Source organism: Ochotona curzoniae, unplaced genomic scaffold (genome assembly GCF_017591425.1).
Source record: "Ochotona curzoniae isolate NIBS_2020 unplaced genomic scaffold, NIBS_Ocur_1.0 scaffold_1852, whole genome shotgun sequence".
Classification (NCBI taxonomy): Eukaryota; Metazoa; Chordata; class Mammalia; order Lagomorpha; family Ochotonidae; genus Ochotona; species Ochotona curzoniae.
The window spans coordinates 56,286,790-56,575,147 of record NW_024467087.1 but is presented as its reverse complement, the minus strand read 5'-3'; the positions used below and the strand labels follow the sequence as shown (position 1 = coordinate 56,575,147).

Below are 288,358 nucleotides of genomic sequence, written 5' to 3'. Positions count from 1 at the left end.
GCAGACTAATGGAATTATAACTTCTTATGAAGGACTGTACTATTGTAATGACATGGGAAAAATCATTTGGGGGATCGAAAAAAATTTTTTTAAAGATTTATTTATTTTTATTACAAAGTCAGATATACAGAGAGGAGGAGAGACAGAGCGGAAAATCTTCCATCCAATGATTCACTCCCCAAGTGAGTGCCAATGGCCGATGCTGCGCTGATCCGAAGCCAGGAGCCTCTTCTGGGTCTCCCACACGGGTGCAGGGTCCCAAGGCTTTGGGCCGTCCTCAACTGCTTTCCCAGGCCACAAGCAGGGAGCTGGATGGGAAGCGGGGCTTGCCGGGATTAGAACCGGCGTCCATATGGGATCCCGGCGTGGGCGTGTTCAAGGCGAGGACTGCTAGGCCACTGTGCCAGGCCCAGGGGATCGGAATTTGGGGGGGGGAATCCCAGACTCTACAGAAATACAACATAAAATTCAAAATTTAAAGTAAAAATGAAAAATAGATGAGAAATTTTAGACTCATACAGCTGGTATGGATAGGCTGGTGTCTTGTCTTTTGTAGAAAATAGACACTTGTTGGAGTCATGCTTCCAAGTCCTTAGTCCTTCCTGGCGGGATAAGTTTCTCTCAGTTATCTACCTCATATATGTAAAATATCTTATTTGCCACTTCTCTTTGAGGCTCACATTAATAGCAATCTATTCTACTTCCTCCTTTTTGGAAATAGCCTACATCTATGACAAGAAGCGCTCCCAGTGAAATTCAAGGCCTGGCAGTGCTCAGTGATTCAATCTCTGGCTCAATTCTTCATACCTGTGTCCCCAGTGTGATCCCAAGGGATTGATTCTGTGACCCCAGGTACTACTGTTGCTGCTGTCAGTTCCTTAGGCCCACAAAACCCACTTTTGAGGGGGAGATTCGTAACTTGTCCTCACACAACTGAAGCAACAAGTAAAAAATTTCCATCCACCCCCAATCCCTCAACTGATACTAACTTTGTAATACAGTAGATTGCACCTCCACTTAACAACATCAGCATCCAAAACTGGAGCTCTGATATGAGTCTGGGATGCTGTGCTCCCTGCTACTGTGCCTTAGAAAAGCAGTGGAGGAGGACCCAAGTGCTTGGGCCTTTATAACTTACATGGGAGTTAATTCCAAGGCTGCCATCATGCTCAACAGGCTAATACTTCAGCCTGTGGTGTCAGCATCCATATGCATGTGGGTTCAAGCCCCAGCTGCTGGACTTCCCATCCAGCACCCTTCTTGTGACCTGGGAAAGCAGTAGAAGATGGCCCAAAGCCTCAGGATCCTCCACCCACATGGGAGACCTGGCAGAAGTTCCTGGCTCCTGGGTTTGGATTAACTCAGCTCTGGCCATTGAAGCCTCAGTTTGAGGAAGTAAATCAACGGATGGAAGACCATCTCTCTCCTCTCTGTAAATCTACCTTTCAAATAAAAAAATTAACAGAATCTTTAAAAAGTCACTTTTTAAACCCAGACCAGATCTATACATATTAAAATACTATTTCAATGATTTTTTGTACTCTCTTGTTTGTTGGAAGTGGGAAGTGTCATGGGTATGTTCCCTCCTGGTCCAGGACATTCTGCTTCCCAGATGATAATCACATCACCTGAAATTCGCATACTAGTAGCTGGTGAGTCCTGTGCTGTTCATTGTAGTTTTCCTATTTTTTTTTTTGTGAATCAGTTATTTAAGGGAAGAATTGCAATCTGCTGTTATAGTCACTGTGTAGTTTTCAAAGGACATCCCACTAGTAGACTGAATCTGAATTACCTTGTGAGAAGGGGTGGGGCAATGGGCAGTCATTCTAGTTTACTCACATATTTCACCCCCCCCCCGCCGCCCTTTTTTTTTTTTCCCCATCAAGTAATAGTTACCATCTTAAATCTAATAACAGAAAACATTATCCTCTTTCCCAGTCTCTTATCATAACATGTTTCATGCCATGTTTACATAACTGCTTTTAGGCTTGGGAGATCTTTAGAGATAGAGCCCTCTTTTCCCTTTTCATGTAGGCTGAATTTGGCCTTTAAAATCCTAAGCTTTCTCTACCTTCATTTCCTGATAATCCCTTGTTTTGCCTTCTGACATTTCTGAAGCTAAAATGGTCTCCCGGGCTGTGATTCTCTGTTCATTTGAAACACACTGTGGTTGCTCTGCCTGCTGCCAAGGTCTTTAAGCTGTTGCTGTGCCAACCAGATTCTCAAGGCCAAGGCATTACCGCCAGTCTTTTTATAGTGCATTGTTTTGTTGTGATGTTTTCTTCTGAATCCCTGGCAATTTATTTCATTGAATTTTTTTTTTCTACCACCTCAATCCCAGAGGCAGCCACATTCCCCTTGTGTTCAGGGAATTCACACTCCTTCATCTGGGTTCCAATACTGCCCATCACTCTTTGGGTCTTTTTAAATTGGCATCAAGATATGGATTTCCTAAGGAATACCGAATTCATGATCTTGTGGTGGGAAAAGAAGGCCATGCGAGCAAGACGTGCAAGCCACTCACAACTCTAGGTGCACCTTGTTACATTTACCTCTGACAATGAATGCACTTCACAAGTTAAAGAACAACATAATAAGGAAGCTGGTGCAACCTACTGACAAAGTCTCACTCATTCCTTCCCCACCAAAATTCTGCCTTCAGTCATGACAGAGCTACAAAATGGAAAAGCAGGGAAACAAGTTATGGTATTTGAAAGTATTTCACTGTCAAAAAATATAGCATCTTTATTGATAACAGAAACAAGCCGAATATTCATAAAATGAAGAATAGATAGAGTGTTTTATTATGCAAAAAAGATCACCCAGCAAAAGGAAAAAATAGTTTAGACTAACCTTTTTTGTGAGCATGTGAGGGTACTTCAGTAAGTGTATATAGGGACCAATGTTGGGGTGCAGTGAGTTATACCACTGCTCCCATAGGCCAGCATTCCATATGAACACCTGTTGGAGTCCCAATGCTTCTCCTCCAATCCAGTTCCCTACTAATGTGCCTGGAAAGGAAGGGAAAGATGGTTCAAGTACCCGAGCTCCTGACACACATTGTAGGAGATCTAGATGGAAGTTCTTTCTCCTGGCTTCAATGGCCATTGTAGCCATTTGAGGAGTGAACAAGTAGATACTTCGCTCTTTCTCTCCTCCACCCATCTCTTTCTATTATTCTGTCTTTCAAATAAATGAATCTTTTTTAAAAGATGTATTTATTTTTATTGGAAAGTCAGCTTTATAGAGAGAAGGACAAAGATCTTCCATCCTCTGGTTCACTCCCTAAGTGGCTACAATGGCTACAGTTGAGTCTATCTGAAACCACAAACCAAGAGTTTCCTCCGGGTCTCCCATGCAGGTGCAGAGTCCCAAGGCTTTGAGTCATCCTCTACTGCTTTCCCGGGCCACAGACAGGAAGTTGGAAGGGAAGTGGAGTAGTCAGGATATGAACTGGCACCCATATGGGATACTGGCAAGGAGAGGAATTTAGCTCTTTGGTTACTGTGCCAGGCCCCAAATAAACGAATCTTTAAAAAATAAGTTATGAAGATCTAATGTATAGCCTGATGATTATAGTTAGTATTTTGTTGCTTGCTTGAAATTTGCTCAGAGAATACATCTTAAGCGCCCTCACCTCTCCCTCCCCACCCCCCGCATCCTCCAAATGATAAATGTGGCTATAAACACGTGAATTAGATTCTGGTAATCATTTCACAACATATGTGTATATCAAAATTATCAAGCCATATTTTCTGAATTTTTATTTGTCAATTGTATCTTATTGAATTTGAGGGGAAAAAAAAGGAAAAAAAATGGAGGTAAGTATTTGATTTAGGTTTAGATACCACATTCCATATCAGAGTTCCTGAGTATGATTTTCAGCTTTGGTTCCTGATTGCAATTTGCTGTGAACTGAGAATCTGAGTAGCAGCAGATAATGGTTCAAGTACTTGGATTCCTACCATCCACCTGAGAGACTTCGATTGAGTTACTGGCTTCTGGCCAGTCTGATCAGACCCAGTACTGGCCATACAAGTCCTTGTGAGCATTTTGGGATTGAAACAGCTAATGGGAGCTAAGGGCTTGGCTATCTCAGTCCCTCTGCTGCCTAGATAGGAATTTTTTTCTAATACAAAAATGTACCTTGTTATAATAGAGATCTTTATACTACATATAGTATTGTCTTTATTTTAAAAATTATTAATTATTTTTATTTCTGGTCATTTTTACAGATGATTAGGGTGATTAGGGTCAAGGGTTAGAGGAAGGTGTGTGAGATCGAAATTTCCACATTCTCTTTTTTTTCCTTCCTGTATCTGGGGGAAGTGGGAAGATAGAGAGGTGCTTCTGCACCCTGGGATGGAGCACAGCTGCCAAACGCCACCCTAGGGTAACCGATTTTGGGCATGCGCTGAGGGTCCTGCTCAAGAGGCTTCAATAGTTCAACAATAGTTCAATAGTTCAACAAGAGGCTTCAATAGTTCAAGAATTACTGCCAATCTCACCACTCCAAGTATGATGAAATCTCTCCAGAATCCACTGGTTGACATAGTACACCTTAGAGTCTCCGTTTGCCCAGTTATTCACTGCCAACACGACTGGGGGTAGTTGATCAATTTGTTCTGTTGTTCATCTTCTGTTATGGTACTAGGAGTTCTTTGCAGGATAAGTTGTACTGCCATAACCTCCATGTGCAGCTGAATATGCTGTCCACTGCTGGCTTGTGCTGTGTCCCAACCAGGCATAACTCACACTCCATTCTAGTGCTCAGATTCACCAGCGGGTGAAATGAGCTGGCCCAGCATGGTTTGCCCCCAACCTCCGCCAAATGTATGCTGGTGGGCACTGTTCCCTGGCCTGGTCTGGGTTGCTCGCTATTGTGGTTCTTGTGCTCACCTGCAGGGACTGTGTTCCAACAGAGGAGATGCCCAAGCTCCTCCATTAGGATCCCAATACCAGATCTCATGCCCATTGGTGGATGCATGGGTCAGCCCTACTTAGTCCACCTCCTGTCCTAGCAGGAACAGTGGCCTTTCCTGACTGGCCTTACCCATTCTGGTTTTTACTGTTGGTTGTTACAGCCCAGCCATGCCTGGTCCATACTCAGACACAGCTCACACATGGCTCAGCAGAGACAGAGACCTAGCCCAACCTGTCCTACACCTACCCTGCTTCTCAAGAGCCCTGTCTGACGCACCCCAGACTCAGCCCACGCTTATGCCAAGGAACACTGCAACCATGCCCAGAATGGACAGAAACTCCCCACTCTGGTCTTCATACTAACCAGTGGGAACCACAACCCAGCCAGGGTATCCTGTTTGCTCCCCAACTTGGCCTCTACCCAGCCACTGATCTTATGCATGCCAGTGGTTGCTCACACCCAGCTCAGCATAGCCCCTCACTTATCTTGGTGTTTGAGTTTGGATGCTGTAGTCTGGCTAGAACCAGCCTGACCCCAGTCCCAACTCTCACTGGTGGGTGCTGTTGTAACCTGGCTTTGCTCAGTCTGCTCTCATCCCTGGCTCATGCAAATGGGAAGATGTGACAGCCTAGCTCAGCATGACCTGCACTCCAGCCTGGTTTCTGCACTTGCCAGTGAGCTAAAGTTTGCTTAGCCCTGGCCAGATTGCCCCTCTCCAAAACCAATCCACACACTTGCCAACTGTTGGAGTTACCTTGCCCAGCTTCCCCAATCCCTAGGCCTGGACCACATGCTCATCAGCAGGAACTATAACCCACTAGGGGAGTTTTCCAAGTTTCCCCATTTGGCCCACTCCCAGACCCAGATCTCACACATGCCAGTGGCTGCTAGGCCCTAGCCTGGCATAGCCTGCCGCCCCCATCTCGGCCTAGTATGAGCTGGTGAATGTTGTGGCCCAAACCACCCCATCCCACACCCTGTTTTAGAATGCACATGCGGCTACTGTAGCCTGGACCTGCCCAGCCTATTCTCGGTCCCTGTACCTGTGAGTGTTATTTGGTTCCATGGTCACACCTAGCTCAGCCCATCACCACCCCAGCTCTTGAGTTGACTATGGGACTTGTAGTTCCACAGGGTTTTGCCTACATAGTCCCCACACAATATACCCTTGACCTGGTTCTTTGTGAGCTGGTTAGTGACATGGCCTTGCCTAATGTGACTTGTCCCCTGTTCTGACATTCAGTCAGGTACTGGGATCTTGTCCTGCTAGACAGGCCCCCAGCCATAGCTTTCATGTGTACTGGAGTGTGGTGGTCAGCAATGTTCTATGCTAACCAGCTCAACTCCGGATTCCCATGTGGGCTGGTGCATGAGTCCAACCCATACAGATCTTTTGGTCTCTCTCCTCCAAGCCACCAATATGTACAGTGGCCTTATTCATGGATGTCCCTAGGCAGTAATTCCATATCCCCCCCCAAGGCCCCAGATCTCGCTGTTGGTCAGCCTGTGCTCAAATCCTATTTCCATTGTTGCTCTGGCCACCCACAAACCCAGGATTTGCCTACTGCTTTGCAGTGGTGAACGGGGAACTAGGAATTTCAGCAGGGAACCTAGTCCAGTTGGGTTCTCCCAGCCACAGTCACATGGTCGGGAGATTCAGACACCCGCACCTCTGAGCACACTTATCTACACTCTGCTCACCAACATGGAGATGGTGAGCAGAGCCATAATCCTGAGCATGCCTAAAGTCATCAAGACCTGTCCACAACATGATTGCTTTGGATGGATGAAATTCTCAGGATTCTTCACGGCTTTGCAGTGGAGAATGGGGAACTAGAATCCAAAGCAGGAAGCCTGGCTCGGCACAAGTTCCTCTAGCCATAATAATATGGCTAGTAGATTTAGACACTCACACCTCTGAGCAGGTTTGCCTGGATTCCCACTTTGTCTTTTTTTTTTTTTTTAAGATTTATTTAGTTTTATTAGAAAGACAGATATATAGAGAGAAGACAGAAGGGGATATAGAGCAAAAGATCTTCCATCCACTGGTTCACTCCCCAAGTGGTTGCAGAAGCTGTTGTTCAGCTGATCTGAAGCCAGGAGCCAGGAAAAAGACCCATTTCTTCTGGGTCTCCCATATGGGCGCAAGGTTCCAAGGCTTTGGGGCATCCTTGACTGCTTTCCCAGGCCACAAACAGGGAGCTGGATGGGAAGTAGAGCAGCTGGGCCATGAACCAGCATCCGTATGGAATCCTGGGAGTTGCAAAATAAGGATTTAGCCACTAGGGTATCGCATTGGGCCCTGTCCGGTTATTGTTTTCCTATCTGAATATTGTTAATGGCTGTGCAATATTCTATAGTACTAGCATGTACAATTTAGCTAAGTTGTTATGAATATGCCAGATTATATCCAACCTTTTGTCATTGTTAATACTGATAAACATATCATTATACATTTCTTTGTGAACACACTGGAATTTAGCTTCAGCTATTGCTAAATCCCAGGATGCTAAAGAAAATGATTTTCTATATCACTAAACTGAATACTGCAATGATTGTATTCTCAAGAGAATTGCATGAAGGGCAAGTTTTCTATACTCTCATATGTAGTGTGCTGTTACTTTTAAAAAGCGTTGTGAATGTGAAAGCCCTAAAAAGACCTATCTCCTGGAATTTTGTAATTTCACTTATTTAATATGAGATTACACAACTTTTGAATTTAATTTGTTAATGCCATTAGTATACACCTTACACATATGCTTTTTTTAAAAAAAAGATTTACATTTTTTTCTTGATTCACACACACACACACACACACACACACACACACACACACACACACCCTGAATCTTCCATCAGCTGGGTCATTTTTCCCCAAATGGACACAACAGTCAAGGCTGCCCAGGCCAAAGCTAGGAACTTAGAATTACAGCTGGGACTGCCATGTTGGTAACATGGGCACAAGTTCTTTTTAAATTTTTATTTATTTTATTATTATTATTATCATTTTATGTTACAATTTCATAGGCCTTGCGATTTCCAATACACTCACCCTATGTTCCCTCCCCCCGATTGAGTTCCCCTATATTACTGTTATTCATAAACAGTAATAGTTATTCATAACAGTATAGTTATTCATAAACAGTCATATGTCCATCATTGTGTGCATGGGCAACGACAGAGTCCAGCATCCTATTGTCAAGATACAGTTAATTATTTCATTGGTAGTTCATCTGTGATCTGGAAGTAGAGATGCACACTACATTGTATCCTCACATCTGGACATGATAGTCTGCATTACACAGTTACTATACATCCCCTTAAATGAAAAGCCACAATACAAAATCAACAACAGGAAGAAAAATAGAAATTTACAATGCCATGAAGTTCTCAAGAGGTTTTGATAGTTTAGCCGTCCTGAATTGCTGCCAATCCCGTCACTCCAATCGTGATGAAATCTCTATGGTCCACTTTAGAGTCTCCATCTGGCCAGATATTCTCTGCCAATGCTTGGTTGGAGTACTTGATCAATTTGTTCTGTCCTTTGTCTTCTGTTGTGCTACCAGGTGTCCTCTGGAAGCTCCGATGTACTGCCATATCCTCCATGTGTATTTGTATATGCTGTCCACTGTTGTGTCTAAGCTTCTGAGGAGGCCCAGCTCTGACACATCCACTCCATGGTCAGACCATGGAGCTTGCAATTCTCTCCATGGTCGGGGTTCTGAGTCCAGTGGTTCAGTTGGTAAGGAATCATCAAAGAACCTCATCTGAGGCATGGGTCCAAGTTTTTAAGGCATCTTCTGCTGCTTTCCCATGCTTATTATAGGAAGCTAGATCAGAAACAGAACAGCCAGGATTTGAACTGGTACTCTGAAAAATAGGTGCCACTATCACAAGCAGCAGCACAACATGCTGTACCACAACATTGGCCCTATTATAAGTGTTATTAATAAGTTTTTATCTTTTTCCTCTTGCTACTTCAGTCATTTTCCTTTACAAGCTATATAGAAAGGATATTAGCTCTATGTTAAATGTATTACAAACTTTTCTGCAGTCTTTCATGTCTTCATGAAATATTCTATGACCTAATCAATCCAATGATCACATCCTTATTTCACCTTGTTTTTGTAATGAAACATCTGGATTTATTCTCTCAGCTATTTTGAAAAGTTACTTTCATTCATCCTACTGTGCAATAGATTTCAAAAGCATATTTCATCTGTGTACCTGAAACTTGGTACTCTTTAGCATATGATCTAGCAGTTGTGATTCTAGTATATATCCAAAACAATTGAAATTAAATAAATACATTCAAGAGACACTGGCTCTCACATGTTCATTGCAACATTATTCACAATAACCAAGATATAGAATCAATGGAACCCTGAATAACGAAAGCATGGTCACCTGCCTTTGGGGCACAACCAATTGGCTAGGCCAACTGGCTGTTATCCAAAAGGCCTGTGGTTAAACCAGACTCAAGGTTGAGTGTTGCATTTTTGGCTGAGTGTTTTGGCACAGTAGATTAAGCAGCTTTTGGGGGCACCTGGACCCTATTTTAGAGTGCAAGTTCCAGTCCTGAATCCTCAACATTTCCAATATAACTTCCTGCTAATGCACCTGAAAAGCAGTAGATGATAGCCTAGGCAATTGGACCCCTGACACCCATGTATGAGACTTTATGAAGCTTCTGGCTTCTGGTTTTGGCCTGACCCAGTCCCTGATGTTCAGCCCTTCCCTGCACTCCACCCTGCAATTTAAAGATGTAGTTATTTATCTTGAAAGAGTTACCCAGCACACACAGGTATTCATGAGAGCCAGGGTGGGTGTAGAATGGGCTGGATTAGGTCTCGGTTCCTGCAAAACTATTTGAGAGCTGTGTCTGGGCATGGACCAGGTGTGACTGGGCTGCAACACTCAACAGTAAGAACAAGACAGGGTATGGGCCGAATGGGCAAGGCCACTGTTCCTGCCATGACAAGAGGTAGACAAAATCAGCCTAGGTCAAGGATTCACTGGTGTGCACAAGGTCGGCCACTGGGAGGAGACCTGGTAGAGGAATGTAGGGAACTCCTCTGTCGGGACATAGTATGTGCAGGTGAGCACAAGAACCAAAGCAAGGAGCAGCCCAAACCATACCAGGTTACAGTACCCACCTGTATCATGTGGGTCAGACCAGGCTGGGCCAATTTATAACAGCCACTGGCATATCTGAGAACCAGGACTGGGTGCAGAAAGGGCCAGTTCAGGCCAGTTTACACTGGAGCTGGGATGGAGGCTGACTGGGCTAGGTTAGGCTGCAGTTCCCACATGCAGGAGCTGTAACTGAGGGTAGGCTGGAAAGAGCCAGGCTGAAGCACCCGCTGGTGGATGCCAAAGTGAGATGAGCCATGCTAGACTTGGGGTTGGTGCTAGATCTGTGAGCCCCAGGGAGGGCTGGGAGATTTGGCCAGGCCCGAGTCAACTGGCCTTTTCACATTGACCCACCTGTGAGATTGGGTGTTACATCTGTGAACCCCAGGGGTGGGAGGCCCAGTGGGGTCCAGGTTACCTGGCATGAGTCCTAGGTCCACCTGCATGCTGGGTGTCTGGTCTGTAAGTCCTGAGGATGAGGGTTCTGGCAGGGCCCAGGTCATCTGGCCTGGGTCCTTCAGCCCGGCTCTTAGGTGGGTGTGGGGTCCATGAACCCTGGGGTCTGGGTGGCCTGTCCTGGGCCCACAGGCCCATCTGTAAGAACTGGTCCACCTCAGTGTAAAGGATGGCAGGTCTTGGTGCACATAGGGGATATGGTAGCCCATTAGGACCTGCAGAGGACACCTGGTACTCTCAGTTGTCTCCTGACCAGCAAGCCCCAAGATCACTGAGGGGTGAAGCAACGATGTTCTTTGACCACAAAAACCATAAGAAACCAACTGTTGAGGGATGTTCTTTTATTAGGGAGAGCTTACAACCTTATATAGGGAAAAAGGGGGGAAGTCAGAGGGCAGTCCCAATAATACCTCGCCCAGCAATTATTGCGATTGGTTAATAGGGATGCCTGTCTGTCTGGACCCTCCAATCACAGATCACGTTCTGCACACAAGGGTGGAAGCTGTGATTCAGGCCACGGCCAGGTAAGCTGAGATTCACGTGGGCACAAATGCTAGCAACTGTGCTGAAAGCTATGCCGTGGGGCATATCATCACATGTGACTGAGGAACAGAATAAGGGTCGTATTTTACTTCTCAAAGTTACTCATCAGGGAAGTCCTAGCAAAGCCCATCCAAGGGCAGAGAAGAGACTGGGTGCAGCTCACCACTCTTGCTGCATGCCCAGCAAACAGGCCTGGTTGAGGTCTTGGTTAGTCAAGACTATTGCCAGGAAATTCTCCCAGGACACAGTGTGCAATGTGCCTAAGGCATCCCACATGCGCTAAGCAGACAGAGATCCAGGGGCAATCTCCCACATGTGTCATAACAGTAAATGGAGAAAAGAACATATTGGACGACTACCCCAGTCAATCAATGATAACAAATATCTCAGCAAATGGAAATACTAAGGTTGACTATGTCAACCAATGGACATTGGAACGTTTTCCTTATCCATAGATTGGTGAGTTCAACAGCATTTCACAACAATTGCACCCACCTGGGAAGAACCCAGGTGCAACACATTGGGACCCTGGGTTGATATTGGGTGGCTGTTACCCATCCCTGGGTACTGGAGTGGTTGGGAGGCTGCGTATGGCTTCTGCCCTTTTCTTCCCCTCTCGCCAGAAATGAGAAGAAGAAATAGAAAGTTTGGAAACAATGATCAGACCCACTTTTCCCTAACCCTGGATCCTTCCCACCCTGATCTACTATGTAAGCATCATCTAAAATTTAAAAAGTCAGAATTACAGATGAAGTAGAGACAGATACACACACACACACACACACACACACACACCAATCTATCAATTCACTCCCCAGATAGCCACGTGGCAAGATGTGGGTCTGCCAAAGCCAGGATCCAGGAACTTCATCCAGTTCCAGGAACTAGATTGCAATGAAACAGTTGGGACTCAAACTGGCTCCCATATGGGATGCTGGTGCTGAAGATGGAAGCTTAATTTGCTATGCCATGGTGCTTGCCCCACACACATATATTTTAATACCAAAACAGATACAAAGAAGGCTCTACAATGCCAAAAACACATTAAATAAGTGAAGATGAAGGTGTGAATATTTGTCAAGTAAGCACAGGAGAACAAGAAGAGAGACAAATGATAAATAGTTGAAACAAATAATAAAAATGGCAAATTCAAACATTAACAAATTGATAATGCCCTGAAATACAGTCTACAGACACCACTCAAGAGTCAAGCATTTTTAAAATACACACAACAGGGTCCAGCGCAAAGGCTCTGTGGTTAAATTCTCGCCTTGCACATACTGGGATCTCCTGTGGGTGCTGGTTCATGGCCTAACTGCTCCACTTCCTATCCAATTCTCTGCTTATGGCCTGGGAAAGCAGTACAATATGGCCCAAAGTCTTGGGATCCTGTACCCATGTAGGAGACCTGGAGGAAGCTCCTGATTCTTGGTTTCAGATCAACTCAGCACTGGCTGTTGCAGCCACATGGGGAATGAACGAGGGGATGGTCAATTTTTCTTCTGTATCTCCTTCTCTCTGTAAACCTGCCTTTTTAATAAAAATAAATAAAATCTTTTAAACGCACACACAACAGGGGGCCTGGTCAAATCTAGGAGCCAGGAGCTTCATCTTCTCAAGTGTCCCATGTGGGGGCATGGGTGTTAGTACCAGGGCCATCCTCCTCTGCTTTTCCTAGACCATTCACAAAGAGCTGGATAAGAAGTGGAGCAGCTAGGATATTGAACACTGACCAGGATAGACCATATTCTGTGTCATAAAACTCAGCGAACTCAAGAACTGAAAACATACAGAGTGTGTTCTTTGACCAAATGGAATCAACCTTTAAATCACTAATGTAAAGACAACAGTAAAATTGTGAAATATTTGGAAATAAAATGCACTTATAAATAATTCATGAGTCTAATGTTGTAAATTGTTGTTGATGTTATGTTGGTGGTTTTAATTGATCAGGATGATATTCTGCCAGCTCTACCTTCAGAGCAAAGATGGTCTCCCCAAGAAACTGTTGAATTTATCTGGACAATAAGATGCTGGACTCTATGCTTGGTATATGCTTGCAAGGAAAGAATCTTGACTGAACTTAAACTGTAATACTGCAACAAGGTGGAGGAATCCACCATGAGGGGAGGATACGGAGAGGGATTGGGGGGAATCCCAGAGCCTATGAAGCTGTGTCACATAATGCAATGTAATTAATAACAAAAATTCGTGAGTCAAAGAGAAGGTACTCAAAGAAAAAATACATTTAACTACATACAAATGAAAATATAGTATAAAATAAAGTATTTTAAATGTGTCTGCAGTAATGGTAAAATGGAAAATTATAACACTAAAATATTTCCACTAGGAAACAGGAAAGGTCTCAAAATATTAACCTTAACTTCTACCTCAAGAAACTAAGAACAACAACAAAAACACAAATCAAGCAAGAGAAAGAAAACAATAAGGATAATGTTAAAAGTTTTAGAAGATTAATAATCAATACCAAAATCTAGATTTTTAATTTTAAAGTTAAAAAAAAACATTTTATTGGAAGGTTAGATTTGTAGAGAGAAGGAGGGACAGAGAGAGAAAGATCTTCCATTCACTGGTTCACTCTCCAAGTGGCTACAGTGGCAGGAGCTGAACTGATCCAAAGCCAGGAACCAGAAGCCTCTTCCTCTGTGTCTCCTACATGTGGGTGCAGGGTCCCAAGGTTTTGGGCCACCCTCTGCTGCTTTCCCAGGCCACAAGCAGGGAGCTGGGTGGGAAGTGGAGCAGCCAGGCCATGAAATGGTTCCCATATGGGATCCCAGCAGATTGAAGGCAAAGACTTTAGCCATGAGGCTAAAGGCCCTCAAAATCTAGCTTTTTGAAAAGACAAATTGAACTGCATGTGAATCTACCTTATTTTAAAATGTAAAGTTTAATTAAAAATAAATAACTATATTAAAGTATTTTCTAGAAACAGTAAAAATAAAATTCATATCAGTAGAAATACAAATGATACCCAAATATTATCTTTATTGAATATCCTGGTTCATTTTCTGTATTTTCTTAAAGAGTTGTCCACTTATTTATTTATTCATTTTTAATAATCTTACTTAGTTGATTAGGGTTCAAAGGGTCAAGGGCTACAGGAAAGTGGGTAATACCATTGTTTCCACACTAATATCATCGTTTTTCCCCCTGTATCTGGGGTCAGGGGAGAAACAAAGGGAAAAGCCCCATCCAGCCTCCCACCCATCGCAGGTCCCTGATGTGAGGTGCACTCTGAGGGTCCTGCTCAAACAGTTTTGATAGTTCAACAGTTCTGAATTGTTGCCAATCTCGCCACTCCAAGCGCGATGAAATCTATTCAGAATCCACTGGCTGACATAGTCTCCTCAAGATTGGGGGTCTGAGACCAGCAGTTCAGTTGGAGGGGTCTCCAAAGAAACTTCATCTGAGGTGATCACAGACCTAATTCTTGTGTGTGCTTGCCAGTACAGGGTCTGGCACAGTCTGTCGCCCCAATCAGCTTATGCACATGCTGGTCGCTGCAATTGCTGGGTCAGTTCTGTTTCTAGCCTTGTCTTCCATGTGAATTGATGGGTGTTGTAGTCCAGCCCGATCCTACCCACTTCATACTCGGCCCTCACACAAACCAGTGGGAGCTGCAGCCTAGTTGAGGTGATTTCCCATAACCCCCACCAGACCGGCCCCCTACCCTGGTTCTCATGCATGCTGGTATGTACTGCAGGCTTATTCAGTCTGTCCCACATCCCATTAAGCTCTCATACATGTCAATGGGCATTGAAGCCTAGTTCAAACCAATCAATCTACTATCCAGCCCATGCACACTTACTGGCAGGTGTCTTTCTGTCTAGTCACCCCTGCCCCTGTCCTGGTTTTCATGCTCTCCAGTGGGAGTGGTAACCCAAGAGGGAGGTGCCCACTATCTCCCTACTAGGCCACTCCCACTCTCAGATTATGCACTCTTCAGGTGGTTCTGAAGTTTAATTTGACAGATTAAGCCCCAGTGCCAGCCTATGCCAACTGATGCTGTGGCAAAGCCCAACCAACCCTCACCCACTCTAATTTTTGTTTGCACCAGTCAGAACAATCAGCCCAGCCTGGCTTTTCCCTGACCTTGCTCACCTGAGCTCCACAGGTGTTTTAGTCCTGTCTGGTCTGGTCTGCCCCCATACCAACTCACGCTCTCCAGTGGGAGTGGTTTTCCAGGAGGGGAGCCCACATTCCCCCTGCTGGCTTTGCCTTCTCCCCCCTGGTTCTCATGTGTGCTGGTTTGGGTGCTGCAACCACATCTGGTATGGCTCACCCCACCTTGACATTTCATAATGTGCACTGGTTTGTGTCACGACTGAACCTGGCCTGACCCACACTTTATTCTGGTGCTTGGATTCACCAGCGGGTAATATGAACAGGTTCAGCCTGCTCTGCCCCCACCTATGCCATATGTATGCTGGAGGGTATCTTCCTCTGGCCTGGTCTTGGTTGCTCCCTATCATGGTTCTTACGCTCACCTGTGGGGACTGCATCCTGAAAGAGGAGTTTCCCAAGCTCCTCCATCAGAACCTCTCCCAATGCCAGATTTTGCTTGTACTGGTGGTTCCATGAGCCAGCCCTCATTGCCGGCCTTAAATCCATTCCAGTTCTTACTGTTGGATGTTTCAGACTAGTCAAGGCTTGTCCATACCCAGACACTGCTCATACATGGCTCAGTAGGGGCAGAGACCCAGCCTAGTCCGTCCTACATCTACCCAGGTTCTCCAGAGCACCAGATGGTGCTGGCATCTAGCCCAGCTCAGTGCGCCCAGCCCAGTCCACGCTTGTGCCAAGGAAGATTGCAGCCATATCCAGACCAGAACACAGCCCCAACTCTGGCCCCCGCACCCTCCCATGGAAATCTTAACTCAGTATGGTTGTACTCCCACAGCTCCCCAACTTAGTATATTCCCAGCCCTAGATTACCTGCACGCCAGTGATTGCTCTGACCCAGTTGGCTTAGCCCCTCACCTATTTCAGCCTTTGCCTTCAATGTTGTGGCATAGTATCCCTGGCTTTTGCAGACCAGTGTAAGAGCCTACTTCGACTTGACATGTGCTCCATCCTGATTTCTGTTTTTTTCTTTTGAGTTGAGGTTTGCTTGGCCCTGCCTGGTCTGTTCCCTTCCAGTTGCAGCTAGGCCCACCCCACATTCTATTTTAAGATGCATCTTCGGGTGCTACTGTCTTGACCTGCCCAGACTGTTGTCGGTTCCTTTACCCGTAAGTGATGGCAGGTATCATGGTCACACCTAGCTCAGCCCATCGCCACCCCAGCTCGCGAGTTAACCTGCGGGACTTGAATTTTCATAGGGTTGGGCCCACACTTCCCGCACAGAGTATAGCCCTGGACCAAGTTCTGTCGTGTGCTGGTTAGTGCCTTGACTCTGCCAAGTGTGACCACTCCACTATTCCACCACCCAGTCAGGTACTGGTACCTAGCCCTGCCAGACAGGTCCCCATCCATATCTTTGGTGTGGACTGGTGTGTGGCAGTCATTGATGCACTATGATAACAGCCCATCTCAGGATTGCTAATTGGGCTGGTGAATCAGTGTGGCCCAAACAGATCTTACGGACACTCCCTTCCAAACCATCAGGTCTCAACCCCCACAGTTGCCCGAAAGTTTCATGACCTTGTTACTGGGAATCACCCAGAATTCATCTCTCACCTACACTAAAGCTGGCCTTATTCATGGGTGTCCCTAGACAGCAATTACATATCCCAAAACCCCAGAGTTCACCACTGGGCAGCCATCAGGCAGAGCCTTGTGCCAATAGGCACACTGGCTGCTCAAACCCAAGGACTCAGTCACTGCCTTTTGGCAGTGGCTTTGGCCTGAGTCCCCAGCATTGGGTCCGGCCTGGCAGGAGCACCCACCCCCCTTCAGCCGCCACACTGCAGGGAACTGCTTTTGCTCCCAACCCCAAGGCCCGAACCCCACCCAAATTCGTCCTGCTGCAAGATGTTAGTGACAGAGTGGAGTTAGGACTTTAATCTAGTTCCCAAGTTTCCCTCATGGTGTACTTACCCTGAGGGAAGAGCTCTCTTGGGCCTGGAGAAAGCCAAGGACTCGGTCACTGCTTTTTGGCAGTGGCTTTGGCCTGAGTCCCCAGCACTGGGTCTGGCCTGGCAGGGGCACCCCCCACTGTCGCCACACTGCAGGGAGCTGCTTTTGCCCCCAACCCCAAGGCCTGCAAACTCCTTTGTCCATTTATTTTTTCAAAAGAGCAAGAGAAAGAATGAGAGAGGGAAGAGCGAAAGAGAGATCTTCTGTTAGCTGGTACACTCTTCAAATGGCTTCAACATTTAGGTCTGAGCAAGGGCAAAGTCAGGAGTGAGGAACTCCACCTTGGTTTCCCATGAAGATAGCATGGGCTCAAGTTTTGAGTCATCTTCTGGTGCCTTCCAAGGCACATTAGCACGGAGGGGGACCAGAAGGGGAGCACACCAGTGCTCAAAGCACTGTGGGTTGCTACCATTGCAAGTGACCGCTTATCCTACTGCACCACAACACCAGACTTTTGATCATCCTATTTAAAATTACTTCTCCTAGGGAAAGCATGTAACAAAGTATGCTAAACCACGGCCTAGGATACCATTATTTCATATGATAGTGCTAAGTTGAGTCCCAGCTGCTTCATTTCCCATGCAGCTTCCTGCTAATGCATTCTTCAAGGCAACAGATGATGGATCAAGTGTTTGGGTGTCTGTGACCCTCATAGGAGGCCTAAGGTAAAATGTTGGGCTCCTGGCTTTGGCCTGGTCTGATCATGGCTCTTGTGGTCATTTGGGGCGTGAACCAGCAGATGGCAGATTTCTCTCATTTTGTCTTTCAAGTAGATGCAAATAGAAAAATATCCATAAAAACAAATAAATAAATTTATTTCTCGACACTTTTGTCAGTCAGGAGTCTCCAGAGACACAGAAATATAGGTGATAACTATATCTTATATCTGTATGAAATAAAATATATATGATATCAGACTTCTCTTGAAACCCAGGAAGATGTTGATACTTCAGGTATTTCATTAAAAATTTACTTATTTCAAACGCAGCACTCAGGAGATACAGAGAGATTTCAATCCAGGTCTCCCACATGTGTGGTAGCACCCCAATACTTGGGCCATCTTTTGCTGCCTTCTCAGACTCATTAGCTGGAAGCTGGATCCAAAGTGGAACAACCAGGACTTGAAGTGGTGCTCACATAAGATGCCAGTGATACAGTCAGTGGCCTAATGTGCTGTGCTACATGTGGACCCTGATACTGCAGTGTCAATTTAGCAATGCGTAGGGCACTGGTAAATTTGACACAGTGGTTAAGACGCTATTTGGAATATCTACATCCCATATCATAATACCTAGATTCAAGTACCAGCTCTACTACTGAGTCTAGCTTCTTGCTAGTGCACTATCTGGAAGGTAGCATGTTGCTGTCCTGCAGCATTGGACTTAGTGCACGGAGCCTTTAATAACACGCATGGGCTACTGACTTATGATCAATAGCCAAAATTTATCAGGGGCAACAGACTTTATACACTGAGGGTCGTATAGGATTAGGGTGGAGATATTTAGCTCATCAACAAACCCATCAACTGTTTCTACGCTTTTGTTTGGAAGTCCTTTTGTCTTGTATATTCCATCAAGTGTTCTCATACACATACTTTCCACTCAACTGTTCTTACATAAATGATATCCCAACAGGTATACAAAAGATAGTCATTTGGTTGTTCTCATGCAAAGGATATCCAATCAGTCACACAAAAGGCACCCAATTCAGTTGTTTATCATATTGTCCAATCAACTGTAATCCTGTGCTCACTGACCTCCTAGGGTCACAATGTTCTCCTACAGTGGCAGGTGATGGCTAAGGTACCTGGCCTCTGTCATCCATGTAAGAGACTGGACTAAATTCCTGGCTCTTGGCTTTGCTGTGGCCTAACTCAATAGTTGTGGGCATTTAAAGAAGTATTCAGAAAATAAGAAGTCTCTCTCTTTCTCCCTTCCTCCCTCCCTCCCTCTCCCTTTTAAACATATCAATTAAATTAAAATTTTAAATTAAGAAAAGAAAAGTAATCTGTCAGGCAAACCAACAGGCTGGATACTTGGCAGAATGTGACACCTTGGACTTGATACAAAATTTCTTTTCCAGAAAACTTCAGTTTTTTTCTCTTACAGCCTGAAACTCATTGGATAAGGTCCATCTACATGATCAAGGGCAATCTCCTTTAGTTCAATTCAAATTATTATAGATGTTAACCACATTTACAAAATAGCTTCATGGAAACACCTAAATCAGTGTTTGATTGAATAACTGAGAGCTATAAATTAGACAAGGTGACATATAAAATGAATTGTAACAGTCCATCTCTTGCCAAATTGTCACCTACATACAGAACTTCAAATGAATGTAATAAAGAAGTTGCACTAACCCTTAATAAGGCACAGCTATTCCATGTATAACTGATAATGTGCCAACCCTTTCTCCACATGCAAAGTCCTGAGTAAAGTTCACTCTCCTTGATAACATGCAAGTTAAATTCTATAATGTGAATTTAACTGTGAATATGTATATCTTCTTTTCTATGATAAAGGGATAAGGGATGGAAGAGAATAAATATATTTCATATAAATATATGAAAAAATATAAAGAGATACCCATAACAAGTATAGCCCTTTTCTCTGCAACTGATCACATGATCATAGCTGGTCTTTACAACTATCTTTTTCCACCCATCCATCTTGTATTCCCTTTGATCTCAGCAAGAATCTCAGCTAGTTATGATTCTTTGCTTGATGAAGTTACTCAGGCATGCATGCCTGAAGGGTCTGAACCATGAGAGTCTTGTTGACTTGTCATAGTTTTCCATAGAGTCCAACCACAGAGCACAGTAGTACTAAGAGTCACCTTAAGTGAATATTCTTCCTTATTTCTTTTGAGAAGTAGGTGTCCAATGAATTTCAGGATTCTCTCTTGATAATCAAGATAAGTCACCAAAGACAATATTAGTCATAAAAGCCATTTACTGCTTCTTGATTTAGGGGCAGGAGGGGTCCAAAGTAGTGGGGTGTCATTATCAATTTCCAATTTAATGGAACCATTGTTGGATTTTCTGGTTGAAGCATCCCATATTTTGAAACTAATAATGAATGAATTAATTAACTAATTTAGATTTAGTTTTTTTTTTTTATTAGAAAGGCAGATACACAGAGAGAAGGAGAGACAGAGAGAAAAACCTTCCATTTGCTGGTTCACTCCTCTAGTGGCTGCAGTGGCCGGAGCTGAGCTGATTTTAATTCAGGAGCCAGAAACTTCTTCCAGGTCTCCCACACAGGTGCAGGGTCCCAAGGAGTAGGAGACTCACATGAGGCAACAAGTGCAGGCTAAGTGTGGGCGAGGTAACATAGACATTTGGAGCACTTCTTCATGTATCTTATGCTTTCTGGGCCTGGTCAAATTCAATCACATATTCCACTTGCATTTGATGGTAGAATGGTAGCATGCCTGCTCAAATTTATGGCTTGGTGGGTCAGAAAGTATACAGTTCATGATGGGTACTCCAGGCATGTGGTAACTTAGTGATCCAAAATTAAATTCTCAGTCTCTATTAAGGTCCTGTAGTGGGCCAAAAATGGTTCCTTAAAGGAAAGTAGTTATCTGCAAAGCATAGTGAGTCTTTTTTCCAAATTCCTAAGTATCTGTGCTGTGATATACCTACAGGGACCTATTAAAGCATTTTTATCTCTATTTGCTACTTAAACTTCAAGTACCATTAGATCTGCTAGAACATATGGCCCAAGTGTCAGAGCAGCTAGTATGACAGCCTGAAAAAGTAACAGTCTCCTCTTATTCTAAACCTCACATAAAGCTAGCAGCTTTCTTATGTCACTTCATAAATGGGTCATGGCAGTATATCCAAGCAAAGAATATTTAGCTTCAAATCCAAAGAAACTCATTAACCTTTTTCTGCTGTAGAAAAATCAGATGCAACAAATCAGTTTTCACTTTACAAATGATATCTCAAAATACCGTATACTACTGAATCCACAGAAATTTCAGTGAAGTGACAGTCCCCCTAATTTTTGTCAAATTTATTTCTCACCCTCTGATGTGCAAGTATCTTTTCAGTAAGTCTGGAATAGTTGCTCCTACTTGCTCAATAGGTCAAATAAGCAAACTGTCACCCGTGTAAACAAAATGTGGGTCCTTCTGCAAGGGGAAAATAAGCAAAAACACTGTGGACTAAATGATGACATAGCCTGAAGAGTTGAAATACACTTGAGATAAGTGGATATTTATCGTTTTTGCCACTGCAAGCAAACTCCTTCTAATGGGCTTTACTAACAGACACTGAGGAAAAAAGGTATTTGCCAAATCTATAGCTTCATACCAGGTATCAGGGGATGTATTAATTTGTTCAAGCAATGAAATCACATCTGGTAAAGCAGCTGTGATTGGAGTCACCACCTGGTTAAGTTTATGATAATCTATTGCCATTCTGCAAGATCCATCTGTTTTCTGTATAAGTCAAATAGACAAGTTGAGGAGATGTGTAGCAATCACCACTAAGAAAACCTTCGAATGCTTGATGGCAGCACTAATCTCTACAATCCCTCCAGGAATAAAGCATGGCTTTGGGTTTACTCTTTTCCTGGGTACAAGAATTTCTCATGGCTTGCATTTGACATTTTCTACAAGTGGATTATGCCAATTGCTGACTATCTCTATCCCAATTACACATCCCAGAACAGGAGAAATGTTTCAGCCAGCTTTTGATCACTAAAACAAACACTTGAGGGAATCTGTTTGCAAAGGAAAGAGGTTTATTTTAGCCTCACAGTTTTGGAGGTTCACAGTCCAAGATTGGTCGAGAGAATCAAGATGGTGGAATAGGGTAAGGGCACGAATAAACAGATGGAGAAATATTAGCCAGTGTGAAGCAGAGAGGGCATATTCTAGACAATAGAAAAGGACAGAACATCAGCAGGGGAGTACCTGGACCTGACAGATACAGGAAAGCAGCAGACACAACGGTGTGATGTTGCAGTGGCTGATACCCCAGCAACATTCAGCTAATGGCAATCTGAACTCCACCAGCAGCCAGAACTCCGTCAGCAAAATGGTTCCATCCAACACAGGTCAGGTAGGCTTCAGATCTGATGGCCAGTAGATCAAGAACACTAGTAGGGGCAAATCAGGCACCATTTCATGCAGTGTGGCAAAAACTTTAAGACTGCAGGACAACAGTGAGCTAGCTGTGCATGCGCTAGACTCGGCGAGAACTCACTGAGCTCAATGGATTGCAATGCTCCCATAGGAAAATAATACCGAATTTGGCATTGTGCGGGTGAAAATAGTTCTGTGTGGCTCCCAGACCTAACAGCCAACAGGTTCCTGCAATTTCAACACCACTAACAACCTAGATATAAAGGACACCTGGTGTGCCCAAATCTGGGACTTGGTCAAACCAGAAGTTGGAGAAAGGTTGTGCAGACAACAGTGCAGCCACAGCATGATATTACAGGAGGTGGAGACTGGTGAGGCAGGAGCTGGGGCTGTGGAGACCATGGTGGAAATCTAACATAAGAACCCAGACCTGGAACTTGCTGAAGGGAATGGCACAAGAGACTACAAACAAAGAGCTGTGTGCCAACAGCAATAAGTAAAATCAAACCGTAGACCTGTGGGTGACACAGCTTAGAAATGGAGAAAAGGAGAAGAAACTTAGAAAAGGAGAAGAATCTGATAACCAAAAGTACAACAACCAAGAGCAAAGGAAGAGACAAAGACACAATGAATATTATTTAAGACTCCCCTGCAAAGGGGCAAAACCCTTTGCCAACCTCAGAGTTCACTGAAGAAGACATCGAGAAACAGGGGATACAGAATTCAAAACATATGTTATAAAACTGCTTATCAACAATGAGAAGCATGTAGAGCAGGCATTCAAGAAATCCAAGGAATATATCACACTGGAGATGAATCAAATGAAAACTGATGTATCCAAAGTGAAGAATTCTGTGGGGCAAATTAAAAGTATAGTGGAGAGTCTCCAAATAGAATAAATCAAGCAGAAGAAAGGATCTCAGAATTGGAAGATATTTCCTGTCACCAGGAGGAAGCAAACAAAAAGCTGGAAGCAGACCTGGATCAGGCCAAAAAAAGTATTCAAGAACTTAAAGACACTATTAAGAGACCACATATAAGAGTTACGGGAGTTGTAGAAGGTGCAGAAACAGAAGCTGGGTTTAAAAATGCATTTAATGAAAAAACAAGGAAAATTTTCCTAATCTGGAGAAAGAATTGGGAAACAGGATCCAGGAGGGGCACAGAACTCCCAACATGGTTGACCAAAACCGATTTTCACCAAGACACGTGATAAGCAAGCTCTCTTCAATCAAACATAAGGAAAATTTGCACGTGAAAAAAATCAACTGATATGTAAAGGGATATCAATTAAACTCACAGGAGATCTCTCACAGGAAACTCTACAGGCAAGAAGAGAATGGAGTGACGTGTTTCAGATTCTAAAAGAAAAAAAAAAATTGTTGGCCCAGGATAACCTACCCAGCAAAGCTTTTCTTTGTCTTTGAAAATGACATAAAATTCTTCCAGAATAAAGAAAAATTGAGGGCCCAGCACAGTGGCCTAGCAGCTAAAGTCCTTGCTTCGAACACTCCGGGATCCCATATGGGTGCCAGTTCTAATCCCAGCAGCTCCACTTCCCATGTAGCTCCCTGCTTCTGGCCTGGGAAAGCAGTCGAGGATGGCCCAAAGCTTTGGGACCCTGCACCCATGTGGGAGACCCAGAAGAAGTTCCTGGATCCTGGCTTCGGATCGGCATAGCACCGGCCGTTGCACTTGCTTGGAGAGTGAATCATTGGACAGAAGATCTTCCTTTCTGTCTCTCCTCCTCTCTGTCTATCTGACTTTCCAATAACAAAAATCTTTAAAAAAAAAAGTTGAAAAATATGCCTCTTCCAAACCTGACATACAAATGATACTTAAAGATGTTGTCTTGACAGAGAAAAGGAATAACATCACCAAAGCCAAAAGCAACTGCGAAGAACATCCCAGTAAAATAACAAGAGAAGATTAAATCAATGAGCAACCCATTGCTAAAATAACAGGAGCAAGTTACCCCCCATTCATATTAACCTTGAATGTAAATGGCTTAAACTCATCAATCAAACATCATGGATTAGTAGATTGGATTAAAAATAAAACCCATCAGTTTGTTGTCTACCTGAGACATATCTCACCAACAAAAATCAGCAGAAACTGTATCTAATGGATTTTGACTTCTTTTTTTAAAAAATTTCATCTCTTCAGTTTCTTCTGATTAAATTCTTCAGTGACACATAGATCATACAGTAGCATCATTTTCATCAAGAAGAAGGTTCTAGATTTTTTTAAAGTTTTATTTATTTTCATTGGAAAGGTGGATTCACAGAGAGGAGGAGAGACAGAGAGGAAGAGCTTCCATCCGATGATCCACTCCCCAAGTGACTGCAATGGCTGGTACTGCACCGATCTGAAGCCAGGAGCCAGGAACTTCCTCCAGGTCTCCCACATAGATACAGGGTCCCCAGGCCTTGGGCCATCCTCGACTGCTTTCCCAGGCCACAAGTAGGGAGCTGGATGGGAAGTGGAGCCGCCGTGACTAGAACTGGTGCCCATATGAGATCCCGGTGCACTCAAGGTGAGTACTTTAGCCGCTAGGCCACAGAACCAGACCCAGGTTCTTGATTTTCTTTTTCATTTTTTCAGCAACACATTAGTCATCCAGTAACATGTTATTTAACCTCATTGTACTATAAATTTCTATTTTTCTTCTTCCTGTTGTTGGTTTTGCACTGTGTCTTTTCATTGAAAGGGATGTATAATAACTGTGTAATTGAGTCTATCATATCCAGATGTGAGGATACAATGCAGTACGCATCTCTACTTCCAGGTCAAAGATGGACTCCCAATGAAACTGTTTACTATATCTTGACAATAGGATTCTGGACTGTCTGCCATTGTCCATGCCCGCAATGATGGATATATGACTGAGTATGAAGAACTACATTATAGTCACAATATAGTGGAACTCAGTAAGGGGGGAGGCATTTGTGGAGGGAATAACGGAAATCCACGATGTATGGAAATGTATCATAAAATGATAATATTAAAAAGAAGTAAAAATTTTTAAAAAAGTGGTGAAGCTGTATTGGTTTGGCAATGGAAGAATATGTATAGAGGAAGGATCACACAACAAACAAGGAAACAGAAAGACAGGGAGAATGCTTGTCCTTGGTGTCGCCTATGTCTCTATGTTGTCTTCTGTTATAAACCCACCATTATTCAATCATAATCTCCACTCCAATGACCATATCCAATCCAATCGATTCCCAAATTTCCCATGTTCTGCCACCATGAGTGGCTTAAATTCTAACCATTGATTCATTAGCCACTAACGTTAAGACTTAGGAAACCAGATATTTAACACATGGGTCTGTGGGAGACACACAAAGTAAAATGAAATTCATTGCAATAAATAATTATAACACAAGTTCAGGAGCCCACCTCCCAGTGGATCTGAAGTGAAACGTCATTGATTACCTAACCTCCAAAAACCCCTGCTTGAATTGGTGGATTACAGTGATGCTTTGGATCCCCCCCAGAATTATTGTCAGTTCAGAGCTGGTGCTCAGTAGTTCTTAAAAGATCTGATTCTTTCTGTTTCCCCAGTGTATACTTTTAAATTGTAACTAGAGTCTGTTCATTTAAATCAAATTAGATTGAAGAAGCAATTCCCCAAATCTCAAAACCAGTTCAGAGGGCCCAGTGTGACAGCATAGTGGTTAAAGTCCTCACCTTGAACGTGCTGGGATCCCATATGGTTGTCTGTTCTAATCCTGGCAGCTCCACTTCCCATCCAGCTTGTGGCCTGGGAAAGCAGTTGAGGACGGCCCAAAGCCTTGGGATCCTGCGCCCGCATGGGAGACCCAGAAGAAGTTGCTGGCTTCGGATTGGTTTAGCTCCAGCCTTTGTGGCTGTTTGGGGAGTGAATTATCGGACAGAAGATCTTCCTCTCTGTTTCTCCTCCTCTCTGTACATCTGCCTTTCCAATGAAAATAAATAAATCTCAAAAAAAAAAAAAACTCAGTTCAGAAAATTTATCCACAGATTCTGTTGCTCGTGGGGATGGGGAAGCTTTTTCTCTGTCAAGGGTCATTTGGATACTTATAACACAACTCATGGGCCACATAAAATTAGTTTAAAAACTAGCCAGCCGTATGTGTATGTTTGTGCATGGACACATATATGCATATACACTTATATTTGTGTATATAAATTTTGAGTACTGTTTGTGGTTGCCTTGGCAAAACCATGTCAAACAATTTTGCCAGACTTACATGGCCCGTGGATGGAGTAGACATTCCCTGTATCTGATGAACTACTCTACTCTGTGTACCAAAATCTGTGTCATCAGGGTCCTCTGGAAAAATAGATCTGGCAATGCAGACATACACTATCTATAACCTTTGTATACTTCTGTTAAGGCTTATGCAACGGGTATGTTTAAAATCCGTGGGATAGGGCCCGGCGCGGTGGCGCAAGTGGTTAAGTCCTCTCCTTGCACGCCCGGGATCCCATATGGGCGCCGGTTCTAATCCCGGCAGCCCCGCTTCCCTTCCAGCTCCCTGCCTGTGGCCTGGGAAGGCAGTTGAGGACGGCCCAAGGCTTTGGGAACCTGCGCCCGCGTGGGAGACCCGGAAGAGGCTCCTGGCTTCGGATCGGCATAGTATCGGCCCGTTGCGGCTCACTTGGGGAGTGAATCATCGGATGGAAGATCTTCCTCTCTCTCTCTCCTCTCTGTATATCTGCCTTTCCAATGAAAAAATAATAAAAATAAATCTTTAAAATCCGTGGGATAGGACATTAGAATACAAACTCTGCAAGACATGATGCTGCAGTCTTGAGGCAGAATTCTAGAAAGAGAACTTCTAATTTATTCTTTGAACCTTCAAATGATTGGAAAAGGCACACCTAATTTTTGAAAAATCTCGTTTACTTCAAGTGGTAGTGTATGTTAACCCTATCTACAAAACAACTTCACAGAAACATCTAGGCTTGTGTTTGATCAAATTATTAGATGGCAAAATTGGCCAAAAATTTACAACAGTATATTCTTTTTCTTCGCCTTTATGTGCATATGATATAGACTATATTTTATGGAGGCATTTGAGAATTTATCTGTCTCCTCCCAATTTGAGTGTTAGGCTCCAGGAAATGCAATTTTTGTAGACTTTGCTCATGGTTTGCCACAATTTAAATATGTCCCCCTATAATCGATGCTGAAACTTACTGGCCAGTGTGACAGTACTGAGATGAAACCCTTGGAAGTGATTCACTCGGTCTGGTACTGTGGCCTTTCCGGCTAAAGCCCTTGCGGGGATCCCATATAGGCACTGGTTCTAATCCCAGCGGCCCTGCTTCCCATCTAGCTCCCTGCCTGTGGCCTAGGAAAGCAGTCAAAGACAGTCCAAAGCCTTGGGACCCTGCACCCATGTGGGAGACCCAGAAGAGCTCCTGGCTCCTGGCTTCGGATCAGCGCAGCACCGGCCATTGTGGTCACTTGGGGAGTGAATCGTCACACAAAAGATCTTCCTCTCTGTGTCTCCTCCTCTCTGTATATATCTGACTTTGCAATAAAAATAAACCAATCTGAAAAAAGTGATTGACACAAGGCACTATTCTCTCATGAATAGGATGCTATTGCCAAGTAACGTGTGCAGAAGAACTCAGTAAGAAAGGACCATCTTGGAAGCAGGACGTGACTCTCAGCAGATAATTGCAGTTGTCTGTGTCTTGCTTTTGGACTTCTCAGTCTCTAAAACTACCAGAAATAAATTCCTGTTCCTTCTGAATTACCTAGTCTTGGGTATTTTACTATAGCATTACAAAAAGACTAAGACTCTATTGTATAATGCAGCTACTGGAATAATGTCTGGCACATATTTTGAAGTAAATAAATATTTATGAAAAAGAAGAAGTGCATTGAATCTGCCCAGAAATCAAATTTGAAGTATTCAGTGATATTGAAGACATGTACACAGGATGTCAGATATAATAGAGCTTAGAATACCAAATTTGAAAACCAGATCAAAGTTATTTAATAGTGGAATGGATTTTTATAAATATTGTTTTATTCATATAGTTTTTGTATTGTTTAACTTAAAATGAGTTCAATAAAATTATATATAAAATATAGATTTCAAAAAAAGTAGATTGAATAGTGTTGCAAAATGACACATATATTATATATTTAACAATACACCAAGCAATGCTATATAATGCATAGAGATATATACGAATGTAAAAGGGAGTATTTATCAATATCAAGCTGCCTAGAGAGAGGAAAGGGGATTAATAAGATGTGTGGAGAGCTTTAATTTCATCTGTAATCATTTTATTCTTTAAAAAAAACAATTATCTTTGCCAAGATGAAAACTCTTTTATTAAAAAATGTTTATTTTTATTGGAAAGTCAAATGAACAGAGAGAAAGATCTTCCAGCCACTGGTTCACTCCCCAAATGGCTGCAGTGGCAGGAGCTGAGCTGATCCAAAGCCAGGAGCCAGGAGCTTCCTTCATGTCTCCCACATGGGTTCATGGTCCCAGGCTTTGGGCTGTTCTCAACTGCTTTCTCGGGCCACAAGCAAGGAGCTGTATGGGAAGTGGAGCTGCCAGGTCATGAACTGCACCCATATGGAATCCTGGCACATGCAAGGTGAGGAATTCAGTCATGAGGCTACCATGCTGGGCCTAACATGAAAAATCCTAGCATTCATTAAGTCTAGGTGGAAGAAATATGAATGTATGCTGTTTTTATACTTTTCTATGTCTGAGATAGTAACAATTGATAACAAAATATGATGTTAGTGAAGCATTAGTTCTTTCTTTTTTTTTTTGAAGATTTATTTATTTTATTTGGAAAGGCAGATATACCAGAGAGGAGGAGAGACAGAGAGAAAGATCTTCCATCTGATGATTCACTCCCCAAGTGACTGCAACGGCCAGTGCTGCGCTGATCCGGAACCTCCTCCAGGTCTCCCACGTGGGTGCAGGGTCCCAAAGCAATGGGCCATCCTTGACTGCTTTCCCAGACCACAAGCAGGGAGCTGGATGGAAGCAGGGTCGCTGGGATTAGAACCGGCGACCATATGGGATCCCGGTGCATGCAAGGTGAGGACTTTAACCACTGCGCTATTGCGCCAGGCCTGAAGCATTAGTTTCAAATTGCAGTGAATAAATCTTCATGAGAAGACAAGCAACTGTCACAGGGGTTTAAGACACTCATAACCTATATTGTAGTTCTTGGTTCCAGTATCAGCTCCTCCACTTCTGGTACAGCTTCCTTCTTAAGTTCTTTTCCTTTTAAACGTTAATTTATTTATTTGAAAGGTCAATTACAGAAAGAGCGGGAGAGACAGAGAAAAAGAGAGAATTTTCCATGTCATAGTTCACGCCCCAAATGACCATAATGGCTGAAATGGATCATGCCAATATCAGGAACCAGGAGCTTCCTCAGTGTCTCTAACATGAATGCAGGGGCCCAATCACTTGGTCCATCTTCTAATGCTTTCCCAGGTATACCAAGAGGCCACTATTGTCCAGTTTCCTACTAATGGGAGGAAGCCAGCGATGGCTTAAGTACTTGGGTTCCTGCCATCCATTTGGGAAACCCAGATGGAGTTCCTCACTCTTGACTGCAACCTGGCCCAACATAGACACTTTATATCATTCAGGAAGTGAACTAGTAGATGAAAGATCTCTCTCTCACTCCTTTCCTTCCCTCCCTTCTTTCCTCCCTCCCTGCTTTCCTCCCTCCCGCCTTAAGCCCCCTTCCTCTCTCTGATCCACATGTGAAACACCTGGTTTGAGTTCTTAGCTCCCGGCTTCATTCTAGACCATCTCTGGCTTTTGTGGGATTTGCGGTGTGAGTTTCAGTGAATGGGAGATGTGAGTGTGTGTGTGTGTGCTCACACATTTCAAGTAAATAAATACATTTTAAAACTTACATGTCGGGCCCGGCGCGGTGGCGCAAGTGGTTAAGGTCCTCGCCTTGCACCCCCGGGATCCCATATGGGCGCCGGTTCTAATCCCGGCAGCCCCGCTTCCCTTCCAGCTCCCTGCCTGTGGCCTGGGAAAGCAGTCGAGGACGGCCCAAAGCCTTGGGACCCTGCACCCGCGTGGGAGACCCGGAAGAGGCTCCTGGCTTCGGCTCGGCATAGTATCGGCCCGTTGCACTCACTTGGGGAGTGAATCATCGGACGGAAGATCTTCCTCTCTGTATATCCGCCTTTCCAATGAAAAAATAATAAAAATAAATCTTTAAAAAAAAAAAAAAACTTACATGTCACTCTCCTGCGTAAAGCCACTAATAGATTAATGGAGCAAGACAAAGTTCAGAAATAGATTAAAATACCTAAAAGAAACTGATATATGATAGAGTGTCATTTCAATAGTTAAAAAATGAATTATTTAATAAATGATGAGCAGTGGGCATTATGGTGTAATGAGCTAATGTGCCACTTGGGATATTCACATCCTATATAGCAGTTTCACTTTGAGTCCCAGCTACTGCACTTCTTATCCAACTCCCAATTAATGGACATGGGAAACAAGATGTGAAGTCTTAAGTATCTGACTTCCTACTACCCATAGTGGAGTCCCCAGTGAAGTTCCTGGCTCCTGGCTTCAGCTTGGCTTATCCCTGGTAGATAGAAGATCTCTCTCTCTCCCTGCCCCTCCACCACTCTGTCTTTCAAATGAGTGGATAAATGTTTAAAGTGAATGATAAAAATTATTTAATAAAAGGCGCTATAAAATGGTGAAAAACTTAAAAATTGGAACTTAGACTATTTTTAATGTTTTGATGATGTTCACATAATTGATTAGGGTGGGAAGGGTCGAAGACTAGGGCAAAGTTGGCAAGATCACTTCTTCCAAACTTTCTCCTTTGTCTTTCTGCATCTGGGGGAAGGAAAGAGATAAGGGGAGTAGCCACACCAAGGCTCCCAACTGCCCCAACACCCAAGGATGAATATGGCCACGTAATGTCATCTCATGGTCCCTGATGTAGATCATGTTCCGAGGGTTCTGTTCAAGTGGTTCCAATAGTTCTGAGAGGCTATTGATCTTGTCATTCCAAGGATGAGGAAATCCTTCCAGCATCCATTGGTTGACATAGTCCACCTTAGAGTCACCACATAGCCACATTAGAGTTATTCACAATTTTGAGCCTCAGGGGGCCGTGTGTGTGTGTGTGTGTGTGTGTGTGTGTGTGTGTAGTGGATAACTCCTGTCCCGAGAGGAGGTCCCATGGCTCCTGGTTCGCTATGAGCGTTCTCCGAGCTGTGTGTGAGTCACTTGGCCTGCTGGGTGTTCTTGAGGGTGTGCTCTGGGGTGGATGATGGGGTTGTGGCCAGGTGAATAAAAGCTTGTTGCCCATGGGGGGGGGGAACACTTAGCTCTGGTAGTTGACTATTTGCTGTGCCCTCTGTCCTCTTCTGTGGCACCAGATGTCCTGATAGATGATCACATCCTCCCTGTGCACCTGAGCATGTTGCCCACTGCTCTGTCAGACTCACTCTTTACCCTAAAATTCATACACATATTACATTTATAGCAGAATATATGCATATATTTGCAATGTAACACATATATAAATAGAAGCTTTACATAACTTAACCCCTTCCATGGGAAAAAGAAAGAAGTGGGAAGAGGCTGTTGGGAGCATGGAGTGGGATTCCAGGATATCAGTTGTGATCTATTTATTAATATGTATTCTGGTTAAATGAAAATATTCAGTTTGTGAACATTGCACATACTGATGATAATGTGTGGCAATGTGCATTTTCTATATATTCTATTTGAATTAAAACATTAAAACGACTAATGAAGCTACAAGAGATTGATGAATTTGTTTATATAGAATTTATTTTTTAGTTACCATGTATCAGTATGAATACATGGTATCTGTATTTCTGCAGCTGGCTTGTTTCACTTACCACAATCTACTCCAAATTTATCTGTATTATCAAAAATGACAGAATTTCCTTACTTTTTAACGCTGAGTAGTATCCCATTATGTATATATAATTCCATATTTTTAAATTATTTATTCAAAAGAGTGACAGACACACACACAGATATAGAGATAGAGAGAAATCTTCTATTTGCTGGTTTATTCCTCAAGTCCCTGCAACAGGGGCTGGTATTCTGGTACAGCAGCTAAAGCTGCTACCTATGAAGAGAGTACTCCATCCTGGTGCTGGTTCATGTTCCAGCTAATCTAGTTGATACTGGTTGGGGGAAAGAATGGAAGCTCTTCCACTAAGATCTGGAGCAATACAAGGATGTTCAGTTTCACCACTACTATTCCACACAGTATTGGAAGTCCTCCCTAGAGCTATTAGGCAAGAAAAAGAAATCAAATGAATTAAAATGGGAAAAGTGGAATTAAAATTATTCCTGTTGATAGATGATATTATTCTATACATAGGAGAACCGAAAGACTCAACCAGACTATTGGAATGCATAAGAGAGTTCAGAAGGGTAGCAGGATACAAAAGTAATGATCACAAATCTATGTCCCTATTAGATGCAAACAACTCCATAGCTGAGAAAGAACTTGTAAATACAGCTCCATTTAATATAGTGGAGAAAAACATTAAATACCTTGGAATAAACCTAACCAAATATGTGGTAGACTTCTATGATGAAAATTACAAAACATTTAAGAAAGAAACGTAAGACATTAAAACAGGAAGAAATCTACCATGTTGCTGGATTTGCAGGATAACATAACCAAAATGTTCATGTTACCAAAAGTCACAGAAATATTCAATGCAATCCCAATCAAAATCCCAACAACACTCTTCTCAGAAACAGAAAAGATGATACAAAAATTCATCTGGAAACATGAGAGATCACGAATAGCCAAAGCTATCCTGAAGAATAAAAATAAAGCTGAAAGAATCACAATTCCAGACCTCAAGACATAACACAGAATAATGGTTATCAAACAATCTGGTACTGGTACAGAAATGGAGAAAAGATCAATGGAACAGAACAGAAATCCCAAAAGTGAGCCCACACATCTACAGCCAACTCATCTTGGGCAAGAGAACTGAAAATAATTCAGAGAAAAGATTTTTTTTTCTTCAACAAATGCTGTTGGGATAGCAAATGTTTGGGGATAGCAGCCTGCAGAAGTAGGAAGCAAGACCCCCCTACCTCTCACTTTATACCAAAAATCACCTATAAATGGATCAAGGACCTAAATCTTCACCCAGAAACCACCAAACATTTAGAGGAAAACTTAGGAAGTACTTTACAAGATACAGGCATTGTTGGTCTTGAGCAGCTCAGACCAGGCCAGGCTATAGTAACCACTGGCATACATATGGTCCAGGTCTGGGGGTGAGTCAGGCTGGGCCAGTTCATTTCACCTGCTGGCAGATTCAAGAATTAGAATGAGGTGTGGGACAAGTGAGGTTGGGCCACAATACCTGCCAGTTCACACTAGGGCTGAGACTGGGGTCTGGCTGTGTTGGGCTAGGCTGTAGTCCCCACCAGCATGAACTGGACCTAGGAGTGAGCCAGAACAGGTTGGGCTATAGCACCCACTGGCAAATCCGAAGGTGAAGTAGGCCATGCCAGACTGCGCCACAGTGTCCAACCAACACACGTGAGACCTGGTGGGAGGGTGCAAGCCTGGTAATGGGGCTGCAGGGGGCTCTCCTTGGGCCACTACCCCTACTGGTGAATGTGAGAACTGGGATTGGGGATAGACTAGGATGGGCCTGGCTACACAACCTGCTGTGCTGCATGTGACCTGGATTAGGTGAAAACCAGGCTGTGCTGACCATATGCACTGGTGCAGGCATAAGCCAGAGTGGGTGTGTGTTGATTGGGTTTTGCTGTAGCATCATCTGGCAGGTGCTGGCACTGGAGCAAATTCTATCAAGCTAAACTGCAGAATGACCTGAAGAGTGCATTATGTGGGAGAGGGCCCATTAGGGAAACTGTGGGCACCTCTTTCTTGGATTGCCACTCCCACTGGTGAGCATGAGAACCAGGTCTGGGTTTGAAAATGAAATAAAATTCTTTAACAATAAAAATTCCAAATAGCAGAATGATGGACTAGTGACTGTTGTTGAACTATATATGCTATTATAATAATATGGGGGCGAGGGGTATTGGGGATAATGGAAGGGGAAATACCTGAGCCTGTGGGAAAATAGCATTAAAAAATAAATGTCGATAAAGAAAAAACAATTTGCTGATGCTTGTTTTGTGGTTTATAATGTGATAAATCCTGGATAGAGATTCTGAATACTGATGTAAAAAATGTGTATTCTGCAGCTGTAGGATGAAAGGTTCTGCAGATGTCATTAAGTCCATTTGTTATACTGTCTGAGTGAGCTCTGTGGTTTTCTTGCTAAGTTTCTAATTGATTGGTCCATTGTGGTTAGCGGGGTGTTAAAGTCTCCCACTATTATTATGTTGGAGTCAATATCTCCTCTTAAGTTCATTAACATTTGTTTCACATAGTTATATGTTCCCTGGTATTTGGTGCATATACATTTATTTTCATTATTTTTCTTGCTGAACTGTTCTCTTGATCATTATGTGGTGTCTTTATCTCTGCTAATTCTTTTCATGTTGAACTCTGTATTATCTGATATTATAAAGGCTATACCAGCTCAGTTTTCCTTTCCGTTAGCTTGGGAATCCTTTTTCTATCCTTTCTCTTTCAGCTTCTGCATACCATTGTTAGTGAGATGTGTCTCTTGTAGGCAACAGAGATGGGTATGCTTTTTTAAATACCATAATCTGTGTCTTTAAAATTTATTTTTATTTTTGATTATGTTTCTACAGTTGAGATGGATGTATGTCCATGTGTACCACCAATTAGTGGGAGTTGGATTGAGGAATCGAGGAAGGTAGATGAAATCGTTGTCAATTTTTTATCTTCCTCTATGTGGGGGAAGTGGGGGAAAAAGGGGAGAAGCCACACCAATTCTTTCAACCACTTCAGAACCTTGTGATGGAGAACAGCCATCTGATATCATCCCAGGATCCCCAATGTGAACATGTTCTGAGTGTTCTGTTTCAGTAGTTTTGGTAGTTCTGAAACACTGTTGATATCAAGGGTAAGGAAATCAAGCTCCAAGGAAGAGGAAATCATTGCTCCAAGGATATGGAAATCCTTCCAAGGTTCATTGGCTCACATACTCCACCTTAGATTCTCCATTTGCTCAGATACTTGCTCTCAATGCTTGGCAGAGGTAGTTGTCTAATTTCTTCTGCTCTCCATCCTCTGCTATGGTACTAGATGTTCTCTGTAGGTCCCAATGAATTGCCATATTCCATATGTGAATCTAGGTATGGCATTCACTGCACTATCTTTAGCAGTTGAGGAGGCTCAGTTGTGACACATGCACTACACAGACCACATTTTGCGATTGTCCCCATGGTTGGAATTCCTAGTTCAGGGGTTCAGTCGGGGGTTTCCCCAAAGAAACTATGTCTGTGGCAACCCCAGACCTGACTCTTGTGTGTGCTTGCCAGGATGGGGTCTGGCTCAGTCCATCACAAATATCAGCCTACACACACAGGGGCGGTTGCAGTTGCTAGGTTAGTTCTGTCTCCAGCCCTATTTCTTACGCAAACCAAAAAATCCTGCAGCCCAGCCCAACTCTGCCCAAACACATTTGGCTCTCATGTACACCTGTAAATGAAGAACTGCAGCCCAGCCAGAGTGACTCCCAATAACTTCCACCAAGCCTGCCCTCATCCCTGGTTTCTGTGCATACTGGAAAGTTCAGGAGAGCTGTAAAGTTTGTCCCACATTTCATTCGGCTTTTGTATACATCAATGGGAGCTTCATCTTAGCTCAAACCAACAAACTGTCCTATCTAGTCCACATTATGCTGATTGGTGATATGCTTGTCTGGCCAGGTCAACCCCCAGCCCTGCAGCCCATCAGAGAAGCACCCACAGTTTCCATAGTGGGGTCACTCCCTACTTCAGATCTTGCACTTTTCAGGTGATTCTGCGGTCCAGCTTGACAGAACTCAAGCCCACGTACAAAACTTGCCAGATGATGCTATGGCAAAATCCAACCAGTCTGCACTTACTCTGACTCATGAATGCACCCGTGGATACATTTGTTTAGCCCAGCCTAGCTCTTCCCCTAACACAGTGCACATGCAGGCCAGTGAGTGTTGTAGCTATGCCTTGCCTGGTTGGCCCTTAGTATCAGGTCTCATGCTAACTGGAAGGAACAGTGGCCCAGCAGGAGAATCCTCACTGACCCACTAACAGGCTCATCCTCCCTAGGTCTTACATGTACTGTTGCGTGTTGTGGCCCGGTATGCCATGGCCTGCCTCACCTCAGCATTTATTGGTGGGTGCTACAGCCTAGCCTGGACCAGCCTTTCCTTAGTTCCAGTCCATGATATGGCCTAGCTAGCCTGGACTTCAACTAGTCTCAGTGCCAATATGAACTGGCTGGTGCTATAGCCCACCCCAGCCTGTTCTGCACCCTGTCCTGGTTCTCAAATCTGCCACTGGGTGTTATGAACTGGTCCAGACTGGCCTGTCCCCAGATCTGACCCACACATATTCTGGCTGGTACTGTAACCTGGCCTGGTCTGGGCTGCTCCCAGCCTTGATTCTTGCACTCAACTGCAGGAACTGAGTCCTGACAGAGGAGTTTCCCAAGCTCCTACACCAGGTCTCCTCCCAGTGGCAGATCTCACACACACTGGCTGGTCCTTGGTCCAGGCTGACTTAGTCCACATTCTGTTCTGGCAGGAACAGCAGCCTTGCCTGACCAGCCAACACTCATTCTGGTTCTTACTGTTGGCTGCTACAGCCCAGCCACACCTGTTCTGCCCCCAGAGACAGCTCTCTTGTGGTTCAGCAGGTGCTGAGACCTCACCAGCCTGTCCTACACTCTGGCTCTTGTGAGCAACAGTGGGTGCTGGAGTCTAACCCAGTTTGGTGCACCCCAGACCCAGTCCACACTCATGCTGAGGTATATTGCAGTCACGTCCAACCCAGTTCCCTGCCCTTATGCTGGCTCTCGTGCTAATCATGAGTAGGAACCACAACCCAGCCTGGGGTTGTTCCCTGAGCTCTCCAACCAGGCCTGATCCCAGCCACAGATGTTGCACATGCCAGTGGTTGTCTGACCTAGCCTGGCACAGTCCGTCACCTCTCCTGGCCTTTGCCATTGGATGCTTCAGCCTGGCCTGGCCTGACCTGTCTCCAGTGCCAACTCTTTCTGGTGGGTGCTGCAGCCTCTTACTCCCCAGTCTGCCCCCATCCCTGCCTTTCTTACAAACGAGTAAGTGTGATAGCCTAGCACAGCATGACCTGTACTCTATCCTGGCTTCTGCACGTGCCGGGGTGCTGACGTTTGGCCCAGCCCTGCTCAGTCTGCCCCTCTTCCCGGGACCAACCCACACACTTGCCGACAAGCAAAGCTGCCTTGCCCAGCCTGGCCAGCACCCAGGCCTGTAGCACATACTCACCAGCATTAGCTATGGCCCACCAAGGGAGCTTCCCATGTTCTCCCACCAGACCCACTCCCAGACCCAGGTTTCACGGATTCCAGAGAGTACTAGGCCCTTAGCCAGCACAGTCTGCCCTCTCGGTCTCAGCATTTGTGTGAGCTGGTGAATGTTGTGGCCTGGCCTGCCCCACACCCTATTATTGAGTGAACCTATGGGTGTTTCAGCCTGGATCAGCCCAGCCTGATCTGAACCCCAGAGTCCATGAGTGTCGGGGATTCCATGGTCATGCCTAGCTCAGCCCATCACTACCCCCAGTTCTTGAGCAAACCAGTGGAAATTGTAATTCCACAGAGATGGGCCCACATATTCCTCATAGAATGGGCCCCCAGACCTGGTTCTCTGGCATGTTATTTAGTGTCATGCTCCAGCCTCACATTACCCATTCCCTGTTCCAACCTTTACTGGTGGATATTGTAATCTAGGTCCCCAGCCTTAACTTTAGTGTGTGCCTGTGGGTGTTGGTTGTTGTTTGTCAATGCTAACTAGCCCAGCTCAGGTCTCCCATGTGGGTGGGTGTATTGTTCTGACCCAGAAAGGTCCTCTACCTTCCCTCCTCTAAACCAGTCTTAGCTTCCTCGTTTACCTGCAAGTTCATTGTCCTTGTCAGTGAAAGTCTTCCAGAAGTCATTCCTCACCTATGACATACTCTCTCAGTGATACTCCCTCCCGTATATTCCCATACCCCTTTCCTTGAACAACCCTCAGTCACTGTGCCCGGGAAGGCCTGAGTAGTCTGGTCTTCTCAAGCTGTCTTCCAGTGGGGTGGTGTGCTGGTATGAACCTCTTTCTACCTGACAGGAATCCAAACTCTTGCCATGCATGCTGGCCTGCAACCCTCCACCACTCAAGATCCAAGCATATTTTTAGTTCCCCAAGCCTGGTCCACCAGCACGCCACATTAACATGCTAGCCTAGGTGTTTTCCCTCCCTCTCCCCATGCATTCAAGATCAAGTACCTGTAGCATTCCCCAGAATTACTTAGGTTCCACACATGCCCCTGCTAGCACCATTCGCAAGCCACCAGGAGACCCCCATGCTAGTGAAAGCCTAAATTTACTTTAAAGTTTATTTTTATTGGAAAGGCAGACAGTAGGAACTTCCATTTGCTAGTTCACACCCGAATGGGCTGCAATGGTTGGAGCTGAGCCAATCTGAATTCAGTAACTGGAGCTTCTTCCTGGCCTCCTACATGGGTGCAAGCTTCCAAGGACTTGGGCCATCCTCCACTGCTTTGCCAGGTCACAAGCAGAGAGCTGGATGGGAAGTGGAGCAGCTGGGATATGAATCAAGGTGCATATAGTATGATGTGCTTGGAGGCGAAAGATTAGCCTTTTGAGCTGTTGCACTGGCCCCGAATCTATGTCTTTCAATTGTCCAGTTTAAGTTATTTGCATTCATGGTTAATATTAAGTTGTGATCTGGTCTTATCATTTTAGCATGGGGATTCTCATTATTTAAATCCAGCTTCTGTTGCTTTAGTAAGATGTTCTCCGCTTTTGTCTTAGGATTAGACAGGTATCATTCTTGCTGTCTGCAGCATATGTTCAAGCAATATTTGTAAGGCTGGCCTGGAAAAGGTAAAGTCTTCCAGTTTTTGTTTGCTTTGGAAGATTTTTTTTTTATTTTTTTTAAAGATTTATTTTTATTATTTTTTCATTGGAAAGGCGGATATACAGAGAGGAGAGACAGAGAGGAAGGTCTTCCGTCCGATGATTCACTCCCCAAGTGAGCGCAACGGGCCGATACTATGCCGATCCGAAGCCAGGAGCCTCTTCCGGGTCTCCCACGCGGGTGCAGGTTCCCAAAGCTTTGGGCTGTCCTCGACTGCTTTCCCAGGCCACAGGCAGGGAGCTGGAAGGGAAGCGGGGCTGCCGGGATTAGAACCGGCGCCCATATGGGATCCCGGGCGTGCAAGGCGAGGACCTTTAACCACTTGCGCCACCGCGCCGGGCCCGGAAGATTTTTTTTTTTTTAAATTTCATTTTGAAATACAAATGAAAGCTTTGATGGATGTGTTATGCTGGGCTGACAGTTTGCTTCTTTCAAGGTCTAAAATACATCACTACATTCTCTTGTGGATGTAAGATTTCACTTGAGGGGTCAGTTTTGAGTCTTATTTAGGTTCCTCTATGTTATTTGATGTATCTCATGTAAATATTAAAGTATCTTTTCTTTGTACTCAACATGAGAGCTTGAGTATGATATGCTGTGGTGAGGATTGCTGTTTGAGGTTCTCTGCCTTTTCTGTGTCTAGCTTCCTCTTACTTTGTCCATGATAGGGAAGTTTCTTTATTATTTCATTGGTACATCTTTCAATAAGGCTGTTTTTCCTCAACTTCAGGAACTCCTACAACTATTATATTTGGCCTTTTTATGGTGTCCCTTAATTCTTGTATGTGTTTCTTAACTTTACTCAGTTCCTCTTCCAGCTTCTGATTGTTTCAACATTTTCACATGTGGAATCTTTTGATTCTGACATTTTTCTGCATCACTCATTCTATTATTGAGAGTTTCTGTTATATTTTTTAATTTGTTGAATTGAAACCTTCATTTCTAATAATTCAGTTTGATTCTATTTCAGTTCTGTTAGCTGTTGTGCAACATATTTCTTGAACTCCTGCATTTGGTTCTGGTGTATTTTTAAAAAAAGTTTTATAATTAATCTTTTTATTGTTAGATTTACAGAGAGAAGGAGAGACAGAAATATCTTCCATCCTCTGGTTCAATCCCCAAATGGCCGTAACAGTCAGAGCTAAGCCGATCTGAAGCCAGAATCTAGGCGCCAGGAGCTTCTTGATCTCCCATGTGGGTACAGGGTCCCAAGGCTTTAAACCATCCTCCACAGCTTTCCCAGGCCACAAGCAGTAACCTATATAGGAAATGCAGCAGCGGGGACATGAACTGGCTCCCATTTCGGATACCAAGGGTTATCAAGTTGAGCTATTGCACTGGCCCTTACCTTTATTATGATTTTTTAAAAATAATTATCTAGCAATCTCTTGATGTCTTCATCGGCTAATTATGAGATTCATTTAGTTTTTTGATTCTTGGCAGGGGAGGTAAAGCAACCTCATTCATGGTGTCTCTTTCTTTTTTAAAGATTATTTATTTTTATTGCAAAGTCTGATATACAGAGAGAAGGAGAGACAGCTAGGAAGATCTTCCGTATGATGATTCACTCCCCAAGTAGCTGCAACAGCCAGAGCTGAGCTGATTTAAAGCCAGGTTTCCCACGTGGGTACAGTTTCCCAAGGCTTTGGGCTGTCCTCAACTGCTTTCCTTGGCCACAAGTAGGGAACTGGATGGGAAGCAGGGCTGCTGGGATTAGAACAGGCACCCATATGGGATTCCGGCGCATGCGAGGTGAGAGCCTTACTAAGACTTTGAATTCTACAGTGAAGTGAGTGAATTTTGTGGCATATAACTACCTCCAAATGCAATTTCAAAAAATTGGATTTTCACATCTTCATTTTAAAATCACTTAATTAATAGAAAGAAGCTGAGCAAGTCATGGCTGTGAGACGAAGAACTACCAATTCCCAAATTTTGAATTTATCTACTGTAGAATCACTCACATTTAAAATAATCCTTTCTAAATAGTCAATAGAAAAGATTTCCCAGTGGAAGTCGAGAGTGAAAACAGAACCAACCCAGCAATTGCAAACACCAGCTGATCGGGGCATGGACTGTGCCAGGCCCTGTACTTGGTAGCACATACAAGAATCTGGTTTGAGAACACCTCAGACAAAGTTTCTTTGGAGATCTCCCCAATCAAAATGCTGGACTCAGAACCCTAACCAAGAAAAGACAGAGGACAGAACAGGTCAACCAACCATCTCAGCTATGATGGGCTCTGTCAATCAGTGGATTTTTCAAAGACCTCATAGTGCTTGGAGTGGCAAGATTGGCAGTGATACATAACTGTTGAAATATCAAACCACTTGAGCAAGAACCTCAGAGCATACGCTACATCTGGGACCTGGGGTGGGTGGGAAATTGGGTGGGCCTTCTCCCTTAATATCCCCTTTAAACATGAATTTGCGTATTTCTTTATTTAAAAAAATAAAAGAAAAAGAAAAGATTTCATTGGAAGGTAAAGATGCCCGACAGTGGTAGGCTGATGTCACCATGGGTGTGGAAAGAAGGGGATCAGAGTTGTCAGAGGAGAGAACAAGACGAAGACAATCACAGGAAGCCTGGGGGAAATCCCCAATTGTCGCCAGGACTGAGAAAGATGGCACATGGCAGTGAAATACACGCAAAAGCCTCAACTGCCACCAGAGAGTGTAATGGAGGGCTCCACTGAGGGCTACAGAGACTTGAGCAAAATTTGGTGAGTGAAATTCGGTGAGTCGCTAACACAGAGAAGTGCCTGCCCATAGCAGGGGGAGAGGCGCACATGGAACCTGGGAACAAAACATGGGTGAAGGGAGTTTGAACTGAGGAAAGTGTGGCAGAGGTGGAGATGGGCGAACTGGTCAGAAGAGGGAATGCCATTGCGCAGAAGGAAACAAAGGGGCCAGGAGAACCTGGGAACTGGAATCCTCCTGCACTGGGCTGTGCCACTCCATGGGCCATGAGAACTACATGAAAGGGAGACCTAATATCTACCCCTAATATCACCTAGGACTGAGGCACCCACAGGATCCCAGAGTCACAGGAATGAGGAAGAAAGAAAGTGAGTAAGCTCTCCCAGCAGAGTAGACACACACACACACACACACACACACACACACACACACACACACAGAGTCAAGGAGAGCAATAACTCGGGTCACCCACAGGGTGGCAGCAGAGATCAAGAACTTCAAGGGTAAACTATCTCCAAAGACGTTGATCAACCTCAAGTACCCCAGAAAAAATCCCCAGCAACGCATCAGAGACCAATAGCACAAGGCGACAAGACAACACAAAGGCATGAGGTGAGGTTACAAAAAAAAAAAAGAAATGAGTCAGATGAGGGAAAACAATGCCACCCTGTAAAGAGACCAAAAGACCTGGTCAATTGCAGAGATGACAGATGAAGAAATTGACAAACTATCAGACAGGAATTCAGAAAAATATTTATAAAACTCTACAGAGACAACTAAAAACAATGGGAGGAACTCGAGGAGTTCAAAAATCATATCATCACAAAAATAAAACAAATCCAAAATAAAATTCTTGACCTGCAACACAAAGTTCAGAGCCTGACTAACTGAATGAATACAGCAGAAGACAGAATCTCAGAAATGGAAGACAACCAGAATGAAAACACTCAATTCATCAAATAGCTGGAGAAAAACCTGAACAAAGCCAAGACCATATGGCAAATGAATGACAACCTCAAAAAGTCGAATATCAGAATTATAGGCTTTCCCAAGGGAGTGGAAAGAGAGATAGAATTGCAACAGGTGCTCAATGAAATTATACAGGAGAACTTCCAAAATACTAGGAACATAAAACCAGCCAAAAGGAAGGACAGAGAACCCCCAACAGAGTCGACCCAAAGAGATCCTCACCTAGACATGTTATTCTCAAGCTCCCCTCCAACAAATACAAGGAAAGAATTCTGAGACAAGCACAAAGTAAAAACAAGATTACATTTACAGGAAAACCAACAGAATCACTGCTGACTTCTGAGAAGAAACTCTCCAAGCAAGGAGAGAATGGGGTAAAATCTTTCAAAACCTGAAACAAAACAGTTGTCAACCAAGAATAGTGTACCCAGCGAAGATTTTGTTTGTATTCAAGAAGGAAAATAAATACTTCCATAGCAAAGGGAAATTAGAAAAATACGCCAGCATGAAACCAGCTTTAGAAAATCTTCTTACAAATGTGCTAAATCCAGAAAGAAAGGAAGCAAGCCATAATGAAAGGTGGCAAATGGGCAGACCTCCTCACTAAAGTCCACACAAGGAAAGAAAATTAAACAGAGATACCAACACACGTACACACACACACACATACACACATGCATGGCAGGCCAAAATTGCAACCTCTCAATATTAACTCTAAATGCAAAAGACCTAAGTTCATCAATCAAAGGACATAGATTAATAGAATGGATCAATAAACAGGCCCCAATTATCTGTTGCCTAAAAGAGACACATCTAACTGAAAAAGACGCTGAGAAACTGAAAGCGAAGGGATGGAAAAAAAATATTTCACACCAATGGATGAGGAAAAAGCTGGTGTAGCTGTTCTAATTTCAGATGACATAGTATCAAAAAGGACTAAGATGGTCACTTCATAATGATAAAGGCAACCATCCACCAGGAAGTAATTACCATTATAAATGTCTTCGGACCAAACACTAGCGCACCCGGCTACGTGAAACAATTACTGATGGACTTAAGGGGAAACATATATGCAAATATAATCATCCTAGGAGACCTCAACATCCCATTAACATCAATAGATCAATAAGACAGAAACTCAACAGACAACAATAGAACTTGCACAGAAAATAGAACAAATGGACTTAGCAGGCATTTACACAACCTTCCATCTCACGACAAAGAATATACAATTTTCTCAGTGGCACATGGCACTTTCTCCAGGTTCGACCACATGATAGGGCACAAAGCAAGACTCACTAACTTTAAAAAAGTTGGAATCATACCATACACCTTCTCAGACCACCAAGGAGTGAAACTGGAATCAATAAATCAAAATGCCCCAGGAAATTTGTCAACTCTTGAAGGTTGAATAATATACCATTAAATGAACAATGGGTCAGAGAATAAATTTAGGATGAGATCAAAAAAATTTATGGAAACCCAGAAAAACTCAAATACAACATTTCAAAACTTGTGGGATACTGCCAAAGCAGTGTTACGTGGTCAATTCATTGCACTTGGTGCTTATGTCAAGGGCCAAGAAAGACATCAAACAAAGGTATTTATACTAGGGTTTAGTAGAGTGGCAGGGTACAAAACAAATGAACAAAAATCAACAGTCATAGTGCATGCAAACAGGCCAAAGATGCAAAAAGATCTAACCAGCATGGTAACATTCAAAATAACATAGAAGAGAATGAAGTAACTGGGAATAAACCTAACTAAAAGTGTAGAAGACCTCTTTGAAGAAAACTACCAAAGTCTTAAAAAAGAAATTGAAGAAGACTTAAGAAAATGGAGAAACATACCATGTTCCTGGATGGGCAACATCAGTATCATCAAAATGTCCATATTAGCAAATGCAAAATATAATTCAATGCAATCCCAATCAAACTACCCAAAACATTCTTCATAGAACTGTAAGAAATGATACAAAGATTCATCTGGAAACACAAAAAACCACAAATAGTTAGAACCATCCTGAATAGGAATCTAACAGGGGAATCACAATTCCAGGCCTCTGGACATACTATAGAGCAGTGGTTATTAAAATAGCCTGATATTGGTGCAAAGACTGACAGGAGGATCAATGGAGTAGAACAGAAGCAGCGAAAAGGAACCCACACAAATTCAGCTAATTAATCTTTGACAACAAAACAGATGACCATCCAGTGAAAAAGGAAGGTCTCCTCAATAAATACCGTTAGAACAACTGGATGATAGCCTGCAGAAACAAGAAGTTAGACCCATTCTTTCACCATACACTAAGATCAAATCTAAATGGATACAAGACCTAAACCTACACCCAGAAACCTTCAAACGTTTGGAAGAAAACATTGGAAACACCCTGCAAGATTTAGGGTAGGCCCTGACTTCCTAAAAAAATCACCAAAAGCAAGAGCAATCAAGACCAAAATAAACAAATGGGACTATATAAAACTCAGAAGCTTCTATAGAGCAAGAGAAACAATCAACAAAGTAAAAAAACAACCCACAGAATGGGAGATCTTTGCACACTACATAGGTGATAAGGGGTTAATCTCCAGAATATACAAAGATCTCCAGAACAACCAAAACACCAAAACAAGCCACTCAAGAAATGGACATGGGTCATGGGCAGACACTTTATAAAGGAATAAATCTAAATGGCCAAAAACATATGAAAAAATTCTCAAGCTCCCTGACTAAGGGAAATCCAAATTAAGACATCACTGAGGTACCACCTAATGCCAGCAAAAATGGTTCACACATGAAAAATCACCAACAGCACTTGCTGACGAGGATGTGGGAAAAGGGAACCTTACTCCCCTGTTGAGGGGCTGCAGGTTGGTACAGCCTCTATGGAAATCAGTATGGAGAACACTCAAGCAACTGCAAATCTGCATACCATATGACCCAGCAATAGCACTCCTAGGAATATATCCAAAACATCTGTTATACAAAAAAACAACATGCACCCCTATGTTCATAGCAGCACAATCAGTAATTGCAAAAACTTACAAAAAAACTTGGAAGCAACCTAAATGCGCATCAACAGAAGACTGGATAAGGAAACTATGGTTCATCTACTCTATGAAATACTACTCAGCTATTTTAAAAAAATGAAATGCGTTTCTTCGTGGCCAGATGGGGCCAATTGGAAACCATTATGCTAAGGGAAATGAGCCAATCCCAAAGGTTAGATATCACATGTTTGGCTTAATTAAAGATGAAATGATGTCATTCATAAAAATAGTACCTGTAACTGTAATATTATTACACCCTCAAACAGCCTGTATCACATGCAATGAGATATTGTGATGTAACCAATGAACCAACAGCCAATGAGACACAGACTGCTTATGATCTACATCAAAGAACTGAAAATCCTGATATGCTTTTAATACCCTATGTTATTCCACAATGGATAGGGAGAACAGAGAAATCTCCCACCTTCTTAGAGTGTGTGAAGAAGATGTTAAGTTGTCCCATCCAACAGGACAGTCAACGGGGGTCGCAACCACCTAGAAGAGATTGGGGGACAAGAGACACGAAGAATGGACAGCAAGACAGGATGTCTGATCAAGCTGTCAGTTTATTGATTTTAATTGAGGGTTTTTATATTCTTCTGTAACTAAGGCTCAGGGAGGAAAGGAGAAACTAGGACGCAAGCCATGGTCTCCAGACCAATTGTTCTTGAGCAGCTATCATATCCACAATAGTAACCAGCATATCAACAATAGCATAGGTAATCAGTAACAAGATGTCGGCAGGTGCAGCATAAATCACATTCTGAAACAGTTGCTAGAAACAATTGAAGCTAAGCGTGTGATTAGTTTCATAACTTCTTTCCCAAGCATCTAGCCAACCAGGGGTTTTCCACTGGCCCATAGTTCTATATTCAAAATGGCTTCAGTGTGGCTACAGTACACGGCTCCTGACATTAAGTATAATCTATCAAGATTGTAACAGGTAACTTATAGACAGTAGACTAGAATTAGCATTAGACATTAGCAAAAATTATAGACATACAGGGGGAATCAAGAGTGATCCTGACAGCCTCTTAACAGGAGTTCATATGCACAGAGCGGGAGAGGACCCCAGAATGGAACAAGAAAACAGAAGGAGGTTTGTATCCTAACCCCGGAGACCCTCAGTAACCTCCCAAATGCTTTCACCACAGAAGCAGTGGATACCTCATCAAGGACTATCGGCATGGGCACCAAAGACTGTATCACAACTGCCAAGAAGATCACAGGGAATTTGAATGCCCTCGTAGGTCAAGAACTCTGAGGTCAACTGCTCCCTATCGGCTCTCCCACATGGGATAGAAGAAGCCCAGAACCCTCCTCATAGGGTCTAATAACATCAGAACAACAGCCAGGATCCCGAGCGGTCCTCAGAAACAGAAGAACAGTAAACTTCTTTCAGGACTCAGGAGAGGAGCTTTTTCTGGTCCTTACTTAGTTCCAACTTTGGCTCCCCATCCTCTCTTGCAATGACTATCAGGATCGCTCTGGAACCCCCAAACTTAGATCAGATAGACAGAGAGAGACCAGTAAGGAAAGCTTAGAACAGACAAGAAAAAGAGAAAAAGTCAGCTTGGACTGTCACATACCTCACTAGGTAGGACACAAAGACCAGTTACTCCTCACTAAGGTATTGAAGATTTCTCTGCACACCCCTCCTAAAACTGTTCGGCTCCTCAATTGTTAATATATGTCTGGTTAGATTTATAAACCTGTTTGGATTATCCTAAAATTCATGAAGTTCAATAAAATCTCGCTTGAATACTAAAAGCTGCTAAATATAAATATGAAGATAGAAAAGACACAAAACAGGTGAATAGTACCCTATAACCATTTTAATGTTTACAGTAGTTGGTTATATATAAACTAAAATTGAGATGTCAATGAAGTAGTTACAAGATGTGGTTAAGAAGTTGCATTTTCTAACACATTGGTCATGTTAGTTAACTTCAGAATGTTGTAAATTTAGATGTTTCTTCCTGCTGTTCAATTTTTGTTATGGCTTTTCATTGGAGGGGATGATATTCTGCTGGCTCTACTTTCTAGACCAAGGATGGTCTTCCAATGAAACTGTTGAATTTATCTGGACAATAAGATGCTGGACTCTCTGCATGGTCCATGCCCACAATGATGGAATTATGACTGGATATGAGCTGTACTACTGTAATAATATGGAGGAAATCAATATGGGGGGAGGGGTTGTCAGAATCCCAGAGCCTATGGAACTGTGTCATAAAATGAAATAATAATGCAAAAATTAGTTAAAAGAAGAAAAGGAAAATTTTCATTTTAAGTAGTGTAAATTATCTGTAGTCATTTCTTTTTAAAGATGTATTTGATAGTCAAAGCTACAGAGGGAGTGAGACAGAAAGAAATCCCACGTACATGCAGGAGCCCATGTCCTTGTGCCATCTTCCAATGCTTTTCTATGCACATTAGCAAGGAGCTGGATTCCAAGTGGAGCAGCTGGGACTTGAATCAGCACTCATATGGCATTCTGGAATTGGAGGCAGGGGCTTTACCTGCTCTTCTGCAACTCTGGCCTCTGAAATGTATTTTTATTGCATCATCAATAGGAAAGGTTAAAGTGATAACATCTCCTGGTTAACAAGATCCATCTAGAAAGAGTTGGCACGCAAATACACTTACTGATTTGCACACAGGCATATTCTGATTCCATCAGTCCATTGTAAGTTTACTTTCTTGCTTTAGTAATGTCACTACTTTAAAAATATTTGTAAGCGATTTAAATTGGAATGCTAAAGAAAAAATTTTGAGATCTTAGAGATTGTATCATGTTAATATGAACTTATGTAGTGAAACAGTTTTCTCCATTTATTTTTAAAAGTTTGTTTATTTATACCATGTGAATAATTTTACGTATTTCTTTTTAAAAATAAAATCTTTATTTTTCTTGTTATAATTCCTTAGGCTCTGGGACTTTCCCTTTTACCCCGTCACCCTCTCCACCCTACTGTTGTCCCCTATATTGTAGCAACAATCTAGTCCCTCAGTAACAGTCATAAATCCATCATTCTGCTATTTAAGTGTATCCTGACATTATAGGTATAGAGAATGTTATTAAGTCCAGCATTCTAGTGTCAAGATATATTTAACAGTGTCATTGGGAGTGTACCTTTTATTCAGAAATAGAGATGCATACTGCAATATATCTCCACTTAACATTAAACTTCCTACATTATACAGATTCTCTGGATGAATATACGTATGTGCTTACATATTTCTTAATTCAGATTCAGAAGCACAGGGACTCCTCCTACCACACCCCTTCCTTCTTCCCTAACTCTCCCCTTTCCCCCTAATTATTACAATGACAAATTTTTCATTATGCAGGTTAAAATATGAAAAGAGGAAAATGTATTTTTTAAGAATCCAAAACAAATTCAATCATCAATACTCACTTTTGTGAGGGCATCCACAAACTGAGTTGTTAATTGCATAACTTTTGTGTAAAATGTAAAATGATTGGGCTTGTTTCCTTTTTAAAAATTTCTAAGATGTTTATTTTTAATATTCAGAACAGTTTGGCTCATTAAACTAGACTGACATGTCATCATACATTAACTTTATGTTACTATGTACTTTATGTATTATGCAGTTTATAGTTAGAAACAATACCTGAGCAAGGAGAAGGATGAAAATTAAGTTCATTGAGATGAATTTAGCACCAAAGACAAATGAGTTCTGTCTGTATTGTATGTTGTGATTATAGACAATTTGTATAATTCAAACTTCGTATGATTCTGACAAGACTAAAAAGTGATGTTAAAAAGTGGCAGTAGCATAACACAGTTTATCTTTCACATATTTGTGTATTTTGAAATTAATTTTGCTTTTCATTATAATTTTTTGTTCGAACAATTTCACAAATTGTAAATAGGAGTGGGTATTTGTTGCAGTAGGTTGATATACCACTTGGGAAGCAGCATTTCAAATCACAATACCTGGATTTAAGTTCTGGGTCTTCTTCCTATTCTAGTTTCCTGTTAATTAACACCCTAGAGGCAGCAGGTTCTTGGATCCAGCCGTCAGTGTGGGAAACATGAATTAAATTTTTGACTCCTGGTTTTGACCTTGTCTAGATGCACTGTTGCAGGCTCTGAGAGAATAAATCAGCAGACTGAAAACCTTTTTCCATGTCCACTTTCCAAATAAAGTGAGAATGAATGATTATTTTTCTTAAAATGCTTAAATTGTGTACAAACTCAAAATATGGTATTATTTCAGATACGTATGGTTAAAATTCCCATAAAATGTGACTACAGCTGCTCTCTGACTTATTCTCTACTCCTATCTGTTTCCTTGGGTTCTATCAAAGGACCTTTGTGTGCTGTTGTTTCTGAAATGTCCACCATTACCCGCCCACAACTTCCTCTTCTGATATCAAGGGCCTTTGGAGATTTATGAGATCATTCGTGGTTCATACAGATGTATTAACTTAATTGACCTCCCATATTTGGTCAAACATTTGCTTAACTAGCCCACGATGGGACAGCTGGAACTGTTTCTCTTTAGTGAGGTGTGTGTTGATAACTGGTTTTGATGGCGTTTCTACTCAAAATTGTTTTTCCAGGTTCGTGCTGATCAATCTGAAGCACAGTCGACTCTGATGGCCACATTGAAAGGAACTGCTTACAACAGTTAAAATTTCTGGACACAGATGCATTTTTCAATGCTTATCTCTTCATAGTGTGAAATTCATCACTATTTATGCAATATTTATAGAATCTTAGCAGTAGGAAGTTGTGGAGCCTAACTTTGAGCTCATCATCACTTTGAAACTGGATGATTTCATGTTGTGGGTTATCAGGCACATCAGCTAGTAAATCCTACTCATCTTTGCAATGCCAGCTGCACTATGAGGTCAAGTTGCTTTGTCAGTGGTTCTCACATATGCTCCTTTTCTTCAGCGTTTTTACCTTAGTGTGAAATTATATGCTCATAATCAAAGTTCTTTTTTGATTAATGTTATAAGATCTAAAAAGTTCCATTTTGCCCCTCTCAGCTTCCTCAGTACCAAACACAGTTTCTGTCAACATACTAGGTGCTAAACAATAATTTTCTGAATTAGTTGAATGATAAACAAATATTCATGGTTGTTTCAGTAAAGTTTACTTTTGCTACAGCAGTCCAGATAAAAGATTGGATCACGGGTTTTAGACTAAAAGGACTTTCTAATGTAATAATTTGCTAATATTTAACAAGCACATATGTGTACCAACCACTATTTAAATGCTTTCCATACATTAACACACTTAAACTCCTCCCCATATCCTGTGGCATAAGTATCATAATCATTTGTTCTTTACTGTTAGAGAAAGTAGGATAGGCCTTATTTTTAGCAAAAGGAGAAAATTGGATTCAATCTCAGGTGGTCTCACTTCACTTCACACTCTTAGATGGGAGGCCGTCTATTACAATGTCTTAATTTTACAGATCAGGAACTTGAGTCTTGGAGGAGATGTGACTTTTATAAGCACTTCAATCAATTTAGTGGCAAAGCCAGGAGTAGAACCCAGGCATTTTGATCCAGAACCTGTAACTTAAGCTACGTCATTCTGCCACTGATTAGAAATAAATTCTAATAACAGATGTTAAAATAATAATCTTATGACTCTTCTACTTATATATTTAAAGTAGTTTATTTCTCCAAATGGCCAGTCTGTTGAACTAAAAGGTTAATAATTTGCTTAATTAGAAACATAATGAAAGTAACACTTAGAATAGAGAAGTATGGTGCTTTTATTTTTAAAAAGATTTATTTTATTTTTATAGGAAAGTCAGATATACAGAGAGGAGGAGAGACAGAGAGGAAGATTTTCTGATGATTCACTCCCCAAGTGAGCGCAATGGCTGGAGCTGAGTCCATTCCGAAGCCAGGAGCCTGGCGCCTCTTCTGGGTCTGCCACATGGGTGCAGGGTCCCAAAATTTTGGACCATCCTCTACTGCTTTCCCAGGTCATAAGCAGGGAGCTGGATGGGAAGCAGGGCCTCCGAGATTAGAACAGGCACCCATAATGAATCCCAGTGCATGCAATGTGAGTACCTTACCTGCTAGGCTACTGCGCTGGGCCCAGGAGGGTGTTTTTTAAGGACTTAAAACAAGCACCAACAGGAAACACTTGCACATATCTACTAAGCTGAGCAAGTGTTAAGTTGACCTGACTTTCCATGTGCTGCCAAGCCTTTACTAGTGTGATCTTCCCTCTGTACTGCAAGCCCATGAAAGCAACAGAGTTTTTATACTAATTTTTCAAAAATTTATTTATTTTTGTTGGAAAGACAGATTTACAGAGACAAAGAGAAACAGAGAAAAAGATCTTCCATCTGTTGGTTCTCTCTCCAAGTGGCAACAATAGCTGGAGCTGTGTCAATCCAAAGCCAGGAGCCTCTTCCGGGTCTCCCACATGGGTGCAGGGTCCCAAAGCTTTGGGCCATCCTCAACTACTTTCCCAGGCCACAAGCAGGGAGCTGAATGGGAAGTGGAGCTGCCAGGATTAGAACCGGCGCCTTATGGGATCCCAGCGTGTTCAAGGCGAGGACTTTAATTGCTATGCTGTCACGCCGGGCCCTATACTGATTTTCTGAGTGGACACGTTGAGATACAAAAATTAAACCAATTTGTCCCAAATCACACACGTAGTAAATGGTGATCTCATTAAATTCTGATTTCAAAATGTGGGAAAGATTAGAAGGTGAGATTTGTTACTGGGAATTGCATTTTACATAAACAGTTTGTTTTGTTTGAAAGGCAGAGTTACAGAATGAAAGGATACGTGAGAAAGAGAGAGAGGGAGAGAGAGAGAGCGAGAACTTCCATCTATTGTTTCACTGTCTGCATGTTTGCAATGATTGGGACCATTCCAGGCTGAAGCCAGGAGCCTCAAATTTCATCTAGGTCTCCGATGCAGGTGGGCGAGGCCCAAGTACTTGAGCCATCTCCCAATGCTTCCCCATATGTATTAGCAGGGAGCTATATCACAAATGGGTGGCTTGGGCCCGGCGCCATGACCTAGCAGCTAAAGTCCTCGCCTTGAACACGCTGGGATCCCATATGGGCGCCGGTTGTAATCCCGGCGACCCACTTCCCATCCAGCTCCATCCAGCTCCCTACCTGTGGCCTGAGAAAGCAGTAGAGGATGGCCCAAAGCTTTGGGACCCTGCACCTGTGTGGGAGACCTGGTGGAAGTTCCTGGATCCTGGCTTCGGATCGGCACAGCACTGGCCGTTGCTGTCACTTGGGGAGTGAATCATTGGACAAAAGATCTTCCTCTCTGTCTCTCCTCCTCTCTGTTTATCTGCCTTTCCAATAAAAATAAATAAATCTAAAAAACAAAAAAAGAAATGGGTAGCTAGGATTTGAGCTAGCACTCATATGATGGAGGTGGTAGCTGAAAGTACTGTCTTACAAAGGTGGCCCCAAAAGTGGCATTTTGTGACATTGGTCTTTCCATAACAGTGGATACAGGACTTTTCCTTCCTTCATTTGATTTTTTCTTTTTTCTCTCTCTCTCTCTTTCTTTTTTACATCTCAAAAATGTATTCTATTTATTTGAAAGGGAGATATTCAGGGACATAGAGAGAGAAATCAAGATTTTCCATTCACTGATTTGTTCCCGAAATGGGAATGCAATGCTGCAATACCCCAGACCAGGCCAAAACCAGGAGCTAGGAGTCAGGAACTCCATCCTGGTCTCCTTTATGGGCTGCATTCCACTGTTTTATCAGGCACATTAGCAGGGAGCTGGATGGGAAGCAGTTCAGACAGGACTCTAACAGGTGCTCTTTTGGGATGCTGGCAATGTTCATATAGGATGTGTTCTAGGCAAAGTCTTAACTTTGGTGCACCACAATGCTGGCATGATGGAGGTTGTTTGGCCTCAGGTGCTTACAGCTACTAAATCAGTTACTTTATATATATGTGGTTATTTGTTTTAAACTGACCATTGGTTTTTCCCCGTTTAAATTATTAAATTGTACTTGCTTGTTTGATCTGCGGACTCCTAGAAGCAAAGCCTATTTTATATAAGACCATTCAAGCCTGCTAAAATCTTTTATCATGTCCAGGGACAAGCCTTATGAAGCTATTCTCCCTGAGCCACCATTTCACTGCTCCATGTTTGCACATACTGAGTGCTGGCAAACAGGATAGTATTTAAATCCTGAAGATCCTGACACCACAGTGAGAAGGGAAACTTGCCATTTGTTAGCAAGTCCACAGCTGTCCCTCATCAGGTGGTTAGGAAATCACACTTCTAAATGGGCAGTGTAGGAATTGCCCAGCCGTTTCCTAAATTGGTTGAGAACAGAAATGGGGAAGGTCTTTTGCAGGTTCCTGCCCAGGCAAGGAGGAGTCAGGGAACCGTTAAAAACTAAGACACTTCCTGAAACTCCGTTGTCTTTCCCTTTTTGTTTTCAAGAGATACCTCATCTCTGGCTCTTACATTGTAGCTTCTTTTCCCTTTGTTTTTCCTTTTACATTCACTTGCTCACTTTGTAGATAAACTTTTCTGTCTGCAAACCATTCCCAGCGTTTTATTTCTATACTCAGCTGAGAAAAGAACCCGTTGAGCTTTGCAAAAACATTATATTTAAATGCTTTATTTTTCCTAGCATTTATGTAATCTAATAATTGACATGAATAACTGTTTATTAAATAATGGTTAATGCTAAAATTAATAATTAGCACTGTATTTTTGACCTGGAAATGAGTATAAAGTTAGAGATACCTTGTGATGGGACAAACACAAAGGCTTCAGTGAGCTTTGGGGAAGGCCTTTGATGATTACTAGATACTTTTTGTGATCCTGAAAAAGTTGGTTTTGCCTCTCTGTCTCAATTTCCTTATATATTAAATAGGAAAAATATCTCCTTCATAGCATCTTTGTAGAAAATTATAATTTACATGAAGAGTTTGGCACACAGTAGACCAAAAATAAATGATGCTTATCTTGGATCAGTATAGAAGACAAAATAGACTAAAAGACTCTATTGCAATGTGGGGAAGATATTTAAGATGAGACTCACTCTGATACAGTAGTTCTAAAACACATGTCACAGTCTTGTACTTCTTTTATCATTTAAGAATATTGATTCTGAGTAGTATTCCATGGAGTAGATGAACCAAAGCTTTCTTATCCAATCATCTGCTGATGGGCATTTCGGTTGTTTCCATGTTTTTGCAATTACTGATTGTGCTGCAATGAACATAGGGATGCATGTTGGTTTGTCGTAAAACAGGTGTTTTGGATATATTCCTAGGAGTGCTATTGCTGGGTCATATGGTATGCAGATTTTGAGTTGTTTACTCCATGGAATACTACTCAGCTATTAAAAAAAACAAAATGCAGTTCTTTGTGGCTAAATGGGCACAACTGGAAACTATAATGCTAAGGGAAATGAGCGAATCCCAAAAGGTTAGATACCACATGTTTGCCTTGATTTAACCTGTAATTTTTTGTTTGGTTGTTTGTTATTTTTTGAACCTGTCATTGATGCTGTCTCAACCCAGATGTTTCGAAGAATGGAACTTGCATTATTTTTAACATATTGTTTACCCAATACTATGTCAATTAATTCCATAATGTTGTATATTGATACTGAGGTTTTGTTGGGGCTTTTAACTGACTGGATCTTTACTCTGTTAGCCCTACCTTCAGACCAGAGAAGGTCTCCCCAAGAGGCCACTGAACTTATCTGGACAATAAGACGCTGAACTTTATGCTAGGCATGTGTTTGCAAGGAATGAATCTCAACTGAACTTGAACTATGGTTATGCAACAAGGTGGAGGAATCCACCATGGGGGGAGGGGTATGGGAGGGGTGGGGGGAATCCCCAGCGCCTATAAAACTGTACCACATAATACAATGTAAACAACAATAAAAAAAAGAAAAAAAAGAAAAAAAAAGAATATTGATTCTATTTATTTGAAAGTCAGAGAGAGAGAGAGAGAGAGAGAGAGAGAGAGAGAGACGCATCCACTGGTTCACTCCCTAGATGGCTACAATGATAGAAACTGGACCAAGATGAAGCCAGAATCCAGCAACCTCATCTGGGTCTATCATGAGAAAGTTGAATGCAGTTTCTAGCTCCTGACTTCGAGCTGGCTGAAACCAAGCTATTGTGTCCACCTGGGAAGGGAACCAGATGGAAGATATGGAAGATCTCTCTCTCTCTCTCAATTTCAAATAAATAAACAGGTAACCTGCTGCACCACAATGCTGCCCCTTCTTTTTCAAGAATTATGTGTTTATGTGTTGGTACAGTGCTGTAGCATGTTGAGCCGTGACCTGTGACACCAGTGTCCCATATGTGTGCCAGGTCTAGTCCCAGCTGTTCCACTTCCAATCCAGCTCCCTGCTAATGCACCTGAGAAAACAGCAGAAGATGGCCAAAGTGCTTGGGCCCCTGCCTACTGCATGAAAGACTTGGATTATCTTGCTCTACTTTCCCAGGTGAATGAGGCAGCTAGAGTGGAAGTGGAGCAGCTGAGACCAACTGGCACTCATATGGAATGGCAGCATTACAGATGGCCACTTAACACCCTGTGCCATAATACCAGCCCTTTCAACTTTTAAATAGAAGACCACATAATCATTCTATCCCCATATTAATTGAATTTAGAGCTCAAATTCAAGACAGGCTAACTCTTTTGACAAAAAATCTGCCACTTTCCTCTAAACTTTTGGTATTATTTCAACTTTGATTAGGAGTGATTTGTGCAAAAGTAGGTAGCAGTTGAGGTGGTGGAAGTGGATAAAGTCACTCAGTAAATATGACTATGCCCTTATATACATTTTTTGTTTCTTTGAGTGATGTTACTCAAAATCAGGGAAGTGGCTGCTAATTTGTGTGTGCCATAATGACCTTGATGTGTTCAGCCAGGTCTCTAGGTTCTAGTGTGTGGCTTAAATGGTTTGGGTACTCAAAATCGATATCCAGGTTTCCTAAATCTGGCAAATATTAAAATATTTGGCATGTGGTGACAGAGCTTGGGAAAAACTTGATTAAAGGAAAGAGGGTTCGCGAGTGTGTATTAAGCAAAATGATGCAGGAACTGTAGGGAATTACGGAAAATTTGACATATTTTAGGTGCCAGGCAAACCAGCATTTATTATTTTCAATAAACAGTTTTAACACTTGAAAGACTGCATCTCTGCAGAATCCATCTGTACCACAAAACAAGGACATCATTTGTTCATAAGGAATTTTTAAAGATGGGACACATTAGAAAATGATTTCCCAATTTGAGGGGCAAAAGAGCCCCCTACACAAAACTCTAGCCCAGTGCTTCTCAAACTTTTAACATACACACGAGTCATCTAAGATCTTGTTAAAATTCAGACTTGATTCTGAAGGATTGGCCTATGGCCTGGAATCCCTAACTAGTTCCCAGCATGGCAATGTTGCTGGTTCTATTTAAAGTGTTACTCAAAGCATTATTGTAGAAATTTCCAAGACAATTTGACATTGATCAGTAAGCATGTCTCAAACTTTCCCCTTTCCTACACTGTTATAATTTTATAAATTGACTCTTAATATATCTGGGAATGTTAATTTGAATGCCTTTTTTAAAAAAACCACTTAACTGTTTTAGAAACTCATTTTTATTGTGTTCTCTAATTACATCGATCAATCATGAATTGCATTAAAAAGTAGGTCTCTAACCACAAACAGTTTGAGAAACACTGCTCTAGACAAAGAAGAACTCTTTATTTGGGACATAACTTTAATTAGAAATGGTTTGATTTCTATTACATATGATTCTAAAGCAATATTTTAAACTTTTCTTTTTATTTATTCCATAAACAATAACAAAACTCAGCTAGATAACATTATGACAGTTTCACCATACATTCAGTCACAAATATTTAAAACTTTTCCAACAAGAACAACAAAACCAGAGGTGTTACAAGAATAATTTACAAGAAAATCTATAAAACAGCAAGAAGCTCACAAATGTTCATTTTCTTTTGCACAAGATCACTACACTCTTTCACAACATGTTTTGTGTTACAAAATTCCCAACAAAAGTGTATTTTTTCTTTGTATTGTGGTTTCTAAAACCAGAAACTTTGAAGTAAATATCCTTTTATTAGCACCTAGTGGTGCAGAAAAAGGAAAACTCTCACATACAGACACTTCACAGCACTTTTCTAAGAAAAATATACACTTACAAAATATGTTACAAATTGGCACACTTAAAAATATACAAGATTTTGTAGGCGTCTTAAGAGTGATCCTTAAGCTTTATACTTCAATTGACTCTACAGATTATTTATAAAGCTTAATTCTAAAAGAAAAAGGCAAATCATTTTCTAACATTTTAAAGTTGCAGTGTCATATGTCAAACAGAAACTTAGGGTACATTCATAAAAAGGGCCTCTAATGCTTTTATTTTATTTTTTTCTTATATCCTTAAGGGGCTTGAAGGAGAAGAACGAAATAGGGGGTCATAGTTTTCTTTAGCACCATAAATCAGTAACTTACTAAAAGAGGTGCGTTCAGTTCTATGGAAACTAAGGACTAGTACATTCAAAACTGTAGGCAGCAAACTCCAGTCAGTGCTACAGGTATCCCAATAGAGCATCTTAAGATTTCTACCCTCTTCACTGGGAGTAAAAAACAAAAGGCCTCTTCTAACTTTCATTCTAAGCCTTTGCTTTTGTGCTGTACAACCACGCATCTCTCAAAGAGGCAGAATGGCTTAACTATCTCCTTTATTCTTTTTGAATGGGATGTCCTTCTGAGACTCAGAAACCAATCCCCCCCACCAACCCTTTGGATGGATTGACATTCTTTCCATCTTGTGTGGATGAGTGCTTCTTTCATGTCTTTAGTAATTATTTACCCACATGCTGATTTTAAAAGCCTCATTCATACCTTAGATTCTATACTAAGCATCTCTTCTTTACACTGTCCTTCTTCAATGTTTTATCTTTTAGGTATGATTCTGAAACTAAGAACACATCTCAAGTATCATGTAGCTGCAATGGGAGCTCTGCTGCATGACTATAGCTACTGTTTGATGTTGAGTAAAAATGTGCCTTAAAGGGTAGCCTGAGTACTCTCATTAAAATAATCCCATGCTAGTTGAGCACCCTCAAGTTGATGACAGTGTTTTTCAAGTTAAACAACACAAATAAACTTTTTAAAAAAAAAAATCTCTTATTTGGGTTTTTGAGAAACCATTACAAAATCCCTGGCCTACATTGTGTTGACAAGATTCATATGTGCAATTTAAAATGTTCGATGTTGGTACTAAACCAGAATTTTAAACATATCTATAGAATTTGTTAATTTTATGGTTTGAAAACAAATCAATCTCACTTTAGTCTTACATAAAAATGATATTTCTGTAGTATTGGGAAATCATTTAAAAATCCCTAACAGAAAATGACATTAGAGAAATTCTCAATAATACAGGAGAAAACATACATTTTTAGTTCTAAGAATAGTTAGGACTAGCTAGTGCTCCATTTGCCTCTTTAGTGCAGAAACTTAGCTCTCTTCAATTGGAACTGTTCTCAGAGCATCTGTAAATTGAAGATGTGGTGGATCTGCAGCAGACTGGTTCAACTTTGTAAGAGCAAGCTTGGTTAAGAGGTCCTTGGATATATACAGTTTTTCTCCTTTAGGCAGTCAACACCAATTCAAACCCACTAAAACAAAAATCTGCTAGAAATGCAGGACCTCACAGAACAGAATATAAGATGCTAGTTAGAGATGTTTACAGCTTTTGAAGCATTTTTTATGCTTTTCTCTCTCTCATACACATGTACACTCTTAACCCCTCCTGCACTCCCCGCATACATACAGATGATTCCCAGCAAGGAGAAAGGTCAGAGAAGGTGAAAGCTGTCAAAAAAGCCCACCTAGCACCAAGGACTTCAGGGAGATGGCTGGAGAAGTGATGGTCAAGGTAGTGCAGGAGATTTGAAAACATTTAGGAAAAGGTAAGGCCTTAACACATAATTGCACAGAGTAGCAAGAAAAAGTCAGTAGGGAAAGCTGGGAGGAAGCAGCATAGGTGAGGCAGCTGGTATCTGAGACACTGGAGAGGCAGAGAAGAAGGCCACTGGTTCAAGCTGGTTATCGCAGCCTAAACATGACCCCCAAAGTGTCAAAGACCCTTGGTCAGAGCCTCTGTTTCAGCACCCTGTTCCACACAGTACAGCGCCTAACCAGGGCAGGAGATCAGACCTCTTCTTATAATTTTTAAAGGAAAAGGAGCTTCCATTTTTGTACAGTCAGGTAACAATTTTTGTGTATGTGTGTGTGCATATAAAATTAGATCTGAAAATGGCCAAATCAAAGATAATCAAGAAGGGGAAGGTTCTCCTCTGAACTTCCAGAAGAAAGCAGCTGGGTTAAGATTGTTAAACTGACAATTTGGGAACGTGGACTACAAGGCCATCAGAGAAGAAAAAATTCCAAGACCAAAGACCCAGGTTAAGTAAGAACAAAGGAGGATACTATTTTCAGGAAAATAAAGATTAAACAGGATACCGTCAAGGAGGTATTGATAGGAATCAGCTTCTCAGAGAGGTTAGGATGGAGTGGTAATCAAGAATTTCCAACCAAGGAAAAGTCAATGTTTCTGACTTGAGATATTAGTCATGAACAAAATATCATTTTTATACATTGGTCTTCACTCCACTAAGGCAGCTGGTTGAGTAAGGGATCTCTAGCAAGTCTGGCCTACTATGTTGTGACTAAAAGAAAAGAAATTTTGAGAGCAGAGATGGAAACAACAGAGTGTTAAATGTTGAACAACTCAGAACATCATGTACGGGGAGGGATTTTAAATGCAATTAAGAGAAAAAGCATCTTCTGCCTTGGTCTATTCCTCATTTCTCAGCCTCAGTCTCTTGCTATGTTTCAGTATGAAATGACTGGGTATGAGTAACTAATTTATGCATTAAAATATATAATGCATTGCAGACCAATTAAAAATGTGTTTTAAAATGGCAGCTACATTTGGAAAAAAGGGATGAACTAGAATTGGCCCTTCATGGGCTCCATAGGAGCAGCTAAGAGTGCATCCACTCCACAGGACTCATGATAACAAGCTCTGAGAAGGAAATAATTTCCCAACAGTTTCAGGCTGTCCTTCCACCTTAGTCTTATCTAGTTCTCCGAAGCTGAACTGATGCTGAAAAAAGAAACCTGGGACAACTGCTTGTGTAGTTACTTTTATCAAAACACCTTTTACTCAGGGAACATTTTCTTTAGTACTTTGATTGCCACCTTTGGATTATACAGAAAGCACTCCATTCCTGTAAGCCAGCAGGTGACTTTGAGGTGCAGAGTCTTGGGGATCACAATACAGCTGAATTGGTGATTCCAAGCCAAAACTCATCCAGAAAGCAGAACAAACAAAAAGAGAAACAAAACAAAGGCCAGTTCCCAGAAACCAGCCATAGCATTTACTATAAACAGCTAGCTATCAGAGCAGACAAAGAGAAAAAAATGTTCCAAGTTTGATTGTTTTGCCTTTTGGATGGCAGCTGTAGGGCAAGAGACATGTTTCACCTAGTGCCTTTCCACTACATAATTTGCCAGGGTTCACTACACACAGAGCATCAAAGCCTAGGAATGGGCCTGAGTCGGATTCACAAACTGCTCCTCACCCACTTGTCCCCACAGATACAAGAGACTGATGCTGGGAACATACACAATCAAGAGAATAGGCTTATTCATTTTCCTACCTAGCTGTAACGGAGTAGGCTGGTGAATGGAATCATGGACTGCAAAGTGTGTAAACTTACACATAAGATGCTTTCCTTCCCTTTCTCTCTGACTACTTTCACATGTTGCTTCTGTTTGTGAATACATTTCTCTGTTTGTGGAACTGACTAGGTAGATTCATATTTTGCTTCATTTTTTCTTTTTGAGACATCTTCCTTTTTTTTTTTGTTAAGTCCCCCTTTTCCCCACCCACTTATTCTCCACCCTCCCACCCCAGCCTATATATTCACAAGTTATTAGGTTAGCAACAATATTAGTAAGAATAGTAACAACAACAACAACCAACAACATTAATAATATTAATCCCCTATATCTGTATAGCACTTTACGATTTACAAAGCGCTTGCACATCCATTATCTCATCTGTGCCATAATGCACCAGTCATCAGATGCACAGGCCTTCAGCTGTGCAAGTAAAAGACATCAAATGCTAGAAGTCAAGTGGTGAAGAAAGGGGAAGAAAAGGCTAGGAGTGAGGGATGTTGGAGCTGTGAAATTTTGTTTTCAAAGGTGGGGAGGGCTGAATTTTAAAAATGTGATTTAAAAAATTTATATGAAAAATTGAGATTCAAGTTTAATGTGTGCTATCACAAATATTAGTTCTCAGACAAGTATGTATGGTCCAAATCAGCTGATACCACAACATTTTCAATTTATCTGATTTTACGCATAGTTAACTCATAGGAAGAAAAATTTGGTTGAACTGAGATGCCTTGACATTTTGTTTAAATGGCATTGGCATTGCAAGATAAAACACTTAAAGAACGCTAAAGCTGTGAAATGAGTGCACTTTTGACAAAACTGGAATAACACATTTAGGAAACTACTTAAATAAAAGCAATCTATGTACTTCATTTATCATTAGTGTTGATTTTATAGCTATTTTATAATTTATCCCAGACTATTATAAAATATATAAAACTGAGATATAAAGTATCAGCAATATAACTTTGCACTTTAAATAATTTTCAGCTACAGATTTTGCTTTTGAATACAAACTTTCAAAGCAGCTGTTTTGTTTCCTTGTAAAAGGTTCTGTAAATGCATATACTCGGGTCCCCAATGGACTGAGCTGTTGTAACTTTCAGACTTTTCCAACATTTTAACCCTTAGACAATAGAACAAATAAATCCTTATTGTGCCTTTTCATACAAGACAACGGAGTTTAAAATTTTAAAAGAATGTATGCATGTGTGTATGTATATATATCTATGTATGGGTGTGGATGTGTATACACACCCACATGCACACATTTAAAATTATTTAATGAGCTTTAAACTGTAGGGGTGAATGTGTGAGATGAGGTAAGGAAATCTGGCACATTTGAAACAGTATCCTTTAACTTTTGGTAAATTGTGTAACACAACATATTTTTCCACTGTGATCTACAGGTGCTATCCACATAAGTGGGAGTGGTTAATAGCAAGAATCACTGGAATGTTTCTAGTAAATCAACAGGGACAAACTCCCCAAATACTCACAACCAAATTTTGATATAGAAAGTAAAAATATATACAGTACAGTCACTTATTTGTAGTTTGGCACAATCTTTTCCATTTTTCCTTGTGGGTAAATAGTGCATAAACTACTTGTGCAACTGTATGATTTTTTTAAGTCTTTCACATAGAACATCAGATTAAAATTTTCTTCCAAAGACTTATTCCCACAATTTAAAAATTTTCTTTAAGCACTTACATGTGAACATACATACCACAAGGCATATTTTGAAAGAAATAAAATACAAACAGCAAGTGTCTTTCTGGAAAATGTGAGTCTCTTCTTCAAACACACGTAAAACCCAAAATGCTGTTTCTGCTTTAGAGATTGTAGTCAAAATCCCTGCAGAAAGACCAATTTATGCCATCTTGGTTAGTTTTAGTGTATGTCCCACAAAGGGATCATAAATCTAAATTTGTTAGCATCACACTCTCTGTCGTATGATGCAGAAAGAGATACAAATAGCAGGGGCACTAGAAAGTACTCCTATTTGCCACATGTGGAAATTTTGTCTTCCAACTAATGCTTTTTGTTTAAATGATCTTAGTTTTTTGTCTGCATTACTTTTTGATTCTGTTGTTCCAAATATGTTATACTGTAAAGCCCTTCCCTTCTCAAAATCATTCTGGAGGAGCGTATTTTAGTTCCATTTTCTAAGTAAGTAAAAATTAATGTTGATAAGCAGAAGAAAAAGTAGCTTGTTAGAGGTTATCCCTGAACAAGTGACAACAAAACTGCCCAGATCCTTTGGGTGGCTCAAAGATACAGGGATTTTCATGCACTGTTTTCCTTATTTTTTTTTCAATTTGAAAAAGAGAGAAATTGGACAGCTTCTTTCATGCAAATGTTTGCTTTTAACAGGGAAAAAAAGAGACTGTGGGCTTAGCAGGTAGTAGGAGACCTAAGGGTGCATCATCTCAGCTTTTTGGTGCAGTATTACCTTAGTTTTTCAAAAGAAGCTGTCCCAGCCTCATCCTTGTGGATCTGTTCTCGCTCCACACGCTTTCCCTTAGACTTGTCATCTCTCAGGGCCTTGGAGCTGGATTTGTGACGGTATAACTTTTTGTGTGTCGGTCCGTTATTGCCTAAAGTGCTCATGTTACTGTACTTTTTATCAAAAAAAGCAGAGCGAGAGTCCTCATTATAACCAGGCATGTCTGCACGACCAGGATCACCTATTGCTGCTTTCCCATTGCTTTTGCTCACGCCTTTGATTGATCTGTGATTCTTAGTGGCTCCTGTGGACCCACTGTTGATCTTTTTCTTAGATTCCTGTGGTGTCCCAGCCAATATTTTCAGGGTTTTTAATTTTAGACTATTGGACTCAGGAGGGTAAAATGTGTTGGGGTCGCCATGTTGTTCCATGGGTTCCCAAAGGGGCTCTATAGAGGCCATCATGAATCTCTGCACATCTGCCATACCAGAGGCAATGTTGGACAAGATATAGGAAGGCTCCTGAAATTCTCGTTGGTCATCATCTAGGAGACTGTTGGTGTTGGTGCCCATGTTCATGTCATTCCAGCCTGGGCCACTCTCCTTCCCCAGTGTCCAGTCTCCGGAAAGTCCCTTGTGACTTGGGACCTTCATAGAGGCCATAGGACCTCCATGCTGGATACATTCAGTCAATGTCTTCCCAGTTGAGGACATGCTGTTACTTTGACCTCCTCCACGGCCAATGCCAATTTGCATTTTCTCTCCACTGATGGCAGCCATGTATTTCCCTTTCTTTGTTGACTTAGGGAGCTGACGGGAGGTTTTGCCAGGTGGCTTTTCAGTTCCTTTGTTGTTGGCTTTGGGAGATTTTTTCCTGGTGTTTTTCTGAGATAAGCTTTGGTTTAGCGCCCCATTCTTGCCAGGTGAACTTTTCTTTCTTGATTTTGACACTTTGTTACTGGTACTAATTTGACCAGATGAATCATTAAATGTTGATAGGCAAGGAGTTTTGGGGAGCAGGCTGACAGAATCTTCGTCATTGAACATATGAAACTGAAACTGATGGTTATTTAAAGTATATCCATCATCCACTTGGACCTGCTGTGAAAGGGTACTGCAGTCCCACTTGACCTTCTCCATGCTGCCCAATGATCCTGGGACAGCCTCTTGGAATCCCTTAAGTGTTCCCAGTGTCTTGATATTCTCACATCTGGTAATTTGAGGAGAAAGACTGGGGGTGTCAGGTGGAGACATCTCTGAGAGTGAAGAGTGGCGGAATTTGTCGGGAGTGAAGTTGGAGATATCCAGGAGATCAGTGGACTCCTTTAGTGGTGCTATCTCATCAATGCTCTGTTGGATCACCAGCTTGGGGCTGCAATGGGCCAGGAAGTCATCAGTGATATCATCATCCCCTTCCTTTTCACAGGACTTTAAGCTTAAGGAGCAATAGTTGTTTGAGCTGACAGAGAGTGGGACCACTGAATCAAAGCCAAAGAGCCGACCATCATCAGTGTTGAGTGGGCCCTGCTGGAAAGGAAAGCAGATCTCTCCATTATTGAAGTGACATAATTGATAAGTGTCTTCAGATGGGATATGGGTGTCTTGCACAGAGGCATACAGAACCTTGTTGCAACCACTGCCACCACTACTGAGGCAGATTGGATTGTATGTTGTAGCTGTGAGGTTATTTTCCATGGAGACTACTTGAGAGGCTCCAAATTCACTAGATGGGGTTGGAGCTATCTCCCTTGAAACTTCAGGCAAGAATTCTTGTGGACCAGACGCTTTGTTGGGCCACACATTTCCATAGTTGTTTGATTCCATTTTGAAGTTATGGGATGACTGCTGCATCTCAGAGTCAGAGGATGAGGAGAGCACACAGTCCTGAGCAGGCTGGAGAGGTACAAACGGCTTTTCTGTTGGAGTCAGGCTGCTTTTATTCTGCTCTGGGGAGTTGTGAGTAAAGTACGAGATATTAGTATTATTTGATAAGTCAGAAGCATCTAACAATGTCTGCAGATAACCTCCAGGGATAACTGGTATGTTGGTGGCAACATTAGCAGATGATAGAGGCATTTCAGAAGAGCAAGTGGTTGGCAGGAAAGTGGGATTCTTAGCAACCTTTGATTCTTGAATTTCAGATAGACTGGAACTGTTTGAGGTCCCAGTAACAACATCATTCTTTAAATTAGCCTCAGAGGGTTGTTCTTCCAGGAGAGAGCTTGTTTGAATGACTGGTTTGCTTTCTTGCCCAGCTTTGATTTTCTTGGATTTTAATCTAGCTTCACTTTTAAATTTAATTTTGTTAAGCACTTTTCTCTCTGGTCCTTTCAACTCTGTGTCTTGGGTTTTGACTTTCACTGAGTCAGGACCTGTAATTTCATTTAAATGTGATCCATTTGCACAGCTGGGAGCAACCAGAGGGGCAGATTTCAGTGTAACTTTTAAGCCTCCCTCTTCCTTACGATTACTACCTTGCCGGTGATCATTGCAAAATGAAACCTGCTTACTACTTGCTGAAGATTCCACGGATGAAATTCTCTGAATTCTATGTCTGTTGCCAAGTTTAGATTTTCGTTTTCGAGCAGGTGGCAGGAATGACACTTCAAAGCTACCTGGTTCAAAGCTCTGTTTTTGGCATAAAGGTGTCTTGATGGAGTCTATGTTGGTTCGCTGCTTCTTCTTCTTCTGCCAGAATCCTTTTAAGGGTGCCAGCTTGGCATATTTGTTGAGCTGATTCTCACTCAAATTTACTGTTGTCTCACTAGCATCCACCTTACCCAACTTCACCAGCATGTTCTTTTCACCTTTAAAGCGGTTGATAATGATGTATTTGATTATAACAGGGGGCTCCTTACGAGCTACTTTTCTTCTCTTTTTGGGACACCATTCATCATCATCTTCCTCTTTGGAACCACCTGGCAGCCATTCTTTCCTCTCGTTTACCTTTTCACCTTCCAGTGAGTCAACATCATATAGATAATCTTCACTGTATCTGACTTTTCTCTTAGCTCGTAGTCCATAGTTCTGCTGGGAGGAGGAGCTGCTGGAGTTAGTGTCCCGAGCCATATAGCGGCTACAATCCTTTATTTCTCCCATGGCATCATATGAAACCTCAAGGAAGGAACTGTCATCACTGAAATTCCCTGACGTCTCTAAGGAATTAGCAATATGGTCCTGCTTTGGGTTCTTAAATTGCCCTACCTCGCTTCCACCGCATGGTTTGTTTAAGGCATATTTTTCTCCATTATCTTTTCCATCTTTTTTCTCAATACCTTTGTCTTCTTGTACTTCCTCTTTGTCTTTCTTCTTGTCCAAGTTTTTATCCTCCTCGCCCCAGATGATGCTCACATCAGGGATTTTGAACTGAGAAAGATCACTGCTTTGCTTCAGAGCCCCGTTCTTAGATTCCCGCTTGGGGCAAGTAGTAAAGACACTTGGAAAAAAGTTGAATTGGGCATCCTCCTGCATCAGAAGGGTGGTCTTGTCTCGAACATTGTCCTGAAAAGACTCATAGCGAATTTTCAGGGAGCAGACATCACTGCCCAGTGTTGACTCATCATCATCAAACATATAATTATCCACATCTTCTTCAGAGAACAGGTTGACAGAAAGCTCATTCTTGGAACAGAGGTCAAGCAGTTCAATCTTACTCTCACTAATGAAAGTCTCAAAGTAACCCCAGTCCTGATTGGAATTTGCAAGCAAAGCTTCTTCTGTATTACATTTATCCAATAGCAATGCCTCATAATAACTTTTCTGAGCTGGATCCTCCAAATCGATGTCAGGTTTCTCAGCTTCCCGTCTATCTCCTGCCTTTGATTTATGCAGAGGGAAGCCCAGAAGCTGGTCTGAGAGGAGCTGCTCTCCATATTTCATGTTTTCTCCGGCATTAATGCACTGAATCCCTATATCAGAGACTGCACATGTTTCATAATCCCTATTTAGATCACTAACTTTTAGACTGATCCCTGGCTCAGGATCTGCTGCATCCTTGGATTCCATGAAGCAGCCTAAGCAAGTCCGGCTTGGCTGCATGAGACAGTCGCCATTTAGAGCCGACATGCCTGAAGGCTCCATTATGGCAAATGGAGCTTTCTCACACTCATTGGGCAGGGACCACGTATTCAGACCTTTTGCAACACCAGATGTTAGGGAGATGGCATTCACAGAAGCACTATTAGCGGCATGTTCAGGTGCTTCAATGAGGCCCAAAGGAGAGGGAGGGCTCTGCATACAGGGCTTCTTAGAGGGCAGAGGCAGGAGACCCCTGGGGTACATCAGGGTCTCTTTTGGTACTGCTGGTATAGGCTGGACTGGTGCAGCAGCTTCTAGAGCTGCAAATGACTTCATTGCCACATCCTGGTCCTCTGAGTCTAGAGAAAAGAAAAAAAATAATGACAGGAATAAAGTTAAGGATCTTACACCAGGCTCATTAACTTCCTTTCCTTTTGATCAGTTTCTAGTCATAGTACATAAGCTAAGCCTCTGTGTTTCTGGCTTTAGACATCAAAACTACAACATCAAAAACAACTTTATGTTGAACATTCATGCAAATGAAAAACAGTAACTCATTAGGCCTACCTTTTCCCTCAGAGAAAGACAGAGCTCATTTCTGAAATAAAGAGCTGTACTGCTTGATCAATTGGAGAGTCAAGGATTTCAGCGGGAAAATGCTCAGATGAGTCATTCATGGTTTTAATCTATGAAGCTCTTACTTATCCTTCAGAACCATGTTCTGGAAGCTCCTAGAGAATCCAGAGGTTCTAAACCTCACATCAGAGCATATTTTGAATTCACTAGGAACTCTGAGGAACTTAAACTGATACAGATGATTTGGGAAAGAAGTTGTGTTCAAAGCCTCCTACAGATACTTCTAGCTCAGTCAGAGGTTTGGTGGAATAAAGTTTAGGGTAAACATCAATTTCAGAGGCATCCTGGACTCTGTGGATATTGATCATCCATAGTAACAACAAAGGACTAGTAGGAGAGCTAGTATATACCATAACTAAATTACCTTACCATTTTCTTTGACCCCATTAATCAGAGTGTTTTCTCCGTTGGTTGAGGCCACAAAAGCCTTATCTTGTTGGTTATCCATGAATGTAACCTCTTATTGTTTCATTCCAAGTCCAAATGCTGTCCAACCTGCACATTTCAAATATATAATGTCAGTCATTAAGTTTACTACATTTTCTATTTTAAAGATTATTTCAGCTACAAGAGTCTTAAAAGCCTGTTTCAAATCTGGTTTCATTACTGCTATTGTGCTTCATAGTTTATATCTACCACACAACTTTGAAGTCAGTTTGTAAACTCACACATCATTCACACCTCCTAGGTCCTTCTATAACCTCTAGGCTCCCATCATTTTCAAAAAAGAAATTTGAAAAACATGTACACTTATGCTTCCCTCCAGAGAGCACATTTAACCTAATCATGGCCCCTTATTTAAGGAGGATACAGACCGGAGCAGATTTTTTGAGATAAAGGGTGTGTGCATAAGGAGATTGCTTATTTCCTATTCGGATGCTCCTCAGAAACAAGCCACTTCATGCACGCATGCTCATATACATTATATTCAAGCTTTTACTCCATGTGCCTGAAAATTTGGTTGCTAAAGATGAAACAGCTAGAGAATTCCTTGATTTCTCAGTTTTCAGGATCTTAACTAGGATTTTGAGAAGTACTCCTCAAGTGCTTGTCCAAAGTGTTTGGGTTCCTGGTACCCATGTAGGAGACCCTGAAGGAGTTCTGTGATCCTGGACATTGCAGCCACAGGTGGCACATTTCTCTGTCTCGTTTCCTTCTCTGAAACACTATCTTTTAAATAAATAAGGAAATATTTTTAAAAATGTGACTGCAAAAAAGATCCAGATTTTTCTAAAAATAATTCAGCACCATGCAGTTTTTTTAGGGCTCCAAATGCACATCCGTAGCTCTCATCCCATGCCCACCTACCTAGATAGTAACATATGCAGAAAAATAATTGAGGCCTTCAAGATGGAGAAAGTAATTATATAACACAACTTCGATGCCTATAAATCCTTGTTCATTCCAGTCCCACTTCACCTATGCTTTAATTATCCATCCTTTTATTAAAAAGTACACACTAGAACTAGCTATTATAACAGCAGTTAAGACACTACTTGGAATGCTCACATCCCAATCCAGAGTGCCTAGTTGGAATTTCATGTCCTCTACTTCCAATACAGCTTCCTGCTAATGTGCAGCCTGGGAGATAGCAGATGATGGCTCAGGTACTTTGTTGTGGGCATTTGAGGAGTTCATTAATGGATGGAAGTTCTATTTCCATCTGCCCCTCCTGCTTTTCAAATAAAATGAAAACAAAAATAAATAAGTAAAATATATTCTATTTAAAAGAACTTGCCACTGATAGCCAGAGAGCTAATATAAGAATATCAATTGCATACCTATGTATCCTATTATGATGACTTGATAGTGTGAAAGTGATACACATTCAGTAGAAATTGTACTCTCAATTTCAATTTTGGATCTTAGTATTTTTCCAGGTTAGTGATAGGCAGTACAATTCTCTCTTGCGTTGGGACAGTAATAAGGAGCTGCAGCTCCCAGTCAATGCTGCAAGAGTGAGGATAAACAACTGATTCTCTACAGCATACTATGTTGCCAGTATTATGTGGATACAGTCTTTCAGTAAAATAGATTTCCAGCTAGTTGATTTTGCCCAACTGTAAGCCAATCTAAGTGTTCTGAGTAGATTTAAGGCAGAATAGTCGATGTTTGATAGGTTAGGTGTATTAAACACATTCCTGAGTGAGGATAATTTTGAGTTTATAATAGTTATATCGTGACCTAATCCCATAGTAAGTTCAGGATCATATGAATATGCATATACTATAAAAGATGGATTCAGTATTGAGGAACTCCAAAACAGTAAGTCTTTTATGATTTAATATATATTACCTATCTGGGACTATTTTCTCATGTAGAACATAAAAAGTCTGTGTTAGCAATCATTGATTTAAAAATATGAGATGTTTCTGGGTTTCCCATAACATTTTAGAATTTGCAAATTTATATTTTAGAATTAGAATTTCCAAATTTATTTTTTTATAAAACTTGATTGATGAATATCCTATAAACCATGTATGTCAGGGAAAGGAGGATGAAATGTTTACTTATATTTATGTAGAAAGAAGGAGTTTTAAAAGGGAGAATGGAGGGGAATGTTGATTTTGCTACCTCTTAGAAAGAAGGCTCATTTGATTATGGCTTTTAAAAATATCTACTTATTTATTTGAAAGGCACAGTAAGAGAGAGATGGGGGGAGAGATCATCCATTTGTTGTTCATTTCCCAAATAATCATCAATGACTAAGGATGGGGGTTAGGCTGAATTCAGGAACCAGGAACTGGATCCATCACAGTCTCACTATATGAATAGCAAGGGCCCAAATATTTTGGCCGTCTTTTGCTAATTTCGCAGATACCAGGCATATTATCAGTGAGCTGGATCTGAAGTGGAACAGACAAGACATGAACTGGTGTTCAAATGGAATGCTGGCGTTTCAAGTGGTAGCATGACCCAATGCATCACAGTGCAAACCTCTGTTGTTGTTTACGTTAAAAAAACATTTATTTATTAATTTTATTTATTTTAAATGTAGTGTAAGAGAGAAGAGAAACTAAGAAAGGAAAAGAGAAATCTCAGCCATATATTTCCAATATTTCCAGCCATATTTCCAATATGAAATCTCTTCCATATGCAGGCTTACTTCCCAAGTGCTTACAATAGCTGGAGCTGAGCCTGGAACTCCATTCAGATCTCCCATGTGTAGGTACAACAGCTGCCTCCAAGAGTATTAAATAGCATGAAGTTGAACCAGAAGTGGAGCTGATATTGGAACTCACACTTGATGTTGGTGTTCCAAGCAGACTCTTAACTGTTAGTATGATAAATGCGTGTCTCAGGAGGCCTCATTTGTCATTGAACTGAATGATCAGATTGGGTAGCTGCCTCTGTTTCAGAAAGCACTCAGTAGGTCAAATGGAATCACACTGATATCATGGATTGCTCTGTGCATCATTTTTCCCCCTAAAATTTATATATTTGTTTTGTTAGGATAGGGAAGGGATTGAGAGAGGGAGGGAAAAGGAGGGAAGAGGAAGGAAAAAATTGAGGAGAGAGAGTGCTCCCATCTATAGGTTCACTCCACAAATGCCCAGGAGCTAACTCAACCCTAATCAACACTTGAGGCATCAGTCACTGTCTCCAAGGGTGCATACTAGTAGGAGGTTGAAATCAGGAGCAGAGCTGGGACTTGAACCCTGGTGATTCAATATGCAATGTAGGTATCCCAAGGAGTGTCTCATCTGCTACACCAAATCCCTGCACCTTTGTCTTTGGAATGTATGCAATAGAACTTCAGGTATCATTTACATTTCTTTAACCCTGCCACTAAGTAAGTCCATCTTGGCAAAGACTTGATAAGGAGCAAATTATTTTTACATTTCAATAACTTAGTGTCTTTTTTTCCAATATGGCTATAGGTAATTACAGGTAAGCCTATTTTAATCACCGGGAAAACCTAGGGTCAGAAAGAGACACTGTGATAGCTAAGGTTACAAAAAAGCATGAGAGAGACATGAAAGAAACTCAAATTGCCTAACCAAGAGCTCAGTATTTTTTCTTTTATTTAAGACTTGTTTTTATTGGAAAGGCAGATTTACACAGGGATAGACAGAGAGATCTTCCCTCTGCTGGTTCATTGATCAGATGGCTACAATGGTTGGAGCTGAGCTGATGTGAAGCCAGGAGTCAGGAGCTTCTTTCAGATCTCCCTTGCAGGTTCAGAGTCCCAAGGCCTTGGGCCATCCTCTGCTGCTTTGCCAGGCCTTAAGTAGGGAACCAGATGGAAAGTGGAGCAGCTGAGACACAAATCGGCACTCACATGGGATCCTGGCACTTGAAAGGGGAGGATTAGCCAGTTGAGCACTGTGCCAGGCCCACAGCCCAGGTGTTTTTTCTTAAAACAAAATGCTCTTTTCATAATTTTACCACTTCCTGTACTTGCACAATCATTTAGGTAATGAAATAAATAGCAGTTCTTCACTTAAGTATTAACATTTAGTAAAAATTAATATAACACCACATGTACATAGGAATAAAAAAGTATCAACAGTTAATGTTGTCAGACAAGATCAGAATACCACTTTTGAGTACGTACTAGCACTGTTGTAACATTACTTTGGGATGTTAAATCTTTCTAAGAAGATAAATTTTGTCTGATAGAAAAATCTGACCAGGTACCCACAGGAGTCATGGCTTTGGAGTAATGTGAATTTGTTCTTAGATTTATCTTTATTTTTGAAAGGTAGAGTTAGAGGGAGGGAGGAAGAGAGGGAAAGAAGAAGAGAAGTAGAGAGAGAGGGAAGGAGAGAAAGATCTTCCCATATGATAGTTCACTCCCCTTATGGCTCCAATGGCTAGGATTAGGCCAGGCTGAAGTCAGGAAGGTAGAACTCTATCCTTGTCTGCTTTGTGTGTGTAGCAGGGGACCAAGCACTTGCACCATTTTTTGCTACTTTCGCTGGAGTATCAGCAGGGAACTGGACTGCAAGTGAAGCAGCCAGGAATTGAACTGGCATTCATATGGGATATGGGTGTCACAGGCTACAGTTTAACCTACTGTACCACAATGCTAGCCCTGAGGGAGAAATCTTACATGGTTGAGAACAGAGGGGAAATACACTTTGGGAAGAGATAAAGAAGAGGTGGATTGGAGTATGGGAGTTTGAGTATGGGAGTTTGATGAGTTAAGAAGAGAAGAGAAAGGGAATGGATGCTTAGTTAAGTTCTACGTTGTATAGAGTTAGAAAAATCGTTTCAATTTGGATATATATTTATCTTGTAAGGTTGTTTCTATGCAATTCCTTTTTTTCCTCCAAAGGGAAATTGAGTATTATGGATAAAATGATAACAGAAGACTAAACCAATAAACAACCCATTCCTAAAATGACGAGACCAAAGTACCACCTATACATATTTAACTCTGAATGTAAATGGCTTAAGCTCAATCAAACATCATAGATTAGTAGACTGGATTAAAAACAAAACCCATCTGTTTATTATCTGGAGGAAACACACTTCAACAAAAATCAGCAGAAACTATATCACATGGGTTTTGTTGTTTTCTGTTGGTTTCATCTCTTCAAAACACTTTCTTCTGATTAAATCATTCAATGACCCGTAATCATGCAGTGGCATCACTTTCTTGAAGAAGGTTCTTGATTTTCATTTCTTCAGCTACACGTTAGTCATTTAATAGCATGTTGTTTTAACTTTATGGTGTTGTTAATTTCTTTTTTTCTCTTGTTTTGTGGCTCTTCATTTAAGGGAAGGTATAGTAGCTGTGTAATGGAGACTGTCATATCTAGTAACATGTCATTTAATTTCATGGCATTGTAAATTTCTAGTTTTCTTTCTATTGTTGATTTTGTATCATGACTTTTCATTTAAGGGGATGTACAATGGCTGTGAAACGGAGACTAACATCCAGATGTGAGGATGCAGTGTGGTATGCATTTCTACTTCCAAAGATGGACTTACAATGAAACTGTTCACTATATCTTGACAATAGGATTCTGGACTCTGCCATTGTCCAGGCCCGCAATGATGGACATATGAGTATGTATGAAGAACTATATTTCAGTAATGATATAGAGGAACTAGGTGGGGGGGAGGGAGTTTGGGAGGGGATAAGGGAATATGGAACTGTATCATAAAATTATAGCAATAATCATAAAATGTAAAAAAATAAAGAAATTTGAAAACCACAAAAAAAGAAATTATTTTATTATGCCCCATGATACAATTTTGTAGGTATAGGAAATCCCACCTTTCCCTCTCCCCTCTTCCATTCTCACCTTCCCTTCCCACCATTCTTCCCCATATGATCACAGCAGTCATCTACCCATGTACACCATAGTATTGTAGGTACAGACAAAGGCAGAAAATCTAGTATCATATTATTGAGGTATATTTAACTGTTTCATCAGGAGCAGACATGCACAATGCAAGGTATATAAACTTCCTGGTATGCTGGCTTCCTTTTCTCTAGAATTAGAAGGCTAAACCTGATCAGACATTCCTTTGCTTTGACTTTTAAATCTCAGCTTTAAACAACAAAACTGAAGGCACATATTCTCTTACATTTATTTATAAAAATGCTACTTACAAAAATGACTTTGGAGAGGGATTTTAATTTCTTACAGCTACAATGTAAAATAGCTCTGTGCTTGCTTTAGCTTCGCATTTAGGAAAGTGAATTTAGTAGATTTTTTAAAATCCAATTTGAGTTAAAGTGTGATTAGCAGATTTGGAAGAATACACAACAATTTGCTTTTCTGATTATAGTAAATTACATAGTGTAATGGGATTAAAATAACATTAGCATGGAGACAGATATTTTGAAGCAAAGAAATGCTCAAACAGGAAAAACCACCCTTTCCTACCTGACTGTCTCTCAGTTGGACCTAAGACAGGTTCACAGATTCTGTCCCAATAGGTCCTTAAGCTCTCCCCTAGAGACTCTGAAGCCTCAGGCCTTAGTCTAGCTAACCCATACCAGCATTTACGTTGAACACTGTCCCTGGCATTTTCAAACCATAAAGGCAAGAAAGCAAAGCAAAAAAGTATATCATGTTTTTGCTTATGGACCTGGGACAACATAACCTTTGAGATTTGAGTAGTGTTAGTCTCTGGGATACCACTTTAAATCAATTCAGCAAATCTACTAGGTACGACCTATGTTCACAGTATCACATTAGGCATTGTAGTGTAAAAGATGAATGAGACTAGGCACCCATTCTCAAGGCACTGAGTCTATTGGAGAGAACAAGCCATAAACAAGGGGTGGGGATTGTGGTACATTGGGAAAAGCTGCCACTTGGGTTTCCTGCATGCCATATGGCAGTGCCTCGAATCAAGAACTGGCTCTGCTGTTAATTCGAGCTTCCTGCTAATGCACTGGAAGGATAAGTAGTAATGGCTAGACCTTGTGCCAGCACAGTGGGGGTATGTGGGGACAAGGGGATGTGGGCTTGCAGGGGATCTGGGAGATGGACCAGAGGGGGTGTGCAGGGACCTGGGAGCTTGTGCCCAGGCAGGCAGAGCAAGCCTGGAGATTTCACTACATGTTTGGTCCTGGGCAGGATGGAGGAGGGAGGGGAGAGTCCCAGGTTACTATTCTGGCCTGGTGTGATGGTGGACCTGGCTTGGGGAACTTTAAATATACTTGAATCACAGGTGGGTGGAGAGGTAGGTACCAGGCTGGCACACATTCTAGGCGTGTGGGTCCCTAGTGGATGGGCAGAACTCCAGGCTAGCATGCCACACAAATGGAAGAGTGGGATTAGGAAGGTTGAGCAGGGAATCCATGCACTCCTTCGTGAAAGGACTGTGGATTGCTCAGAAAAGGCATCAAGGGGATATGTGGAAGGTGGGACCGCTGAGCAAGTATGTTGCAGGTGAGGAATGACTGCATAGGGTTTCCATTAGCAAGGCCAATGAACTTGCAAGTACTCGCGGGGGCTAAGGTCAAGCAGTTTGTGGAGGGTAAGCTAGAGGACCTTTCTGGGTCAGACCAATACACCCACCCACATGGGAGACCTGAGCTGGGCTAGTTAGCATTGACAAACAACAACCAACACCCACAGGCACACACTAAAGTTAAGGCTGGGGACCTAGATTACAATATCCACCAGTAAAGGTTGGAACAGGGAATGGGTAATGTGAGGCTGGAGCATGACACTAAATAACATGCCAGAGAACCAGGTCTGGGGGCCCATTCTATGAGGAATATGTGGGCCCATCTCTGTGGAATTACAATTTCCACTGGTTTGCTCAAGAACTGGGGGTAGTGATGGGCTGAGCTAGGCATGACCATGGAATCCCCGACACTCATGGACTCTGGGGTTCAAATCAGGCTGGGCTGATCCAGGCTGAAACACCCATAGGCTCACTCAATAATAGGGTGTGGGGCAGGCCAGGCCACAACATTCACCAGCTCACACAAATGCTGAGACCGAGAGGGCAGACTGTGCTGGCTAAGGGCCTAGTACTCTCTGGAATCCGTGAAACCTGGGTCTGGGAGTGGGTCTGGTGGGAGAACATGGGAAGCTCCCTTGGTGGGCCATAGCTAATGCTGGTGAGTATGTGATACAGGCCTGGGTGCTGGCCAGGCTGGGCAAGGCAGCTTTGCTTGTCGGCAAGTGTGTGGGTTGGTCCCGGGAAGAGGGGCAGACTGAGCAGGGCTGGGCCAAACGTCAGCACCCCGGCACGTGCAGAAGCCAGGATAGAGTACAGGTCATGCTGTGCTAGGCTATCACACTTACTCGTTTGTAAGAAAGGCAGGGATGGGGGCAGACTGGGGAGTAAGAGGCTGCAGCACCCACCAGAAAGAGTTGGCACTGGAGACAGGTCAGGCCAGGCCAGGCTGAAGCATCCAATGGCAAAGGCCAGGAGAGGTGACGGACTGTGCCAGGCTAGGTCAGACAACCACTGGCATGTGCAACATCTGTGGCTGGGATCAGGCCTGGTTGGAGAGCTCAGGGAACAACCCCAGGCTGGGTTGTGGTTCCTACTCATGATTAGCACGAGAGCCAGCATAAGGGCAGGGAACTGGGTTGGACGTGACTGCAATATACCTCAGCATGAGTGTGGACTGGGTCTGGGGTGCACCAAACTGGGTTAGACTCCAGCACCCACTGTTGCTCACAAGAGCCAGAGTGTAGGACAGGCTGGTGAGGTCTCAGCACCTGCTGAACCACAAGAGAGCTGTCTCTGGGGGCAGAACAGGTGTGGCTGGGCTGTAGCAGCCAACAGTAAGAACCAGAATGAGTGTTGGCTGGTCAGGCAAGGCTGCTGTTCCTGCCAGAACAGAATGTGGACTAAGTCAGCCTGGACCAAGGACCAGCCAGTGTGCGTGAGATCTGCCACTGGGAGGAGACTTGGTGTAGGAGCTTGGGAAACTCCTCTGTCAGGACTCAGTCCCTGCAGTTGAGTGCAAGAATCAAGGCTGGGAGCAGCCCAGACCAGGCCAGGTTACAGTACCAGCCAGAATATGTGTGGGTCAGATCTGGGGACAGGCCAGTCTGGACCAGTTCATAACACCCAGTGGCAGATTTGAGAACCAGGACAGGGTGCAAAACAGGCTGGGGTGGGCTATAGCACCAGCCAGTTCATATTGGCACTGAGACTAGTTGAAGTCCAGGCTAGCTAGGCCGTATCATGGACTGGAACTAAGGAAAGGCTGGTCCAGGCTAGGCTGTAGCACCCACCAATAAATGCTGAGGTGAGGCAGGCCATGGCATACTGGGCCACAACACGCAACAGTACATGTATGACCTAGGGAGGATGAGCCTGTTAGTGGGTCAGTGAGGATTCTCCTGCTGGGCCTCTGTTCTTCCTGGTGATTGTGAGAACTGGGACCAGGCTGAGCAGGGTACAACACATGTTGGTTGCATGTGAGTAGTTTTAGGAGGACAGCCATGCTGGGTTGTACTTACTGGTGCATCCAAGAGTCAGAGTAAGTGCAGGCTGGTTGGATTTTGCCGTAGCATCATCTGGCATGCTTTGTGTATGGGCATGAGTCCTGTCAAGGTATACTGCAGAGTCACCTGGAAAATGCAAGATCTGGAGCTGAGAGTGGGACTTGTAGGGAGGCTGTGGGCACCTCTATGATGTGTTCCAGCTCCCACCGCTGTTCATGGGGACCGGGGCTGGGTGTGTACCTTGCTGTACAAGTAGTAGTATCTGTCAGCATAAGTATGGGGTTGCATAGAGGTGTTGGTTGTGCTGAGCTAAGCTGCAGAACTCACTGGTGTGTAGAAAAGCTGAATGGGATGTGGGACACACTTATCAGTGTGCACAGAAACTAGGGCTGGTGGCGGGTCTTGTGGAAGTTATTGGGAGTCACTCTGGCTGGGCTGCAGTTCTTCATTTACAGGTGTACATGAGAGCCAAGGGTGTTTGGGCAGAGTTGGGCTGGGCTGCAGGATTCCTTGTTTTGTGTAAGAATCAGGGCTGGAGCCAGAACTAACCCAGCAACTGCAACCGCCCCTGTGTGTGTAGGCTGATGTTTGTGATGGACTGAGCCAGACCCCATCCTGGCAAGCACACACAAGAGTCAGGTCTGGGGTCACATCAGATGAGGTTTCTTTTCTACCCCACTCAAATCAAGTGCTGGACTCAGAATTCTAACTATGGGGACAATCGCAGAATTTATGGTCTGACAGCAGAATGCATGTGTCACAACTGAGCCTCCTTAGTTTCTAAGACAGAGTTGTGGAGAGGTGGCCCAAATGTACCTGGAGGATATGGCAGTCCATTGGGGCCTGCAGAGAACATCTAGTAACATAGCAGAGGATGGAGGGCACAACAATTTGGACAGCTACTTCAGCCAAGTGTTGAGAACAAGTGAGAATGGAGACTCTAAGGTGAACTGTCAGTCAATCGACCCTAGAAGGATTTTCTCATCCTTTGAGCAACAAGATCAACAGCATTTCAGAACTATTGAAACCATTTAAGCAGAACCCTCGAATATGCTGCAAATTTGGGACCCTGGAATGATATCAGTTGGCCATTCCTCATTACCAGGTACTGATGTCGGTATGATGTGAGGTGAGGCTTTACCTCTTCTCTCCTCACTTCCCACAGATTTCAGGAAAAAGAAAAAGACACTTTAGAAATAATGGTCTCAGCTGAATAGTACCCTATAGCCATTTTAAGGTGTATAAGCAGACAGTTCTGGTATAAACTAAAACTAAAATGTCAATGAAGTAGTCACAGGATGTGGTTAAGAACTTGCATTTTTTTTTTTAACATACTGGTTACTCAATACCATGTCAAATAATTCCATAATGTTGTAAATTGTTGTTGATGTTGTGTTGGGGCTTTCAATTGATCAGGATGATATTCTGCCAGCTCTACCTTCAGACCAGAGATGGTCTCCCCAATGCTGGAGTCTATGCTTGGTATTTGTTTGCAAAGAAAGAATCTTGACTGAATTTGCACTATAATACTGCAACACGGTGAAGGAATCCACCATGGGGGGAGGGTATGGGGAGTGGTTGGGGGAATCCCAGAGCCTATGAAACTGTGTCACATAATGCAATGTAATTAAAAAAAAAAAAAAAAAGGAAATAATGGTCTCATCCAGTTTCCCCTAATCTTTGATTTTCCCCACCATATCCACATGGGCATGCATCCTTCTCAACTATGTAAATATCATTTAAAAATTTAAAAAAAGACTTCATAGTAAAAAAAAAAAGAAAAATTATAAGCATAATTTCATTATGCCTTGATTTCCTCAACCAAAGGACATATCAATAATACTTGCCTCTTAAGGTTGTTGATTGATTCTTGGAAGCAATACAGATATAACTGGTACATTATAAATACATTTTGTATGTTGAAAAAAAAAAACAATGGTTCAAGCTCTACTCAGTGCAACAGACAGAATCAGCAACAGTATGGACAGTACATTCTTATCCATAATTTTGTCCTTGACCCATGGCTCAACATCTGGATCTCCTTTCTCCCCCATTTCTCCTCTTTTTACCATTCTTATTTTCCCCACTGCTTGACATTACTTAAATGAGATTTCCAAGAAAAGTACTGTGTAAGACCATAAATCAACCTGAAAGCATGTGCAAATACATTGTCTGTGTTTTGAGCACCATATGCAAATGCTGAGAAACAAAAGATACACTAAAATCTGAGTTATGAGTAGCAAAAAACAAACGAAGGCACTAACAGGCTCAAATCAAAAATAGCTAGCTACCTCATTAGTCCTGTCAATTTTTCGGCCATGCTTTACTGGTATATCTCATATCCTCTTTACATTTGAAAAAAGTTTCTTGGGCTTTGTCTTGCGAGTCCAAGGAATGGGTGGTAGAAGGGTCCAATCACTATTTATCAAAGGATGGGGTATTTCTTTCCAAAGAGAGTCACTCTCTTCTTCACTCTAGACCCAAATGGGAAGTTTAATGGCATGTTAGCAGCAGGGAGAACCCTTGTTATCGGTGTGTGCAAGATGGTAAATCCTTGGAAAGACTAGACCCCAAACTTTATGAGAATGGATTTATATAAGAACAATATCTTAGTCACAGAATGCCTTGATTGCCAGACAGCACTGAGTTACATTTAATGCTTCAGTCCCAGAACTTTACATGAATTATTTTTTGACTTTTTCCATATGGTCTCTAATCTCTTTTTTATTCTAACTTATCCTGTTGATTTCATTTTAAAAGTTATCAAATTCGTTTAACAATATTTATTTTTTATGGGAAAGGCAGAAATACAGAGAAAAGCAGATACAGAGAGAAAGATGTTTAGTCTATTGATTCACTCCTCAAGTGGCCACAATGGCTGGAGCTGAACCTAACCAAAGCTTGGAGCCAGGAATCTAGGTCTCCCATGTGGGTGTAGGGTCCTAAGACATTGGGTCATCCTCTACTGCTTTCCCAGGTTATAAGTAGGGAGCTGGATGCGAAGTAAAGCAGCCAGGTTATGAATTGGTGCCCATATGGGATCTTGACAGATGCAAGCACTAGGCTATAGTGCAGGGCTTATATTAAACTCTTTTAACATTCATTGTATCATAAGATTGGAAGGAAAATAATCTATTTCCAAACTCCCTGCTTTACAAACAGGGCAACCAAGTCTTGGGAGAAATGGCGGAAAATGAAAGAAAATCCCAAAGAAAGGCAGCACTACTCTTCTAGCCTCCATATTCTAGAACTCTGTATTGTCATACTGAGGTATAACAGTCTAAGCACCCCTTTTGCTATACACACATGATGTTTGTGTACATCCAATAAATCATGGTGCCCTTCTTCTGCTGTTTTGGAAATAGGATTCCTATCTGAAATACTCCCATGAATTTGCTTTGCTGCGCAAAGGACCAGAAGTTGGAAAACGAGAGGAGCTGGAAATTGATTTGGTCTGAATGTAATAAAATTAATCCAGCTGTTAAAATAACACCCACTCAAAACATCATTTGAAATTTTCTGGCAGAGAGTAGAGGGGACAAAGATACCATGAAAAGTAAAATGTGTTTTAAGAAGTCTCCATTGACGGAGAATCAAGATGGCAAAATAGGGTAAAGACACATTTAAACAGATGGAACAACATTAGCCAGTGTGAAGCAGAGAGGGCACATTCCAGGACACTGGAGAGGACAGATTGATGGCAGAGGGGCACCTAGAGACTGACAGACATGGGATAGCAGCGTGCACCACAGTGTGGTGTTGCAGTGACCAATACCCCAGTGGCATACAGGGATCAGCGATCTAAACTGCACCAGCAGCCGGAAATCCACCAGCAACAAGGTCGGAAGGGGTGTTCACCGGGATCTCAGGAGGTGAACATAGTCAAAGAACTGCCTGTCCTGTTTGTTTTATTTGACCAGGAGCAGACATAGAGAGGCAGGACCCAGATGGGTGATGTGGGAACAGGGTGGATTTCACAGCCCAGTTTTCCGCCCAGAGCCGAATCAGGAACCATTTTGTGTAGGGACACAAAGGCTATGGGATAGGATTGCACTGAGCTGGGAGTGAACTCATTTCTGGCTCAGTGAATTGTGACAATTCAGCATCCTATAGGTTCCACCAAAGATAGGTCCAGGTAGCCTGATGGCCAGTAGATCAAGAAGTCTAGTAGTGGAACATAAAGTGCCATTTTGTACAGTGTGGCAAAAATTTTAAAACTGCAGGATCAATAGTGAGCTGTACATGTGCTAGACTTGATAATACCAACTTTGGCATTATACAGGTCAAAATCGGTCCGTGTGGCCCTCAGGCCTGAAGCCAACAGGTTCCGACAAGATCAGTGCCACCAAAAACCTACTATATAGGACACCTGGTCTCTCTAATCCTGGGAACTGCTCCAACCAGAAGTGGGAGAAAGGTTGCAGAGACAATGGTGCAGCCTCAGCATGGTATCACAGGAGGTGGAGAGTGGTGAGCCAAGAGCTGGGGCTGTGGAAACCACAGTGGAAATCTAACATAAGAACCCAGAGTTGGAACTCATTGGAGGGAGTAGCACAAGTGGCTGCAAAGAGCAATGTACCAACTGCAATAAGTAAAATCACATTGTTGACCTGTTGGTGACACAGCCTAGAAACCTGCCCCAAGGAGAAGACTCTGCTAACCAGAAGTACAATGATCAAGAGCAAAAGAAGAGACAAAGGCACAAATATTACTGAAGGCTCCCCTGCAAAGGAGCAAAACCCCATGCCAACCTCAGAGTTCACTGAGGAAGACATCAAGAAAATGGGGGATACAGAATTCAAAACACATGTTATAAAACTTCTTATCAACAATGAGAAGCATGTTTCATAGGAGTTCAAAGAATTCCGGGAATATTTCACACTGGAAATGAATCAAATGAAAGCTGATATATGCAAAGTGAAGAATTCTGTGGAGCAAATTAAAAATACAGTGGAGAGTCTCCAAAATGGAATGAATGAAGCAGAAGAATCTCAGAATTAGAAGATATTTCCTGTCACCAGGAGGAAACAAACAAAAAGCTGGAAGCAGAGCTGGGTCAAGCTAAAAAAAGTTTTAAAGAATTGAAAGACACTATTAAAAGGCCAAATATAAGAGTTATGGGAGGGGCCCAGCGCCGTGGCGCAAGTGGTTAAGTCCTCGCCTTGCACGCCTGGGATCCCATATGGGCGCTGGTTCTATCCCGGCAGCCCCGCTTCCCTTCCAGCTCCCTGCCTGTGGCTTGGGAAAGCAGCAGAGGACGGCCCAAGGGTTTGGGACCCTGCACCCGCGTGGGAGACCCGGAAAGGGCTCCTGGCTTCGGATCAGCATAGCATCGGCCATAGTGCTCACTTGGGGAGTGAATCATTGGATGGAAGATCTTCCTCTCTGTCTCTCCTCTCTGTATATCCGCCTTTCCAATAAAAAAATAATAAAAATAAATTTTTCCGGGTCTCCCACGTGGGTGCAGGGTCCCAAAGCTTTGGGCTGTCCTTGACTGCTTTTCCGGGCCACAGGCAGGGAGCTGGATGGGACGCGGGGCTGCCGGGAATAGAACCAGCGCCCATATGGGATCCCGGGGCGTGCAAGGTGAGGACCTTAACCACTGCGCCACCGCGCTGGGCCCCAAAACACATTCTTATTAAGTTCTTTACTGACTCAAAGATGATACAGTAACATACAGTGGCATCATTTTATTCGAGAAGGTTCTTGATTTTCCTTTTCATTTCTTTAGTGACACATTATTCATTCAGTAGCATGGTAGTTAACTTCATGGCACTGTGAATTTCTATTTTTCTTCCAGTTGTTGATTTTGTATTATGACTTTTCCTTTAAGGGGGTGTACAGTAACTGTGTAATGGAGACTATCATATCCAGATGTGAGGATACAATGCAGTATGCATCTTTACTTTCAGGTCAAAGATGAACTCCCAATGAAACTGTTTACTCTATCTTGACAATAGGAATGATGGACTCTCTGCCATTGTCCATGCCCACGATGATGGACATATGACTGTGCATGAAGAACTATATTATAGTAATAATATACAGGAACTCAGTGGATGGGGCAGTCATGGACCTGTATCATAAAATAATGATAATAATAAAGTAAAAAAAATCTCTCCATTGATTAAGATGAAGTTTTCTTTTATAGACTTGCTAATTTTGTACTTTGCCCTAATCTCTAAAACAGAAAACAAGATTATAAACGTCAAATTATCAAGTTTATTTAGAACTCTTAATTACAGATGTATCACTCAGTTTCTGATAGATTCATTTATATTAAGACAACTAGCTAAGATGCATCTATAAATCCACATAAATTGAAGTCAACATATGATCAAACACAAAACATCACATGGCAAAAATGATCCTGTTAGTCTAGTTGTTCCACTAAGCTAGCAGGTGTCTCTTAGGTGCCTCAGCTTTGCCATTAGTAAAATCCCTGGACTTTCTTATTTTAAACTTTAACTTGCAATTGTATTATGTTGAGTTTATGTCTGAGCCGTAAGATTTCTTCAGTTTCTTCTGAGCTATATTTTCCTTCCATGCCACCACCTCTTCTGCTTCAGGAATAATTTGTTCCTTTTCAGTTAAGAACCTTTCAGTGCAGCAGCCAGAAACTCAGTCTGGGTTACCTGAGTTCTGAAGGAAGGCAGTGCGCTTTTGGTGATTTGTTCACCTGGCTGTTTTTTTGGGTTTTTTTGTTTGTTTGTTTGTTTTTTAAAGATTTATTTTTATTGGAAAGGCGGATATACACAGAGGAGAGACAGAGAGGAAGATCTTCCGCCCAATGATTCACTCCCCAAGTGAGCGCAACGGGCCGATGCTATGCCGATCCGAAGCCAGGAGCCTCTTCTGGGTCTCCCACACGGGTGCAGGGTCCCAAAGCTTTGGGCCGTCCTCTGCTGCCTTCCCAGGCCACAGGCAGGGAGCTGGAAGGGAAGCAGGGCTGCCGGGATTAGAACCGGCGCCCATATGGGATCCCGGGCGTGCAAGGCGAGGACCTTAACCACTTGCGCCACCGCGCTGGGCCCCACCTGGCTGTTTTGATGATCAGAGAATCCACAACCAAACTCTTAAGCTCAGCATTACTGTCTGCGCTGTTAAGCATGTTAAAAAAAATCCAGCACTCTTTCTGGGCAGTAACCTTATGCCCAGCCCCACTGAGTGGCCATAGCATATCTACCAGCTCCAACCATCGTAACTACAAAATGACATATGGTGCTTTAACGCAACACCTTTTAGGTAGTTGGAGGCTTTTTGGATATGCATAGCCTTGACTGCCTGGAGAATTTCCTGTTTGTGAAATGAACCATTTTTTAAAAAATTATTTTTATGTATTTGAATGGCAGAGAGAGAGAGAGAAAGAAAAAGAGAGAGAGATCTTTCATCTCTTGGTTCACTTCCCAAACGGCAATGGCTGGAGCTGGGCCAGGTTAAAGCCAGGACACTGGAACTCCAGTTGGGTCTCCTTGGATGGTTGCAGGGACCCAGATAATTGGGCCATTCCTTTTCTGCTGCCTTCACAAGCACATTAGTAGGGAGCTCTATAGGAAATGGAGGGGTCAAGATTCTGATCACTGCTCATATAGAATGTTGGTATTGAAGGTGGATGCTTAATATACTGTGCCACAACATCAGCCTCAATTTGAACAACAATTTATTCAACTTCTTTTTCTTCTCCTTCTCTCCTTCCTCCTCTTCTTTTCCTTGAGATTTATTTATTTATTTTAATGGATTCAATCACCTTTATTAACCTATCAGGTTACATTTATACATAATATCTGTCATTTCAAAGGACATCAAGTACATCAAGTTATTAGTAAAAAGTCAAATAAAATGGCTACATCTGAACCCAGCATTTTAATATCCTCTGGACAACAGAAGCTAGAAGGTCAATCACTTTACATATATGTAAGAGTAGTGTTCCAGACAGAAAACAACAAAGAAAGCTTAGAACCAGACAGGAAACAGTAAGCATGGATCCACATATACATTACTGGGTAGGACACAAAGATTAGTTACTCCTCACTAGGGTATTAAAAATTTCCCTGCTCACCCCTCCTAAAACTCTTCTGCACCTCGACTGTTGACAAATGCTTTGTTAGAGTTATAAGCCAGTTTAGACTATCCTAAAATCTGCCAAGTTCAGCAAAATTATGCTTCAACACTATGAACTGCTAAATGCTAAAATGAAAATAGACACGAGACAGCTGAATAGTATCCTATAGCCATTTTAAGGTGTATAGCAGCTTGTTCTAAAACTAAAATGTCAATGAAGTAGTCACAGGATGTGGTTAAGAACTTGCATTTTTTTTTTTAACATACTGGTTACTCAATACCATGTCAAATAATTCCATAATGTTGTAAATTGTTGTTGATGTTGTGTTGGGGCTTTCAATTGATCAGGATGATATTCTGTCAGCTCTGCTTTTAGACCAGAGATGGTCTCCCCAAGAAACCGTTGAATTTATCTGAACAATAAGATGCTGGAGTCTATGCTTGGTATTTGTTTGCAAAGAAAGAATCTTGACTGAATTTGCACTATAATACTGCAACACGGTGAAGGAATCCACCATGGGGGGGGAGGGGTTGGGGAGGAGTTGGGGGAACCCTAGAGCCTATGAAACTGTGTCACATAATGCAACGTAATTAATAATAATAATAAAAAAAACCAGTAGTGTTCCAAAATAACTAGGAAGCTGCTACATTTTTAAGCAGGGGAGGAAAAGCTTTCATTTAGGTCTTGTTTTATATTCCTGCTATTTATATTTTCAATTAACAGCAATAATTATAAAAAATGCTCTGCTTTTTAAAATTTCTGAACTTTAATACAGATTAATAGAAATAACAATCAGCTATGTTCATCAGTGCAGCAGGGCCTCTTTATCGATAACCAGGTCCAGGCTGGATATATCCCTGACCTACAGGAGGACGTATATATGCATAAGGGTTAGGCCCACTTGGAGGAGGGGCCACAGTACTTCCAGGAGGTGAAGTAAATCCTGGTCTCAGTTGATAGGCCCCAGGTTGGCTTGGAGCCATTCCAGGTTGACAGACAGGGGCCACAGCATAATTAGCAGGCTGAGACGTTTGGGTAGTGCACGTTTGTGGAGGATAATTGTTCACCTGATACTGCTGTGGCAACTGGGCAGGCAGTTGTTGAGGCTGACCAGAAATGGCAGAAGCTGGTGCCTGGGAAGTTGGTTGTTGGCCATAGCTCTGGAACTGCTGAGGTTGCTGGGGTCCGGTCTGCTGACTGTAACTGCCTGAACACCATACTGCTTAGGTGGCTGCAGAGGAGCCTGTGGCTGCTGTGCACCATAACCAGCCTGTTGCTGGTACTGTTGGTACAGCTGACCTTCAATATGACCTGCTTGTGTCTAACTTCCTGTGTATGGTGGCTGCTGAGGCTGAACTCCTGGTGGGTGAGCTGCTGAAAAGGGGAATGCAATGCTGTCAGGAGTGCCTGTTCAGTCTTTGGCAGGCACACTGGGTGGCCCTGAAACCTCATCATCAGTTAAGCCAAAAGCTGGCAGGACATTTTTATTGATTTCATCTTGGTTTTTCCAAGGGCTGCCAGAACCTGAATAGACTGTTTTCCAAAAGAATCAGCACAGCAGGTGTTTCTTCTCTGCCATCCATAGCATCATTTTCAGGAGCACTAGAGGAAGGTCCAGGCTCTCCAGGTGGCTCCAAGCTATCCAACAGGCAGTTCACTTTATTTTGAAGCTCTATCAGTTCTCGACAAAGGTATTTCACCTGACTTGATGCAAGAGGTCCGGGTTGCCCATTAATAAATAATGTCAGTTTCAGTATCCTACTACCGTGAATTGCAAAGGAAGGGTCAGAACTATCAAAAATTGTGATAAGATCTCCATCTTCCTCTTTATACTTCATTGTAACTTCATTATTACTCAGAAGTCTTCTTCCGAAAACTCGTTGCATTTTTAGCACAAATTCATCATAAGTAATATCTTAATTATGAGAGGGAATTCACCAGTTATCCTCCCCAAATTGAGCTTTGATGATTAACTTCCCTCTTAGATCCAACTGTCCATTCATTGTGGATTCCAGCATGTTTTATATTTATACGTCAGAGAGTCAAAGCCACCGCCTGTCCATGGCTCTGCGCTGACTGGGCCAGTGCGAGGGGAGGCTCATGGTGGCTCATGGTGGCTCATGCCAAGGCTCAAGATTTATTTACTTTTATTGGAAAGGCACATTTACAGAGAGAAGAAGAAACAGAAAGATCTTCCAGCTGCTGGTTCACTTCCCAAGTGGCTGCAACAGCCAGAGCTGAGCTGATCCGAAGTCAGGAGCTTTTTCTGGGTCTCTCACATGGGTGTAGAGTCCCAAGGCTTTGGGCCATCCTCCACTACTTTTCCAGGCCACAAGCAACGAGCTGGATGGGAAGTGGAGCATCTGTGATATGAACAGATGCTCATATGGGATCCTAGCACATGCAAGGCAAGGACTTTAGCCACTAGGCTACTGCACTGGGCCCAATCTAAACTTCTTGATTTGTGGGGGTTTTCTAGGCCAAATGAATAGCAAATGATTTTTAGAAATTACACGACACCATTTACAACAAGAGATGGTTTCCTTTTTAATCTCACAGATATGAGGTAATTCAAACCTCTCAGGAAAATAGCATTAAAAGCTAAGTTAATTTGGGGGTAAAATGACTCAGTGAACTCTTTTCTGACTCACGTATATGATTTTCAAAAAGGTTGTTGAAAATGCTTTATGAAAAAGTTATGTATTTCTTTTTAAAAAATATTTATTTTTATTATTTTTTTATTGGAAAGGTGGACATACAGAGAGGAGAGACAGAGAGGAAGATCTTCCATCCGATGATTCACTCCCCAAGTGAGCGCAATGGGCCGATACTATGCCGAGCCGAAGCCAGGAGCCTCTTCCGGGTCTCCCACGCGGGTGCAGGGTCCCAAAGCCTTGGGCCGTCCTTGACTGCCTTCCCAGGCCACAGGCAGGGAGCTGGAAGGGAAGCGGGGCTGCCGGGATAGAACCAGCGCCCATATGGGATCCCGTGGTGCAAGGCGAGGACTTTAACCACTGCGCCACGGCGCTGGGCCCGAAAAAGTTATGTATTTCAAATTTTTTACCTGCATATATATATTTAAGATTTTCTTCTGGAGCCAGTGCTGTTGCATATAAGATAATGCTGCTGCCTTTGGTACCATAATCCCATATGGGTTCTGACTCAAGGATTAGCTGCTCCACTTCCAGCTTCCCGCTGATGGCTTAGGAAAAGCAGCAGAACATGACCCAAGTGCTTGAATCTCCAGTCCAGCCATAATTATTGTGAACCAGCAGGTGGATGATATCTTTCTTTGTCTCTCCATACTTCTCTCTGTAATTCTCACTTTCAAATAAAGTAAATAAATCGTTGAAAAAACTAATTGTGCACAAGTGACTTTAATTGAGCACCCCATTTTCCTCTTTTAGCTACATGGAAACCAAATAGAAACAGATTGCTAAAAGCTTGGAACTGGCACAGGAGTGTGGATATATGTTAACCTTTTCTACATTAAGCACCTGCTTTATATGTTAGGCTGCCGTGAGGGATACAGGAGTGAGAAACATAAGCTCTGCACTCAAGTACTTACAGTCTTAGAGAGACAAGAATTCAGATGAAAAGTAGGAATCCCTCAGTGGAATAAACCATATATTGATTTAAATATTTAGTTTGTATTTCTATTTTGATTTCTTTTTTTATAACTTATTTTATCTGAAAGACAGAGAGGGGAGGATAAGGGAAAAAGACAAAGACTTATTTGTTGGTTTACTCCCCAAATGTCCTTCACAGTTAGGACTGGGCCAGGTCAAAACTAGAGCCTGAAACTCAATCTGGGTCACCCACATGAGTGGCAGGAATTCAAAGCACCTGTGCCACCATCTGCTGTCTGCCAGGAAATTGGATCTGAAGCAGTAACAAGACTAGAATTCAAACACTCTGATGTCAGATGTAGGCACATCCAGTTGGATCTTTAGCACACCAAATGACCACCCCTAATTTTACTTTTAAATTTTTTCTCAAAGCCTTGTCAATTCACAGAGTAGGTCTTTCAAATATTGATCCAACTTATAATTAAAAAATATCTTTGGTCTCTATGAAACAATTCCCTGAGGTTTCTTCTTGAGTACCCAGTTCAAAATAATCGTGACTGATAGCAAAAGCCATAAAGATGGCATGTGTTAAAATCAACACAGCGGAAGAATCAAGATGACAGAATAGGGTAAGGACACGTTTGAACGGATGGAAAAACATTTAATCAGGATGAAGCAGAGAGGACACATTCCAGGAAATAGTAAGGACAGAACAACAGCAGAAGGGTACCTGGAGAATGACAGACACAGGAAAGCAGTGAAAACAATGGTGTGGTGTTGCAGTGACTGATACTCCAACAGCATTCAGCTAACGGCAATCTGAACTCCACCAGCAGCCGGAACTCCACCACCAACCAGGTGGGAAGGGACTGTGATTGGGAGCTTGGGAGGTGAACCCAGACAAAGAACTGTCCGTGCTGCTGGTCCATTTGATTTACCAGGAGCAGAAACAGAGCAGCAGATATCAGATGGGCAGTGTGAGAACAGGGTGGATTACAGAGCCCATCAGCCCCCTAGAGCTGAATTGGGCACCATTTTGTGTAAGGAGGCAAAGGCAAGGGAAAGGACGGAGCATACGCTGAGCTGGGAGTGAACTCATTTCTCACTCAGTGAACTGCAGCAATGTGGCATTCTATGCGTTCCAGCCAAGACAGGTCTGAGTAGCCCTCAGATCTGATGGCCAGCAGACAAGAGCTCGAGTAGTGGTACGTCAGGCTCCATATTGTGCACTGTGGCAATAGATTTAGGACTGCACGGGACAACAGTGAACTGTGCATGTGCTGACCTCGAGAGAACTCACAGAGTTCCATGGATTGCACTGGTCCCACAGGAAAATATACCGACTGTGGCATCGTACGGGTCAAAATAAGTCCATGTACGTGGCATGGCCAGGCGGCTAAAGTCCTCACCTTGAACGTGCTGGGATCCCATATGGGTACCAGTTCTAATCCCGGCAGCTCCACTTCCCATCCAGTTCCCTGCTTGTGGCCTGGGAAAGCAGTCGAGGATGGCCCAAAGCTTTGGGACCCTGTGGGATACCTGGAAGAAGCTCCTGGATTCTGGCCTCAGATCGGCATAGCATCAGCCATTGTGCTCACTTGGGGAGTGAATCATCGGATGGAAGATCTTCCTCTCTGTCTCTCCTCCTCTCTGTATATCTGACTTTCCAATAAAATAAAAATAAATCTTTAAAAAAAATAAGTCCGTGTAGCACCCAGCCCTAATGCCAACAGGTTCTGACAAGATCAGTGCCACCAAAAACCTAACTATATAGGACACCTGGTGTCTCTCTAATCCTGGGAACTGCTCCAACCAGAAGTGGGAGAAAGGCTGCAGAGAAAATGGTGTAGCCTCAGCATGGTATCACAGGAGTTGGAGACTGGAGAGCCAGGAGCTGGGGCTGTGGAAACCACAGTGGAAATCTAACATAAGAACCCAGACCCGGAACCTACTGGAGGTTTTGGTACAAGTGGCTGCAAGCAAAAAGCTGTGTACCAACTGCAATAAGTAAAATCGCATTGTAGACCTGTGGTTGACACAGCTTAGAAACCTGCCCCAAGGAGAAGAATCTGATAACCAGAAGTACAATAACCAAGAGCAAAAGAAGAGACAAAGGCACAATGAATATTACCAAAAACTCCCCTGCAAAGGAGCAAAACCCTATGCCAACCTCAGAGTTCACTGAGGAAGACATTGAGAAAATGGGGAACACAGAATTCATAAAACTCATTATAAAGCTTCTGATCAACAACGAGAAGCACATACAAGAGTTCAAAGAATTTAAGGAAGCAATAAAGTAAATCAAGGCTGATATATCAGAAATTAAGAACACAGTGGAGCAAATTAAAAGTACAGTGGAGAGTCTCCAAAATGGAATGAATGAAGGAAGCAGAAGAAAGAATCTCAGAATTGGAAGATATTCCCCGTCACCAGAGGGAAGCAAACAAAAAGCTGGAAGCAGAGCTGGATCAGGCCAAAAAAAGTATTCAAGAACTTAAAGACACTATTAAGAGGCCACATATAAGAGTTATGAGAGTCCCAAAAGGTGCAGAGAGAGAAGCTGAGTTCACAAATGTATTTCATGAAAGCATAAGGAAAATTTCCCTAATCTGGAGAAAGAATTGGGAAACAGGATCCAGGAGGGGCACAGAACTCCCAGCAGGATTGACCAAAAGAGATCATCACCAAGGCACATGATCATCAAGCTCTCTTCAATTAAACATAAGGAAAAGATCCTTAAATGTGCACGTGAAAAAAATCAATTGACATATAAAGGAATGCCAATTAAACTCACAGGAGATCTCTCACAGGAAACTCTACAGGCAAGAAGAGAATGGAGTGACATATTCCAGATTCTAAAAGAAGAAAATTGTCGGCCTAGGATAAAATATCCAGCAAAGCTTTCTTTTGCCTTTGAAAATGAAATAAAGTTCTTCCACAGTCAAGAAAAGTTAAAAGAATTTGCCTCTTCCAAACCTTCCCTACAAATGATACTTCAAGATGTTCTCTTGACAGAGAAGAGGAATAGCACCTACCAAAACCAAAGGGAAACGGGAAGAACATCCCAGTAAAATAATAACAGAAGACTACACCAATGAACAACCCATTCCTAAAATGACAGGACCAAAGTACCACCCATACATATTAAACTCTGAATGTAAATGGCTTAAGCTCAATCAAACGTCATAGATTAGTAGACTGGATTAAAAAACAAAACCAATCTATTTGTTGTCTAGAAGAGACACACTTCACCAAGAAAAATCAGCAGAAATTATATTGCATGGGTTTTCTGTTAGTTTCGTCTCTTCAAAACATTTTCTTTCTTTTTTTTTAAGATTTATTTATTGTTACTACAAAGTCAGATATAGAGAGAGGAGGAGAGACAGACAGGAAGATTTTCTGTCTGATGATTCACTCCCCAAGTGAGCGCAACATCTGGCACTGTGCTGATCTGGAACCAGGATCCAGGAGCCAGGAACCTCCTCCAGGTCTCCCACACGGGTGCAGGGTCCCAAAGCATTAGGCCATCCTGGACCGCTTTCCCAGGCCACAAGCAGGGAGCTGGATGGGAAGTGGAGCTGCCGTGTTAGAACCGGCACCCATATGGGATCCCAGCGTGTTCAAAGCAAGGACTTTAATTGCTAGGTCACACCGCCGGGCCTTCTTCAAAACACTTTCTTCTGATTAAATCATTCAATGACTCGTAAATCATGCAGTAGCATCGTTTTCTTGAAGAAGGTTCTTGATTTTCATTTCTTCAGCTACACATTAGTCATTTAATAGCATGTTATTTAATTTCATGGTGTTGTTAATTTCTTTTTTCTCCTGGATGCTGAGTTTGTTTTGGGGCTTTTCATTTAAGGGGATGTATAGTAGCTGTGCAATGGAGACTGTCATATCTAGTAACATGTCATTTAACTTCATGGCATTGTAAATTTCTATTTTTCTTTCTATTGTTGATTTTGTATCATGACTTTTCATTTAAGGGGATGTACAGTAGCTGTGAAATGGAGACTAACATGCAGATGTGAGGATGCAGTGTAGTATGCATTTCTGCTTCCAGAAAAAGATGGACTTACAATGAAACTATTCACTATATCTTGACAATAGGATTCTGGACTCTTTGCCATTGTCCATGCCCGCAATGATGGACATCTGAGTGTGTATAAAGAATTATATTTCAGTAATGATATAGAGGAACTAGGTGGGGGGGATGGACTTGTGGAGGGGATAAGGGAAATGCCAGGAGCCTATAGAACTGTATCATAAAATTATAATAATAATTATAAAATGTAACAATAAAAAAATCAACACAGCAAATACCCAGCAAATGTAAAATTTTATATTAAAAATGTCATGCTGTAGATCTTAACATTTTAATTTTATTGTAAGCCATATTTTAATACTCATTCATACCTCTATAGGTCTAAAGCATTGCTTTTACATATTGCATTATGCTGTTTGTGTGTCTCTACCACATTTTATGTATTTACCATCACTATGATAGATACTCGTTGTGTCTGGCCTAGAACTTTACAGAACAGTTTACAGAAAATAGTGGTTTCACAAGAAACTTTTGAAGAACTTCATATTCAAAAAGCACTCACTATTTGGGTATGGATATCACTTTGATTGTAGCTATCTAAACTCTCTGAATACAGACACTGGCCTGTCCTTTAACATTCTAACTTACCAGTATTACTCTTTGGTTGTTACTGACATTGGAAAATCTTGTTGCCGGGTTCTTTTTCTGTGTAAGGTCTCTGTCTTATTCTTAATTTCAAATAATGATTGTACATTGTTCTTTGGTTCTGATTCCCTGGATTCAGGTTATTAGCTCGTGAAGTTTCTCATTTCTTATTGCTGACTCTTCCTACTTCTTCTTTTATTTGCCTTGCTTCTGTTTCAGATTCAGTGTGTCAGGTAGTTTTCTGGCTCAAATTTCACTGAGCAGTTGTGGTTAGGAGCCTAATGGAGACAGGATTGCTACAATGACAGTCAGAGATCTCCAGGGCCTAATGGGAGGTTCATGTTCTCTGTTAGCTTGACACACCAGGGAAATAACCTTTTAATCCAGTGCAGCATATTTCATTTATTGTAGTGTTATCCAGTTTGAAGATGTTATGAAAAACATCCCAAGAGATATTTAAGATTACAAAAACATTCAGAGTTTGAACTTAATTCAACTACTCCACAAGGCTAAAACAACGAAAGGTGACCTTTTAGGCACTTCACATGCCAAGCACTGTTTGGCCAGATAATATCATGTCAAATTAGAAAGTTTGTCTTCTGGGGAAGAGGAGGGTGGGTGGGAAGGGGAGGTTGTGAGTATGCATTTTAATTAAAATCATCTGTCAGTGCCAATGATCTAACAGTAAAAAAAAAAAATCTACAAAGAATAGAACAGGGGACACACGATGTCATTAAAGTGGCAGAAAGGGAATTTACAAATGATCTAACCAACTTTGATAAGCAGTGTAGATAAGTTGAAACTCACTTAGAGGAAAAGGTCCCATACAAGAGGACTCAAAACTGATGTTTGACTCAGGGGAAAAGCTTCAGGAAATGTGTGTTCTGTGTTCAAGTACTTGAAGAGCTATCAGAAAAAAGTAAAACCAAATTTGTTTAGTTATACAATAATGAGAAGTAACTTTTGGGAGGAAGACTGGAGCTTAACGTGGATCAACAGAAATGTCCAAAATGGAATGGATGCTATAGAAGGAGCATAGAAACAAAAGTGAGCTTCCTGTCACTGAAGTATTCAAGAGGGTGAGAAACAATTTGGCAACACTAAAGAACAAATTTAAGCATTGGATGGAGAAGCTGGAACAGGAGATTTTAACTGTATGTGACGGTAAGATACTAGTCCTATATATCTAAAACAAATCTAGTGAGCTTTTAAAAAGACAGAAAATATGGGCAAGGCTAATAAAACTGTGTCTTACTGAAATTATCCAGCCATGTGTTTAAGAAAAGCAGAAGGCATTCCCACACTCTGACACCAAGTACAGCCTTGGATATGAGCCCATATCAACAAGGAGCATGGCCTTCCCATGGACTCAAGCCATGTTGTGGCAGGTTTTTATAACGGACAGAGAGACTCTATCAGAAACAAGAGGATTTGGGCACTGGATGAACACTGCAGGTTTAAAAAATTCTAAAGACCAAATCCATAAATATATTTTTAGCAAAATTCATGACAGTTTTCCCAAAGCAATTAATGTCTATGTAAATTGGCCTTAGGTATATGAGACTTCATGCTTTTAGCACCCTGGTCCCACCTTTTCCTCATTTTAAAAATGTGTTTTCTCTAGAAAGGCTCTGCCACATTTCTCCAAGGATCTGTGCATAGTTTGAAAGCCAGATAAAATGATACTCCACTTGGCTGCATTTTATTGCCTGCTGTACTCTTCAATTTCCTTCTAGCCCAGACTCGATTACAATCAAGGTTTGCAGAAGGCAAACAACATGCAGCAAATGTGTCACAGTGCCAATTAAATGCAAACATACCCTGAAAATTATAATAAAAATCAAATGCCAACACTATGACAAGAAACTAAAAGCTTCCTCAGAAACCATGAAAAATCAAAGCAAAGATTAAAAAAACCAAAAAGAAGAAAAACCTGTTCTTAGTCTAGCAATGCAGTCACAGCTCTATTATATAACATTGCATCATCTCACACATCTGCACACTCTAGACCTTTATCAAATTGTTTATGTTTCAGCACATTCATAATCAAGATGCATTAAAGTTGACTGCATAAATTTTACTTAGTAGTGCATGGCTGCTTTAGGTTTCCAAGACAACAAACACACCATCCAGTAAATCATGGCTATTCATAATCTTCAAGTTTGAACCTGTGTGTTGATAGAACAGGAACATGCTGTATCCTGTGAAATGGCTCCTATATGAAGGTGGTAGTGGTGATGGTGCCCAGAATTAGAATTTCTTTGTTTAAAATCCTTATAAATCTAGGTTCTGGAATCAAAGTCCCCAAAGCAGTTTTAGAGTTATAGTACAAAATATCTACTTATTGCTGTTAAATGTCCCGTTGCCCAGTGCTGGGCTTAGTAAACATCTGTTTAGTGCATTTTTCTAAGGGTAGTGATACTCAATATAAAAATATTAATAGCAATAAATGATACCTAAGTAGTGTTATCACATTTTGGAGACAGCTAGAAGTGGAGGTGGAAAAAAAAATAAATGACTCAGTATCAAATGAAATCAAAAGGTTGGCTTTTAGTCTCAACTCTGCTACTTAAATGCTGTGTAACACTGAGGCAGTCATCTAACCTCTCCAAGGCTCAATTTCCTTACCTGTCAAAGAAAAATAAGTTTCTCTATAGGGTTATTGTAAGAGTTAAATGATTAAATATACTATATATGAAGGGAATTCAAGCAGTTCATGGAAGATTGAATTGAAAGATTATTTTGTCGCAATACACTTTTGGAATCAATGCAGCCTTTTTCACAATATATATTTTCCATCATCTTTCTGAAGACCCTTCATATATACAAAGTAGTATAGCTCTGGACTCATAGTAGGTCCTCAAAAGTGGTAGCTATCTTATCCCTCTCCATCCCTAAGGTAACACTTAAAAGTTCCTGGCAGGACACTCTTCAACCAAAAGATGGGATCCCCACGATCTTAGGGTGGTTCAAGGATAGATGACAGAAACCAATATTCAAAGCAACTAAACATTTTGTGATATCAAAAGGAAACAGAAATGGCAGAGTCGCTACAACCTATTTTATATTTTAAAAAAATATTTGTTCAAAAGGCAGAGTGACAGAAGAAGGAAAAGGGAGAGAGTAAGGGAATGGGGAATAAAGGGAGAAAGTGAGAGGGAGAGCGGGAAAAGGGGGAAGAGGAAAGTAGAGGGGAGATATCTTCCATCTGCTAATTCACTCCCCCAAATGGTTGCAAAAACCAGGGCTTAATCCAAGAGCCAGGAACTACATCCAGGTATCTCACACGAGTGGCAGGGGACCAAGTCTCTGAGCCATCCTTTGCCGCCTTTAGGGGCTCATTATTGAGGAAATGGATTACCATTCTGCCAAGAGTATATGATATGTGATACTGATATGACAAGAGGCAGCTTAACCCACTGTGCTACAAGGCCAGCCCCACCAATACAATCTTTTAATACCCCATCTTCTAACCCCTCCATACTATCTCATTTTCCCCACACCATGACAAGTTTGTGCTATCAAATCTCAAAACAGTGCAAGGTAGAATCCAGAATTGATTTGGTTTTTTAGGTGGAGATGGGAAAGAGGGGGAGAAGAATTAGTAGTTTCTGCTCCAGAAACTTGATGGCAAAAGATTTTGTTATCTTTCCCCTGCTACACCCCATTCCTTCCTTAAGGTAAGTAAAAGTCCTTCATTTCCATGAACTGCTCTGTTTAGCCTCTTTTACAAGATGACAGTTTCTATCTTGGGTATCACCTCATACAAACAAGCAACACAGAGAACCAAAACTTTGTTGTGACATCTCTAGGGTCTTCTGATTTGCAAACATGAAAAGAAAGGGAGACTTCCTCAAAAGTAGCCTTAGTCATTAAAGCTTTCATTACAAAGTTGTCAATTTCTTACCTATACAGGTATCTACTGTCCCATTTCAAATGCTAACCAGCTTCTTGTTCAGATTTTCTAAAACACAGCTATTTCTTGGGAAGAAAGCAAGGGTATATATTGAGGGGGTGGCGGGAATCAAGCACAATTACATGCTTGATGCAGAAAAAAACTAAATCAGATGGTGATAAAATCCCAGGAGAAAACATAGATTAAAGTCTGCATTTTCTAAATCTGTTACTCTACTAAACACAGCTGTTAAAGATGGTATCTTTGCTATGCATGTATATCTATAATAATGCTGACATATGATACTGGCAACTCTCTCCATTCCTAAGATATGCATTCAGAAAGACTTTCTCCTGCAGTGAGAGGATTCTACAAGCTCACCAAGTTACACTTTTTAGTCACAGTATGGGAATGAAAGAAGACTGACATTTACTGAGCAATATTCTATAAAGTACTTTAAATATGTTTATTGCTTTAATTCAAGCAGCATTCTGATGTGACGGTAATGATTATCGTCTTCAACAGATAAGAAACTGAGACCCAGGAAAAGGTGAAAATAACTCTTCCAAGCCCCTCTAGCTATCAGAAGGGGAATTAGGATTCAAGAAATCGGTTACAAGAAGTTCCTGATCCTGCCACTCAGCAGAGGCTTTTGAGGTGCCTGGGTAGAGCCAGGCACCACACTCCTTTGGTGAGGTAATAGAAGTGGATTAACTCACCTCCAAACTGACAGGACAACATTCAAGTCATTAACATGCTGCTCTAAACAATCATGTTGAACTGTTTAAACACAAAACATTCTTTGAATATATGGATATACTTGCTTACCTAACTATTTTCTGGGTATTTTGCATGAAGGTTGCCTTATATCAGACAGAACATACATTTGTCCCTTTGGGATTGACTTATTTCAATGAGCATAATGGTCTTCAGTTGGGGCCATTTGGTTGCAAATGGTAGAATTTCATTCTTTTTAATGGCTGAGTGATATTCTATGGAATAGATATACCACAGTTTCTATGTTCTCATAGTTGAACTGTATAATGGAGGCTAGCATACAAGGAAGTAAAGCTATGTTGCAGTGGTTATCTCTCTGCCTGAACAGGAGAACTCCCAGTGAAACTGTTAAATACATGTTTTTAATATAATACTAAATTTTCTATCTTTGACTGTGCCTACAATGTCATAATGTACTTAAATAACAGAACGTTAACCTTGCAATTGTTATAAAAGGACTGAACTACTATAATAATATAGGGGGAATTAATGAGAGGGGAACGTGAGGAGGAGGAAAGGGGAGGAATCCCTATACCTACAAAAATTTATCACGGATAACAATGCAAAATTAAAAAAAAAAATCCTTGATGGGTGGATGTTTGGCCTAGTGGTTAAAATCTTTGATTGGATATCTGCATCCCACATGGCTATACCTATATTTGATTCCTGACTCTGGTTTCTGAATCCAGCTCCCTGCTATTGTAGACCCTGGGAGGCAGTGGTGATAGCGTGGAGACCTGGACTGGGTTCCCAGCTCCTGGCTTCAGTATCCATCCCACCCCAACTCCCAGCTATTGTAGGCTTCTTGGGATTGAATCAAAGGATGGGAGTGCTCTTGTTTTCTCTGCTTCTCAAATAAATAAACGAATATATTTTATAAGTTCAAAGAAAGAAAAATAGTAAGAAAAGGAGAAAAGTTATAGTATGTTCCCAAGTAGAAAAACACCTGAAATCAAGTTATCTGGTCCAATAACCTAGTGACTAAATCCTTATCTTTCAAGTGCTGGGATCCCATATGGGTGCCATTTTGTGTTCCAGCTGCTTCAATTCCCATCCAGCTTCCTGCTTGTGGCTTGGAAAAGCACTAGAGGATGGACGATAACCTTGGGCCCCTGCACCCACGTGTGAGAACTAGAAGAAATTCCTGGCTCCTGGCTTTGGATGGACTAAGCTCCAGCTGTTGTGGCCACTTGGGGAGTGAACTAGTAGATGGAGACCTTTTTTCTCTCCTCCTCTCTGTAAATCTGTCTTTCCAATAAAAAATTAAATATTTTAAAAGAATATTTTTCAAGGTACTCCTGCCAAATAAAACATCACAAGGCACACAATAGTGTCTTATCCAAGATTAGATTTTTGCACAGCTGCAAAGTCACATTATTTTTTCCTAATCGAAGTTAATAATAAGTATACGTGATCATGAAACTATAGAGGGTTTATCACATCAGTTTTATCTCTTGAAAATCACCACACTGATTTTCAGGACACTGGAAATAAACATTCTATTTATCTATTTATTTAAAATAAAAGAGGCCAAGGACAAGGTGGCTTTTTCCTGGAAACGGTATGGTAGCCATTTTCCACTGCTTTTACAGATGCACCACTAGGGAGCTGCATCATAGGTGAGCTGCTGGGACTCAAACTGATCCCCATGTATGACTCCAGCACTGCAGACACCAGCTTAATCTACTATGCCACAATGATGCCCCATTCCCAGCCAGAAATTTCTCTAAAATATGAGTATATAAACATTTTTATGAATTGCATATGAATGGAGAGTGTGTGCCTGGTAAACATGAATAGGCACTACACACAGTGTTTGTAGGTGAATGGTCAAATGAATGGCAATAAATAACTCCTGCTGTCAATACTTCCTATGTGATACCTTTCATTCTTTCTTGAGCTCTTCCAAATAAAATTGCACCATGGGACTAAGGGAAAATATGAGTTTAGGGATGCAGATTTTGAGTTAGTTAAACTGGAGTCATATCACCCTTAGAAGTAGGCTCACTTTACTTTTAGACAGCAGGATTACCTTATATTACAATAAATAAATTTTTAAGGTTAAAAATAGAAATATTTCCCCATGATGTTATACATTGAATTCACTAGTTAGTGACCACTTCTCCAACACAACTCCAATCCACCTGTAGGCAGTCAAATAAACTGAAATCCAGCTTGATATTTAAGTAGCTGCTGATGTGACTAGGTTAAACTTTATATATTAGCAACAGCTTAAATAGTAAGCTAGTGAAATGTTTATTGTCTTTATATTTTCTTTTTTCCTTTATTTTATAACACAGTTTAATAGGCACTAGGGTCTTCCCCTCATCTTTGTTCCCTCCCTCCCCCATTGTTCTTCCCTCCAGTCTTACAATAAGGGTCTTTTGTGTACCCTCAGAAGTCCATCATACATTGAGGTGTCTCCCAACAATGTAGGAGATTATCTGCTGTTTCACTGAGTCCATTCTTGTAAGGTATGCGTGAGGACATATTTCTCTCTGTTTCTACCTAGAAACATACTATTTCTGCTATGTTTCTATTATGCATCTCTTTAGGTTCAGTCTTCCACAGGTTGAGAGAAAATATATATATTTATACTGGATCTTGATCTCCATGGTGTTACCGAGCTTGTAACAAAGGTATCAATGTAACGTTAGGGTGGTATGAAAGAGTGTCCAACATCTTCCTGTAGAAATAAATGCTAGCGTGTGACCTGTGTGGCTCTAATGGGAGTACAGTAAGAACTAGATCATCCTTACCCATTGTGTTTACTGCCTTTAAATTAAAGCAAATCTAAATCCCAACTCTAAGCTGATCTACCCATTAATGATGTCTAATGACAAAAGTATTAATATTTCTCAGTTACCTATTTGTGCCAGAAACTCTATATTTATTTGTACTTAACCATGACAAGAATTCTATGAGGTAGGTAGTAAGAAATTATTTTATAAATGAGAAAATAAAAGCTTCTCAGAGTTTGAATAGCTTGCTCTAAGTCACATCATTCTAGGCCAATATGTCAGGCAACATATAAAATTTTTAAAGGCGGTAAAACAGGAGAGAAGACATGGTGTGTGTGTGTGTGTGTGTGTGTGTGTGTGTGTGTACACATGTGCCAAAGTGAGCAGTACTTTCCTGAGTAGCCAAGGACAAATTGCTGCTTCAATATTTTTTCTCTTGTCTTCCATGTAATTTTCCCCTCATTTACAGTTTTTGTACTGGTGTTTTACTCAGTTTATCTTTGGCACTTCCTTAATTTACTTTCAAAGACAACATGGGCCTCATTTTAACACAGTCACTATCATCAATTCTGGGTCCCCCGGCCTGGGAAATCATGGGGAAGAATATTCTTGTGCATCTACAACTCAGGAAATATGTCAGGTGCAGAAGTCATTCACTGATTCTACTCTGGGAACTTAGATCTTGTGAGCCTATGAGCTAACCATTCAATTTTTTTGTTATTTATTTTTTTTATTAATTACATTGCATTATGTGACACAGTTTTATAGGTACTGGGATTTCTTCCACCCCTCCCCAAACCCTCCCCCCATGGTGGATTCCTCCACCTTGTTGCATTACCACAGTTCAAGTTCACATGAGATTCTTTCATTGCAAGCATATACCAAGCATAGAGTCCAGCATTTTAAAAGTTCGTCTCCAACAGCTAGGTATATTTTTCATTAATATAAGTCTATAACATCAAGGGTTCTAACTTGATTGAATAAAGCATATCTTGACCTTAAGTTTCAAATTCTCATTGTTTTCTTTTTTTTAAAGATTTATTTACTTTTACTTTAAAATCAGAGTGAGAGAGAGATCTTCTATCTACTGATTCAATACTCAACTGGTTGCAACAGCCAGAGCTGAGTTGGTCCAAAGCCACAAACCAGGTGCTGGGGTCGAAGGCCTTGGGTCATCCTCTGCTTTCTCAGGGCATTAGAAGGCAGCTGGATCAGAAGTGGAACATCCAGGACTAAATCTGGAGCCCATATGGGATGCTGAAGCTACCATCAGAGGATTAGCCAAATCTACCACTATACCTGATCCTCTTTTCTTTCATCATATCTCATTTTTCACAGTCCTTCACATTCCACAATGGGAGCTAGCTTATGTTTTCAGTAGCTGGCAGCTGTCTCTAATTTATCCTGCATGCTTCTTCTTAAATTATTTTTTTTATCAGCCTTCTGGCTCAGGAATTCACAAGGCAACAGTGTCTTAACATCAATTAACTCTCCTCTGCCAGGTTTTCAGGGTTTTCTGCAGCCTGACTCCACACTATCTCAGGAGCCTTCTGGCACCATACATAGGGCCCGATATGTTCCTTCTATCCCAGAGTGACTGCTGCCCTTTACTGTCCCGACACAGACAATTTACCCTTGTTTCCATCCTTTCTTTCTCTTCAAATATGATCCTTCAGGGGTTAGCCCACACTGATCCCTACTTTTCTTGAATAACACCTGATGGTGTGTGATCTCAGATTGTTTTATTTCTTGCAACATAAACTTTATTTTTTTTTCATGGTTTGTGGATACAACAAAAATATGAGTTCTTGGAAAGGAGGTTTTTATGATGTTATATCTGCCATCTAACCACATGTCATATCCCAAAGCATAGACTGGGCACTCAACAAAAGATCACTAAATCCTTGCAACGTGATTCCCCAAAAATACCACCTTTGGGGAATCTGCAGCACTGATTTATACAGTTTATACTTGGAAATAGCTGGAAGAATATAGCTTTTATTTTCATCTAAGTTTGTTACATTTTATTAATTGTTTTTTTAAAAAAGCATTTTGGTGTTGTTTTAAATTTTAGTTTTTAAATAATAGTTACGTGACTGATCAGGGTGGGAAAGAATGACATTCAGGGAAAACTGGGTGAACTCATTGCTTCCAAATTTGCTATTTCTTCTTGTTGTTCCTGGGGGAAGGGGAGAAACAAAGGGGAAAACCAGTCACGACTTTCCACACGACCCAGTACCCAGGGGTAAGGAACTGCCACCTCATATCAACCCAGAGTCTCAATGTGTACATGTTCTGAGGGTTCTGTCCAAGTGGCTTGGATAGTTCTGAAAATTAAATTAAATTAAACTCCCTAGCATTAAATTATACTCCCTAGCATTCTTAATCTCATTCCTACTAGCCATCTTCATCTTAATCTAAAACCCCGAGTAATTTCAATTACAACAAAAATACTAACATTCACCCCACTAACAACATCAATCACCCACCACCACCATATAAAGCAGCCCCCCTATAGAATCCTCTCGAACAAAACCCCTTTCCTCACCCCCAAACACACCTAAACTCTCACAACCCTTTAATTCAAACCCCCAACCAACAAACCCATCCCCCATAAATAAACCCACTAAAAATAACTCTATTACTAAGCCCGCAACCAATGTCCCCAAGACTACCACATTCAACCCCCAAGACTCCAGATACTCCTCCATAGCCATTGCAGTAGTATACCCAAATACCACCAACATGCCCCCTAAATACACTAAAAATATTATCAGTCCTAAAAACGATGTCCCATAACTCAAAATAATTCCACAACCAACACCTCCACTCACAATTAAACCCAACCCCCCATAAATAGGAGACGGCTTAGATGAAAACCCCACAAACCCTGCAACAAATATTATACTTAACAATACATAATATGTCATAATTGCATGGACTTTAACCATGACCAGTGATATGAAAAACCACCGTTGTAGTTCAACTACAAAAACCTAATGACCAACATCCGAAAATCTCACCCCCTAATAAAAATAGTAAACCACTCTCTCATCGACCTCCCTGCCCTCTCAAATATCTCCACATGATGAAACTTTGGGTCACTACTAGGCCTATGCTTAGGCATCCAAATTATCACCGGCCTATTCCTAACTATACACTACACATCAGACACACTAACCGCATTCTCATCAGTCACCCACATCTGCCGAGATGTTAACTATGGCTGAATTATTTGATACCTTCATGCCAACGGAGCATCCATGTTTTTTATTTGCTTATTTCTCCACGTAGGCCGAGGCATCTATTATGGCTCCTACACCTACTCAGAAACATGAAACATTGGTATTCTACTACTATTCGCAGTTATAGTAACTGCCTTCATGGGTTATGTTTTACCATGAGGACAGATATCCTTCTGAGGGGCTACCGTAATTACTAACCTCTTATCTGCTATTCCATACATCGGCACAGACCTCGTCCAGTGGATCTGAGGGGGTTTCTCAGTAGGTAAAGCCACCCTAACCCGATTCTTCACCTTTCACTTCATCCTTCCCTACTTTTTCTCCACGAAAACTGCTGTTTAATTTAATGCTGTTGATTTTACCGATCCGATGATGATGTCACCCTCTCAATGTCCATTGGTTCCATTCACTGAGATTTTTTGCTATCATTTGTTTGGGGTAATTGTTCAGTTAGTTCTGTTCTGTTACAGCACCAAATGTGTTGTCATAATCTGCTTTTACAACAGGGCCTGTTTCCACTGCTTGACCTTTTTCATTAAGTAGAGTATGTTCTTGCAGGTGAATCCAATTACCTCATCCAGGTGACCCAAGCATCGCTGGATCCCCCACATCTGTAGCTCATGAATCTGACATTACCTAGTGAATGGGCCTCAGGGTCCAGGACAGGAAACTCAAGCCCCACTGAATCTTCTACCCCTGGGGCTCACAAACCCAATACCCACCTAGTAGGCGGGTGCTGGGACCCAGGCCAGGGACCCAAGCCTTCCAGATTTCCCACCCCAGGGGTTCATGAAACCAACACGTACCTATAAGGCAGGCCCCAGGATCTAGGCCAATCGACCCACACCCCACCAGTTCCCCTGTCCCTGGGGATGAGGAACCCATCCCCTACCACACATGCGGGCCCCATGACTTGAGCCAACCTATGCGAGACCTGTCTGATCCCCTGTCGACTCAAGGAGCAGCCCAGACCTTGCCAGGTTACAGTACCTGCCAGCATACATGTGGGTCAGGCCTAGGGACACACCAGTCTGGGCCAGCATGTAACACCTACTGGCAGATCCGAGAGCCATGGCAGGAGGCAGAAGGAGCCAGATTGGGCCGCAAAACCAGCCAGCTCATATTAGGACTGAGACAGCAATCAGGCTGGGCTGTGAGTGGCAGCAGCACTCACCAATACAAGCTCAAACAGGGGACAGAATAGACTAGGCCAGGCTGTGCAATAAGACTGTGGATGCTGAGGTGAGAGTCATGCCAGCCTGGACCCAGCGGGGACCAGGTACATGGGCTGGGTACTAATTGCTTTTAACATTTTTTCTCTGCCAGAGTCAGTCTGCTTTAATTACTCTTGACCATGCTTCTGGGAATTTCATCAAGATACCAAAGAAAAATGTAATTTAACTATATTCAAGTGATATAACTACTGTTGGCCTTTGTACCCAACATAGATAAGGGTTGAATTTTTTTCTTTCTTAAAGTTAACTTTAATCAAATTGTCCAAATTAAATGAACCTAAGCAAATTTGAGTCTATAAATAGGTGTGGAACTAAACCATCTGATCCAGTTGGTTCACAGATATGATAACATTTTGGGCTTTTTTACTTTTTCTATTTATCTAATAAAATAACTTTACATCTGCATAGTACCTTATAAAATATTTTAGTATCTACTATTTTATTTGGTGTATAAACAAAACTATGAAGCAGGCTCTTTTATGGAAAGTGAAAAAAACACCCAGAGATGTTAAGTTTACCAAATTCTCAAAGTTAGAAGGTGGTAAAAACAAACTCTGGGAAAATCAGCAAAAGATGGTGGTTGAGGGTGCAGACATAGAGGTCAGGCAGTTGGCAGGGGTGTACCTGGAGTCTCCCTGGAAACAGGGAAGCAGCAGCAATGGTGGAGCAGTGTTGCAGTGAACAGAAACCCTCCCAACAGCCGGCAAACAGTGATCTGGACTCAGGCAATCCAGGCTCCAGCGGTAGCCAGAGATGCAGTAGCAGCCACAGTTGTTGTGGCAGCCAGGTGGGAGTGGAAATTCACTGAGAACTCGCTAGGCAAACGCAGACTACAAAGAGCCCATCCTGATGTTTTGTTTGATCCAACAACAAGCAGAGAAGAAACAGCAGGGTGGATCTCACAGCACAGACTCCAACATCAGACACCATCTTGTGTACTGGGACAGATTGTGTGGATTTGAAGGGATGGCCTGGAGTGGGCTCGTTTCTAGCAAATTGCACTGAGCTGATCCCACATGGAAAGCAGCACCGGCTTCACATCCTGAAGGGTGTGTGTGGTCCTCAGATCTGACAGCCATCAGCCTTGGATCCCCATTAGGGTCCCGCCAGTCGCCATCTTGCACAGAGGGGCAAGGGCTGAGAGGATGTGAGGAGCAGTGGAAAACCACATATGCGCTAAGTCAGTAGGGCACAGGTGCTATTTTCATGGGACCAGACACTGTTAGAATGGGGGACAGCAGCTGAGCTGTGTAGGCACTACACTGTGAGCAAATTACTTCTAGCTTAGTGCATTGCACAGGTCCCTCAGAGAAAACAGTTCCATTATGGCAGTTTACAGGCTTCACCCAAAATAGCTCCAGGTGACCCTCAGACTTAACGGCCACCAGGTGTTGGCAAGATCAGAGCCACTGACAACCCAGGTATTTGGGACAGCTGGTATTTTCCCAACCCGGGATACTGCTTGTATATAAAATTGACTTGTAGACCTGTGGCTAATACATCTTAGAAACGTGTCTTAAGGAAAAGAATCTGACAAGCAGCATTATAATGACAAAAGGTAAAAGAAGAGACAGTGGCACTGTGAATGTTACCAAAGACTCCCCGCAAAAGAGCAAAAGCCTCTACCGCCCTTAGAGTTTACTGAGGAAGACATTGAGAAAATCGGGAACACAGAATTCAGAAAACTCATTATAAAACTTCTCAATAAAAATGAGAAACACATACAGGAGTTCAAGGAATTTAAGGAATATGTTACACAGGAAATAGCAGCAATGAATCAAATGAAAGCTGATATATCAGAAATTAAGAATGCAGTACAGCAAATTAAAAATACAGTGGAGACTCTCAAAAATATAATGAAGGAAGCAGAAGAAAGAATCTCAGAATTGGAACATATTTTCTGTCACCATCGGGAAACAATCAAAAAGCTGGAAGCAGAACTGGGTCAAGCTAAAACAAGTGTCCAACAATTAAAAGATAAACAAAAAAAGATACTATTAAAAGGCCAAATATAAGAGTAATGGGAGTCCCAGTAGGTGCAGAAAGAGCAGCTGGGGTTAAAAGTATATTCAATGAAATAATTAACGAAAACTTCCCTAATCTGGACAAAGAATTGCAAAGCAGTAACAGGAGGGCCACAGAACTCCCAACAGAGTTGATCAAATGCAAACTTCACCACGACACATGATAATAAAGTTCTCTTCAGTTGAACACAAGGAAAAAGATTAAATCATGCACATGAAAAAAAAAAAATCAAATGAGCTATAGCAGAACCCCAATCAAACTCACAGCTAACCTCTTAAAGGAACTTTATAGACCAGAAGAGAATGGAGTGACATTTTCCAGATTCTAAAAGGGAAACATTTCAGCCCAGAATAATGTATGTGTATGCAGCAAAACTTTCCTTTGCCTTTGAAAATGAAATAAAATTCTTCCACAGTAAAAAAAAAAAAAAGAAAAAAGAAAATAAAAGAAAAGAAAAAAAACCCTCCAAGAATTTGCCTCTTCTAAACTTGCCCTACAAATGATACTCAAAGATGTTCTCATGAAAAAGAAAAGTAATAGCAACTACCAAAACCAAAAGCAAATGTGGAGAACATCCCACTAAAAGGCCAACAGAAGATTCAACCAAAGAACCACCGATCACTAAAATGACAGGACCAAACTGCCACCTATCCATATGAACATTGAATGTAAATGGCTTAAACTCATCAATCAAACACCATAGGTTAGAGGAATGAATAAAAAACAAAACCTATCTATTTGTTGCTTACAGGAGACACATCTCACTAACAAAGGTCCGAGGAAATGGAAAGTGAAAGGATGGAGAAAGATATTCCAAGCAAATGGTAAGGAAAGACGTGCAGGTGTAGCCATTCTTATATCAGATCATATAAACTTTGATATGAAAACATTAAAAGCGGTGAAGGACACAATATAATGATCAAAGGATCCATTCAGCAAGAAGAGATCACCATAGCAAATGTGTGTTTCAAATGCCAAGGCATCTAGCTACATAAAAACAAAATCTGAAACCATAGCATAGAGAAGTTGGACAGGGAAGTGTATATATTCAGTGGGAGAGTCCTAATGATTCAAGTGAGCATTAACTATGTGTTAGGTATTGTGAGATGACACAAACTGAAAAGATTATCCTTAGCTTAAAATTATATATCTGTATGAGAAATATATGCCATGGCTTGTCAACTGTTAGTTAAAAAAAAAAAAAAAAAGGACTTTAGATCTTTGCCCCTTCAATTATTTGACACTGCTTTCCACGTTGCTGACACAACCCAGAGGTACCACTAACCACCTTCTATTTCTTCTTGCTTTGGTTTGCAGAGGCTGGCTCTTGGAATAGTTACAAAGTAGACTGTGGTGAAGTTGCACAACTCCCCAGAGAAAAAAAGAGCACTAGTTTGAAATGAACATTGGAAGAGGTTGCTAGGATCTCCTACAGAGAGAACTGAATCAGGAAGTTAGTGATGTGAACAGCTAAGTGCATGCGTTTTTATTTTTGTCCAAAGCCAAAAGTGTAGTTGGCATCAAACAGCAAACCATAAATATGTTTGAGAGAGGGAGTCAGAGGAAGAGTGGAGGGAGAGAGACTAGGTACCTGTGAAACTAATACAAAGATTTACCCTCTTACAACGATCTGGTGTAGCTCATTGAAGATTGGTGTTTTTCAATATTTGCCACTCTGAAAGACAGGGCAAGGACTGACTAAATGAAAATGTGCTAAGCTTTTGCAATACAGGGTACCAATCAAATGACACATGCACTTGAAGACAAGGCTAGAAGGTAAGAACATGGGAATCCTTTAAAAAATGGTGAATGACAATGTGGCCTGGAGGCCACAAATTTAATCCACAAATTAAAACGTGAGGAAAGGGTGGTAGACTTATGTTCCCTCTGAGAAGCTAGCTATAGCACTTTAAATTTCTCTGCTTTAGCATGCCAGAGAGAGGCCTCTAGGAGTTGGCAGCTTTTCCTATGCTAGGCAAAATCCTCATTTCCATGACAAAGAATTCTGAAGCCCTTTCTGGATCTTGCAAGAAGGCCTCCTCTGAGTTTAGGATTAGAAATTTGACAACTGGGATTTGTGCTAATACCCCACCTGCAGGTGCCAGCATCCAATTTGGGTTCTGGTGTCTGTCTTGGCTGCTCCACTTCCAATATAGCTTATGGCCTTGAGAAACAGTGGAGGATAGTTCAAATGCTTGGGACCCTGTACCCATGTGGGAGACCTGGAAGAAGCTCCTGGCTTTGCATTGCTGAGCTCAGCTATTGTGGCCATTTGGGGAATGAGCCAGCAGATGGAAGATCTCTTCTTTGCCTCTCTCTGTAACTCTGGCTTTGAAACAAAAATTATAAATCTTAAAAAAAGAAATATGACAATTAATATGTAATGCTATGGAGCAAGTAACAATATTTTCATAAAATACATTCCATTATTTTGAGTTGACCACAAAGCAGCGGATTCAGGGGTCTTTCATATCATTTACAGTCTCCAAAGAAACTGGAAATGAGAAAATCTTAGGTCTTTGCTATTATACATCATTCTCCTTTATAAGATCTGCATGGACCATTATTTCTTACCACATCACTTCCAAACATTTCTGCGCGGTGTCTAAGATCTGCCAGTAACAGTTTCTGCTGCAGTGATTATGAGGTTTGACCTCATTACTTCACAGACCATGCTTTTCCTTCTACTCTCATGTGTTTTTATTGTGGGTTCTTTCTTTAACATTCCTTCTTCTATATTTCACCTTGTGAAACAGTCACCTATTTGTTATGGTTCACATCCTCCTTAAAGTCTTTCCTGATTATTAAAGACTTAGCTCATCTCATTCTATCTGAAGAGTAAATACAATCTTGTCAGGATATAAGGGAGACAGTGTGGTGGACAATTTAAAATAGTTGTACAAGATTAGGAGAAAATGTGAAAGTTCCAGGTCTACTAATAAGAAGAACCAATGACTGGAGCTGGTGTTGTAGTTTAGTGAGTGAAACTACTGCTTGTGACACTGGCATCCCATACTGGAGCCTCAGTTGGAATCTGTCTTACTTCAGTCCCCTGCTAATGCATCTGGGAAGATAGCAGAAGATGGCCAAATATTTCAGTCCTTTTCGTCCTCCCACCCTGTGAACGGAATCCCTGACCCCTGTCTTCAGCCTGGTTCCGGCTTGACTACTGCAGCCTTTAGTGGAGCTAAACAGAGAAAGACCTCTGTTTCTGCATTTTACAAAATTTATTTATTTATTTAAGATTTATTTATTTTTGTTACAAAGTCAGATATACAGAGAGGAGGAGAGACAGAGAGGAAGATTTTCCATCCGATGATTTACTCTCCAAGAGGCTGCAATGGCCGGTGCTGCACCGATCCGAAGCCAGGAACCAGGAACCTCTTCCAGGTCTCCCACGTGGGTGCAGAGTCCCAAGGCTTTGGGCCGTCCTCGACTGCTTCCCCAGGCCACAAGCAGGGAGCTGGATGGGAAGTGGAGCTGCCAGGATTAGAACCGGCGCCCATATGGGATTCCGTGGTGCGTTCAAGGCGAGGACTTAAGCCGCTAGGCCATGGTGCCGGGCCCTGTTTCTGCATTTTTAATAACTAAAAAAATAAGTCTTTAAAAAGTGTAAATGGCTGGCAAAGTTATCTAAGTTTTAAGCATTTGTTTTTTGCTTTTTCTCCACTGCTCACTATTTGTCTGCTCTCTCATGATTGCTGAAGAACTCAATGTAGATCTTGCCATTGGGTACTGTAGAGTCTATGAATATGAATATAAATAATTATCATAAAATGGGAAAAGTAGTTGAACACAAAGAAAGTATCATAGAAAGTTTCTGAAAAAGTAAGAGGAAGCTGAAATTAATACCTCTATAGAAAACAGCATTTATCGGGCCCGGCACAATAGCATAGTGGCTAAAGTCCTTGCCTTGCACACGCTAGGATCCCAAATGGGCGCCGGTTCTAATCCCAGCGGCCCCGCTTCCCATCCAGCTCCTTGCTTGTGGCCTGGGAAAGCAGTCGAAGACGGCCCAAGGCCTTGGGATCCTGCACCCATATGGGAGACCTGGAGGCGCTCCTGGCTCCTGGCTTTGGATTGGCTCAGCTCTAGCCATTGTGGCTGCCTGGGAATGAACCATCAGGCGGAAGATCTTCCTCTCTGTCTCTCCTCCTCTCTGTATATCCGCTTTTCCAATAAAAATAAATACATCTTAAAAAAATAGCATTTGAGTTTGGCCTTATAGCATGAAAAATATATTTTAAAGATTTTAAATACTACTTGAGAAAGTGTGAGACAAGTAGAAAATGTGATACAAGTGCAAGTACTGCTATTTAAACCCATGTGAAGGGTGGGCTAAGCTATTCTAAGGAAAGATAAGATGGGTCAAAGAATGATTCACTTAATTCTTTTTGTTTGTTTTTTAAAGATTTATTTATTTTTATTGAAAAGGTGGATATACAGAGAGGAGGAGAGACAGAGGAAGATCTTCCATCCGATGGTTCACTCTCCAAGCTGCTGTAACAGCTGGAGCTGAGCCGATCCAAAGCCAGGAGCCAGGAACTTCTTCCAGATCTTCCACGCAGGCGCAGAGTCCCAAGGTTTTGGGCCGTCCTCGACTGCGTTCCCAGGTCACAGGCAGGGAACTGGATGGGAAGCAGAGCTGCTGGAATTAGAACTGGCGCCCATACGGGATCTCAGCGCATTCAAGGAAAGGACTTAAGCCGTTAGACCACTGCGCCCAGCCTGATTCACTTAATTTTTAAGTCACAGCTTGCTGAATATCTTATTTTAGAAGAAGCAATGACCTCCCTTGATTTGATATAATCTCTGTCATTTTCTGTCAGTACACAAAAGAACCTACTTTTACAGGGATGCCTGAAGCAGGGGATTCAGAATCGCCATAGGACTCAGTGAGTTCTGCCAGCAGAGGGTCAATTTAAGAATCATTGACATGGTTCCAAAGTAAAGAGTAAATGAATACACCAGTAACACAAATAAGCAACTCCAGCTTATATGCATAACAAAGGCAACTGTCCCAGGTCCCCCTCTTAGGTTGGCAGAAGGTTTCAGCAGCTCTGGGATTATAAATAGCAGAAGACATGACTGACTGCAGCTAAAATATTCTTAGCATATATTTCCTTACCAAAGTTCAATCAGGTTGCTTTCTGTCTCTCTATAAAATGTACCCTTTCCCCAGTTCTTGAATTTACTGGGTTCCATTACCATCTTGGTTCAGACTTTGGCAAATGTTTCCATTAGTTTTAGTATGAGATATGCAGCCTAACCTTTAGGATGACTCTCCTTGGCCCTCTTCCTATCTGGCAGTCACAATATCCAAATTTCCTTTTTGTTTTTAATTTTTTGTTATTATTTCCATGATACAGTTTTGCAGGTATAGGGATTTTTCTTCCTCCACCGCCCTTCTTCCATCAAAATTCTTCCCCCTATATTTTTTTTACCCATATTGTTAAAAAAAAGTGTAGACCTTCAGCAACAGTCACAAGTCCAACAGCTGCAATTTAAGTACATCACTGCATTGTAACACAGACAGCAGTAGAAAATCTAGTATATTGTCAAGGTATATTTAACATTTCATCAGGAGTCCTTTTATTCAGGAGTAGAGACACAAACTGCAACGTATGTTCGTCTCCCAGTATGCCAGTCTCCATTATAAAGGTCACTTATGAGACTATATGTATATACATGTTTACCTATATACCTATTTAATTTCTATCTTGCGTTAAGGTTGCCTATATCAGAGAGAACATGTATTTGCCCTTTTGTGATTGGCTTATTTCATTGTGCCATAATGGTCTACAGTTGGGATACTTTTGTTGCAAACGGTAGAATTTTGTTCTTTTTAATGGCCAAGTAGTATTCCATGTAGCAGATGAACCACATTTTCTTTGTCCATTCTTTTGATATAGTCTGGGTTTTTTCCACATCTTTGCTATTGTGGATTGTGCTGCTATAGGATTGGGATAATTGGGTCATATGGTAAATCAATTTTCGGTTGCCTGAGCACTCTCCATACTGACTTCCATAGCAACTGCACTAGTCTACATACCCACCAACAGTGGAGCAAGATGCAGGATACCTTTTTCCCCACATCCACACCAGCAGGTGTTGTTAACAGATTTTCAAATGTAGGCCAGTGTCTATATGGGATCCTAGAGCATTCAGGGCAAGGATTTTAGCCACTGAGCAAATATGTCCTGGATTATTTTCAGTTCTATCATCGAAGGTGAGTTGAATATACATGTATGGGTTAACTTTTGGGGGTTCTGTTCTGTTGCATTGATCTTTTCTCCACTTATGTCCCAGTACCAGATTGTTTGATGACCACTGCTCTGTAGGATGTCTTGAGGTTTAGAATTGTGATTCTTCCGTGTTTATTTATTCCTCAGCATAGCTTTGGTTATTCATTAGCTCTCATATTCCCAGATGAATTTTTGTATCAACTGTTCTATTTCTGACAAGAGTGTTGTTGGGATTTTGATTGGGATTGTATGGAATCTGTATATGACTTTGGTAAGATGGATATTTTGATAGTGTTGATCCTACCGATCCAGAGACATGGTAAATTTCTTCCTCTTTTAATGTCTTCTTATATTTCTTTTTTTAAATGTTTTGTGATTTTCATCATGGAGGTCTACAACATCTTTGGTTAGATTTATTCCAAGGTATTAAATATTATTCTCCACTATTTTAAAGGGAGCTGTACTTAAAGGTTCTTTCTCAGCCATGGAGTTACTTGTATATGCTAGGGCCATCAACTGATATTTTCTGATTTTGTGCCCTGTTTCTCTTTCAAATACTCTTATGAGTTCCAATACTCTCTTTATTGAGTCTTTTGGTTTTCAAATGTATAAAATAATGCTGTCTACAAATAGGGATAATTTTAATTCCTTGTTTCAAATTTGAATTGCTTTAATTTCTTTCTCTTGCCTAACCACTCTAGTGTTGACTTCCAATACTATCTGGAATAGCAGTGGAGAAAGTGAACATCTTGGTATGATGCTGGCATTGGGTTTTTCATGTATTGTGATTTAGAATGTTTCTTCTATGCCCATCTAGCATAGGGTTTTAGCATGAAAAGGGGTTGGATTTTATCAAATGCCTTCTCTGCATCTATTGAGATTGTTATATTTTTACTTTTACTTTCAATTTATTGATGTGGTATATTACATTTATTAATTTGCATATGTTGAACCATCCCTACATGCCAGGGTAAATCCCTCCAGGTCCGGGTGAATGATCTGTCTGATGTATTGTTGGAATCTGCGGGGTAGTATTTTGTTGAGGATTTTTGCATCTATGTTTATCAGGGATACTGGCCTTTGGTCTCTTTCTCTGTTGTGTCTCTATCTGGCTTTGGTATTAAAGTAATGCTGGTTTTATAGAAAGAGTTTGGAAGCATTGCCTCCCTTGTGATTGTTTTGAACAGTTTGTGAAAAATTGGGTTAAGTTACACTTGAAACATTTGGTATAATTCTGCATTGAAGCCATATGTTCCAGGGATTTCCTTTCTTGGCAGGATTTAATTACTGCCTCAGTCTCTGTCCTGGTTATATATGTACTTAGGTTTTAAATTATCTCATTATTCAGTTTTGTAAATTGTTTGTGTCCAGACATCCATCCATTCTTCTAGGTCTTCTGATTTGTTGGCATATAGTTGCTTCTAATAGTTCTTGATTATTCTATGTATGTCCACAGTATCCATTGTTATATTTCGTCTCTGATTCTTCTGATTCATATCTTCTCCCTCTTTTTTGATTAGTTGGACTACTGAAAAATTTATTTTGTTGATTTTCTCAAAGACTCATCTGTTGACTCATTCACCTTATGTATTGCTCTTTTCATCTCTATTTTATTTCCTCCTTATTTTGATTATTTTTTTCTGTTAGTCTTGGGATTGTTTTGATTGGGATTATTTTTCTAGCTCCTTCAGACATATGGTTAGCTCATTTACCTGGTGCCTTTCTAATTTCTTGACATAGGCACTAATTAAACTTTCCTTTTAACATGCCTTGACTATGTCCCACATGTTTTGATATATGATACTGATGCTTTCATTTTAAGTAATTTTTAAAATCCCCTTTGATTTCTTCTCTAACTCAGTTTTAATTCATCATCATGTTATTCAGTTTCTAAACATCTGCATGTTTTCTGGAGTATTTTGACTTGTCTCCAGTTTCACGCTATACTCCAGGATGTTCTGAGAAGATGCATAGTAAGATTTTGGTTTTTTGTTTTTTGGTTTTGTTTTTGCAAATTTGCTGAGGCTCTTTTGGAGGCCTATGATGTGATCAGTTCTGGAGAAGTTCACATATAATGATGAAATAAAAATGCATTCTGTGCCTGTAAGATAAAAGGTTCTGTAGATATCAAGTGCATTTGTACTATTGTCTCTTAAGCTCTGTTGTTTCCTTGCTGATTTTCTGTCTTATCAATCTGTCCATTGAGGTTAGTTAGTATTGCCCCACTATCATTGTACTGGAGTCAATATCTTCCTTTTAAGTCTGTTAATATTTCTTTCATACAGTTAGGTGTTCTGGAATTTGGCATATATACATTTATTATCATGGTTTCTTCTTGCTGAATGAATCTCTTAATTCATTGTGTGGTGTCCTTATCCATCTCTTTTTAATGTTGCAGTCTATATTATTTGATATTCATTTTCCTTTCCATTAGACTGGAATACCCTTTTTAATCCTTTCACTTTCTTTTTTTTGCAATTCCTTGTTGGTGAGCTGTATCTCCTATAGTCAACCAATAGATGGGTCCTGTTTTTTGATCCGGTCTGCTAATCTATGTCTTTTGATGGATTAATTGAAGTCACTTGCATTCAGTGTTAATATCAAAAGATAGTGATTTGGTCCTGTTATTTTAGCATGAGGTTTGTCATTGTTTGATTTAGGCTTTTTTTGTGGATTTATTGAAATGTTCTTCATGTTTGCCTTTGGATTTAGTCATTTTTTTTTCTGTCTTTATCACAAGTTTAAGTAACATTTGCAGGGCAGGTCTGTTAGAGGCGTTCTTTCTGTTTTTGTTTGCTTTGAAGGTATTTTACTTCGTTTAAGGTAAAAAAGAAAACACTGTTCAGCGTGTTATTCTGGGATGACAATTTTCTTTTAGGATCTGCAATGTCACTCTATTCTCTTTTGTACCATAGAATTTCTTCTAAGAAGTCATCTGTTAAGTCTGGTTGTGCTTCCTCTGTAAGCAAATTGACTTATCTCATGTGACTAACTATCTTTTCTTTATGTTCAACTGAAGAGAGCTTGGTTATGATGTGTTCTGGCAAGGACTGCTTTTGGTTGACTCTTTTTGAAGTCCCTCCTGTGTTTTGTTTCCCATTGCTTTCTCCATGTTAGCAAAGTTTTCATTTACTACTTTGTTAAACCCATCTTTTAACCCAGCTTTTCTTTCCACGCCTTCAGGAACGCCATGACTCTTATGTTTGGCCTTTTTATGGTGTCCTTTAATTTTTGGATATTTTTCTTAGCTTTATTAAGTTTCTTTTCCGGCTTTTGAACTATTTTTTTGTTGCTGCAGGAGGTATCTTCAAGTTCTGAGATTCTTTCTTCTGCTTCACTCATTCTATTATTGATAGAATTATTATGATAATTATATAATAATTACATAATAATAATATAATAATTATCATAATAATTATTATTATTTCCACTGCATTTTTGTTTGCTCTATCGTATTCTTTATATCTAATAATTCAGTTTGATTTTTGTTTTGATGTTACTATTGCTTGTGTAATGCATTCCTTAAATTCCTTGAACACACGGATGTGCTTCTTGTTGTATTTAAGAAACTTTATAATAATTTTCATAAATTATTCATCCAGCAGATCCTTGATGTCCTCCTCACTTAACTCTGAAGTTGAAATAGTCATTTGCTGCTTTGCAGGTGAGGCAACAGTAACCTCATTCTTTGTGCTTGTGTCTCTTTTTCTTGCGCCTTGGCAACTGTAACTCTGATTAGTGGTTTCTTCTCCATGACACCAGTTTTTAAACTGTGTTTTCCACAGGTCTACAGGTCAATGTTGCTAATCCCATTCATCATACAGTTCTGCTTCAATCACTTGCACTATTCCCTCTCCCAAGTTTCAGTTTTACGCTTCTACCATGTCTTCCTTAGCTGGGGCTTCTGGGTTGCCACTGTCTGCTCCCTGTAATCCCGTATTGTGACCACACTGTTGTTTGCTCAGCCTTTCTCCCACTCAAATGGTTTCAGCAATACCCAGGATTAGGGAGACACCAGCTGTGATTTTAATCTAGACCACAAGGCTGCCAGTGGTACATGTTGCACAGATTTTTTTTTTCTTTCCTGTTCTTGCTGGAACCTGCAGGTGGTTTTGTATAGAACCTGTGGGACATCAAGTCAGTACTATTTTTCCAGGGGGACCAATGCAATGTGTTATGCTGGGAGCGACTTCTCCCCTGGCTCAATGCATTCATAGTTAAAGCCTTTGTCACTGAACTAAAATTGCACCCAATGTGGCACTGATGGAAGGGGAGGGGTCTGGACTGTGAAACCCACCCTGTAATCTCAGCTGGATTCTGCCACTCTGTTCCTGCTAATTGGATTGAAAAAAATGGGCCCAACTGGAAACTATAATGCTAAGGGAAATGAGCGAATCCCAAAAGGTTAGATACCACATGTTTGCCTTGATTTAACTTGTAATTTTTGTTTGGTTGTTTGTTATTTTTTGAACCTGTCATTGATACTGTCTCAACCCAGATGTTTCGAAGAATGGAACTTGCATTATTTTTAACATATTGTTTACCCAATACTATGTCAATTAATTCCATAATGTTGTATATTGATACTGAGGTTTTGTTGGGGCTTTTAACTGACCGGAACTTTACTCTGTTAGCCCTATCTTCAGACCAGAGAAGGTCTCCCCAAGAGGCCACTGAACTTATCTGGACAATAAGACGCTGGACTTTATGCTAGGTATGTGCTTGCAAGGAAGGAATCTCAACTGAACTTGAACTGTGGTTATGCAGCAAGGTGGAGGAATCCACCATGGGGGGAGGGGTATTGGAGGGGTGGGGGGAATCCCCAGTGCCTATAAAACTGTATCACATAATACAATGTTAATAACAATAAAAAATAAATAAATAAATAAAAAACACCAAGAAAAAAAACACAAAAAATTAAAAACCTTACCAAGAATTAAATAATTATTGATAATAAAGCATAATGTAAAACTGGTGAGGGGAAGAATGGTGCTGGTAACAAGATTATCTCTAATAAGTGAGGAAAAAAAAGTACTCCATAGGATTTTTCTTGTGGCTTCCACTTTTGCAAGATAACTTTTGCTGCAAATTGTCATTCTCACACCCTAGAATCACACCCTAAAATAGTTTGGTTCTCATTATTCATTCGTGTTAATCCCTCACACTTAATATTGTGCTTTATTTTACATACATGGTATACATATAATACATGTTAGATATAATTTAGTACCTCTCTATAACATAAATAGCTGATCCAGCTGGCCTGAGCTGCTAACATCTTATATATTCTCAGAAGGTTCTATTTGTGTTACTAGTTCTTGACTGGTTCCTGTAAACTCAAATCTTAAAATGTTCTCTATACTACTACTTAATAAAGATAATGGGATAATGGGTTCTTGAAAACCTGAACCATGCTTGTATTGATTGTGCAAAAAAGTAATTTATGATTAACACCTGGTTTCTTTCTACCACATCTAGAGTTTTGATAAAACACTACAAAAACCAAATAAAATCCCTGGACTTGTAGCTCAAATAAGCAAGTTTCCCTAGAAGAAAACACTTTGCATATGTTTCTAAAGTTCAATGCTGGGGAATTAATTGGGAAAGGACTCTTGGGGGTTTTCACCTAGTATCGTCTAGGCCCTGTTTTCTTTGATCCTGCTGTTACAAAATTTTGCTATAATAAACCATATCCTGATTGTAATAACTAAGTCTTGGGAGTCCTTCTAACAAACCAGCTATGAGAATTACCCTCTTCATTTTATGTGAAAGGAAACTGAATTTCAGACATCAAATTCTTTGAGCTAGAACTAGAAGTCAACTCTTATTTCTAAACTCCAGGCTCTTTCCGCTGCATTAAACTTATTCCTGTGTAAGTTTTGTTGCAGATGGCAGCAGATAATATCAGAAGTCCCTTTCAGCTCTGATAGTCATTAACTGTATGTCTAGAAATCCACACGAAAGAAAAAAAAAGGAAGATGTGCAAGTAAAAACTTCCAAGTTTAGTCAAATGATTCTCACTCTGTTTCCACTTTACACATTTCACTTATCTCTTAGACTGTTGAGGGATCTACTGAAACCATACAAGAATGCACCAGTAGGGCTAGTATTGTTGTGTAATGAATTAAACCACCCGCATTAATGATCCAACATTCCTTATGGGTGCTGGTTCAAGTCCCAGCTGCTCCACTTCTGAGCCAGCTAGTAATGCATCTGGGAAAGCATCAGAAGATGGTCCAAGTACTTGAAACCCCGCACCCACAGAGGAGACTTGATGAAGCTGTTGATGTCAGCCTCGTCCAGCCCTGGCCACTGCAGCCATCTGGGGAGTGAATCAGTAGATATTTTTTTTCCTCTGTGTAACTTTCAAAGAAAATAAATATATATTTCTTTTTAAAAAGATAATCCACAAGCAAGGAAAGAAATTAGTTCTATTATTCATATCTTTAGCCAGGTAGTCTGTCCGGTCCTTGACAAATAAAAACTGTACACATGGATTTGAGAAAGATTTTGTTTGAGTTTATTCAGTGTCATTACTATGGTAAAAATGGAAAGGAAAGTTTATTGCCTTTTTTGGCTTGACCATGCCAACAGGTCTTGCTATGCTCTAAATTCCCAAAGAATTGGGTTTGTCATTCAGCACTGTTTAGTTTGCTGCTCACTAACTAAAGTTATATTTTCTGAAAATGACGGAGGAGATTATGCTTCAGTAGTACAATAGATAAAATGTATGACAGAAATCCCCTTTCATAAATTTGGTATTTGTAAAATGTATGCTTCATGCTTTGAATATAAAATTAAAGCAAATGAATGAATTTGTCTGCAGTCTTGCTTTTATCTCCAATGTTAAATCTCAGAGAGTTTCAAGGCTTGGGTGGGCTGAGCTTTATTTTGCAGTGTTGGGCAAAATTTTCCACTGGGGGGGGGTGGTTAGACACCCACCGGTGTAGCAATCAATCTTATCCTTGACAACGGCTTTCTAAAATGTATTTCTGCTCAGTTTGGCATTAGCATGTTCATTTCACTATAATGTGTGGGAGCTTTCACAGATTCATATCATTCAGAAAAGAAACTTGTCTATGCAGAGAATGTTGGCTTTATTGTACAGAAGGGCAGGAAGAGGACAGAATTTGGCTTTTCCAGAACTAAAAGGAAAACCTCTGATAAAGTGCTAAGAGAAGAGATAAATACATTAAAATTGTTTTTCTTAATAGTAAAGAGAAGGGAATATATGGAGAAGAAAGGAAAGAGGCAGCTTAATTATTTATAGAGATATTTTCAGGGATAGGCTAGTATAGAAGGCTGGACTTTAGAAGAAAAAAGACATATTATTTGCTCCTATTATAAAGATCTTGTTTTGAGGAACTGTAACTACTCAGAATACAAGACATGCCTCATGTACAAACATAGACCTAACTAGATGAACACACAACATTGCCAAAAACCAAGCAACTTTTAAAACCAGTTTCCATTTGTAAACTCAAAAAGCACATGCTTATTAAATGACTCTGAAAGAAGGAAGGGAAAACACATATAACTAAGAGCCAAAAAAGTAGGCAAATTTAAAAAAAAAAACTCTTTTTTTTTTTTCACGAGCATCTGTACCGATCACCCTTCCCAACCATGCTCTATGTGCATCAACATTTTTAGTTAGGTTAATCCCCTTTCATGGGAGAAAGATAAAAATTGCAGCTATGAACATTCCATAGGATCTTTTCTACTTGCCCAGTACCTATTCTGGTCCCTGTTGAGATTCTTTAATGTGACCAATAATAAAGCAAGACATACCTAGCAAATTAGAACTATGTTTTTTGATCTGAGTTTCAGTGTCTTCAACTGTAAAATGGAAGGATCAGAACTTAACTTCACATATTAGCTAACATCTTATGATTAACTGATTCTATTACAAACAGTTGGCCTGGGTATGACAGCCTAATGCCTAAATCCTCACCTCACAAGCACCAGGATCCCATACAGATTCTGGTTTGTGTCCCAGATGCTTCACTTCTCATCCAGTTCCTGCTTGTGACCTGGGAAAGCAGTAGAGGATGGCCCAAGCCTTGTGATCCTGTACCCACTTGGGAGACCTGGAAGAGGCTCCTGGCTCCTGGCTTCAGAACAGCTCAGCTCAGGCCACTGCAGCCACTTGAGGAGTGAAGCAGTGGATAGAAGATCTTTCTCACTGTCTCCTTCTCTGTAAATCTACCTTTCAAATGAAAATAAATAAAATCTCTGTTACAAACCATTGTATGAGTTACATGCTGCATGCCTGACACCAAGAATGTTTGTAAGCCTCAAATCTTTTCATTTTAATATTTATTAATTTAATTACGTGGGAGACAAAGAAAGAGAGTTCTTATGCACTGGCTCACTCCCTAAATGCCTACAATGGCCAGGAATTTAATCCAGGCCTCTAAATAGGTAGTGGGAGCAAAATAACTTAAGCCACTGATACTGTATCAGTAGGAAGCTAGAGTCACTAACTGGAGTTGAGCCTTGAACCCAGGTACTCCAGTATGGAACATATGCACATCATCTGATATTTTAATCAGTCGGTGAAATGGTGAAATGCTGAAATTGCCTTGTTTCTTATATTCTTCTCAGTTCTACTCAGGCCCACACATAAGCATAACGCTTTTTTTCCCCTTAAACATGCAGGGGAACCCAGAGGGGCAAGGCTTTATAAATGCAGATAAATATGGTAAAAACAGTAAAATGAGTAGATGCCCTTTCCTCTAGCTTATCTGTTTCAGGGAGAGAGGAGTGGTGAGCTACACTGGCTGGCCTAAAAAATCTGGTTTCGTGAAAATCATTGGTTTATACACTGTTGGGGAAGAGAGAGTATGTAACTCTTAAGAAGTGAATCTTTTTGAGCTTTGAGTTACTGTAACAACTGATGATTTCCAAGCTAAAGATGAAGCCACCTCCAGAGTTGAGGTTTGCTAGCTCCTGGCACACACCAAACGAAGGGGATATCTTGGGTCCAGAACACAACAGTAATCACGAATATCAATAAAAACTCCCAAATATGAGTATATACTAACTCTGCCAGTACTTAATAAAATAAAATAGATTTTTGTAAGGGAGAGAAATTATACTATAAAAATTAGTTCCATATGGGATCAAGTTGAGATATTTTCTACAACTGCTAGACACACAAATACATTAAAAATCTCCCTACCCACTATGTTCTGTGGGAAATCCTGGGACACTTTTGGAACTAAATAGCTACTTCTCTTGATGGAGGAGAAACATTTTATTTCAAGATTAATTTATTAATATATTAGCAATATTATCAGTAATCTGTCTGATTTGTTCATTGTCAGTACTTTGCATTTGAGTGATGTTAAATTTATAAAGTGTTTTAATATGTTTCATATTATTTATTTTTGTGTTGGTCCCTGTCAATAACCCTTTGAGTGCCAATGGGTAGTTATTATTCCTATTTTACAAATGATGCACATGAGACCAAGAGAGGTACAACACTAGGTAACAAGCATAACAATGCTGGCATCCAAGTTCCACAGTTCTGCTACTTTGCAATGAGGTGAGCAAGAGGCACAAATCTGACATGATTGTTCATACACCATTCAGGTAAAAAAAAAAAAATCATTATTTAATCCAAATCTATTCAGATAATTGCAAATATGGAAACCTAAACCTAACTTTCTGAATAGGTGATGAGGCATATGCTAGGAGCCAGAAAATCTGTATGCTTTTTGGCTAGAATACCTCTTTTCTAAGAGGAGGGAAGGGGTACAGTGATTGATTTTTAGCAGTCACCCAGAATCTCCCAAAGATCTCCAGGTCCCAGAGCGCCAGCAAGTACACCGCCATCTAGTGGTTCCTTTTAGAAACTTCATCCTTCTAGTAGAGGTAGGAAGAGACGTTTTCCACCCATAGGGAGTAGGATATGAAAGTGATCGCTATTATTGCTTCTCGGCCTTTTGGCTAAGATCAAGTGAAAGTGATCACTATTGCAATCCAGTTCAGGAACAAATATTCGACTGCACCATACACATAACCTTATCCAAGAATTCTTGGAAAAGAGTTGTGTTAAATGTAAGTGGTTTATGCATAGACCTACCACATAAGTGCACTCCTATGCACTTATTTGTTCCAATGAACTGAGAATTTGTGTTTACACAAAAACTTGCATGTGAATGTTTATAGTAACTTAGTAAGTTCCAAAAAGATAGAAATTATTAGTATGTACTTCAACAGAAAATGAATAAACACTCATGGATATTACTCAGTTTTATAACACACATAAATGAGTCTTAAATGAATATTGCTAAGAGACATAAATCATATCCAAAGGGATATATATTGTATTAGTTCATTCATATGAGAGTCTAGAAAAGGTAAAACTATAGGAAAGAAACACCTGTCACTGGTTTCTGAAAGGGGGGACTGATTAATAACAAAGGGGAGTCACAGAGGACTTTTGAGAAAACAGCACTCTTCTGTGTGGTACTGTAGTATCGCGTACACAGCACTATTCATGTGTTAAAATCTATACAGTCATGATTCACAAGGAGCCTTAATGCATGCAAATTTTTAAATCCAGCAAGACATCAGAGAATCCCACGATGGAAAACAGACTGTGACAATGAACATAAATGTATTACAGACATATTGCCTAACTACACTGAGGGGTGACATGAAGCTAATTTGAGTGTTGAAAACTGTGTTTTGATTATAAACTATAAGGATAAGTACAACAAACCATTCGCAAATTCTGTACTCAATTTAGTAAGTTTGTTTTTCATAGTGCTATACATAAATGTTCTGAAACTGGTTTGGGATTTAAAAATAAGTAAATGGATGATGGACAGTGAAAGCAAGGCTTCTCATTGTTAGAGTGGCAGGTTATAGGTACACATGAAAAGGATCTCACAGTATAGGATTAGTGTTGTAGATATCAGTATGAACTCATGATTGGCTCATGGATAGAAACACAATTATAGATAAATGTGCACACACATGAGACATGTTCAATAAGAAACAGGAGGGAACTATACATGACTTGGGTTGTATTCTGCGTTCCCTCAGAAAGGAGAGCAAAATGAGGATTAATTTGTACGTGAGGCTATAAAAGAAGGAAAAATGAACCAAAACCTGTCTGAGTATCTCTGTGTTTAAGACATAAATTGCTTCTCGGCAAGTCCTTGGCTGCCCGACTACACTAGTTAAGCAAGGACACTTACATTGTCAATAAAGTCAAATGTATTCAAAATGCCTGCCTCCCAGGGCAGAGCTGGGACCACTCAGGACCATAAGATTAATCTTATACCCTACTCTTGAAAATCTTTTGGTAAGTCAACCCTTCAAGAAAACCATATTTAATTTCCTAAAACAGAATGTGCTAGCTTTAGACCCTGACATTATATCAACACCATTAAAAGAAAGCGATGGCTGAGAAAGATGTGCACCCTCACTTTCGAAGATAGTGACTGTGTGTGATAAGTATGTATACTCACACACAGTACACCAACCTCAAAACTAAAGGGCTAGATCACCATCTTGTAAAAATAGTCAAACCAACAAGTCTCACAGCCCATTCCAGATGCCAATAACATAAGTTTAAAAGAAAAAGCAGAAAATAAATCTTGAATTCAATGGATATTTTCTACTCATATCACCATGCAGAAAATTCAGGGGCATCTCATTCAGAAGACACATAAAGTTACCACTGCCACCACCACCTCCTATATATATTTGTGCTTACGCCCAACAGTTGCTTTTGTATTTCACTTTCCCTTCAACCATAACTTTGAATGGACTCAATTATCAGTGTGACAAATAGCTGAAGAAATTCTGGCTTTCTCTTGAAATAAACATCTTTGAAATTAAAGAGCCTTTTTTCCAGAGGCTGTTTCTTAAAGTAGTCTTGCTTATTCGGATAATTCTAAGAAAGAGCAAAGGTGGATATTTGGGACCAGCTGCTCCACACATAATATTTATTTTATTTTATCTTACTTTATTTGAGAGAGAAAGAATCTTGCCCATCCATCAGTTCACAACCAGACCACTCAAGCAGTAATAACAGCCACCACTGAGCCAGGCTGAAGCCAGAAGTTGGAAGTTTAATTGGAGTTTCCCACATGGTTGCTAGGGACCCAGGTGCTTAAACCACCATCTGCTGCCTGCCAGGGTATGCCTTAGCAGGAAGCTGGGAACGTAAGTAGAGTCAGGACTCAAACCCAGACACTTTGATATGGGATGTAGCTGTGCTAAGTGGTGTCATAGTAGATGTATCATATGTCTGCCTTTAAGGTGTTGTATTTTTTTTTAACTTTTGTTTTCCAGTTCATTTTTTTCCAGTACACAAGCTTTAATTCCATAAAAGAGACAAAATTATGGGTGTTCTTCCATATTAGCATATTCTTATTGATGCCGACTTAAAATATTTACTTTCACTGCCAGCATACCACACAACAAAAGTCACAGGGTGAATGGAATATCGAAAAGGAGAAATCAGGGACTAGTGTGGCACACTGGGTTAAGCTGCATGCTTGTGACACTGGCATTCCACATGGAAGTGTTGATTCAAATCCCATCTGCTCTGCTTTGAAGTAGTTTCGAGGAAAAGCAGCATAAAGATGGCCCACGATTTGGGCCTTTGCCACCCATGTAGGAGACCTGGATGAAGTTCCTGGCTTCAGCTTGCCCCAAACTTAGTCATTGCAGGCATTTGGTGAGTGAGCCAACAGATGAAGAGCTCTTTTTGCCGTTCAAATAAATAAATGAATAAGTAAATATTTTAAAGAATACTAATCATATGCTGTAAAAAAAAAGAGAAATCATAGACAAAGATACCTAGAGAAAAGGGGTAAATACAAAGAGAAAAAAAGAAAGGGAAAAATGGAAAGAAAAACAGGAAAATAAAACAAAACAAACAGAAGGAAAAAAAGAAGACCCAAAAGATGATAGTGAAATAAAGAAGTAGTGAAGAAAGCCCTGAAATTGCCACTGCTTTTTATTTTCATTGACTATACTGCAGATTTAATATTTGCTGCTGAATGCAGAGTAAATTAGATTTGAATTGCTATTTGTGTGTAGAGAAGGGATATTTTTATAAAGGCCTCAGTAAAGAGCTGTGTCTCGCTCACAATGAGTCTACTGATTCATTTTCCACCTAAGCAGTAAGATCTTACTAAAATGGGTATCTAACAACCTCAACTTGTACTGGTTTTGGCATTGCTGAAAAATGCTTTTGTCAAACACATTCCTTTTAAAGACCAAACAGACCATTTCCATCTTGTTATTTACAACACTGGTCAGCAGCATGCACCCACACTTGTTCAAATTGGAAGATTTAATGGACTCCAAACAACAATGAACTCTCAAAATGTAGCCACAGAACATGTTATATAGCAAAAAGAATAAATTAATTGGTAAGGTACAACAATTGCAGGCATACACATATCTAAAAGCGAAGCTTCAGAATGTATGGAGTAAAACTGGACAGGTTTGAAGGAATACTAGGCATTCCTAAAGTAACTGTTGGACAGTCTAATATCCTCCTTCCAATAATGGATAGCACAGCTAAATGGGAGACTGAGGAAGAAACAGAGGAGTTGAACAACACTATAAACCAGTAAGACCTAAAAGACATTTAGAAAATATTGGAGTTTACAATAGCAGAATCCATGGTCTGTTTTTAACTTGTGTCTAAAGTATCTGACTTCTATGGTCTGCCTTCTGGAATGTGATTAATCAATCAGATCAACATTCAAGAAAGAAAAATACTTTAAAAATACAAACAAGATAGACTTAATATACGTGCAGAGAACTTTACACCATACAAACAAATCCATCAAACAAAGTTCATTGTGCAACTTGACTTTCAAAAAAAGCTTTATAAATTTTAAACATTGAGATTTGGGTATCTATATTTTCTGACAATGCAATACAATTCAAAATTAAACAAATAAAATATGTCCTAATAATTTGAAGAAACTTTCCTGTATAACTCAAGATCAGTAGAGCATCAAGTGGAATTTATATATTTAATATTTAGTTACAGAAATTTTACAACTCTAAATATATCCAGTATAAAACTTAATAAGGGAGGGCTTAGCACAATGGCTCAATTGGCTAATTCTCAACTTGTAAGTGCCAGGATCTCTTATAGGTGCCAGTTCATATCCTGGCTGCTCTACTTCCCATCCAGCTTCCTGCTTGTGGGCTGGGAAAGCAGTGGAGCATGGTTCAAATTCATGGGATCCTGCACCCATGTGGGACACCTAGAAGCACCTACCTCCTGGCTCCTGGCTTGGGATCAACTCAGCTTTGGCCATTGTGGCCGTTTGGTGAGTGAGTCAGCAGATGGAAGATGTTTCTATCTACAAATCTGCTTTTCTAATAAAGTAAATAAAATCTTTAAAATCTTAATAAGGGAAAGAGCAACAACTAAAGAGGGGTGGAAAGGAGAAAGCACAGAAAAATAAAAATTTAAAGATTAGAGGTACAGAGAAAACTAAGAGTCAGTGCTTTAAAAACAGACAGTAAAATAGAAACACTCCTGAGACACATGGTTAAGACAGAGAGAAAGAATCATACATAAATACAATAATTAGAAAGACAAAAGAGCTACTAGTCTGGATATGGACTGGACAAAGTAAAAGGAGAACTATATGCAATTCAATAGTAACATATTTTTTAATCCCTAATGAAATATACCAACAAATTGGTCAACATAAATGAGGGAGGGAGTCAATGAAGATTCGCATTAATCATCCCTCAGAATCCTCATTACAGTCCCACAGCTATCCTCCACCGCTATTTCCCAAAAACATCCTACTGCACTTAACAATCAGACTCACCCCCAGGATCCATACAGCTCACTCTATTCTACCACAGATTCACCCAGAGAGACCCCCAAAACCTACTCAGGTCCACGAAAGACCTAATTCAGAGGCCCCATAGTCCTCCCCATTATATCAAGACTCACCCTCAGAAATCCTGAAGTCTATTTCATCCCATAACATAAACTTCTCAGAGATTCCACAGTCTGCCCTGCTGCAGACCTGTCCTCAGAGACCCCACAGTTGAATAGTTCATCCATTGACAGTCTTGTCACTGAGACATGGCACGTCACACTCATTATAGATCTTTCTTCACTCAGAGCAAGTGTTCATTCTTGCAACATCTGTCTTTTAGCCATGCTCTTTCATTTGTCTTTGGGGGTGACCATAGTTGCAGACACTAAAATGGAAACCGCTTCCTTTTTGTCACTGCATTCCTGCTCCAGTGGGACTTCTTGTAGCACAACTCATGTTTGTCCCTAGGCTTAATACTCACAGTATATTGGTTAGCATGGGCCATAGGTTAACCTACAAAACAAGTCTCAAAACTTTTGAAAATATTTAAATGGCACAAAATATCCACTAATTTTCTGCAACCTTGGGAAACTTCTGTCCCAAACAATCTGATCCCAAATGAAATATTTTTCATTGAAAGCAATGCACTTCAGTGTTTTGAGAATTTTGACAACTGGGAGGCAATTAACAATATTTCAAAAAAAACAAGCTTTCTAAAATCTCTCATCTTGCTTATATTCACTATTTTTTTTTAAAAAAAGGAGTACATATGAAAAATAACTCTTTATGCAGTTCTTTGAGTTTTGACAGATGTATACAGTGGTATAAAGCTACAACATTCATAATTCAGAACAGTTCCATAACTCCAGAAATTCTTTTATGCTAACCACTTTGCAGTCAGTTCCTCCCCTAGTCCTTAATAAAATTGATCTGTTTCCTATAGTTTCCTATAGCCAGCAGAAGCTGGCTCACATACATAGGTCTCCTGTATCCACATTGGAGACCTAGATGAAGCTCCACTCTTCTGTCTTATCCAGTCATGGTCACTGAAGTCACTCTTCTTACCCCAAGCTTTCTGTCTGTAACTCTGCCTTTCAAATAATTGGCATCCTGGAACTTGAGCTTAGGTTTTCTGATACCAAATCCAGTGTTCTTTCTAGGGTACTAAAATATTCACTGCTTTTGAAGTCCTTCCACCATCAACACCCAGACCTGCAGTGCCTAACTTTCAAGACATTCCAGTATCAATCACATTTGTATCTTATGTGATGTTTAGCCTCATAATTCGCCGAATGTGGAAGATGTTTGGCTTACTGCTCACTGAACTACACTAATAAGAGAGCTGGGAAAATAAACAGTGGAACCCAGGAAACTCACTTCATTATTGGTAGAACTGGCTTTTCAATAGGAATGATCAAAAAGAAGAACTAAAATATATCAATATGGCTGAGGTATTTTTGAGAAGAAGAAAATTTCAGTATATGTTCTTTCTCAGACAGAATAAATAAAGACTGCAAGTTACAAACTGAATCGTCCTTATACTCCTTGAAAGTTATAATCCTTCACAATTATGAGGTTTTTTAAAAAGCAAATCACAATTGTAGAAAACCTGTCTCAAGAATAAGAAGTATTTTTGTTGATTGTATTTTTAAGCAAATTATAGACTTCAAGGACAAAACTGAGAGGAATATGGAGTAGGGGTCTTTTAGTGAGTTTACCATAAATTATAGACAACACTGGTATATAAATTACTGTTCTACCTTTAACTTGTGTCATTCATGTAGCTTTGACCTTAAAAGCTATGCAATGTGTTATTGCCTACCAAAGATTTGGTGGAAACAAATCGGTAGAGGTGATCTAAACTCTAGTTTTGGGGAATGGAATGCAATGAAAAGAACACTCAACTGAGCATTAAGAGACCTAACTTCTAAGGGCCTCAGTTTTCTCCTATGTAAAATACTCCTAATGATTTGCAGAGTCATTGTGTGAAGATTTTCCCTGATTGAACGAAATTTTAGAAAGGAATTTTATCAATTGCTCTATAAATTGAAAATGATATAATAGCTAAATAGAAAGCACCCTTATTTCATTTTTTACAAAGCTCAATTACCAAGTTGGAATCAAAATGTTATAATGAAAAAGACAAGGATTTCTCACAGTAGCCAGTATTGACTACTAGCCAGGCACTAACTTTACATGCACTGAGTTAATATTTACAGTATTCAACATTAATAACTATTGGGGGAGGTTACTGTTATCCATATTTTAAAACAGGAGAAAAGCAGTAGAAACATAACTAAGGCCCCATTATGGCTATCAGAAAGAGGAACTCAAAACTTCATTAAATCGTGAGGCTGTATTCTTCTGCCCCAACCACTAGACTTTTCCCAGTCATGTATGTATGTATGTATGTATGTGTGTATATACATTAATATATTATATATGTGTATACACACACGTTAAAGTTCAGATTCCCTCATTCTGATTAAACATCTCCCAAGACATGGTAAACATTATCTATTCAATGTCACCTACAAATATGATTTTCCTTTTCATTTCCTTCCACATACCATCTGTAGATCAGGTACCCTGGGACTGGCTCATTCCACTTAGAAACACATAAGAAAGCATCCCATTTGAAGAAGAGTTGTCTCCATTTCAAAGTCTCATTGTTTATGGAATTCTCCTGTGTCTGGTGTTACAACTACAAGCCACATATTTAGAATAATCCATAGACAAACTGAAATCCTCCTAAGGTGTTCACTTGCAGTCCTAGTCCTCAATGAGTAGCAGTTATCACATGGCTTACACTGAGGAGACTAGCAGCCAGAAGTATTGAATTCTTCTGCTTCAGAAAAAGCCATTCTTTCCTCTAGACAAAGTGGTGTTATCTAGCTATCTCCCTGAGCCCATAGGTTAGATAGATTCATCTAGCCCATACTATAAAATATGGAGAGATCAGTCATATAATACAACCAGCTTTTCACTTTTCTTTTTTCTTTCTCTTTTTAAAAATATGTATTTATTTTTATTGAAAAGGCAGATTAGATAGAGACAGAGACAAAGACTTTCCATCCACTGGCCTACTCCCAAATGAATGGAGCTGAGCCAATCTGAAGCCAGGAACCTCTTCCAGGTCTCCTACACGGGTGCAGGGTCCCAAGGCTTTGGGTCATCCTCGACTGCTTTCCCAGGCCACAAGCAGGGAGCTGGATGGGAAGTGCAGCACCTGGGATGAAAACCGGTATCCATAAGGGGTCCCAGAATTTGCATGGTGGGAATTTAAACATTGCACCGGGCCCAAGCTTTGTACTTTTTCTTGGCTTCCTACAGTACAGCAACAGGATTCCCTTGTTCTTTATCAGGTTCTCAAGATGCTAAAATTCTGAACGTTGTGGTAAGAAAACATCTATGCTCTTGGCTGTTGCTCTCCAAGCATGTAAGTAAAGGGGTATCTACAAATGATTACATACCCTGTGGACACAAGAAAAGAGAAAACATAGCTTCAAAGAGAACATTTTCACAACTCAGTAAATCTTTCATCTTCACCATGTTTAATATTTTACATTCTTTTGACAACCTATTAACATACTATATCCTTTGTAAAGATGCCAAATCAGATTCACTTTCTTTTCATACAAGGATCATAAAAGAAACTGATCAGTTAAGTATCACATAGGATGATATGATACCAAGAGGATGAAGAACAAGCTAAAGAAGACAGGAGTCAGGGCTGCAATAGACAGAGGAAGTCTAGGAGGAAAAGAAATAGGCGAAAGACAAGGTGAAAGCAAAGGAAAATCAGAGTAAAGAAGATAATGTTAGAGCCTGATATCTGGACAGTAGGAAAGTATGAGAGAGTATTTTAAGAAGAACTATTCATTTACCCAATTTTACAGATGCCTAGAGGACTCAAATGTTCATTCAATGTCATAAAAAAGGCAAAAGCAGGACTGCAGAGCAAGTGTTTTGACTCCAAGTTCAACACAACTAGCTTTTCTTCATAATATGATGGGTCTCTGGCTGACCGAGTTGACAAAATCTTTAGTAGTGAACAAGCACAAGAGTAACACTCATTTTGAGTTCCAGATAACACTGAACTAGCTGTTTTCTTTATAACTTAGCTTCTCCTGCTGCTAATTAGTAGGCTGAAATTCCATGAAAGAATGTTTAGCTAAAACAGAGTTGAAAAAACACTTCTGAAAAGAAATACTTTATTTGATTAAGGTTCTTTAAGGAGCTGTTATGATTAAAAGGCATAGCCTTGGGTCCAACACAGTAACCTAGCAGCTAAAGTCCTCACCTTGCACCAGGATCCCATGTGTGCACCGGTTCTAATCCCAGTCACCCTGCTTCCCATCTAGCCCCCTGATTGGGACATGGAAAAGCAGTCGAGGATGGCCCAAAGCCTTGGAAACCTGCACCCGCATGGTATACCTGGAAGAAGCTCCTGGCTGATGGCGTCAGACAAGTTCAGCTCTGGCCATTGTGGTCAGTTGTGGAGTGAATCAGCAGACAGAAGATTTTCCTCTCTATCTCTCCTCCTCTCTGTTTATCTAACTTTCCAATAAAAATAAATAAATCGTGAAACAGGTGCTTTGGATATATTCCTAGGAGTGCTATTGCTGGATCATATGGTATGCAGATTTTAAGTTGTTTAAGTGTTCTCCATACTGATTTCCATAAAGGCTGTACTAACCTGCAGCCCCACCAGCAGTGGAGTAGGGTTCCCTTTTCCCCACATCCTCGCCAACAAGTGTCGTTGGTGTTCTTTTTTATGTGGGCCAATCTTACTGGTGTTAGGTGGTACCTCATCTATGTCTTAATTTGGATTTCCCTTATTGCCAGCGAACTGGAGAATTTTTTCATGCTTGTTTGCCATTTGGGCTGGTTCCTTTGTGAAATGTTTGCCCATTTCTTGAGTGGTTTGTTTGTTTTGGTGTTTTGGTGTTTTGGATGTTTTGAAGTTCTTTGTATATCCTGGAAATTAGCCCCCTATCACCTATGTAGTGTGCAATGGAATTGATTGACATAGTATTGAGTAAATAATATGTTAAAAATAATGCAAGTTCAATTTTTTGAAACACATGTGTTGAGACAGTATCAATGACAGGATAAAAAAATACAGGTTAAATTAAGGCAAACATGTAGTATCTAACCTTTTGGGATTCGCTCATTTCCCTTAGCATTATAGTTTCCAGTTGGGCCCATTTAGCCACAAAGAACTGCATTTTGTTTTTTTTTAATAGCTGAGTAGTATTCCATGGAGTAGATGAACCAAAGCTTTCTTATCCAATCTTCTGCTGATGGGCATTTCGGTTGCTTCCATGTATTTGCAATTACTGATTGTGCTGCTATGAACATAGGAGTGCATGTTGGTATTTTTAACATATTATTTACTCAATACTATGTCAATCAATTCCATAACACTATATATTGTTGCTGATGTTTTGTTGCGGCTTTTAACTGACCGGGATTTTACTCTGTTAGCTTTGCCTTCAGACCAGGGAAGGCCTCCCCAAGAAGCCGTTAAATGTTATCAGGACAATAAGATGCTGGACTCAATGCTGGGTATGTGCTTGCAATGAAGGAATCTCAACTGACCTTGAACTGTGGTTATGCACCATGGGGGGAGGGTTGTGGGAGGAGCGGGGGAAATCCAAGCACCTATAAAACTGTATCACATAATACAATGTTATTAACAATAAAAAAAAGATATAAAAAAATAAAAATAAATCTTTTTTTAAAGGCATAGCTTTAATTTTTAAAGATATAGAAGGCAGGCTCGGCACAGTTGCCTAGTGGCTAAAGTCCTCGTCTTTCATGTACCAGGATACCATATGGGTTGCAGTTGGTAATCGGCTGCTCCACTTCCGTTCCAGCTCCATGCTGTGGCCTGGAAAAGCAGCAGAGGTTGGACCAAAGTTTGGGAAACCTGTACCCTCGTGGGAGACCTAGAAGAAGCTCTGGGCTCCTTGCTTTGGATTAGCTCAGGTCTGACAGTTACAGCCACTTGGGCAGTGAACCAGCAGATGGCAGATCTGTCTGTTTCTCCTCTCTGTAAATCTGACTTTCCAATAAAAACAAATACTTTTTTTAAAATACAGAAAGCAGAAAGTTAGAGTTTCCCTATTACTTTGAATTACATTTAAAATATAAACAAGGCCAAAAGAAAACCAAAAGGTAGATGAATAATATGCTGGAGATAAAGTTACATCCTGGTCCCTCCTTGAGACAAGGTGTTTTTCCAAGAGTCACGCACAAGTAACCAGAGACCAGATAATCCTTTGCATTTTAATGGTGACTTTCATATACTTTGAAAATGGGTGAGATTAAACTGGTGGGTTTTTTTGATATTTGATATACTATTTGATACAATACACATCCTGTGAAAGCAACTATGTGCATATAAGAATACACACACATACACATTCACATTTCCTTTCACATCTAGTGAGCTGTTACATCAGAACTAGAATACATGTTTCTTCTCTCAAAGTTCAATACACCAGAATGTGAATTTCGTAAGACCTGAAATTTTCATCTATATGTATCACTGATGTATCACCAGAATCCCTATTACTGAGAAGTTTTATTGAGAATTTATAGTTATTTAGCATACATTAAGAGTTCAATAAATAAATTAAACCTTTTCATGCAATTATTTTAGAATCGAAAACAATAAGGGTTATGACATTATGTTGTTTACTATAAATGGTTATCTGCAATATACACAAAAGGGATAATTTAAATTATAATCGCATCATTTAAGTACTTTATTAGATAATATCAGTCATGGATACCTCTATGCAGAACTAGAGTTTTTAAACAGATTTGTCATAAAGACAGACACGTTTCATCCCTGTAGTACAATGGACAACATGTTACTGCTTTTACTCCAAAGAACTAGTACTGACAGGATATTGACATGTTATTATATTTTAATCATCAAACCAGTTGCCAAGATAGTAGTAACTATTCCACTTGGCAGGTAAGAAAACTCTGAGCCCCAAAGAGCTTAACTGGCAGACCTAAGTACAAAAGCCAAGAACAAGCCATTAATCAGTCAAGAGTCTCTGATTTTTGTAGATAACTATGCAATTACACATTCCAGTTTATATCCTGCATGATTGTACACTAACAGGCTCTATGGAAACAGCTCAAGTAGGAATATAAAATCATACTGCTGTTTTAGTCAACAGTCACAGTTCTATTGTGGAACCTAAAGTGTTATAGAGGTGCACAATGCAATGGATCCAAAATCAAATACTCTGAAAGATCTTATTCTAGTTCTACACTTAGCCATTGCTAGGTGCCATGCTATTCACTTGGGAGAACCACAAATAAGAAGATAGCTGTTGTCCCTGGGAGCTTCTAGTTTACCTAGAATGCTGTGTCTGATCCACATGAAACAAATCCATCTAAAACAATGTAAGAAAGAATATGTAATTGACACAAACGAATTAACAAACATTACACAACTGAGTCTAAAACTGACATGAAATAATTACATAACAATGTGAGACTGAATATAAAATTGACTCCCTGCTTTTTAACTATGTATTGTTTCACAAATGACATCCTATACGTTCTTGTGTTTGTCATAGAATCTCAGGGAACTTTCTGTGGGCTTTACTTTCTAGATTTAATAGAGCTTATCCTTGGGATTGCTTTGGCAAGATTCCAGTCCCTGCTGTCAGTGAGGTACTGCACACGTCCACACAGACCACAGAGGGCACAGTGTCTTTGTATTAACAGACTAAATCAAGTTAAGTCAACTGCTAATCATGAAGAGCCCATTTAATTGGTATTGTTATAAAGAATGCACACTTACTTAATTGACCCTTAATACATATTCTTTGTGACTCAAGTGCAGGCCTTATTTTTAGAAGGCACATAGTACTACAATTAAAGTACTAATTTATATTTATATTTTCAATTTTCAGTTCCTCAAAAAACTGAATAATTAGTTTTAAAAATTATGTACTAAAGTTAGCTGAAATAAATCTTTTCAAGATTACTGGGAAATATCTAGAATTAATGATAGTACCACCTTATTTTTGAGGTAAAACAAATGTGATTATTTCAGAATTTCAAATCTAGTTGCCTGGGAGTCATTCTTGAGTCACAGACCTTAACCTAAGAGTCTTTTCTCTCTTACATCACTTTACAATGCCAGAAATATCTGTGTTATTCCCTCATTGTCTCACAGTTGCTTGAAGGCAATAGTTTCTGACTGCCCTTCCTGCCTCCAGAACATTTTCCACAATGTTGCTAGCAGAACATGCTTTAAAAATATCCCTGTGCGTATGTTTTCATCTCCCTACTCAAAGCCAGCAATAGTTCCCACTGGCATTAAGGCACGTCATGATCTGACCCTAGTGCATTTTAACATTCTCTACTACTACTACTCCTTAGAAAGAAGTCTTGCTAACAAACTGTTCCACTTACCGCTTCCCCCATATGACAGTATTTTTACTTTCATCTGCACTTTAACGCTATTCATTAACTACACAGGGAATTATAGCCTTTTCTTGTTCAAGGACTGGTCTTCAACTTCACTAACCTGTTCAAGTCTTATCTTTTTCAAAAGTTTTCAAATACCCTAACCCACAATAAACATCCTCCTTCCTTTAATTCAAGAGGAATAGCCTTTGACTATTATATCCTTTATTTACCCTGTCTATATCATTTGTGCTTTTATACTAGCTGAGTCTTCTAGATTAGACAGATCTACACAAAAAATATTCATGTAGCCAAAACAAAGTGTATTTGTTATTTTTATCTAGAGTAAATTTGTCTCTGTTTTAAAGAGTACATTCTATTTTTCCTTAAAAATATTTACTTACGGGCCCAGCGGCGTGGCCTAGTGGCTAAAGTCCTTGCCTTGAAAGCACAGGGATCCCATATGGGTGTCGGTCCTAATCCCAGCAGCTCCATTTCCCATCCAGCTCCCTGCCTATGGCCTGGGAAAGCAGTCGAGGACAGCCCAAAGCTTTGGGACCCTGCACCCGCGTGGGAGACCCAGAAGAAGTTCCTGGTTCCTGGCTTTGGATTGGCATAGCACCAACTGTTGCGGCCACTTGGGGAGTGAATCATCAGATGGAAGATCTCCCTCTCTGTCTCTCCTCTCTGTATATCTGACTTTGTAATAAAAATGAATACATCTTTTTTTTTAATTACTTACTATTTATTTGAAAGGAAAACCAAGAGAGAGACTGACACTGTATCCACTGGTTCACTCCCCAAATGGCCACAACAATCAGGGATAGGCCAGGAGCCAGGAGCTTCATCTGGGTCTCCCATGTGGGTTCTGGCGCCAAAGGACTTGGGCCATCTTCTACTGCTTTCTCAAATTAACAGAGAGTTGAATCGAAATCTGAACAGCTGGGATTCGAACCTGGAACCCACATGGGATGCTGGTAGTGCAGGTGGTGGCTTACCCTGTTGTGTCACAGTGCCTGTCCTAAATGAATTGAAATCTTACAAATCTAAGGTAAGTTTTTTTTTTAATGTAATACCAGGGAATATGAAAAGAAACTAAAATATTGAGTTTTGCAGCTAATTTATTCAACCACTTCCTTTATGGAACGATAAAGATGAATTCCTGTTTGTAATTCCCAAATGATTTATTCTATTTAGAATGAATAGATAATGAAGAAGCAAACACCCTCTTTACACTTAGAGATAAAATCACTGCTTTTAAAGTCTAGATTAACATTTTAATGGTTTGTGATAATCCTCATGTTTAAGTGCATCCCTCTTCAGATGCTATGACTTTCTTTAAAATCTCATCAGCAAACATAGATTCTTCGATGAGTTATCCTTAACCCTGACATGCCTTACTGTTACATGAAAAAAGAAGAACAAAATACTCATAACATAAATAACTCCTTTTCTTCAGCAGTTAAAGATTTGGTAAAAGGGGGTCTGAGATAGTATGTTATCTGCTGTGATTCGTTAAACTCGTCTAATGACTTAAGTGATAATATAATATAATCTGCAAGCATTAATATATTAATTGTTTTATATAGATTTCTTACACAAAACATTTTAATTCAGTTGGGTGCTTAACTTGAAATCAGATTTATTTTTATTCATTCAATTCTGTCTTCATTTGCACTACCAGGGTATAAAAGTTCACTGCTGTGAAATAAAGTAACTTCAGATATTTAGCAATGTTTTGTTTAGCAAGCCTTCTAATCCAGGCAAAAGTCCTCAATGAAACACATTCAATATTGGGAATACAAAAGAAAATTAATTAATTTGGTATTTTTGTTCTTGGTCTTTAGCTATTACAAATGGACTCACAAGAATGGAAGATTATGGCAGCATTAATCATTAAATATTAATTAATGTTGTGGTCCACCTACTGAGACAAAATGTAAAAGTTTTCCAAATCATTATTTTTATGAATAGAGGAAGAAAATGCACTTTACAATCCATGTACCACAGAGTCAGGAAGACCTTCAAAGGCAAGTAATCAAAAGCTCCACGTAATGCTAGAGTACTTTCAGACGAGAGTAGCCTCACTGAAATTAGGCCATCCTATTGTTTGCTTACATCGAGAACAATTGCATCCACATACCTTCTGCCATATAATAGAAGTCTATCCTTTGCGTTAAATTTTCTAAGATATACAAAGACTGTAATCATACTACCTCCTAATATCTTTAATTTTTCTGCAACTACATTTTCCCACTAATTACAGTCATACTCTCTTTAGTCATGGCTAATTTTACACAGTAAAAATATTAATGTTCAATCTCCAATGCTTTAGTGGAAAACAACTAAATATACCCTCCTCTCTGTTTCTAAAGTTTATTTATTTTGTTTTTGTTTGTAAGGCAGGGAGAAGGAGAGAAGTCAAGAAACAGGATGAGAGAAGGGAGGGAGGAAATAAAGAAATTTTCCATCTATTCGATCACCCTCCAAATGTCCACGACAGCCAGGGGTAGGCCAGGCTGAAATTATAAGTCTGGAACTCAATCCAGATTTCTCACGTTGGTGGCAAGGATTTGATACTTGGGCCATCACCTGCTGCCTCCCATGGTTTGCATTAGTGACAATGCTAGAATCAGAAGCAGAACTGAGACTTAAACCTAGACACTCCAACATGGCATGCCAGTGTCCCAAGGTTTTCAAAAAATATTTACTTATTTTACTTTAAAGGGAGAGTGATAGAAACAAAGAGGGAGTTTATAGTTGCTAGCCCACTCCCCCAAATGTCTGCAACAGCCAGAGATACAGGTTGAAACCAGGAGCCAGGAATCCCATCTGGGGCTACCATGTGGGAGGCAGGGGCCCAAGCACTTGAACAATCATTCACTGCCTCCCACATACATTAAAATGATGAACTGGAAACATGGAGTAGCTAAGACTCAAATTGGCACTCTGATAAGGGATGTGGGTGTCCCAAGTCATGGCTGAACCCACTGTATCACAGTGCTTGGTCCTAAAGCATCGTCTCAACTGCTGCTCCAAATGACCTCCCTTCTTGATCATTTTCCTTTTTGTCTCCATGCTATTAAGTTGTTTAATCACTTTATACTTCCTGGATGCTAATCCTTTATTGAATGTATAGCTTGAAAATATTTTCTCCCAATCTTTATGTTAGCGCTTCACTTCATAAATTGTGTCCTTTGCTGTACAAGAATTTTTTAGTTTGAATAATTCCACTTGTCTACTTCTTATTTTATTGCCTTGCTGTTGTGGGTGAAATCCAAAAATTAATTACACACAGTCTCAACTCCTCAAATCTTCAATTAGCTTTGAATTGGTTTTTTAAAGTTACTAACTTGAATTTCTTTCGGCAGCAGAGAGAGACTGACAGATATACAGAGTTTCTATTTGCTGGTTCACTCCCCAAATGTCTGCAACTTGCCAAGAAAGGTTAACCATACTTTTGCCTCGATGCCATATGTTTTCCATTTATCTACAGTAAGTATAAGTCACCTCATTTTGATAAGTGCAAACTAACATCAGATCTATGTGTCCCCCTCCACTATCTACAATACCAGAAGGGGCAATGAATGGTGATTCAGATCAACAGAGATTCTAGCTCTCTAGACGATGATAGCCAAAGACAGGACCTTGGACTGGTAGCAACACAGCTCTCTTTTCTGGGAGATACATGAAAAATAGCATGGAGATAAACAGCTACAGCCCAAGAGCTTAAATTTCTAACATTAATCATTGTTCAGTTATAAAATTCCAGATTTATTTCTGCAGCATAGATGAAGGTCATTATAAGTTATTTACTCTGAAAAATACTACAGTAACATGAAATCATTTGCAAAGAAGGTGCTTATTTGAGTATCAGAAACACAAGAATACACAAATCACAATAATGAAGTGTTCTAGTCATGTTGTCTGTCATACATAATCTGTGGTTTGAAGAGAAATTTTGTCAGAATGGAACTAGCTTCATTCTTTTTGGTATAATTACTCTTTTTTTTTGTCCAAACATGCAGCATATCAGACAGCTTATCTACTCAAGAAAAAAGTCTTCTTATAAACATCTGAGTCATTCTTGGTAATTAAGATCTATATGTTCAATTAAACAAGTTTTATCTATATGTTCATCCTGAGCCAATTGAAATTACTGCTATAGTTTTAAAGACATATTGCCAGGATTGTAGACAGTCTTGTTCATTTATATTATGATTCTACCTTGGTTTATCTCTTAGGCCTGGTATCATATTTTACAGACTCAATCTTCATGTAGACTTGTGGATATAGATAATATAGCCTCTAGGAACTATTTGTAAACATTTTACCAAGAACTAAAAGTAGACAAGCACTTAAGATTGTCTTTCTGATCAAAAATAATTATGAAACAGGAAATTTTATGCTTATAAATATTTAACAAGTTTGAAGTGTGGGGAGCATTTAACTGTGGTTCTGCTGATTTTCATAGGGTAACTACTCCCTCCATGATTAATTTCAGATATCAATCACTGAATATAAAAAATGGAGTTGGGAATAAATGTGAACAATTGATTATCAAAAGTTAATTAGCTGCATCGTACAACAGTCGCATACTAGACATAAATCAAAACAGATCTTTCTCCAATCTTCCTTATGCTTAGGGAAAGAAAGGCTATCCTAAGATATTGCTTTTCTTGTTCCTTCTATGAGTGGACACAATGAAGCCAGATATCCTATGAAATTAGTACAAATGATGATATAGCAGAGAAAATAGCACAACCCATACCTACCACATAAGGAGTTAAGAGAGTGAAAGCTACAAAAAAAAACTAAAACAATATTTAGAGACAAGCTCAAACTATTTGTATCTTTCACGATAGAAAATAATGTGGAGTAGAGAAATAAGGTGTGTGAGTTGGTAGAGGAAAAAAATCATTCTTTCATTGGAAAGGTTTTTGTTTTCACACTTTCAGAATAAGACAAAAGGAAGAGGGGTAGCAGTGTGACTAGTTCATAATCTGCAACAATGATATAAATGGAAATAAAGGCCAAATTGAAATGGAAGATATTTGGATTATTATGTTGGAATAATTGGCACAGTTTTAAAAAACAAAACACACAAAGTTCTAAGCACTGCAACACTTCAAAAACCCCAACTTTGTTGCTCTATGGCAGCTATCCAGCAGAAGTCAAAACATTCATGCTGGTTACTACAAAACTGACCAATCTAAGCTTTCAAAAGCTAAAGGAAGTGGAAGTTTAGGTTGTTATTACGATCAAATGAATGCAACCAAGTTACTGTATAATTTCAGGTTAACTCCCTTGCTTCTTAACATATGACTGCTTCTCAAAAACAGAAGATTTCAAATAATAGTAATATTATATGTATCAGATCAAATTGCTTATGATTGCTTCTGGTTTCACTGGTCTTCTTGCCTACTAGGCAACTGTGAAATTAAGCTGACGTCTCTCAGGGTAACAAGTCACTGAAAGCACTGGTATTTTCAAGGTTTTTTCATCTTAGCCCTAAAAAGGAACAGAAAATCTCATCTTCACTGCAGCTCCTGAAATCATCTCTCAGCTAATCTCGCCTTTTTCTCTGTTTGGACTATGGATCAAGTATCAAACAATTCACATTATGGGACATATTCTTTCATAAGCATTTAAATTTACACATCCAAACTTATGACTGAAGCATCTGCACATGGTAAGCATCTGCCCAGCACAATATGTAGGAAAGATAATACATAACAAAACTAGATATTTCTTTCATCTCATACACATAGCAGCAAGCACAAGAACTGATTTTTTTTAATCCCCGTTACACTGACTGGATTCTCATTTTAGATACACATGAGGTAATAAGATATTACTTGTGCCCAATAGAAGCACATGATAAAATTTTTATGTTTTCTAGTTTTGTCACATTCTATACAGTTCATTCATTTCAGCAGAGGGTAATAAATAGAACAAAAAATCTCTTTGCCTTTGTCTTTGCCATTTCTTCCAACCATTTCTGAGTTTTATTCAAAGTGCATTTTTTTTAAAGATTTATTTATTTATTGGAAAGTCAGATATACAGAGAGGAGGAGAGACAGAGAGGAAGATCTTCCATCCGATGATTCACTCCCCAAGTGGCCACAATGGCCGGTGCTGCACTGATCCGGAGCCAGGAGCCAGGAACTTCTTTCCAGGTCTCCCACACAGGTGCAGGGTCCCAAAGCTTTGGGCCATCCTCGACTGCTTTCCCAGGACACAAGCAGGGAGCTGGATGGGAAGTGGAGCTGCTGGGATTAGAACCGACACCCATATGGGATCCCAGCGCGTTCAAGGTGAGGTCTAGGCCACGCCGCCGGGCCCTCAAAGTACTTTTTCATCTACAAAAACAGGTCTGTAAACACCAAAGAAGAAATGCACAGACCACTGTGAGTAAAGGAAAACTACAGCAGCAGCACAGGTCCAGAAAATGAGAGAGTCACAATTTCAGACAATAGTCATCGAGGAGTCAATGACTGCATTTAACTATCAACTCAAGTTCTTACAGGAATAAAGGAATGAGCCAAACATTGAAAGAAAAAAAAAAATTTGCGCTTATGAGAAAGGCACAGAAAATTCTTGTTTAAAGGGCATAACACAGTTGTCTGTCTATAAATATGTAAATGAGTGTACATGCACTTGTGTGTATGTTTTCCAAATATATGGTGAAAAAGAAGAGTGTAGTTCTTGCTATAAATGAAAGAAGTAATCAAAAGAGATCCCAAGCAGCAAATATAATAGACCTAGAAACCTTGGACCAGAAGGCCAAACTAGCTTCTTTCCAAAATAAACTGAAATCTGAGATACTACAAATTTTAGTTAAAATTAAAAATAGAACTGAGAAAATCCTGGTGGATTGATGTAGGTGTACGTGTATGCACAATGTGCTAAGCTTGTATGTGGATGAACATTCTGGGTATTGACTCTAATCAGCTTAGAAAAACAAATGCTTATAAAATCCCCAACTTTTAATTCAAAACATTTGAAACTGAGTTTTTTTTTAGAAAGAAAAATTCTTGTAAGACATTAAGTTAAACCGAAAATAGTTTAAAATACTGAGTCAAAGTGAGGTAATTTTACATTACATTTTCAAATTAGGTTTTAAAAGCACAAAGTATTTTTTGGAATAATATTTTATTATGCTTCCAGTGAAGATTCCCCTATATTTTATCTAGGTAATCTATCAGCCAGTTGGCCACAGGGCTGTTCTCTGAGTGGACACTATTATCAACACATGGCAATACATGGGCATCCTTTGAAAGCTCTAGAGAGTGTACATGACTTTTGTTCTGATCCAGAGTCCCTTCTTTTTCCTTAAACTGACTGCTTTTTAAGGTTCTGCCTTAAAATACACATGAATATAAGCTTTCTTTTTTTTTTTTATTATTGTTGCTTACATTGTATTATGTAGTACAGCTCCATAGGCGCTGGGGATTCCCCCCACCCCTCCCACACCCCTCCCCCCATGGTGGATTCCTCCACCTTGTTGCATAACCATAGATCAAGTTCAGTTGAGATTCATTGCTTGCAAACACATGCCTAGCATAAAGTTCCATGTCCTATTGTCCAGATAAGTTCAGTGGCCTCTTGGGGAGACCTTCTATGGTCTGAAGATAGGTCTAACAGAGTAAAGATCCGGTCAGTTAAAAGCCCCAACAAGGCCTCAGTATCATTATACAACATTATGGAATTAATTGACATAGTATTGGGTAAACAATATGTTAAAAATAATGCAAGTTCCATTCTTCGAAACATCTGGGTTGAGACAGTATCAATGACAGGTTCAAAAAAAAACAAACAACCAAACAAAAATTACACGTTAAATCAAGGCAAACATGTGGTATCTAATCTTTTGGGATTCACTCATTTCCCTTAGCATTATAGTTTCCAGTTGTGCCCATTTAGCCACAAAGAACTGCATTTTGTTTTTTTTAATAGCTGAGTAGTATTCCATGGAGTAGATGAACCAAAGCTTTCTTATCCAATCTTCTGCTGATGGGCATTTTGGTTGCTTCCATGTTTTTGCAATTACTGATTGTGCTGCAATGAACATAGGGATGCATGTTGGTTTGTCGTAAAACAGGTGTTTTGGATATATTCCTAGGAGTGCTATTGCTGGGTCATATGGTATGCAGATTTTGAGTTGTTTGAGTGTTCTCCAGACTGATTTCCATAGAGGCTGTACCAATTTGCAGCTCCACCAGCAGTGGAGTAGGGTTCCCTTTTCCCCGCATCCTCGCCAGCAGGCGTCGTTGGTGTTCTTGTTTATGTGGGCCAATCTTGCTGGTGTTAGGTGGTACCTCATCGATGTTTTAATTTGGATTTCCCTTATTGCTAGGGAGCTGGAACATTTTTTCATATGTTTGTTTGCCATTTGGATTTGTTCCTTTGTGAAATGTTTGCCCATTTCCCGTGCCCATTTCTTGAGTGGCTTGTTCGTTTTGGTTTTTTGGTTGTTTTGAAGTTCTTTGTATATCCTGGAAATTAGCCCCCTATCGCCTATATCGTGTGCAAAGATCTTCTCCCACTCTGTGGGTTGCTTTTTTACTTTGTTGATTGTTTCCCTTGCTGTACAGAAGCTTCTTAGTTTGATGAGGTCCCATTTGTTTATTCTGTTCTCAACTGCTATTGCTTTTGGTGTCCTTCTTAGAAAGTTGGGACCTACTCCTTGGTCTTGCAGGGTATTTCCTACATTTTCTTGCAAGAGTTTGAAGGTTTCTGGATGTAGGTTTAGGTCTTTTATCCATGTAGATTGGATCTTGGTGTATGGTGATAGATGTGGGTCTATCTTTTTGTTTCTACAGGCTATCAGCCAGTTGTCCCAACAACATTTACTAAAGAGGCCTTCCCACTTGCTTGAGTTGTCATTGGTCTTTTTGTCAAAGATTAATTGGTTGTATTTGTGTGGGTTCCCTTTTGGAGCTTCTATTCTATTCCATTGATCTTCCTTTCTGTCTTTGTGCCAGTACCAGGCTGTTTTGATAACCACTGCTCTATAGTATGTCCAGAGGTCCGGGATTGTGATTCCCCCTGCTAACTTCTTATTTTTCAGGATGGTTCTAGCTATTCGTGGTTTTTTGTGTTTCCAGATGAACTTTTGAATCATTGTATCCAGTTCCGTGAAGAATGTTTTGGGCAATTTGATTGGAATTGCATTGAAAATGTATATTGCTTGTGGCAGTATAGACATTTTAATGATATTGATTTTGCCTATCCAGGAGCACGGGATGTTGTTCCATCTTTTGAGGTTTTGTTCAATTTCCTTTTTAAATAGTTTGTAGTTTTCTTCGAATAGGTCTCCTACGCTTTTGGTTAGATTTATTCCCAAATACTTCATACTTCTCTCTGCTATTTTGAATGGTATCCTGTTGGTTAGATCTTCTTCCATCTTGGTGTTATTTGCGTACACTATGGCTGTTGATTTTCGTTCGTTAATTTTGTACCCCGCCACTCTGCCAAACTCTCGTATAAGTTCTAGCAGTTTCTGTATTGAGTCTCCTGGTTTTTCTATGTATAGGATTATGTCATCTGCATATAGTGAAAGCTTGACTTCTTCGTTTCCTATACGTATGCCTTTGATTTCTTTTTCTTGTCTTATGGCCTCTGCAAGTACCTCTAGGACTATGTTGAATAGCAGTGGTGATAGCGGGCACCCTTGTCTTGTTCCAGATCGCAGTGGGAAGGGTTCTAGCTTTTCTCCATTCAGTATGATACTGGCGTTGGGTTTTTCATAAATTGCTTTGATTATGTTGTGGATTTTCCCGTCTATGCCTACTTTGGCTAGAGTTTTTAGCATGAAGAGGTGTTGGATTTTGTCGAAGGCTTTTTCTGCATCTATTGAAACTATTATGTGGTTCTTGTTTTGCAGTTTTTGGATATGGTTTATAACATTTATGGATTTCCGAATATTGAACCATCCCTGCATTCCAGGGATGAATCCTACTTGATCCGGATGAATGATCTGTCTGATGATTTTTTGAATTCTATTGGCTAGGATTTTGTTGAGAATTTTAGCATCAATGTTCATCAGAGAAATAGGTCTGTAGTTTTCCTTCTCTGATGGTTCTCTGTCCGGTTTTGGGATTAAGGTGATGTTGGCTTCATAGAATGAGTTTGGGAGGGTTGCTTCCTCCTCTATTGTTTTGAAGAGCTTGTAGAGGATTGGGGTTAGTTCTGTTCGGAATGTTTTGTAGAATTCTGTAGTGAAGCCGTCTGGGCCTGGGCTTTTTTTCGTTGGGAGATCCTTGATGACTGTTTCAATCTCTACCTCGGTTATGGGTTTATTTAATTCTGCAGTTGCCTCCGGACTGAGTTTTGGTAGGTGGTGGGAGTCCAAGAACTTTTCTATTTCTTGGTGGTCCTCAAATTTGTGGGAGTACAGTTCTTTGTAGTAATTTCTAATTATTTTCTTAATGATTGCAGTGTCTGTTGTTATGTTGCCTTTTTCATCTTTAATGCTATTGATTCTCACTTTCTCTTGTTTTTTTTTGGTCAATCGGGCCAGTGGAGTGTCTATTTTGTTTATTTTCTCAAAAAACCAACTTTTTGATTTGTTGATTTTATGTATAGTTTTTTTGATTTCTATTTGGTTTATCTCCTCCCTTGTTTTGATGATTTCTTGTTTCCTATTGTGCGTGGGACTCTTCTGCTGCTGTTTTTCCAGATCCTGGAGGTGTGAGGTTAGTTCCTGTATTTGGCGTCTTTCTTGGGCCTTGACATGCGCTCCGATTGTGATGAATCTACCTCGTAGCACTGCTTTGGCAGTGTCCCACAAGTTTTGGAATGTTGTATCAGAGTTTTCATTGGTTTCCATAAATTTTTTGATCTCATCTTTAATTTCTTCTCTGACCCATTGTTCGTTTAATAGCATATTGTTCAATTTCCAAGAGTGCCTATACTTCCTGGGGAGTTTTGAGTTGTTGATTTCCAGTTTCATCCCATGGTGGTCTGAGAGGGTACATGGTATGATACTAATGTTTTGGAAGTTGTTTAGATTCGCTTTATGTCCTATCATGTGGTCGATTCTGGAGAAGGTGCCATGCACCACTGAGAAGAAGGTATAGTCTGTGGCCTTAGGATAAAAAGTTCTATATATGTCTACTAAGTCCAGTTGTTCTATTGTTTGTGTGAGCTCTGTTGTTTCTTTGTTGAGTTTTTGTTTCGTAGACCGGTCCATTGTTGTTAGAGGTGTGTTGAGATCGCCTACAAGAATTGTGCGGGTGTCTATGTCGTCCCTTAAGTCTGTAAGTAATTGCTTTACGTAAGTAGGTGCATTAAGATTCGGTGCATAAACATTAATGATGGTGATTGCTTCTTGATGGATCTTTCCTTTCACCAGTATAAAATGGCCTTCCCTGTCTCTTTTGATGTTAGTTAGAATGAAATCTATCTCGTCTGAAATTAGGATAGCTACCCCAGCTTTTTTTTCTCGTCTATTGGCGTGAAATATCTTTTTCCATCCCTTCACTTTCAGTTTCTTTGCATCCTTTCTGGTTAGATGCGTTTCTTGTAGGCAACAGATGGTTGGGTCTTGTTTGATGATCCATTCTATTAATCTCTGTCTTTTGATTGGTGAATTTAGACCATTTGTGTTGAGAGTTAAAATTGAGAGGTTGCAATTTTGCCCTGCCATGTGATTGTGTTGTGTGTGTGTTGTTGCCTATGTAATTGTCTTGTTCGTGTGGCCTTTAGTTTGGAGACCTTCTTATTTGCCAACTTTGTTTGTGATTTGCCTCCTTTTTGTCCGGGACTAGCGCATTTCTAAGGAGACTTTGCAGAGCTGGTTTTGTGTAGACATATTCTTCTAGTTTTTCTTTGCTATTGAAGTATCTGATTTCGTTCTCATATACAAATGAGATCTTTGCTGGGTAGATTATTTTTGGTTGGCAGTTGTTTTGTTTCAGGACTTGGAAGATCTTTGTCCATTCTCTCCTTGCTTGTAGGGTCTCTTCGGAGAAGTCAGCAGTGATTCTGATGGGTTTTCCCCTGTATGTGATCTTTTCTCTACTTCGTACTTGTCTCAGGATTCCTTCTTTGTCTTCATTGGAGTAGAACTTGAGCACCGTGTGTCTGGGTGAAGATCTCTTTGGATCATATCTGTTGGGAGTTCTCTGTCCATCCTGTATGCGGGGTGGATTCGTGTTCCAAGTGTTTTGGAAGTTTTCCTGTATAATTTCATCAAGCACTGCTTGCATCCCAGATTCTCTTTCTACTCCCTCGGGGAGGCCGATGATCCGAATATTCAATTTTCTAAGGTAATCTTTCATCTCTTGCATCATTTTATTAGTTTTGCTGAGGTTTGTCTCCAGCTGTTTAATTCGCTGGGCACCTTCATTTTGTGTGTCTTCTGTGTCAGAGATCCTTTCCTCTGCCGCATTTATTCTGTTGATGAGGCTTTCAATCTTATTATCTTGGGCATCCAGTTTGGTTTTGATTTGTTGTATTTCGGTGATTATGCGGTTCTGGAAGTCTTCCAGCTTTGTGTCCACGTCTCTGAGAAATTTTAGCATTATTTTCATCAATTCCTTTGCTGGTAACACGTCCATGTCTTCATCTCGTATCGTCGATATTGATAATGGCTTTTGGCCCTTGTTTGGTGGGGTGCTGGCTCTTTCATCTGGAGCACAACTCTTTCTGGTGGTTTTTCCCATTGCGTTGGTGTATTCTGGTGGGGCAAATGGACCCGTGTGTTGAGGGGCCGTCAGGTGCTTTCCTGTAGAGATTGGAGCCTGCAGGCGTGGTGTTGCCAGGCGTGGTAGTTTTCAAGGCACCGTTGGTGCGTTCTCAGGGCCCGGGGCTGCAGAGCACCACCTTGGGGGCCCAGTGGATTCCAGGCACACTCTGGGCACCTCTTCTACAGGTGTGACACCCCAGGGCGTGGAGGGATGGAGGCGCTCTCTGGGTGTGCCCCCTGCACGGGAATCCACAGGGCTTAGAAGGTTTTATGTGCTTTCTCCCTGCGTTCTCCGTGTCAGGGACTGCAGGGTCTTTCAGAGCCCACCTGGTGCGTCTCCCACACACGGGACTGTGGGTGAGGCACTTTCCAGGCGTGGCTCTTGTGCAGTGAATCCACCACTCGTGGTGTGTGGGTGTTCAGAGCCCCTGCTCCCGTGTGGCTCCCCCACACAGGCCCTTAGCGGAGGAGTGGCCCAGGCGCCCTGTTATAATGACTTCACGGCAGGTTCGCACCGTGTGAGTATGGTGCTGGAGTTTTCAGAGCTCTCCTGGTGGGTCGCCCACACTCAGAACTGCGGGATGGTAGGCGAGGAGTGAGCAGTTCACTCTATGGGAGTGGTACCTGCGTGTCAGGGACACACAGTGCTACACTTCCCAAATCTCAGAGGTCTCCTGACACCTGACACCTGCGCTGCGGAGGCGGCTGCTGCAGGCGGGGCCGCCCAGTCCGCTCGGTGCAGCGTTCAGAGTCCTCCCGGTCCTCCACCAGGCAGGGTGTGGGGGACTCCAGACCCTTGCCAGCTGTCTCTGCGCACCGAGCCGCACTGGCCCCCTCAGTGCAAGAACAACCGAGGCGCCTTCCCAGGGCCCCTTCAGCCACCAACACCACTGAGCGTAGTTCCCAAGGCAAAGACCCGACAGTTTCAGGCTGCCTGCCCCGCAATCTCAGAGGCTGTAACCTCAGCAGGGGTCGAGGAATGCGAAGGCTGCCACGTCAACCCCCCCCCCCCCCCCCCCGCTCACCAAACGTCCGGCCGCTGCAGTCTGCCTCCGCCGCTGTTGAGGGCCTCCCGCCGGGGACGATCCCCCTGATCTCCCCGCCTCCGAGCTGGCCGCGTCTCCCGTCAGGCCGTTTTCAAAAGTGACTCAGCAGGTCTGGCGTGGGATGTCGGTTTCTCTGCCTTTGCCCTGCTCCGTTCTCGTTGTTCTTCCGAGTTGTGTGGATCTTTTTGGCTCCACACTGTCCCAGGGAGCTTCACGGACCTCTCCCTGCGGTTCCCTGCTGTTCTTCTTTGCTGCTTCTATAGCGTTCTATCCCTCTCTCACTAGACGCTCACTCACAGCCTTCCTCCTACGTCGGCCATCTTCCTCCCCTCCGAATATAAGCTTTCAATTTTAATTCTTCTATATAGTTTGTGGCAAAATTCTAGTAACCTGCTCAATCCTTAGGACGTAAACAATGATCCTTTTCTCAAAGGAACACTATCTATTGTCAGTATGAGCCAAGTTCAGTTGCCACTAAAAATAAATTAAGGTGTTCCCTGCCCTGCGATATCCTCACTCTGTGAATCATTATCGACCACTTTTACCTCTTCTAAGAACATTTACCATTTTGAACATTTAACATAACTTGCACTACCTTGTTCCTTTATTTCTCTTCGCCTATAAACCCGTGAGTGTGTAGGTGGTGGGATCTTGTTCACCTCTGGATCTCCAGCAGAATTTTCACATAGTATGTATTCAGTGACTTTTTGACAACGACCCTTTGAGTTTTCTCCTAGAGATCTGGAAGAAATATTCCAGTCCCATACTCCTCCTGTGAACAATGTCATTGTGGGAGACTTTAAACTATTTACAATTCTGTAGCATATTTTATTGTGCATTCTTACATTTTGTATTAGCATTAATCATTATACTTTAATACTAATGGGTTGTATTTTGTCTTTTCAATACTTTCCCCACTTCTTAAGTCCTCCCCTTGACACCCCACTTACCTGAAGAAAACAAACAAATAAACAAAAGCAATTATTTATAGTAAACCTCCTTAACTTTCCTGGCAAACCTCATGAACACCTAATAGAGTAATAGCTCCCAAAAATATGATAGAAGAGAGGGTATTAAGCTCACTTCCTTGTGAAATCAGGTGTTTCAACACTAAGGTAAAAAAAGATTTTGTTGGCAGCAATTTACTTACTGTGTACTTAGTGTTTCCAGAAAAGCCACTATAGGAATTTTCAAATAGAAACAATTCGTATCTATTGTAATTAATATCTTCTATCCCAAAGACAAAGGCACTACTTTGCCAGAAACCAAAATCTCGTCTCAGTTGTCCCCAACTTCTATAGATGCTGGTTAAAAGCCCAGTTTTTAAAGGTCAAAATCATTTTGTTTTATCTGCCACTCCCTCAGCACTTAAAACAAACTCTCTTATTCAGGCAGACAGAAAAAAGTACTAAACATACTCATCATTTTCAGAACGTAGTCAAAATCCCCTTGACTTCACTTTAAGGGGTGTGCTCTAGTCTGTTTTCAGTCCATCCAAATTCCACTTGAAACTAAAGGTCCAGTACAAATTTCACTCCCATCACAAAAGTTTCTCGACTATTCTAGCCTATAGATATCCTATCTATGGACTATTCAGCAGCACTCTGTACCACTCATTTCTCCCTTGTCATATACTGTCTCATTTTATTACCTGTTTCAAGTGTATTCTGTCTAGAATTCTGGACATATGAAGATGACAGAGGGACCTGAGGATGCTCAGCATGGAGGAGAGATATTTCAGGGGTCATATTAGTACATTTTTAAACAAATACAGAAGCCTTGTCACAGAGAAAGGTTTAATTTTGTTTCTCCAAAAACCAGAATTTGAAGAAAGTACATTTTAGGACCACATGAGCAAATTGTAAACATTAACCATGTATTTACAATGTTAAATGTATTATACTGGGCAGTTGACTACACCTTTTCTAATTTAACTATAAAAAGATTTTCCAAAAATATAAGCAGATAACAATGGACTAGGGTGCTTTACAAAGTAGTCAGCTGCTTTAATCAGAACCTTTAGAGGCAGGGATTCCATGTTCAATGAAGGTGACCAGACTAGAAAATAGATAAAGTTCAGTTTCAATGATGTTGCTATTTGGGATATGCCCATATAGTAATGAGACAGATTTGTCTTTAGAAAAAACTCAAGTGCCATGTGTATATTTAAATGTTTTACTTGTTGAAAAACTCATGTACTTATCTGAGGGAGGGAGAGAGAGAGGAAGGGAGGGAGGGAAAGGGAAAGGGAAAGGAAGAGGGAAGGAGAGAGAGAGAGAGAGAGAGAGAGAGAGAGAGACTGCCTCTTATTGACTGGTTCACTATTTTGGCTAAGGTAAGGCTGAAGCCAGGACCCAAGAATGCAATCCAGGTTTCCCACATGAGCAGCAAAGACCAACTACTTGAGATATCACTGCCTCCTGATCTGGTGTCAGGTACTAAACTCAGGTACTCTGATATGGGACATGTGTATCCTAACTTGTATCTTAATTAATGAGCCAAACATCTATCCCAGATGTTTTACTTTTAAATTAACCTAGAAAATTCTAACTTGGATAAATACATAAAGATTAGTTATCTCAAAATAGATTCTAAGCAACATATCACACACTCTGAAGATAATCTGAAAGGAGAAGTCCCAAAAGCAGTCTTAAGTAAGTGCAGTTGTGAGAATAATGTTTCCTAAAGTGATCAATTTGGGAGTAGACAATCTTCATATCTAATAGCTGATTTTAAGAGGAAATGTTTATTATTTTATAATCACAGGTAATTCTCCTTGTCTCCTCACCTCAAATATAAGTACTTTTTGGCAAGGATATCTTCCAACTGCCAGGTGCATAGTCAGCAAGTAATACCTTCTTCATAGCTTTTGAAGGTATCCATGTCAACTCAAGACTATAAGGTTTAACTGACCACTCCCCTTATTCCAACTGAATTTTAAAATGGAAAGTATGACTATATTTATTTTATATAAATTTTGCATTTAACCGACAAAAACTACTATCTGGTTAGAGGCAATCACTATCCCATTTTACAGATGAGCATTGAACAATTTAAGTGTCTTTTCCAAGATGTCACAGACGACAAGTGCCACAGTCATCTTATACACCTTTCTAAAGTGACACTGTGATGCCATTAACATTCACTTTCTTATTACTTAAAAGCAAAAGCAAATGCAAATGTCTCGGTATGTATCACAGTCAGAGGGTTTTTTTTTTTTATTCTGTCCTTAAGAAATACTAGCAGAATGCAAAATTAGAACTAATCAATCACTGGACTGAAAAATTTTCTTGGTCAAAAGTAATAATATCAGTATTAGGAGGGAAACCCAAGACATTTATGGCCGACATGACTGCAGTAATCAGAATTTACTGCTTCTCTTAAATGGCTGCCTTTTTACTAATTTCTTTTGAGCAATAGTATCTTATTATATAGGCAGTTAAAATATTTCATGCCTATTATATTCAAGGAAGTTATTTACACTGGGAAACATGCTATATTGTTTGTTCTCTGTTTTATTTCTTCATCAACATATTGGTTATTCCATAGCATGTTATTTAACTCCATGGTGCTGTAAATTTTTTAACTTTATTCCTGTTGTTGAGTTTGTTTTATGGCTTTTCAATTAAGGGAATGTATAGTAACAGCATAATAGAGACTTGTATATCCAGATGTGAAGATGCAGTGCAGTATGCATCTCTACTTTCAAATCAAAGTACTCCCAATAAGACTGCTGGATGTATCCTGATAATAGGATGTTGGACTATCTGCCATTGTCTGTACTGGCAATGTCCAGACAAACTTGAAAAGCAGATTGGTGGATTTATGACTGCTTATGAAGGACTAAACTATTGTACTAATATTGGGGACATAGTTCGGGGGAGGGAACTTGTGAAGGGGTAAGGGAAATCACAGAGCCTGTGGAACTGTATCATCAAATTTAAAATGAAATAGAAGGGAAAAAAAGAAAAGCACATACACTCACATTTAAACAAACCCAATCATCTGTAGTCCTATTATCAAAGGACAATCATTTAAAAACTATTTTCTCTATATTCTTAAACTCAAATGCATTGTTTCAATATGTATGTTGTTACTAGTAGTAACAATAAAGCATGTTTTCCAGTGAATTAGTTCTTTGTCTTATAATCACTCATATACAATCCATGTCTGTATGGACTACTTATTTATCATCTTCTGTATTCCCATAGAGTAAAAATCTTTTTAACAGCAATCAAAGGTTATAGTAATCTTGTATGACTACTTTTTCTCCTATAGTGAAAAATTAAATCCCCATTTATTTTTTTTTAAATGCTGATTATGTTTAGCAAAACTGCTAATCAGGCAAGTAACACAAAACTGTCTACTCTTCCATGATAAACAAACCAAAGAGGTCATACAATTAACACTGGGATTAAGTTCTTAAGGCACAGACTATTTGAAATATATTAATAAATTATTAGTTACCTAATGGTGGTATAATAAATTACCACAAACTTACAGTGGCGTAAACAACAGCAATTTTTAATCACCGTTTATTTTTAAAATTTTAGATTTTTAAATAATTACCTTTACTTATTTTCAAGAAAGTGTTAGAGAGACAGAAAGAGCAAGCATGCTTCCGTATACTGGTTCACTCCCTAAATAGTCACATTGGCTAGAGTTAGGACAAGCTGAAGCCAAAAGCTATTCATTCTCCCACATGAATAGCAGGGGCCCAGGTACTTGGGCCACCCTCTGCTGTTTTCTTAGGTACATCTCTCAAGGAGCTGGTTTGGAAGCAGAGCAGCCATAACTTGAACCTTTGTTCATATGGGATGCCAGTATTGCTGGCAGTGGCCTAACTTTCTGTGCTAATGCCAACCTTTAAGTTTTCTCACAGTTTAAGAAATGTAGCATCAAGAGGAAAAAAAAAAAAAAAGATGGCCAACCATGGAAGACTGGTGTAGCTGAGTCTGCAGGCGGATAGGGACAGGATTCAATGGGGCAAAGAGCAAGAACAAGAGAATTATTGGGAAAAGTGTCCGAAACTCCCCTGGAGTTGGCAGGACCGAGGCAAGTCCCACACAGGCAAGGGAAAGCCACATAAAACCCTCAAGTCCATAATCTGCAGCCTGAGCAGGTGAAGATGGATGCCATCCAGGACAAAGAGGGAGTAGGTCAAAAGCTGGTGAGTCACGAATTGACACAGAGAGAATCCAGGAGGGAATCTTCGCCTATGGGTAGGAGACAGAGGGAAGCAAAAGGACCCTTAGGACAGGATACCAGTGACAGAAAATCAGCCTGAGGAGAAAACCATGGGCACTGTCCTGGACAACCCCAGCAAGAGTAGGGGATGCCACTGTGAAAGGGTAACCTGGGAGTGATTCGTATGAGTCTAACACATGTGGGGCGAGGTCTGAACCCACACACACCTGAAGGCTTTGAAGCCTGAGCCCTACAGAGGGACACCAGAATCACCCGAAACAGAGAGATGGAGTCTCTCAGGGGCAAAGGTTCTTCTCAATTGCTCAGCTGGCAAGCCCAGGGACAGGAGAGCAAATACCTGGTGTGAACAGAGGTGCACACTCCCATTACTGCTTGCCTGTCGGGGGCTAGGGAAGGCACGACATCACTTGGAGCCAGAGAGTGTGCCTGCTGATTGTGCACTGTAAAACAGCTGGGACGCACTTGCTCTGGGTGCCCGTCCAGCCAGAGGAGGCGCCAAGCAGTGAAGGTGCCTGCATGCAAAGCAGCAGTTGGAACACACTCTGAATAACAGTCCTGCAGTTAGAGGTCGTTAGACTCAGTTAGACTCAGTTGCTGCCTTACTGGACCTGCAATGGCCTGTGAGTGCCATCTGCTGCCTGAGATCTTCCCATTAAAGCCCACAAAAGAATCTAAAGTTAAACAAAGACCACAACACACACGCCCGCACACACACACACCCCAGGACTATTATTGCAACCTCTCAATAATAACTCTGAATACAAATGGACTAAACGCATAAGTCAAAAGACGTAGATTAACAGAATGGATCAAAAAGCAGGACCCATCTATCTGCTGCCTACAAAAGACAGGTCTAATCTACAAAGATGAAAAGAAGCTGAAAGTGAGAGGATGGAAAAGGACATTTCACACCACTGGAAAGGAAAAAAAGAGCTAGTATAGCTTTTCTTAATTTCAGATGCTATAGACTTCAACATGAAAAATATTAAAAGAGATAAAGATGGACACCACATAATGATAAAGGAAGCCATCCACCACGAATAAATAACAATAATAAATGTTTACACGCCAAACACAAAAGCATCTAGCTATATGAAACAATTATTGACGGACTTAAGGGGAGACACAGACACCAATACAATAATAGTGGGGGTCCTTAACACTCCATTAACACTACTAGACAGATCAATGAGACAGAAACTCAGCAAAGAAACAAGAGAACTCACACAGACAATAGAACAAATGCACTCAATAGTTATATATAGAACCTCCCATCACACAGACACAGAATATACATTATTTTCAGTTGTACATGGCACCTTCTCTAGGACTGACCGCATGATGGGGCAAAAAACAAGTCTCATCAACTTAAAAAAAATTGAAATCATGCCTTGCATCTTCTCAGACCACCATGGAGTGAAACTAGAGATCGATAAAGCCAAATGCCTCAGGAAATCTGTAAACTTTTGGAAGATGAACAACATGCTTCTGAATGAACAATGGGTCAGAGAAGAAATCAAATTAAAATTTTCCTGAAACCAGTGAAGACTCAAACACAACATACCAAAACTTGTTGGGTACAACCAAGGCAGTGTTAAGACGTGAATTTATTGCAATTGGTGCTTATGTTAAGAAACAAGAAAGACACCAGATAAACAAGCTAAGTACTCACCTGAAGGAACTAGAAAAACAACAGCAAAATAACTATACAAAAAGAACCAATAATCAAAATAAGAGAAAAAATAAACTGAATAGCAATATAATAATAATATACAAAATCAATGTTTCAAAAAGTTGTTCTTTGAGAAAATAAACAAAATTGACACCCCTCTGGCCCAACTGACCAAAAAAACCCAGGAGAAAATAAGAATTAATCGTATCAAAGATGAAAAAGGGAACATAACAGACACCACACCCATAGAGAAAACAAGTAGAAATTACTACAAACAGGGCCTGGCACAGTGGTCTAGCAGCTAAAGTCCTCACCTTGCATGTGCCGAGATCCCATATGGGTGCTGGTTCTAATCCCAGCAGCTCCACTTCCCATCCGGCTCCCTGCGTCTGGCCCGGGAAAGCAGTGGACGATAGCCCAAAGCCTTGGGATCCTGTATCTGCATGGGAGACCCGGAAGAAGCTCCTGACTCCTGGCTTCGGATTGCCTCAGTTCCAGCCCTTGTTGCCACTGGGGAGTGAATCATTGGGCAGAAGATCTTCCTCTCTGTCTCTCCTCCTCTCTGTATATCTGACTTTCAATAAAAATAAAATAAATGTTTTTTTTTTTTAAAAAAAGAAATTACTACAAGCAAGTATAAGCCAACAAACCATAAGACCTCCATGAAACAGATAGGTTTCTGGATTCCTACCACCTACCAAAACTTAGTCATGAAGCAACAAAAAACCTAAACAAACTTATAACGGAGGCAGAGATCAAATCATTAATTAAAGCCCTCCCAACACAGAAAAGCCTAGGCCCAGATGGTTTCACTGCTGAATTCTACAAAGTATTCCAAGCAGAGCTTGCCCCAATCCTCTATAAACTCTTCAAAACAATAGAAAGGGAGGTAATTCTTCCAAACTCATTCTTTGAGGTCAACATCACCTTAATACCAAAACTAGATAGAGAATCAACAGAGAAAGAAAACTACAGAACAATATCCCTGATGAATACAGACGCTAAGATCTTCAATAAAATACTAGCCAACAGAATAAAAAATATATCAGACAGATTATTCATCTGGACCAGGTGGAATTCATTCTAGGCATTTAGGGATGGTTCAACATTTGTAAATCCATAAATGTGATACGTCACTAAAAAAAAATGAAGAACAAGAATCACATAATAGTTTCAGTAGATGTAAAAACAGCTTTTGATAAAATCCAACACCACTTCATGCTAAAACTCTAAATACGGTTGGCATAGAATCAAATCAAACTAATCAAAGCAATATATGGAAAACCCAATGTCAGCATCAAACTGAATGGAGAAAGATTGGAAGCCTTCCCAGTAAAATGTGGAACCAGACAAGTATGTTCACTATCACCACAGCTATTTAACATAGTACTAGAAGCACTTCTGAATGCTATTAGACAAGAAAAAGAAATCCAAGGAATTCAAATTGGAAACAAGGGAGTCAAGCTATTTCTGTTTGCAGATGACATGATTCTATTCCTAGGAGAACCAAGAGACTCAACAGATAGACTGCTAGAACTTATACAAGACTTTAAGTGGCAGGGTACAAAATCAATGAAGAGAAATCAACAGCCATAGTGTACTCAAACAATTCCAAGGTGGAAAAAGAACTAACCAGCATGATACCCTTCAAAATAACAGAGAAGAAAATGAAATACCAGGAGTAAACCTAACAAAAGATGTGGAAGATCTATGAGGAAAACTACAAAACATTATGAAAAGAAATAAAAGACTTCAAAAAGTGGAGACGCATACCGTGTTCCTGGATGGGCAGAGTCAATATCACCAAACATCTGTATTACCAAAATCAATATATATATATACATTAAACGGGATTCCAGTCAAAATACCAAGAACATTCTTCACAGAGCTGGAAAAAATGATGCAAAAGTTCATATGGAAACACAAAAAACACAAATAGCCACCAAAAATCCAATTATTTAGGACACCTGGTGTCTTCCTAGTCCAGGGAACTATTCAAACCAAAAGTGGGAGAAAGTTTATATAGCCAGCAGTGCAGCCACAGCACAGGATCACAGGGAGTAGAAAGTGGTGAGCCAGGAACAAGGGCTACAGAGATGGTGGTGGAAACTTGACACAAGAGCCCAGGCCTGAAACTTGGAGGGAGCGGCACAAATGACTACAAACGAAGAACTGGGTAACAAACACAATCAATAAAATTGAACTTTAGACCTGTGTGTGACACAGCTTAGAAACCTGTCTTAAGCAGAAGAATCTGCTAATCAGAAGTACAATGACCAATAGCAAAGGAAGAGACAGAGGCACAATGAATATTACTGAAGACTCCCTGCATAAGAGCAAAAGACTTTGCCAATTTCACAGTCAACTGAGGAATACATCAAGGAAACGGGAGATACAGGACTTTAAATAACGGGCCCAGCACGGTAGACTAGTGGCTAAAGTCCATGCTAGCACGTACTGGTTTCCCATATGGGCACCCGCTAGTATCCCACCCAGCTCCCTTCTTGTGGACTAGGAAAGCAGCTAGAACAGCCCAAGGCTTTGGACCCTTGCACTTGTGTAGGAGACCTGGAAGAAACTCCAGGTTCCTGGCTTTGGATCAGCTCCAGCACTGTTCATTGTGGCCACTTGGGAAGTGAATGGAAGGTCAGTGGATGGAAGATCTTCCTCTCTTCTCTGTATATCTGGCCTTCTATAAAAATAAATAAATCTTTTTAAAAAGAACTTTAAAAACATGTTATAAAGGTTCTTATCAACAATGAGAATCACACACAGGAATTTAAGGAATATGTCACACAGGAAATAGCAACACTGAAACAAAATCAAGACAAATTATTAGAAATCAAGGCTGTAATGAAGCAAATTAAAACTGCAGTGGAAAGCCTCTACAACAGGATGAATGAGGCAGAAGAATCACAGAATTGGAAGATACTTCTTGTCACATCAGTGAAACAATCAAAGAGCTGGAAGTGGAGCCGTGTTGAGCTAAAAAACTGTTTAAGAATTTAAGAGACAAAAGGCCAAATATAAGAATTATGGGAGTTCCAGAAGGCACAAAAAGGGAAGCTGGGTATAAAGATGTATTCAATGAAATGATAAATGAAAACTTCCTTAATATAGACAAAGAATTGGGAAACAGGAGGGGCATAGAACTCCCAAGAGGCTTGCCCAGAAACAATCTTCACTATGACACATGATAATCAAGCACTCTTCAGTCAAGCATAAAGAAAAGATCCTTAAATCTACATATGAAAAAAGCAATTAACAGATAGAGGAACCTCAATCAGACTCACTGCTGACCTCTCAGAGGAAACTTTAGAGGCCAGAAAAGAATGGAGGAACATATACTCCAGATTCTAAAGGGGACTAAGTGCCAACCCAGAATAACATATCCAGCAAAGCTTTCCTCTGTCTTTGAAATTGACATAAAATTCTTCCACAGTAAAGAAAAGTGAAAAGAATATGCCTCTTCTAGACCTGCTCTACAAATGATACTTAAAGACATTCTCTTGACAGATAGAAGGAGTAGAACCTACCAAAACCAAAGGCAAATGTGGAGAATACTCCAGTAAAATGGCAAAAGAAAACTAAACCAAACAATGAACAACCCATTCCTAAAATGACAGGACCAAATTACCACCTATCCATATTAACCCTGAATGGAAATGACTTAAACTCATCAATCAAACATCACAGGTTAGTGGACCGGATCAAAGAACAAAATCCATCTAACCGTTGCCTACAGGAGACACATCTCACCAAGAAAGATCAACAGGAACTATCTCATGGATTTTAACGTTTTTGTTTTTATTTTCATTACTTCAATACTGTTTTTTCTCATTAACTTCTTTACTGACTCATACACTGTACAGTAGCATCATTTTCTTCAAGAAAGTTCTTGATTTTCTTTTTTTCATTTCTTCAGCAACACATTAGTCATTTGGTAGCATGTTATTTAACTTCATGTTGGTATACATTTTCTATTTTTCTTCCTGTTGTTGATTTTGTTTTCTGGATTTTTATATCCACATGTGAGGATACAATGCAGTATGCATCTCTACTTCCATATCAAAGATGGACTTCCAATGAAATCTTTGTCCATGCCCACAATGCCAGGATACACTTAAATAGCAATGTCACAATACACTTAAAACTTAAATTATTTATGAATAAGTATACTATTGAAATAATAGCGGGGCAATCAGTGGGGGAGGGGTTTTGAGGAGAGGTTAAGGGAAATCCTAGAGCCTATGGAACTGTTTCATAAATTAATTTTAAAAAAAGAAAATACATTATAAAACTACAGACTAAAACAGTAGTATACAGGTGTAGAAACACACCCAAAGACCAATGAAATACAACAGAAACCATAGAAGTAAGCCTCAACATTTGCACCCAACTGATCTTAGACATAGGTGATACAACCACATACTGGAAAAGAGTTAATCCTTTTATTAAGTGGTACTAAGAAAATCGGATATTCACCTTCACAAGAAAGATATTAGACCCCTATATCTCACCACTCACAAAAATTAGCTCAAAATAGATTAAAAATTCACATATGAGACCTGATATTTTGGGAAAAAATAGAAAAAAAGGAATAACTACTTCAGGACATTGGAATGTGTAAGAATGTTTTTAATTAGAGCTCTAAAGCACAAGAAATAAGAGCAGAAATAAGTAAAAGGGATTTCATCAAGCCAAAGAGTTTTTGCACAGCAAAAGAAGCAATCAACAGAACAAAGAGACTATGTAGAGACTGGAAGAAAGTACTGGCCAGCTTTGTATCTCATAAGATTTCAATATCCAGGATGTATAAGGAATGCAAACAACTCACTGGTAAAAATAATCCAATTTTTAAAAGGATCAATAGACTGGAACAGACATTTTGCAAAGGAAGACATATAAATGGTCAACAGGCAAATGGAACAATGCTAAACATTACTAACCATCAAAGAGATTAAAATCAAAGAGCCACAATGAGATATCATTCTACTCCAGTTAATTTGGCTATGGTCAGAATCACAAAAGATAGTAAGTGTTGATGAGGATATGGGAAAAAGGGTATCATTGTACACTGTAGGGGGAAATGTAAATTAGCACAGCCATTGTGGCAAATATTATAGGGGCACTTCTAAGAACTAAAAATAAGTCTACTATATGAGCCAGAAATTCAACTTTCAGGTATATTTGCAAAGGAAATTAAATCAGTTAGTTAAAGAGACAACTGCACTCTCACATTTATTGCAGAACTATTCACAAGGGCCCAGAAATGGAAACAACCTGAGTGTTCATTCACTGATGAATGTAGTTACACATATACCATGGAATACTATTTAGTCATATAAAAGTTGAAATCATGTCATTCCCAACAACATTGATGGAACTGGAGGTCATTCGGCTAAGTGTTGTGAGCCAAGAACATAGTCTTATTCATATATGGAGTCTGAAAAAAAAACAGGCCATCTCAAAGAAGTTAAGGAATATAATTATGATTTCAAAGGCTAGGGAGGAAGGTTGGAAAGGAGGGGTTAAATGACAGACTGATAGAATCATGACTCCTTATGAAGGACTATACTATTGTAGCAACATGGGGAAAATCTGTCGGGGGGTGGGATTCTGGCAGGGAGAGTCCCAGTTTCTACAAAATTGTACCGCAAAATTCAAAAATTCAAAATAAAAACTTAACAAAAAAAAGAAAAGGTTGATTGGTAAATAGTGTGTTATAGCTGGAGAGGAGTAAATGTTCTGGGAAGCATGGTGAAGACAGTTCATTTTAATTTCCTGTGTATGTCTATAAAACCTAGAAGATAGTAGTACTCTTGGATGCCTCACTGCAAAGAAGTGTTAAATAATAGAATGGATGAATGTATTTACCTGACTTGACATTACACAACATATACATGTAATGAAACACCTTATGGTACCCCATAAATATGTACAATTTTTATATCTATTAAATTTTTTTCAGAGTAAAAATTTTAATTTTAAAATACATGTATAAGCGAATACAGGAACCAGTTCAGAACAGTTTATAATACTTGAGAGATAAAGTAACATAGAAATTCACACAAACAAGAACAACATCACTTGCATTCCAAAGGAAAGTTTCATGAAAGCAGTTTATTTTTTCCAAAATAATTCAGCTATTTAATATTCAAGTGTTAAACACATCACACCTACTTATCAAGGCACTATTGTTTAGTGCCATGTAAGGTTTCAAAATGAACAAAACAAATCTCTGTCTTCTCAGAGTGTGTAATTTGGGTAGTGGGGATAAGAATAGAGAATATTTTTTTAAAAATACAAAAAACCAACCCAGAGTTAGCAGGTGTATAATCCATATGTACTTGCTAGTACATACAAGAATCTGGTCTGGGAACATCTCAGACAAAGTTTCTATTGAGATCTCCCCAATCGAATTGCCGGAATCAGATCCCTAACCATGAAAAGACAGAGGACAGAACAAGTCAATCAACAACCTCAGCCATATGTTGGCAGTGAAAAACTGGGTTAACGGAGATTCTAAGATGGATTATGTCAATCAGTGGATTCTTCAATGACCTCATCGTGCTTGGAGTGGCGAGAAATGCAGCAATTCATGACTGTTGAACTATCAAAAACCACTTGAACAAGTCCCTCAGAGCATGCCTCACATTAGGGATCTGGGGTGGGTGGGAGACTGGGTGGGGCTTCTCCCTCAATATCCCCATTTACCCCAGATACATGAAGGAAATAATGTAGAAATAATAGTCTTACCCACTTTCCTGTAGCCCTTGAACCTTTTTAACTATGTAACGATTATCAAAACTATAATAAAAATGAGGAAAAAATTAAAAATAAAAATACAAGAAACCAACGCAGAGTTGGCAGGTGTATAATCCATATGTGAGAGAATATAATGGATGAAGGAAATAGGCAGGAAAGGGCAAAGAAATGATCAGTGAATTATTAATCATCCAAAAGCAGGACACCTGACCTGATCTCTAGCCAATTAAAAGTGTAATAATAATTAAAATTTTCAAATTGAAGCACCTAATCTATTCCAAAGTGCAGTGGATCTGGTGCTGATTGTGAAGAGTCAAGTAAAATCAAGTAGATTTAAAAATAGCTTTAAAAGACATTTCAATACAAATAAAACTGGATTAATTTTAATCAGCTCTTTCATGATTGAAATAACCTTAGAAGGGACTTGCAGGATATGGTAATATAGGTAAGTAGATAATGGAAGTCTCCTCATCCAAGGAAGTCATTGGCTTCAAGCCATGAACATGAGTGCACGTTATGTGGCTGGGTGGATGGATGGGGAGCAGTATGACAGTAAAGTGCAGAAAAATCATGAGGGCTAGATTATCTAGCATAAGAGCAGGATCTAATGTACTCTCCACTGGAAAATAATCATGTGAAATCAACATTTGGGGGGGGTAGTGAAATGGAATACTTAAGGGACAAGAGGGAAGGGGGTGAAGACAGAAGACAGAAAGCTATCATATATTCACAGCACTAATCAATTTTCACAGAGAAGCATACAGACGAAATCTCTTTGGGAAATGCCAACAACATTCTGGCTTGAGAAAAAGGATATTTGCTGGTGTGGCTGGGTTTCTTCATATAAAATTAAATCAACAAGGTTTTCTGAAAGGAAAATTCATGGTAGTCCCCAGCTAGTTTGCAATGATCCTCACTAAGCTACAGTTTGACAGATTAAATCTAAGCAAATCAGTACCTGTCACATGTTGAGGACCAAGGGGATAGAAGTCAGGAGGAAAAGGAGATGAGTTTGAGACATTAAACTAAAGGAGAGGACAGAGAACACCAGTGACTAGGTGGACTCTATGAATATACCTGAATTCAGAAGACTACATATCTCTCCCTTTTTACCAACCTTGACAACTCTGCAGTGAAAGCTTTTGGAATTAGGAGACACAAAGATAGTTATTTATGCCACTAATTAAGTGTACCTTATGAAATTATTCTCAGAAAATTGCTATAGTTCTTCTTTATTGTGATCTTGTAAGAACATACAGTGATCCATTCATAAAACTAAAGTGATAGGATAAATGAGTGTAACAATAATAATCCTAGATGGATCTTGGAGAAAAAAGTGTATGGCCATTAGTGAAGCAATTGACAAAACAAAAATACAGAAGGTAAAACGTTGTGATAACTTTGATTATTTGAGAGAATTTTCTTGTTTTATTATAAAGTCATGATGAATGCAACTTATTCCTAGGTGGCTCAAATAAAATTATACATAATTAGATAAATATGAAGGCATTTCAAAAACATGTGTGGAAAATGAAAATAAAAGATGTTTGTTTTGGTACAAAAAGTCTGAAATTTAGGGCAAAATTTTTTTAAAGATTTATTTTATTTTATTGCAAAGTCAGATATAAAGAGAGGAAGAGAGACAAAGAGGAAGATTTTCCATCCTATGATTCACTTCCCCAAGTGACCTCAATGACTGGTGCTGCACCGATCCAAGGCCAGGAGGCAGGAACTTCTTCCAGGTCTCCCAAGGAGGTTGCAGGGTCCCAAGGCTTTGGGCTATCCTTGACTGCTTTCCCAGGCCACAAGCAGGGAGCTGGATGGGAAGTGAAGCAAAACTGCCAGGATTAGAACTGCCGTCCACATGGGATCCCAGCACGTTCAAGATGAGGACTTTAGCCACTAGGTCACCATGCCAGACCGTAGAGCAAAAATTGTACACAGCAATTATGATACTACTTGAGACACCAGCATCTTATATTGGTGTGTCTGAGTTTGATTCTTGGTTCTGTTTCCAATTTTGGCTTTCCACTGATGCTCACCCTGCAAGACAGCTCAACTACTTGGATGTCTGTCAACCTACGTGGGAGACCAGGATTGGGTTCTGGGCTCTGAGCTTAATTCTTATTAAGCTCTGGGTGTTTTAGGCATGTGGAGAGTGAACCATCAGATGGAAGACTGGTCTATTCATCTATATGTTTGTCTTTCAAATAAATAAAGAAAATAAACAAAAGAAGTGAAAGACATGTGGGCAAAACAAATACATTAAAAATGTTTTGAAATGCATGAAGTTTTTTCAGTCTATATTTTCTATGAATTTTTGAAGACCACTTGTGTGTAAGCGTGTGTGTGTGTGTTTGCATACATTTATGCAATCAGTTTGTGTGTGATTGCATATATATGAAAAACTAGTAAATAAGATAGGGGAAAGTATTAACAGCAAGTGGATTTGGATAAGAAGCAAACAGTTATTCTGTGTATTCCTTTTGTAAATCTTCTATAGACTTGACATTATTTCCAAATTAAAAATTTTCAATGTCCCGCTAAAAAGATAATCCCACCTCTCCATTAACATCAGAATGTCAAATTATATATATCTAGGACTTTAGAGTGACATCAGTAGAAAGGATGGAATAAGGATTTCTGAAAACCCTACCCTTAATTCAATCAGTAAGAATACTGGCAAGCATTGCCAGAATCATATTTTTGTGACTCTGGTTTACAAAAATCAGAAGTATTTATTGAAGAAAACAGCTATACTCAGTAAGAACAATGAGGTTCACTGGTGTTTTAACTTTCCTTATGGAGTCTTTGCAGCTCTGTAATAGCCTTGAAAATCACCAGCCCACAGTAATAGTAAAAATAATAATAAAACAAAATGAAAGTCATCAGTGACAAGAAGGAACAAAATAGGGTTAGAGTTGCTTCAAGGTCCCAGTTTCAAAGAACTGCCACTATTTGACTTGATTGGTGATTCCCAGGAATATTCCATTTACAATGCTTGTCTTAATTTGATATGACTGGGAGCTACCCTAATATGAACAGCTTTTCCCCAGAGGCATTTGTCAAAAATGCTCCATGGTAATTGTTTAACATCATGGCTGTCTGAGATAATGCATAACAGATGGTGAAAACAATAGCCTAATCAAAGAGTTTAAGAGGAAAAGCTAGAGATTGAAATGTATATAGGGGAATCTGCAAATTCTAACATTCTTGTAAATCTCAGTGACCATATGTGTGGACAGGGCTGTGTGCTTGCTTAGGAAATACAGAGAAGGGCCTATTCTCACACCTCTAACTAATTCTGAGCCTGTGCCTAAGGAGGAAGAGAAGGGTAAGGCAAAGTTTTCAGTTGCCTGTCTGAATACTAAGTATACGCTGTCAATATGTTCATGGAACCTATCCACAGACTGGGAGACTTATTAGTTCCATGTGTTTTAGAAATTATGTCCAGTCATTAGCAGACCAATAAGCTAATCAAGCACTTAAGACAATGGGAACATAAGAAAGAATTGAGACTTTATAGAAGTAGTCCCAGAAAGCTACTACATATAAGTTGAAGACAAATAAGAGGGAAATATACAGAAGGAGGAGCCATGGGAGAGAGGCAGGGAAGATATTCTATGCTTCAAAATCTGCATTATGAAAAATAAGAAATCTATTCATGTTATTCCAATTTTAAAAATAATAAAAAAAGATAGCCATTATACAAACAACAAACAATGGAGAGGCAAGAAAAGGATCTGAATTCCAGATATGCTACATTGTATAATTTAAAATATCTATTTTCCAATAAGAAGCATTGAGGCAACAAGACAAAGGAAAAAAAAACACACAAGAAATCATGGTCTATACACAGGAAAAATTAAAACAATTCAGGGTGGCATTGTGGTTTATCTGGTAAGGCACCGCTTCTGAGGCTGGCATCCTATATCGGCACTGATATATGATCCATCTGATCCATTTCTGATCCAGTTCCATGATAATGTCTAGGAAAAGCAATAGAGGATGGTCCAAGTGTTTGGGAACCTTTCTCACATATGGGATATATATGCATGAAGATCCTGGCTTGTGGCTTCAGCCTGGCCCAGCTCAAGCCATTGCAACCATCTGGGGAGTGAAGCAGTAAAATAAATCTTTATGTCTCCTTCTCTTTCTGTAAATCTTTCAGATAAACAAACATTTTTAAAATAAAAGTAGTCAATAGGAACCAGTTTCGTGGTGTAGTATGTTAAGCTTCTTCCCGGGACACTGACATCCTATTTAGGTGCTGGTTCACGTCCCGCCTGTCCCACTTCCGATCCAGTTCCCTGCCTATGGCCTGAGAAAACAGCAGATGATGGCCCACATGCTTGGGCGCTTGCACCCATGTGGAGAACCAGAAGAAGCTCCTGGCTCCAGGCTTCGGATCGGCTCAGCTCTAGCTGCTGCAGCCACTTGGGGAATGAATCAGAGGATGGAAGATCTTTGTCTCTGTCTCTCCTTCCCTCTGTAAATCTGAGTTTCCAATAAAAATAGATCTTAAAAAAGAAAGAAAGAAAATATGCTCATGAACCTAAGGAAATAACATATAAAGAACTAAAAGAAAGTATGAGTACAATGTTTCACCAAATAGATCATATAAATAAGCACCATAAAATTTATTAAAATTAAATAGAAATTTTAGAGTCAAAAATATAAAACTGGGGCTAGCATGGTGGGTTATTAGTTACTCCTACACCTGCAATAAGCACCTCCCAAATGGGCACCAGTCCACGTGCCAGCTGCTCCAATTCTGATCCAGCTCCTTGCCTAGGATCTGGGAAAGCAGTGGAAGATGGTTCAAGTCCTTGGGCCCATGTACCCATGTGAGAGACCTGGGAGAAGCTCCTGGCTTTGGAATGGCTCTGCCTTGGCCATTGCAGCCATTTGGGAAGCGAACCAGCAGATGGAATATTTCTGTCTCTTTTGTTCTCTCTACAAATCTGCCTCTCAGATAAAATAAAAAATGTTTAAAATGCAAAACTAAAAAGAAACACTAAATTCAAACAGGTAGAAGAATTAATGAGCACTAAACTAGGCCAATTAAGATTAAACACCTTGTGGAATAGAAAACAAAATGACGAAGGCACACAGAAATCATCAAAATTAAATAGAAATTTTAGGATCAAAAATATAAAACTAGGGGCCAGCACAGTAGGCTATCAGTTAATCCTACAGCTGCAATAGGCACTTTTCATATGGGCACCAACCCAAGTACTGGCTGCTCCATTTCTCATCCAGCTCCCTGCCTGCAGTCTGGGAAAGCAGTTCATTAAGCTAGTGCCTGCAACAACAACAACATCTGATACTGGAGAATCAGAATGATTCTAGGATGCTCCATCTCCCATCTAGTTTTCCGCTATTGCTCCTGGGAAAAAGCAGCAAACAATGGCCCAAAAAAATTGTGCCTTTATCACCTGCATTGGGAGACCTGGACCCGGCTGGGAATTTTGCTTTAGATCCTCTCAAAATATGTAAACAATATTAAAAACAAAGTAAAAATAAACATAAAGAACTGTAGGAACCATTAAGTTCATTAATATAAACACAATGGGATTTTTAGGAGATGAGAAAGAAAAAGGAGTAAAAGAATATTTTAGGAAATAATGGGCAAAATTTTTCCAAATTTGATGGAAAATATTAATCTACATATCCCAAGAGCTCAATCAACCCCAACTCTGTACCTAGACACACTTTATATTCTGTAATAAACTCAACAGAAATTTTTCTTCAATGATAGAAAAGAAAAATTGACTTTTTCAAAAATGGAAAAGAAGAGGCTAGTGAGAAGACAGTGAAGAGAAAAATAAAGGGTAATTTAAGATTTTTAGGCAATTATTTATTACTTAAAAGATGAAGGCCACAGCATTTAATACAAGAGTAGTGAATTTCAGGAAAGCTATATAAAACACACATAATAAAGAACACTTTCATTTCAAGAGTATACTGATGTTTAGAATGCTGGTCTGATACTTAGATATCACTGAAAACTAGTCATACCACTGGAGACTACATCACTGAATTATTTGTAAAAGGTGAAAGATTTATACGATCTGAAGAGAAACCAGAGTATAACATCACTGAATTATTTGTTATCCAGAAATGTTCCCTTTGTAAATTGTTTGATTTGTTTGTTTAATGTTTTTCTTTAATCCTACTCGGACTGCACATAATTTCTTGACACATACAGGTGAATTTCACTTTTATTTGTCCATTTTAAAAACTTTTAGTTTTACTATTACTTACATAGTTGAAAGGGATGCATGCTTGTGTGGGTCTCTGAGGAGGGTAGGGAAGGTCAAAGCACAGAGGAATGTGGACAGAACTAATGTTTCATTTCTTTCTCTCTCTTTTTTTTTTTTTTTGTGATCTCAGGGGAAGAGGCGGAAAGGGGGCACTCCTTGCTGTCAAAATATATCAGCACCCAGCAATGGGGGATAGTCATCTGATGATGCCCTAGATATCCTGATGTGGGGCAGAGTGTCTGAGAGTGCTACATGAATAGTTTTAATGGTTCTGAGGTGTGATCAGCTTATCTACCCAAGGTCTACTGGTTAACCAAATCCACTTTGATGCATCCATAGCTCCAGGAACATGTTGTTGGCCAGGAGAGTTGTCCAACCTCTTCTGACTTCCATCCTCTAATGAGACAGCTGACATCCTCTGCTGTCCTGGATGAGCTGGCTGTCATGAGTCCTATGCATATTTGTGCATACTGTCCATTGCATGGGGATCAGCAACTGGGAGGCCCAGTCCCAATACATGCAGTCGAAGGTTGGATCACATGTACTGTAATTTCCCCTGTGGCCTAGGTTTGAGTCCAGTGGTCTAGTTGGGGTTCCTCAAGAAACTGCTTGGGGTGACCTCAGACTTGACTCTTGTATGCACTAGCTAGTGCAAGGTCAGGTTTGGTCTGTCACCAACACTAGCCAATGCACAAACTGGGGGATGCAACAGCCTGATCAGTTTCACCCCCAGCCCCACCTCTCATGCATGTGAACTGATGGGTGCTGTAGCCTAGCCCAGCCCAGGGTACCATAGGGCCAGTCTTCACAAGCACCAGCAGGTGCCACAGTTCAGTTGGGGTGACTCCCAATAACCCCCACCAGCCACACCTCCAGTCCCAGTTTTTGCATGTGCCTGCATGCGGTATGGCCTAAGCTGGTCTGACCTGCATCCCATCTGGCTCTCATGCACACCCATGGGTGCCACAGCTTAGCTCAGCCCAACCTACTCTCAGACCCAGCCCACACATATGCTTATAGGTGCTGCTGCCTTGACCAGTCTGACCATGCCCCTGCCATGGATGTCATGTATACCAGTGACAGCTGTAGCCTAGGATTGGAGTTCCCTTACCTGGCCCACTCTCAGCACTACATCTTGTGTGTGCCAGCATGTGCTACAGCCCAGTCTGAGATGGCATGCCCCCATTCCCAACATTTGCCAGCAGGTGCTACAGCCTGGCTCAGCCTGGCCCACCCCAAGTCCTCATGTGAACTGGTGGGTGTTACTGTCCAACCTGGCCTGGTCTGCACCCAATCCTGGCTCTCATTCGTGCCAGTGCATTTGTAGACTGGCCTAATCTAGCCTGCCCCCAAACCAAGCTCACACATAAGCCAATAGGTACTAAAGTCCAGCCTGTCTTGGGTTTGCCTCCTGGCTCTGTTCTCACGCTTACCAGCAGGAGCTGAATCCTACCAGGGGAGTTCCCAAAGTTCCCCTACTAGGACTGCTTCCAGCAACTGATCTCACATGTGCCAGTATGTGCTGCTACTGAGAGTGACCCTCCCAGACCTAGCACTAACCAGCAGGTATTGCAGGCCAGGCAGACTGGCCTGCACCCATTCCAGGGCCCACTCCCAGACTCCCAGACTCCCAGACCCTGTTCTCATATGAACTAGCAGGTGCTGAGGCATAGCCTGGCTGGTCCCACACCCATTCTGGCTCTCTCAAGTGCCAACAGGTGCTGGAACCTAACCCACTCTGGCCCGCCCCCAAACCCAGAGCACATACATGCTACCGCCTTACCCAGCCTGGTCCATAAACAGTTCCAGTTCTTGCACTCACAATTGGAAGCTGCCGTCTAGCAGGGGAGTCCCCAAAATTTCCCTACCAAGCCTGTCCCCAGCCCTGGATTTTGGTTGTGCTGAAGAGTGCTTTATTCTAGCCTGGCGTGGCCCAGGTCTGTCCTGGCTCTCATGCATGCCAGCAGGTGCTGTGGCCTGGCCCTGTTCAACCTGTTTTCAGATCTGGCCCACACAAATGCTGGTAAGTGCTGCATCCTTGCCAGGCATGGCCTTCCCCAAGCCCCAACTATTGTGTGCTCTCCAGCGGGAGCTGTTACCTAGCAGGGGAGTTCCCCAAGTTCACCTACCAGGCCCAAGATCTCATGAGTACTGGCATGTGTCATGACCCCGTATAGCATGGTTTGCCCTCAGTTACAATCATTGTATGTGGCAACAGTGCTGCAGCCTGCCCCATATCAGCCCCCTCCCAGCCCTAGCTCCCAAGAGTGTCAGGTGGGTTCCACAATCTAGCATGTTCAACCCGTGAATGCCCCCAGCTCTCTGCATAAACCTGCAGGTATTACAATACCACAGAGGTAAGCTCACAAGTTCTCCACAGATTCTATGCCTGGATTTGGTTCTCTCACTTTCTGGTGGGTGTTGTGGCCCAGCCTGACATGGCCCACACACTGCTCCAATACTTGCAGACAGGTACTGTGGCCTGGCCCGGCCAGGCAAGTCCCCAGCCACAGCTTTTGCGTGCACCAGCAGGCAGTGGGTGGCAGGCAATGTTATTTAGCCCAGCCTTGGTCTCCTACTTGGGTGGATGCCTAGGTCTGACTCTGACATGTCCTCTAGTTTCTCCCCTCTCAATCACTCAGTCTCAGCTCCTTTGTCTACCATCAAGTGCAGTGGCCCAGTCTGTGAAAGATACTGTGAAAGACTTCCCTATTATATATGCCCTCATCTGATCTCACTCCAGATCCACTTCCCTGGGTGATTTTCAGCACTCCCACCTAGCCCAGCTTTCCCTGCCTTCCTCATATATCTTAAAAATTAGAATAGGCAAATATGCTAGCACACTGGTATAATTAACACAATTTTGGCATTAACTAGGCCCAGCTACTGGCTGCTTTTCTCACAGCAGTGTAACACTTGCCTAGGTACAATACAACCCAGGCAGTTGTCTACAGCCGGAGTTCACTTTTCTTAAAAAAAAATCATAATATAATTTGAAACTCAATGGGAAAGATTTTTAAATCACCTGATAACTGAGATTATTTGAGTTGCTACTTCTTGCCATGGATAATGGAGACATTATATATTAATATAAAAGCATATTCTTTAATTAACATACTAACAATATATCTACAACCTTACATATGCATATATAAATTCATAAGTAGTCACCAATTAAACTGTATCACATTTGTCAGGCTCAATCATAACTCCTTACCTTTGGAACTTCAACACATGTATTTCAAAGGGTAGAGTTTTATATAAGTCAGAGTAAAATTATAAGAATACTTCATTTTCACATCATTTTACGTCCACTGTTAGTGAATATTCTCATCCCCCAAGAAACCCCACACAAACTTAGAACAGCAAAAGGAGGAAGAGTTGAAACCAAATATAAGTCCCTAACAGTCTAAACCCTTTCTTCCACCAACAATAGAACTCGTAACTCAGCAATGTGACACCCATGGATTTCATCTGACATAATAATGAGGATGAACTATAAGAATGAACAGAGTAAACTGCAAGTGGCCACATTTCTAAAATTTTACCAACATTTGCTCCTAGTTATAACATTGGTTATTCCCATAGCCTCACACCTACATTACAAGCCTTAGTATTTGGCGCACTACGAACAGAGATTTTACAAGGGTTCACAACTATTTTAGGGCTGTAATGAACAAAAGGAATTTTTATCCTAGCGCTGCGATAAAACCTAAAAGAAAAAATTTCATCTATTATCTGTAATGCCAAAATTGAAAAGGTTAATCACTATTAGTTGCTGGAAATTAGGAGAGGAAAGGAAATTATTCATCATATAAATGAAAGAGCTTTGAAATGAAGCTGAAATATAGAACTACAAACATATATTCATATTCTAAACCCTTGGGCTTACCAAATGTTTACAGCCTTTCCTCTCACATATACCAGTCTTTCCTTGGATAGTCCATATTCACAATTGCAGTATCAGGGTTTTTCATAATATCTTCTAGACAGCTGGAGGAAAACTTAGCTGCATCATGAGCACCATCCTCCACCCTCCTTTCTCTTCAATCTAAGAACCCAATTCATGCTTAGACTCCAAAAGCATTTCTTTAGACAGCTTTTAGGTACTTCCCACCAGATTTGGGCCCTAAAGCTGCCAACAATTGTTGTCACTAAGCCTACAATTTGGGATTGGGGACTACAAAGCCTGGGAATTGTTGAAGAATCAAAGGGGAAATAGAAACAGAGACAATAGGGTGATTGTCGACACATGAATCTGTATCCTTACGTATGGTTGGGGAAAAAGCAGGAAAAAAATGAAAACATTTTCCTTGGGACTCAAGCTCCTCGCTCAGACCAGTATCTCTCAATTTGGGCACTACTAACATTTTGGGTAGAATCATTCAATGTTGTGGGGAGTGTGGTAGTGGTAGAGAACAGCTATTCTATAAATTCTAGAAGGTTTAGAAGCATCCTTGGCCTCTATCCATTAAACACCAGTAACAATGCCTCCAGCCCAGTGTAAGTGAAAGTTTCCAGAAATTCGAAAATATTCAAATGGCAACATTCCTCAGCTTGAGAACCACCACCTTAGACTACAAAGATTCCACTATCCCTGTTCTAATCAGTTAAAAAAAAAATCACTGCATTGCATAAACAGATGCAGAACTAAATAGTGCACAAGCAGAGGAGTTTTGGGGTTTTCATGATCAAAAGTCCCTCTCAGCGGCAGTGTTATGGCAGCAGCATGTTAAGCCACTGCTTAGGATACCTACTTCCCATATTGTAGTGTCTAATTTGAGACCTGACTACGTTTCTGATCCAGCTTCTTGCTAATGTACATCCTGGGCGGCAGCACATGATAGAGCTCGATTACTTGAGCCTCTGCCATCCACACAGGATACCTGGTTGAGGTTCTAGACTCCTAGGTTCAGTGTGGGCCAGACCCAACCACTGAAGATACTTGGGGAGTGAACCAGCAAATGGAACATGTTTTTCTCTGCCTTTCTGTTGTTGTATCTTTCAAAAAAGAAAAAATGAATAAATAAGCATTAAAAAAGAAGTCCTTCTCAGCAGCAGAAAACAGCCCTTGCCACCTAGAAATGAGTCTTCTCTGCGATGGTCTAATATAAGAGAGTCTTGGTTTCCTTTTTGACGTAATTCCCTATACTGTGTTCAAGCACCAAGTAGGCCCCTTGGGCCCTGTCATGCATAATTTCCTGCCAAATATTTCACATATCTGTTCTCTCCAAAAATTTTCATATTCACCAAAAACCTACATATATTCAGTTTCCAAAAAATAGCATAAAGGAATTATATTGGGGACCTGATAGTGGGTTAAGTATAGTAGAACATATTCATCTAGCAACCTTATAGGTTCTGCCCTTAGTTAGCTATATGGCTTCAAGCTAGAATGGGGTAATAATCCGTGCTCTGCTTACCCACTGAGGTATAGAAATGATTCCACGGGATAATGGATGTGAAAGTGCACTGAAAAATATAAAGCACTATAAAATTATAGTGCTTATTATTTCCATTAATGCCCAGATGTACAAAACTGAGAGGCAGAAATTATCTGTGAGGGTCAGGATGGGATACTTTAATCCCTAGGGCCAAAGTAGAAAGGTAGAAAAGAATAGAATGGGATGAGAAAGCAAGTTGTTGGGCTTTGAAAATGAAAATCACGGTGAGATGGATAGATGCCAAGTAGCAACATCAAGTGTTTAAAAGGTTTTCCTTTTGTTGGAGCAAAGAAGTAGCAAAGACCAAATGAGCATGGAAACTAAACTTAGAAAGGAAATATCACTTGATTTAAAAGCTCCAGGTCCTCTAAATTTCATTGTAATAGTGTTTCCCAAACTGTATATCTTGTAATAGAAGCTTCCTCAAGAAATTAGTAATAGGTATTTCCAGCAAATGCATTTAGGGAAAGTTGTATCTTATAAAGTCACAATTATACACTCTGGAGACACCATTAGCAAAGAAATTGCTTCGTTTCAAATTTAACATGTTACTTCCTACTATCTATTTGACCCTAGAATCCTATTATTTACTCAATTATTTTAATCCCTGCTAAAATCAGATTGAGAACTATAACACTCAAAGAATTTCAGGACTAAAATGGACCGAAAAGAAAATGTAAGTTAGTAGAGTGGTTGCTAAGTGCACCTGTGGTTACATAGCGTACAAATAAAAGCCACAATATTAGATGCATCTTCTTAAAGCATTGGCGAAATTCTTCCTGACATGGTAATCTAGTTCTGGGTTCCTAAAGGCCACCAAAAAAAAAAAAGAGTTAGTAAAGATTATAAAAGTGTTAAACATTTATCAAAGGAATGAGTTAAAAGATAGACATTTCATAGATCTCTTGTACATTGAGGTGTATATTACATACATCTTGGAAATAGCTATAGGATATAACTCAGTAAAAACAGAGACTAACAAAGACACAGCACTCTGGAATATATATTTTGTTTTCTTCTCAATGTATTTGTTCCAGGTTTTTCCTGACCCAATGTCTCTCTCCCACCACCAAACTTGTACTTAGCTTCTTCTTCCTACCCAAAGCTCTCCAAAATACACATTCCAGCTCTTGTTCCATGACCCTATCTTGGTTTCAGGTCCAGTGACCTTAATCCTTTTCCAAGACTTTGATAGGTCTACAGGTATCTCTCATCAACCATGAGTATGTATGCATTACATGTAAGGAAGATATTCCAAACAGAGACAGAGAGCAAGAAAATGAGTAGGAAATAGGTGTTAAAACTAAATATATATCTACTTTTGTTAAACTAGATACAAACTAGAAAGGAATGGAAGCCAGGAAAGAACAAGAAAATCTGAAAGTTACGTTTTTTTAATTATTTAAGGAACAGGGAGCTAGAGACTGACAGTACTATCTGCTGATTAATTCCTCAACTGTCCGCAATAGCAGAGGCTGGGTCTGGCCATAGCCAGGAGCTGGGAACTAGATTCAGGTCTCCCATGTGTGTGGCAGGAATGCAACTACTTGAGCCATCACCAGTACCTCCCAGGTTCCCCACCAGCAAGGAGCTGGATTCAGCAACTGGAGTTAGACACCAAATGCAAGCGCTCCAATATGAGACATGAACAACTCAACTGGTGTGCCAACTGCTAAGCTAAACACCCATCTCCAGAAGTTTTATTTTAGCGCTGATGGAAATTGACAACTGGCCTAAAGAAAGTTAAAGTATTCAGGCACAAACATTCTAAACAGTTCTAAACAAAAATTTTAAAAATTAGCAAGGCCACTGTTATGTCACAGTGGGTTAAGCCTAGACACCTAGACACCAGCATCCCATATAAGAGCATCAGTTCAAGCCCGAGTTACTCTGCTTCAGATGTAGATTCTTGCTAATATGCCTAGAGAGTCAGAAGACAGCCCAAGCACTTGGGCACCTGCCACCCATGTGAGACCAGGATGAAGTCTGGCTTAGATCTAATTATTGCAGCTACTTTGCGGGAATGAACCAGTTCATAAGGAGTCTCTGTCTCCAACCCACTCCACCCCACAAAGACATACATACATAAACTTTGCTTTAAAAAGACATTTTATTCCTTTTCCAAAAGTCCTCAAAAACTGCAGCCATTAGAGCACTCACCTTCTACCACCACATTTACTTATTTCCAAATCTGGAAACAAGATCTTCAAATCTTTTAGGCTCTTCAGAGGAATAATGACTAAATACTGAATGGCCAAGTGTGAAACCACAGGAGATGGTAAGAAATGTGGCCACAGCAATTGTTAGAAGCTTTAACCTTGCTCACAAGATGGGACAAGAGCACAAGGAAAGGGACCTGCCAGAACAGTAGCAAGATAACATACTCTCACTGGGTCCAGCAGTTGATGTGCTCTGCTCCTGCTACCAAATAAATAAAAAAGGAAAAAAAAAATCCTTCTTCAAAACAGACCTAGAGTGGGTGTGTGGCTTCGATCTGACAGTCTTTTTACTTCAGTGCTTTTGGAGAGGAAGCAAGAGAGAGAGAGAGGAGGAGGTGAGAGAAAAAACACAGCCATTTTTGAAACTGAATTTCAGAATCTTTTCATTATGCAATTTCAGTTCATTGAAAGTTTTTCCCTTTCAGTCCCCCTCCTTCCTTAAAACTCTTATTCCACTCACTACCCTTTCCTGTGCATGTGCACGTGCTACGTACACACACACACACACACAATTGCCCTTGATATGAATCAGAGCAGGCACAGCAGCTCCACCTCAGTACTTGCCTTTGTAACCAGAGATGTAAACAATATTCAGGATATTTCTTAGCCTTGAGAACAGTTTGACAATAATGGTGTAGTTCCACTTTTACTCAAGAAAAGCTAAAAGGAGATTAACAAGTTCAATAGGTACAAATATTGTGCTTCTGCTGCAATCAATAAATAATGCCAAAGTGGGAGAATGGCCGCACATGGCAACATACTGAATGAGGCTGTTCCTGGTAATCCTCCAGCAAAGGCCTTTGTGAAGTTTTATACTGCTAATCACATTAAATTGACCTCTGAGGGCCAGTACATAATGTTACGCCATTATTGTTGTACGTGTTTGTTTCATTATTTAATGGCTCTCATTTTTAAGCTTAATGTAAATTAGGGGCTGGTGCAGCAAAAAAACAAGCAATTTAAGGTTTGATTTGATGAATCTATCCAGAAAAAGTGTATGAGGTTGCTTAGGCCTTCAGCCAAGGAGAAATTACTGCTGTGGAACTTGAGAATGGAGAGGCCAGGGCTTCAGTTTTCAACTCATCAAACTGTGTTCTCTAGACATTTGATTACATTTACTTACATTTTTTTCCAATATGGCTCCTGTCCCCACCACCATTTCCTAGTTCAATCTGGAGTAGTCATAAAGAATACAGAACAGAAAGACATCAGAAGCTTCTGGTCAGCAGCACTTGCATTTACAAAGAGACATTGTGAGGGTCGTTTGATCAAAGTGTTAAACATATTTTTTTCTCTCAAAAATTCTATGAGAGCAAAGCCCAGGTAAGTCTGGACAGAGGAGCGGGTACCTTACTCTCCTGGCCATACGGCTGTGGCTGGGAGAACCCTTGCCATGCCAGGTTGCCTGCTGGGGATCCTAGCTCCCCACCTACTGCTGCTGGGTGGGGGGAGGGTCCTGGGCTTGTCCAAGCCCAAGGTCTGAGAATTTCCTCCGTACACAGCGACCATGCTGGGGATGGACCTTGGACACCTCTAGGCATGCTCAGGACCATGACTCCGCCCACCACTGCCATCTTGGTGGGTGGAGCCCAGGTAAGTCTTTGCAATGGAGTCAGTTCCTTACTCTCCTGGCACATGGCTATGGCTGGGAGAATCCATGCCAAGCCAGGCACGTGCTGAGGATCCTAGTTCCCCATCTACTGCTGCTGGGTGGGGGGAGGGTCCTGGGCTTGTGGGCAGCCAGTGTGCCAGCTGGTACCAGGCTCTACCCACTGGCCACCCGGCAGTGAGCTCTGGGGATATCAATTACTGCCTAGGGACATCCATGGATAAGGCCACTGGACAAAGCCACTGTATTTGCAGGTAAGCGAGGGGACTGAGACCTGGTGGTTTTGTGAGACCTGAAGATCTTTATGGTCAGACTGATGCACCAGCCCTTATAGGAGCCCTGGGTTGGGCTTGTTAGCATGGAACATGCCTGACCACCATACGCCAGCGCACACACAAGCTATGGCTGGGGCATTGTCTGGCAGGGCTAGATCCCGGCACCTGACAGTGAGTATTAGATCAGGGAATGGGTCATATAAGACTGAGCCATGATACCAACTAGCAAGCAAAAGAACCAGGCCCAGGGTGGAGTCTGTGGGGGACAAGTGGGCCCAACCCTATGAAACTACAAGTCCTGCTGGTTAACTTGAGAATTGGGATGGTGATGGGCTGAGCTAGATGTGATCATGTAACTCACCGATGTCTACCAGTGCTGGAGCTGGGAACAAGTGGGGAAGGTCCAGGCTGCAGCACCCGCATGAGCACCTAAAACAGGGTGTGGGGTGAGCCAGGCCGCACCAACTCATACAAAGGCTAGGACAAATGGGGCAGGCCATGTCCGGTAAGGGCCAAGCACCAGCTGACATGTGCGAGATCTGGATCTGGGAGTGGCCCAAATGGGGAAACCTGGGAAATTCCCATAGTGGGTCATAGTTTCCACTGATGAGCACATGGTTCAGGCCTGGGTGTTGGGCAGGCTGGAAGGGTAGCTCCATCCATTAGCAAGTGTGTGAGTCGGTTTTGGAAGGGGGTGAACTGGGCAGGGCTGAGCAAACCATAGCCCACTGGCAAGTGCAGAAACCAGGATGGAGTGCAAGTCATGCTGGGCTAAGCTGCCATACCTACTGGTTTGCATGAGCCAGGGACAAGAGCAGACTGAGCACGGTCAGATTGCAGCACCCGCCAGTGAGAACTGGGACTGGGGATTGGCTAGGCTAGGCCAGTCTACAGCTTCCAAAGACAAGGACCAAGACAAGGGAGAGGTTGTGCCAATCTGAGTCAGAGCAACCACTGTCACGCATGCGATCTATGCTTGGGATTAGACCTGGTTGGGGAGCAAATGGAATGACCTGGCTTAGTTGTGGGGGCTACTGGTGAGCTCAGGGGCTGGAGTGGGGGCTGCTGTCTGGTCTGGATATGACTGCAGTCTCCCTCAGCACAAGTGTGCACTCAGTCTAGGGTGTGCCAGTCTGGGCTAGGCTACAGCTTCAACTGGTGATCATGAGAACCAGGGTGGGTATAGAATGGGCTGGACTAGGTGTCTGCCCCTGTTGAGCCATGTGTGAGCCATGTCTGCATGTGAACTAGGCTTGGCTGTGCTGTAGCACCCAACACTAAGAACCAGAATGGGTGCCAGTTGGTCAGGAAAGGCCACTGTTCCTGCTAGGAAAAGGAGGTGGACTAAGTAGGGCTGGCCATGGATCCACTGTTGTGCACGAGATCTGGCACTGGAAGAGGTTCTGATAGAGAAGCTTGGGAAACTCCTTCATAAGGGCACAGTCCCTGCAGGTGAGCATGAGAACCAAGAAAGGGAGCAGCCCAGACCAGGCCAGGTTACGATACCCACAGGTTTATCTTTGGCTCAGGTTGAGGGTGAGACAGTCTGGGCCAATTCATATCACCTGTTGGCAAATCTGAGAGCCAGAATGGAGTATGGGTCATGCAAGGTCAGGCCACAATACCAGCCAGTTCACATTAGGGCCAGGACTGTGGGATGGCTGGGCTGGGCTAAGCTCAAGTCCCCACCAGTGTGAGCTGGAATTGGAGGTGGGCCGGGCTGGACCAGGCTACAGCATTCACTGGCAAATGCCAAGGTGATGTGGGCCATACCAGACGGGGCCACAGTGCTCAACCAGCATAGGTGAAATCCAGGGGAAAGTGGGAGAACCTGGTAGGGAGGCTGCAGGGAGCTCCCCTGCTGGGCCACTATTCCCACTAGTGAGCATGAGAGCTGGAATGGGGGCAGACCATACTGGGCAGCATTACAATACCTGTTGGCCTGCAAGAAAGCTGGATCAGAGACAAGCCAGGGTAGGCAGACTGTACCTATTGGTACATGCATAAGCCAAAGTGGGTGTGGGTTGATTGGGTTTTGCCACAGCATCAGCTGGCAGATGCTGACGGGGAATGGAGGGACAAACTCTGTCGAGCTCAACTGCAGTATCACCTGGAGAGTGCAACATCCAGGAGTGGGATGGAGCCCATTAGGAAAACAGTGGGCACCTCCCACTCGGGTTGCCACTCCCACCAGTGAGCATGAGAACCAGGATTGGGACAGGCATTGCTAGATAGAGAGTGGCATCTGCTGGTACATGTGTGGACTGGATAGTGGGCTGGTTAAGTTGAACTAGGCTTCAAGACACATTGACACATATAAGAGCTGAATGGGCTATGGGACAGATTGGAGCAGTCTGCTGTACATACTGGCAAGCACGGGAGCCAGGGCAGGAGGCAGGCCTGATGGTGATTATTCTGGGTCACTCCTAGTAGGCTACAACTTCCACTGGTTTGTGTGTGGGCTGAGTGTGCAGTGGGCAGGATCGAGCTAAACTGCAACACCCTTTAGTTTTCGTAGAAGACAGGGCTGGAGACAACTGACCCAGCAATTGCAACTAACAATATGCGTGTAGGCCAATTTGGGCAACGGACTGTGCCAGACCCTGTATTGGCATTCACACACAAGAATCAGGTCTGGGATCACCTAAGATTAAGTTTCTTTGGGAATCCCCCCAACAGAACCGCTGGGCTCAGAAATACAACCATGGAGAAAATTGCACGTTCCATGGTCTGACCGTGGAATGCATGTGTCAGAGCAGGGCTTCCTCAGTGGCTTAGACGGAGCAGTGGCAGCATATCCAGGTGCACGTGGAGGATATGGCAGTACACTGGAGCCTGCCGAGGACACCTGGTACCATAACAGAATACACAAGACAGAACAAATTGATCAACTCTCCCAGCAAAGAGTTGGCAAACAGAGACTAACAGAGACTCTAAGGTGGACTGTGTCAGCCACTGGAGTCTGGAGAGATTTCATCATGATTGGAGTGGGAAGATTGGCAGCAATACAGAACTGTTGAACTATCAAAATCACTTGAGCAGGATCCTCGGGGCATGCCCCACATTGGGGACCCTGGGATGGTTAGAAGGCTGGATATGGCTTCTCCTCTTATCTTTCTCCTCCCCCCAGATACAGGAAGGAAAAAAGAGAATGCAAAAACAATGGTGACACCCATTTTCCTCTAGCCTTTGACCCTTCACACACTAATCAAATATGTAAAAATTATCAAAAATAAAATGTATACAAGAAAAATAATTCTATGAAGCAAAATTAGTTGACTTGGCCACAGGTCATAAACCATAACTAGTTCAGTGAGTCTGTTTAGTGTCTCAGCTTAACCATCAGTTGACAGCAATATAGATCCAAAGAAATTTGCCAGATTCAAAGCATCAATATTGAGGGACAGAAGGTAACCACAAGAGAGAAAAGATTCAATTTATCTTTAACATGGACACCAAGGTAAAACAAAAACCTGAGGAAGGAAAAGAAAAAATCATTACAGGGATTCCTGGACTCTACAGGGCCTTGGGGAATTACCCATAGGTCTTATATTAGGCTAGTAAAACATCTGCATTTTTCTTCCTGGCTCAGGCCATTTTGCATGTACTGTTTCACTGATTCTCTCCACAGTGTGGTAAAGCAGGAGAGGCAAGCATTTTTAATCCCCACAGCCCTAATATAGTTTTAGAGGCTTTGTCCTCCTGTCAGTCTCAAGGGTTTCACTACTTAGTGATAGATAGATTACATCTACAGAATTGAAGTGCTGCCTCTAATTCAGCTTCTTCATCAAAGCTCAGATCCACAGAACAATGATCAAGTTTGCATTCATTTTCCAATAACAGCCACCTCATTTGAAAGACACTATTTTAATGACAATAAATGTTGCATGGGCACTGTGAAATGACAAACATCACCCTGCATTTATACCTCATCTGCCTGCCATGTCCCTAAGATCCTGAGGCATATTTTAAAGTGAACAAATGAGAATTTATACCTAATTAAAACCACAGGGGGAATGGAATGTCAGACGCGTGATTTAGTTTCTATCTAACAATTAGAGTATTTTTGAGGCAGCAGAACTAGTCTGTCCACCAGACTTGCTGTGGAAGGAAGGAGGCGGATAAGGGAGAGAAAATCTATGTATCAGACAGGAGGGCGGCAAAGAGGAGTGGTAGTGGGGGAGATATTTATTTTTAAAAATAAAGATGACAATTTGCGTTCTTAAAGAATGAGAATACCAGGACTAGCACAGTAACCTAGTGACTAAAATCCTCACCTTGCATGTGCTGGGATCCCATATGGGTGCCGGTTTGTATCCCAACTATCCCGCTTCCCATCCAGCTCTCTGCTTGTGACACAAAGCCTTTGGAGCTTGCACCTGCTTGGGAAACTTAGAAGAAGCTCCTGGCTCCTGACTTCAGAATAGCTCAGCTCCAGCCATTGCAGCCACATGGGAAGTGAACCTGCAGACGGAAGGTCTTTGTCTCTCCTTCTCTCTCTGGGTATCTGCCTTTCCAATAAAAATTTTTAAAATCTTAAAAAAAAATGAGAATACCAGAAAGTGAATTCATTTATGCCCCACAACTCTCTGTTTCCCACACATACCAAGCCCTGTGATTTCTATTCTGATAGAATCAGAAAATGCATATAAAACTACATTGCTAGAAGTGATACTGTACTGTTTATAGGTTAAAAAACCAATAATCTGAGTAGTTGCGAAGCAGATGATTTCAGATAATAAAAATCTGAAAGTATCATATCATTCCAGAAGCTGCAGCTGAGCAAGAAGAGCAACTTGGATTTTGTAAATCAAGTTTCCTATCTTTGCAAATGGAAGACTGAAGACACGAAGGTTCCTGTTTTTTATGCTCATGTTTTGAAGATTTAAAGGGTTTATTTGATGAGGGAGTTTACCATCTGAATGTAGAGTATCTCTTTCCTGGCCTTAAAGTCACAGCTAAGCAAGTCATTTCATTTTGTGTTTATTGAAATTACCACACTTAATAATGTACATTCGGTGAACACAGGAAAGAATAAATGAGAGAAAGGATGAGAAAATATGGCACTAAGCTGGAGAATGGAAGATTGAATTCTTTCAAATCGGAAGACTTAAAATATTTACCATACATATACATACAACCTGAGAACATCTACATCCAACAGACAGTGTGGAAGCTTTTCCTCAAAGTCCCTTTTTAGGCTCATCAGACCTTGTGCATCAATTGTAGTCTCCTAAATTTATACCAAGTTGCTCAACTACCACTCTTTGAGGCATCTGGACCTGTCTCTGCCACTGACTTGGATATCATTATCTAAGGCAGGAGAGTGCTAATCACATTTAACATGAGTAATCATTTTGTGAGTGAAGGACTATTAAAAGTTCAAGTTTTCTCCAACTGTAGATTTCCCCAACCGTCTAGATTGTATTGTACCTAGGCAAGTGTTACACTGTTGCGAGAAAAGTAGTCAGTGGCTGGCGGGCATTCTGGGCCTTGTTAATGCCAAATCTGTGGAAATGCTGAATATTGTCCTGAGAAGGCGGTCAAGGAACCTGTTAAAGTGGGATCAGATGAGGGCATGTTTGAAAGGGGAGAAATGATTTCTGATGTCTTTCACAGACTGGGCCACTGCACTTGATGGTAGACAAAGGAGCTAAGATTGAGTGATTTAGATGGGAGAAAACAGAGGACATGTCAGAGTCAGACCTAGGCATCCACCCAAGTAGGAGACCAAGGCTGGGCTAAATAACATTGCCTGCCACCCACTGCCTGCTGGTGCACGCAAAAGCTGTGGCTGGGGACTTGCCTGGCCGGGCCAGGCCATAGTACCTGTCTGCAAGTATTGGAGCAGTGTGTGGGCCATGTCAGGCTGGGCCACAACTCCCACCAGAAAGTGAGAGAACCAAATCCAGGCATAGAATCTGTGGAGAACTTGTGAGCTTACCTCTGTGGTATTGTAGTACCTGCAGGTTTTTATAGGGGAGCTGGGGGCACTGATAGGCTGAGCCAGGCTGGACCACAGAATTCACCTGACTGGAACCCACCTGACATTCTTGGAAGCTGGGGCTGAGAGAAGTCTGGGTGGGGTCAGGCTGCAGCACTGGCAAGGTCTGAGGACAGACCATGGCAAGAAGGGCTGCTGCAAAAAGCGGCATGTGTGAGATCTGTAGCTGTGAGCAGACCTAGTTGGTAAATTTGGGGAACTCCCTACTAGGTATCAGCTCCTGCTGGGGAGCACAAAAGCCAGAACTGGAGGCAGGGCATACCAGGTAGGGCTGCAGGATGCATCATCATTTGTGTGGGCTGGGTCTGGAGATAGGCCAGGTTAGGCCAGACCACAGCACCTGCTGGCACTTAGAAGAGCCATGACAAACTGTGGGCCATGCCCGGCTGGGCTAGGGTGTTAACACTTGCCTGCAAGAACTGAGACTGTTCATGCTAGGCTGGGTTGAAGTGCCTGGCAGGGAAATATTGGAGACTCCACTACTGGGTTGCAGCTCCTATTGGTGAATGTGAGAGTTGGGGCTGTGGGCAGGTCAGGCTGGGCAAGGCTGTAATACCCATCAGCATGCATGTGGGATAGGTCTGGGGTGGGCCAGACTGGACTACACTCCAGCACCCACTGGTACTCAAAAGAGTCAGACTGAGTGTGGGACAGGATAGGCTAGGCCACGGCACCCTACTATTTCACATAAGATCTGGATCTGGGACCCCACTTGCTCAGCAGGAGCAGCGGATGACTTCAGGGGGCTTGCTTGGGATTCTCCTGCCTCCCCCCAGCTGGCAGAAGTGACTCCAGCTGAGCAGCCTGGGTGCCAATGGCACTGGGTGAAGCCCTCAGGCCACCCAGCAGCAACATGCTTTAAGGGACTTGGGCATGTTGGCTCACATGGGGTATGGGCTATGGAACAAGTGAGGCTGAGCAGGAATCTCAGGGTTCATGTCTAGGAAAGGAATGACTACTGAGGGACATCCATGGGCAAGGCCACTGTACTTTCAGGTGAGGGTGTTGAGACCAAGTGGTTTGAAGGGGAAACGAGAAGACCTTTAAAGGTCAGTCTAAAGCACCAGCATTCATGGGAGATCTGAGTTGGATTACTTAGCATAGATCATCACTGAGCACCACTCATTGGCACACACTAAAGCTAAGGCTGGGGCCTACCTGATAGGACAAGATCACAGTACATACCAGCGAGAGTCAGAATAGGAGAAGGGTGAAGTTTGCAAGGGCAATGACAATAACTAGCACATGAGAGAATTGGATCTGGTAGCAGAATCCATGGGGGATATGTGGGCTCACCCCTGTGGAACTGCAATCCCTGCTGATATGCCGAAGAACTATGGATGGGAACAGATCTGGCTGGGGAGCTAAGGGGATGTCCCAGCTGGACTGGAAATCCCACTGGTGAGCATGAGAGTCAGACTGAGGTCAGCAGGCTGGGCTGGACATGGCTACAGCTTCCCTAGGCATGGGTGTGGACTGGGTCTGGGGAGCAACAGACTGGGCTACACTTCAGCACCAACTGATACACATGAAAGCCAGGGGTGTGGAATGGGCTGTGATAGGTCTTGACTCCCACTGAACCACGCAAAAGCTATGTCTGGGTGTGGACCAGGCACGGCTGGGATGCAACACCCAACAGTAAGAACAAGAATGGGTTTGAGCTGGTTGAGTAAGACTACTGTTCCTGCTAGGACAAGAGGTGGACAAAGTCAACCTGAGCCAAGGACCCACTGGTATGCATGAGATCTGCCACTAGGAGAAGACCCTATAAACCAGCATGGAAAACTCCTTTGTCGGGACACAGTCCTGGCAGGTAAGCATAAGAACCAAGGCAAGGAGCAGCCCAGAACAGGGTTACAGACCAGGCTGTACCAGTTCATAACATCCACTGGCAGATTTGAGAATTAGGAGAGGGCACTGGAGGGGCCAAGTCAGGCAGCAAAACCAGCCAGTTCACACTGTGGCTGGGAAAGGATTCTGGCTGTGCTGAACTAGGCTGCAACCCCTACCAGCAGGAGCTCGAAATGGGGGCAGGATGGACTGAGCCTGGCTGAGCAACGTGATAATGGATGCTGAGGCGAGGTGAGCCAGGCCAGCCTGGGGTCAGTGGATGACAGGTTCTTGAGCCCCAGGGGTGGGAGATATGGAGGGGCCCAGGTCACCTGGCCCAGGTCCTTGGGCTTACCAGCAAGGTGGGTGCCAGGTTTGTGAGCCCCAGGGGCAGAGGATCCAGCAGGGCTCGAGTCATCTGGCCCTAGTCCTTGGGCCTACCTGCGAGTAAAAAAGGCAGAACAGTGGACGCAGAACCTTATGCACATTGAGAATATGGCAGCCCACTTAGTGCCATCACAGAAGAAGCAGAGCAAAGCAAATTGGACAACTACCCCAGCCAAACAATGATAGCAAAAATCTGGGTGAATGGAGACTTGAGGCAGGTTGACTGTGTCAGCCAATGGATATTGGAAGGGTTGCCTTACCCTTGGATAGGTGACATTTGGGAGGCTGGGTGTGGCTTCCCCCTTTATCTCTCCCCTTCTCCCAGAGACAAGAAGAAACAGAAAATCTGAAAACAATTATTTCTTTCACTTTTAGGCTAACTCTCAACCCTTCGCACCCTGATCAACCATATAATCAGTATCAAAAATAAAAATTTTTAAAAGGAGAGAGAGAGAGAGAGAACTGGATCTAGGGGTGAGCCAGGTTGGGCTAGACTGTAGCATCCATTGGTGAGATTCCCAAATGGGTGCAAGCCAGTTGGGTTAGGCTGCAGTATATATCAGTGAGGGTCAAAACTGAGGGCTGGCCAACATATGTTAGTCTGGGTAGCAGCATCTGCTGGCACATGTGAGATCCACTGTTGGGAGCACTTCTGGTAGGGAAACTTGGGGAACTCCCCTGCTAGGTTGTAGCTCCCACTGGTAAACACAATAGTCATGGGCTAGGAGCAGGCCAGTAAAGGCTGGGTTACAGTACTCATTGGCATATGTGTGTGCTGGGTTTGGGGGCAGGATGGGCAGGGTCAGTCAACAGCACACAAAGGCATGAATGAGAGTCAAGACAGGGTACAAGCCAGGCCAAGTTGGACTGCAACACCTGTCAATTAACATGAGGGCTGGGGGTGGTCCAGGCTGGGCTAGGCTACTATACCTGTTGGCATGAGCTGGGACTGGGGGAGGACTAGACTAAGCCAGGCTGTAGTACTTGCTGGCAGATGCTGAGACTGGGGACAGGCCATCTCAGACTGGGCTGCAGCACCTGATGGCACACACAAAACCTAGAGCTGGGAGGAGACCTGATAGGAGAACTTTGGGGACTCCATTTCTGGGCCCATGCTTCCATGGAGAGTGTGAAAGCTGGCACAGGGAAGCAGGTCAGGCTGGACTAAGCTGGTGCACCTGTTGGTATGCACAAGAGTTCATAATGGATACAGGCCAGCCGGGAGAAGCCACAACACCAGCTGGCAAGTGCCAGGACTAGGTGCATGTCATGTCAGACTGGACCATGATGTCCCATGGCAAGTGTAAGATCCATGGCTGAGACCATGTCGGGCAAGGAGAACTGTGGGAACTCACCTGCTAATCTGTACCTATCGCTGGTAAGTATGAAAGCTGGCTGCAGCCCAAGCTGGACAGGGCAGTGGCATCTGTCAGCATATGTGAAGGCTGGGTCTGGAGGCAGGTGAGGCAAAACTAAGTCTCAGCACCCATGGAGATGCATGAGAGCTGGATCACATGAAGCCTTGGCCAGGCTAGACACATGCTGGGACACACAATAACTGGGGCTGGGGTAAGCCTGGTGGAGGTTATTGGGGGCCAACCACTGATATGCATGAGGATCGGGTCTGTGATTAGCTAACTGGACTGAATCATATAACACCCACGGTTTGCATGAGATATGGGGCTTGGGTGAAACTTACCAGGTAGCTACATCCACCAGTGTGTGTGTTGGCTGGTATTGGTGACAGACAAAATCTGACTCTGCACTAGCTGGTCAAGCCTGAGGTCATCCCAAGAAGTTTCTTGGAGGAATCCCCAATTAGACTGCTGGACTCAGACCTCAGCCACAAGGAAAATCACAGAATATGTGACTTCGGAGAGTATGTGCTGGGACTGGGCCTCCTCAGTTGCTGATGCCCATGTAGTAGATAACATACTCGGATGCACATGGGAGACATGACAGCCAGCTCATCTAGGCCAGCAGAGGATGTCAGCTGCCTCATCAGAGGAATGAAGGCAGAACAGGTTGGAAAATTCTTCCAGTCAAGCTATGCAACACGTTTATGGATCTGTGGATGCACTAAGGTGTACTTGTTCAGCCAACAAGCTTTGAAGGGATTTTCTCAATCCTGAAGCAACAAAGCCAACAATGTCTCAGAACTATCAATACCACTTGGGTAGCACCCTTGGAACACTCTTTCCCACATTGGGTTCTCCAAGGTGTCATCAAATGTCTATTCCCCATCCTCGGGTGCTGATGCAGTTTGACAGCAAGGAGCTCCCCTCCCCTTCTTCACTTGTAGACACAGGAGGGAAAAAATTGCAACATTTGTGTTACCCACCTTCCTTCATACCTGACCCTCCTCACCCTAAGCAGAGACCCACATTGGCATGCATCCCTCTCAACTTTGTAAACAATATCAAAGAGAAAATAAAAAATAAAAAAGAAGGAGAAGGGCTGTCACCATGGCGTGGTAGGTTAAACCTCTTCCTGTGATGATGGATCTTACAAGGGCACTAGTTTGATATCCAGCTGCTCCACTTTTGACCCAGTTCCCTGCTAAAGTGCCTGGGAAAGCAGTGGAAGATGACCCAAGTGCTTGGGTCTTTGCACGAATGTGGGAAAAAGCTCCAGGGGTCCTGGCTCCAGTCATTGTGGCCATTTTGGGGAGTGAATCAGAGGATGGAAGATTTTTCTCTATCTCTCCTCTCTCTGTAAATCTGCCTTTTAAATAAAACCAAATATATTTTTTTTTACAGGAAAGTGGGTAAGACTAATTATTTTTTCCATATTGTTTCCTAAAAACAAATATTTTTTAAAGTTCAACTTTCCAAAGGACTTAGATTTTGCCTAGTAAATAGAATAACATCGGTGTAATTCATATTCCTAGTTCAGTTGACCTCAGAACCTCTTTCAGGTTGCCAAGACGCAAAGTTCATAGATTCAGATAATTAAAAGCTGAACTCACGTGCCATTTCTCCATAGTAGATTCAATTACTCAGTCATGCTTCCTAGGTTCTATGAACTCTCCATCTCAGAGGTTCATAAACTATTAAAGCTAACATTTCATATAAAGTGGAGGTTTTCCTTCCTCAATAACTGCCACTCTTCAAATAGGGACAGTATCTCTAACCCATCTACTCCTACCAATCCTTCATTACCAAAGTCAAAAAATCTCAATTGCTTTTTTACCCTTTACCTTTTGTGGATACCATATTCACCTTCCCTCAGCCCTGAAATTTACCCCTTTCATTTGTCAAACTTTAGTCTGCTTTCTCCATCCTATCCTTGCCAGTAGGTGGCACCATAGATAGCTGGCAGAATCTTCTCAAGGGATGATTTTTATTTATTTATTTATTTATTTTGGAAAGGCAGTATTTTTAGGTTCTACAACCCTTTATCCCACAGAGGTGGGATGTTAAATATTTCACACACACCACATCTTGTCTATACAGACTAAGTCATGGGTATGAATGAGCAGATAGTTCAGGAATAAAATTTAGTGTCATTTGTCAAATATTCCAGTGCAGTCTCTGTAACCTCCAAAATACAAGAGCAGGGACTGGGTACTGGGGCGTGTATGTGTGATAGGATATTACTGTGTAAATTATTTGGGGATTATACACTGTTTGGGATTAGCTACACCTCAGGACCTTTCCATTAGAATTTGATAAGTGGTGAAAAAGACACAAAGGTAGCTGCCTACTATCTGTAGCAGGCAAGGACAATTAGAAAACATTCATTTTTGTTCTGTTCAAACTTCTATTCCAAAAGCCAATCAAATGCTTCCTAGGTTCTGGCTTGATCACCCAATTGATATTTACTAGCATACAAAATTATTTTGATTAAAAAACATTTCTTAAGTGTTTGCATTTTAAATTTATCTTTTAAATATCATGTTGTATGTTGAGTTATATCTCATATTATGTTCAGCCCATAAGCAAATGTACTGGCAGTTTTGACTAAGGGTAAAGGAAGGTCTGCCAAACAAATATTAGTCTAAAGAGTCAAAGTTAAAAAAAAAAAATGTAAAGGCTACTGGAGTAAAACGCAAACCCAGTTCTAATTCATACGACAATTTTGGATAAGGCACTCTCTGAGCCTTGGTTTACTAAGCACACCACTGATTCTCCTAACTACTTACCATGGGGGATAAGGAACCCCAAAGCGGCAGATGCCTGTGTAAACCTGAGAACTATTAAACTTTGCACAAAAGCAGAAGCGTTATCATTTCCTTCTAATTTCTAGGAGCATTCATACAGAGGCCATATATTCATTCAGTGATATATCTAGGTATTACATACTATTACAGATACTTTCCAAAAGAACTGCCCTTGATTTCTCTAAAATTGTATGATGGTAGATAGTGAGAAGGGTCAGAGAAGGTAGTTTAAATAACCGGTAGAATGTAATGTTTCCATAAGTGGGGTAGGGAAGCAAGTAGGAGAGCAAAGGGTCAATAAATCTGGCACAAGAGAAATGTCTGAGGAATGGGATGGAAATGGTTAGTCTGGAGGAGACTAAAAGTGGTGATGTTTTGAGAACTCTAAAGGGCTGTCACAAGTCAAAGAGATTGTTTTTTCATGGTAAAAAAGCAGAACAAGAAAAAACCTTATATGATAGAGTTATGTCAAAAAGAGACAGGAGTCAACTAAAAAAGTGTCCAATGGCCAAACAGCCAAATTTGTGAAACAAAATTAAATAATATTGGACTGTAACCAAAGTTTAAAACAAATATTCACAAGTATACATATAAGTAAATAACTGAGCAAATAAAAGAAATGGACACATTTCCAGCACATAAAAATTACAACTAATTTATATAAATACTCCAAGCTCAAGAAGAGAGTACCTAATTCTCTACTCTTGTATGGATTGCACAAAGTGATTTTATCCAGAGAGTAAATATGGAATTGGGGGAAAAGTAACTTTACCCTGGAGAAGCTTGATAAACACTGCTTCAACCATGTGATTACAGTGGCCATTAGCAGCATTAAATGATGTTGACAGTATGAGGATATTCCAAAACATTCATAGAAAACAGAATGTGTGGTAGGCTACTGGCTGAAGTCCTCCTTTGCATGCCCTGGGATCCCATATGGGCACCAGTTCATACACTGGGGGCTCCACTTCCCATCCAGCTCCCTGCTTGTGGCCTGGGAAAGCAGTCAAGGATGGCCCAAAGTCTTGGGACCCTGTACCCATGTGGAGACCCAAAAGAGGCTCTTGGCTCCTGGCTTTGGATTGGCTCAGCTCCGGCCATTGTGGCCACTTGGGGAGTGAACCAGCAGATGGAAGATATTTCTCTCTGTCTCTCCTTTCCTCTGTATATCTGCCTTCCCAATAAAAATAAATATTTTTAAAAGAAAACAGAATTAATTTTATTTTGGTGCAAAAATTGAAATCCATATGTACAAAGAGTATTCAAAAATTTCATGAAATTCATGCTGTGTAAAAAATGCATACATATTTAAATTTTTCATTAATATAAACATACCTTTTCATTCCAAAACCCCACAAACTTCTTAAAAGTACTTTTGATAAAACATAGTAAGAAGGGCAATTTACCTCTGAAGTCATCTATTCCAAAACACATTATCCTAGTTTATTTCTGAGAAAACCATCAGGCAATGACAGCTGAAGTACATTCCACAGAACATTTGATCATTCACTCTCAAAATTATCAAGGTCATCACAAAGCAGGAAAGCCTGAGAAATTTTCAATCAAAAGGAACCCAAGGAGACATGAGGATTAAATTTAGTGTGGTATAATGGATGGGATCTTGGGACATAAAAAGGATACTAAGGGAAAAACTGAGGAAATATGAACACAGTGTTGACCTCAGTTAACTGTGATGTATTAATTTTGACAAATATACCACACTAGAAGATGACACTAATTATCATGGGAATTGGTGTGGGGAATGTAAAAGCTCTATACTACCATCTCAACAATTCTGTAAATCCAAAACTTTTTTAAAAATGAAAAAAAAAATCTCAAAGATTCTACACACATAGGAACACTGTTAGAAATAAATAAATTCGGTCCACGGCCATGCCACCCTGAACGCACCTGATCTCGGAAGCTAAGCAGGGTCGGGCCTGGTTAGTACTTGGATGGGAGAAATAAACAAATTCAGCTTACATGTGGGATACCAAGTGTAGGATACCCACAATAACTAGTTGTGTTTCTACAGACTAACAGAAAAGGCAGTTTACTTTAAAGTTGTGATTTGTAGGGATTAAGCCTGTAAATATAGAATAGATTTAAATTATGTCTTAGCAAAAACTGAGGAACAGGGAGAGGGGTTGGGGAGGAGCAGGGGATAAGGGAAGTGTGGTTGTCTTTTTAAAACTGTACCTATGGAGTGCATAAAAATCTGTTCTCTTTCTGTTGATGAGAAATGTAATGAAAAAAATATTAAGTAACAACAAGCCCATAGCTAACACTTCAACAATGCAAAGTTGAAAGCTGTTTCTCTGAGATCAGGAATAAAACAAGGATGCCCAGTCTCATCACTCTTTTGCACAACAGTACTGCTAGAAGTCTTTGCATGGAACAATCAAGTAAGAAAAAGAAATAAAGGTTCCAGCATTGTGGGACAACAGATAAAGCTGCCACCACTGAGATGCAAGCATCCTCATGAGAGCCAGTTTGAGTACCAACTGCTCCACTTTTGATCCAGCTTCCTGCTAATGCGCCTGGGAAAGCAGTGCACAATGTCCAGTGTTTGGGGCCATGCTGCTGACATGGGACACAAGGGACACATGAATGGAATTACAGAGTTACAGTTTCCAGCTTTTGGTCTTGCCTAGCCCTGGCCTTTTTGGGGATTTTCAGAGTGAACCAGCAGATGCAAGATCTCTCTCTCTCTCTCTGTCTCTCTCTGTGTCTAATTCTTTCAAATAAATGAATAAATAAGTGTCTTTTAAAAAGTAAAAGGCGGGCCCGGCGGCGTGGTCTAGTGGCTAAAGTCCTCGCCTTGAACACGCCAGGATCCCATATGAGCGCTAGTTCTAATCCCGGCAGCCCCACTTCCCATCCAGCTCTCTGCTTGTGGCCCGGGAAAGCAGTTGCGGACGGCCCAAAGCCTTGGGACCCTGCACCCGCGTGGGAGACCCAGAAGAGGCTCCTGGTACCCGGCTTCAGATCAGCGCAGCACCAGCCATTGTGGTCACTTGGGGAGTGAATCATCGGACAGAAGATCTTCCTCTCTGTCTCTCCTCCTCTGTGTATATCTGACTTCGTAATAAAAAGAAATAAATCTTTTTTTAAAAAAAGTAAAAGACAACCAAATAGGAAAAGAAAAAGTTAAATTGTATTTGCTGATGATGTGATTATATACATATACATTTATATGTACATGTGTATATAGATATATATCCCTAAAGACTCTACCAAAAATTTGTTGGAGCAGATAAACATATTAAGTTGCCTAATTCAAAATCAATATAAAATCACCTGTGATTACACATATAGTGACAAGCTTGATTCAAAAAAGGAATCAAGGAAACAATCACATTTACTACAGCATTAAAAATAATAAAAATATGGGCCCAATGCGGTATGTTAGTTGCTAAAGTCCTCACCTTGCACGTGCTGGGATCCTATATGGGTGCCAGTTTGTATCCCGGCAGCCCCGCTTCCCTTCCAGCTCCCTGCCTGTGGCCTGGGAAAGCATGAGGACGGCCCAAAGCCTGGGGACCCTGCACCCGCGTGGGAGATCTGGAAGAATCCCCTGGCTCCTGGCTTCGGATCTGTTCAGTTGCAGTTCTTGTGTCCACCTGGAAGATCTTTCTCTCTGTGAATCGGACTTTCCAAGAAATAAATAAATAAATAATTAAATCTTTTTTAAAATTTAAGAATCAATTTAGTCTTGAAGTAAAAGAAACGTACACTGAAAACCATAAAATATTGATGAAAGAAGGCGAAGAAAAACCAAATAAATTGAAAGATAACTTGTGTTCATGGATTGGAAAAGCTAACAACGTTAAAATGTTTATATTGCCCAGACTGATTTACAAATTCAAGGTAAGCCCATGGGCCTGGTGTGGTAGCCTAGTGGCTAAAATTTTGACTTTGCACACACCAGGATCCCATATACGTGCCGATTTGTGTCCCAGTGGCCCCACTTCCCATCCAGCTCCCTGCTTGTGGCCTGGGAAAGCAGTCGAGGACGGCCCAAAGTCTTGGGACCCTGCACCTGCATGGGAGACCAGGAAGAGGCTCGTGTCTCCTGGCTCCCAGTCCTGCCTTTGGATCAGCTCAGCTCCAGCCTTTGCAACCACTTGGTGAGTGAATGATCAGATGGAAGATCTTCCTTTCTTTCTCTCCTGCTCTCTGTATACCTGACTTTCCAATAAAAATACATAAATATTTTAAAAAGTTCAAGGTAAACCATATGAAAATTCTATTGGCCCTTTTAAATGATTCATTTTATTTGCCGCATAGGATGCCAGTGCCACAGGAGGAGGATTAGCCTACTATGCCCTCCACATGGTTTTTTCTATGGAAACAGAAAACACTTATAAAACTTGCTTACAACCATGAACGATTCTGAATATATACAGTGTGGAGGCATAACACTATCTGATTTCAAAAACACAGTGCAAAACTATGGCAATCAAAATAGGATAATACTGATATAAAAATAGACACAATAATCAATGAAATATAACAGACAGCCCAAAAATAAACTCATTAATTTATGGTCAATTTATTTTCAATAAAGATACCAAGAACACATGATAGAGAAAGATACCTTCAATAACGGTATTAGAAAACCAGACATCCATTTGCAGAAAAATGAAGTTAGGTTCTCATCTCACTTTATATACAAAAATCAACTTCAAATGGATTACACATATAAGGGTGGTTGTTGTAGTACAATGAGTTAAGCTATTACACAAGATGCCTGCAAGTACAAATGGCGTCCCACCTACTCCACTTTCAATCCAGTTTCCTGTTAATGCATCCTGGGCAGATGGTAACTTAAACAGCTCGGGACCTGCCATCCAATGAGAAACACATATGGAGTTTCAGGCTCCTGACTTCAGCACGGCCTAGCCCTGGCTGTTGTGTGCAATTAGGGATTAAATCAGCAAATAGACGAACTGAGCTATTTCTCCCTCCTCACCACCCCTACTCCTCCCTCTACTTCTTTCTCTCTCACTGTGCCCCTGCCTTTCAAATAAATGAAAATAAAAAAAAAATTTTAAAACCTTAAATATAACACCTGAAACTGTATAACTGTTGGAAGAAAACAGCATCATTAGTCCAGGCTTACTGGGTTCATTGGTCAGGATGCCAAAAACACAGGCTATAGAAGTAAAAACGTATCAATGGGATTGCATCAAACTACAAAGCTTCTACACAGCAAATGAAACAATTATCAGAGTGAAGAGATAAGCTATTGAGTAGAAAATATTTATAAACTATACATCCAACAAGAGGTTAATATATGAAACAGATAAGGCATTAAAAAAAAAAAAAAAAAAAAAAACCTAGGGCCCGGCGCGGTGGCGCAAGTGGTTAAGGTCCTCACCTAGCACGCCCGGGATCCCATATGGGCGCCGGTTCTAATCCCGGCAGCCCAGCTTCCCTTCCAGCTCCCTGCCTGTGGCCTGGGAAAGCAGTCGAGGACGGCCCAAAGCTTTGGGAACCTGCACCCGTGTGGGAGACCCGGAAGAGGCTCCTGGCTTCGGATCGGCATAGTATCGGCCCGTTGCGCTCACTTGGGGAGTGAATCATCGGACGGAAGATCTTCCTCTCTGTCTCTCCTCTCTGTATATCCGCCTTTCCAATGAAAAAATAATAAAAATAAATCTTTAAAAAAAAAAAAAACCTAATAGCAAGAAAACAAGCAACTTAAATAAAAACGAGCAAAGACTTGAAGAAATTCCTCAAAGGTAATTCAAATCAGGGCTTGTGTCATGGCTCAACAGGCTAAGCCTCCATCATGCAAGATGTGCCAGGATCCTATTTGAGTGCCGGTTCATGTCCTGATCGCTCAACTTTCCATCCAACTCCCTGCTTATGGCCTTGGAAAGCAGAGGATGGCCCAAGTCCTTGGGACTCTGCACCCACATTGAAGATATAGAAGAGGTTCCTGACTCCTGTCTTCAGATCGGCTCAGCTCCAGCCATAGTGGCCATTTGAGGAGTGAACCAATGGATAGAAGATCTTTTTCTCTTTTTCTCTCCTTGTCTCCACGAATTTGTCTTCCTAATAAAATAAATCTTTTTAACAATAAAAAAGAAAAAATACAAATCAACCAATAAGGTTATGACAAAAGGTTTGATGCTACTAATCATCGAGAAACTGTAAATCAGAACCACAATTAGATACCTTTATATACCAGTTAGGATGGCTATTATAAAAATGTCAAACTATAACAAGTGTTAAAAAAAAGATGTGGAAAAAAGAAGCCTTTATTAAAAATATTTGTTTCTTGGGATTGTGGCTGTGAAGCAGTAGGTTAAGCTACTGCCTGAGATATCATTGTGTAATCATAACAACAGTTGGAGTCCCAACTGCTCTGCTTCTAATTCAACTCCCTGCTAATGCGTCACTGGAAATCAGTGGAGGACAGGCCCTTCACCTCAGCCCCTGCCACCACATGGGAGGCCCTTTATGCAAATTGACAGAGGAGGAGAGGGACAGAGATAAAGAGATCATTTCTCCTTCAGTTCACTCCCCAAATAGCTGCCAGGGCTGGGCTAGGGTAAAGCTAGGAGCCTGGAATTCTATCTCACATGAATGGCAGGGTCCCAAATACTTGGGCTATCTTCCTCTGCTTTCCCAGGTGTATCAGCAGGGAGTCACATGGGAATCAGAGAACTGGAGGCTTGAACCAGCACTTCTATATAGGATCCTGGAATCACAGACAGTTGCTTAACTTGCAATCCCAGTCCCAAGAGGGAACCTTTGAATATTATCAGTGGTAATAGAAAGTAAAATAGTACAACCATTATGGCATACAGCTTCTTAAAAAAACAGAATTACTTCATGATCTAGTAATTTCACCTCTGTGATCATATCCAAGAAAAATGAAAGCACTATGTTGAAGAGATACCTGTACTATCACAATTCATCACATTATTCACAATATCTCACACATGGAATAAATCTAAGTGTCCATCAACAGATGAATGAATAAAGAAAATGTAGTATATATAAATAATGGAATATTACTATGCCCTTTTAAAGGAGATTCTGTCATTTGCAACACTGTGGATGAATTTAGAGAATATTATGCTAAGTGAAGTATGCCAGGCACAGAAAGGTAAAGGCAATTATGATCCTACCTATTTGCAGAATCTAGAAATGCTGAACTGAGAGAGGTAGAGAAGAGACTGGTGATTAACAGAGGCTGCAGGAGGGATGAGGACACACTGACCAAAGTTACAAGATTCTGTTAAATAAGAGGAACAAGGGTATCATGATTGGTACAATGGTTTAAAAGGCTAATCTTATACCTGCAGTGCCAGCATTAGGCAAATCAGCACCAATTTTATGTCTTGGCTGCTCCACTTTTGATCTGCTAATGGCCTGGGAAGGCTGTGGAAGAGGAAAGTAGGACCCTTAGGCCCTGCACCCATGTAGGAGACCTGGAAGGTGCTCCTGGCTCCTGGCTTTATCCTGGACCAGATCTAGCCATAACAGACATTTGAGGAGTTAACTAGTGGATGAAAGATCTTTCCGTCACTTCCTGTTTGTTTTCAATTTTGGTTTTCAAGTAACATCAATGTTTTAAAAACTAGGAGGAATAAATTTTGGCGATCTATTGCACAGCATGATAATAATAGTTAACAATTATGTATTGTGTATTCTAGAATTGCTAAGAGATTAGATTTCAAATGTCCTTATTACAAAACATGAAATGCATATGTATGAGTCTGTTTGTATTTTTGTAACAAAACACCTGAGGCTGAGCACTTAACAACGAAAAAGGATCTATTTTGTTTGGGAGAGTTAAGAGTGTAATGCCAGCATCTACTTGCTCTGGGGTAAAGTCCATGTGGTGGGTGGCACCACAGTGGCTAGAGTTTGTGCGGAAGTGGTCATATGATAAGACAGGAAGCAGAAGGCTAGAAAGATTCCAGGCTTACTCTTTTTCATATGTAGCAAACCATTCTCCGGAGAAATAGCCCACTATTGCCAGACAAACCCACATGACAATACCAGCATTAACCTATCCATGAGGGTTGAACTCCCCAATAACTTAATTATCTTACGCTAGGCCCCATTTTTTAAAAGGTCTACTACCTCAACTCTGCCACATGGTGGACCAAACTTTTAATACATGAATCTCCAGGTAACACATGATATTAAAGCCATAGCCTTATGCGAAGTGATGAAAATGTCAACCAACTTGATATAATTATTATACAGTGTGTGTATATGTAAACATCACACTGTACTCTATGAACACATACAATTAATTGTGAATTGAAAGCAATTTTAAAAAAACAGTTATATTTCCTATAGAAATACAGCACTTCATTCTAAAATTTATATAAAATCTTAAGGGACCTTGAAGAGCCAAAACAATATGAAAAACCATTCATTAAAGTTAGAGATCCCAGACTTTCTGATTTCCAACCTTACTACAAAGCTACAATACAAACTGGCAAATATGTCAATATAAGACAGAACCCAATACTACATTTTCATATACCTGATCAAACGATTTTCACCAAAGAGTCCAAGACCATTGAATGGGAAAAAGGCAGCATTTTCAACAAATGGTGTTGGAAAACTGGATATTCACATGCCAAAATATAAAACCAGACTCTTACACTACACCACATTTAAAAATAAACTTAAAATAAACTAAACATCTAAACATAAAACTATAAAAGCCTAAAAATAAAACATAGGCTGAATGCTTCATGACATTGGATTTGGCAGTTTCTTCAGTATGACACCAAAAGAACAGGCAGCATAAGAAAATACAAATTGGATTTTATAAAAATAAAAAAACACATCAAAAGACATAATCAGTACAGTGAAAAGGTAATGAAGAGAATGAAATGCAACATTTAAAATCATATAGCTGACAACAATTCATAACTGTTGCAATATCAAAACCACTTGAGCAAGAACCTCAGAACATACCCTACATCCGGGACCTGGGGAGGGTGGGAAATTGGGTGGGCCTTCTTCCTTAATATCCCCCTTTAAACATGAAGGTAACAATATGGAAACCATACTAGTATTATTCACTTTCCTGTAGCCCTTGAACCTTCTTACTCTATTTAACTATGTAAAGAATGTCAAAATAAAAATTTATAAATAAATTCAAAAAATCATATGGCTGACAAATATTAATATCCAGAATATATAAAGAACTCCTGCAACTCTAACAAAACCCTGATTTCAAAATGAACAAAGAATTTCAATAGACATATCTTAAAAGAAGATACACAAATGAGCAGTTAAAGACATTAAAAGATGCTCAACATCACTATTGGGAAAATGCAAACCAAAACCAAAATGACATACCAACTTACACCTACTAGGATGTATATATCTATTAAAAAAAAAGAAGAAGAAGAACAGGAGGCCCACAAGGTGGCGCAGGAGGCTAATTCTCCATCTGTGGCACCACCATCCCGTATGGGTGCTGGCTGTAATCCCCGCTGGTCCATTTTCAATCTAGTTCCCTGCTTATGGCCTGAGAAAGCAGTAGAGGATGGGCCAAGGCAGTGGGACCCTGCACCCACACGAGAGACCCAGAAAAACCTCCTGGTTCCTGGATTCAGATTGGCCCATTATCTGCCCGCTGTGGCCATCTGGGAAGTAAACTAGTGCATGAAAGACACACACACACTCTCTCTCTCCCTCCGTCCCTTCCTCCCTTTCTCGTTTCCTCTCCATCTTTCCTTTCTTTCTCTGAAATGCTGATTTCAAGTAATAAATAAATAAATCTTTTTTAAAAAGCAAAAGAACAGAAGGAAACACGTGAAGGTGAGGATATTATGAAGGATTTGGAATATCCTTTTGCACTGCTGGTAGGAATGTAAAATGGTGAAGACTCTGGAAAACAATATGAAGCTTCCTCAAAAAATTAACACTAGAATCCCAATATAAGCCAGCAGTTTAACTTTTGGGTGTAAGTTCAAAAGAACTGAAAGCAAGATATTGAAGAGATATTTGCACATCTGTTCTCACTGCAGCATTATTTAGAACACGAAACAGTGAAAGCGATCCAAACATCCATAAGCAGAAGAATGGATAAACTACACATGTACATACATACGTACGTACATATATAGTGGAATATTTAGTCTTGAAAAAGAAAGGAAATTCTGACACATGCTATAACATAGATGAACCTGGAGAACATCATGGTTAGCAAAATAAGCTCATTACAAAAAGACAAACACTTATATGATTCCACTAATATGAAGTACCTAGAGTCATCAAATTCATAGAATGTAGAAGACTGGTAGGCAGGAACTGAGTGAGAGGGAAAGATGCAGCTGCCTTTAACAGGTTAGTTTCAGTACCATAAAATCCAATGAGTTCTAGGGCTGGATGAGTGAGGACAGCTACACAACAACGTGAATATATTGTTTCATACAACTATACACTTAAAAATTGTTAAGATGATAAATTTTATATTTGTTTTATCATAATTTAAAACAGTAAAATAAAATATGAACCTTCTGGCATGCCTTTGGTTGCTTGCCTGTCTGTAGATACATCTAGGCAAGGCACTATAGTAAAAGTAACTAATATATCAGATAAAGGTGCCTTAGATGATCTCCTTAGGTTTCTAGGAGGTAGAAACCATTTCTGGCCATGCTATCAGTGTGAGGTTTAATGGACAAACACAAACAGCCAGGATGACAGTGCTTCTAAATTCTCTTGTAATTTGCTGCACAAAGCACAGTGTGACACAACTTACATCACTTGTCTTCTCCTAGAAGATAGTTAGAAATCGGGAAATTGCTGGTGGCAGTCCCAGGAACTCCTACTGAACCAAGCATTACACACAAAACGCACATCTAGTGGCATGCAGTATCTATACCTTGCCTTAGAAATAGTCCTGTGTACTCGTATCTCACTAATCAAATATAGTTTCCCTGAAGTTGGATCTATTATACCAATCTTACCTCCTCCTCAAAGTTACTCAGACCAAATCCTCCTTCCAGTGAGATACAGCCACTTCATAGGCAGTATATTTAAGCATGTTTAATTATGAATGACTTTGAGCTTCAGATAAATGAGATGAGGCAATTCCTTTAATATCCCTCCGAGAAATTGAGTCTGGCTTCAATTTCTAGGCAGTTCCAAACCACTATGAGTACCTTTACTGTATACTAAAGATTGCAGTAAAATTTCCTTTCCACGACATTTTTGAAATATGATCATGGATGTCATGTAATAAGACCAAAAGTGTCATAGTTTGGAAAGCCAAGGGAAAGGATTGTAAACTAACTCTCAATGAGGTAAGTTTTTAAATTGAGCTCAAAACCTAACTATGTGGGCCTGGCACGGTAACCTAAGAGCTAAAGTCCTCACCTTGCATGAAGTGGGATTCTATATGGGCGCCAGTTCTAATCCCAGCAGCTCCACTTCCCATTCAGCTCCCTGATTGTGGCCCGGGAAAGCAGTCGAGGATGGCCCAAAGCCTTGGACCCAGCAACTGCATGGGAGACTCCAAAGAGGTTCCTGGTTCCTGGCTTCGGATCAGCTCAGCTCTGGCCGTTGCAGCCACTTGCAGAGTGAATCATCTGATGGAAGATCTTCCTCTCTGTCTCTCCTCTCTGTATATCTGACTTTCCAATAAAGATAGATAAATCTTTTTTTAAAAAAATGTAACTATGTAGCCAAAACCTTACTTTTCAGCTTAAAAATGGGAAGGGTGTGTTGCTTACATCAGTGGCTCACAACCTCAGGTCCCTGGTTATCTTATTATTATTATTATTATTTATTGGAAAGGCAGATATACAGAGAGGAGAGACAGAGAGGAAGATCTTCCATCCGATGATTCACTCCCCAGGTGGCCGCAACAGCCGGAGCTGAGCCAATCCAAAGCCAGGAGCCTCTTCCGGGTCTCCCACATGGGTGCAGGGTCCCAAAGCTTTGGGCCGTCCTTGACTGCCTTCCTGGGACACAGGCAGGGAGCTGGATGGGAAGCGGGGCCACCGGGACCAGAACCGGTGCCCATATGGATTCCCCGGACGTGCAAGGCGAGGACCTTAAGCACTGCGCCACCACGCCGGGCCCACTGGTTATCTTAAGATGAAAGTTTCCTCAAGCCACTTTCAGAACTTTAAGGAAAACAGAGCACTTTATCATACAGTTTCCCAGCTAGCTAAATGTCAAATTTCTTTTCCTTTTCCTGGAATCACAGCATACAAGAACAAAATTGATTATCTGTGCTGATCAGTTCTGAAGTGCATGTACATGCAATTGTACTTATTTATATGTATAGATTAACATGAAGCAACAGGTCACCACGTGCAATGCAGTACTGGCATCCCCTATTGAAGTATCAAGTTCCAGTTGCTCTGTTTCCAATCCAACTTCCTGCAACTGCATCTGAGAGAATAACTGAAGATGGCCCAAGTATGCATGTCCCTGCCACCCACATAGGAGACTCGGATGGAGCTCCAGGCTCCAGGCTTCAGCCTGCCCCAGCCCTGGTCATTGCAGCCATTTGAGGAGAATCAACTGGCAGATGGAGGTGCTTTCTGGCTCTCCTTCTGTTATTCAGCCCCTCAGATAAATAAAATACATTTGGATGATTATAAAGAATGCATTATTTAATAAATACAGTTTTAGGAGAAAAAAATCTTCAAAAGTACCAAGCCTTAAAAAAGGAAGGCAATAGAAGCATTTGGGAGGGTCTGAAAAGATTTGGAAAGCACTGATATAGCTGTTGAATAACCAGATGATTAGTGGTCTTCTTGATTGTCACCTTCCTTAGATTAGAGGATAGGGGTGAGCTTTCTGCAATGTTCTCTGCTCCATTCCCCCTATACCTGCACATGTAGACCTGTTTGGATAGTCAAAAATGGTAAGGAGTTCCATAGCCAAACTGGTCAGCTTGCAGGCAAGTTATCTTGAGGTTAGCTGCAGCCAAGTATCACCTGACATTTCCTTAAGCTGTGATAGGTGTGGCAGGTTCAGACTCCCTCAAAGAAAATATCTGCCCAGTTTGATGGGAAAATATTAAAGGTAGTTTTGGTTCAGCTCTTTTTTTTTTAAAGATTTATTTTTATTACTTTTTTATTGGAAAGGCAAATATACAGAGAGGAGAGAGAGAGAGGAAGATCTTCCGTCCAATGATTCACTCCCCAAGTGAGCGCAACGGGCCGATACTATGCCGGTCCGAAGCCAGGAGCCTCTTCCGGGTCTCCCACGCGGGTGCAGGTTCCCAAAGCCTTGGGCCGTCCTCGACTGCTTTCCCAGGCCACAAGCAGGGAGCTGGAAGGGAAGCGGGGCTGCCGGGATTAGAACCGGCGCCCATATGGGATCCCGGGCGTGCAAGGCGAGGACCTTTAACCACTTGCGCCACCGCGCCGGGCCCGGTTCAGCTCTTTTTGCTAGGAGAAGAGGCGAGATGTAAGAATGATGTTCCCTGAGTTGAAACATGAATCTAGGGGGTAAATCCAGCTGGGACATTTTCCAATATTGGTTTCTGTGACCTGGAAGCAAGAGAGGCCTATGTCCCAGAGAACCACACGTTCGCTCAGCCTCATCCTGCCTATTTTCAACCTCAAGCAACTAAATAAATATCTTTAAAAAGATTCTTCATGAAGAAATGTGCTTAATTATTTCAATTTAAAATCTTGAATATTCCCAATCCTGCAGTCTTCAGTGATTTATAGGCACTGGCATGAATACCACAGAGGGAGAGAGAGGGACAGAGAAACATATGCCTCAGCCCTCAGTGTCTGGAACAGAGATGCAGCTAACCACTAGCATGACTTACCCTGTCCAGCCTGCACAAAATAATAGAGCCCTGTAACTGAAAAATTGAAACAGTCAAGCGGTTTGGAAAGACTATTGTGAATTGACATTTGGCCGATGCAAAGAGAATCAAAAGTGGCAAGGGCAAGCTAGCAACGAATTAAACTGATTAAAGCAAAAGCGTGGTGAGATTCAGCAGGCTGAGTTCTGACTTTTCAAGACCCAAGATAAAGCAAAATGATGCTTCCATTTTTTATTTTAATTTTAATCTCAGCATCATACTTTTTTGCTGTGTGACCTTGATCAAGCAGCTTAATCTCTCAATGTTTTGTTGTTTCATGCACGTTGAACTGCCCAAAATAATAAACTATCATCTCTCTTTCTCCCAGCAGGTCTTGATACTTGAATACAGTTTGTATGCATTTCAATTAGACACAAGAGCAAATTCTAATTGTGTGTGTGTATGTGTGTGTGTGTGTGTGTGAGAGAGAGAGAGAGAGAGAGAGAGAGAGATGGTTTTGACAAGGATGGAAGTTTTTTCTCTCATAGTTTGTACTGAAGAAGTTTAATAACTATTTGTACTTAAGGTTGGAAAAAACTGAGCATCCCACCCCACTCCATGGATCATAGAAAACCACTACCATACTTTCTGAGTTGGCCTCTCTGAGCCAGGTAATTGTGGAATTGCCCTTGCCTTGAAGGTGAAAGGGCCTATCAAGGTGTCCCTTGATCACTCCTCAAGCCATCTCTGAAGGAAGCTAACTGTTCTGAATGAAAATTGCAGTAGCAGAAACTCTGGAAATTTGTATCTAGGTTTTGTTATTTTGTTTCAGAAGAACAAGTTCTGGCCAAAAGATAGGAACAAACTTTCCAGGGAATATATCACAGGTCCTTTCTTTCTTTCTTTACATCAGTCCCTTCCTACATCAATTTAATGAGCAAATGATAAACACATAAATTAAAATATTTACTAACAGGATTTTAATGCGCAGACATGCCTTTTGAAAAACATGCATTATTACATTATGATATTAAGTGGAAATAAGAAAGGTAAGATGCAATCACAGAAACACAGAAATTGAACAGGAATAAAGATCAGAAGATCAAAACCAAATTTGCAGTCTTTGATTTATTCATTTTCCTATATTTCTCATGTTTTTGAAGTTGACTATTTTTATAAGGAAAAGTTACAATCTTAAGTTGCTTTTCCATTCCTCTTTTTTTTTTCTTACCTTGGAAAGGTCTCAAGTATGGGACATGGAACCAGGATACAATATTAAATGTATATGTGCCCTTGTTAAGTCATTTTCCTAGTCTGAACCTCTTTACTCCTTCATGAAATAGAATGGGAGGCTGAAAAGGTTACCCTAGAGACCCTTCAAATTTGGTTTTCAACGTTTTATAGCCAGAATCTTTGGGTTCTTGAACTGCCTAGAGTCTTTGCAAACTTCAGTACACAGTGAGTTCTCTGATACTAAGAGCCATCAATGAGTTGAAGTTTCTAATATTTCTGCAATGTGATTCTATGCTATTTTTATCATAAAATATCATGAAAAATAATGAAAAGTCAATATCATTGGTTCTAGCACAGAATACAGTATAAAGAATCTGAAAATAAAAATAGGCTAAACTCCAAAACATTCTATTGAGAGAGGAGGAAAAAAAAAACTAGTGGCAGAATGATACATACATTAGTATATCACTTGTGTAAATTTTTAAAACAAAGAACAGCTATTTGTATTATTCATAGGAGTACGTGTGTGTGCACAAAAGTATAAAAACAAGTTGGGAGAATACATACCAAATGTCTTAGTGCTTACTTCTGCAAATGGATGAAGAGAAATGAGGCTGGAAATAGGGAATAGAATTTCTAAACATCTAAAGAAAAGATAAAATGTTAATAGCTTGTTATATCTAAATAGAGATCCAGATTTGTTGGTCATATTATTGATTCTCAGTGTTCCTCAGCATTTCTCAGATTACTCAAAATAAAAACGTGAAATTATTTCTAAAAACAAAAGTTCAGATTTTTCTGTATTTCTTGGTATTTGTGAAATGTTCATGGATTAGCTTGATAAATGACAGGTGAATTTAATCTTAAAGCTAGAAACATGAAAAAGAAAAAAAATAACAGCAGAAAGAAAAATGAGAGTGAGTCAACAGAGATAAGATAGAGGAAAGGGAGCCTGAGAACATTCCCCCTCCCCCCCGAATAACTAACAAATTCCTGTGCTAGACCATAAGCCAAGAATGTAACAAATGTTATCTATTACAAGATGGGAGCTCCTGGGTGTTCCTGCCTTCATTCCTACCACATGTTCTAAAACTCCTCTCTGCTTCATTGATTTTTCTCTGGACAGAGACTTTCTGTGAGTTTCCTCCAACCATCTAGCCTCTCAGGGACAAATTTTCCATCTTGGCTTCCAAGGTGGCTGTTACAACACAACAAATCACCTTATGCCATGCTTTTCTGAGCCAAATTCCTACTGGTTTCCAGGAATCATATGAAGAATATAGTTCTCTGAATTTATTTCCTTTCAGTACATTTTAAACTTAATGTCTTACCATGAAAGCTGAACTACAGAAGATAAAGCTTTTCATTTTTCCCCTGCTGCTCTCTCCCAAGCTAAATCTCTGTCACAGACAGAAATGCTATGTTTATCCCCTAACTCTGAAGAAATGTCAGTCATGTTGGCATCTTTGCTGCATATTGATTGATTAATGAAGCAATTTATTTTATCAACTTACTGTCCCCTGACTTCTCTCTTGGCCCCCTTTATCAGCACTTCTTTCCTCCCCATCCTAATCTATAAACTCTCTTCATTTGTTGAGGACACTTTATAATATGATGTTTTTTCTCTCTTGTCCTAACACCCTGTCACACCCAGCAGCCACAGCCTCTCTTGGCTGAAGTAACTGAATTGCTGGCTCCAGACATTGCTCACCAAGGATAGCAATGACCTTGCATTCAGCCACACAATATTGCAGGAAAACAGCTGCAGTCAAGATTGGGATCCTGGGACGCATCAAGGGGAAGGTTGAAGGCCTTGCTGATAAGTGGGATGGTAGGGCTGGTTGTGAAGGAGGCTGGATGGGGGAAGAGTACTAAATACAACTGATGAGTACAAGGCTGCTTGTTTTCAGAAATGAGATTCCCCTTACTCACTGTTCAAAGACACTACAGATAGGACAATCTAAGGGAAAGGATCGGGGGCCTGGCCTGTAATCATCATTCTGACTGATAAACAGCGAGGCTTTCAGCAACTCACTTTAAAGTTTCTGAGACTCAACTTCCCATCTGGAAAATGTTGCTATTATGGAAACTGTCAGTGTGGGAAAAGCCCTTAGAAAGCATTTCTAGACCAAGTCCCTATTTCACAGTTTGCAAACTCTGAGGCCCAAGAAGGGAAGCAGATTATTCTATGTGGTCATCAATATGAACGTCAAACCCATTAGACCAAATGAAATAAAACATCAGGAGCTCTTTGGCTGTCTCAGAAGAGGAAGGCTATAGAACTACAAGGTATTATTATCAACTACCTTAATGCCTATGTTCCCTTAATATAATTTCCAAATAAAGACACATCAGTGTTGGAGTTTATATTCTCAGGACCACTAAACACAGTGCTGTCTCTTTCAGCTGGTCATCTCAGAAATGGAGATGGTAGCTCTTGATGGTATTACCCATTGTTCCCTCTTCTACCTCAGGCTGTTTCAGCTATTTCAGCACTTCCTCTACCTGAGGGTCTGGAAACAGCTGCTCACCCCAGCATTCTTGGCCCTATTGTGGTTGCTGATACCTTATACTATGTGATAGCCAACATTTCGGCTCCATAAATAGACAATACGGAGCAAGGCTTCCTAGAAGGCTGTGGGGAGTAGGATCAGAACACACAGATCAAAGAAATGCTGAGAAAGTCCAAAAGACAAGAGGTAAAGAGTATATTTAGGTACACACTTTTCTTGTCACTGCACATTATGCCAAAATAAGTTTATCATTTCAAAGTATAATTTCAGGGCACTCTCATCTAGTATGTGGTCTGGCTGTGTAAGGTAAGAGTGCAGACTTTTTAGTTTTAATAAACTGAATTTTCAGAAAACAAAGGAATTTCATTCCTAGTGCTAACTACACTTACATTAGGTCTCCATGAGTCAACGCTACTCAGTGACAGATGATTTCAAAGTCAGAGTTGAAGGCACAACAATGGAGGTAAAAATCAAAGGGAAGATATTAATTCACCTACCTGTTTTTTAGCATATTTCAGTGCTGGGCTAGAAATAATGTGGCTTTAACAAGTCATGTATCTCTTCCCTGGGATCAGTAATGTTATGATATCAACCTTACTTATTAAGACAGCAAACAAAAAAAGGCCCTTCATTCAGAAAATTTATGAAACCTATGTAAGTGTAGCTAAAACAAACCATTATTGAAAGAGACCGAAACACAGCAGTTCATATGAAAAGGCTAAGATTAATGGCAAGGAAGGATGGTTTGGGGTTATCTTCCCAGATCTATATAGCAGAATGTTTCTGATCCTTTGGCCCCTCAGCACAACTAATGGCCACCATCTTTAAAAGTAACAAATTTGGGGCCTTCTTGAAAGATAAAGTGAAAAATCAAGATTTTTTTGATTGTTCCCACTTATCATTTCCATTACTCCACGTAATAGACAAGACATATGTAGATCCTCCCCACATTCACATTCATTAGAAGGATTCGGGCAAGCCACAGTGTAGGGTTTCATAACTAAAAACCTTGGCCTTGAGTTATGAAACATTCATGTCTGTCTCTACTACAGTCTGATCCCCAAATTGCTTATATCTCAGATGAGTATGTGTTTTTGTTTAAAGTAAAACTACACAAATCTGAAAAAAACCACTATAGTACTGGTACAACTCCCTTTCTTTTCATCTATTTAGCCAAATGGATTAATTTACCATTTAACATGGCAAGGCTACAGCTTTATGTAAGAATTGCTATGTGAGAAATAAATATGTTCTGTGTAACAGGGTTCTTCAGAAAGTTAATGGAATATGACATTAAAGTATATGATTATTTTTTGTGCAAAAAATGAAATCCATGCATTATTTTTTAACATACATTCTGTGTGAACTTATTTTGACAACCCCTCCCCCATAGAATACACATTCAATGAATGCTGGGTACACCTCTTTCCTTGCCAAGATATACAGTACACAGTTCATAAATACAAGAACATTGAGATGTGTGCACAAATACAGAGAGTCGGTAGAGAAAAATTTAACCGAACTTCCCCAAGGGGAAACTGGGAATACTGAATCTACATTGAGGACACCGCCACTAGTCTAAGCAAAGGGAGACTTAAGAAGGCAACGGTTTTTCCAGTGTACAAAGAAGCTGTGTAGCTGAGTCTACTAATTCTCTTGGCCTTGGACAAAAAATGCCAACAAGTCAACACAGAGCTCAGTGAGGGACAGAGTTCTTTCACAAATACTCACCACCTGGCTGAGCACGCTGGAAACCTCAAGGATTAGAATATCAGGCCCACCAAGATGCCAAGTAAACTTGAGAATCTGCAATCCAAATGAATACCCTTTTCACAACTTACTCTTTTTTGTTAGTATTTCCCTAATCAATGGTTCCTTCATTCATGGAGGTGGAATTTTGTTGCTATAAATTCGTAGACTAACTGGCACTCCCCATAATAAGGAAGATTTTCTATTCAAATACAGTAGTACCACAAGTTGTAGGATTATCATTCCATCTCTCTTAAAAGGGTTGAGAATAAGAAATTTGGATAGCACTGTTTACACCACCCCTGCTCTACTAGGTCCATACTAATCAGCTGAGTTCTGCATGTTCTATATTTCTCTGCAACCCCTAATACCTTAGATTTGAGCCAAACCCTATTCATGGACCTCAGATTCAATAAGTAGGTCCCTTACATAGTCCACCTATGTCAAAGTATCTAACATCAACCTCAATTCCTTAAATCAAGTTCCTTTACAACTCCTTCCTCTAATTCTTTGTCTTCTTAGACAGTGATAAAGGTTCTACATAGATATCATCCAGTATGGTATCCAGTAGCTGCATGTGGGTACTAAATACTTGAAATATGGCTGAATTCTAAACTCCACCCAGAGTTAACAAGAAGCACTCCAGGCATCAATCAGGCTGAGTGGTTAATCTACGGCTTCTACTTCCACTTGGCAGTTATAACAACTCCATCCCCCTGCTGCAGCACTGTCAGAAGATGCCAGCTTAAAACAGGAGTTTAGTAAGGCCCAGAGTCTTTACAAAATGTTTAGGTTTCTATCTAAAAATCACTCATCATACCAAGAACCAAAAAGATCTCAAACTGAGTAGGGAAAAAAAAAAAAAGACAATCAACAGATGCCAAAAGTAAGATGACAGAGATGTTAAAATTACCTGACAAATGCATTTTTAAAGATTTTTAAAAATTTGTTGGGAAATACCTCAGGGACCGCATGATGGACTTGCGAAAACTTACAAAAAAAAAAAAAAAACACCCATTGTAAGACTGGAAGGAGAAACTCTGCTGCTTTCCCAAGCCACAAGCAGGGAGCTGGATGGGAAGTGGATCAACTGGGACACGAACCAATGCCTATATGGGATCCCAATGAACACAAGGTGAGGACTTTAGCCATTAGGCTATGAAGCCAGACCCCCTGACAAAATATTTTTAAACCCTCTGTTTATGTCATTTATTTTAAGAGGAGATAGAGGGGGAGAGAGAGATCCCATCCTCCAGTTCATTCCCAACAGGTCTAAAATGGTGGGGATGGGCTGGGATCTAAGAACTCAGTCTGGGTCTCCCACAAGGATGTCTGAGACCTAGTTACTTGAATCAATACTTCTGCCTCCAAGGATGAAGGGAGAACATCAGCAGGAACTTAGAAACTGGCATCCTAAACTACTATACGAAATGTCTATCCATGAAAAATATTTAAAATAAGCATGGCCAAAAAAAAATGCTTCAAGGGCCTGGCGCGGTGGCGCAAGTGGTTAAGTCCTCGCCTTGCACGCCCGGGATCCCATATGGGCGCCGGTTCTAATCCCGGCAGCCCCGCTTCCCTTCCAGCTCCCTGCCTGTGGCCTGGGAAAGCAGTCGAGGACAGCCCAAAGCTTTGGGAACCTGCACCCGCGTGGGAGACCCGGAAGAGGCTCCTGGCTTTGGATCGGCATAGCATCGGCCGTTGCGCTCACTTGGGGAGTGAAACATCGGACGGAAGATCTTCCTCTCTGTCTCTCCTCTGTGCCTTTCCAATAAAAAATAATAAAAATAAATCTTAAAGAAAAATGCTTCAAAACACATAGATACTTCAAACAAATTAAGTAGATGATCTGTAGATGAACCAACTGGACATTTTATAGAAATGACATCTATAGTCACAACAGCAAAGAGGGTCTCTTTAGCATGATCAAGAGGACAGAGAAAACAAGTCAATTAATTCAAGAATAGAACAACAGAGACTATATTATCTGTACAATAGATCAAAATGAACAGGGCCTCAGAGAACTTAAGAGGCAAAAAGAAAAAATCTAGCTTTCCTGCCTTCACAGGAGGAAAGTAACTACTTTAACTACAGAACAAGACATTGAGACAGGAAAAGTATTGAAAGAAATCCTGGTTTCCAAAACTAAAAAAAAAAAAAAAAAAAAAGACTTACAGCTACAGACTGGAAAAGATGAGCGTATCCTACACTAGATTACCCCCAAAGAAATCAACACCAAAGCCCATTATAGAGTAAAATTTCTGAAAACCAAAGAAAAATATTTTGAAAACAGCAAGAGAGAAAAGACACAAAAGCTTGTATACTCATCTTCATACAAGCTTTTCTTTTCTGCAGAAAAAAACTGAAGGCTATCAAATGCTTCTCAACAAGTAAATGGTTACACAAATTGGGATACAGTCATAACATGGAATACCATTTAGCAATAAAAGGAAACTGTTTCTATACCCATGTCCTCTTAGAGCCTCCAAAAACAATTCAGTTCTGCTCACACCTTCATTTTAGCCCAGTGACACGTAGTTTATGCTCCTAACCTTTGATTCCCAGAACCGTGAACAATAATTTTTCATTTGTTGACATTATTAAGGTTCTGGTAATTTGTCATAGGAACCATAATACAAAACGTATACCACCATAAACAAGGAGTTAAAAACTAACCTGCTCAGAGATAGACAAATGGCTTTTTGCAGAATACATTCAATTCAGTAGTCAGAAGTCAATAACTCTACACTATAATCTTAAGGCAATAGTCAATTGATCATGACTACTGCTATTTTCAGTTCCACATTAGCAATGACACCAGTGATAGAAATGTAGCTTCAGAATTACAGGGAAAACAAACATGATCCTCTGATGAAATGGGGTCTTCTAAGCCAATGCAGAGATGAGAACAGAAACACTTGTTCTATGTCAGCTGGAAATCTTGTCGGATGCCAAGTAGAGATACCTATTTGCCATATGCCAAGAAATGTCTTATTGGGCCCAGCACAGTGGCCTAGTGGTTTAAAGTCCTTGCCTTGAAAGCACTGGGATCCCATATGGATGCCGGTTCTAATCCCGGCAGCTCCACTTCCCATCCAGCTCCCTGCTTGTGGCCTGGGAAAGCAGTCAAGGATGGCCCAAAGCCTTGGGACCCTGCACCCGTGTGGGAGATCTGGAGGAAGTTCCTGGCTCCTGGCTTCGGATCGGCTCAGCACCGGCCATTGCAGTTGGTTGGGGAGTGAATCATCGGATGGAAAATCTTTGTCTCTGTCTCGCCTACTCTCTGTATATCTGACTTTCCAATAAAAATAAATAAATCTTTTTAAAAAACGTCTTACTATTAGGAAAAGAAAGTATCTTCACTTATTTTCCAAGGAGTAGAACATAATAGAAAAATAAAAAATGCTGGGACACAAAATAGTTACGGTTAGCAACAACTACTTGAATACTTCAAAATAGTTGGTAGGGGAGATTGAAGGTTCCCAGCACAAAGAAACAACAGATATGTGGAGTGGTAGGCCAATTACTTCAATATGATCATAAAACAGTATGTATGTATTGAATCGGCACATTGTACCCAACAATGTATCAATTATAATTTAAAATTAATTATATGTATTAAATTTTTTATTATTTTTAAATGGAAATAAATTTGTGCAGATAATAAAAAGACCCTGCCAGAAACAAAGTTCATGCTCTAAGAAACAAGAAAATCTAGCTTGTTCTTTTCCCTGTCCCCAGTATCTCAATGCTTAGCGTATAGTATCTGCTCAGTGAATGTTTGCTGATTTGAGTTACACATTATTATTAACAATTCTTCCAGCCTTAGTATTTTATTAGTCCTCATACTCTGCAATACTCCAAGCTGCTAAGATAGGAAGCGAAAAAACATTTATTCATGGGTGGAAATACCATCCATTACTATCATCCCAAGTGCAAGGCACAGATGTGGCATATATTTGTGTTTGCAGAGCTTAAGGAGCTTTGCCTTTAATATATGGTGTTAGCCTTCCAGGATGAAATCCATTAACTCTCTCCTGGATGGCTAATACTCTGAAAGGAGCATGAAGATATCTGGACACCAAGTGCCCCTCTAACTCCATTATCATACCTAACAATCAGTCTTGGAAAGATTTTCGTTTTTCAGGCCCTTGGCTAAGAGAAGCATCAGAGTACTTCAAAAAGTTCATTGAAAACGGGTGTTATGGAAAAACAATAGATGATTTTCTAACTTACTACATCAAAATAAACATATTTTAATTACATTTTGCCAAGAACTTTCTGAAGTTTCCTCAGCTTTAGAGATATACAGATGAATAAGACAGGTAGGAGAAAGTAAGTATAAATGAGTTCTTATGCAATATATTTTATATATTAGTAGTGAACGAACTTGGGGTGGAAGCTGAATAATCATTTGAAGGACTTGAGAGTTGTTAAGGATTTGGGGAACTAGTCTTGACTTGCTTTTGATGCAAACAGTAATGTCAAAGTGAATGCTAGGTGGCTCTATTTCATAATAAAAATGTCTGTGAAGGCTAATCAGGAAACTGCGTGCAATGGTAACTGAGGGCTGTGAACCATAAGTATACTAATAACATGCTTTTTCAAGACAGTTATTTTCTTGGCTTCCATTTCCAGCTACCGTGACCATGATAACAATGCAACAGGAATTCTGTAGTAACTGAAAAAGGCTAGTGCAGAGGCTTTTAACTCATAATGCATGGTTGGACTTTTGAAAATATGTGCAAGTGTTATGTATGTAAATACATACTTAAAAATATCCTCAGTATTCACAGAATTTTCTCAGGAGTTCAAGATAAAGTTGGGGACCTCTGAGCTAGACGGTGATGGCCCACTTTGTCCATTCTTCTACTTAGTAAAACAGCACATCTTCAAAAATGTGTTCCGGTTATTTACTAACCAAAGAGACAGTGGGTTTCTGTTCAACCAAATCTCAGAACAGGTTTCTGGGTTAATAAATCACATCCCTTCCTGAAATAACAACAAACATTGAGAAAGAAGGCAGAAAAAAAATCAGTAGTATCCAAAAAAATTTAGGCTGACTTAAACCAAAAAGTTCACTCACGAATTTCACTTTTTGGTCATCATCCCCTGCTACTCCAACAGGACAAATCTCCCAACTCTACAATATGTAGTCATGAATGTAGGTTAATGTTAACACTGGATAAAATAAAGCTCAATTAAGATGGGGAAGCTAGAAAACATTAGCAAAAGCAACTCTAAGTGGCTCTGAGTCACTATCTTCTTCTTTAAAAAAAAAATATTTATTGGAATGTCAGAGACAGAGGGAGAGGGAGGCAAGGAGGAAGAGAGGAAGGAAGCGGAAGAGACAGACAGAGAAAGGTCTTCCATCTGCTGGTTCACTCCCCAGGGGACCCCAACAGCCAGGGCTGGACCAGCCCGAAGAAGCCAGGAACAGGAGCTCCCACATAGGTAGCAAAGACCCAAACACTTGAGCCCTCTTCCCCTGCTTTTTCCAGGATGTTTGAAAGGAGATGGATCAAAAGTTAAGCATCCAGGACTTGAATGAGCACTCATATGGGACACTGATATCACAGGTAGTGGTGTTTTTACATGCTACACTACAACAACAGCCCTGGCTCCATGCATTGTTTCTTTATGGTAGGCTAGATTTGGCTTAGGGTCATAGCTTTGTTTTGATTCATAATGCAAAGCAATAAAAGCTAAGCACAGATACTTAGGATTGGGAGGCATGAGCTGTTCCGTTACAGAAAGGGCAAATGGAAAATTTCAATATTTATACTTTCATACATATATACTATATATACATATATGGATACATATTATACACACATACCCATATATGTAAATATACGTGTTTGTATATATATTATATATATGGCAAACCACACGCAAACTATTTGGGACAGATTTGCTCATGTACTTGTTAAACGTATTCTACAAAAAAAAAAAAAAAATCACACTTCCCTTGATACTACATCTTGTTTTCCCCCACAGCTACCATGGTCAGGATATTCTTTTTAAACCTAAATTACCTCTTCCGGGTCTCCCGTGAAAGTAACAACAGGCACTCTCCAAGCACACAGCACCTCTTCGTGTGCGTGTGTGTGCAAACACACAAATGCATTTCGGAGGGGTGTTGTTGGATCGAATAATACATTTCTGGAGAGCCCAACGCCTGATTCATTTCCAGGGCTTTTCTCTGTCAGAAAGACCTCTTTAGGAAAAGGACAGGCTGAGCTCGGTTAAGGTACTAATACATCTATAAAGCTCGTTGTATCTCCAAACTTTGTAAAAATATCAGTATCCCAAATTAGGAACAGTAGTTTCTTTCCAAGGTGGCTTACTATTAAGGTGAGCACAGAAATCTTTTTGTTGTTCAAACTTGGATATTTTGAGGGTGAAATAAGTGTGCCAGCACAACAGGCATAAACTGCAGCATGAATATTGTCACCCTGCTTTCAGTCTTCATTGAGGAAATGCTTTAACTTGCCCTGAATAAAATGAATCCCTTTGCCTTTCCTAAATGGAGGATGGCTTGGCCTCACTCTAGCAGTTAGGACCAAGGTATAATCTTGGTATCAAACCTCTAACTCCCCTCAGGAACAGATTCTTGTTTAGTTGTGTAACAGCTGAAACGAGTTACTGAGGGAGAGAGGCTGAATTTTTTAGTGTTTGGAGGTGCTTGAGAAAACAGTAGTTAGTTGTATCAAAATCATCCCACTGGGAATGGACAAAATGACCTATGGAAGGCCACTTTGGGAAAACAATTGTGTGAACAGCCATCAGTCCTGAAGACTTCAGTCCTTTACCGCAAGAGAACAAGGAAGGAGAAAGACATCAGATCACAACACTTACCTACAGAAAAAGATCCAAAAGAGCACCTTCCCTGACCGAGGCCTACAAATCGCTGCAGGCAATGAGGGACCAGGGGAAAGAGACAAAGGAGATCCTCACTGCTACTTGTAGCTGGCCTGTCACTAAAAGGCAGCTTCCCCTCCACTCTCCCAGCTGACCACACCCAAAGATTTCCCCAAGGTGGGATGTGCTCACTGCTGTGCCGGCCAGAGGCGTTGGAGAAGAGCAGCATATTCGTCTCCACTAAAGAAACATTTTCTAGACAAGAGAAAAGGTGTAAACTTAAAAGTAGCCCCAAGTGACGCAGCCTCCATAGCATACTCTTGGCTTTGTTTTCCAGCAACTATGGAGAACTGGCACGAAGAACCTGACATGTTCTTTGTGTCTAACCCTGTGACCTTGGGTTTGAAAAGGTACTCCTTGTGGAGAAACTGTCAATTAGGAGCTGGTGGGCAACTTTTCAGAGGAAAAAGGCAAAGAAAAGATGAAAATGTCCAAACCTGAAATTTCTAAGCTGTGAACAAGGAAGCCAAAAAACCTGCTTCGTAGTGAATCCTCCTCTCTCCCTATCACCCACTTGATCCTTCTCTCCTTTTGCTTATCATGAGACAGAATCTTTAAACCATCTATGTGCCACCAGGAAAATACGTTTAAGCACTCGTGTAATGTAACAGAGGCAAAGGCCAATTAGAATCGCCTTTTCTCTCCTTTCTAAGGGATTTACATGAGAAAAAAAATTATTCACTTGAACTGGACTTAGGAACAGAGAAATTGCAATCAGCACTTTTTTGGTTAGGCCGGTCCCTCTCCTAAGCAATCACTTTAGTGAGACCAGGACCTTCACAGTAATTTTGTCAGGAATCCATAAGCACATCTTTGAGTGTTTTAAGTCCAGCACTTACCACTTTTCTCATATCTCCCCCCCACACACTTTCTAAACGCCGGCAATGCTACCACACCTTTAGTTTTCTCTGTTCACTGGGTAGCTTACAGGTAATCAGAAGATTGTGGGAAAAGCGAAAAAGAGGAAAGAGAAATTCGGAGTAAAACAGAAAGCAACAGTGTTCCACAGTTGTTTGTTTGAGTTTGGCAACAGGGTGTTACAGGTTTGTGTGTGTGTGTGTGTGTGTGTGTGTGTGTGTGTGTGTGTGTCTGTGTGTTAAGCATTGAAGCATCGAAGATTTATTCACTGAACAGGTTGATTTGTTTAACAGACTTGACATATGTCAAATTCTGGCATGCGCTTACATAATTGTTACCCATTTGTCAGAGCTGTTATTTAGGCAAATATTTGTTTTATAAGGGTTTTCTTTAAATGACTCCTCTAGCCTATTGCACAATCAACCTGCACAGTTCATTTTAATTATGCTCACAATAGCTATCCGGTGGAGGTCTCTGAAATCTAATCTTCTCCATGCCATTTCATCTCCACCCGAATTCTACTCCTATTTTTTTTAAACCACTAATAACTTCTGGGTTTAAAATCATACCACAGGGGGAAATTAATAAATATGTACAATGCCCTTTTATGTTAAAGGATTTTACACTAGTTACTTATTTCTTTAAAAAGCAGTTCCTTGGCATACTGTTAAAATCGCAAATCTTAAAATTGTTAGCCTAAAACATGGGTGGCAAAAACAAAGGGGTATGATATCCTTGTGTACGTATCTGTGTGTGGAGGGAGGCGATTGGGACAGCTGGGAAAAGCTAGGTAGAGAATTAGGTAACATAAGATCAAGTAAATGGAGTCAAATTTCAAGTCTTACAAATGTTGTTGAATTATCGTAGCCCATCTGAATACATGTCCCCCCCCCACACACACACACAAATTATATCTTTTCAACTTAAACGCATGCAATCTATCTAGGTTCTGTGGGAGGTAAAATATTGGAAAGTACTTCCAAGAAATAAAAATGTCTAATCACTAGCTGCCAGGGTTGGTTTGAGTTCCTCTTTTGTAAATATGCCATTTGCAATAGCAAGAGGCTTGCTTTGACCTCCCAGGTCAAGGAGTGTGGGGGACTAGGGAAGATAAAGGGGAAGAGAGGAAATCTCGCCACCACACAAGTCCATTTTTGACCTAGTAAGCGAATACGTTTTTGTTGTTATTGCTGGATAAAATGTACAAGTCTTCCAGAAATTAGACTCCGTAATAAAAATGTACCAGCCCAAATTTAAATTGCTCACTAGACAGATGGTTAATTATATTCACAGCCACATATTTCACTGGGATAGAGTTTCAGACACTCAGCCAGTTTTATTTGATTAGCCGGTTTCCCAGTTAATATGTAAAATGACAGTTACTTAGGGCTTTTTTGTTCCCTTCTAAAAATATATTTTCAATAAGTGTAAATTCTCGTCAGCCATGAGAACGACACTGCTGTAAATAAAACGTTTGGTCCTCTGCTACCCCATGTGTAAAAGCTATATGGAAGATTCATTTCCCTGCCCCACCCCCTCAAAAAATTTACAAAAAAAAAACACAAAAAAACAGCCCCAAATGGTCCCTTGTAGTTCAGAGAAGACTACTGGTGCACCTTTTCCCAGCAAACAAAATATTCCAGGAACTATCATTACACCGCTTGCTCCTCCACCTAACACAACCCTGGAGCGTCTCAAATCCTGGGGTTAAAGTGCTCGAGATGCTTCTGAAAAACAACCCTGCCAGCCCCAAACACAAATCATGTCTTTTGAGATCACAGTCTAGAAAATGGAATGTTAGGGAAAGGCCACACAGCTAAGTGAACTGCTGTGCCCAGAATTCAATAATATGCTGGGAACTAGAACCCGGCAGCCAAATAGGAGACCCACTTCCTTCTAAATACAACCAGAAGCTCGACCAAAATCAAAGAGTGCTGGTGTCGAAATGAGAATGCCAATTTTTTTTTTTTAACTTCGAAAAAGACAGAAAACCTTGCGCGGGTGATTCGGTCTCTCACGAATCAGACAGACAGAAGCACTCATGCTGAAACCACTGGATTCCTCAGCTGCACGGCGCCAACTCAGCGGCGCGGTTTCCACACTTTCTCGGAGTGGGGCCCCGCTGCCCGGCCTCCCCGCCCCACAAGGGTGTACTAGCCCCGAGCTGACGCGTGGCTGGGGGGCGCAGTAGAGAGAGAGAGAGAGAGAAGCGCTGTTAAGCTAACGCTGGGAAGCGTCAATTCCCATCGCCGCCCAGAGAGCGGGAATGGGGTTGCGGGTCAGTTTCCGCAAAGGTGACGAGCTGGGCGAGGCTCGGCGGGTCCCCCCAACTTGGGCCGGCTGCTGTGTGCCCGGCGGCCGCCCGGTGCGCGCGCGCGCGCGGGAGCTGCGGGCGGGGGAGGCGCCCGTGGCTTCGCACCTTCTGCGGCTTTGCCCCCCCGCCCCCCGGCGGCCGGCGCGTGGGTTTTCCCGCTCGCACCGAAGCTTTGCCGTGCCGCTGTCCCGTCCCCTGGCCAGGCGCTCCCCGGCGCACCAACCTGAAAGGAGGCGGCACTCTGCTGCTGCCCGCTGCCCGCCCGTGTGCATGTGAGCGCCGCGGCTCCGGCCCGTTCGTTTCCCCTCCCCCCCCCCAACCCCCGCGCAAGCACAGAGGCCTTTCCTCGATTGCAGTGCCTGTCAGGGCGAGCCGGGATCTCTCCCCCCCCTTCACGGCCTCGCTCCCTCGTCCAGACACACTCACACACATACACACACACACACACACACACGCACGCCATTCGCACACACGTAGCCTCCCTTGCGTTGCTCCCAGTCTCCTCGGCTGGCTCGGTTTCCCACCCCCCCTCCGCCCCCCACCCCCCGATTCGGTGCAACCTCTGCTGCTGCCGCCGCCACCCCGAGCCGCCAGCAGGCGAGCCGGCGTTCAGGAGGCCGGGGGAGGGTGGGGGGGTGGGGGGGGTGGCTGGATGGCAGCGCTGCTACTCACCTCACAGGCCGACTCCCGAAGCGCACGTCGCTGGCGGGCTCAGGCAGCAGGCGCTGGAGCCGGCGCGGCCGCAGTCAAGGCTGAGCTGCCGCCGTCGCCGCAGCTGTTGGAGCTGCCGCTGCCGCTACTGCTGCTGCCGCCGCCGCCGCCGCCTCTGCCTCAGCTCCATGCGCAGGGCCCGCCAGGTGGACGCGCCTGTCTCCCTCGCTCTCCCTCGGGCTCCGCCGCTAGCGACTCTAGATGGAGTCAGAGCTGTCGGCTGTGGCCCTGAAACTCAGCGCCTCAGCGGCTGTCCGAATGCACCCAGGCTCGGCTCTCTGCCTGCACCAACGCTCGCTCGGGCCGGGGCTACCACTCGGGCGGGCTGCGCGAGCGGCGCCTACAGCCCCACTCGCTCTGTGCTTTGGCTGCGGCCGTCCGCGAGAGGGAGAGAGGAGGAGGGCGGCTGCTCCAGTGGCCGTCGCTGTGCAAGCTATTGCTAAATGCTGCCACTGCCGCTACTGCTACTGCTGTGGCGGCGGCGCGGCGGCGGCGGCTGCTGCTGCTGATGCTACTGGTTTTCCTTCCCGGGTTCTCCCCCTGCTTCGTCCCCCCCCTCCTCCCCCTCCTCCCCCTTCTCTCCCTCCTCCCCCTCCTCCCCCTTCTCCTCCCTCTGCCGCTGTTCTCAGAGCCTCAGCGGGCGCCGCCTGGTCCCCTCTTCTCCCAGCGCTGCCTCTGCCCATTCAGAAAGGTGCCCTGAGTGGGGAACCTCGTCTGCCACCATCGCTATTGCCCCTGCCATTGTTTCCTCCAACACTGCTGTTCTTGCTGGACGCGTCCCCCCCCCCCTCCCACCCTGCTTCCCCACTACAACCCTCCCTTTCCCTCCCGCACTCTCCTTACCCTCTCTGAGGTCCCTTCCTCATGTGCCCCCTCCCATCCTGTCCGTCTGTCCCTCCCTCCCCTCGGGCACCCGGGAGCGCGCACTGCGCGGCCACCTGTCATAAAGGGCGCGCACCCCCTTCCCCACCCCCACCCCGTCCCCCACCCGTTTTCTCGCAGCCCGCCCAGGCCTCCGCACCACTGGCGCCTTCTTCCTGTGGCAGACACGCAGTCGGACACCACTCTCCCACGCCTTGTAGGGCAGCTGTGTGTGCGGAGAGGGGCGCTCTGAAGTTTGGGGAAGAAAATTTGAATGGTTACGTCCACCAAGCCTTTAAACCACTGAACCTCAGCCTACCCTTAAGTTCAGGGCCTTGGAACCCTGAGAAAGGTGGGTGGTGTTGGAGGGGTTGGATGAAGGCAGAGAACTGAAGATGGGTGTTAAGCTTTGTTGTTGGTTTTGGTTGCTACCTGTCTTGGAAAACAGGAGCGAAGTGAACCTGAATATAGCTGGGAAGGAAAGAAATCTGCTTGAATGCCATCACTGAAAAAATCCTTAGGTGCTCATGTGCCTCTAGTCGTCCTGAGAGCTCACAGAAAACAGTCGAAGATTGGAGAGCAACTCAGGTGGGAACCTTTAGCAGTTCTGGGACCCTGGGTCTAAGGTTGTGGCCAGAAGGCAGAAGTCATCACTACTAGGAGCCAGGAGGAGAGATGAGAAGGTTGAGGCTGGGATATAAGAGGTAGAACTCCTCTACTTGCTCCAGCAAGTCATTGCCAAAGCACACAATCTTCAGTCAGGCAGGGTGAGACTCCAGAGTTCTCTGTTGCCACAGCTACAGCTCCGTTTCACTACCAAGGCTCAGGCTTTGAGATCCAATTGGGTAACTGATCACCACCCGGACCTGTCCCAAACCCTGCCCAGAAATCATACAGGTGATGAGGGAGGGAGTGTGTGCAGAGAGTCCATTTCCAACTAGGTGTGTGGATTGCCTTATCACATTTCTAAAAATTTAATTTTTTTATGTACTTGAAAAGCAGAGAGAGATCTTCCATCTACTGGCGCACTCCATAAATGTCTGCCTGCGATAATCAGGACTGAGGCAGGAAGAAGCCAGGAGCCAGTTCCATCCAGGTCTTCCATGTGGACTGCAGGGCCCAGCTCCTTGAGCCATCATTTGCTGCCTCCTCAGTGTGCACATTAGCAAGAAGCTCAATCAGAAGCAGAGCCAGAACTAAAAGCCACAGGCACTCAGATATGGAACACAAATATCTCAAATATCCCAAATGGTAGCTTGAGCCATTGCACCACAACATCCACCTCACTTTATAACATTTGAGGTACTATACCATGATTTTAAATCCTGAGCCCTGAATTGCCTATAGGGGCACTGAGGGCCCCATATAGCTCCTCATCTCCATGTCTTTATTCTTGCCATTCTAATGTCATGGAACACTCTTGTCCCTTCCCTCTCTTATTTCATATCTCTGTAACTCATTCATAAGTAACAACTCATCCTTAATCAACACTTAGTTTTTCTATGTGCCAGACACTATGATGAGCAATTTACATGACATTTTATTTAATCCTCACAACAAACACAATGTTATTATCCTCATTTAACAGGTGGAAAAATTGAGCCCCAAGAAACTTTTAGTCATATACATCTCAAGCAGAATCTTAATCTATTTATCAGGCACTGTGAAAATACATTTGCATCTTTGAGGCACTAGAATAAAGAAGAAGAAAAATAAAAGTTGGCTTATGTCTTCAAAAACAAATATGAATAAGGTGGTTAAGAACTTGCATTTTCTAACATATTGGTCACTCAATACCATGTTAATTAACTCCATGGTGTTGTAAATTTCCATATTCCTATTGTTGAAGTTGTGTTATGGCTTTTCATTGGAGGGGATGATATTCTGCCAGTTCTACTTTCAGACCAAGGATGGTATCTCAATGAAACTGTTGAATGTATCTGGACAATAAGATGCTGCACTCTCTGTATGGTCCATGTCCGCAATGAAGGAATTATGACTGGTTATGAGCTGTACTACTGTAACAATATGGAGGAATTCAATATGGCGGGAGGGTTTGGGGAAATCCCGGAGCCTATTAAACTGTGTCATAAATGAAATAACAAAATTTAAAACAATACAAATAAGGAAAAGCATGTAAAATATCACTCATTTGGGGGGGGGTGGATCTTAAAAACTAGCATGAATTTGCTTTCCCAATGGCCTTCTCGTATAATAATCACATGCACCATTCTTTCTTTTTTAAGCTAGTTGTTTTCTATCAGTTATAAGATATGTCAATGCTGTGCAACCCAAGACTATCTGGAACACACCTAAATTTGAGCTTTTTTAAAACTGTGAAACTTTAGGAGAATGCAAACCAGAGGTGTTATGAGTTAAACTGTATGCCTTCAGAATTCAAATGCTGAAGCTTTAAATATCCATATGAAGCTGCTTCAAGAAATCCATTAGAAAGTGGAACTAAAAGTTTATTTTGATACTGAAAATTCAAATTCATAAAGTTTTGCTTGATACAAATTTCCAGAAATTAAAAAAAATCTTTTCATATAATGTTCTTAGAACAGGACTTTGTACATGGACAAACTTCATTGAACATGAGCTCTTATCCATGTCTATCTTTTCCAACATATCATTTTAGCATGGATTGCACGTTATTACGGTTGTGATACTTTCTCCTGTGTTAGATCCTGAGCTCCTTGAAAACAGGGACAGTGTCTATTGTCATGGTAATAATGAACCAAACACTGATGTTAACTATAGTAACTTCAAGAAAGCTCTTGAGGCTCCATCACTGCCTGTGGCCTATCTCTCCATAGCACCAGTGTTTACCTAAATCATCACACTTAGCTATGATACTGACAACTGCTCCAGTATTTTTGTCCCCTTCCAGGCTATTTATGGAAAGAACAGTAAGTACTTTCAACTTTGGTCTGCATATATGACCAGAGTACCCAGTGCAACAAAGACATTCAATACAAAGCCATCAGTTGCATTTTCATCATGTTCTTTGTTTCAGCTAGAGTAAAACTCAGGTCATTTCTATCTTTAGCCACTGTCTTTATCTAATTGTTTAAAGATATATTTATTTTTATTGCAAAGGCAGATTTACAGACAGAAGGAGAGACAGAGAGAAAAATTTGTCCATCCATTGGTTCACTCCCCAAGTGGCCACAATGGCCGGAGCTGAGCCAATCTAAAGCCAGAAGCCAAGAGCTTCTTCCAGGTCTCCCACGCAGGTATAGGGTTTCAAAGCTTTGGGCCATCCTTGATTGCTTTCCCAGGCCACAGGCAGGGGGCTGAATGGGAAGTGGAGCTGCCGGGACACAAACTGGTGCCCATAGGGGATCCTGGTGCATGCAAGGCAAGGATTTAGCTACTGAGCCATCGTGCCAGGCCATATCTGAAATTTTTTCTAGCTAAGAAGATAATAGAGGATCTCTCAGAAAATGAGCCTCCCTATATGGAGATATATATATGGCAGATCTATAGAAAAAAATAACTATAAGGCTTCAATGCTAGAAAGGTGCCACTAGGAAGTTTTATCATCTGCTATTCGAGAGCCAATAATAGCACACTCATTAAGGCAAAGTGGACTCATGAAGGAGTATGATACTAACCCCTAAAATCTTGAGATTTTACCTTATTTCTTCTGTTAACTATGGTATTTAGCAAATCACCAAACCTCCTCTAAATCTCAATAAGAGGTTTCTTCATAGGGGACAGAGAGAACATAGTCTCTTCATTCATGAGATGACAGAGCATGATAATTAAGATGAGTTCATTGGACTTTCTCTTTGGAAAAAAATTGAACCCATCTACTACTTTCATGTCACATTATCAACTTCTGGATCTGTTACTCCAAAATGACCACGGATTTTCAGACATTATTCCAAATTGCAAGATTGTGTGTGTGCGTGTGTGTGTGTGTGACAAATCACCTCCCTAATAGCCCCACAACCCAACCTAATTCCAGTGAAGGGTCTAGGGTGTCTGGAAATTTCTGGGATACAAAAGGTATTACTATCTTGGAGATGGAACTAAAATGATTCTTTCTACTATCCTGAGCTCAGGTATAGGACAATTTGCAGTCCAAATTTATGTTCTGTTACAGCCTAGAGGGATAAAGAATGTGAATGGCAGAAATAACATTATTAATGGTATCATATGCATATATAAGGAAGGAAAGTACTGTATTATTTTTCATATAATATACCACCATTGTGCCCGAGGGCTGGCTGTATAATAATCATAATAACGGCTTCTAGCTGGGACTGTATGGTACCTTTCCCTGGTGAATTTTAAAGAACGGTTTGATGGAACTCAGGGGTGATCCAGACTCTAGAAGTCAATGAATTGAAACCAGCATCAGCTGTTCCTCTTGTTTGAGGGGCAGTATCCAGTTTTGAAGGCTTTCGATGAATTCAATAGAACTGACAAGCTGCCTCAACACTTCCCTCCTTTGTCTTAGGACCTAAAGACTATTCAGATGTTTCAGCAGCAAACCAATCCCCATCCTATGAGTTATTCCTCTAGCATTTGGTTTGGACCCTGCATTATTAAATCTCAAGAGAAGGAAACAGAGATCATTGGTGGTGAGAGTTTTTGTTTTTGTAGATGAACCTACAGTGTAGTGGAGGAGATGAAAGCACAATAAAGTAACACTCCAAAGCTAGGCAGAATGAAACTAAGTCAGGAATTCAGGGCACCAAAGGAGTCTGAGCATGTACAAAATGTAGTAGACAAAGAAAGTATATCTGTGTAAGGCAGCGAGTAACAAAGTCCATTGAGAGTAATGGATAGCATGAGCTGAGGAAATACCTGAAGCAGGGTAGTGAGCAATGTGTTTGGGAGTCAGGCACATAAAAAACTCGCCCCAGGGAACAAGAAAGATTTGCAGACATTGGGTGAAGCCAGGGTGACAAGGCTGAGGAGGATTTGGAACTCAGATATTTCATTTTTTGAATGCTAACTCTCCACTTTGTCAGTGTGGGAAAACAAAAGGGCATGCACATGCTAGATAGGTAGCTAGCTGAAGCAGTGATTCTCACAGCTCAGAAGACGGTAATGATGAACATTTCTGATTTGTGACACACTTTTACATACATTATGTCATCTGTTGATTACAAGCCTGTTCAGTGGCACACAAGAACATTCCCCCTTTCTTCTGTGAAGCCTGTAACAATAAATAAGCAAACATAACCTGTCGGTTGAGCTCATCCTATGGACATAGAACTGAGTTTGTGGGGAAAGGGAAGCAACAGTAGGGCCACAAATCAAGGCCATATCAACAAAATGTTGATTTTAATCCCAAGTGCCTTGTGTGTCCTGCCCCATTAGTCCAATATGCCCAACCCCCTTGGCTGCTCAGGGGAGTTTGTCTAGGAACAGTCCCTGCCACTTGAATATTGGGTGAGCCTTTAAAATATATGGGAACAAGTTGAATGAGTCAAAGTTGAGGGGCTAAGGTCTGGAAAAATCCATTTCCCCCATCAGTTGCCAATGTCCATTGGAAAGGTCCAGATGAAGGCACATGGAGCTGTTTTTAATAGTTTTAACCTTGAACCAAAGATGTCTGTTGCCTGGCAACACTGAGCAAGGAGGGGGACAGGGATGGAGATTGCAAGGAAGTGTGTCCGAACTCTGAACAGGACCATGGACAGAGATCATCAGGCCTCTTCAACCAAATTTCACAGCTAGGTATAGCCTTTCATCATGCCTGTGTGCCCACATAACACTGCAAAATAAGTACAGTATGTGATGTGGGTTTTGGCCTTCAGTAGATGAGGCATTGTCAGAGAACCCTGACCAGTGTGAGATCTTTCTTAGGCACAGACTAAAAGGCCCTTTTCAAGGTGGGAGATCTTAGTTCCTACTAAATGTGCACTGTTAGAAATTGCAATGTATGGGGCTGGTGCCATGGCTCAACAGGCTAATCCTCCACCTTAAATTGCCAGTATCTTATATGGGCACTAGTTCATGTCCCCGATGCTCCACTTCCAATCCAGCTCCTTGCTTATAGCCTGGGAAAGCATCAGATGATGGCTCAAGTCCTTGGGACTCTGCACCCACAAAGGAGACTCAGCTAAAGATTCCTGGCTTTGGCTTGGCCCTGCCCTGGATATTGCAGCTATTTAAGGAGTGAGTCAATGGTTGGAAGACTTTTTTTCCCCTGCCTCTCTCTACATATAATTCTGCCTTTCAAATACAAATAAATCTTTTTTTAAAAAAGAAAGTACAATGTAGCCTTTGTTTTGAAGCCTAGTATAAAAATGAGGAGACACTGGCTGAAGTCACCTAGATATAGAGGTGACTGATCCAGGTCTTCTTAGACATAGCAGCCTCTTTGCCCTTAAGGGAAGGACCTCTGCCGACTCATCTTTATGTAAAATCCAGTATCTTACGGTATACCGCACTCCCCTTCCTCACCTAACCCAGATAAAAGAAAATAGGATTAACTGTGCCATGTTAGAAAAGCCCAGACCTTGAGTACCATTCCTTATTAATGTGATCCTAAGCTGTTCACTAACTCTTTACAGGGCCACAGTTTGTCTTTAAAAAGGATTCAACAGTAATAATATCTACCCCATAGAGAGTGTGTGGAGAGTTTATGAGATGTTAACGTGGATGAAAATTCACCAAAATGCTTGAAATATGCAGATACATAAAAAATGTCTACCCATGCATAGATTCTGGAAGTTTCTAAAACCTATCCTGCAATAGGCTTTCTTAAAGCAACAATGAAGAAGGTGTGAGTTTCCTTCTACTTACAATAGCAGGTCTTATAATCCTTTTACCCTTTTAGTAGTTGCTACTCCTATTGATGATGGGGGTGGTAGCAATAGTACACTGTGGAAAATAGTGACCAATTAACAACATGAAATGGTATTGTGGTATAGAGTTAAATTGCTGCCTGCAATGCTTGTGTCCCATAAGGCTGCCAGTTCAAGTTCTGACTGCTCCACTTCCCAGTCAGCTGCCTATTAATGTATCTGAGAAAGCACTGAAGATGGCCCAGATTCTTGGACCCCTGCACACATGTGGGAGATTCTGAAGAAACTTCTGGGTCCTGACTTCAGCCATGTCCAGTCCTAGCTGTTACAGTCATTTTGGAAGTGAACAAGTGGATGGACAATCTTTCTTTTTTTCTCTGACTCTCCCTGTCTCTCTGTAACTTCTTTCAAATAAATATTTAAAAAGAACAAAAAGAAAGAAATAAATAGCACAAATTAAAGCAGAGTAAGAGAAGTTTCCTTAGGAAGGAAACTGAAGTTCTAGTTTCTTTTTGTCTGACCTGAATAGGCCTCTCCAAGTCTATCTACACACACATTCATGCCACATCCCAGAGAGCATTGCTTTGGGAATTGGGCATCAGAGTGTGTCCTAAGAAACAGAATAGAGGGTATTCTCCAAAAGAGTGAATATACAACAAATCCAGAAAGCAGTTATTTCCATTTATTTAAAATTAATGCTTCCTGAGTTCTTTCTTTACCACAGATGAACACTTTGGCATCTAGGAAATGTGGAGTCAACACATATTTAGTATGGCTATCTGTTGAGACTACACAAAATGTTTTCAACTTTGTTAAATAATAGTACATTCCTTATTATTTCAAACCACCAAAACCTTCAGTGACTCTTTAAAGTCTGTATGGATGATATAAAAAATCTTAAGCTAATCATCCCCAGCAGCTCCAACTTGTCTTTCTAGTTCCACATAGCTAATAGTTTATCCACACAGACATTCTCCATTTCATATCTTTATATCTTTGCTCAGGCTGTTCTGAAGCCTAGACTAACCTTTTTATGCCTCAATTCATCCAAATTTTTCTCTTCTTTTAAGGTTTTAGAGGAAATGTGGAATCCTTTCCAAAGTCTTTCTTTGGTCCTGAATTATTTTTCTAGGGCTGCAACAACAAGTTGTCACAAACTTGGAGAGTTAAAACAATAGAAATGTAGTCTTTAATAGCTCTGGAGGCCTGAAGTCTAAAAACAAGGTGTCAGCGGGAACACACCCCCCTCAAGGACTCTAGGATAGAATTCTTCCTTACCCTCTCCAGCTTTAGTGGCTCCTGGTATTCCTTGACTTGTGGCAATAAAACCAGTCTCTGCCTCTGCCTTCACAAGACTGTCTTCTCTTTACCTTTGTAGTTCCCATCTTCTTATATGAGTACTTGCTATTGGGTTTAGGTCTTAACTACACTAAACTAGAATGGTCTTATCTCAAGATCTGTCAGTTAATTTTTCCTGCAAAGACCCTCCTTCTAAGTAAGCTTACACCTGCAGGTATCAAGGATTAGGATTTGGATACATCTTTTGGGGGATCACCATTCAACCCACCACATCCTTCCAGACTGAATTCACAATTTTTTCCTTTTGACTCTTAACATTAGATATTTTTGATGATAAGGGCTTGATTTCTGATATGGTTTGAACATGATTTGACTTCTGAACTCATGCAATGTTTATACCCAAAAGTAATGATAATGATATTAAGAGGGTAGAAACTAAATCTAATTATGTTGTTTAGGAAGAAGTAGGTCTAGTGGGAAATCCTTAGGCCGCTAGGGTCATATCCTTGGAATGTACCTCTCACAAGAGTGTTGGTTATAAAGCCTGGGTGGGGCCCAGTTTAATTCATTCATCCATTCTCTATCTTGCACACACACTCTGCTTCCTAACTCACTATTGATCCTTCTTTCACATGTGTTGCACTATTGCAATCCACCATCCTCATCAGAGATTAAAGTAATCAAGCTACCTGACCTTGGACTTGACCCTTGAGAGCTATAAGCCAAAATAAACCTCCTCCCTTCATAAGTAGCCTACATCAGATATCTCATGACAGTAAAGATGACTAATGCAACTTCATTCTCCCTTCTATGTTACAGGTGTCTGAATAAAAGTCTGCCTGATCATAGAGAAAGCTCTTCAAGGACAGGAAATATAACTTATTTATCTCCATTGTTTATCCCAGAGCCTGATATACAGTAGGTATTGAATTAATTATTATTGACATTTCAACATGTCCAATTTTAACCTTCCAGTGACTGGTTAGAGGGAAATAGCAGGCTGAGAGCCACAATGTATAACCTACAACCATCAGTTACAATGTAGAGTAAGTGCGTGCATCTGAGAAAGTACTAGCTCCCCTATCACCAGCAAGCAAAACTCCTTGTAGTATCATAATAAAAACAACAAGGGGTTTGTTTTTGAGATTCTTTAAGACAAGCCATCCTATTCTAAACTTTAGCATATCTTTCGAGATTCGCTGATTCACTCAAATAGTTATAACTTATTCAATTAACGAAGCTCTCATTTGCCAAACACAGGGTTAGGCACGGTAAGGAAATACACAAATCCGTAAGATACAGATATTGTTCTTTATGAGCATGGAGTTACAAAAGAAAGAAAAAAGATGAGTACAAATTGCATATACAGGACCAGATATGATCATCTTCCCATAGATATTACTGATGGATTCTTTCAAGGATAAGTTAGAAAATCCACTGTTTCAAAAGAGTTTAGAGCCATGGACTAGGCTAGAGAATTTGCCACTTACTTTCTCAAACGTCTTTGTTCTTTGGGTTTTCTGTGACGCAACCTTACTCACTTAGGGCACACATTCCCTGCCCACTTTACAGATCTGCATAAAATACAGCTGTTTATCAGATACGATGTAACTACTAATCCTTTCAGCATAAGGGCAACTCATCTCTGTTCTATATTGAAACCCTGGGAAGTTAAGGCAAACTATCATCAGCAAGTGTGTTTGGTGTGTCCCAAATACATCCCATACAAAACCCTGGGAGATACTCTGATTGGAAATGACAATGAGGATCTCAGAAGCTGGAATTAACATGCTAGAATAAAGGAGAATGAAAGGCTGTCTGAAACTGCTGCAATGAAGCAAGAGAAGGTGAAGTGAGGAGAGGACAGACAAAAAATATATGTCCCACTTTGGGGCCCAGAGACTAATGATAACAAAGTACCTATTGGATGTGTACAGAGGTTCAGGCAAAAAAAAATCCTTGCTTACATATTCCTGCATACAAATGATGAAAAAGAAGTCATGAGAGTGAGGAATAGAGAGGGGAGTCATTCATAGCACCGAACTAGTTAGATGACTGAAAACTGAGATCTTAAACTTTCCTTCGGGGCTATGGGCTTGATCCATGGGATGTACAGTATTACTAATGTTCACATGTATGGTTCCTTACCACAGTTAAAGGTTAGAAAGCATGGCTAAACGCATACCTTCCCAGGATGCTGGAACTCCATGTTAACAATTTTACATATTTCTAATGAAATTTTAGTGAGATACAGAGTGAAAATAAAATTATCATCCTCATTCTTGTTATTCTATCTACCACTTAAAAGAGGAGGAAGCAAGGTAAGAGGGCCAAGTGTCTTGGTCTCAGTCACACACTGGGTGATATAAGTTCAGCCTGCCCCAGAAATACAGAATTAATTCCTGTTCCCAGAAGCTGCATGTTTTTACCTCTCTGTGCCTTTGCACAAGTTCTTTGTTCTACCTGGACTGTCCTTCAGTCCTTCTCTGGTAATCTGTTGCTCACTTGTAAAGTGTAGTTTGGATACCGCTTGCTCATTGAAGCCTCCCCTGACTTCCCATCCTCCCAAGAAAAATGAGTGACCATTTCCTCTGAGTTGTTTCAGTGTCTAATAGAGTATAAGACTCCACATGTGGTCTTAGCCAAAAGGCCAAGAAATGATAGTATAAGACTCTATTAAAAAACTTACCGGGCCCGGCGGCGTGGCCTAGCGGCTAAAGTCCTTGCCTTGACTGCGCCAGGATCCCATATGGGCGCCGGTTCTAATCCCGGCAGCTCCACTTCCCTTCCAGCTCCCTGCTTGTGGCCTGGGAAAGCAGTCGAGGACGGCCCAAAGCTTTGGGACCCTGTGGGAGACCTGGAAGAAGTTCCTGGATTCTGGCTTTGGATCGGCATAGCATCAGTCATTGCGCTCACTTGGGGAGTGAATCATCGGATGGAAGATCTTCCTCTCTGCCTCTCCTCCTCTCTGTATATCTGGCTTTCCAATAAACAAATAAATCTTAAAAAAAAAAAAACTTACCTTCCTGTATTACAAGGATTTCAACTTGTGTCTGCTCTTCCATTGCAATAATTCTTAGCTCCTTCAAAACAGGGGGTTTCCTGTCTCTCTTTGTCTCTCCATTCTTCAGAGTGAATTTTATTTGAAGAATAAAACACCTAAATAAGTGAATGAGTTGAATATTTCACACACACGCTTGCATCAGCCATGCCCCCACCAATGAATGTTCCTAAGGAATAGCTACAAAGAACAGTGGGTTCTTTCTTAAGCATGGCTCAGTCAACAAGTTAATAAAAAAAAAAGTGCTGAAGCTGGGCGAATGGCCAAGCTTCTCATTTAATATGAGGTCACCCTGACCAGGACCACTGTCTCTTCAAGAGATTTATTTGGTTTCTGGGTTGATATGGCCCTGAAGACAACCTGTTCCAGAAGAGAACCTAATGTTCCCCTGTGTGAGTTCAGATTGTGATCATTACATGCATTGAAAGACGACAAATAATTGCCATCATCCTCAAGGAAACAAATTATAAGCTGAGTTCCAAAAGTACGCAGCTGATGTTTCCAGTTCTGCACTCTCACTCACACAACACTAGCAACAAGTACCTATGCCCTTTGAAAGAAGAGTAGCAATGTGCATAGTCATAAGCTTTTGTGGTGAAGCACCTGTGGATTCAAATCCTGAGCCATGTGACCAACAAGGAACATTTTCCTCACATGTCAAATAAAAGACAACAATATCTATATATGATCATTATATCTGCATGTTTTGTATCTGTATTATCTCTCTTGTGAATATAAGTTCTGTACATAAAGCACTTGTTAAATAATCAGTCAACAAATGCTTGCTACCATTATTACTGTGCTTTCAGAAGGCTGCATAGTGCAGAAAGCTCAAACTAGAGATTGAGGCTTCATTCGAATCCTATGTTGTTTACTGGCTAAATATCATATCCTCCTCCAGAAATGAACTTCCTCACCTTCTGAATTGTTGCCTTCAGCAACATAGTTTGATTTAGGAGCATGATGTCTAGTTGTAAGGATTAATGAGTTCATTTATATTCAAAACTGTAATACTCTTGGATAAATTGCTTTCTGGTATTCTTGCATCCCATGTCAGAGTTCCTGGTTCAGGTTTCAGCTCTTCCACTTCCGATACAGCTTCTGGTTAGTGTGCACCCTGGGAATTAGAAGATGATGACTCTAGTGTGTTGGTTCCTGCCACCCATGTGGGAGACCTAGATTGAGTTTCCAGCTCCAGGCCTCAGCCTGGCCCAGCCCAGACCCCCACAGGTATTTAGAGAGTGAACTAGCTGGTGGATGACCTCCCTGATATCTCTTTCTTTTCTATCTCTTTTCTCTCTTCTCTTTCTATCTCTTTTCTCTCTCTCCTCTCTTTCTCTTTCCCCCTTTCAAATAAAATGGAAATAAATACAGAAGTATTTTTTATTTATGATTCCACTTAGGACACCCGCATCTCATATTGGAGTTCCTGAGTTTGAACCCCAGCTTCTTGCTAATTCACACCCCAGGAGGCAACAGATGATAGACTCAAGTAGTTGGGTCTCTGCTACCCACATGAAAGACCCAGATGGAGTTCCTAACTCCCAGCTTCAGCTTGTCATTTACCAGTAATACAGGCATTAACTGATGGACAGAAGTTCATTTTCTATCAAATAAAATTAGTTTCAATAATTTAAAAATAAACTGGGAACCAACTGGCATTGTGGCTCAGGAAGTTAAGCTGCTGCCTGTGATGCTGACATCCAATATGGCTGCCATTTATGTACTGGCTGATCCAGTTCTCTGTTAGTATACCCGAGAAAACAGCAGAGGAATGTCTCAAGTGTTCAGCCTCTGCACCCAAGTAGGAGATCTTGATGATGCTCCTGGCTGCTGGCTTCACACACACAGTGACCAAATGGGGAGGGAAACAGCAGATGAAAGTGTTTCTCTCTCTCTCTCTCTCTCTCTCTCTCTCTCTGTGTGTGTGTGTGTGTGTGTTTCCTTCCCCCAACCTTCTTCACTGTTTCCCTCTCCCTGTGTAACTCTGACTTTCAAAAAAAGAAAAAATTCTAGATGTCAGCATCTCAAGCAACAGCTTTATATGTTATGCTACAATGTTGGCCATGATTTTAAAAAATGACAGTAGCTAATAGATAGCAAGATCTCAACAAAATTCATGAATTGTTATTCTGTAATACATTCCAAATTCATTGTCTCTTACTTCTCACAGTGCCCTATGAAATGTGTATTTTCATTCCTATCTTTTAAGGATTTATTTATTTACTTGAAAGTCAGAGTTACACAGAGAGATGGAGAGACAGAAAAAGAGATCTCCAATCTATTAGGCTACTCTCTGTTGCTTTCCTAAGTGCATTAACAGGTAGCTGGATCAAAAATGAAGCAGCAAGGACATAACTGGTGCCCACATGGGATGTTGTCACCACAGGCAGTGGCTTTACCATCCTTATGCCACAACACTGACCTCCTACTATTTTTATTTTAAAGATGTGGAAACTGAGGCTTAGCTTTGATCAATCTCCTTAAAAGAGGCAAATAACAAAATGAGACTAAAAGGTGTTTGGTAACTATAACGTCTCACTGCTCTCATCCACTTTAAGTTCTAATATGTACACTATTTCTCCATGCTTTTTCTTGAGTATCATGTAATGTAGCACATATAATAAGAACTCATTCTGGAATACAGTATGGACTCATTCTCAAAAAATAAGAAGTAAAAAATACTGGATAGACTTCAATTTGCCTATTTGTTATGGAAACAAGGCTTCCAAACATTCAAATACATATCACTTCCCTAGGAAATCCACATCCACCACTTCCCTGCCTGGCAGAAATCACTGAGCACTGCCTTTCCACAGAAATAAAAATTGTCTTCCTTTGCATGTTTGATCATTCTGCCAACATGTTTTCACCTTTGTCTGACCTAATCAGCTATAATTTAAAGCTGTAAGATATTAATTTCCACAAATACATTTGCAACCCATCAAAGTTGGCTAAAAACACATTTCTGTAAAGAGAATCCTAATTCTCTAATTCTCTATTGACTTCTATTATAAAGTTGAAGGCGCGTTCCCATGGAAACTGTCCCCACAACACACTGAATCAAAAGCTTTTGGTGAAGAAGGGTCAATGATGCTGTGATGGCAAGGACTGGGCAAGACGGGAAAGCCCATGAAATTATGTACATGAAAACAAAGTGCTACAGAAGTAGAGGACAGTAGTAGTACTAACAGCAGAACAAGCAGCCGTTCTTGGTCCCACAGAGATGTTTAATTACCTGTAGTTTCTAAAAAGTAGTAGGAATCTCCTTACCTTAAATTTGCCAAACACATTCACTCCCTATCACTCTTCATGGACTACTTTTAAACCTCTGTAACACTTGGTATTATTTAACGTATCAAGCATTTTATGTGTATGTTGCTTACTTTCCGCTTGTCCCCCATTTAAAAGTCGGCCACGCAAAATACAGATTTTGTTTGTTTTCTTCATACTGTATCCTCATCACCTGGAACAATTCCCAAAATATGATTAACTGCCTAATGAATATTTGTTGAATGAGCAAATGAATGAATGAATGTTATACACTCTGAAAAGTTCATTTCCGTGCCTTAATCCCCTTTGAGTGCTTAACTCCTCAACCGGTTCTGAACTGCAGTAGAAATATAACACCCTGAAGGAAGCTTTCCTGTTTCTTTGGACTACGTTGAATTCAACCTGTGGGCTATCATAATTTGATAATATAGCCCATATTTTTCCTATAGAACACAAATAATAAATCATTTAATTTCCTGCCCCTCTCAAGACAGAAATTCTTGTAGGAATGGCTTTCAGCAAAACTTGCTCCATCAAGAGTCATGAGCAAAGCGGATAAGAACATGTCCTCTGATGCTTATTATGAGAAACCTCTAAAGAAACATTTGCAAACCTGATAATCAATCACAGTGCCATTAACTTTCATAGAAGAGTGAACTATTCCTGCATACACTAAAAAAGTCACTAAAAATACTATCACATCATTGTCATAAAAAGCAATCAAAGAATAGGAGGGAAAATGTAGAAATATATAATTGGACAATCAAAATATTGTTATTTAAAATATTTGTGGTATGCACTAGTATTTTAATGTTCTGCTTTGATTTTTATCCTCTTTTTGAACCAACCTCACTTGTGTATCAAAATACAGCACAGAAGCTTGTCTCTCAGTGCCTAGGCTGGGGCCTGACACGGAGTGGATGCTGAGTAAATAAGGTGTGAATTATTAAGATTCACTTATGTAATGGAGCAGGAGTTCTCAACTTAAGCTCATAGTATTTAGCCTAGGAGACAGACATGTAGAGAAGAACCAATGGAATGATTTAAATATGTATATGTATATGTATCTATATACACATACATATATAATTTGAAAGGCAGCATTGGAGAGAGAGAGAGAGAGAATCTTCCATCAGCTGGTTCACTGTAATGGCTGAGGGTGAGCCAGGCCAAACCAGGAACCTGGAATTCCATCCATATCTTCCATATGGACAACCTGGAACAAAGCATTCAGGTCATCTGCACATTAGCAGGAAGCTGAATTTGAAGTGCAGCCGCCAGGACTGCTGTGATAATGGGATGAGGGCACAACAACTGTTGGCTTAACATGTTGTTGTAGAATGCCAGTGCTAGAATGATCTCTTAAGCAACCTATATGAAGGATTGAGAGGCTTTCTGGGAAAGAATTCAGTAACTAAACAAAAACGGATGAAAGCCCACAAGGTTGGATGAACAGCCATGAACAGCACAAGAAAAGGAGATAATATTACAATAACAGAGCGCTGGTAGCAGCATCTACTACTTAGCCTGTTCTTTGGCCCAGATCTTGAAACACTCAAGTATGAGTTGGGAAGACAGTGTGACAGGAGGAAAGCAGAAAATGAAAACAAAGTATATATAAGAAATATGAGGCATCCACACCTCGGTGCTTAAAAATTAAGGCATAGCCTGGCTCAAAAGAAGAACCTATATGTAAATAAGAAGGGTGTCATCATGAGTTGCTGGTGGCAGCACCATCTTTGGTATAGCTTGGAGGTGGCAGCAATGGTGGTAGTGGCTGTGGCAGCAGCAGTTCCAGAACATCAAAGGCCAAAGAGCTAGGCACTACAGGGTAGAAGAGGGTAGAAAACAAACCAGCTGAGAGAGCTGTCTTTGTGATCATGCTTCCTGGCAGTGCTCAAAAGTTTTCTAGACTAAAACGTTTCCATCGCTAGGATATTCTCTCTGTTCATAATCACCAGGGGCCCACTCACCCCACCTGCCGCAGTTGCTTCAGCAAGTTTCAACCCTCTCTCTCATTTTCCCCATCCCCACTCCACTTTCCAAATTTCCACGTGGTTATGATTTTTTTAATGATGCACCACTATATTGAGATATAGTTCACATATATTCACCATTCTAAATTGTGAACCACTTGAAACAGCAGTTTTCATAGCTTCATGGAGTTGTGCAATCAGTGACTCAATAATTTTAAAAGAGTGACATCACCCTCCACCTGCCACCCCACCCCCCCAAAAAAACAGTAAATCAGTAACTGTTCATTTATCTTCAACATCACCTCCCAAGCTAGGCAATCACTAATCTACTAGGGACTGGCATTGTGATGCAGCAGGTTAAGCTGCTGCCTCCACATAAGCGCTCGTTCGAGTCCTAGTTGCTCTATTTTTGTCCACCTCCTTGCTAATCTTCCCTGGGGAGGCAGTGGAAGATGATTCAAGAGCTTGAGCTCCTGTAGAGAGCAGGATTGAGTTCCTGGCTGCTGGCTTTGTCCTGGCTAGGTTCCAGTCATTGCCACCATTTAAAGAGTGAACTCACAGATGGAAGATTTGTTTTTGCTTCTCCCTCTGTCACTTTGTATTTGAAATTTTAAAAATCATTAGTCTACTTTCTGAAGCTATATATGTGCCCATTATAGGAATTTTACCTAAATGAATCATGCAATACTGTGACTGCTTTCTTTCATTTAGAAAAGTAAAAAGATTTATCTATGACATATCATATATCAGAACTTCATTGTTAAATAGTACTCCTTTTAATGTTAAATAGCATTCCATTGTGGAATATGCCACATTTTTTTCTTTTTTAAATTTTTATTCTTAATTTTAAATTTTATGACACAATTCAATAAACTCCCAATGAAGCTGTTGAACATATCTAGACAATGGGATGATGGACAGCTGACATTGTCTATACTAACACTGTCAGGGCACACTTAAATAACAGACTGATGCAAATATAACTCCTTATGAAGGACTATACTATCGTAACGATATGGGAAAAATCAGTCGGGGGTGGCAACTTGAGGGGGATCCCAGAGTCTATGGAATATGCCACATTTTTATTTATCTGTTCATCATTTGATGATATGCCCTAGTATATATGGCATATCATTATGATTCTAGTTTATCTTTCCTCAATGGCTAATGATGTTGAACATCATTTGGTGTACTTATTGACCATTTGTATATTTTCTTTGAAAAAAGGTTTAACCCCCCCACCCACCATATGAAAGCAAGGCCTAATAATAATTTTTTTAAAAAACTTTTCATTTTAATTAATTTATGTCTTTTCATTATTGAGGTGTGTTCTATATATACATATATTCTACAGTAAGTTTCTTTAGCAAAAATGTGCTTTGTCAATAATTTCACATGATAATCTCTTTTGATGCACAAGATTTTAAGTTTCATGAAGTTCAATTTGTCTGTTTTCATTTTCATAACTTTTGCTTTAAATGTCACATCTCAGAAACTATTTTCTAAACCAAGTTCATGAAGATTTATTTGTGTGCTTTCACCTAACAATTTTATAGTTTTAGCACTTACATCTAGGTATATGATCCTTTTTGTGTTAATATTTTTATTATATTTTACTTTCATAACTTTATATTAATATTGTGTATACATGTCGATCTTTTGTAGCTGGATATCCAGTGGTCCAGCACATGTGTAGAGAATACTATTATTGCCCTTGTGGAATTGTCTTGTCACTCTTTTTAAAAATAAAGTGAACATAAACGTATTTGTTTTTTTCCTGTACTCGCAATTATATTCAACTGATCTGTATTTCTGTTCTTAAACCAATAAGACAGCATTGTGATTATTGTACTTTTGTAATAAATTTGAGATCAGAGAAGTGTGAATTCTCCAACTTATTTTAGTCTCAAGAATGTTTTTGCTTTTCTTGGTAAATTAAATTCCCATATGAATCGTAGAATCAGTTTGCTAATTTCAATAAGGAATTTTGTTGAGATTTTGATAGGCACCTATATTTCAACTTTGGCAGTACTGTCATATTAAACCTTTCAACCCATGAACATGTGGTAGTTTTTCATTTATCTAAGCCTTCTTTCACATTTTTGTAGCAAAGCTTCATAGCTTTCAGAATTTAAGATTTACACATTTGTAACGAAATTTGTCTCCGCATACCATTATTTTTATGCTATTACAAATAAAATTGCTTTCTAAATTTCACTCTTGTACGATTTATTGCAAGTATTAGTATTTTTTGATTGTTGATGATATTGTATTCTATATCTTCACTAACTTTGTTAATGCTAATAGTTTTTTGTGAATTCTTTACAGTTTCTTGGGTATAAGATCATGCCATCTATGAATGGACATAGTGTTACTTCTTCCTTTTGAATTTGGGTGGTTTTTCTTTTTCCTTTTTTTAGATAATTGCTCTGGCTAGAACTTCCATTACAATGTTGAATAGAAGCAGTAAAAGTGGTTATCTTTGTCTAGTTACTGATTTTAGAGGAAAAGCTTTCAGAACTTCGCCATTGAGTTTGATGTTAGCTGTAGGTGTTTCATGTAAGGCCTTTATCAGTGTTGAAGAAGTTGCCTCCTATTTCTAGTTTTTGAGTGTTTTTTTTTATCATGAAAAAGTGTTACTTTTTTTGTCGAATGCTTTTTCTGTATCAATTGAGATGAAATAAAACTATAAGAAAAGAAGTATGAGAAAATAAACTTTTTTCAAGAAAGAATAGCAAGACACTGTTTGCTGTTAAGAGCAAGAACAGCCTAAGTCACCGAGTAGACACATTCTTGAAATCCTTTCTGTCTTCAGACCTTTCATTACTTACACAGAAAGGGAAAACAAAAAATGCTCAATGAAATAAAGGAAGTAATCTGTGAGGTGAGTACAAGCACTTTAATGACCTTGATATTTTAGCTTTTGTAAGGAGAATTCTGTTCTCACAAAAGAAAGGTAACATTTATATAAAACAAACATTTCTAATCCAAGCCAATAGTTCATGTCTCTTGATAAAAGTGTAAGGCATTAGCAGATAAAATTGAAGTCTCTGTGCATGAGAATTTCATCTTGGCAGGACCCGAAGTCAGAAACACAATAATCTCTGCTTTTCAAAACTTACCTGCATTCTCCCTAAAGCTGAAGTAACCTCCAAAGGAATAGGGAGATGACATCAATGCTTGAGGAATCCCAGGGAAAAAATATGCATAATTCTCAGTATGTGAGGGGCTGATACTGAATCTTACCTTGTCATCCTCAGCATCTGACCTAGCGCCTAGCTTAGAAAGCAGGCATTAATTCAGTACAGGGGCCAATGCATATGCCTTGAGTGCATCTAGTTATCTTCCCTGCACTTCTAACCCTGTTCGCTGAAAGTCCCAGAGCCATTCTTGCCTCTATCATCTCCGTCATCCAAGTCTATTCTCAAGAAATCTATTGAATATGCCCCACCTTTCTTTTGTTCCTAATGTCACTGCTGTAGAGCAACCCCTCATTCTGAACTCCTGTAGAAGCATCCACTACTTTCTCTGTGCTCAGTCTTGCTGATTCTTATTTAATTCCCCATATCATTAACATCTTTTTTTTTAAAGATCCAAACTGTTGTCTCACTGAAAAGCTATTCATGACATCACAATACCGATGGGATACTGATGCACCCTCTCAGCCTTGTTTGCTACCATGTCACCACCACATGCTGTACCCTCAAATCATACCCCTGGGTTTTTTGTACTTTTTCCTCTGACATATCCACCTGGTAAGCCACTAACGATCAATAAGCCTAATTCAAAAGTCGGCTCTTCTGTGAAGACTTCCCTGATTTCTTAAGGCTGAAATAGTCCATTTGTCCCCTGTCCAGTGTCCAATCCTCTGTTATAAAACATTGCATTATAATTGGTGTTTTGCTTTTCTATGGAGGCTTTCAGTAAAGTACACTGGAAAGTGTATAGAAACCTCATAAATGTTTGTATTCAGATGACCACGATATAGCTCTGGGTTTAACACATGAAAGCTGCCTATGCAGATAAAGAGAGGGCTAAAAAATATGGTTTTAGAATAACTTTTAAAAATATAGAAATGTTAGGAAGTTGAGGATAAAAACTGAATACTACTTAAAACTATGCTTACTACACATACACTTATCATTAAATGAGTAATTTGCGAGTTTATGTTCATGTCTTTCTGGAATAATTATGGATGCTTTGGCAATGGAAAAAATGTGAAATAAGTTGGTTGTTTCATTGACATAAAATGCCTTAATTTCCTTTTAAAATACAGTCCAGTTGAAAATAACTCACCAATATTTATGATTAGCCTGATGAATAGTAGATGGTTTGCCTCCCAATGGCATCAGAGATACCTGCTTCCATTAGCTTTGGCAAATAAAAATTTTCATTATTTAGCTTCCTGAGGTAGATGCAAAATTAATCTCAAGAGAGTAAAAAAAAATGAGTCATTGCTTTAAAGTGTATTAGTGTGTACCTTCTAAAATGGAGCCCACATCTACTGCTGAGTTGAAGAACCTGCATTAAGGCTACAGCAAACAACAAGAAAGCACTTTCCGAGGAAAAATGTCAAGGATGTTGTAGTTAATAATCTGATTCATGAGTCAGATGGAAGGTTGGTCTCAATGACCTCTAATTTCCCTTTCAATGCCAATATTTTATGGTTCTAGGAAATCAAGTCTTCCTAACCTGTGATTTAAATATATTTACTTTAAATAAAATCTGCCTTACCAGAAAGCACATTTGTTAATCAAATCACATTTTCAATGCCTTTCATTGCAAAGCAAGAGATGGCTTCCATAATAAGAAGAATTGGGACCAAATGACAAATTTAAAAGCACACACTCAAGAATGCAGGAACTGTTTTAAAATGGTAGAGCTAAAGGAGGAAAAAACATTCTATTTTCTGATACAGTATTAATGACAATTCTTAGTATGAAACAAAAAAGTACAAATAGTACCCTGCATTGGAACAACAATCATCAGACCATAAACAATGTAAAATACCTTTTTAAAACCCTTTAAAATGCCCTTTTAAAACAAAAAGATAATTTATCTGTTTCTATTCGATCACATATTTATAAAGTTGCAATCTCTTTCAATATGAGGGTACCTCAGAAAGTACATAGAAAATGGAACTAAAAGAGAATCTGTATTTCCATGAACTTTTTAAAGACCACCCCCCTCCCCGCAACCTCCGCTGTGACTAGGACAGTCATGTTTCCCTTTACAGATAGTTCTGTATCTCATGATTTCTTTGTCTTTTTTTTAGTTTAAGGATTTTCCCACATGATGGCTTCCCATCGGGTCTAGAAAAATCTCAAGCAAGTCTCGAGAAGAATAAAGCATAGTTAAAGTCACTGGTTCTGGTATCACTAGTCCTGGGGTTCAGATCCTTTAGCCAAACTATTTAACTAAGGCTCAGTTTTAATTAGCCATAAAATGAATTGTATCAAGGATTAACTGAGCTAATCATTTTCAAATAATGTGATCAACAATAGCTATTAACACATATATCACACATAATATGAGATGCCGGTAACAGAGGAACCTGAGAGTATCGTATTGTGATAAATATCTCATAATAACTGAAGATATTAATAATAGAGGGAAATTAGACATGGGGCATATGGAAATGCTTTATACTGCTTCACACTTGTGTAAATTTTAAGTTATTCTGAAATTTAAAGTTTATATTAAAAAATAATAGTTTGTACAGTACAGACCACAACATATCATTAACATTTGGAACTATTTAAATTTTTCAAAATGCTGGACTTTTCAAACTAAAAGAATGTTTAAATGAATGATTTGTTTATTTAACTGAAAAGCAGAATTATAGAGAGAAAAGGAGAGGCAGAAAAATCTTCTATTTGCTGATCTACTTCCTAAATGGCCACAACAACCAGGGCTGGGCCAAATCAAAACCAGGAGCCAAACACTTTATCCAGCTTACTCCCTGATGGATGCAGGGACCCAAACATTTGGTCCATCTTCTACTTCTTTCCCAGGTGCTTTAGCAAGGAACTGGATCAGAAATAGCGTAGCCAGGACTCAAACCTGCATTCACATGGGATGCTGGGTTTGCAGGCAGATTACCGTGCTATGCCACAACTCTAACTGCAGTTATAAGCACCTTCATTTAAAAAAATTTTTTAAAAATTGTCCCATACAGTTTTGTTTATTGTTCTTACATAATGAAGCAAAAAAGGTCAGGGGCTTTAAAAAATCATGAGTGTCACTCAGTTCAGGTTGTTGAATATTTTAGTGTTGACCTAAATTTATCAATCTAATTTTACTCTATGACTGATTTTTCATTGTGATAGGGGCAAGGTAACATTCTCATTTCATTCAACAAAACAGGCAGGATGAGTCTCATTCGTTTAAGTTGCACACAGTAAAAAATCCAGTTAATTCACTGAACAAACAGTTTTTTATCTTGTGTGTATTATGTGCAAAATCCAAAGCAAATTACACTACAGGGGACCCAAATGAAGAAGGTTCATCCTTTGCTCCCAAGTAGTTAATTTATATTTCAATAAGCTGTGAGATAAGACAAGACGCCTCAGTGCAAGGCCCAATGTGCTGATTAGACAGAGAAACACAGAGAAGTGGTTAATTTTTCCTAAAGCTTTGGTATATCATTTTTGTATGTAGCAAAGATTCTGTCTTCATTTAAAATTTTAATTCATGTATGTTACCTGACAGTCTGGAATCCTATTATCACCTGCTTATGCTCAGTGAAAACAGCATTGGTCAATTTCAGTTTTCCACACTAATGGAAAGCCAACAGAAAATTTTTGAATAAGTAGATCTCTCTTTTCATGTAATGGTTTCAACCACTTATCAAATTGTATTGTTAATATTGTTATGAGGATTTTTGTTTGTTTGTTTTGCTTTTAGGTCTTGGCACTGTTCTATTTTTTTCCATGTGCTTTTTTTGAACTTAATTTTTTCAGTTATTATTTTTCATGATTCATTTTTCTTTCCCCCCTTTTTACTCCCTCCTCATTTCCCCTTCCCACCATTTTCCCATATTGTTAAAGTAGTACAGTCCTTTAGCGACACAAGTTTATCCTTCTGCTATTTAATTGTATTAGGACATTGTAGATATAGACAATGGTTAAAAAAAAACTAATATCACATTGTCAAGGTATACTTAACTGTTTCATTGGGAGTCCTCCTTTAGTTCAAGAGTAGAGATAGCTACTGCAATGTGTCTTCACTTCCCGGTATGCTAGTCTAATACACAGTTTATCTATGAGAATATATTTATTTACTTGTTCCCCTATATATCTATTTTGCATTTTGCATAAAGTTTGTCCTATATCAGAGAGAACATATGACCTGGCTTACTTCATTGAGTATAAGGGTCTCCAGTTTGGACCATTTTGTTGCAAATGGTAGAATTTCATTCTTTTTAATGGCTATGTAGTATTCCATAGTTAGATGCACCACAGCTTCTTCATCCATTCCTCTTTTAATGGGCTATTATGCATATTCTACAGCCAGCAGGCTGTCTGTCTTTTGAATTCAGCATGGCAGCTAATATGTTTCTAGATCTAAGTGCTGTTCACTAGAAGTGGCAATTTGTTGTGGTAGAGATAAGCACAGTTTTGGAGACCTGGGTTTGAGTACTAGTTCTATCAATAATCAGTTGTGGAATCTTAGAAAAAAAGTTTTCCTTCTCTATGCCTTCATTTTCTCTTCTATAAAGATAGGGATTACTACTACTAAGCTCACAAAGTTAGTCTGAGGCTAAAATATGAACATGCTTCATAATCTACACAACTGTGTGAGCTGAAGGATTGTCTGGGTTTTGACAAAAAGTTGCCATTGTCCAGTCGAAGAAATCTAACAGCTATGGATTTTCTTCATCTTTATTGAGGCCTAATTGATCAATAAAGATTACACACATTTACAGCATGCACTGTGAAATTTTCATGCATGTATATATTGTGAAATGAAGATCACATCAAGCTAATTTGTCCTCCACCTCACATAGTTATCCTTCCTTGTGGTGAGAACATCTAAGGTCTGCTATCTTGGTAATTATCAAATGCACATTATTAACTACAGCCTTCAAGGTTTACATTAGATCTCCCAAACTTACTCATTTATTCAATTGAAACTTTGCACAGTTTGACAAACAACTCTCCGTTGCCTCCACTTCACCCCAGCTCTAAAAAACACCATTCTATTCTATTTCTGTGAGTTTCACTTTTTTAGATTCCATGTACATGCAGTATTTGTTTTCTTGTGTCAGGTTTATTTTACTGAGCATAATGTTCTCCAGGTTCACCCATGTTTTCACACACCATAGCTATACTAACTTAGAATCCTATTAACAGTGTACAGGAGTTCTCTCCATATCCTTACCAACACTTATTATCTTTTGCCTTTTTGATAGCAATTCCAACAGATATGAGGTGAAATTTCATTGTGGTTTTCATATGCAATTCCCTGATGACTTGCAATATAGAGCATTTTTTATATACCTCTTATACATTTGTATGTCTTCTCTTGAGAAATATCAATTCCAGTTCTTACTCTCTTTTTCAAAATTGAGTTTTCTTGCCATTGAGTTTTCCGTGTTCTTCATATATTTTTGAATATTAATCCCTTATCAGATATATGATTTGCAAATATTAATGAGGTTTGTTATCCAAACTCACTATATCTTTTTTTAAAAAGATTTCTTTTTATTGCAAAGTCAGATATACGAACAGGAGAGACAGAGAGGAAGATGTTGTGTCTGATGATTCACTCCCCAAGTGACTGCAATAGCTGGTGCTGCACCGATCCAAAGCCAGGATCCAGGAACTTCCTCCAGGTCTCCCACACAGGTGCAGGAACCCAAGGCTTTGGGCCGTCCTCGACTGCTTTCCCAGGCCAAAAGCAGGGAGCTGGATGGGAAGTGGAGCTGCTGGGATTAGAACCGACACCCATATGGGATCCTGGCATGTTCAAGATGAGGATTTATAGGTGCAAGGCCACCGTGCCAGGCCCAAAACTCCTTATGTCTTTTTATTAAACTGTGGCTGTTATTATTCTAAAAGAAACTCATGGATTCTCAACAAAGACTAATAGCTTGCTCATCTGGATATAACATGTGAAGGGCTGATGACCATCTTTTCTAAATTCTCTCTTTTCATAAAAAGATAAAGCTTCCATTAGCTCAGAGGTGGTGGTTCTTTTGGATAACATAGAATAGGATAAAGCAAGAAGATAAAAATGATAGTGTCCAAGATGTCATCAGGCTTTAGAAATCCAATTAGTATCACATTATGTGTTTTCAGTTGAGGCAACAGATTGATGATGGAAATGAATTGTTATGATAATAATAACAGCTAGCATATATATCATGCCTACTGTGTGCTAGGCATTTTTCTGAACACTTGTCATGCACTGTCTTATCTAATCCCCACAATGCTCATCTAGAGTAGGTTCTATTAGACGTGTTACACAAATGAGGAAACTGAAGCCCAGAGAGGTTGACTTGATCCAGGTCATAAAATTAAAAGGTACCAGTACTCAAACGATGCAAAAAAATTTCTGGGTCATATTTCCTTACGTAGACAACACTGTCTACTGAAAATGCTTTAAACTTAAATATAGTATTTAAGAGCTTGCATATTCTAGGCCCAGGTTATCTCTCTAGTTTTATTTTCCTATGATTCACCTTTATGCATTTTGCACTCCAGCAAACAGTTTGCTGAATATGTCACATGCTTCCCTAACTTGTTGCCTTGACTGTTGTACCTTCTGTTCCCTCCCTTGCTATCTCTATAAGTCCAAATGCCAACCATCCTTTCAGACCTGTTCAAATGTCATTCAGTTCACTTAAAAGTGATTTCAGCCTCCTCCATGCTTCTGAAGCTCTTCACACTGTCCTTCCACCCGGGAAGGGCTTTTGTTCTGGTTTAGCCAGTGAGAAGGGATGACAAGAGAACCTATGCTTTTGTCAGTTTCCTAGAGCCCTGACTGCCTTGCAAGCTTATCATAAGGATGTAATGAGACAATGAATGTGAAAAGGCCTTTTAAACTGTAGAGTACTCTCAGTCATCACTTGCATTTTGGAATCCCTTACTTTCCAGGTTTGTGAAAGCAGAGCCCTTTCAGTGTGTGCCTGTTTTCAGGAGGGCACATTTCGATTTCTGATTCATATGAAAAGAAAATCGAAAATGTCAAAGTTGAATAAGCAAAAGGGCAGGTAATAAGGAGGTAAAACAACAAACAAAACATTGACTTCTATTGGAGATGCGAGTGCAGACAATTATGGTCTTGGATTTCTGTTGCTTTTAGAATAACAGAACAAGAAAAGACAAGAGAAGTGAAGATAGTTGCTTGCAACTAATTGTGTATGCTATGGATTTTGTTTGATTTGTAAACCGTAAATTCATTTAAAAGCCCTAAGAGAGGGCTTACGTTCTCTACAGTTACAGTGCTAGAGCGTAGTGCTATATAAATATAAGAGATTTGTAAAGGCCTAACTTTTATTTATGTCCATGTATGCACGTGTAAAATCCACCTCCATTCTAAAGGATGACACTCAAAAGCCTTTAGAGAGACAGTGACATCTGCTATGGGGGAGTCACACTTGGGACAACTTGATTGACCATTTTTGGCATATGCTGGTCTAAATTGGCTCATCTATTGGCTAACAATCTTTTTTGAATTAAATCCAACTCTCAGCAGGCACATTTCCATCTGGTTAAGTTTAGAACTCAAGCTGCTTTAAAAAAATTTTAAAAACTACCGTACAGCATTAGTAACCTAGGCAAAAGGGTCTTACATATATCACTCCTATCCTCCCTTCAAAAGTATTTTCATTTCTCTTTGTTTAGGAGTGAGTGACATGGTTGCTAGGGTTCTTAGAGCATGACTTTTGAGAACTTTAAAAGAATAAACAAAAAGACACAGAAAAGGAGAAAATGTGTACATCTGCAAGCATTCAGGTGCTTGTCTGGTAAAAACAGGAAGCTTAATATGTTAGGTGCCTACATTTTCTCAGGTGGAAGAAGATAGCCCTGGCAAACAACTGCGTAGTGCAGACACAGCCTTCTACAACCTAGGTCTCTTATTGTCTGTACATCATGCAGCCATTGGAATTGCACATGATATTATCAGGTCATATAGATGCACTATGTGCAGAAGAGATATGACAATAAGCAAGGCCATGTGGTATATGACAGGTATCAGCAGGATAGTAAATTAGAGGCCTGCGGGCTTTCTCTTGCAATCAGTTCAATAATGATGCTGCTGACCTTTCCTTAACACCCTCTGCTCCTCACTTCTGGGTATAAATTCTCATAGGAGAGTTGGCTGGTTTAGGGATGGAAGGTAAAAGGTGAGTTAGTGCATTGAAAGGCATGTTTAGTATTTCCTCAAAATGTGTTCACAGCCCTGATATTGACATAGCAGCCTGAGGCAGAGCCTCTCAAATCCAGGTGCTTTGTGATTCCATTAGAGGTCTGAGGTTTGGTGTGTGTCTTACAGTTTGCTACAACTTTGTAAAAACACTACTCCCTTAATTCCTCATCTGGATCAGGCTAGCAACTTCAGGAAGCAATATCTGAGATGGCGCCAGAAATCCAAGGGTGTTCATTTCAGCTGCAATGTTTTTCAATTAAATATTTTTTGTTTTGAAATAAGATCCATAAGGATTTGCCAAAATATTACAGAGTTCTTCTGTACCCTTCATCTACCCTGCCTGAATAATAATATTATCAAAACCAGAAAAATGACATTGGAGTTGCTATTGACTATAGACCTTGTTCAGATTCCACCAAGTTTTCATTCATTTTAGAGAGAGGATATTTTTAGAATGAAGTTTTGTCACTTGCTATTGTTGCCACCATTGGGATACAAAACTGTTCTATCACCAGAAAGTAGCTCCCTTATGGTATCCTTCTATAATGACAATAGGTGTCCAATTTTTTAAAGATTTATTTATTTTTATTTGAAATGTAGATTTTACAGAGAGAGAAAAAAAGATAAAGAGAGAAAAGGTCTTTCACCCACTGGTTCATTCCCAAATGGCCACAATGACAAAAGCTGAACTGATACAAAGCTGGAAGATTTGGTCCATTCTCTTCTGCCTTTCCAGCCCATAAGCAAAGAGCTGGATGGGAAGTGGAGTAGCCAGGACACGAACCAGATGCTGGCACAAGTGTATGGATAATTAGCCTGATATGCTACAGTACTTGTGCTTAGGTGATCAAATTTAACTGATTTTAAATTGCTCTGAAATGACTTCTGTTAGAAAATATGAGGGGATTCTGAACAGTTCATGAAAAATTTAAATTAAAAAATAATGCAGGATGCCACTTCTTTTGCCTTTTAGCTAAGATCAAGTGTAAAAATAGTGCAGTGCTGGACAACCACCTTCCATATTAGAATGTCAGGATATGAGTTTGAGCTCTGCTCACGTTTCCAGATTCCTGGTAATGAGTACTCCAGAAAATAGTGGTGATGGCTCAAGCATCTAGGTCCCTACTATCCATGTAGAGACCTGCATTGAGGTACTGGCTTCCAACTGCAGCCCCAGCCCAGCTGCACAGCTTATAGACACTTCTGAAGTAAACTGGAAGCTGGAATGGCTGTCTTTTTCTCTGTCTCTCTGCCTCTCAAATGAATAATAACGTATGTTTCCCATGAACTTTTTGAAGCCATTCCTTCTCCCTTCCTCCCTGCTACTCTCCTGGCACCTCTTTTCCATCTCCAACTACAGGGCTGGCCCCAAGAGGAATGCTATTTTCCTATAAAAACTCAGGCAGAAATGCCAGAAAATTTCCCATTACATGCTTTCCCATAGCACAGCTATAAAAGGTTAAACTTCAAAAAAAAAAAAATACTGGAAAAGATGAAAAACACAAAGAAAACAAACTAGAAAAGACACACACGTAGTGGAGCTTCCCAAAAACTTATTTCTGATCGCACACAAGTCTACGTGTTTACAGGACTTTTTAGCTAGTTCCTATGCCTTTTTTTTTTTTCTTAGATCCTTATAGTTCAGTCCCTGGGTACAGGCACATACCACTCCAAGACATTATTCCCGCTTGCCAATTCTCCAAGTTTTTTTTTTAAGATTTATTTTTATTATTTTTTTATTGGAAAGGCGGATATACAGAGAGGAGAGACAGAGAGGAAAATCTTCCATCCCATGATTCACTCCCCAAGTGAGCGCAACGGTCGGTGCTATGCCGATCCAAAGCCAGGAGCCTCCTCCGGGTCTCCCACACGGGTGCAGGGTCCCAAAGCTTTGGGCTGTCCTCTGCTGCTTTCCCGGGCCACAGGCAGGGAGCTGGAAGGGAAGTGGGGCCGCCGGGAAAGAACCGGCGCCCATATGGGATCCCGGGCGTGCAAGGCGAGGACCTTAACCACTGCGCCACCGCGCCGGGCCCAATTCTCCAAGTTTTATATGGCAGGGATCAATGCATTTTCTGTTGCAATGAATTGCTATTTCTTTCCCTTCTTCCATCATGTAACCACACTGGCATACATACGTACACCCAAAACAGGTCCAGATGGCCGTCAGACCTAGCAGCCAGCAGGCTCCAGCAAGATATCACCACTGACAACCCAATGATAGCTGGCATCTCCCAAATCCCAGGCACTGCTCAAACCAGGAGTGGGAGAAAGGCTGTGCAGGAAACAATGCAGTGACAGCACAGGATCACAGGAAGTGGAAAGTGGTGATCCAGGAACTGGGGCTATGGAGACTGTGATGGAAACCTAGCACAAGAGCCCAGAACTGCAACTCGCTAGAAGGGTGGCACAAGTGACTGCAAATGAAGAACTGGGTGCTGAATGCAATCAGTAAAATCGACCTGTAGACCAACATAGCTTAGAAACCAGCCCTAAAAAAAAAAAAAAAAAAAAGAAACCAGCCCTAAGGAGCGGAATCTGCTAACCAGAAATACAATAACCAAGAGGAAAAGAAGAGACAAAGGCACGATGAATATTACTGATGCCTCCCCACAAATGAGCGAAAAGCCGTTTTCAACCTCAGAGTTCACTGAGGAAGACACCAAGAAAATGTGGGAGAAAGAAGTCTAAAACTTGTTATAAAGCTGCTTATCAGCAACAATGAGAAGTACATACAAGAGTTCAAGGAACTTAAGGGATAAATCATGCAAGAAATAGCAACACTGAAACAAAACCAAGCAGAATTATTAGAAATGGAGGACACAATGGAGGAAATTTTAAAAATTCAGTGAAAGCCTCAATAATAGAATGAGCAAGGCAAAAGAATCTCAGAATTGGAAAGACATTTCCTTCAACAACGGGGGGAAAGTAAAAAAGCTGGAAGAGGGACTGAGTTGAGCTAACAAAAGTATTCAAAAATTTTAAAGAACACTACTAGAAGGCCAAACATAAAAGTTAAGGGAGTTTCAGAAGGTACAGAAAGAGAAGTTGGGTTTAAAATATATTCAATGAAATAACAAAGGAAGACTTCCCTAATCGGGAAAAAGAATTGGGAAACAGAATACAGGAGGGGCACAGTACTTCCAGCAGGGTTAACCAAAAGCAATCTTCACCACAACACATGATAATCAAGTCTCTTTAGTTGAACACAAGGATAAGATCGTTAAATGTGCACAAGCAAAAGCCAATGAACATATAGAGGAACCTCAATCAGACTCACTGCTGCCCTCCCAGAGGAAACTCTTCAGGCCAGAAGAGAATGAAGCAACATATTCCAGATTTTTTTTTAAATTTATTTATTGGTAAGTCAGATATACAGAGAGGAGGGGAGATAGAGAGGAGGATTTTCCGTCTGATGATTCACTCCCCAAGTGAGCGCAACAACCGATGCTATGCCGATCCAAAGCCAGGAGCCAGGAACCTCTTCCAGGTCTCCCACGTGGGTGCAGGGTCCCAAAGCTTTGGGCCGTGCTCGACTGCTTTCCCAGGCCACAAGCAGGGAGCTGGATGGGAAGTGGAGCTGCCAGGATTAGAACCGGCGCCCATATGGAATCCTGGCGCGTTCAAGGCAAGGACTTTAGCCACTAGGCTATGCTGCCAGGCCCCATATTCCAGAATTTAAGAGGAAAAAATTGTTAGCCCAGAATAATGTCCCTAGCAAAGCTTTCTGGCCCTGAAAATTAGATAAAATTCTTCCACAGTTAAAGAAAAGCTCAAAGAATACTCCTCTTCCAGACCTGCCCCAAAAATGATTCTTACCCAAATCAAATGCAAATGTGAAGAAAACTCCAGTAAAATAACAACAGAAGAATGAATCAAACAATAAATAACCCATTGTTAAAATTACAGGACCAAGTTACCACCTATTCATATTAAGCCTCGATGTAAAAGGCTTATATCCATCAATCAAATGTCATATATTAGTACACAGATTTAAAAAAAAAAAACAAAATCCATCTATCTATTGCCTACAGGAGACACATCTCACCAACAAAGGTCAGCAGAAACTATATCTCATTTTTTTTTAATCTCATGGGTTTTGATGTTTCGATTTTCATTTATTCCAAACAGTTCTCTTTTTGTTCTTATTAAATTCTTCACTGACTCATAGGTAATACAGTAGCATCATTTTCAAGAAGGTTCTTGATTTTCTTTTTCATTTTTTTACCGACACATTAGTCATTCAGTACCACGTTATTTAACTTCATGACATCGCAAATTTCTATTTGTTTTTGTTGTTGTTGATTTTGTTTTGTGATTTTTCATTTAAGAGGATGTATAGTAACTATGTAATGGAGACTAGCATATTCAGATGTGAGGATACAAGGAAGCATGCATCTCTACTTCCTAATCAAGGATGGACTCCCAACAAAACTGTTAAAAATATCATGACAACATGTGAGCTAGATCAGGGAAAAGCCAGGTTGGGCTGATGGTTCCGACTGGTGCAAGCATAAATTAGAGTGGGTGAGAGTTGGTTGGGCTTTGTCACAGCATCAGCTGGCAGAGGCTGCCACTGGGGGCTAAATCTGACAAGTTACACTGCAGAACCACCTGGAGAGTCCATGATGTGGGAGTGGGCCAAGTAGGGCTATAGTGAGCATCTCCCTCTGGGGTTTATCACTCCCACTGGAGAGCATGAAAACCAGGACAGGGCCAGGGCTGGCTAGACAGAACAGCACTCACCAGTATGTGAGTGGACTGGATAATGGGGCTGGTTGGGTTGAACTAGGCTCCAATGCCCATCGACATATATGAGAGCTGAATGGGATGTGGGACGGACTGAACTAGTCTGCCACACATACTGGCAAGCATGGGAACCAGGCCTGATGGGGGTTATGGGGAGTCGCCCCAACTAGGCTGCAGCTCCCACTGGTTTGCGTGAAGGCCGAGTATGAAGTGGGCAGGATTGAACTGGACTGCAACACCCATTGGTTCAAGTGGAAGACAGGGCTGGAAACAGAACTGACCCAGCAATAGCAATCACCAGCATATGCAAAAGCTGATTGGGACAACACACTGTGCCAGACCCTGTACTAGCATGCACACACAAAAATCAGGTCTCGGATCACGTCAGACAAAGTTTCTTTGGGTATTCCTCAACTGAACTGTTGACCTCAGAACCCCAACAATGAATAGAATTGCGCGTTCCATGGTCTGAGGATGGAGTAGATGTGTCAAAGCTGAGCCTCCTCAGAGGCTCAGACAGAGCAGTGGACAGCATATCCAGGTGCACATGGAGGACATGGCAGTTCATTGGAACCTGCAGAGGACACTTGGCACTGCAACAGAGGATGGAGGACAGAACAAATCAATCAACTACCCCAGCCATGTATTGGCAGTGAGAATCTGGGCAAACAGAGACTATGAAGTGAACTATGTCAACCTGTGGATTCTGAAGAGATTTCACCGAGCTTGGAGGGCAACATTAGCAGCAATTCAGAACTGTTGGACTTCAAAACCACTTAAGCAGGACCCTCTGAACATACCCCACATCGGGGACCCTGGGATGGGTAGGAAGTTGGATGTGGCTTCTCCCTTTATCTCCCTCCTTACCGCAGATACAGAAAAAAGATAATAATGTGGAAACAATGGTCTTACTACCCCCCCAAAAATATATATTATGACAATAGGATCCTTGCTCTTTGTCATTGTCCATGTCCACAATGATGAACTTATGACTATTTATGAAAAACTATACTGTTTAATAATACAGTGAAATCAGAGGGTAGGGGATTTGGACAGGAGGTAAGAGAAATCCCAGAGCATATGGAACTGTATCATAAAGTAATAATAGTAATTATAAAAATAATTCCGATTCATAACTGTTGCAATATCAAACCCACTTGAGCAAGAACCTCAGAGCATGCCCTACACCCGGGACTTGGGGAGGGTGGGAAATTGGGTGGGCCTTCTCCCTTAATACCCCCCTTTTAAACATGAAGGTAACAATATGGAAAACATACTAGTATTATCCACTTTCCTGTAGCCCTTGAACCTTCTTACTCTAACTAAGTATGTAAAGAATGTCAAAATAAATTTTATTAATTAAAAAAACCCAGATAGATAAATAAATTTTTAAAAAATGAAAAAAAATAAATTACAAATCTATAACTGAAAAAAAAATAAAAATAATTTTATAAAGTGGCAAAAATAAAACTCAAAGAATTCACTTCTTCCAGACCTGCCCTGCAAATGAAACTTAAAGATGTTCTTTTGACAGAGAAAAGAAATAACACCTATCCAGATCAAAGCCTAACTTGGTGAATATCTCAATAAAACAACAAAGGTAGAATAAATCAAGCAATGAACAACCCATTGCTAAAATGACAGGACCAAATCACTGCCTATCAGTACTACCCCTGAATGTAAATGTATTAAACTCATCAATCAAGCACGCTAAATTTGCCAACTAGATCAAAAAAAACCAAAAAACCCTTCTATCTGTTGCTTACAGGAAAGACATCTCACCAACAAAGATATGTGGAAACTGAAAGTGAAAATATGGAAAAAGCTATTCTAGGTTAATGGAAAAGAAAAATGAGCTGGTGTAGCCATTTTATATCACATAATACATACTTTGACATGAAAAATATTAAAAGTGATGAAGGACACCACATAATGATCAAAGGATCCATTCAGCAAGAAGAGATCACCCTACTAATTTCTTAGGGTGTTTTGTTTTCAATCTAATGTTGCTTGTTTTTTCTCTCTTGCTTTTCTTTGCTACTCTAGCTAAAAGTTTGTTTTGCTCATATTCTTAAAAATGGCTCTTTCTTGTTGTAATCTGTAGTTTTTCGTTTCAATTGCATTTATTTTTGCTGTGGTTTTTGTCATTTCTTGCTTCCTGTTCATTTTTTCTTTTTTAATAAGTCCTTGAGATGCATTATTAGATCATTCATTTGATCATTTATTTTGATTTTTTGTAAGAACCTGATGTTATAAATGTCCCTTTCAATACTGTTTTTGCTACAGATCATGGGTTTTGAGATTTTTGTTTTTATTTTCATTTCTTCAGCATATAAGTCCTACAGTAGCATTATTTTCTTCAAGAAGGTTTTTTTATTTTATTTTTACTTTATTCTTCATTTCATTCAGTTTTAACTTCATGTTGTAAATTTTCTATTTTTCTTCCTATTTCTGATTTTGTTTTATGTCCTTTCATCCAAGGGGATGTATAGTAACTGTAATAAAACTATCCCATCCAGATGTAAAGATACAATGCTGTATGTGCATCTCTACTTCCAAATCAAGGATGAACCCCCAATAAAATTGTTGAATATATCTTGACAATAGGATTTGGATTCTCTATCATTGTCCATGCCTACAATGTCAGGATACACTTAAAGAGCAGAGTATTGGATTTATGACCATTTATGAAGGACTATACTATGGTAATTATATAGGGGAAAGAAGTGGGGGAAGTGGGAGGGGAAATCCAGAGCCTATGAAATTGTATCATAAAACAGTAAAATAAATTTTAAAATCATTATTACAAACTCCCATAACATAACCACAGCATTGTTCACAGGTAAATTTCTAAGAGACTCTTTTCCATAGACCAGAACTAATTGTGGGAAAGGATCATTTTAGTTATCTATTACTATGTAGCAAGTAACCACAAATTTAGCCACTGAGAACATCACCCAATTATTACCTTGTAGTTCTGTGGAAATCCAGGTATGGTTCAGTTGTGCTTCTCTGCTCCTGGTTTCCCAAGGTTTGAAATCAGGGTGTTGATGGGCTTGCACTCCTTTCTGAAGATTCTGAAGAACACTTTACTTCTGAGCTCATACATGTTTTTAAATTTATTTCCTTGCAGCGGTAGAACTGAGGATTCTGATTTTCTGCTAGCTGTTGGTCAGGGAATGCTCTCAGCTCCTAGAGGCTGTCTTCTCCAATGGCAGTTCACAATATGGGTGCCTGCTTTTTTACAGGACAGATGAAACATGTCTCTCTGACTTCCTATTCTGCTCCTGCTTTTAAAGCACTTACGTATTAGGACAGGCCCAGTAGAGAATTTCACTATCTTAAAATCAGTTGTGCCGCAGGACATGACCTAATTGGAGGCATAAACTGTATCATCTTCCCAGGCCTGGAGATTCTGACAGCATGTATAACAGGGGAAGGGAAATCTGGGGAACATCACACAATCCTGCCCGCAACAGGACACACTACTTTTTCTTCCAAGCAATGCTAGTGAATGGTTGATTCTCTGCCCAAAATGAAGACTTGAAGGAAATATAGCATAGCTTCTCAACTGACATGCCATGAACAAGTAGCAAGACCACATAGTGATTCTGTAGCCCTTGGGAAGATGAGTCATAGGTTGGGTGACGTGAGTCCAACAGCCTTAACCTAAGAGCTGCCCTGGTCACATTCCATGAAAGCTTTGCAAATGTTAGAATTTGTGGTTGACGTGACAAAGGACAGGTACACAGCTTCACTACTTTTGGAAAATCAAAGCAAGCTATTCAGACCAATTTGAAATATATGAAGGACTTATGTCTGATAGCTCTCTATTCTAGACAAGACCATTGTAATATTGAGCGGTACCTTGAATATACAAAAAGGATGCTTGGACCATTATACATCATTTAAAATTGAATGATTTTTCCTTATATAATCTCAATGAAAATGCATACAACAGTAATTCTAAATCTATGTTAATGGACACATAAGTGTATAAAACATCAATTGTGACAACAACACAAACAGGAAAGGAAGACACTGTGTTTGTGTATGACTGAAATAAAGTTAGTATAATTTAAACTAGATTGCTACAAATTTAAGATGCTGATCGCAATCCCCAGAGTAAGAACTAAGAAAGCAACTGAAAATACATAGAAAAGGAAAAGAGGAGAAAGTGAAAATAGTGCAATACAAAAATCAGTTAAACACAAAACAAGAAAGGGAGGTTGAAATTGAGGAATGAAAGGCATCACACAGAAAAAAGCAAAATGGCTAGTCTTTCCTTATCAGTATTTTTTTTCTTAATTTTTATTTTTAAATACTTGTGTTTATTTTCATTTACTGAAAGGGCAAAGTGACAGAAATATAGGGGAAATAATTCATCTTCCACTTGCTGTTCACTCCAAAAATACTGAAACTGGGTCAGGCAGAAGTCAGGAGATGGGAAATCCATTCAGGTTTCCCACATGGGTATCAGGGGTCCAAGCAGTTGAGCCATTATTTGCTATTTCTCAGGCAGAATAGTAGGAAGGTGTATCAGAAGCAGAGTCAGTTAGGACTTGAACCAACACTCTCATGACATGTGGATGTCCCAAGCAACAGCTTAATCTGATGAACCACAATGCCATTCTGTAAAAATTTTATGAAAATAAACTCAAAAGCTAGAAATTTAATAGAGTGGATGAAGAAATATGATCCAACTATACACCACTTGTAAGAAATTCATTTCCAATTATCTTCTCTTGAAAGTACCATATTAGCTTTCTGCCAACTACCTCCCAAAATAAAGTGATCATTCTAAAACAACTCCCCTCTAAAAGGCCTCCTCAGTGCTCTCCAATACTTAGAATGTAATCCAAACTCTACCAGGGCTGATAGGATCTTGCCAAAGACCTGGCCCTTCACAGTCAATTCTTTTTCCTATACTACAAACCACACTTCAACTGCTTGGTGTTTTTCATTTTTTTTCATTTTTAGGGCTTTGTTTGTACATGATGATTCCTCTGTTGATTCTTGGCCCAAAATGAAGACTTGAACGAAATACAACATATCTTCCCAATTGACATACCATGACCAAATAACAAGACCACATAGTGATCCTGGAGCCTTGGGAAGATGGGTCAGAGACTGGATGACATATGAGTCCATCCTCATTTTTCAGGTGACAATCCATTCCAGAAAGCTTTCTTTGACCAATGTCCATTGCTTCCTACCACTAATTTAAGCTTGCTTGATTTGCTAAAATAGAAATTTCTGATTTTGTATGCATGTTTCTCATTTGGTGTGATCGTTGACCTTGTTGTCTGTTCCATACTCTTTTATTATAAACACTTAGGTTCAGAATAAGCTTTGTTTGACTATGGTTAACATGATTGTTTCTTTTTATTCTTGCCCTTTAAAAAAAAAGAATCTGCCTGACATCTCTTAGTTATTCCATCATATCTGCTCCTTTATACATTTTTATATCAAAAAGCCATGTTTGTTTTATTCAGCACTGTAATCTTCAATTACCTACAACAGGGCCAGACATCTCATAAGTACTTAATTGATATTTGTTGAATTTATATGTTTGAAAACTTGCAGCGCTATTTAGTTATGGGTATTTGCTGCTGGGCTTTTAATTCCAGAAGGAAAAGAGGAGGGAGGGAAGAGTCTACAAAATGTAAACCTTTAGAATGATATTTACCAGCTTATGTGAGATGGGCAGAATCTGAGTGCTAGCCTATTAAGGAGGAAATTGGAATGCTGCATGATAAGGTGAAAGATGTAACCTGTATGGTGTCCATAAGCAAGTCTTGTCCGTACAGCTGAGAAAAATTGGAGCTGTGGGTGAAGCACAACTCAGCACATCACAAATCAGTTCCTATTAACAGGAAAACATTCGCAAGGAGACATTGGTGAAAATTTTGTACCTTGAAAAAAAAAAAAACAAAACTCCAGCTCTTCAGAGACCCACATGTGACTAGTGACTCTAATTATAGAATGTGTATTTTATGCCTTTTCACCTTTCAAAAACAACCTGAGGTACAAGCATTATTCATTTGCTTGGTATCAAATCATCTTGACTAACAGGTGCCCAATCTTGATGAATAAGAACTGCTAGACTGGTAGTACAAATTTATTTTCCACTCGCATTTTATTTGTCACCATTTACTGGATGATGCAATCTACATTAGGTGCCAGGTGTATTGAGTTGTTCTGTGGCAGACTCGTTAAGTAAGGAAATGTCTTTAAAAGCTTTCAGAAATGTAGAGAATGGCACAAATCATGAGTTTAGAGTGTCAAGGAATTTCAGCTGGGGTTATGGATGGGAAATGTAAGTTTTATTGAAGTGACAGGATTTTGGCTGGGCCTTTTTTGAAGAACAAATAACCCTTCCAAGAATGGGGGAGTAAAGCAGTATACGCAGATGCAATAACTTATACAAGAGACATGAGGCAAACATAAAAGAAAAGTAGGTGGTGGTGATGAAAGAATATACAACTAAGACCTGTGCATTCAAGTCTGAAGTGGAAGATAATATTGGGTATTAGAAACTGGGGTTGTCATTTTGGAAAGTCTTGAATACCAAACTGGAGAGTTAGGATTTTGTTAAGATGGGAACTTGTGATTAGTCAGGTGTTTTAGAAATGTAATTGAGAAGAATGAGAGAGCAAGGAAGGGAGAGACTGGAAGGGAGAAAGAAGTAGAGGTACAGACCACTTTAAGATGCTCCAGCTTTCCATTAAAAAGTAAGCAAGAGGGGTGAGAATTTCAGGTAATACAACCCTAAACCAGGAAAACACAATGAGAATAAAAAAAGAACTCATTGGAGATTCTGCAGGAGCAAATATCTGAATGAATGAACAGGGGTAAATTAACAGACTTTGACAAAAAGATGTTTTTTGAGAAATTCTCATTAAATTGTGCTATTAATTGGGACTTTTTAAAGTCTAAGCTGTGTGTTATCCTCTATATTTACCAAAGGATGGGGCAAAAACTGACCTGACAACTGATTTCCCTTAAGACTTGGAGCCCACACTGATATGCAGAATCACCACTACTCAGACACCTTTTTCTAGTGATATTCCTATAAGATCAGTCTTTCAAGTGACAAAGTAAACTCCTGTTGTATGCTAGGCTTCAGTAGGAGACTGGCATGACACATCTGCCTTTAACAATATAAACAATAAAGGAAGTCCTTGCTTTGTGCATCACTCAAATATCTGATGCACGATATTGCTTTGGGAATTGCAGATATGTTCTGAGCAGGTCTTTGGACAATCAGTGGAAGAACAGCAGATGCTGGAGTTTAAAATAAGGCAAGCTTCACACTTGTGTAAGCCGGACACTTCTTAGGCTTTCCTTGAACTTTCATCATACAGTTACCACACAGAGAATATTTTTTTCTAGAAAAGCCAAATATCATTTTAGAAGAGCTTCTTAGTTCAGTTGTTGAAGTTAGATGACCTCTTAAACTTACTAAGCATCAGAGGGAGAACAAGCTGGAAAGAAAATTTCCAGAATCAAAAAATGACTCAGAGCCTTCTATTTTTTTCACTAGCATTAGGAAGGCCACTGAAAAGGCTGGCCCAAGAATTAAGAGGGAAAAAGTTCTACAACCAATGTTACACTGAGAGTCTGTTAAACACACATTATCTGAATGTCATAAGCAAGGGCCTTTCCAGATACCATAAGATTTACAAAGGTGGACAAAAGGGTCTTCAGTCTCCAGGAGCCTTGAGTCTAGCACAGCGAAGATAAGGAAGAAACCTACAGTGGGTACAATCAGGGGTAACCAAATGGAAGGCTGGTGGGGGCCTTAACACAAGTAAGAGAAAAGTTTCATTTGTTTTTATATTAGGTCACCTTATTTTTTTTTTGTCAAAATCCCTGGTTTATTGCAAATCTTCAACATTATACTTTATTGATTTTAATGGATCTCAAAGTATGTGAAGGAGTGCAAACGGGGTCTTTTAGATTACCAAATCTAGCTTTATTCCTAAGTCTAGCTGTGGCATTTAACTTTAGATATTAAGGAGCTCAATATGATTCCATATCCATTCGCACCCTCTTCTATCAAAAAGACAGACACCATCCAGAGCATGAAGTGACGTTATCTCTCCGGGAACACTTCAGCAGCAGCCAGTGGCAGAGCCTGAGCAGAAGCATAGGTTATCTAACTCCCACTTGAAATTTCTCTAGTTTAAACTTCCACTCCTTCCCAAGCTGATAGAAAAATAGTTCTCTCCATTAGAAACTGTTAGCTGTAATTTGCTTATGACAGTTTTGTTAGTTTTGTGTCTTAGTCCCTGGAAATATTCAAAAGGCATTTCATTGGAATTTATTGGAAATGAGTTCTTGAAACTTGGTAGAATCTGTAGAATGAATTCTCAAAAAGTCCTACTTTCAGGAATCTGAGGTGTATGATATTCTTATGAATTTACCAAAGAGCAGGGAAGAAACTGACTTTGACAACTGCTTTCCCTTAATAATTGGAGCCCATACAGATATAGAGAATTATCACTACCCAGATGCCTTTGTTAGTGATATTATATGTTAGGCATGACATAAACTAGAACTTCATCCTTTCTTAGGATAACTGATCCAGAATAACTGTAAGCAAACAGGATTATTAAAATTTCATCAGGTTTTTAAGGTAATAAGTTCTTAAACCTGGCATGTGGGGGTTACAGTTTGTGTATGCTTCTCTATGTGTATACACACAAATATGCATACACATATAAATGCATACATATACAAGCACATTTGAAATGTTTCTGATGAGGAAGGATTTAGTGCTTATAACACAGATGAAGATTGAAGTAAAAAAATGGTATAGCACTATTTGAAAAATGTTTAGTTTCAAGTAAGAAATATCAGTCACAAGGAGAGGAGGGAGGGCATTTGGCACTGGAGTTCAGAAGGTGCTTGGGACACCCACATTCTATATTGGAGTTTTGAGGTCCAGCCCCACTTCTGATTCCAACTTCCTGCTAACGTACACCCAGAAATGGAGCAGAAAGCAGCTGAATACTTACTGGGCAGCTGCCAGTCACATAGAAAATCCTAATGGAGTTCTTGGTTCCTGGCTTCTACCTGACTTAGCCTGCGTTGTTTGGGGCATTTGGGAACTGAATCAATGGATGGAAGATCTCTTGTGTTTCTCTATCTCTCTGCTTTTCAAATGAATAATTTAAAAATATTTTTAAAAAACCAGACAGATTACTAGGAGAGTAATGTATAAATTTCCCTACATTTTCTCCTATTCTTAAAAGAGGTAGAGGTTGGGTCTGGCATGGTGGCACACCAGGCTAATCCAATGCCCTGTGCACCAGCATTCCATAGGAGCTCCAGTTTGTGTTCCAGCTGCTTCACTCTGCTTATGGCCTGCATAAAAAAGCAACAGAGGAAAGCTCAAGTCCCTGGAACTCTGTGCCCGTGAGGGAGACCTGGAGGAAGCTCCTGGCTCCCAGCTTCCAATCAGCTAAGCCCTAACCATTGCAGGCATCTGGGGAGTGAACCCACAGAAGGAAGACCTCGTCTTTATCTCTCTTTTTTTTCTCTGTAAACTCTGTCTTTCAAATACAAATAAATAAATCTTTTTTAAAAAGAAGTAGTGGCACATTTCATATTTTGATTGAAATAAAAGCTACTATGAGGCTTGCATGTCAGAAAGTTCTTTTTTTTGTGAAAAATTGAAGTGCTTCCTGTGCTGATTGCAGTATATTTACCCTTGTTCTTCATTTATATGATGACATTATGCCAGAGTAGGAAAATACAAGAATCGTAATGAATGAGGAATCCTATTTTCTCCATGCTCTGCCATTCATTCATTCATTCATTCATTCAAGCACTCACTCACTTCTCTATTTATGCTTCAAACACATATTGAATGTCGGTATTATGTTCATTACTGGCTGTACAATGTGGAGTATTCTTGTGTGATTTTAGGTAAGTCGCCTCCCTTTTTGAACCTAATTCTTCCCATCTGCAAATTGAAATTGTGGCACTTCTTTAAAAACACGTTTGGAGTAGACAGTTGAACACCTGCCATCCTGTATTGTAGCGTCTAGGTTCGAGTACTGGCTCCTCTCCTGATTCAGCTTACGACTAATGCACATCCTGAAAAGAAGCAGGTGTGCTCATGTACTTGAGTCCCGTCTTCCACATGAGAAAATGGGATTGAGTTCTAGCCTCACGACTTCAGTCTAACCAAGCCCCAGGTGTTGCAGGCACTTGTAAAGTGAACCAGAAGGTGAAACGTGTGTGTGTGTGTGCAAGCACATATGCATATCTGCATTTCACATGAATAAAAAGAAAACTAAAGCCATTTTGACTCTTGAGGAAAAGAGTTGCCTTACAGTGGTGAAACACTGCAAAAATCCGAGTACCATGTGAGGCTATTGGAAAATAACAGCATGATTTTTATTCCCACATTTTTTTCAAGGGTTCTTAATTTGCTCTGAATTCATATGGCTTACCCCAAGTTGCAGTTGAGACCATCATGCTATCTGCCCAGCATCCCATTTCCTTGTATTAAAAAGGCCATGTTTCTTTCATCATTTTTAAAGTTTACATATTTATTTTAAAGATGAGAAACAGCATGCTAGAGTAAGAGCAACAGAACTATCCTCTGCCTGCAGGTTACTTCCCAAAAGCTTGCAACAGCTTAGGCTGGGCCGGGGCAAAACCAGGATCAGAAACACTACCCTGGTCTCCCACATGAGTGGCAAAAACCCAAGTGCTGGAGCCATCACCTGCTTCTTCCGAGGGTGTGCATTAGAAAGAAGGGCTAATAAGGCAGGATTCAATTCCACGCACTTGAATGTGATATATAAGTGTCTGAACTGCGACCACTGAATACAGTTTACCACAATTCCTGTTCCAATGCCACATGTCTAATAAGGCTTGAGGTTTTGAGTTATGAATCTACATTGATTAGATAGGAAATTTCTCAAATGCCTCAGGATTCATATACACTATTTAAAAAGCCAGGGTCTGGAACTCCATCTGAGTTTCACACATGCATGTCAGGGATCTATGTGTGACTGTCTCCCACAGTGCATATTAGCAGGAAATTAGATAGGAAAAGGTAAAGTTGCAGTTAGAACTAGGCACTCTGGTATGGAATGTATGTGTCTCAAGCAGGCACCTTATGCATTATGCCAGATCTCTGCCAATGCAACATTTTAATGAAAAATAATTTTTTAACAACACGTTATTGAGAAGAGGCACTGTTTTGCAGTTTTTCAAATCTCCCTTTTAAAAATTCTTTTATTTTGGTAATATTTACAAAGTTGATTAGGGCACAAAGGGTCAAGGGCTACAAGAAAGTGTGTAAGACCATTGTTTCCACGTTAATTTTTTTTCTGTATCTGGGGTCAGGGAAGAGATAAAGAGAAAAGCCACAGGCAGTCTCCCACCCATCCCAGGTCCCCGACGTGGGGCATGCTCAAAGGGTCCTGTTCATATAGTTTTGATAGTTCAACAGTTCTGAATTGTTGCCAATCTTGCCACTCCAAGCTCAATGAAATCTTTTTCAGAATCCACTGGCTGACACAGTCTTTTCATGGTTGGGGTTCTGAGATCAACAGTTCAGTTGAGGAATACCCAAAGAAACTGTGTGACATGATCCGAGACCTGATTTTTGTGTGTGCATGCTAGTACAGGGTCTGGCACAGTGTGTTGTCCCAATCAGCTTTTGCATATGCTGGTGATTGCTATTGCTGGGTCAGTTCTGTTTCCAGCCCTGTCTTCCACTTGAACCAATGGGTGTTGCAGTCCAGTTCAATCCTGCCCACTTCATACTCGGCCTTCACGCAAACCAGTGGGAGCTGCAGCCTAGTTGGGGAGACTCCCCATAACCCCCATCAGGCCTGGTTCCCATGCTTGCCAGTATGTGTGGCAGACTAGTCCAGTCCGTCCCACATCCCATTCAGCTCTCATATATGTCGATGGGCATTGGAGCCTAGTTCAACCCAACCAGCCCCATTATCCAGTCCACTCACATACTGGTGAGTGCTGTTCTGTCTAGCCAGCCCTGGCCCTGTCCTGGTTTTCATGCTCTCCAGTGGGAGTGATAAACCCCAGAGGGAGATGCTCACTATAGCCCTACTTGGCCCACTCCCACATCATGGACTCTCCAGGTGGTTCTGCAGTGTAACTTGTCAGATTTAGCCCCCAGTGGCAGCCTCTGCCAGCTGATGCTGTGACAAAGCCCAACCAACTCTCACCCACTCTAATTTATGCTTGCACCAGTCGGAACCATCAGCCCAACCTGGCTCTTCCCTGATCTAGCTCACATGAGGCCCACAGGTGTTGTAGTCCTGCCTGGTTTAGCCTGCCTCCATCCCAGCTCACGCTCTCCAGTGGGAGTGGCTGTCCAGGAGGGGAGCCCTCCACATTCCACCTGCCAGCTTTGCCCCTTCCCTCCCTAGTTCTCACATATGCTAGTTGGGTATTGCGACCCAGTCTGGTACAGCCCACCTCTCCTTGGCATTTGCCAGTGGGTGCTGTAGCCTGGCCCAGCCCAGCCAACCCCAATTCCAGCTGATGCTGGTGAGGGTTATAGCCTAGCCCAGTGCAGCAGGCATCCAATCCCAGCTGTAATATACACTGGTATGTGATACGACCATACCTGGCTCGACCCACACTCTGTTTAGTTGCTTGGATTCGCCAATGGGTCATGTGAACTTGTTCAGCCTGGTCTGCCCCTGACCTATGCTAAATGTATGCTGGTGGTACCTTTCCCGGTCTGGTCTGGGCTGCTCTTTATCATGATTCTTGCACTCACCTGCAGGGACTGTGTTGTGCCAGAGGAGTTGCCCAGGCTCCTCCATCAGAACTCTCCCATTGCCAGATCTCACGCATACTGGTGGGTCCATGAGCCAGCCCTACTTAGTCCACCTCCTTTCCTAACAGGAACAGTGGCCTTTCCTGACTGCCCTTCATCTCATTCTGGTTCTTACTGTTGGACGTTTCAGCCCATCCAAGGCTTGTTCATACCCAGACATGGGTCACACATGACTCAGTAGGGGCAGAGACCTAGCTAGTCCATCCTACATCTACCCTGGTCCTCCTGAGCACCAAATGTTGCTGGAGTCTACGCCGGCTTGGTGCGTCCAGTCCCAGTCCACACTTGTGCCAAGGGAGACTGCAGCTATATCCAGACCAGAGCACAGCCCCCACTCCAGCCTCTGCACTCACCAGGGGGAACCCCAACCCAGTTAGGTGTCTTCTTAGCTCTCTAATCGGGGCTGTTGCCAATCATAGATCGCACGCATGCCAGTTGTTGCTCTGACTCAGCTTGGCATAGCCCCTCACCTGTCTTGGCCTTTGCCTTCGATGCTATGGCCTAGTATCCCTGGCTCATGCAGACCAGTCGGTGTAAAAGCCTAGCTCAGCTTGCCCTGTGCTCCATCCTGATCTCTGCTCTTCATTGTGAGTTAAAGTTTGCTCAACCCTGCCCAATCTGCTCCCTTCCAGTTGCAGTTCGACCCACCCCACATCCTATTTTAGGATGCTGCTGTTTTGACCTACCTATACTGTTACTGGTTCCTTTACCCATAAGTGATGGCAGGTTCCATGGTCACATCTAGCTTAGCCCATCACCACCCCAACTCATGAACTAACCAGCGGGACTTGTATTTCCACACGGTTGGGCCCACACTTCCCCCAGAGAATCTGCCCCTGGATCTGGTTCTCTTGTGTGCTGGTTAGTGTCCTGACCCTGCCAAGTGTGACCCATCCCCTGTTCCGCCACTCGGTCAGGTACTGGTACCTAGCCCTGCCAGACAGGCCCCCAGCCGTAGCTTTGGTGTGGATTGGTGTGTGGCAGTCAGTGATGCTCTGTGCTAACAGCCCATCTCAGGATTCACATATGGCTTGATGAATCAGTCTGGCCGAAACAGAACTTACGGACTCTCCCCTCCAAACCTTCAGACCTCAGTCCCCAGGCCTGCAAGCAAGTTCCATGACTCCATCGCTAGGAATTACACAGAATTCATCCCTCACCTACACGCACACTAGCCTTATCCCTGGATGTCCCTAAGCAGCAATTACATACCCTAAAATCCCTAGAGCTTGCCGCTGAGTGGCCAGCAGGCAGAGTCACACCCAATGGACACACTGGCTGCCCAAAGCCTAGGACTTGGTCACTGTGTGGCAATAATGCCCATGGGCCAAGTCCTGGGTATTGGGTGTGACCTGGCTTGGGTACGCTCCGCAAGCAGGTCACCATCACTGCGGAGGGCTGCTGTGACCCAAGCCACCAAATCTCTTTAATTGTCTGGCTTAGCAGAAGTTAGCTGTATTTTCACATCTGCTTCTGAAGTCAATCTGTTGTGATATGTTGTTTTGGATGAAGGCAATTCAGTCTTAAATGAATATGTAGTTGGAAAAAGGAGTATTTAATAACTTTTTGAAGTAATTATAAATGCTCTTTTTGATTCTACAACGAATTTGACAAATGGTAGTTTCTTAATGTTGGCAATGTGGCATCTGACAACATATCAGTGCATTTTTCAGATTCTTAACATTTATTAACAAGATTTGTTTATTTGTAATGTACAGCAATAAAGAGGAAGGGGAGAGAGAGAGAGAGAGAGAGAGAGACTTTTCCATTCACTGGTTCAGTGTTTCACACCCCAAATAGCCTCTTTGGCCAGAACTGGCCCAAGTCAAAGCCAAGGTACCTTGGACTCCATTTGGGTCTTCCCCATGAGTGGCAGGATCCTAAGCATTTAGGCAATCTTCTGTGGCTTTAACAGGTGTATTAACAGGGAACCAAATCAGATGTGAAGCAGCCAGGACTCAAACCAGTGCTCTAATATGAATGCCAACATGGTAGCTGTGACTTAGTCTGCTATGCCACAATTCTGGCCCTCAGGCTATGTTACATTACAGTTAATTGGTTGTTCTTTCAATTTGAATAGCTCTCTTACTTATAATTTTGGTAACATTGTACGTTGGCTATATGGAAAATAAATCACTAACTTATGCAGGTCTTACAAATAATTAGACATAACAAAATATCTGAGGTAAATGTCACTATGCATTGGTGAGCTGTCAGGCTCACAGTGGTGTATTTAAGTTTTTTTGAAATTCTGTTTTTCCTGAGAAATTGAATTTTATCATTGGTAACAAATACTGCCCATTGTTTACCTGGAAGTGAGCATGTCACTTCGTTAACGTTTGAGAAAACATCTGTCAAATACTCAGATTTGGACAGCCATAGTTCTTCTGTCAGTTATCCTTTCAAGTGAAAACGATGTTCCAAGAATAGTGATTAGTTCAGCTCTCAGCACAAACAGTTGTTCAAGTACCTTTCCTAAAGACACCTATCATACTTCCGTGTTCTGCACTGTTAGTTCCCTATTTCATTCTGCGGAATATTCTTTTAATTATAGTCAAAGGTCAAGATGGAGTAAGTTACATCAAAGACATTTTTAAATGAAACCACTAATTTTTTTTAAAGATCTATTTACTCATTTTGAAACTCAGAGTTACAGAGAAAGGAGGAGAAGCAGAAAGAGATCTCTTTCATCTGCTAATTGACTCCTTAAATTGTCTCAGTGGCCAAGGCTAAAACAGGCTGAAGCCAAGAGCCAGGGATTTCACGCAGGTCTCCCCAAGCACTTGGGTCATCTGCTGCTGTTTTCTCCAGGCCATTAGTTGCGAGCCAGGATGAAAGTGGAGCAACAAGGACACGAATGGTGCAGAAATTGGATGACAGCCTTGCAGGTACCAGCTGTTAGCTGCTGTGCCACAACACTAGTTCCAAAACTATTAATTTTTAAAATCATATTGTAAGTACATGATGGCAAAAATTTGACAGATAGTATAATGTGGTGACACTGTTTTTTGTAAAAGATATCGTCATCAAGTCCGGTACAATAGCCTAGCAGCTAAAAGCCCTTGCCTTGAATGTGCTGGGATCCCATATGGACCCTGGTTCTGATCCCGACAGCTCCTTTTCCCATCCGGCTCCCTGCTTGTGGTCTGGGAAAGCAGTCAAGGATGGCCCAAAGCCTTGGTACCCTGCACCCATATGGGAGACCCAGAGGAGGCTCTGGGCTCCTGGCTTTGGATTGGCACAACTCCGGCAGTCACTTGGGGAGTGAATCAGTGGATGAAAAATCTTCCTCTCAGTCTCTTCTCCTCTCTGTATATGTGACTTTCCAATAAAAAAATAAATCTTTTTTTTAAAAAAAAGGTATTATCATCACTGCAAATGTCAACACAGTTGTTCCTAAATAAATCATGAGATTAGAAAACTTATTCAACACCACACACATTTAAGCAACACCTGTATTTGTTTCCAAGCCTCACAGAGACTTCGGTCACATTTTATATTTTTCCATTTGTAAGCCAAAAGTGTAATTCTGTAGATAATAAGGCGTTCTTCATATTTGCAGCTCAGTATTTAATTAGATGAGTTATTGTATCATTGAAAAGTGGCAGTGCCACAATTAATTTTTCTGAATTTTCATTCAGTAGACATTCATTCAGCAATAGCAACTGTACAAGGCTTAATTAATCTCCTAGTTACTGTGTGTACGTCTCCAGCCAACTTATGATAATTCACACACAAGTTGCTTTGGTGGCTCTATTTGTAATTTGTAAAGCTATAACGAACACATAGTAGCGTTAACAGTGTTTTCATCATATGCTTAAAATGTTCAACTTCTTTCCTATAAATGCTAAGTGATTAATCTCAAAATGATGCCACAATTTAACTGCAACCATTATACTATCAGAAAACATTCTGTTACATAAGACACAATGGGTAAATTATTAATATCTTTAAAGTTGAAAGATCACTTTAATCATAGTTTATAGTTTTGTCCAGTTTATTTGGAGTATATTCCTCCATTTCTTACATTAAAAAATTTAATTCTGACATGTCAGTTTCAAGGTGAAAACAGTTTCTAAGGTCTTCAGTGAAGTTTAGTACAACTGAAGCTTGGAAAAGTAACCCCATTTTGTATGTCAGTGGCGCATCTCTAAATATAAGTAAAACGTTTTAAGAGATTTGTTTTTATTTATTTGAAAGACATACTGACAGAGAAAAGGAAAAGATCTTCCATACATTGGTGGGCCAAGCCAAAGCCAAAGCCAGGAACACCATCCAGGTCTCCCATGCCAGGGGCAGGGGCCCAAACTCTTGGGTCATCTTCCTCTGCCTCTCAGGATGCTTCAGGAGGGAGCTGAACTAGCAGCAGAGTATCTGGGACTTGAACCAGTGCTCTGATGTAGCTTAACCCAGTACAGTGATACCACAACACTGGCCCCCAATATAAGGGAAATTGCAAATATAATTTTATATCAGTATAAAATATTAATACATTCTAACATAAATTTTAGATAACCAATATTCACAATTTTAAGGAAAATCTAATTAGAACTAAGAAAAACATAGTACACTGATTTTTTTTGGTTGTCTTAAGAAGTGTTCAGCTTTTTGTTGAATATGTTTACAAAAGATGTTTAGACAAAAAGACTAAAGTCCAAGCCATCAGCAAACTCCTCTTATGTTTTCTTTTCTGCTACCTTCTCTTTTGCTGCCCAGCAGGAGAGGTGGGACCATCTGCTGAAGCAGGTCCATCAGCCTCTGTATGGGTCCCAGTGTTGACATTGGCCTGGGTCTTTGTAAACAAACAAGACAAAAAAGGTTCAACATTTACATCAGCCACTTTAACAGATATTGATCTTGTCATCCACGCAGAGCAGCTGCAGATGATCTCAGAGGCCAAGGCCATGGCGCATTTGAATGTGGCTTAAAGAAGTGTCCTCAGACTAAGTGTGTGACCATGGTAGCAGCTGGGAAAGTGTACATTTTCTGTGTTTCCACATGAAAACTCAATGAGAGAAGCTCCATAATTCCAAAATGAATGATTTAGTAGATAACAAAAGGTTAAAATATTACAGTTGGCCTATTCTAATGACATAGCAGGTTAAACCTCTTTTGTGATGTGGGCAGGAGCTGGTTCAAGTCCTGGCTGCACCAATTCTGATCCAGCTCCCTATTAATGATCCTGAGAAAGCAGCAGCAGGTGGCCCAGCTACTTGGACTCAGGCACCCATGTGGGAGATCCAATCAGGCTCCTGGGTCGTGGCTTCAGTCTGGTCCTGCTTTGACTTTTGTAGCCATTTACAAAGTGAACTACTGAGTGAAAGATCTCTCTCACTCTCTTTCTGTGTCTCCTTTTTTTTCTCTGTAACTCTTCCTTTCAAATATATAAGTATTAAGAAAAAAGATTATAGAAGGTAGAACCACAGATAGTAAACAGTAAAAGTAATGAGAACAGCTGTAATTACTGTGTCTAGGTAGATGATAGACATAAACATCCATACTCATATTTACAGTTATAGTCTAAACCTGTGACTTTACAAAATTTTAGAACATACACATGGACTGTCAAAACAATGACATCACCACATATCACATAGCCTCTGGAAAACACCACTGTGTATTTATGAGAATGAGTGAAAACAGCAAGGAACATCTTTGCTTAATTTTGGAAACTGTTTTGAGCTCACAGGCCTTGAAGCGGCTTTAGGATCCTTCTAGATCATACTCTGAGAACCTCTTGTCTTTGCACTTCCCATTATTACATAGTAATCACTTTCTTTCACATGTTTTCTCATTAGCAAAATGAGGAGAAATTAGAAAGGGCCCCCTTGTGAAATTGCTTATAAATCTGATAGGAACCTAAATAATGAACAATCTAATTAGTCAACAGCCTCCTTAGGTTTACTCCTATTATCCACTCAAGAATGTTTTAAATTCAGTGGAAACGTAGAGATGTGATATCTTGTTTCTGGTTAAAACTGAGCTATGGAGACCAGAGCAGTCACAACAACATACCTCCCTCAAAGCAACATATCAAGTTCCCAATCCTTCCTTCTGCTTCACTTGCCTAACCGGTTTTTAGAACAGAAAAAAAAAATGTTTCTGAATGTCATGGACAATTAAAATTTCTATTGCTAATGGAAGCACACTAGAACCGAAGAGAACAGTAACTAGTGAAAAAGCACTCGCCAATGAAACCTTCCTAAAAAATCAAAGAACTTTTCTCCTCTTACAGAGAAGAAAGACAAGTCAGAATCCAGGTATTCCTACACACAGTTCTCATAACAGTGACTTATTTTGTCACAGACATTGGCTTTTTTCTCCCCTCCCCCACCCCCCCTTTTTTTTTGGTTATTTATGAAACAAACAATGAAATTCTTCCTACTCACTTCCATGTACCTGGGAAGAGGTTTGCCTTCAGAAGAAGCAGCAGAATTTTCTCTTTCAGGAATAGATAAGGACATACTTGAAAACATTTAAGCTTTAGTGGACTTTTAAAAAATTATTATTTTAATGGGAAGCCAGATATACAGAGAGGAGGAGGGACAGAGAGGAAGATCTTCCATCTGATGACTCACTCCCCAAGTGAGCGCAATGGCTGGAGCTGAATGCGCATTGTCAGAACCCAGAAGCTAGGATCCTGTTCCAGCTATCCCACATGGGTGCAGGGTCCCAAGGCTTTGGCCCATCCTCAACTGCCACAGTAAAAAAAAAAGAAAGAAAAAAGAAATAAAAGAAAAGAAAAAAAAACCCTCCAAGAATTTGCCTCTTGTAAACTTGCCCTACAAATGATACTCAAAGATGTTCTCATAAAAGAGAAAATAGCAACTACCAAAACCAAAAGCAAATGTGGAGAACATCCCACTAAAAGGCCAACAGAAGATTCAACCAAAGAACCACCGATCACTAAAATGACAGGACCAAACTGCCACCTATCCATATGAACATTGAATGTAAATGGCTTAAACTCATCAATCAAACACCATAGGTTAGAGGAATGAATAAAAAACAAAACCTATCTATTTGTTGCTTACAGGAGACACATCTCACTAACAAAGGTCCGAGGAAATGGAAAGTGAAAGGATGGAGAAAGATATTCCAAGCGAATGGTAAGGAAAGACGTGCAGGTGTAGCCATTCTTATATCAGATCATATAAACTTTGATATGAAAACATTAAAAGCGGTGAAGGACACAATATAATGATCAAAGGACTCATTCAGCAAGAAGAGATCACCATAATAAATATATATGTGCCAAATCTAAGCCATCTAGGTACATGAGACAAATATCAATGGATTAAAGGGAAAAATAAACTCCAATATTATATCATAATGGGGGACTTTAATACCCCTTTAAAACCATTGGACAGATTTATGAGACAGAAACTCAACAAATATACAACAGAAATCACCCAGATACTAGAGCAAATGGACTTAGTTGATATCTACTGAGCCTTTCATCCTACAGACAGACTGTACTTTTTTTTCATCAGTTCATAGAACCTTCTCCAGAATTGACCATGTTATACACCACAAAACAAGCCTCAGCAGATTTTTAAGAATTGAAATTATACAATGCATCTTCTTGAACAATCATGGAGTGGATCTAGAGACCAAGAAGTCAAAACACCCTGGAGCCATGGAAATTCATGGAGACTGAATGATATGCTACTAAATGAGAAATTTGTTAGAGAGGAGCTCAAAGGAAAATTCAAAAATTTCTTGAAACAAATGAAGGCATCAACATAATGTATCAAATCTTATGGGACACAATCAAGGCAATGTTAAGAGGAAAATTCATCTCAATCAATGTTTAATAGAGAAGCACAAAGTAAATGAGCTAACCTTACAGTTGAAGGAACTAGGAAAACAACAGCAAAACAATCCCAAGATTAGTAGGAAAAAAATAATCAAAATAAAAGGGGAAATAAACCAAAACGAGACCAAAAGAAAAATACACAAGATCAATGAATCAAAGAGCTGGTTCTTTTAGAAGATCAACAAAATAGACTCCACACTAGCCCAACTAATCAAAAAAGGAGGGAGGAGATGCATCAATAGCATCAATAGCATTAGAGACAAAAAAGGAAATATAACAACAGATACCTTGGACATACAGAGAATTATTAGAAACGTTACTAGCAACTATATGTGAACAAATTAGAAGATGTAGAAGAAATGAAGAGATTTTTGGACACATACAATCCACCAAAATTAAATCAAGAAGCAATTAATAATCTAAATAAACCCATAACATGGACTGAGATTGAATTGATAATTAAAGCCCTCCCAACCAAAAAAAGTCCTGGAACAGATGGCTTCACTGCAGAATTCTACCTAACATTTCAAGAGGAATGTACCCCAATCCTCCACAAGCTTTCCCAAACAATATAAAGGGAGGCAATCCTTCCAAATTCTTTCTATGAAGACAATATCCCATTAATACCAAAACCAAAGAGAAATGTATCAGAAAAAAGAGAACTACAGACCAATATCTTTGATTAACATAGATGCAAAGATCCTCAACAAAATACTAACCAACAGGATCCAACAGTACATCAGGCAGATCATTCACCCGGACCAGGTGGGATTCATCCCAGGTATGCAGGGATGGTTCAACATCCGCAAAACAATAAATGTGATACATCACATCAACAAATTGAAAACTAAAAACCATATGATCTTCTCAATAGATGCAGAGAAGGCTTTTGATAAAATCCAACACCACTTCATGCTGAAAACCCTAAGCAAGATAGACATAGAAGGAACATTCTACAACACAATCAAAGCAATTTATGAAAAATCCAATGCCAGCATCATGCTAAGTGGAGAAAGATTAGAAGCTTTTCCACTAAAATTTGGAACTAGACAGGAATGTCCACTCTTACTACTACTCTTCAGTATAGTATTGCAATTCCTTGCCAGAGCTATTAGGCAAGAAAAAGAAATTAAGGAATTCAAATTGGAAATAAGTAATTAAAATTATCTCTATTTGCACATAACATGATTCTCTACATAGAAGAACCAAAAGACTCAGTTAAGAGGTTGTTGGAACTCATAAGAGACTTTGGCAGGGCAGCAGGATACAAAATTAATGAACACAAGTCGATGGCACTAGTGTACACAAACAATTCCATGGATGAGAAAGAAATTTCAAGATCAGTCCCATTTAAAATAGTGGAGAGGAATCTTAAAAACCTAGGAATTAAGTTAGTATGTGGAAGACCTCTATTGTGAAAAGTATAAAACATTTTTAAAAAGAAATATAAGAAGACATTGAAAAATGGAGAAACTTAACATGTTCCTGGATTGGCAGGATCAACATCACCAAAATGTCCATGTTATTAAAAGTAATATACAGATTCAACACAATCCCAAACAAAATCCCAACAACATTCTTCTCAGAAATAGAAAAAAATCATACAAAAGTTCATCTGGAAATACAAGAGGCCACGAATAGCCAAAGATATCTGAAAAATAAAAATCAAGCTGCAGGAATCACAATACTGCAGAGCAGTGGTCAGCGAAACAGTTTGGTGCTGGTACAGAAACAGAGAAGATCAATGGAACAGAATAGAAACACCAGAAGGGAGCCTACACATGTATATCCAAGTAATATTTGTCAAGAAAACTAAAAACAGTCCAAGGGAAAAAGCCTGGTCTAATCAACATATGCTGTTGGGACAACTGGATAGAAGCTTGCAGAATTAAGAAGCTGGATCTGCACCTGTCACATTATACAAAAATCAGCTCTAAATGGATAAGGACCAAAATCTACACCCAGAAATCATCAAACTATTAAAGGAAAACATGAGAAGCACTCTCCTAGATTTAAGAATGGGGAAAGACTTCTTGGAAAAGATGCCAAAACACAGTCAAAGACAAAATAAACAAATGGGACTACATAAAACTAAAAAGCTTCTGTACAGCAAAGGAAATAATTAACAAAGCAAAGAAGCAACCAACAGAATGGGAGAAAATCTTTGAAATCTTTGCACACTTCACAACTGATAGGAGACTGATATATCCAAGATTAACAAAGAGCTTCAGAAAACAAGGGACAGTAAAAAAAAAAAATGGGCAAAGGAAATGAACATTTTTCAAAAGAACAGATTCAAATGGCTAATAGACATAAGAAAGGCTGCTCAGGCTCCCTAGCCATCAGGGAGATACAAATGAAAACCACATTCAGGTACCACCTAACTCCAGTGAGACTGGCCTACATTCAGAACTCTACTAGCAACACCTGCTGGCGTGGATGTGGGGAGAAAGGCACCCTCCTTCACTGCTGGTGGGAGCGTAGCCTAGTATAGCCACTGTGGAAATCAGTATGGAGAGTGCTTAGAGAATTGCAAATGAACCTACCATATGACCCAGCTATCCTGCTCCTAGGAATATACCCAAAGGAAATGAAAATTACATACAAGAAGGGGATCTGTAATCCTATATATACAGCAGCACAATCTACAATAGCAAAGACATGGAAACAATCCAGATGTGTGTCCAAAGAGGAGTGGTTAAAGAGACTGTGGTACATCTACTCCATGGGATATTAATCAGACATCAAAAAGAATGAAATTATACCATTTGCAACTTTATGGTTCCAACTAGAAACCATTATACTCAGCGAAAAAAGCCAATCCCAAAAGAATAAATACCATATGTTCTCTCTGATATAAGGCAGCCTTCATGTAAACTGTAAGATCTATAAGCTATTTCCATAGTGTTTTTTTACTACATCCCATGTGTTTTGATGTTTTTATTTCATTTTCATTTCTTCCAAATAGTTTCTTTTCTCTTGTCAAAGTATTCCCTGGCTCACGGATCACATGGTAGCATCATTTTATACAAGAGGCTTTGTGTTTTCTTTTCTTCACCCATGTGTTGCTTATTCAGTGGTGCCTTTTTTGACTCCGTGATGCTGTAAATTTTTTAACTTCATACTTGCTGTTGATATTGTTTCTTGGTTTCTCATTTAAGGGAAAATATAGTTATGGTATAATAAAAACCATCATATTCAGATGTAAAGATACAATGCAGTATGTATTCCTATTTCCAAGTTAAAGGTAGACTTCCAATGAAACTATTGGACGTATCTAGACAATGGGATGATGGACTGTTTGACATTACCTGTTCTGGCAATGTCAGGGCACACTTAAATAACAGACTGATGGAATCATGACTGCTTATAAAGGACTATATTATTATAATGGGGAAAATCAGTCGGCAGGTGGGAATGTTTTTTGGTGGGGGGGGGGGGATCCCGGGCCCTATGAAATTGTATAATAAAATTCAAAATGTTTAAAATGCTTTATGAATCAAAAGTTGTGAATAATGACCTCTTTAATTCAGCACAACATTGTGCTATCGTTGTGCCATAACACTAATTTGGCTAAATTCTCAGTGGTTTAATTTCAAAAAGATTCTTTGCGTAAAACACCAATTTGAAGGATCTAGTATCTCACGATTTCTTTAAAATAATTCAGCTAATTTCTAAGACATGCTCAGTGAGATTTATATGTGAGTAAAGATATGCTTTGCAAAAAAAAAAGAAGTCTCAAAGTGTCATTAATTGAATGACACTTTTGGCAAAAAGCTGTAATTTTGCGAACTGGTTTTATTTCCTGTTATTTTCTTGTTTTTAATGGAACTCATCCTAATGTTTTCACAATGACCACTCACTGCGATTTGGACATAATTACACTGCCACACACGGGTCCTTATGAGCATGACTCCTTGTCTATGAGCTAAGAGTTAGATATATTTAATACGTTTTGTAAAAGCACATTGCTGCTTAACTACATGGTGTTATGGTCACTTCTTTGATTGAAATTTCTCACTTTATTGATTTGTTGCATTTCTCTTACATTCCTTAATTTCATCTTTTTCTTGTTCATCAACTTTTTAAAAAAGATTTATTTTTTTTTTAAAAAAGATCGTTTTTATTGGAAAGTCAGATACACAGAGAGGAGGAGAGACAGAGAGGAAGATCTTCCATCCGATGATTCACTCCCCAAGTGAGCGCAATGGCCGATGCTGTGCCGATCCGAAGCCAGGAGCCAGCAACTTCTTCTGGGTCTCCCACATGGGTGCAGGGTCCCAAGACTTTGGGCTGTCCTCGACTGCTTTCCCAGGCCACAAGCAGAGAGTAGGATGGGAAGTGGAGCTGCCAGGATTAGAACCAGCACCCACATAGGATCCCGGTACATTCAAGATAAGGACTTTTGCTGCTAGGCTATTGCACCAGGCCCAATTTTCATTAGCTTTTTAACAGAAATAAGTGTTCCTAATTAGAGTGGATCCAGGAGTCATATAGCAACTATTCATGAATGCCTCCAAAGTTCTTCCAAATGATGACAATGTTTAAAAACAGCATGACTACCAATCTATAGGTAGGCATAGGCCAAAAGGAAAGAAAAGGAATATAAAGTCTTAGAAGATGTATTCTTTATGAGATTTTATACTTCAAGATGTAATTTACATGATGTTAAAAAATAACCATTAGGTGAATTGATTGTATATGCATATCAGTTATTCCTAACACAGGATATTGATGTAGGCAAATATATAGCGGTTTCAATAATTTTAATTTCTTATGTCACAATATAATTTTGTTTCTCTGATTCTTGATTTGCTGGGAATGCTGGGGGCAAACCCCTCGTTTGCTTCACAAAGACACTCAAGCCCCTGACAATAGAAGAGACCAATCTTACAAGTTTCCTATACACCATAAGTATATATTGTGATGAATCCTCAGTGTATTTTTTGCACCTGTTCCATTAAATCCTTTGAAGCCAGATATGGAGATGTAGTTCTTAGACAACTTTTGTAAGAGAAGTTGTGAAAACAGATTTAAACTAACATTTTGAGAGCAAGGATTTTTGTTTCGTCATCTTTTAGATTGTCTTAGCACACAGCTCAGTTGCATAGACTAGTCATTGGATTAAAATATTAAAGGTGATAGAGCCCAAAGAAGAGACTTTAGCTCACACATGTAAATTGATGGCCTCCTTCCCTAATTACCTCTGCAATATGATGCCCTGTGAATGGACTGAAAATGGAATCCTCAGATGGCTTGTTCTCAGTCCCTCATCACTTTTTGTGGGTTTTTCAGCTATGCTACCAGAATTGGAGGAGTTGAGAACCACTCTTCGATGCCTGCAAAAACTGAAGATCCACTGATTAGCTGAGAAGTGGAGAGACCCTAGTTCCGCTTTGTGTTAGTTGGTTGACTTTGGGCTTGTTGCTCAGTCAGTTTGGACTTAGGTTTCATCACAATTCTGGAGGCTGGAAGTCCAAAATCTGGTTCTAGTAGAGTCGGGATCCCTCGAAGCCACTATGGAGATGCTCTTTTCTTTGTTATTAAATACTTTTATTTCTTTGAAAGGCATGCTTACAGAAAGAGAGGAAGACCCAAAGGGACAGAGATCTTCCATTCTTTGGTTCACTAGACAAATGAAGCCAGGAGCTTCTTTCATGTCTCCTTGATGGGTGCAGCATCCCGGGGCTTTGAGTCTTCCTCTGTGCTGCTTTCCCAGGCCATTAGCAGGAAGCTGGATTGGAAGTGGAGCAGCTGCGAAATAAACTAGTGCCCATATGAAATCCTGGTACCATAGGAGGAAGCTTAGCCCATTACACCATGGTGCTGGTCCTGAAGATAACTTCTATCTTCCAAGTTCTGAATAGCCTGAGATATTCCTTAATTTGTGGAAGTATTATCCCAATGTCTGCCTCTGTCATCCCATGGCTGTAGTCTCTTTTTCTATTCCCCAACTCCTTAAAAATTCTTTTCTTTCTTTTTTTTTTTCTTAAAGATTTATTTTTATTATTTTTTTTCATTGGAAAGGCGGATATACAGAGAGGAGAGACAGAGAGGAAGATCTTCCGTCCGATGATTCACTCCCCAAGTGAGCGCAACGGGCCGATACTATGCCGATCCGAAGCCAGGAGCCTCTTCTGGGTCTCCCACGCGGGTGCAGGGTCCCAAGGCTTTGGGCCGTCCTCGACTGCTTTCCCAGGCCACAGGCAGGGAGCTGGAAGGGAAGCGGGGCTGCCGGGATTAGAACCTGTGCCCATATGGGATCCCGGGGCGTGCAAGGCGAGGACCTTTAACCACTTGCGCCACCGCGCCGGGCCAAAAAATTCTTTTCTTTCTAATATTTTCTATATAGCTGAGAGGATGCACACCCATGTGGACCTCTGAGTAGGGTGGAAAGGCTCAAGCACAGAGGAAAGTGGATGGAACAAATGCTTTGGTCCTTTTTTGTCTTTTCTTCTGCATCTGCAGGAGAGGAGCGAGAGAGGGCCATTCCGTGCTGTCAAACTACATCAGCAACCGAGAATGGGGACAGTCACTGATGATGTGTTGTTATAGACTCTGATGTGGTGAAGAGTGTTCTAAGGGTATTAGTTGAGCAGTTTTAATAGGTCATCAGCTTCATTGCTGTGTGGTTGAGAAAATATTTCTAAGATCTGCGGGTTGACAAAGCTCACCTTAGTACAGCCACGGACCCTTAACATGCTGCTAGCATGGCCAGGAAAATAGTTCAACCTGTTCTGCCTTCCATTCTCTGATGAGGCAGTCAATATTCCCTGCTGGCCCATATGAGCTAGCTGTCATGTCCCCTTTGTGCATCTGGACATGCTGTCCACTGCACAGGCATCAGCACCTGAGGCAGCCCAGTCCTGACAGATGTACTCCAACATTGTACCACACATCCTGTGATTTTTCCGTTTGGCTGGGATCTGAGTCCACTAGTCTAACTAGGAAGTCTCCCAAGAAATCTTGCCTGGGGTGACCTCAAACTTGACTCTTGTGTGCACCAGCCCAGTGCAGGGTCAGATTAGGTCTGACTCCTGCACCAGCCAATGCACTTACAGGTGGATGCAGCTGCCTGGTCAGCTCTACCTCAGCCTGATATCTCAAATGAACTCACGGGTGCTGTGACCCAGTCCAGTTAGCCAGCCACAGATTCAATTCTCATGTGTATCAGTTGGTGTCTCGGCCCTGTCAGGGAGATCCCCAATAACTCCTATCAGGCCCAACCCGAACCCTGGATTTTGCCTGTGCCATCCTCAGCTGCAGCCTAGCCCCACTTAGCCTGTATCTAATCAGTGCACACCTGTGAGTACTGTGGCTTAGTTCAGTCTGACCCCCCCCCCCCCAAGCCCTGGCCCTCAGTTATGGTGATGATGATAGGTGCCACCACCTTGTCCAGGTTGACCCACCCCAGCCTTAGTTCTTGTGCTCTCCAGCCCATTTGCATGTCAATGGGTGTTACAACCTAGCCCAGCATGGTCTGCCGAGAGCCCCACTTTCACATACACCAGTGGGAGCTACACAGTCCAGCAGGGGAGTCCCTAAAGTTCCCATACCAGGCCCATTCCCAGCCCTGGTTCTTTCTTTTATTTTTAAAGATTTATTTACTTTTACTGGAAAGGTAGATTTATGGAAGGAAGGAGAGACAGAAAGATCTTCCATCTACTGGTTCACCGCCCAAGTGGCCACAATGGTTGGAGCTAAGCTGATCTGAAGCCAGGAGCTTCTTCCAGGTCTCCTACATGGGCGCAGGGTCCCAAGGTTTCAAGCCATCCTCTATTGCTTTCCCAGGCCACAAGCAGGGAGCTGGATGGGAAGTGGAGCAGCTGGGATATCACAGTGACACAAGATGATGATTTAGCTACTAGGATATCACGCTGGACTCCCCCACCCCTGGTTTTTGTTTTGTTTTGTTTTGTTTTTTGTCTCTTTAGCCAGCCCCGGTTCTTGAGCATGTTGGTGAGTGCTTTGGCCCAGCCTGATATGGTCTACCTGTAGTCTCTGTTCTTACTGGCAGGTGTTGCAGCCTAGCCCAGCCATAGTCCACACTCCATCCTGGCTCTCTGTATGCCAGCAGGTGATGAGGCCTGAATCAGCCAATCTGTCCCTAGAACTGGCCTGCACAAAAGCTGCTACAAACTTGCTTGGCCTGGTCTGGCCAGCTGCAAGCCTTAGCTTTTTTGCTCCCCAGCAGGAATTGTGGACTAGTGTCGGTGTTCCCCAAGTTCACCAACCAATCCTGTTTCATGTCCCAGGTCTTATGCGTGCCAGCAGGGATAGGGGCCCTGCTTAGCAGCCCTTGCTTGTAACAGTAGGTGCTACAGCCTGGCAGCCTCTTCCCAGCCCCAGCCCTACGAGTTTTGGGTAGGTTCCTATCAGGTGAATTCTCTGGGTCAGACTGGTTAGGCCTGTCACCACTCCCAGCTCTCTGGGGAAACCGGCCGATGGGTGCTGTGGCCCACCTCTGCTTTGACACTCACAGCAGACCTAACCCAGCCAAGTATGTCCTACCCCACGCCCCAGCCCCAGCTTTTGCATGTACCAACAGGTGGCAGGCAATGCTATTTAGCCCAGCCCAGGTCTCCTACATGGGCAGGTGCCTTGGCCTGACCCAGGCATACCTTCCAGTTTCCCCCCTGGAAACCACCACATCTCAACTCTCATGCGTCCTGGTCTGTGAAAGACCCCAGAGGTAATTTCTCCCATCTACATGCCCTCAGTCACTCTGATTAATTCCAATAGGTCCTCAGACCCCCTTCCCTGGGCAGTGGGCATCCCCTCCATCCACCTGGGGGCCAGGGTGGTGTGTCCTGGCTCAGAGTTCTCTGCCATCCCCACTTACCATATTAAAAAATAAAGAAAAATAAAGAATAAAAATAAGCAACTATGCTGGCAAGCTGGTATAGTTAACACAAATTTGGCATTAACCAGGCCCAGAATGCTTGCCAGATACGGAATAATTTTCTCCCAGCAGTGCAACACTTGCCTTAGTACAAGGCAATCTAGGTAGTTAGCCTACAGCTGGGGAACACCCCAATCTTAAAACTAGAATCTGACAACTTCATGGTTAATCAGAAGTTTATTGGCAGTTTGTGCCATATCTGTGTAAAAAACTGGTCAATAAGATTGGCACCAAGCTTAATTTCTACAACTATGTTTAAGAGACAGTTTAAAAACATTTATGATCTATTTGACAGGTAGAACGAGATAGAGAGAGAGAAAGAGAGCGGGAGAGAGAAAATATCTTCCATCTGCTGGCTCTCTCTCCCCAAATGACTTAAATAGTTAAGGCTGGTGCAGGCTAAAGGCAGAAACCTAGAACTCCATCTGAGTCTCACACATGAGCAACAGGGGCCCAAGCACTTGAATTATCACTGCTGTCTCCTAGGAACTGGATCAGAAAGCAGAGCTTGCTGGGACTTGAACCAGAGCTCTAATATGGGATACCAGTTTTCCATGAGACAGGTTAACTCTCTTTGTCATGATGCTTACACCAAGGACAAATGTTAATCATCATTTTCAGAGCATTAACTATAATTGAAACAGTAATTTGGAATGGATACACAAATGAATTAGAAATCACACAAATGAGTTGTATTTCTAGTTACAGGTTAAGTGCTATATTGATGTATTTATGTGATCTTGTACTATAAAGATGAGTGTTTAACACCTCTGAAACATTAGGAAGGGCAGAGACATTCGGAAATAATATGAGGGCTTCACTTGAATATCATCATTATCCTTTTAACTTTCTCTTTTTTATAAATACTGAAAATTCTTCACTAAAAATCATTTTTTGCAAAATATATTCACTAATATATCTAAAATGTTGCTTTTTGCATTCTCTTTTGAGTAAACATTTCTATTTGCATTTGGAACAAAATGTTTGGATCTGCTTCAGAAAGCTTTACTGCCAAGAGTTTTATCAGGATGGGAAGTCAGCAAGAAAACCAATGGGTTCAATTGGGGGTTCTCTTGGTCAGTTCCTAATTGTTCCAAAGGTGGAAATCTGACTCAGATAATCAACCACTAAAATTTTTCGTCCTCTGGATTTCAGACCTTTAGTCATTTTGCTGTTCCCACCTCTGCCAATGGGCTAAAGTGAGGGAAAAAAAATGTGAACAGTTTACAGT

General features: G+C 40.9%; 1 protein-coding gene and 1 pseudogene across 1 annotated transcript; both read right to left on the bottom strand.

Moving 5' to 3' along the window:
- Nucleotides 1–63,154: 63,154 nt before the first annotated feature.
- On the bottom strand, nucleotides 63,155–224,722 carry NEXMIF (neurite extension and migration factor). Its single transcript, XM_040999909.1, has 4 exons — nucleotides 224,168–224,722; nucleotides 69,281–69,406; nucleotides 64,266–68,634; nucleotides 63,155–63,667 (listed from the first exon to the last, which is right to left on the bottom strand). Exons 2-4 carry the CDS (start codon nucleotides 69,357–69,359, stop codon nucleotides 63,646–63,648), a joined length of 4,470 nt encoding a protein of 1,489 aa, XP_040855843.1. The 5' UTR covers nucleotides 69,360–69,406; nucleotides 224,168–224,722; the 3' UTR covers nucleotides 63,155–63,645.
- LOC121169338 lies at nucleotides 87,647–88,860 on the bottom strand (annotated as a pseudogene).
- Nucleotides 224,723–288,358: the final 63,636 nt, after the last annotated feature.

Coding starts and splice junctions, on each gene's coding strand:
- NEXMIF (XM_040999909.1), bottom strand. CDS start 69,359: ATGGATAACCAACAAGATAAGGCTTTTGTGGCCTCAACCAACGGAGAA. Junction 68,635..69,280: donor TAATGGGGTCAAAGAAAATG/GTAAGGTAATTT, acceptor TCTTTTCTCTAG/ACTCAGAGGACCAGGATGTG. Junction 63,668..64,265: donor GCTTCTTTTGAAAAACTAAG/GTAATACTGCAC, acceptor GTCTTTCTGCAG/GGATTTTGACTACAATCTCT.